A 274,866-nucleotide genomic window follows, 5' to 3' on the forward strand; every position below is an offset into this window, starting at 1 on the left:
GGGCTTTCCTGCAGCACTAGGAGCTCACCGCTGCCCCATCCCTGCTTCCCTGCTTCCCACCTTGCCTGGCCTCTCAGCACTCCTCCAAACAGCCCCCAACCCTGCCCAGCTGCACCCTTCACCCTCAGCACCATTCCTCGCCCGCTCCTTCCCACCAACCCAACATCAACCTGTACTTTTTAAGACTTCCCAAGAGCTCTGCTCAATCCTGGACCTCCATCCCCACAACTCCCAGCTCAGCATCCCTCAAGCTATTCCAAGCATTCCTGCATCAGGGAGGCCAGCAGGCTCCAAGCTTGCTGCTGGGTACATCAACACCCGCTGGGGATGAGGAGGAATTCACGCTCAGCTTCTCAGGATCTGGCACCCAAGTCAGGAAGCCAGGAGCCCGTGGACAAAACCAACAGCTCCAGACCAGAAAGGAACCTCAGGAAATAAACTCAGAGAAAGCCAAGAGAGAGAAATGGAGCTCCAGATCCTTGCCTGCCCTGAAATGTTGTGGTGGCTTTTGGACATTGCCAAAAGGTAAACAAAACCCCAACAACCCCTTGTTCCCCCACCCCCACCCCCACAGTTTCTTCAACACTTAATGTCCAGCTTAAGTGAAATCAACAGATTTTAAAATCCACACAGGTGTCAAAAAGGAGAGTAACAAAAATCAGCTAATTCCTGTGGTCACACCGGGAAACCCCCAGCTCAAGCCTCGGAGGCAGAGGGCTAAGCGTCTCTTGCAGGGGCTGTGCTGCCCCTCCTCAGAGGTTCTAAGGGGCTCTTTGGGTCCCATTCCCAGCAGGGAACCCCCCTCAGGGCCAAAGGTCTCTCGCTGTCTCCAGGCATCCTCTCATCCTGACCCTGGCACCAGAGATGCTGCAGCAGGCAGCTGATAGAGGAGAAAGGCTCAGCCCTGGGCTCCCCAGCTCCTTCCTGCACAGCTCTGAAGCCAGACAGGGGCTGAGCCCTGCACTGCCTTCCTCCTCCTCCTCCACTACATCTGACATGTGAAACAGGCAACCACAGACACCCCAGGCAGCTGTGTGAAAGGAGATATATATTCAGCACACACTCGGTACAGCATAGCAAGAAAAGCTATCGTTGCCTTAAAAAGAACAACCCAGCCTTCCACAGCACCAAAGCTCCACCACCACTGCCCCCTGCAGCCCAGCCACTCGCCCTTCTGCCCTGAACGGGGCCACCAGCAGCAAGTGACCCCAGCTCTGCGCCGTCCCCTCCCAGCAAGGGACAGAGGGTGGCACTCCAGCAGCGTTCGGTACCACAGCACCCAGCTTCTCTCAGGGAGCCCAGGGTGCTAAGGACGATGTCACCAGAGAGGAGCTTGGCCAGCAGTGCCACAGCACCCAGCTCCTCCCGTGGAGCCCAGGATGATGCCACCGGACGTGCACATGGCCAGCAGCTTGCTCTGGTGCCAGCCCACGCGGTTATTTTGGTGGGGCACACACCAAAGAAACCAGAAAGTGGAGCAGGCTCTGGCTGCCAGCCCTGGGGGGGAGAGGCCACTGCCTTGCCAGGTCTGGATGCAGCCTTAGGGATGCCAGGGAGAAGAGGGGATCCCATGGCTGATGCTGTGTCCATGCTTGGGTGGCAGCCATAGCATCTCCACTGCACTCTGCTGGAGGTTGGGGATGAAGCTGAGGAGGGGGAAGAGAAGTGGCACAGTGAGGGGGAAGAGGGGGCTGGCAGGGCCCTTGCCGCTGCCCTCGGAGGGGAGGTAGATCAGCTTGAGAGACCTCTTGCCCAGGAGGATGTCTTCTTGGAGACCAGCTTGGTTCTTGGAGGGGGATAAGCCCACCACAGGGCTCTGAAGGCTCACGCTTGCCTTCTGCCAAGGGGAAGGTGTCCTGGAGCCCGCTCACATCACTGGAAAGCTTGGCAGGGGCACAACTCCCCTCTAAACTTCTTAGCCCTGGAACTGCCTCCACAGGTGCTGCAGGCAAACCCCTGGCAGCTGGAGACAAGCCTGGAGGTGACGGCAGCGACCCAAGGGCCAGGAGGGACCCCAGCTCCCTCCACTCACCCACCTGGCCAGACCCCCAAGCACACCCCCAGCCCCTCGCCCCGGCCCCGTGGGGACAGGGCTCGTGGTGCTCTCCATCCTCCCCTTTCCCCAGGCCCCCGCCCCCAGCGTCCCCCCTGCCGTTAGTCCTGCTGCTCGTTCATCTCCATGTCGGACACCAGGATGTTCTTCTCGGCCGCCTCGCCGGGGCTGGAGGTGGTGCGGCTGTAGCGAGCGCTCTCGAAGGCTCCGCGCTCGGCGCTGCGCCGCCGCCGGTACAGGTAGATGGCGACGGCCAGCATGGCACACAGCGCCAGGGCCGCCAGCACCACCACCGCGATGGCCGTCGTGTTCTCGGGCAGCGCTGCGGGCGGGAGAGAGCCCTGCTGAGGGGCAGCCTGGCAACCCTCACCCGCTTGGCTCTGCGGCTGCTGGGATTCAGACAGCCCTGGGTTGGGACCTCGAAGATCATCCAGTTCTGACACCCCCTCCCGCCAAGGGCTGCCTCCCACTAGCACAGGCTGCTCAGGGACTCAGCCAAGCTGGCCCCGAACACCTCCAGGAAGGGGGCATCCATGACCTCCAAGGGCAACCTGTGCCAGTGTCTCCCCACCCTCACTGTTGCAGCAAGAGGCTGGCTGGACACACTGCGCCATGGAGGGATGGCTCCTGCTGCGAAGGAGCTCTAACCCCGCACCAAAGCCACCTGGCAATGGATTCCCACCACTCCCACTCCCCACCACCATTTCTTTGGTCGCTAATTCAAGCTGGGATGCATTAACACAAGTCCCCAGCACCAGCTCCCACTCCCAGTACCGTGTCCAGGCTGATGGTGGCACTCACCTGCCCTGGAAAAGCTGCTCTCCTCCACTGCAAGGGCAACACAGACAGGTGAGTGCATCGCCACGGGGCCCTCCCCTCTCCCCAGTGCCAGCATCACCAGCCCCACGCCCACCGCTGCTCCCAGCGCTGCACAGCTGCAGAGGTCCTCTGCTTCTCCTCCCCCACTACTCCACCAGCCTCATCCTGCTCTGAACTGCTGACCCAGCCACTGCCACATGCACAGGTCACTGCTGAGCCCAGCGGGGACCTGCAGATCCCAGCAACCTGCAACCCCCCTAGACTGGAATCACCCAGAACATGTGGCTGGCATTGCCAGCATGAGGTTTCTGCCCTGTGACACCCTACCTGGACCCACAGCTCACCCTACATCAGCCCAGGTGCCTCGGGGGCCTAGGGTGAGGGGGTCCTACCTCGGGGCATCTTGCAGATGACCCCCATGGTGACGTTGGTGCAGGAGCCCAGGCGCCACACGCCATTGCTGCTCTGGATCCAGTAGCAGCTGTTCTGGCTGAGCATGCTGGGCCCCGTGTCGTGCTGGCCCCAGTTGGAGTAGTTCACAGCAGTGTTGTCATGCCACACCAAGGTGCCACCTGGGAAACAGCAGCATGAGCTCTCAGGAGGCTGAAGGGGACATCCCATATTTGTCCCAGTTCAGCAATCAAGGGAGGTGTGACAGGGCTCCAGGGCACCTCACTGAACCTGCAGTGCCTTGGAGGAAGCTCTGGGCTTGGAAGCTACCACTGCCCTCCCACCAAGCCAGACATGGCACATTCAGCACGGCCTGAGGCACTGAGGTTGTTCCTGATCACACCACAGACTAAGCCCCCCAAGTGCCACCACCAAGAGCTTCCTCTGCTCACTGCAGACCTGGTGGGAATTCAAGGGAGTGCCTCTAGGAATATCTAACACCTCCCTCCTTCCTTTGTACCTTTGGGGTTGAAGGTCATGCCCAGCCAGGCACCCTTGGATGGGCCTTCATACGCCTGGAGATGCTCCCACACGAAGATGTTCTCCATCTCATCCTGGATGGACAACACTGTACCACCAACTGCAGGGGAAGGAGTGTCAGGGAAGAGCTCTGACTTCAGAGGACGGAGCTCAGAGCAGCAGTGCCCAAGAAGACAAAGCTGAGGAACCATCCATGAACCACATGGTAGCTGGGGAACCCAAACAAGTAACAGCAAGGAGACAGATGGTAGCTGACCACAGACACGAGCCCAGGGTCAAGGATCCCACTCAAGGGTGCTCTGTTGCACCCATGAACACCCTGGGGACATCATCTCTTCCACTTCCAAGGATGCACCTTCTCCTTCCACCACCACAACCCCCCCATACCTTTCTGGCATCTCCTCATGGCATCCTTCTGCCCTAAGGTGATCTCCATGTGGAAGGTGTAGCAGTGGTCCCGGAAGGGGATCCAGGATGAGTCCTCCAGCGACTTGGGACAGCTGCCACTGTAGCTCCACTTGTGCGTGCGGGGGGCATCTGGGGAGCAGAGGGTGCACTGGTGGGTGCCAGGGTCCCACACCACACTGGGGCACCAAAACCCACAAGGATGTGCATACAGCTGCAGAAGGTTCCTAGCAAGATTCCACCTCCAACCCTTGCTTATTCCCCACCTGGTCCACCCCACATTAAACCCCACACCGACCCCCGTGGCTGGCACCTGCTCGGAGCTGGCAGATGCCCCCCTGCAGCTTGGTGTCGCAGCCAGCCGTGCGCCAGCTCCCATCCGCATCCATGTAGGTGCAGCCAGTGATCTGCTGGGGCTCCCTCTCCTGCCAGTTGGTGTAGAAGAGGTTCTCCTCTGCCAGCCACGAGTAGCTCCGGCTGCCCTGCAGCACCAAGAGGAGAAGCTGGGGGGGCTGCCCTGACCCCCTGAGCACCCCTGCCCCAGCTGCCTGCCCCTTTCCCTCACCTTGTCGTTGGCCAACCCAATCCAGAGCGGAGCCTGCAGGCTGCTGACGGCCTGGGTGAGGAAGGCCTGGCTGTAGGGGTCGGGGATGGTGGCCAGGGTGGCATTGAGGGTCTCGCAGAGCAGCAGGGCCTCGTGCCACCTGAGGGGCTTCTGCAGGATGCGGTAGGTGCTGTTGTGGTAAAAGAGGGTGCCAGTGGGCGAGGGCGGGTACGGCGTCTGCGTGGGGCTCAGGGATGGGTCTGGGGGAGCAAAGAGACACAGTCAGAGGGCACAGAGGACACCTCTGCATCCCATGGAGGATCACCCTCTTGTCCCTCCCTGCTCCAAGCCAAGGTGTCCCTGGCAGCGCTGTACACAGGGCACACGCCAGTACAGCCAAGGAGAGCAGAAAAGCCACATGCTTGGGGGTGACAACTGACACCCTGGGAACATCTGCACCCTGGATGCACATCCCCACAGGACACACCGAGCCAGGCTGGCATGCACAGATGGCTGGGACCAGGGGCAAGCTGCCTCCCTTGAGCTCATCCAGCACCCCCAAGCTATGCCCATCACTCCATACTCCCCAGCCACGACCCCACCACAGCACGGGGCAGCAGGGTGGCAGCAGCAGGTCCCCAGAAGCAGGAGCAGAGGCTGTCCCCTTTGTCCCCCTCCTACCTAGGCTCCGCTGGCAGATGTAGCCATGCTTCTCCTCCAGGCAGCTCCGGTCGTCCCAGTGGCCCGTGAAGTGGGGGGGTGAGCCATGCCACACCACCACACAGTTGGTCTGCACAGCCAAGCCACGAGGTCAGAACTGTCCTTAGTGGCGCCATCCCACCCCATGGACACCCCCATGCCAGGGACCTCCACCCTGCAGGGCTGCATCCTGCTCTGCCCTTGGAGAGCCAGCCTGGCACCCTAAAACCTTCCATGCTCGTGGTGTGTTCAGGACTGAGACCTTGCCAGGGGCTGGGGGATGCAGTGGGGGGGTCCCACTCACCGGCTTGTCGCGGGGGCTGGAGGCACTGCAGCCTGAGGGCTCGCCAGGTGCCCAGCTCGTGTACCGCAGTGGCTCACCCTCCACCCACTGGAACTCCCTCTGGGCATCATGGAGGCCAATCCAGAGGTCAAAGGAGATGTTGGGCAGCATGGATGTGATGAAAGCTGCAATTGACGAGTGAGGCACTGAGGACTATGCCTGGCAGATGCCCAGCCAGGGGGTGTAGGTGAGGGCTCAAAAGACCTACCCTGCTCCAGGGGACTGGCGATGGTGGCCAGGACAGCTCCCTGGCTCTCACATGCCTGTTTGGCCTCTGGCCACCTCACCGTCTCGGCCTTGTCGTGCCCATGAAAGCTGAAACACTACATGGGCAGGGGCATGGCATGGTTGGGGAGGGGGCAGCTACTGCCCCAACTCTGAGCCCTGCACCCTCCTCACTCAACCACTCTCTTCAGCCCCATTCTGCCCCAACAGCCCTTTTTCCACTGCACCTTCCTGCTGCCAGCCCCTCCATCCTGCCTGCACCCTCACAACACACCCCACCCAGCACCCCTGGGCACACACCCTCACACCCCCTCCTGCACCCACAGCTCACCTCTCCCAGCACCCCTGGGCACACACCTTCACACCCCTTCCTGCACCCAGACTCCACAGCTCACCTCTCCCAGCACCCCTACCCTTGGGCACACACCCTTACACCCCCTCCTGCACCCACAGCTCACCTCTCCCAGCACACCTGGGCACACATCCTCACCATCCCCTCTTGCACCCACAGCTCACCTCTCCCAGCACCCCTGGGCACACACCCTGCAGCATCCCTCAAACCAAAGCACGAGTCCCTCTCCACCCTGGCATTTCTCAGCCACCACCTCTCCCACCCCGCTGGGCTGGTGGAAGTGGTGGCCGTGCCCTCTGTGCCGCACCTTGCCGAGGAAGGGAAGCCACCCGTGGGGACAGCCCCCGCTGGCGGGAGCGGGCGGTGGTGGCAGGGAAGGCTTCGCGGCTGTGCCATTGCTCCGCTTGCAGATGTAGGGCAGGTCTGTCATGCACTTCTGGTCCCCCCAGTCCTCTGCGGGCAGGGACAAGGCAGGCATGACTCCCTGCACCACACCAGGAGGGAGGTGTCTCTGCTCAGCCTCTCCAGAGCCCAACAGGGCCGGATCCTGCCCCTCACCTCGGCTGGCCGTCATGTAGACACATTTGCTGTCCCTGGTGGTGGGCCAGGGCTTGCCTGGTGCCCAGGAGACAAAGTTGAGGACGGAGCCATCAGACCACCTGGGAAAGGCACCACGGGGAGCATGAGACCACGCAGGCTGCCTGCTCTAACTGGGAGCACCTCCCCACACTGCCATCTCTTGGGTGAGGAACTTCCATCCCAGCGCCCCAGGATGAGAGCCCTGAGATGCTCTAGGAGCTGAGCAGAGTGGAGTGGCATGGGGAGGTGTGGGGACGTGAGGGGCTGGTCTCAGACTCACTTGAACCTGCCATCGTTCTCGAAGGTGTGCAGCCCGATCCACCAGTGCTGCTCCTGGCCCCTGGAGAACTGCACACCCAGAGGAAACAGGTCAGTGCCTGAGTGTCCTCGGGGACAACCAGAGCCACCCTAGACACCAGGAGCAGGCAGCCACCCTGCAGCTTGCACCATGGCAAAAGGCATCACCTTGCCGAGCCCCCAGGAACTGCCACCTCCACACAAGCCCCATCGTGAGCCCAGCTGTGCCCAGGTGACATTCCTCCAGCAAAGCATGAAAGAAGCCAGGGAGGGAGCAGGCTGGGGAGGCAGCGGAGCCCATCAGTGCCTGAGGAGGTCCCCACCCCTCTGGTACCTTCTTGAGGTTCTGGCCCAGGAAGCTCAGCTCGGCCTCGCTGTGCACGGACGCCAGCTTCGCCTGGTTCCAGTTGCAGATGCGATGAGCCTGCACCCACGTTGAGTGGTGCTCTGAAAACCTGTACTCGGCCTCTTGGAACCTCACCCACTCTTTGCTGCCTGCAGGCAAGGGCTGGCGTCACACCATGGCTGTGCCAGCCCCTGCCACAGCCACCTGCACCCATCACCCTGTCCCTCAGTCCCCTGCGGGTTGGGCTGCTTTGCTTTTGTCCCTTTCCTGCAGCTGAGGGATCTGCTGGGGGAGAAGCCCTCTACAAGCACCTCAAAGGAGGTTGGGGAGGTGGGGGTTGGTCTTTTCTCACATGCAACAAGTGGCAGGACAAGAGGAAACAGCCTCAAGTTGTGTCAGGGGAGGTTCAGGTTGGATACTAGGAAAAACTTCACGGAAAGAATTCTCAGGCACTGGAGGAGGCTGCCCAGGGGGGTGGTGAAGTCACCATCCCTGGAGGTAATTAAAGAGGCATGGATGTGGTGCTGAGGGACTTGGTTTAGTGGCAGCAGCTTAGCAGCAGTGGTGGGATTGTGAGCTCTGGGTGAGGGGTTGGACTTGATGCAAAAATCACTTCCAGCATGGACAGTTCTGTAGTTCTATGGATCCTGCCCAGTCCCTGCAAGGAGCAGGAAGATCCTGGGGCTGCCCTCCCTCCTATGCCCCTACACAGGATCCATCTTCCCCAGGTAACGCGACAGGGATGCAGGGACTGTGCCTTGCTCGCACATGCAGCAGGGTGGCAGACACCTCAGGAGGAAGGTCTCCACCAGAACGAGCCACGGCCACAGCCAACGCACCTTGGGAGGTGATCTCTGGCTCCTTCACATCGGCACCTGGCGAGAGGGCAAGGAGAAGCTGTCAGAGGGATCTGGGGCTGGACTGCTGGTGCTGGGACCTGCCTGCAGACCGCCCTCAGGCTCCAAGGGCAAGACGTCCTCCTGAATCCACCAGGATGAACAGCATCTCTCCCAGCCCCTGAATTTCAACTCCCATCTCCCTTCCTGCCCATTTTCACTGGAACAGTCTGCCCAGGGAGGTGCTGGAGTTCCCATCCATACAGGTGTTTAAAAGACATGGGGATGTGGTGCTAAGGGACATGGTCTAGTGGCAGTGGCAGGACTGTGAGCTCTGGGGGAGTGGTTGGACTTGATGACCTCAAAGGTCTCTTCTCAGCCCTTCCATGATTCAATGATAAAAGTGCAACCTCCAGAAGGGAGGGAACAGAGTCCCTCTGCACCCACTCCACCATCCCCCAGCCCATTCTCTGCCAGGTGATGCAAAGCTGGAGGGTTTGAGGGGCTCTTTGCTGGGTACCTTTGGGCAGTTTGCAGATCCAGTCCAGCTGGGCTTCGCACTGCATGGGCACCCACTGCAGGGAGGCCAGGTCCAGCACCGCGCAGGTCCGGATGTCATCGTCATCGTAGTTACTGCGGTCAAAGTTGTGGTAGAAAAACTGGGGGTCGAGAGAAACGGGCAGTGTTGGGCACTTCCACCAGCACCAGATTTGCCTCCCTCTGCACCCCAAACACCACCTTGATGACCCCCTCCCCCTGCACAGGACTCACCCCCAGCCCATCGCTCCACTTCCAGCTCCTGTCCCCTGCTGGGTCCCGCCGGTTCAGGCCAATCCAGAACCAGTGCTGCTCGTGGAGCTCTGGCTCTGACTCCCTGTGGGGACACAGAGGGAAGGGTGAGAATCAGAGAACTGTTTCAGTTGGAAAAGACCTCCAACATCACTGAGTCCAACTGTTGGCCCAGCACCACCATGGCCATCAAACCACGTCCCAAAGTGTCATGCCCACACACTTCTCAAACACCTCCAGGCATGGTGACTCTACTACCTCCCTGGGCAGCCTGCTCCAGTCCCTGACCACTCTTGCAGCAAAATATCCAACCTAAACCTGCCCTGCTGCACCTTGAGGCCATTTTCTCTCATTCTATCACCTGATAGGAAGAAGAGACCAACCCTCACCTGGCTCCAGCTTTCTTTCAGGGAATTGTAGAGAGCAACAAGGTCTCCTCTCAGCCTCCTTTTCTCCAGGCTTAACAGCCCCATTTTCCTCAGCTGCTCCTCACCAGCCCTGTTCTCTAGACCCTTCATCAGCTCTGGAGCAGCTCCAGCCCCTCCATGTCCTTCTTAGACTGAGTAGCCCCAAAATGAACCGAGAATTCAAAGTGCGGCCTCACCAGTGCCAAGTAAAGGGGCATGCTCCCAGAGCAACCCTCACCTGAAGTGGATTCTTTTCTATTTACATACAGAGCTGTATTTCAAACCTGGACTTTTCTGTCTGCTCTCAAAGCCACTCTCTGGCAGGAGATGGGATGAGACAGCCCAGGGCTCAAGGCTCAGTTCTACTCTGCCCTGGTAAGACTGCATTTGGAGTACTGTGTCCAGTTCTGGGCCCCTCAGTTCAAGAAGAAGGGAGCTGTGGGTCTGCTGCTTGGCGAGGAGCAGCCTGAGAGGTGACCTCATTAATGTTTACAAAGATGTGCAGGTGAGAGCCAGGAGGCTGGAGCCAGGCTCTGCTGGGTGATGCCAGTGACAGCACAAGGGGCAAAGGGGCAGTGGTGGGAGGTGAGGCAGAGGAAGTGCCATGGAAACATGAGAAGACTTTTTTTCCTTGTGAGGGTGACAGAGCCCTGGAAGAGGCTGCCCAAGGGGGTTGTGGAGTCTTCCTCTCTGCAGATACTCAAAACCTGCCTGGATGCATCCCTGTGTGACCTGCTCTGGGTGATCCTGCTGTGGCAGGGGAATTGGACTGGCTGAGCTTTGGAGGTCCCTTCCATCCCCTGACACCCTGTGATTCTGTGTTTTAAGCCCAAGCTCCATCCCCAGATGACACCATCCTGCACTTCTCCCGCGTCCCCTCTTTGGTGCAGCCACACCAGCGATGAAACCTTCCGCACGCAGGTCCATGCTCAGAGAGCCTCATCCCTGCCCCATCCGCCTGCCCAGGGCACAGGGAGCAGGGTGTGGGTTCTTGGCAAGCACACTGGGGCAGTGGGACCTGCACCAGCACAGCTCTCACCCAAAGATCTTGTTGAGAGTGTTGGCAATGAAGTGCTCCTCCTCGTAGCTGGCCAGGCTGAGCAGCTGGGCCCCCAGCTCCCGGCAGAACTCCTGCGCCGCAACCCAGCTCCTCTTCTCCTGCAGCTTCTCAAAGCTGAACACCTGGGGAGGGAGGAATCAGCACCAGAGAAGACCACAGCATCATCCTCACCCTGCTGGCAACAGTGTCCCAGGGCACGCTGCCACCACTCAGCCTGAGCTCAGGACCAGGGCAGTGATCATGTCCCTGTACTGGGCACTGGTGAGGGCTCACTTTTGGGCCACTCACTACAAGAAGGACATTAAGATGCTGAAGTCCTGGGAAGGACAACAAAGCTGATGAAGGGTCTGGAGCACAAGTCTTGTGAGGAGCAGCTGAGGGAACTGGGGTTGATTAGTCTGGATACAAGGAGGCTGAGAGGAGACCTTCTGGCTCTCTACAACTCCCTGAAAGGAGGCTGGAGTGAGGCCAATGCTGGTCTCTCCTCCAAGGTAAGCAGCAATAGGAAACAGCCTCAAGTTACACCAGGGGAGGTTTAGGTGGACTATCAGGAAATGTCTATTTCCTGACAAGCTGTCAGGCACTGGAGCAGGCTGCCCAGCAGCATGGTGGAGTCACAATCCCTGCAAGTGTTCAAAACATGTGTGGACATGGCACTCGGGGATGTGGCTCAGTGGGCATGATGGACTTGACCTTAGAGGGCTTTTCCAACCTCAGTGATTCTATGAACCAGATTAGTGGGGTCAGGGATGCCCTTTGCTCCTTCACCCTCCTTGCACCAGTGAGGAAGCAAATGGCTCCCCAGAATGGCCAGAGCAAGCCCCCCAGCACCCCTCACCTTGTAGCAGTGACGAAGCTTAGAGTCAGAGCTCCATCCCAGCGGGCAGGCAGCGGTGAGGCTGGGTGTGGGGTAGGGCCCAGGCAGCTCGGGGCTGAGCGAGGTGCCCAGGTTCTGCTGGCAGATGTACTTGGCCTTGAAGGTGCTGCAGTTCTTCACCTCCCACAGCCCCGTGGAGCTGCCGGTGGCCAGGGCCACGCAGCCACCCTTGTTGTAACCTGGAGCGCTCACGGGAGCGGGGAGGGGATGCCAGCCTTAGGGTTGGACCATGCCAGGTGGCAAAGCGGGCACCCATCCTGCACGCAGGGGACATGCCCTCCCCACCCACGGCCGCCCCCTTACCGGGCTGGTTGCGGTTCCAGTGGGTGTACCTGGCCTGGTCCCCGCTCAGCCAGCGGAACTGCCCTGTCTCGTTGATGTCCTGCAGAGCTGTCCAGAAGAACTCCCCCTCCCAGCCGAAGATGAGGCTGCTGACGTACACCTGCTCGAACCTGGAGGGGCAGCAACAGCAGCTGTGCCACCAGCCCTTGTGTGCCAATCCCAGCGTGGGGTTCTCGCTTTGGGGCGAGCCAGGCAGCAGCGTGACACTGACCTGCTGGTGATGGTGACCAGGGTGGCGCCAGAGTCGGAGCAGGTCTTGCGGGCGTCGCTGTAGGGGACGCGGTCCTCGCCCAGCCAGAAGCAGGAGGGGCTGTGCCACTTCCAGCCCTGGGGAAGGGGACAGGAAATCACAGAATCGTGGAACCATTAAGGCTGGAAGAGACCTTTATGATCGCTGAGTCCAACTGTAACCCCACTACCACGACCACTAATCTGCATCCTGAAGCACCACATCTAAAGCTCCTTAAACACTTCCAGGGACAGGGACTCCACCACCTCTCTGGGCAGCCTCTGCCAAGCCCTGACCACTCTTGCAAGAAAGACATTTTTCCCAATATCCAACCTAAACCTCCCCTGGCACAACTCAAGCCCATTTCCTCTTGTGCTCTTGCTGGTTACCTGGGAGAAGAGATCAACATCAGCCTCACTCCAACCTCCTTTCAGGGAGCTGCAGAGAGCAATGAGGTCTCCCCTCAGCCTTCTCTTCTCCAGACTAAACAACCTCTCAGCTGCTTCTTGCATGCCATCCCCTCCAAACCCCTCACCAGTCTTGCTGTCCTTCTCTGCACACCCTCTGGACACCTCATACCACGGTGCCCAGAATTCAATGTCCAACAGGGCTCACCCCCAGCCCTCTCCAGAAGCACATGGACAGGCTCAGGGGCTGAGAGCAACATCCCACGTCCCCTGCCACCAACCTCTGCCTTCTCCTGGGAGGTCTCCTAGCCCCAGCTGCCCCAGCTTGACCTCGCTCAGCTCTGAGCTCTCCCAAGCCCCCAGCCCCAGAGGACATGGCTGCAAGGCAAACAAACACCAGGCAGCTTCAAAGCCGGGAAGTGGCTCTGCCTGCCAGCGGCCAGCGCGGGGAGGGGAACACAATCCCCTTCTGTACGCCGCGGGGCCGAAGCCAGAGCCAGTCCCACCACGGCCAGCTTTCATCCCCCGCCTTGTTGATGTTGGAGCCTCTCCGGGGCCAGAGACACAATAGTCCCTGTTTTCTGCCAGAGCAGGGAGTGGGGCAGCCCTGGGGCTGGTGGTGGCATGGGGAGGGACATGGGGGCTCATCCACCGAGGGGGGACACGTGTGTGAGGAAGAGTCAGCCAGAGTGGGGAGGGTGAAGGGGATCAGCTGGTGAGGCAAGAGCCCCCCAGGCTGAGGGACCCTCTTGATGTGGTAGGAAGCATCACCAATGTTTTAGCCCTGGGGCTCCCAGGCACTGGGAGGACAGCAGAGGACATGTCAGTGTCATCAGCATGGTGGGAAAGCAGCAGCTTTAGGAGACCAAGAGAAAAAGTACCTCAAACCTCACTTCTTCCCTCAAGTTCCTGCTCCTGAGCCTTTCCCCGGGTTAGCAAACCCAGGTATGGTCTCACCAGCTGGTACCACCAGGGACAGCCCTGAGCAGCCAAGGAAGAGGCCTAACATGGGACACTGCAGGTTCCTGATGACCCCAGAGGGGTCACTAAAACCACACAGGGGCACACTAAGCACCACAGCAAGCCCCTGTGGTCCAAAACTGGACAGGATGGAACCATCAATCCCAACTGCCTCCAGCTCCTGATCATGGAGCGCTCCCTCATCCCTCTCCAGCTCTTCACCTTCCACTGCCTCCTGAAAAGCTGTTCCAAAACTAGAGAACTTGTGAAGCAGGAGAAGGAGCAGCAAAGTCACCAAGAGAAACCACCAGGGTGGCCAGAGAAGACCAGGGCTGGCCCTCTCAGCAAGATGCTGCCTCCTCTCCACCAGCCTCTGCATCTGGGTGTCAAACAGCCCTGATAAGGATGAGGAGAGGGAAGAAGCATGGGAAAGTCTCCCCTCAGTTAACTTATTGCTCCCAGTTTGTTTGCCAGCAGGTGCATCTCTGCTGGGCACCTAGGACCAGGGCGAGACTGCGGCTGGAGAGGCAGGAGGGAGTTAAACCTGCGTGGGGACACCCTGTTAGGACTGCTGCAGGCACAAGCAGACAGGTGGTGGTGGCGCATTGCCACCAAATGCCTCACCCCCAGCACTCACCGACACCAGGGCTGCTCTAGCTCTGGCTGGCAGCCTCCCAGTCTGGCCCAGGGTGCCAGTGTGACAGGGAAAAGACTAAAGACTGATGGAGGAGCCCAGCACCACCTCTGGGAGCTGTCCCCGAGGGCTGCTTGCTAGTCTGGGTGTGAGCCCACGCTGGCTGCGGGACACTGGGAGACATTCGAGAGCCTGCCAGTGCCAGGCTCTGCCCTCCCAGGCTTTGCAAAGAGGCACAAAAGCCACTTCCCAGCAAGCGTGGGAAAGGGACTGCCTCGGGCCCACCTGACAGCTGGGGAAACTGAGGCAGAGCCTGCTCTGGGTGAGAAGCCCCAGGCTGGTGGCTGTGTCCCTGCCTGGAGAAGGCAGCCTGCCATCGCAGCCAGGCACAGTGCTGGCAGCTGCCTCCATCCTGCCAGGCTCCCATGTGGAGAACTTTTGCTGCCAGGTCTGGCACAGAGAGAAGCAAAGGTGATAAAAAAGAACATCCCTGTTGGCAAACAAACCAGGCCACGGGAGGACCTCAGGACCATGAGGGCACAGGTTTTGTCCCAGCCTGCTCCCACAGCCTCAGGCACATGCAAGAGGCTCCGCAGCCCCCAAGTACAGGTGCACCAGGTGCTGCTCATCAGGGCTCCCTGAAAGGGTTGTGGGGAGAGCTGCCCTGCGACCCCAAAGCCCCAAGCACCAGGCAGAGATGTGGATCTGGGTCCCCCTCACCTTTCGGCAGCCATGGTTGTCCTCCTCCTTCTCCTGGCTCACCCGACCTGGCTTTTTGCAGATGGAGGGCAGGCTCTGGTTGCAGGGGCTGTCATTCCACCTCCCCTCCTGCACAGCCAGGAGAAGAGCAGGGTTGAGCCCATCCAACACCCTGCGGGATCTCCCAGCCCATTCATCCCCCCCACCTCAGGCCCACAAACTTTCCCTCCTTACATCAAACCCCCCAGGAGTGCTCTGCCGAATCCCTCCCATCCCAACAAGTGGAATGAGTCAGGCTCAAACCCAGCTGGAGATGCATCCTGAGGTATCATTTGCCCGTGCACAAGGATGGTGCAGTGCCCTCTGTGGGGGTGCAGGATGCAGATGCCCCCTGCCCCGGGCTCTCACCGGTCCCCAGATGGTCACACAGTCCTCCAGGCTGTCACGGAAGTTGTTGGGTTCAAAGGGGTGCCAGTAGGTGAACCTCACTGGTGTCCCATCTGACCACTCGAAGTTCATCTGCAGCTTGAGGTCATTTAGGCCAATCCAGAGCTCCTCCACATCTGCTGGGACAGGAGGGTGAAGGTGCAATTCCCTCTGCCTGGCTGACACCCTTCCAGTCTACGAGCCCCTGTGATGGGACCCTATCTGCAGAGCAGCTGCCCAAACTCCACTGTGGCACTCAGCCCCTAGCCCCACGGTGCCAGCAGGCAGGGGAGAGCAGGGCAGGGCAAGGATGGACCCAGGGAGAGGGAAAGAGAGGGACATTTGCCAGCAGGTTTTAGTGACATCCTGGCACCAGCAGAATGGCAGAAGTCTGGGCCTGTAGGCTCAAGTCCAGTAAGGGAATGGCTTTCAACCGTTCCCTTCTACTCCATCCCACCTCTGCCTGGGAGTGCTGGCACATCCCTCTCCTTCCTCCACCCTCTCTCAGCTCCTGAAGGGCATTAAGTCCCTTCAGCCCCTAGCCCCACTGATGGTCCCCAGATGTCCCCACAGTGTGTTTCACTGCCAGGTTCTGTCTCTGCAGAGCAGGTTGGGCTGCAAGAGGGAATAATTTGGATGGAGGGGCTGCATTTGTATGGGAACAGCTAAACCCAGGCTGAGGTGATCCTAATGAGGGTGGCACAAGCAGGGTCCAGAAGATGGTGGCACAGGTGGCCCCTGAGCAGCCACAGTTGCTCAGGCTGGAGCTTCCCAAGTGCATCCCCAGCTCCAACACATCCTAGCACAGGAAACTTCAACCCAGCTACACCTGGGTGAAGTCAGGACTGAACGAAAGAACCTGGAAGGCCATAGGCAGGCACTGTCCCTTCAGCTGACACTTGTGCCCATGGCAGCAGCAGGTGCAGCCTCCTCCAGCAAGCTGCCCAGGACATTGTTCCCCATCTTTCCTAAGCTAACCAGCCAGGACCAGTGCCATTCCCAGCTGCTGCTGCCTATTTTCTCCCTCAGCACTGCAGGCTCCTATGCTGGATGGAGGACACACCTGGGGCATGGGCTACTCCCAGCAGCACAGCACCTCCCAACCCGAGGTCTCCTCTCCCTTCACAGCTCCAAGCTCGTTTGACTTTGCAGTCTCCATCTCACCAAAGTGACCTTCCTGTGGATCCTCACGTGGGACAGGAAGGGCACTGCTGACACAGGGAGCTCCCCTGTACCTTGCTTGATCTGCTTGGTGACAAACTCCAGCTCGGAGAGGGTGTGGATGCTGACCAGGTCCCCCCCGCTCCGCAGGCAGGTCTTCTTCGCCTCCTGCCAGGTCTTCTTCTCCCCCACCAGCCGGTAGCAGTTGGACTGGAAGGGCTGCCAGCTGGGCTCACAGTCCACCTTCACCTCTGACCACGAGTCTGGCAGGACATAAGGCAGCCTGAGGGTTCCTGTTCTCTATTTGTCAGGGAAGGTGGCCACAGTTGCATGGGATGCTCAGGAGACCAAGCCAAAGCAACATGTGAAAGCCACAGCCAAAACATAACACACATAAGGTGCAGGCAACGCCAGCTTCAGAGCTCCAGGGACAAACCCAAAGCCCTTTTGTTTGCTGAGTGGCACAGCAGAGACACTCCAGCCCCAGGGGTCATGGGGAACCTCCTGCTGCTTTGATTCCTTCCCTACCACCCAACCTGTAACTGCAGCTTGGAAGAGCAGCCTGAGAGATCTCACGGATGGTTACAAGTATCTGGAGGGTGGGTGTCAAGAGTAAGGGACCAATCTCATCAATGGTGCCCTGTGATAGCATGGGGGCAATGGACACAAACTGGAACCCAGGAAGTTCCACCTCAACGTGAGGAGAAACTTCTTTGGTGTGAGGGTGACAGAGCCCTGGAGCAGACTGCCCAGAGAGGTGGTGCTGGAGTCTCCTTCTCCAGAGACTTTCAAGACCCATCTGGATGTGTTCCTGGGTGATCCTGCATTGGAGGGAGACTGGACTGGATGATCTCCCTTCCAGCCCCTACCACTCTGTGATTCTCAGGGGATTGCTGCTTGGGGGAACCTTTTCCACACCGAGGCAGCTCTGGGGAACTCAGGCACTGCTGGGCACATCCAGCATGTCGGCACCGCGCACTGCGCCAGTGTGCAGGCAGCATTCTCTGACCACGCTGAGCTGGGAGCATGCCCAGCTGGGGTGTGGGGCTGCCCACTCCCGGGGCCACTGCTGCCCTCACTCACCCGTCAGGAAGGGGTCTGTGGTGGCATTGGGCTTCTTCTTGCAGACGTAGGGCAGGGCGATGCCGCAGTCGCGGTTCTGCCACCTGCCCGACGACTCGGTGCGGATCACCCCACAGTTCTCCTCGCTGGGGTTGTCAGGCTGGTCTGCAAAGTGGGGTGGAAGGGTGGGACAGGCTCTGAGGAGCTGAGGACAGATCCACCCATGCCACCCACAAGGGCAGGGTACCATCTGAGGACAGGCACCAGCAAGGTGCAGCTCTCTCTGCTCTGACAGCCAAAGGAGGCTATGAGGAGAGCAGGCTGAGAGCTCTGGAGCTGTTGAGCCTGGAGAGGAGCAGCCTGAGAGGGAAGCTGGTCCATGTCTACAAACATCTGAAGGGTGGCAGTCAAGGGGCCAGGTTATTTTCAGTGGTGTCCTGAAATAGGACAAGGGCCAATGGACACAAACTGGAACCCAGGAAGTTCCACCTCAACATGAGGAGAAACTTCTTTGGTGTGAGGGTGCTGGAGCCCTGGAGCAGGCTGCCCAGAGAGGTTGTGGAGTCTCCTTTGCAGTCAAAACCCATCTGGATGCATCCCTGTGTGACCTGCCCTAGGTGATCCTGCCCTGGCAAAGGCGTTGGACTGGCTCGTCTCCAGAGGTCCCTTTCAACCCCTACCACTCTGTCATTCTACAGAGACCCTTCTGGTTTGTCATTCTGCACAGTGATGCCACCCCACATGCCCAGCATTATTTATCTTGCCTTGATGCAGGAGGACCTGGGGCACCACCACCGTACCTGGAAATGCTGGATGGCAGCCAGGGACACACATGGCACCAGATCTGAACTGGTGCCCCTAGCTGTCCCCACACCTCCTCCTAGGGGATCACTGTCCCCATGACTGCCTCTGAATGATGACACTGGGCACGACCACAGCAGCTCCTGGAATGAGTCCTTCTGCCTCTGAGCAGTCCAGGATTAGAGAAGGGTGACCACAGATAGGGACCACTCCTCAGCTGCACTTTGTCACTGAGCTGGGACACAACAACCCTCCAAACAAGGAACTTCAACCTGTATTAGCCACGGGGCTGCTGAGGGGTTGCAGAGGTACACTGACTGCTCCAGCTCCGTAGATGTCCCAGGCTGTTCCACAACCCTACAGGGCTCTCCACGCCTCAGCAGTGAGGGGACACCCTACAGCAGCCTAGGCCACTTCCCCTGCCATGAGGCCACCTCCAGTGGTCACAGGCTGTTCTCTGCCCCCACCCCCATCATCACCAGTGACCCCTGTCTCACCACTCTCCCAGTTGAGGTACTTGAGGGGCGAGTTGTCTGACCACTGCCAGCCTCCATTGATGTCCAGGTCGTTCAGCCCAATCCAGAGTGTGGAGCTGTACCCTGTCAGCAGCCCTGGTACCAACACAGCCAAAGGGGCAGGATCAGTCAGACCAGCCCCAGCTCAACCCCCAGTCCATCACAACCCCCTAACCAGGGCGATCAGAACAACCTGGCACCATGGTGCCAGCAGCCCTGCCCCGGGTGAGGAGGCCAGGGGCAGAGGCAGGCTGCCATCCCCTCACCATTGATGTAGGTCTGCTCATGGATCTCGGTGATGCTCAGCAGGTTGGCTCCTTGCTGCTCGCAGCTGTTCCAGGCCTCCCGCCACGACAGCGTCGACTGGAAGTTGAACTGGTAGCAGCTGTTGGTGAGGTGGTCCTTGTCCCAGAAGGTCTCACAGTCATTGCCTGTGGGGATGAGCAGGGTGAGCACCCAACACAGCCCCCATCTGTGGCCCCAAAAGATCCCAACAACCCAGAAGAGCCAGAGAGAAGGCAGTGGGACAGAGCCAGCAGAGGAGGGAAGAGGCAGGAAAGTCTCCAGGAGGGATCACAGAATCATAGGATTGTTTTGGTTGGAAAAGACCTCTAAGGTCCTTGGGCCCAACTATCAACCCAGCACCATTATGGAACCATGTCCCCAGATGCCATGGCCACAGGTTTCTTGAACACCTTCAGGGCTGGGGACTCCACCCCCTCCCCGGGCAGCCTGTGCCAATCCCTGACCATTCCTGCAGCAAAGAAATTGTTCCCAATCTCCAACCCAACCCTTCCCTGGCACAACTTTGGGCCATTTCCTCTCATTCTATCACCTGATATTACAAAGACCAACCCCCACCTCACTCCAACCTCCTTGCAGGTAGCTGTAGAGAGCAATGAGGTCTCCCCTCAGCTTTCTCTTCTCCAGACCCTCAGCTGCTCCTCTCCAGCCCTGCTCTCCAGACTCCTCCCCAGCTCTGCTGCCCTTCTCTGGACACGCTCCCAGCCCCTCAGTGTCCTTCTTGGAGCGAGGGGCCCAAAACTAAACAGAGGATGGCCAGGAGGCTTCTCTTGTCCCAGTGGGAAGCACCTCCTCACTCACTCTTTATGGGGCAGAAGCCCCAGCGCTCGTCCTTGCCGTAGTCCTGGGTGGTGGCACACCAGAGGTGCCCATCCTCCCGCCCCGTGCTGGTGCACTCATGGAACCATTGGTTGTCGTACTTGAAGGGGATGGTGCAGGGCTTCCCGTGGGAGTTGCCCTGGATGGTGTAAATCTCTGCAGAGAAAGAGGAGCCCTTCTTTGAGGCTCTGCCAGTGGGAGGCTGGAGGTAAGGTATGCCAGCTGGCCTGGCACGGGGGTCAGCGCCCCCTCCCCATCACCCCAACCCTGCCTGGTTCAGCAACCCCAGCGAGCTGGGACCGAGCTCCCCAGGCAGGAGCCGACCGCTGCAGCACCACCACATCAGCCCACGTTTCAGAGCCAGGGTTTGGGGCACCCTTAATGCCCAAGGACGCCTTACCAGAGTAGGGCACGGAGCACAGATCCTCCTCGGTGCCGTAGGTCCTCCACTGGGATGCCCGCGCCTGGTCGCCCCTGTCCAGGGAGGCGTTGGCTGGGCGGGCACCGAGGTGCTGAGCCAGCTGCTCGCCGAGCCCGCGGCAGCTCCAGCGCATGTTGACGGACTCGCGGTCGCACTCGTAGGTGGCCAAGGGGTGCAGCCCTGCCGTGGCGTTGGCCCCGTGCCACGACACCCCCAGGCACTGCATGGCCCCCACGTTGAAGAGGCGGTTCCGGGAGACCCATTTCCACTGCTGGGCCGCGGCGCTGGCGTTGCAGCCCTTGGTGAGCCTCACCAGAGAGTCCTTCGTCTCCAGGCAGCCCTGGGCAGCTGTGTTGTAGATGAGGAAGGCTTTGGGGTCTGGGTGAGAAAGAAGGGGAAAGGGTTAAGGCACTGCTGAGGGTTCAGCAGGGCACCAAGCACTGCCAGACCATCCTGGCTCTCTTTCTATGCAGGTTAAGCTTTGGGGTGCAACCCTGTGCACAGCACTGGGGACCACAGCATCACAGAATGGTCAGGGCTGGAGGTGATCTCGAGGATCATCCAGCTCCAACCCTCCTGCCGTGGGCAGGGACACCTCACACTCTCTCAGGTTGCTCAGAGCCACATCCAGCCTGGCCTTAAAACCTTCCACCTCCACTTGCTTCCCTGCAGAAATAAGCCCAGGGTTTATCCCTCTGCCTGCCCTCGGGGTGATGGGCTCTGGGCAAGGGGGTGTGGATGGGTGTTTGCACCCAGAGCTGGCTGAAGCCTCATAGCATCCCCACAAAGCATCAGCAAGTGGCCTCTGAGCACCAGAGCTGGTGCAAGGAGCTCACCTGCTCTACCAGCACCAGCTTTTGTTTTGAAGGTGGTGAGATCCTGGCCCAGGCTGCCCACGGAGGTGGGAGATGCCCCATATCACAGAACCACAGTGTGAGGGGTTGGAAGGGACCTCCAGAGATCATCCAGTCCAACCCCCCCAGCCAAGGCAGGATCACCCAGGGCAGGTCACACAGGAACACATCCAGGTGGGTTTGGAAAGCCTCCAGAGAAGGAGACTGCACAACCTCTCTGGGCAGCCTGCTCCAGGGCTCTGTCAGCACCCTCACAAGCATCTCCTCGTGCTGAGGTGGAACCTGGAACCACTGCAGGTCAGGCTGTCTGGGGCTCTGAGCAACCTGCTCTAGTTGCAGATGTCAGTACCAACTGTGGAGGGTCCTTTAAAGCTCCCTTCCAACCCAAACCACTCCATTATTCCAGCATCCCACGTTCAGCAGAGCTGCTCAAAACCAAGTTCCCAAAGGCCACCACCAGCCCTGTGGCAGCACCAGGGGAGCCCATGCCAGTGGCAGGAGCAGCAGCCACCTGCTCTGGATGGAGAGAAGCAGAGCAGGGAAACAAAGAGCACCTCCCTCATTCCCAACTGTATTTGGGGACCTGTCAGAAACCCTGCAGAGCAAAGAAGAACTTTGAAGGTCTCACAGGGCATGAACAGGGCATGAAGGAAAACTTTTGCACACATCTGCAGCTCCTGTGGGCATGGCCCCAGCCCCAGCACAGACAAAACGTAGTGTTGGGATCTTCCAAGATCCCAGAGGGAGCAGAGTGAGGGCATCCCTGCCAGCAGCTGTGGAGGGGAGAAAGGCTGATCTCAGCCCCAGCTTGATGCACTTCCCATGCTCCTGCCTGCTGCAACCACAGAACTGAAACAGTTGGAAAAGATCTCCAAGATCATCCACTCCAAGCATCAGCCCAACCCCATCACAGCCACTAAACCAAGTGCCAGGGCCCCAGGTTTCCTGAACACCTCCAGGGATGGGGACTCCACCACCTCCTTGGGCAGCCTGTGCCAATCCCTCACCACTCCTGCAGCAAAGAATTTTTTCCTAGTACCCAACCTAAACCTCCCTTGGCACAATTGCTGCACCCCTACAGCAATCTCCTGACCCCCAGCACCACCAAGGGCCACTCCACCACATGAATCATCTCCAGACCTGTACAAACCATATCCTGGGCTGCATCGACAGCACTGTGAGCAGCAGGATGAGAGAAGTCAGTCTCCAATTCTGCTCTTGTGAGACCCCACCTGCAGCACTGCATCCAGTTTTGGAGTCCCCAGCACTAGGAGGACATGGAACTATTGAAGTGGGTCCAGAGGAGGCCAGGAAGATGATCTGAGGACTGGAAAAGAGCTGGAGAGGGCTATGTGGACAGGCGGAGAGAGTTGGGACTCTTCGGCCTGGAGAATGCTCCAGGGAGACCTCAGAGCAACCTTCTAGGACCTGAAGGAGGGCACAAGAAAGCCAGGGAAGGACTTTCTACAAGGGCTTGTAGTGATGAGGGGGAATGGATTGAAGATTAAGGTGAGCAGATTTAGACTGGAGACGAGGAAGAAACTCTCGACAGTGAGGGTGGTGAGACACTGGCACAGGGTGCCCAGGGAGGCTGTGGCTGCCCCCTTCCTGGAGGAGTTCAAGGCCAGACTGGATGAAGCCTTGAGCAACCTGGGCTGGTGGGAGGTGTCCCTGCCCACGGCAGGGGGTTGGATGATCTTTAAGGTCCCTTCCAACCCAAGCCATCCTATCACTACAGCCCAGCACATCCCACTGGGGCAGGTTGCTCCAGCTGCCATGTCACTTCCAGCAGGTACTTCACCCCTCACCCCAAGCCCCCCAGCCAACACCACACCAACCACACAACTTTTGGTTCTGTTTGTTTGTTTGAAAGCCAACTGACTTCTTTTTGCTCCACCACAAGCATTCAGCAGGAGTCCAAGGGAACTCCCAGGCCCTGCTACATTTAGCCTTGGCTTGCTTTGGGGTTTTGCCATCCTATGGATTCTGGGGGCTGAAAAGGTTTTCAGTTCCCATTCACCCACAGCCTCACCCTGCCCCAGCCATGATGCTCCAGCACGTTCAAGCAGCAAATGTCCCAACTCAGTGAGCTTCCTGACCTGCCTCTGAAAGGAAAAGACAAAGGGACACTCCTGCTTCACTCGAGAGCTTCAGCAGCAAGCCAGCTCCAGCAGAGAACCATGGAAGCACAGAATCCTTTGGGCTGGAAGGGACCCCTCCATGGTCATCTTCTGACCATCCCCAGGGCCACCCCCAAGTAGATCAGGTTGTTCAGGGTCCCATCAAATTCCACCTTGAATGCTTTCAGGGATGGGGTCTCAAGCAACTCTCAGGGCAACCTGTTCCAGTGTCCTACCACTCTCACTGTGCAGAACTTCCTCCTGAAGCCCAACCTACATCTCCCCTGCTCCAGTTCCAAACCATTGCTCCTATTCTCTCCCCCACAGGCCCTTCTGAACAGTCCCTCCCCAGCCTGTCTGTAGGTCCCCTTCAGATGCTGAAATGCTGCTCTAAGGTCTCCCCAAAGCATTCTTTACTCCAGAAACAGTCCCAACTCTTGCAACCTTTGTGGGGGAGGTCCTCCAGCCCTCTGATCATCTTCATGGTCTCCTCTGGACCCTCCCCATCAGGTGCATGTCCTACCCGTGGTAGGGGCTCCAGAGCTGGACATAGCCCTGCAGGTGAGGTCCCAGCAGAGCAGAGCAAAGCAGAGCAGAGCAGAGCAGAGCAGAGCAGAATCACCTTCTTCATCTGCTGCCCTCACTGATTTGGGTGCAGCCCAGGCTGCCCTTGGCTTCCTGGGCTGCCAGTGCCCATTGCTGGCTTCTGTCCAGCTTCTCATCCACCAGCACCCCCAAGCCCTTATCTGTAGGGCTTCTCTCAACCTCATCATCTCCCAGCCTGGATTGGTACCAAGGATTGGCCTGACCCAGGTGCAGGACCTTGCAGCTGGAGGAGAAATGATGTAGGAGACCCAGTCCTCAGCTGAAGTGACATCAGCCATGACCCCAAAAAAGCCAAAGCTGAGCCCATTCTTCTGGGCCTCTGGGGAGCAGCCTCTGTGCATGTGCAACAGGCAGGAGCCACAGCTGGCAGGAGCCACAGCTGGCAGGAGCCACAGCTGGCAGGAGCCACAGCTGGCAGGAGCCACTTTTAGTTTCTCAAAAAGTATTTTTCAGATCACAGCAAGCGAAAAACAATAAACAAGAATCCATCTGGGGCTGATCTGGGGTGGCTGAAGCTCAGGTCCCTCACACTGAGTGGTGGAGGCATTGTCACAACTGGAGCTGCCTCAATCCTGACCTGAACATCAGGAGAGCAGCTCATCCCCACCAAATGCCCACCTCACTGTGCCAGCAACACCCATGGATGGCATCACCCAGCCCATCACTCTCCTCTTCCTACACACAGCAGGGGCAGCTGCAACCACAGAATCATAGAATCAGGCAGGCTGGAAGAGAGCTCCAAGCTCCTCCAGCCCAACCTAGCACCCAGCCCTGCCCAACCAACCAGACCATGGCACTAAGTGCCCCAGCCAGGCTTGGCTTCAGCACCTCCAGCCACAGCCACTCCACCACCTGCCTGGGCAGCCCATTCCAATGTCAATCACTCTCTCTGACAACAACTTCCTAACAACATCCAGCCTAGACCTCCCCTAGCACAGCTTCAGCCTGGGTCCCCTTCTTCTGTTGCTGGCTGCCTGGCAGCAGAGCCCAACCCCACCTGGCTACAGCCTCCCTGCAGGCAGCTGCAGGCAGCAATGAGCTCTGCCCTGAGCCTCCTCTGCTGCAGGCTGCACCCCCCCAGCTCCCTCAGCCTCTCCTCACAGGGCTGTGCTCCAGGCCCCTCCCCAGCCTTGCTGCCCTTCTCTGGACACCTTCCAGCATCTCAATTCCACCAGCCACCATGAGGACATGCTGACATCTTTAAGCACTTCTGGAGTGATGTAGCATCAGTGCCATGCCCCACTGGTGGCCAGTCCCAGTGCTAGGGCAGGATGAAGCCTCTGGGGGTGATACCACAACGCTGTGCAAGGAGCCAAACACCAGCAAAAGCTGCTCTACCACCAGCACCGCCGTGGCTGCTAGCAGCAGGGGTCAGCAACAGGACATCCTTCACTTAGCTGCTCACCTGGCTTTGCCAGGAAAAATCAATAGATGCTGGAAAAGCCCAGGAGCAGCCCCAGCAGAGGGATGAGGGTGCTCAGCATCGCACTGGGGCTGTGCAGCACCAGGCAAGACTAATGCTTGATGGCAGGCAGGCAGCAGCTGGGTGCCCAGAGGAAGCTGCCCAGACTGGAGGGGGCAGCCCCAGGGCAGGAAAAGCACAAATATCATTTTACTCTAAGAAGAGAAGAGCTGGAGGTAGAAAATTATAGGCTAAGGGTTTTGGTCTGCCCCTGCACGCTGCAGGCAGCTCAGCCCACGGCTCCTTTGCTTGAGGCAGGCAGAAGAGGCCACCCAATGTGTGTCTCCCAGTCCCTGCTGAGACCTGGAGGAACAGGAAAGCTTTAGCACCAGCTCAGCCCTGTCACCTCCCCAGTGCTTCCAGCTTCTGCCCTTGCAGAAACCACCACGAAGCAAGGCAGGGAGCTGGAGCAGCAGCAGGGACAATCAGCCTGAGCTCAGGGCAGGGCAGCAAAGGAACCTGCTGCTCTTCACCCCAAAGACACTTCTCTTTCACATACTTACCAGTAATTTGGGGCTGACTTGACCCCCACCAGTGCTCATGACATTGGCAGCAGCACTTGATGCACTGAAAGGAGCTTTCAGCCTCCTTGACCCCAGCCTGGTAGGCTTCGATGCCTACAGAGTGAACACCTCCCAAGACCACCAGTCCTGTTTTGCATGGTCCCAACCAGCTCCCAGCCATTGCCTGCAGAGAAGCCTTCAAAACATGGCCACAGGCACTGTGTCACAGAGCATTGGCCTGTATGAGGCTGGCTCCAGCTCCACCATTGGTGCTCAGCACCAGAATCCACTACCCAAGTGAATTCTCCCTGCTCCCACCCAGCTCCTGCTGAACAGGATGGATGCAGAGCTCAGCAGGAGGGATGAGGCTGTACCAATGAATCCCTTCTCCCAGTCTGGTATCCTGCAAAGCAAACCCAGCCCATGCAGGCTGCAGCTCCCAGAGGAGCATCCCAATGGGACTGGGAATGTCCTCATCCCTCCCAAGGCCTTCTCTCCTGCACTGCCCTCTGCAGCCATGGCACGACTATGGGGGACTCCATTCAGAGAGCTGGGTTTTAGCAGCCACCTGCAGACCTGAAACCCCACTGGCAGAGCTCCCCAGACACCCTCCAGCTATGGAAACCCCACCGTGGGCAGAGACCAGCAGAGCTCTCCTGAGTGGAGCTCTGCTTTGCAGCCCTGACTGCTTTCCATGCCTCTATCAGCAAGCTGGAGGCAGCATCCAGCAGTCTGCATGGCTGGGACAGGTCAGCATCCTTGCTGGGGTTTGGCTTTGCTGCTTTCACAGTTCCTTCACAGTCAAAGTGGAGCAGGGGCAGGGGTAGGACATGCTGGAGCAGAGCTGTTCTGAGCCAGCCCTGCTCAACAGGTGTGGGCTGGCCCTACGGTGGGAGACATTTGGGGCCAAGCTTGATGGGACCCTGAGCAACCCTGACCTAGTTGGAGATGTCTCTGCTCACTGAAAGGAGGTTAGACAAGAGGACCATTGAGGGTCCCTTGCAACCTGGTGCATTCTATGGTTCTGTGACCCTTTGGGGCAGCCCCCAAGGGAGTTTTCACACCCTCAGCCTGGCTCCAGGTTCTCTTTTTCTTTGTCAGGAAAAAAAGCACAAGTTTTTAGCCAGCAGAAAGTCTGAACTGAAGGGAACTCAGCTCAACCCTTCCCCCAGCAGCTTCACCATCCCCCAGCAGCTTCACCACCCCACAGCAAATAAGGAAAAGCTTCAAAACCTACAATTTTGGGGAGCGTGGGCAGCACTGGATGCGAGAGGCCAAAGTGACAGGGAGGCTCCAGGGGACAGAAGGGGTAGATGTAGAAGCACTGAAGCATGGCACAGAGGTGTCCTCAGCATTGCTCTGTGCCTACCACATCCCAGCCTGGCCACCCTCACCAGGACACCCAGAGCAGCCCTGCTCCATTGCAGCACCCTCCTAGCACCAGTCACAAATGCAAATGTAGAGAGGACTGAAGCTGGGGTCTAGAGCAGAAGTCCTCTGAGGGACCTGGGGTTGTTCAGCCTGGAGAAATGGAGGCTGAGGAGAGACCTTCTGGCTCTACAACACCCTGGGAGGAGGTGGGAGCCAGCTGGGTGTTGATCTCTTCTCCCTAGTAACAAGTGACAGGACAAGAGGCAACAGCCTCCAGTTGCCCCAGGGGACATTCAGTCAGGACAGGAGGAACAAGGTCTTCCCCCAGAGGGCTGTCAATCCCTGCTCCACGGCAGTAGTGGAGTCCCCATCCCTGGAGGGGTTTTAAAGCTGTGCAGATGCTATGCTGAGGGTCCTGGATTGGTGGTGCCCTGGCAGGCTGGGTCAGTGGCTGCACTCAATGACCTTAAAGGTCTCTTCCAATCAAAATGATTCTGTGATTCTCTGGCTGCAGCCCAGTCTCAGTTACCCCAGGCTGGAGCAGCTCCAGGGCTCTGGCTGCAATCTCACCTTACTGCAGCCAAGAGCAAACGCTGGCCCCAGCATGGCAGTGCCCACATGCCTCTGCCACCCCAGGGCTCCTCTGGGAGTCTCACTGGCAGAGCCCTTCGTGCAGCTCTGGGGCTCAGCCCTGTCCTGCAGCCACTCTGGTGAGGGTGCTCCCTGCCCAGCTGCCTTTTTGTTGGGGTGTCCCACAAAATCCCCCTCCAAGCCTGCCTGCACAGGAGCTGAACAGCACAGAGCAGTGAGGACATTCCTCTCCTCCAAACCTCCTGCACCACAGACATGGCTGCAGATGTGGTTTGCTCCAAACCACCTGGCAAAAGGCAGCAAATCCTCACAGCCCAGTGTCATGCCCCAGCCATGGCAGCAAACTGGGCTCCACTGGTGCCCCAAGAGCTCCTCAGGGGCTGCAGACCCCCATGCAAGGAGAGCAAACCTGCTACCAAACACCTCTGTTGGGATTTGGGAGCCCAGGTAAATGTTCTCCCCACACAAGCCTTCAAGAAACCCACCTGTCACTCACAAGCTGCACTAAGAAACCTCCTTCCTTCCTGAACCTCCCGGTTTCATGTGCTCCCACCCACCACAAAGCAGGCCACAGCAGCCCCCAGCCACCTGCTCCATACCACTGCCTGCTCAGCCCATAACTGCTGCCCACAGGTGAGCAGCAGCTCCCAAACCACCTGGTTGGGAGGAAAAGCTGTGGGAAGCAGCAGCCCACTCACAACAAACAGGGTGAGGATGCACCAGGCTTGGGGAGGGGAGGAAGAGCAGCAGCAGAGAAGCAAAACCCCTGGAATAAAAATCAACAGGAGCAAAATAGCTAAGGAGTGGTGTTGGGCAAACACAGCAGGGCAGAGGGAGCCTGCCAGGGCTCAGCCTGCATGGCCCTGTGGGAGGGGAGGGAGCCACTGGGATGGGAAGAAACACAGCCCCCAAATCCATCCTCCAGTGACATTTGGGAGTGCAGGATCCCAGGGCTGCACCCTCAGCACTGCAGGATGCTGTAGGGGCTCAGAAAGGCCTCAGCTCCACCTCAGATTCCATGTTACCAGATGAGCTACTCCTCTGGAAGAAAAGCTCTTCCTGCAAGGAGGTTGCCAGCAAATCCCAGGGTTACCACTGCTGGCATCCACAGCCCCAGCAGTCACTCCAGCTGTGGCTGATGCCACCCCCAAGGTCATGGCATGGAGAAGTGCAAAACTGTGGCCAGTACCATAAAGGGCAGCATTTTTTGGAGCCCTCCAAAGACTGGGAGAGAGAAGGGGTGAAAAATGGCTGTGGTACCCACGGGAGCTCCCACCAGGAGAGCTGGAGCACCCAGTGGAGTCAGAGAGTGGGGCTGGGCTTGATGATCTTGAGGGTCTTTTCCAACCAAAATGATTCTGTGACCCTGTCCCTTGCCAACAACTATGGGAGCAGCCCTGCCTGTGAGGAGAGCACTGCTGCCCCACCTCCCTGCTGAGCTGCTTTGGGGGATCAATGCACTCCACACCACCCCTCCAAGAGGAACTTTAGGTTAAATAAGATACAAAGGGGAAGGAAGCACAGAATTAGCAGCCCCAGGGCACGCCGTGAGCTCCTGCTCAGGGGCTGGCACAGGCACCACTCCTGTCTGCTTGAGAACCACAGAACCACCCACGGAACAAAAGACCTCTGAGGTCATCCAGTCCAACCACCAACCCAACAGCACCATGCCCCCTAAACCACGTCCTCAGGTGCCATGTCTACATGGCTCTTGAACACCTCCAGGATGGTGACTCCACCACCTCCCCGGGCAGCCTGTTCCAACGCCTGACACTAGGTTGTTCCTGAGCCCTGTTTCCTTGAGATCCAATGGCAGACTCCAACCCCCACCTCCAGTGCTCATAATTAGAGGTCTGCATCAAACCCATGATGCTGCCTCACATGCCACAGGCTCACCCTGACCCAGCATGTCCCTGGAGCTCAGCTGGAGCCAGACTTGGCCATGAGCAGCTCTGGGTGCTCCAAGCCAAGCTCCAGAACAGAAGAGTGGAGTTGTTGCTTTGGTTTGGTCCTAAAAAACAAACCTCAGGGACTAAGGAACAGACTTCTACAGGGAAGAAAGCAAAGCTCCTAATGGCCTGGTTGGGGATGTGAAGCACCAGGACCTGCACTTCAAGCAGAGAAACTCCTCCTGGGTTGCCCAGCAGTGCAGGGAGAAGCTGCAATTTGTGTGGGAGCTGCAGGAGACAAGCTCCTTACTTGGCTGTGACCACAACAGCTACCTACCAGCCCAAGAGCTCTGGGCTGCCTCCTGAAGATCTTGGATGGGGTCCACCTTCTGCCTTTCAGCCTCTGCAGACACCACAAAGTCCTGAGATGCAGGCCAGTAAAGGCACTCCGTGGGGGACACCTGCTCCTGGGCAGCTCCAGTGACCTCCCCACAGCTGTGGCAGAGAGCAAGGGAGCAGGAATCTGCCCACCCCTACCTGCCAAAGGGGGAAGGATGTAAATCTCCAAACATCTCCCAGACCCCCTGCAGGCTCCAACCCCACAGTGGCTGCACAGATCCAGCTGTCCCTGCAGAGTGCAGGGGCTTGGATCTCTAAAGGTCCCTTCCAACCTGAGGCACTCTGTAGTTCAGGAGCAGAATTCCAGGTTTGCTGGCTCCCTGAGAATGCAGGGAGAGGAAGGCAGCACCGTCCATCTGATGGGCTGCAGTTGGGATGGACCCACCCAGAGCACAACAGGGAGCCACAAAGGATCCCTCCCAGGGCACAGTGCCAGGCTCCCCACAGATGTCCTGCCCCACACATGTCTTCTCACCCAGACACAACATCCTGTCAGGGGCAGCTTGGACATGTTCTGGGGGGACCAGTCTGGCCCTGGCTCATCTGACCACCCCCAGGTCACTCACCCTGAAGCACCACCCTCCAGCACCACAGACCCCCCCTGACCAGCCAATTCATGCCCACATGTGATGTGACCTGTGGGGCAGCCCTGACACAAGTCCCCATAGATGTGGTTCCAGCAGAGTTGGCTCTGAATTTTTCACCACCACTAAGGAAACTTCCCCAGAAACAACACTGAAGGAAAGATCCAGAGATGTATTTCCCTCCAGCACCATGCTGATATCAACACCCCAGCTGGCACCAACTGGTGGCTCAGAATCAAAGATCCTCCTTTTTCACCACCTGCCCAGCAAGGATCAGCCTCTGGTGATCCACAGCCCCTCCAGGACTGATGTTTACCAGGAAGCTTTCCTCCCTGGCTGCCCTTTGCTTGCCATGTTCAGCACCCAGGTGCAAGACTGCAGTCTATGGAGACTTTCAAACCCTACCTGCAAGCATCCCTGTGTGACCTGTCCTAGGGGAGCCTGCTGTGGCAGGGGGGCTGGACCCCACGATCTCCAGAGGTCACTCCCAACCCCTACCAGTCTGTGAAACGAGAACTGCTCCCTAAATCATCACATCTGGATTCAGGTGGGGGGAAAGCCTCAACCCCCCCCATTCCCATCCTGCAAACACGCTGCTTTCACATGGAAAATCCCCTTTTCGCCCCTGCTGTGCCAGCAGGAGGTGCAGCCCAGGACTGGGCTCTCGTGGGGACGGGGACCAAGGCAGCCACGGTGCTCCAACACCACCCCCACGGTGCTCCAACACCACCCCCCTGCGCCCTCTGCCAACAGCTTCGCCGCGCAGCGCTGCCGAGAATCCCCCAAGCCGACCCACTCGTCGTTTTCTAATCCTTAATTAATTAAAGATGGGTCCTTTAAGAAAAAAGCGCATCTGTGTGGGTCTCTTCTGGGCTCGGAGCAATCCGAGGAATGAGAAAAATGTCGCTGCTGCTGCTGCGGCCTCGGCGCGGTTCATCTTAATTAAACTCCTGCTCCCCAGCCACGCGTGGGGAAACGAAGTGTATCAGTTGCTTACAGGGAGGAAAAAAACACCCAAACAACCCAAAAAGTCACCAAAACTCCCACTTGGAGGAAATGGCAGAGTCAGGAGGGGCTGGAGAGCGGCGGCTGCAGAGGCTCCCGCTCCCACCCGGGGAGCTGCTCCCGCGGGATGGAGCTGTGCAGGGTGGGAGCAGCAGTGAGACCTCCAGAGCTGAGGGACACAGCTCTTTGCTGCCCTTCTCTGAGCACCCACCCGGGAGCCAGGGCAGAGCTTCCCACTAGGGACTGATCAGCTGGAAAACAGGGTTCGGCAGGCAGCAGCTCTGCCCCTGCACAGCAGCCATTTGCTTGGGTTTCGGGGCAAAATGTTTCCCTGGAAAACATTTCGGGAAGAGGGAAGCAGGAGAGAGCCTCAGGAACGGTGCGAGACCCAGCCAGGAACGAAGCTGAAGGGAGAAACCTGCAACGTGGCTTTGACCATCCCCGGGACCTCAGGTCTGGGAGCACCTTCTCATGTGCTGGGGACATCACCTGGGCAGGACCTTCACACTGGAAACCTCCTGCGACCACCGCGCCGCAATGGGGGGCTTCGGGGCACGGGGACAAGTTTTGCACCAGAGCCTGCATCCCTTTTGCTCTTCGTTCTTGCTGGGTTTGTGCAAGCAGCCAGCCCAGCCCCACAGCCCCGGCTTGCCTGGCTGCTGGGGCTGCGAGCCTGCCGGGGCGGCGAGGTCTCAGCTGTGCCCTCTCACTGCCGCCCTGCTCTGGGCACCGAAGCCAGCACCTCTGCTCCCCTCTCCTGCTCCCACATCATCTGAAGAAGATCGAGTTGGATCCTCTTGGATCTGCATTTCTCATGCAACAAACTCTTTCCATTGCAGATGAGAACTGGGGAGGGGGAGAAAGCTTCATGCAGAGGCTGCTCTGTTTCTCCTACAAGCTCTAAAGTATTCTCTGGCTCCCTTTTGCCCCCTCCCCTCATCACAGGCTCTAAAGCCTTCTCTGGCTCCCTTTTGCCCCCTCCCCTCATCACAGGCTCTAAAGCCTTCTCTGGCTCCCTTTTGCCCCCTCCTCTCATCACAGACTCTAAAGCCTTCTCTGGCTCCCTTTTGCCCCCTCCCCTCATCACAGGCTCTAAAGCCTTCTCTGGCTCCCTTTTGCCCCCTCCCCTCGTCACAGCTCCTTGCCTGAAGGTCCTGCACCGGGCAGTGGATGCGTGGAGAAGCTGAACCAAAGCACCAGCAGCACCATGCCCTGCACCCCTACAGGGACCTCATCCTGCCTGGGATGAGAGCTGCTGCCTCAGTGCCACAGAATCACAGAATTCCTTTGGTTGGAAGAGGCCTCCAAGATCATCGAGTCCAACTGTCAGCCTAAGGCCACTAAGCCACGTCCCCAGGAGAGGTCTGTGGGTGCTCAGGGGGTGCTGCTGAGATGGGGCAGCCACTGGTGATACAGAACCAAGGAGCCACTGAAGCCCTGCTCCAGCTTCCCAAACCTGTTCTGGTGCTGGGGGCCTTGGATGTGGCACCTCCACTGTGGCCATCCCTTGCCCCCAAGGGTCCAAGCCAGCACTGGAGAGAGCAGTGGGAAGGTGGGGATCGGGTGGGAGGGAAAACTGGGGGTCCTCAGCCCACTCACCAGTGGGATGCTCAGCAGGAGCAGCCTGGCACCACAGCTGGAGGCAGCTGAAAGCTGCCTTGTTCCTCACCCTGTGCTGGTGCAGGGTCAGCTGCCACTGCACTCCCTCCTCACCGGGACAGAGCTGCCTCTGTCCTCCCCAGACCTGCATCCCACCCGCATTTTCCAGGAGGAAACAACCAGAATGGGGCCTTACAGGCAGCTAAGCCCTGCTGGAATCAAGCAGCCCCTCAAAACCCACAAGAGGAGGAATTCACAGCCCTCAAGGAAATCCTAGGGAGGTTTACCAGGAATTAAGCTGTGCAATGTTGGGGTTCAGCTGTCTCCAACCAGGCACTGCTCTCCTGGACACCCCAAGGTACAGAGCTCTCCTTCCACATCATGGTTTTAATGGCCATGATGGTCTCAGGCTGACTTGATCTCAGAGGTCTTTCCCAACTCAAACGAGTGTACAACTCTGCGACCACCTCTTCGCTCAGACAACTTCCCGTAGCCATTCGGCTCCAATCCCAGGCTGATCCCTCGATCCCAGGCTGCTCCCTTGCCTGGCATGGGATCATTGCTCAACAGCATCACAGCATGAAGCAACAGCAGCCCCAGCGCTGCCTCTTGCCATGTGTCTGCTGGACTGGGAGGAGAGCGGTGGGCAATGGGGGAGGAGGATCCAGTGCCCTCCCATGTTCCTGCTTCCCGATCCTCTCTGGATTTGCCAAACCCATTCCTATAAGATAGGCCAAGGGCTTGCAGTTGCTGCTGGTCAGGCAAAAGTTGTCAGTTTTGCTGTTTTTTTTTCCTCCACAAGTCCAAATCAACGCAAGGAGGCAACAGGAGCATCTCTGAGCCACTGCATTGAGCTGTCCTGGGGTAAAAAGGGCCTGAAATGGCAATCCCTGAGGATGTCCCAAGCAGCCTCTGGCACAGGCTGTCCCCAGGAGGTTTGAAAAATGAAGTTAAAATACAACCTGATGACTTTATTGCTAAAAAAATAAAGGCCATCTGCCAATACCCGCCCGGGCCCTCATCCCATCGGGCACTCTCCTATGGGATTAACACATCGGGAGAGGGAGGAAACACTCAGCACAACCCTTCGGCTCCTTTCCCACCTCCCCCTCCGCGAACTGTCCTCCCCGAGGAAACAAAAGGCCGGAGCGAGGTTGCGGCGTACGGCGACCCGGCGGACGACCCCGACTCTCCCCACCACCACCACCGGAGCAGCTCCAGTTCGCCCCCCGCCCGGCCACGGAAGCGTTTCCGCCGGGCTAGGCAGAAGCTGCGTGTGCGCAGGGAGTTAAACTCGAGTCCGAAAAGCGAGCGAAAAGGCGGCGGAACGGGCGGAGGACAAGGGGCGGCGAAAACGGAGAAAACAAAACGCGGCGGAACGAACCGCGGCCGAGAGCAGATGAAGTAAAACACTCCGCGACAAGAGCAAATCAAACACTGGGGGAGGAAATCAGTCTGAGCGCCGTGACCCCCCCGTGCCCGGCCCGCACCGCTCCGCACTCCCGAGGTGCTGCTGCCGACCCCTCGCGGGGCCGAGCCCCACGAAGCTGAGCCTGTTTTGGGAGGGGAGGCTCCTCCATGCCCCCCAACTCTGCTTTAGTTACTCGCATCGCTCCCTACCCCCACGTCCCCCAAAACAAGAACTCGTAGAAAGCGAGGGAGTGTCGGAGGAAGCTGGGTCCCGGCAGCGGGGGTGGGGGAGCAGGGGAAAGAGGGAGTCGGAAGAAGAGGGAGAGGAAAGGAGGGTCGAAGAAAAGAGGTGTTCTGCAAATGGGGGGGGGGGGGGGCAGAGGAAGGGAGGTCCCCGTAATGAGGGGGGAGTCAGGGGGAGGTCGGAGAAAGAAGGGGTCGGAAGATGGGAGGGTCCCAACAGCGGAGAGAGTCGGAGGAAGAAGGGGTTCTGGCAGTGGGGGGTGTCAGAGGAAGGGGAGGCTCAGTAAAAGTGGGGGGGTCCCCGCAGTGGGAGGAGGTCGCGGCAGGGATGGGGAGGGGGGAGAGGGGTGTGAGGAAAAGGGCATAGGAGAGGAAAAAAAGAGGGTCCCGGCAGCGGATCCCACCTGGGTGCGCGGCGCCGAGCAGCAGCTGGAGGCCCAGGACGCAGCAGCCGAGGGGGGCGCGGAGGGGCCGCGGTGCCGCCGACCCCCTCCCCATAGCCCGGCGCTGCCCCGCTCCGCTCCGCGCTGCTCCCTCGCCGGGGCCGGGGACGGCGGAGGGGCGAGCGGGGTGGGACGGAGGGAGACGGCGACGCGGAGGAGGAGGAGGAGGAGGAGGAGGAGGACCGAGAAAAGGGAGAGGAGGGGAGGGGAGAGGGGGGAGAAGGAGTTACAAAAACCCTGAAGTAGGGAGAAGCAGCAGCAGCAGCCCGGAGCGCCAGCGCCGGCCCCAGACACTGCGTCAGCCGCAGCCAGGCTGCCCTCCCGGTGGGCCCAGCCCAAAACAGCGGCGGGGGGAGCGGGGAGGCGGCGGCTGGGGCTGGGGCTCCGCCGAGGGGGCGGCAGCAGTGGCCCGGGCTCAGGGAGGACCCCGCGGCTCGCTGCATGGCTGGGGGAGCCGGGATGAAAAGAGGGGGTGGAGGTGATGGGAGGGGTGGGGAGTGAAGAGAGGGTTTAGGGGTGAAGGAGGGGCTTGGGAGACAAGAGGAGGTTTGAGATTGAAGGACTTTGGAGCGATAAGGGATGTGGGGGGGGTTGGGGCGAAGCTGGGGGCCGACAGCCTGCGTGCATAGCCTGGCCAGTGCATCCCTGTAGCTCCCTGGGGAGGGTTGGCTCTGCACACACACATGGGCCGTGCATCCCAGGCAGCCCCAATGCCCTCAGAGCAAGGTCGAGGGAGAAGGGACATGCCCACGGTGCTGCCAGCTTCCAGGGTGGGTCTCGCTGTGCCTCAAGCATGGGAGGGTTCCTCTGCTGCAAGTTGCTGCAGTGCAGTTTTGGTTGCACCTTTGGGTGCTTGGAGGAGTCAGAATCATAGAATCATTAAGGTTGGAAAAAAACCTCTTAGATCACCGAGTCCAAACATGGACCCAACACACCATGGCCACTAAACCACGTCCCAGAGTGCCATGGCCACACACTTCTTGAACACCTCCAGGGATGGTGACTCCACCACCTCCCTGGGCAGCCTGTCCCAGTGCCTGACCACAACTGCAATGGAGAAATGTTTCCTAATATCCAACCCAACCCTCCCGTGGTGTGACTTGAGACCACTTCCCATAGCCCTATTGCTAGTTACTTGGGAGAGGAAACCAACACCTACCTGGCTCCAAGCTCTTTTCAGGTAGTTGTAGAGATCCAGGTCCCCCCCCAGGCCTCCTCCAAACTTCTTCCATCCCAGGCACAGTGTCTCAGGTTATTCCATGCCAGCACAGCACTGCCGAGCCAGCCCTGCAGAATCCTCCATCCATCCCTGCAGCAGAGAGCTGTGCAGCTCCTGCCTCACCTGTGGCTGGGGGATGCCAAGGTTAGACTTCTTGCACCTTCCACCCCCACTGCCTGCAGAGCAGCCTCGTTCTTCCAGCCATGGGGGGCTGCTGCAGTGCTCCAGCTCCCCGGGGGCTCTCTGAGGAGCACAGTGTGAGGAGTATCCCAGGTAGCTGTATCCCATATCCAAGAGCTGGCTATAAAAGGCTATAAAACCTTAAACCAACATTTTCACATTATGTTTTCACACCTCCCCTCCCAGCAGAACTGCCCAGACCCTGAGAGCCCCCCTCCCCCTCCCAGAACAGGGCAGCTTATCTGGAAAGTGCTGGAAGTTGGCATTTCTCTGGCTTTGTGCAGCTGTCTGCATGAAGAGGACCCACTGCAACAGGAGCTGGGTGGGGACCACAGATTCCTGCTCCTGGAGGTCCCTTCAGTGCTAAAACCTGTTCACACCTTAGAGACCATCAGCACTAAACCAGTGCAGCTGCTCACACCTTCTTGGAGGTCTGGCTGGAGGCAATGGGTCACTCCAAGGCACCTGGAGGGGATTCAACATCACAACAGGCTTGAAACAAATAAAACCTCCCTAATTCCTGAAACCTGGTGGAGGAAATCCCTATGGAGCCAGAGGAACCATTCAGGCTTTGGCTCAGCTGGGCAAGGCAATGCCCAGCTGCTGCAGAATCGGAATCATAGAATGGTTTAAGTTGGAAGAGACCTCAGAGATCACCTAGTTCCAACCCCCTACCATTGGCAGGTGCTCCCACTAGAACAATTTCCCTCCATTTCTGGAGCAATCAAAAAGCTTTGAAGGGGCAATTGGGAACACCTGGAAGTGTGGTGGCTCCCAGGTGATGCACGTTGAGTGGTTTTGCTCAAAACCTCGCTGGGAAGCCCCAGGGGGCTGGTGTAGGCTGGTGTCCACTATGCTGCTCTGCATAGTCTCAGACCCATCTAAAAGGATCCAACATGGTGCAACCCTGACTTGATCCCATGATTCTATAGTGGTTGTGCTCTGACCCACCTGAAAAGCAGCAAACATCCTTTCCCTGGTGGCTGAAAAGGCCTTGGCATTGCTCATGGCGTGGCAACATGGCATGGTGCAAAGATCTGGTTGCACTGGCACAGAGAGAGTGATGCCCATTGTGCCCATCCCATGGGAGCATCCCTGAGGATGCAGGAGCCTCACCTCCTCCTCGAATTCTCCAGGGGTTTGGGCAGCACAGGAGGAAGCTCTTCAGAGCAGGCAAACTGCAGGCAAGGTGATGGCTTTGCAGGCGCTTTGGAGCAGGCTTCCTGGGGAGATGGTGGAGGCTTTGGAACAGGCTTCTCAGGGAGGCAGTGGAGGCTTTGGAACAGGCTTCTCAGGGAGGCAGTGGAGGCTTTGGAACAGTCTTCCCTGGAGGCAGTGGAGGCTTTGGAGCAGGCTTCTCAGGGAGGCAGTGGAGGCTTTGGAACAGGCTTCCCTGGAGGCAGTGGAGGCTTTGGAACAGGCTTCCCTGGAGGTGTTCAAGAAACAAGCAGGTGTGGCACTCTCAGATACGGTCCAGTGGGCATGGAAGTATTGGGTAGAAGGTTGGACTGGGTGACCTCAGGGGGTCTTTTCCAACCTTAACGACCCTATGGTTCTGTAAGAGGATTGCAGAGCTCCCTGGTGGAGCGGGGAGCAGGACCTGGCCCCGAGGCAGCGTGAGGCAGGGCCCACGTGTGAGCCAGCCACGGGTTGTTTGGCTGCTCCTGGGAAAAGAAACGAATGCCTTGTTTCCCAGCAAGGCAGGAAGGACCTGCAGAGCCGTGCCAGGATGGGCTTTGGGGATGCAAACCCTCTGGGAGGGCCCAATTAAGTACATCAGCATCTGGGCTGTTTGCTTTTTTAAGCCTGGGATTGCCTACATCTTTGGACCCACGGGGCACAGCAGCCTGGAGAAGAGGAGGGGATTGCTCCAATCTTTGGACCCACGGGGCACAGCAGCCTGGAGAAGAGGAGGGGATTGCCTACATCTTTGGACCCACGGGGCACAGCAGCCTGGAGAAGAGGAGGGGATTGCTCCAATCTTTGGACCCACGGGGCACAGCAGCCTGGAGAAGAGGAGGGGATTGCTCCAATCTTTGGACCCACGGGGCACAGCAGCCTGGAGGAGAGGAGGGGATTGCCCACATCTTTGGACCCACGGGGACACAGCAGCCTGGAGGAGGGGATTGCTCCAATCTTTGGACCCACGGGGAACAGCAGCCTGGAGGAGAGGAGAGGATTGCCCACATCTTTGGACCCACGGGGCACAGCAGCCTGGAGGAGAGGAGGAGATTGCCTACATCTTTGGACCCACGGGGCACAGCAGCCTGGAGAAGAGGAGGGGATTGCCCACATCTTTGGACAGCCCACATCTCCCCCAGGAGACCACTCCTGGGGGATGCCACAGCTCCCGGGAGGGTGGCACCTATCCAAGTGCCAGCAACTGGATGTGATAGAGCCATGTAGTGCCATGAGTGGGACCCTTCATCCATCCTGGTCAAACCTGACATCCCTTTCCAGGAGGCTAGGAAGGGACTCTGCAGAGCTGAAAGGTTTTGGATCCCACAGAGCACTGCAGCCTCCTGGCATGCTTCATCCCCTATCTTGGAGGCCCCTGTGCTCTGTGTGATTAGAAGATAATTAGCACTGCCTAATGACTGATTCTTGCAGCGTGGGCCAACAGCTCCTCACCTACCCGCTTCCTAATCCGGTTTAGTACCAGTTGAGTTGCTACTCATCGGGGTGGATCAGGAGGAAATGCATTTTTCCCTTCTCCTGGGACCTTTCCAAGCTGTCTGACCTCCCTGGCCCTAACGAGCTGCTGCCAGACGAGGAGAGGCAGCCGTGTGCAGGGGCGGCCGGCAGCGCTGCGGCCACGCTCTGGGGACAGCCCCTTGCAGCAGGCAGTGGAGGGGAGCAAAGGGCTTGTCCTGGGCTTACCCTGTGCTGGGGACAGTGCCTGCAGCTGATTCCTGCCGCTGGAGCAGATTTATCTGTCGCCTAGTTGGGAAAAATCATAGAATCATAGAACTCTTTCAGCTGGAAAAGGCCTAGAAGATCATCCAGTCTGTCACAGCTGCAGGATGGTGGCCAAAGCAGTGTAGCTCATGAGGAGTGGCCACTGTGGTGGGGCTGGGATGGGGTGAAGCAGCTTTGGCTCAAGTGAAAAATCACCCCCCAGAAGAACTTGGGAGAGATGGAGCCATGCCACTTGTCCACCTTTGGCTGGAGCTCTGCCCCAGTCAGGAACAGTGGCAGAAAATGGCTTAGCCAGGATGCTCAACTGGGAAATGTCACTGGAGGAGCTGTGGGCCCCAGCTGTTAGGGAAGGGAGGGAAAACCCCCAGGCTGAAGCTGGGATGCTCCGTGGCAGCAAGACACCCTGTGAGTTACCAACTCTGGGGTTGTTTGCTTGTGCCAGAGACTTTAGAGGACAGGACCTGGGGAGCACAAGAGCTGTGTCTGTAGCAGCAGGCTCTGAAGGAAGACTGCACCTACCTATCAGCCACCTCTGGGCACTGCCCAAAGAGTATTTTACAGTTCTTTTAGGTTGGATATTAGGAAAAAATCCTTTGCTGGGAGAGTGGTCACCGTTGGAACAGGCTGCCCAGAGAGGTGGTGGAGTCACAGTCCCTGCTCAAGAAACCTGTGGACGTGGCACTTAGTGGTCACAGTTGGGCTTGATGATCTTAAAGGCCTTTTCCAATCTAAATGATCCTATGACTTTGTGATTTTAGAGCCTAGCTGAGGTCTGTTACACAAAGAGGAAGGCTCCACGTCCTGCTCAGTCATGCTCTTCCAAGAGTGCTCCCCTGATCCCACGGCTCTCTGCAGGACTGGGGACTCCAGGAGAGCAGCAGTGGACAGCACAGCTCTGCCTGCAGGCAGTGGCTGCCGAGAAGCTTTAATTCACTGTGGCAGTCACAGTTGGGGATGTCTGCATGCTGGGGACCAGCAACACCTGCCAGGTCCAGCCACGAGCTCAGCCTCCATCCACACAGCCTCGGCCTCATCCTGGCCTGCAAAGGGCCCATCCAGGCCAAGATCAACACCCACCTGGCAGCAGCTGCGGTGCTGAGGTCACTGCTGAGGGAAGAGGCTGTCCTGGCGTCTGCTGGCTCCTCTCTCCCCCGCGCCGGCAGCAGGGGAAGGCCACGTCGCGCTCCCTCCATCACCACAGACAGGCTGGGGACAGCCAGGGCAGCCCCAGTCCAGACGCCCAATCCGAAGCCCACTGCTGGGCTTTGCTCTGCAGGCAGTGAGGGGTGGGCAGCAGCCTCCTTGCTGGGATGTGGGGCTTGATACGTCCTGCAGCACAGTGGGGAAGCTGCAGGGGAGACTTGTGCCCAGAGCACCAGTTTGCATTTGCACCCTTCCTCCCAGGGATGAGCCCAGGGGATGCTCTCTGGGGGCTCAGCCACTCCGCGGCCCTGGCCATGCTGGTGGCCACCAGATGCCCAGGTGATGCCTCTCCCCAAGCGTCGATGGGTCCAGCACTGAGAGCAGGGTCTGGGTGCTGGTGGCCAGGGCTCTGCCAAGCTGAGGGTGTTGGGGAGCTCCCTTCTTCTGCTCTGCAGTTTGCTCCCCGTGCTCCTTGCTGGGGTGCAGAGACAGTGCCTGAGATCAGCCTGGGCTTTGCTCAACACTCAGCTGCAGGAGGAAGAATCTTGGCCAAAAAGAAGGGCCATTTCCCTGCCTCCAAGCAGACCATCCCCTTGGCTCTTGCAAGGAGCAGATGGGGTTTTGCCAGCTGCTGGGGTCCCTCTGGGAGCTGAGTCAGCCCTAGACCCCCTCCCCAAACCTCAGCACCGCTAGAGGGGTCCCGTTTCGAGAGCGCTGCCTCTCGGGGCTCTCTGCTGCTCTCTCCTCTGCAGCCCTTGGAGTCAGGCAAGTTCAAGCTGCAAATCATTTATGAAAACCAGATGTGCTCGCTCAGAGCTGCCACGAGGAATTTCAGGGCGCTCCAGCCCTGGGAGGGCCAGCACCAAGATCCTGCCCTTCCGCCGCGGGGGCGAGACGAGGCCGGGGGCTGCCCTCTGAGCCCGCTGCTTCCCGCCCCCCCGGGGCTCCTGGAAGGGCAGCGGGAGGAATTCCAGCCCCTTGCGAGAAATCCGCCTTTTAGAACAACACTCTCTCTGCATGACTCAAGAGCAAAGGAGCTGAGCTGGGCTGCGGAGCGGGGAGGGAAGGCAGCTGGAGAGCAGCGGGGGACAGCACATCCCGAACAGCATCTTCCTTCTCTGGAAGCGGGGATGGGACTGGGAAGCAGAGTTCCCACCCTGTCCCGCGGCCCTTTCCAGCCGCAGCGGCGTGGTCCAGCGGCCACGCAGTCAGCCCCAGATGCTTTGTTTCCACCTCTGCCGCTGCCTTACCTCATCGGCACGGCCTCGTCCCCGGCCACCTGCGTCGCCCGCCAGTCCCTTTAGCCTGCAGGGGCTTTGGCCTCAGTCCCGGCCGGTCCCCCGAGCCTGGGTGCGAGAGGGTGGAGCGAGCAGAAGCCGGGATGAGGCAGTGCTGAACAAAGCAGGGTTTGAGCGCCCATCTCGTTGCGAGGCTGAGGCGGGCCGAGAGTGGGGAGGTTGCCCACACGGCAGCCCCCGGCCCGTGGCCCCCGGCCAGGGCGTGCTCGTGGCTCCCGCGCAGCCGGCAGCTTCGGTCAGGAGAGGACAGGGCTGAGCAGAGCTCTGGGTTTTTTCTTTCCCATCGACACAAACCAGAGCCAAGCACCTTCTAAACCTCGCTGCCTGTGCTCCCCGTGGCTGCTCAGCTGGGGAGGGCAGAGCTGGCTTGCACACGAAGCTGCATCTCTCCCTCTTCACCTTGCTGCTCCCCATAGCATCCCTGCACGTTCAGCTCCATCCCATGTGTTTGTTACTGCACAACAACCTTCAGCTGGGTTACCGAGCCCTCTGCCCTGTCTCTGCAGCCCAGCTAACAATAGATGGGGGAAGAGCTCCAGGCCAGGGCTGCCTGCAGGCTGGTGAAGCTTGTTCCACAGCAGTGGTGCAGATAGTGGCTGATCGCTTTCAGGCTTGAAGCACTGAGCCTCCCCTGCACCAACCCAGCAGAACCTTCCTGGACATCTTCCTGGGTGACATACTCTGGGTGATCCTGCTCTGCCAGGGAGGGTTGGATGATCTTCAGAGGTCCTTTCCAACCCCTACCATTCTGTGAAGTCCAGCAGGCTCCACTGCAAGAACAGACTTCTGCACCTCTGCGAGTGTTTCCTGAAGCACTGAGTGTATGTGAAGGAGAGAGGGAGAAGAAAAGCTGCAGCAACCCATCCCAGGGCAAGGTGCAGGGCTGGGAGCAGAAGGGAGCGCAGGGTGGTGGCCTGCAGCTCCCTAGCAGCCAGCGCTTGCCAGCGGCTGTCCTGCACTCCACGCCCCCGTGCAGGGAATGCATGAAACGGGAGCCTCGGCGCTCGCTCCCGGCACACACAATGGGGTCCTTGTGGCCAAGAGGCCTGCTTCTGGCTGTGAACGTGGCAAGGGGAGGCCAAACAGCTCCACGTTTGCTTGGCCTCTCGCCCCCACCCACGGTGCTGGCTGTGGGGCACCAGGATGCCCCCAGGAGCTGTGCTGGGGCCAGGGTGAAGCGGAGCCCATGGACGTGGCTGTGCGCGGCGGTGGAAGTGCAGAGGCTTGGTGCAAAGGCTCACCCGTGCTTGGTAGAAAAGGCACTTCGGGGCTGGGTCTTGCCTCCCTGTGCTGCAAGTCTCCTCTCCCTCTCTGTGCTGGGTGAGGAAAGGTTTAAGTCAAGGCTGCTTGAGCCCGGCTCGTGTAGCACCCAGAAAATACACCCACCCACCCCCCAGCAGCAAACCCCGGGGAGGTGCTGGCGGCAGTAGCAGAGCTCGTGTGAAGGGTTTGCCAGGTCACAAAAGCAGCTGGGTCTGGCCCATTTGGCAGAGGGAAGCTCGCTTCATAGCGTGACTGCTAAGTGCTAACGCAGGAGGTGAAGCATCCAGCCAGGCAGCCCCTCGCATCCCGCTGGCGTCAAGCGGAGTGCCTAACTCCGCGCCCATCCCTGCCCCCGGGCACGCCTGGTGGGTACCCGGCCTGGAGACTGCTACCACAGGACCCTTCGCTGCCAAAAAGCCGCCGCCACCTCCCCCTGCCCAAATCTCCGTCCCATCACCAGAACTGGCAAGGGGGGGGGGGGGGGGCTGAGCATTAATCAGTTGCAGCAGCGGGGAGGGAGCCGAACTGCTCTCGGTGTTGGGTTTCACTTAGACGAAGCTGACTTGAAGCCCAAGCGCAGCGAGGCTGACATCAAGTTTGCAGCAGAATCCCCATCCCCAGCCACGCTTCCTCAAGAGGAACCAGGATCTGGCGGGCAGAGAGCAGCCTGCTTCGTGGTGGGGATGCCCTGAACAGAGGCAGGGAGATGCCTGCAGAGGAGCTGGGTGTGAACTGCTGCTCCTCCACTTATTAGCCCAGATGAAAGCAGACTCGACCTCTGCAGCTGCCAAGGGCCCTCTGCATGTTCTGCTCTGTGTTTTTTAAAGCTGACAGGACTCAGGCATGAGAAATTAAAGGAGATGAGTTTCTTGTCCTTGCTCAGTGTGATTATTCCAGGTAACTGTGGCCAAAGCCCTGGACAGCGGCAAGTGGGTTGTGGCCACCAGCTCTTGGCCCAGCCAGTCAGGGCACAGAGTTAGAATCACCAAACGGTTTGAGGTGGAAAGGATCTCAAAGATCATCCAGTTCCAACCCCGTGCCATGGGCAGGGACACCTCCCATCAGCCCAGCCTGCTCAAGGCCTCATCCAACCTGGCTTTAAACATCTCCAGGGAGGAGGCAACCACAGCCTCCCTGGGCAACCTGTTCCAGTGTCTCCCCACCCTCAAAGAATTTCTTCCTAACCTGCATTCTCAATCTGCCCTCTTCTTGTTCAACACCAATTTTCATCAGCAGACACAAAACAGGTAGGTTATGTGCCCTGAACATACCTGGCTTACCTTGGCAGCAGCCACTCCACTGGGAAGGAGGTACAAATCCACCTCAGATGTCAGTCTCGATGTTCCACAAGACCAAGGCCAGCAACTAAATGAGACTTAGAATAGAATTAATCAGGTTGAAAGAGACCTCCAGGCTCATCCAGTCCAACCTTGCACCCAGCCCTGGCCAATCAACCAGACCATGGCACGAAGTGCCCCAGCCACTCCACCCCCTCCCTGGGCAGCCCATTCCAATGCCAATCACTCTCTCTGACAACAACTTCCTCCTCACATCCAGCCTCAACCTGCCCTGGCACACCTTGAGACTGTGTCCCCTTCTTCTGGCCCTGGCTGCCTGGCAGCAGAGCCCAACCCCACCTGGCTACAGCCTCCCTGCAGGCAGCTGTAGGCAGCAATCAGCTCTGCCCTGAGCCTCCTCTGCTGCAGGCTGCACCCCCCCAGCTCCCTCAGCCTCTCCTCACAGGGCTGTGCTCCAGGCCCCTCCCCAGCCTTGCTGCCCTTCTCCAAACACCTTCCAGCACCTCAACAGCTCTCTTCAATTCAGGAGCCCACAACTGGACATAGCACTCAAGGTGTGGCCTGAGCAGTGCTGAACACAGGGGCAGAAGAACCTCCCTCGTCCTGCTGCCCACACTGCTCCTGAGCCAGCCCAGGATGCCACTGGCTCTGCTGCCCACCTGGGGCACAATTGGTCGTTTTCAGCCACTCCCACTCCAATGCAAAGACCTCACCACTCTTTGAGCTGCTGAGTGCATCCTTCCTCCATCCTTCCTCACCTTGTCCCACATCCCCTGCATGCAGGCACTGGCAGAGAGCTGAGGGCAAGGCTACGCCAAGCAGAGAGCACGAGCCAGGCAGATCAGTTTCTTAAAACTTATTTTAATATCCATGTCTCATCTGTTGGGTAGAGCCAAAACAGTCTGGCCTGGTTTAAGTTACAAATTCTTCATACACTTCTCTTTAAGTAAATGAACAGTGTGGCAATAGGGGCTGTTACTGGAAGTGAAACCCATGTTAACAGGGGAGGTGTCACAGCCAGAATTCTACCAGGGTTCTTCACTGCTGTCAGCCCCAGGAAGGCCAACGCTGTGCCCGGGCCCCTTGGATGGGTGTTGCACAGCAGGAATAAATGCATCTGACACACAACTAATCACACCCACAGAGATAGCACACACTGTATGGCCGAGAAACAACGGGGCCGGGACAGAAACAACCCTTCTAGAATTCTCCCTGACGTGGACAGACACCGAATCAGCCAATGGGGGGAAGCAGCAGCCCTGATTTCACCTGACAGAGGCTGGAGAGACGTCCAAGTGCTGCTTGCTAAACAGTTAACTTCTGGAATAGAGCAGCAGGGCCTAAGAAACGATGGCTGAGGATTTAAAGATGCAGTATTTCTTTGCTTGGTGTGAACCACTCCAGATTAGGGACCAGCTTAACCCAGCTGCAAGTGAACACATCCAATTAAAAGCCAAAGAGTCACTACAAAGCCAGTAACAAAAAGCAAAGCAACAGAGTTCTCCACTTCCCAACTCTGTTGCCTCATTTCTACTGATTCCTCCATTTTCCAGGTAACTAAAAGCTCCTGATCAGGTTTAAGTGTAGTATTTGCAGAGGATGGCTTACATAAGGCAGAAAAGTGGTGGTGCTCTCCAAGAGTGCATGGTGGAGAACATCACCTGCCACGAGACCACCGTTTGGGTACCGAGTGCCCTGAAGAGCCCACACACTGCTGGTGTGTGGGTACAGTCCTGGAGGTGCCACAGAGGTCTGGGTAGCAGGCTGGGAGGCGTGCACTGGGCAGTTTGGTTTTAACCCCTACCCTGAACCACAGCAGTGCCCCAACTCAGCCCCTTTCTGAGGCAAACCCTGCTCCTGAACACTGCATCTTTAAATAGTTCTGGCTATGAGCTCCTGCCACATGTTAGGAGAGCTTCAACCTGGCTGCCACATGTTCAAGTGCTGTGCTTTTTGGGTTTTCAGTTTTCCTTCTGAGTTTTGGGGGAGGGATAAGGGGGCAGAGCGAGGACAAGAGGTTTGTGTTTCACAGCAGGCAGGCTCCAGCTGAAGGTGTAAGACCCCTCCAGGCAGATTGCAGGAGGGAGGCAATAACTAGGGTGGCTGCTCCCCTCCTGACCATTATCCCACTCCCTCTCATCTGCAGGTGGATGCAGCAATGGCAGCAAGTTAGGAGTCAGCAAGTTTTAGCAGTGAAGTGTTAAGGGAGAGAGGAAGCTTTGCTGCCAAGCCCCCAGCTGAGGGGAGCAGACAAACCTTCAGCTTTGGGTTTCTGTAACATGAACAAGAGCTGTACAGGTCAGGGTGAGCACGGACCACACCTGCGATCCGCTGAGCTGGGACCCACTGAGCTGTGCTCCCATTCCTTCCCCTTGGCTGCCTGCTTTTCAACGCTCAGGAGAGCAGAGAGAGCATGTCCTGAACGTGCCAGGGAGGCCTTTCCAAAAAGAACAGGATCAATTCATAAAGGAGCAACCGTTGTGAGAGCTGTGAAGCAGCAGCTGAAAACCTTCTGGTGGTTTAAGCTGTGATCACAGGAGATCCACAAAGGTCTCTTCTCCTGCGGGTTTCACCACCCTCCTGAGGTGAATTATTCATCAGAGGCCACACCCCTGAGGGAGCAGAGAGTTGGACCATCCACAGCTATCAACCTGCTAAGAAGGGTTTCACTTTTGAGACCAGAAAACTGTTTTCTTCCAAGAAAAAAAAAAAAAGGAGGAAAAAAAAAAAGAGAGAGAATTTTGTTATTTAAAATAAAAAAAACAAACCAAACAAAAACCAACCTGAAATGAATTAGGGAGCAAAACACTAACTCTAGTGCCATGAACAGGCAGGATCAACTTTTTTTTTCCCCCCTCCAAAAGGGTAAAGAGTCACATATCATCCCCAGCTGAACCTTGGTGCTTCAGAGCTTTTTTTCAGGAGATGTTACCTAAAGTTTATTAAAAGACAAAAAAAAAAAAAAAAAACAAAAAAAGAAAGAAAAAAAAAGAAAAACAACCAAAAAAAAACCACCAAAAAAAAAAAAGAGAACAATGTTTAAATATCAACACTGGGCTAGCCCAGTCTCTTTTTTGTTTGTTTCTGTTTCCAAAGTCCACATTCTTCATACGAAGCACACAACAGCGTCCTGGGTTCCCCCAAGGCTGCTGCACGTTGAGGAGTTCACAGTACATGGAACTAGGTCTGGATGGTTCTGTTCTTTCATTGAGTTTTCCCCCTTTTTGCTTGAGAGCAGCCACCCCCTTCCTCCTTCTGGTCACCCTCAAGCCATCTCCTTGGCCTAGATGCTGAAGGGTTTGGGTTTTTTTTTTTTCCTTGATGGGTTGATGTTGTCATGCTCTATGGATGGAAAAGAAAGCAAGAGAAATAAAAAGCACCTGGGACAGGTTTCTTGAGCCCCTTGCGGATTCCTCCACTCCAAAGCTGTCGCCCCCCCCCGAAAGTCTTCTCGCCGGTTTCTCGAGCAGTTTTGTTTGTGGTTTTGTTTTGTTTGGGTGTTGTTTTTTTTTTGTGGGGTTTTGTTTGTTTTTTTGGCCTATTTCTGTGTCTCAGTTTGAAGAGCTGTTATTGGATGAGCCGGAGGTCGATGCGATGGCAGCTCCAGCTGGGCTGCTGGTGGATACGGATTTGCGGATGTGAGGCAGCAAGTAGGGGTCACAGGCCAGCTGCTGGACGTCTATCCGGTCCTCCTTTCGGTAGGCCAAGCAACGTCTGATGAATGCCTGCACAGAGCCCAAAAGACAACCATCAGCAGATGGACAGAAACAGGAAGTTTCCTTGGACTTCCAAAGAAAGAACTCAGTTGTGAGCTCTTCAGTTTAAGAGAGACAGGGATCGTAGAACCAGAGAATCAACCAGGCTGGAAGAGATCATCCGAGATCATCCAGTCCAACCTAGCACCCAGCCCTGGCCAATCAACCAGACCATGGCACTAAGTGCCTCATCCAGTCTGTTCTGGAACACCTCCAGGGATGGTGCCTCCACCGCCTCCCTGGGCAGCCCATTCCAATGGCATCTGCTGGAGAAGGTCCAGCGGAGGGGAACGAGGGTGATTAGGGGTCTGGAGGGTATGGCTGAGGGACCTGGGGCTGCTTAGTCTGGAGAAAAGAAGACTTAGAGGGGATTTGATAGATGTTTGTAAGTATCTGAGGGCTGCCAGGAGAGGAGGACAGGCTCTGCTCACTGCTCCCTGGGATAGGACAAGGAGCAATGTGTGTAAGTTGCAGCAAAAGAGGTTCTGCCTCAACACAAGGGGGAACTGCCTTTGCTGCCTGCCATCCACACAAGTAGCTGCCAGCCTATTTCAAGGGCAAGCAGCAGGCAACAAATCCAGTGCAGCCCCCACCAGGCCACTCATCCTCAGCCTAACACCACCACACAGCCACTGCCCTGCTCTCTGCAGGAGCTAAGAAGCAGAGTGCAGCAGCACTGCTGCTGGTTTTGGGGAGAGCAAGAGGACAGAAGCAGCAGTGCCCATCGCTGACTGACAGCCACTCACCTTCGCTTCTGGTGTGACTACTGGCTTTGGAGGGAACTGCACCTCGGTAGCTTTCAGGATTGTGTTCTCCTGCAGGATATCTTGTTGTGACTGGTTGTGACCAAAGGGCTACCAAAAAAAACAGCCATGCAAGAGAGGTGTTAATGGCTGTCGACAGGCCTTAAACAAACCCCAAAACGCTCCTGTGTATCATCACTTGACATCAGCATTTCTCTGGGCAGCAAGCCCATGAATGTTGTGAAGGTGCTGGAGATCCCAGCCAGATGAGCAGGACACATTGCTCCTGCACTTCAGCTCGATGGAAGGGACCAAGCTGGAATGTGTCTGAGGTATTTCCGGCCCAGACGGGAGGGATCTCCACTTGCTTCCAGACCTTTGTAGGTCAGCTTCAGCACATGCAAGAGGGCCTTCATCTCAGCTGACAGGAGATTCACCCACTTCAACCTCTGCTGGGCTGGTTCCACCCTTTCCCTGACAGATCACACTAAGCAACAGCATGTTTGTCAGCACAGGCTCCCACAACACTCGGTTACCAAGGAGCCATGAGAACAAGAGCTGGTGGAATCCTTCTCCTGCTCCAACCTGCTGCTTCTGTTGTTACCACAAAAAAAAGCCTTTCCTTAGGACAAATCACCTTTTCCTGACTCTTCCCTCCCCAGAGCCATCCCAAGAATTTCTAGAGTGGCTCTTTGCACCTCCAGATTTTTTTCCTCTCAATCACTTGCAGCCATCAGGCAGTATCGGGCTCAACAAGGACTTAGCACATTGAAAGCATCACAGAACAAGGTCAGACCAAGAACCTCAGGTGTACCCTGAAAAGGTTCACTTGTCCTGCCCATAATGGTCTCAGTGGGAACACTCAGTGGAAAGAAATGCTCTGCAGAATGCTGCTAGAGCAAAGAACCAACCTAGCAAATTCTGGCCCCTTCATCAGCATGGACTGCTGCAGAGCTGATGGCAGGGAGACAAGGCAGAAGCACCTCCTAAGCCTAGGGAGGAGAAGAAAGCAGAAACCAGGGCTGCCTCCCAGAAGGTCAGAGACTCACCACTGGGAAGGGGATGAAATGGCTTCTTACCTTTCTGCCATAGAGACACTGATAGAAGATGACTCCCACTGACCAGACATCCACTTTATTTGAAATCTTTGGAGGTTCCTTCCCAACCACAAAACATTCTGGTGGCAAATACCTGAAGAGAAGGAAGGCACAAGAGGTTATGAGCAGCATCTCTACAGGCTCCATCATGCTCTTTACAAAGGAAGGAAACAACATTCTGGGGTCAGATATTGGCTTGGGATCTTGTCCCTGCTCACTGCAAGAGGGCTGAGCTGGATGACACTGGAAGGTCCCTTCCAACCTATAGCATTCTATGACATGAGGGACTCAGCTTCATTCCTGTTCATCTCTGGGCCAAGATCACCAACACAGTCCCCTTCTGGGTTTCTTCAGACACTCATGGTCTGAGCTAGTCAGCACAGCCAGACTCTTTTCAGCAGAGCACACAAAAACCCCAATTCTCTTTTATGTTCAGAGCTGGCATTTGTTGTTAAAAGGGCCTGGCCAACATTTCCACCATGGAAACACAGAGCCAAAAGCCATACTTGTAGAGAAACACAACCCCCAATCCATGTCCCAGTTAGAGACATTTCAGCCTCACTCCAACTACAGACAGCTTCATTTTTAGGAAGAGAACAAAACCACACACTACAGAGCACCCAGACAAACGGTGCTGTTCAGCTGCTGCCCACTGTGCCAGGCTGCAGCTTGGGCAGTAGCTAAGGGTCACATTCAGTAGTGTTCACCACAGGCCTTGCTCTCAGCCATGGGTGATGCAGTGACCAAACTTGGCACAGAGGATAAAGCATTGCTGAAAGTGTTCTTCACATGATAGTGAAAAGCGAAGCTCTGGCTCCAGACAGCAACTGTGACATGTGTAGCTTTTCTAACTATGGGATGTCACCTCCTCATTTCAGTGGAATACTCTTCCCATCTCCCTGCTGTTTCCAAATTTCCATGGTCTTCCCCTCATTCTTCACTTAAACTGTATGGCAGTGCCACTATGGAGTGTGAAATAGCAGCCAAACCCCACTCCAGAGCTCAGCAGCACGCAGCATATGCAGGTTTTCACCAGGTCCTTTGGATAAGAGACTGTTTGCAAACGATGAACACTAACCCACTGAAAAGCAAAAGGCTGCCAGCCTCAAAAGGAGCAGTGTGACAGCAAGAGCAGTTTCCAGGGTCTCAAACCTCAGCCTCTCAAGCTGTCAGAGACAATGGCAGCACACACAGAGCTGACACAGATCCAAAGGGTGTTTATAAACTCTTCTTGATCTGTAACTTGTAAGTGCCCCAGGCAACGCTTACCAGTAAGTACCAGCCCCCTGCGATGTCAGTTCCATGCCATCAACAGAGTTGTAGCTGTCATCATCCATGATTTTGGAAAGCCCAAAATCTGTGATTTTTATCTCTCCACATGCAGTACCATTGACTAGAAGAATGTTACCTAGACAGAGGAAGGAAATAACCCCTTAGGATACACACATCTAGCAGGAAAATAAACAAGGAGTAAAATTGCACTGAACTCTGACGCTCTGCACCGGAGCACAAAGAACCTACAGTGAGCTGCTGCAGCAGCCCAGGGCAGAGGTTTTAACACTTAGCACTCTGAGCATCTACCAAGTGCTGGATCTGCCCATCCTTCAATGAGCCACTGGCTCAACACTGCTTGGAGCCTCCAGATTCCAAGCCCTGTTGGCCAAAGGAGCCTGATGCTCATGCTGGTTTGATTCCTCCCAAAGGTCCCGTTGGAAGGGCAGGTCAAAAAGGAGGATTAAGGAGAGCAGTACAAACAGAGCTATGACTCATTCTGCCCAGAAGTCCTGACTTGCCCCAGCCTCTCCACAAACCAGAAACTCTCTCCTTCCTGGCACTGCTCCCCAGTGCTTTCTAAGCTCAAAAAGGACAATTACTGCTTAGGCAAGAGTCTTCTACAAATCCATCAAGGATATCAAGGCAGCTCTCCCTGTTTTTCTCCAAGCCTACAGTAAAGCAGCAGAACTCTGCGTGGTGGCAGTGGATGAATCACAGCTTTAGACAACTGTAGGCAGAGCTCTGCAGCACGCTCAGACAGCTGGGGGAAGAAACAGGGTCACTAGGACTAGTGCAACAGCACCACCTCCAGTACAGATTCCTCCTGCTGATGCAATAAACCACATCACACAGCAGTTACACAATGCTGATGAAGTGCCACCAGTACAGGGAGACAAGCCAGGGCTGACTGCCCAAAGAGATGGCTGAATTCTGAACTAGCAGGGAAAAAAAGCTGCACCAATGTGCATCACCCCAAAAGAAAGCATTTCCATCCCCCCCTCAGAACTCTGCCCAATGGCAAAGGGATTTAAATCAGCAGCAGCATTTGGAGAGGACCATCTAACAGGGCAGATGTCAGTGAGTTCAAAGGCAGCTGGACTGCATGCCCCCCAGCTTTGTGAGCTGCCACACCATATGAAAAAAGAAACACTTCCCACTTAGCTTCTGCCACCACATCTTCAGGCAGATGATTACAGGACGAATCAGCCAGAAGAAGGGGAGCACGAAACACACTGCTAATTATGGGAACCTTGGTGAAGCAATAAGAGAAGCTCTCCACAGCAGAATACAAGCAGGACATTTAGAAACCAAACACAGACACTTGGTGGTTGGAGGGCTCCTTCTGAACAAGGAGGCTGTTTTTTCTGGAATGCTGCTCCCTGGTTTCTGTTGCAATTCTGGGATGCAAACCCCTTCTCACAGCATGTTCTATGCATTTGAGGGTGTTTTCTTGTTGCAAGTTAAGTTTTCCCATGCAGCCCTGTCACCTTTTTGATGTCTGCACAAAGTCAGCTTGCCCCAATGCACTCAGAACCCATTACCTGAAACTCAGAACCCATCAGCTGGCAGCAGAGCATACCTGGTTTAAGGTCATAGTGTATGATGGGAGGTTTGATTTCATTTAAGTATTTTAAAGCATTCACAATCTGCATGATAATGGATCGTGCCTCTTTCTCTGACATCAACTTGTGCTGTTTCAGGTAGAAGTCCAGATCATTCCCCTCACAGTATTCTAACACTGTACAAAACCTGGAAGCAAAACAGGAGTTGTTGTCATTAAGGCACCCGATGGAAACCAGAACACTTTGTTATTGCTCGGCTCCTCTATTTGGTCAATCTATTACATTCAGAGTCCTTCAGCCTATTCATCTCTCTCTAAAAATAAGCTACCAGCAGCACAGTCCTCAAAGCTCAACAGTGCAAAGGTCACAGACCCTCCTGTTAAGTGTGAGACCCACAAGTTCATCACTATGAGAGTGGTGAGACTCTGGAATGCGTTATCCAGGGAGGTGGTGGAAGCCTTATCCCTGGAGGTGTTCAAGGTCAGGCTGGATGAGGCTCTGGCCAGCCTGACCTAGTGTGAGCTGTCCCTGCCCATGGCAGAGGGTTGGAACTGGCTGATCCTTGTGGTCCCTTCCAACCCTGACTGATTCTATGACTCTAAGTGGAAAGCTCCATCAGCTGGGGCATTTGCCCAGGGCAGCAAAGAGAAGGATTTAAGAAACTTCTTTGGTGTGAGAGTGACAGAGCCCTGGAGCAGGCTGCCCAGGGGGGTTGTGGAGTCTCCTTCTCTGGAGAGATTCCAAACCCACCAGGACATTGTGACTCTGGGTAAGCTGCTAAGGGTGCCCCTGTGAGCATGCATGATCCTCTCCACTCCCCACCACGCTGGGATTTACTAGGGAAGCACCACATCTGCCAAAGCACAGCAGACTGCTTTGTGGGCTAGCATCTCCAGAAAACCACTGAGGTTCAAACTGCCTCAGACATCTCTGCAGTACAGCCTGCAACATTGCTGTGGGTGTTTAAGATGAAAAAGGGGAGACTGAGACTGGAGATGAGGAAGAAATTCTTTCAGTGAGAGCAGTGAGACACTGGAACAGGTTGCTCAGGGAGGTTGTGGATGTCCCCTCCCTGGAGGTGTTTTCAAGGCCTGGATGGATGAGGCCTTGAGCCCTGAGGAGAGGGACTTGTGAACGAGAAGCTCAACGTGAGCCAGCAGTGTGCACTTGCAGCCTGGAGGACCAACCAAAGCCTGGGCTGCAGCAGAAGTGTGGCCAGCAGGGCGAAGGAGGTGATTCTTCCCCTCTACTCCACTCTGCTGGAGGTGGGTAGGTTCAGACTGGATGTCAGGAAGAAGTTCCTCAGCAGGACAGTGGTGAGAGGCTGGAATGGGTTGCCCAGGGAGGTGGTTGAGGCCCCATGGCTGGAGGTGTTTAAGGCCAGGCTGGCTGAGGCTGCAGCCAGCTTGATCTAGGGTAGGGTGTCCCTGGGCATGGCAGGGGGGTTGGAACTGGCTGCTCCTTGTGGTCCCTTCCAACCCTGACTGATTCTGTGATTCTAACCTGGGCTAGCAGGGGGTGTCCCTGCCCATGGCAGGGGGTTGGAACTAGATGAACTTTGGGGTCCCTTTCAATCTAAACCACTCTGTGATCCTGCTCTGGTAGGAGTGTTAGACTAGATGATCTTTCAAGGTCCCTTCCACTCCTTGGCATCCTGTGACTCTCTGGGACGTTTCAAGAGGCCAAATGCTTTGGCTGCAGTGAGGAGGTGAAGCCAAGTGCAAGGCCCCAGCACCCCAAAACTTACGAGTCAGTATCCAGCGAGAAGTAGTCGTAAAGCTTCACTATTCGAGGGTGATCCAGTTCTTTGTGAATTCTGTACTCTCTACACGCATGTCTGCAAAGAGGCAAGCCTGAGCATTAGTCACACCAGTGCCCTAGCTCCAAGCTCTGCAGCCACTGACACCCAGCACAGCACACAGCAGCCCAGCTTCAATCCAACCCAGGCGCATCATGCAGACAGCCCAAGCGAAGGAGAGAACAGCTCTGGAGAACCACAGCATCTGAGAGCATCTCAGACTCTGGCAGGGCTACAGAATAACTCCTCTTGATTAATGGTGCTGCTTGCCAAAACAGAATAACCTCATCATAAATCCTACAGGGATCCAAGAGAGCTGAATACAGAAATCAGCAAGTTCTAGAAGAACACCACAGTGCTCAACAGCTCCACTGCCAGGCTCCAGGCTCAGCTCGTCCCAGTGACTTGGTGGGGAATGAAGATCACAACTTTCCCTTTGAAGCTCTGTTGAGCAGCTTTGGCTGTCATTCTGCAGAGCTCATCTAACCCCTGGCACTAGAAACAAGAGCTCCCAACAAAGGCTTCCTGCACCTCCCTTCAAAGCCATGGCCCACCTACAGACCTAGTTATCTCTGAAGGGATTCTAGGAAGCAAAGGGAAAGGGATGGCTTTGGGGGAGCACAGTGCTGGTGTGCACCTGGAAGCTGGGCATGAACAACTGTTTCCTAGAGGAGGAGCAATGAGGGTCTTTAGAGGGGAGAAGTCACTTCAATGCTTCTGGCACAGAGCAGTACTGATGCTTTAAAACCTTATGCCATGCTGTTCAAACAAATCTCTGTTTGGAACCTGACCATAACTTTTGTAAGGAGCTACTGGGACAGAGAGTAACTCTGGAGATGTGGCAAGAGAAGGGAAGGGGAAAAAGGGCAGGTGGCAAGAGAAGGGAAGGGGAAAAAGGGCAGGTGGCAAGAGAAGGGAAGGGGAAAAAGGGCAGGTGGCAAGAGAAGGGAAGGGGAAAAAGGGCAGGTGGCAAGAGAAGGGAAGGGGAAAAAGGGCAGGTGGCAAGAGAAGGGAAGGGAAAAAGGGCAGGTGGCAAGAGAAGGGAGGGGAAAGGGCAAAACAGAGGGGGAAAAAAGACAAAACAGAAGCAAAAATGTCCAAACACAAGGTAAAAAGTGGCAAAATAGAAAAGAAAGAAAAGGCATCCTGGTGACAGGCACTGGCTAACCAGACACAGGGTGAATCTGGACACATGGGGGTCTGCTTTACAGCCTTACTTACTTGTGATAGTTTTCTTTCTTCTCATCTCTCCAGTTTTTATTTAACTGGTGGATTTTCACAGCTACGTATCTCTGTTCTGTTAAATCAAATGCCTGCAGAGAGAAGAGCTGCAGATCAGTAGGAATCACAACTACAACACCACAAAAAAGCAGACAAGCTCTAACAGAGCACTATCCCCACCCAGGAAACAAGCATTAGGACACAACTGAGTGAAGAGCAAACCTACATTTTGATGCAATTAGCTCCACGGATGAAACTAAGCAGGTCTGAAAACAACTGAATATGCTGTGCTTTGATCTGGCCTCCTCCAGGGGCTCTCACTAATGCTGCACTTCACCTGACTTTTTAACACCAGAGCTACAGTGGGATCAGAAAGGTCAAGCTCCCAAAATGCAGCCAGTTCATCACACTGAGCAAGGCACTGCCATTATTCCCCCACCAAGCTACCTCACTCATTTGGTACACTCAGAGCACAGAGGGTTTTCAGTGTGCTGTTTCACACTGGCAGCTCAGCTCTCCATCTCAGAGCTCCTTTACAGCTGGAGAGCTCAGTGGCACAAGTGTGTAAATCTTGTGCTGTAGTTTTCCCTCCAGGTCCTTGCTGTTCAGGCAGCCTTTAAAGACCAGAGCACTGCAGCTCTGCTCTTGGAGAAACACAGATCTTTTACCTTGTGTGAGAGCAGCAACAGCTGATTTATAGGACAGGGAAAAACTCCACTAGAAGCAGACAAAGATTAACTTTGTCCATCTCAGAAGCTGACTTTTTAACTCTTAATGCTTAAGGGACTGGCTAAGACCTCGCAGAAGAAGGGTTAAGGATTTCTTACTACAACTGCCAAGCACAGGCAGGTAGGAAGCATTCATACCCTTTTGCTTCCACCCATGGAGCTAAGGCTTTCTACTTCATGTAACCACAGAATGGTTTAGGTTATAAAGGGAACCCAAAGATTACGCAGTTACAGCCCCATTGTCACAGGCAGGGACACCTCCCACTAGCCCAGATTGCTCAAGGCCTCTTCCAACCTGGCCTTGAACACCTCCATGGAGAGGACATCCCCAACCTCCCTGGGCAACCTATGCCAGTGTCTCCCCACCCTCACTGTAAAGATTTTCTTCCTCATCTCCAATCTTAATCTCTCCTCTTCCAGCTCAAAGCCATTCTCCTCTCATTCTCTACAAGCCCTTGTAGAAAGTCCTCCCCAGCTTTCTTGCAGGTTCCCTTTCAATCCTGGAAGGCCACTAGAGGTTCTCCCCAGAGCTTTCTCTTCTCTAGGCTGAATATACATTTCTGATTTACAGAAATACTTAGTCAGCAGAGCTCCCAGGAGCCACTGAGTGCCAACATGCACAGCACCCCTTTTTTCACTACCTGAGCAATTCAGTCCCCCTGCTTTGGATATCTGTCATCGTTCTGCATCAAAACAACACCTGACTGTGAAGCTTCCAGGATTTGCATTGGCATAGTTGCTGCCTTTCTAGCCCAATTCACCATGATTTAAGAGCTGCTGGGAGCAGATGAGGAACATTTAGAACTGGAAAGGTTTGAAGCGTTAAGTCGAAGAGCAAGCACCAAAGTATCCCAGATTTTGGCTGTGCAAGACTGCTGACCCCCAGGTAATCCTCGGCTGCAGATATGTCCCCCACACTGCACACAGCCCCTTCCAAGCCTGCTACTTCAGAGTGTAAAATGAGAACACAAGAAAAACAGGCCTTCAATTCCCAGAAGATGAAGGCTCTCACAATTTGTAAGGGCTCTTTGCTCTTATTATCATAGAATCAACCAGGTTGGAAGAGACCTCCAAGACCATCCAGACCAACCTAGCACCCAGCCCTAGCCAGTCAACCAGACCATGGCACTAAGTGCCCCAGCCAGGCTTGGCTTCAACACCTCCAGGGACGGGGCCTCCACCACCTCCCTAGGCAGCCCATTCCAATGCCAATCACTCTCTCTGCCAACAACTTCCTCCTCACATCCAGTCTAGACCTGCCCTGGCACAGCTTGAGGCTGTGTCCCCTTGTTCTATTGCTGGTTGCCTGGGAGAAGAGGCCACTCCCCACCTGGCTACAATGTCCCTTCAGGTAGTTGTAGACAGCAATGAGGTCACCCTTGAGCCCCCTCTTCTGCAGGCTGCACACCCCCAGCTCCCTCAGCCTCTCCTCATAGGGTTTGTGCTCCAGGCCCCTCACCAGCTTTGTCACCCTTCTCTGGACACCTTCCAGCACCTCAACATCTCTCTTAAATTGGGGGGCCCAGAACTGGACACAGCACTCAAGGTGTGGCTTGAGCAGTGCTGAGTACAGGGGCAGAAGAACCTCCCTTGTCCTACTGGCCACACTGTTCCTGATGCAGGCCAGGATGCCATTGGCTCTCTTGGCCACCTGAGCACACTGCTGCCTCATCTTCAGCCTACCACCTATCAGTACCCCCAGGTCCCTTTCCTCCTGGCTGCTCTCAGCCACTCTGTCCCCAGCCTGTAGTGCTGCTTGGGGTTGTGGTGGCCAAAGTGCAGAACCCTGCACTTGGCCTTGTTAAATGTCAGAGCTATTTCCTCCTCTTCGCAGCGACCTTTTGCCTCGCTAAGCCATACCCAACACGACTTCACTGCCAAAGGTGTGTGCTGCACTTGAAGCAACAAATGGTTGCTTCTCTGTCCTGACAGAACTTGCAGATCTGCTGCAGTGTTTTCTTGAAGCAATGCCTCTGCAAGAAGCTTGACCACTGAGGACAAGGGCAGAAGCTCCAAATCTGAAGCCACCTAATGCAAGCCAGATGTGCCTCGTGCTTTGCCCTCCCTTCTTCCCTCCACAACCACACACACACCACTGAAGAAACAAGTGCAAAACTCCTGCTTCCTGCAGACTCAGAGCACACCACAGACTGCCACTTCCAATTTACCTTATATACTTCACTGAAGCCACCTCTACCCAGAAGATGTAGCAACAAATATCTATCATTTAGCGTTGGATGGTCTTTAAATCTGGGGAGAAAGGCACAGTTTGAGAACACCAGCAGGAAGAATGCAATAAACACACAATAAATTACAGCCACCACACAGCTGAGGAACAATATTTTGATACTAAGACACAAAACCACCAAAACTGTGTCAGTGACTAATAGATTTGATACTATTTGATCAGTTTGCACTGACAAGAGACAACAGAATGGTGCCTTGAGGCACTTGGAAGCCTTTTGTCTCACACGAAGTCGACCCTGTGGCACCTCCCAAGTGACAAATGAAGTTACAACACCCATTTAAAGCAGACTGAATGTTTGCCATTAGGACAGGGGGCAAGTAAAAGAATTGTTCTGCATCCCTGGCCCTGAATGCCATGTGCTTACTGTGAGTTATCTTCATTGTGTATCCTTTTCAATTCCCTGATATGTAGATTTCTAACCCTCTCTAGCCGTTCCAACTCCGCCTGGATCTCTGCTTCTTCCTGCACAAGGGAAAAACAAGGAAAACACAGCACTGAGCAGTTGGCATTTCCACCTGCTTACAGAAACTGAGTCATAGAGTGGGTTGGGTTGGAAAGGATCTTAAAGATCAACCAGTTTCAACCCTCACTGCCATGGGGCAGCGACACCTCCCACCAGCACAAGGCCTCGTCCAGCCTGGTCTTGAACACCTCCAGGGAAGGAGCATCCACAACCACCCTGGGCAAGCTGTGCCAGTGTCTCACCACCCTCACTGGAAAGAGTTTCTTCCTAATCTCCAGTTACAACCTTCCCTCTTCCAGCTTCACTGTCCTAATCCTGGCACTACAAGGCCCTGTACAAAATTCCTTCCTGGTGTCCTTGTAGGCCTTTTCAGGTACTGAGAGGTTGCTCTAAGGTCTCCCTGGAGCCTTTTCTTCTCCAAGCTGAATAACCCAAACTCTCCCAACCTGTCCCTATAGGGGAGCTGCTCAGGGCCTCCTCTGGACCCTCTCCAACAGTTCCATGTCCTTCTTGTGTTGGAGGCCCCAGAACTGGATGCAGTCATACAGGTGGGGTCTAATAAGAGCAGAGGGGCAGAGTCCCCAACTTGTCCTGATGCTCTCTCTGCTTTGGATGCAGCCCTGCACACAGCTGCCTCCTGGTGTCCAAGTGCAGGTCTAATTCCACTTGTGAGGAGCTTAATGGTAAGTAACTTGTGTGGAAGATGAGAGAGGTGGTCACAGTCAGCTAAGAGTCAGGTGGAAGGTGAAGGAATGAAAAGTGAGTGGGCAGTTTTGTTTACACCCAGAGACAGGAGCAGACCTTGACACCTCCTTGTTTTTAACATTTGCATTTGATCTTAGAGGTCTTTTCCAACCTTCATGACTCTAAGCTTTTCAGTAACTAAGAAACACTGCTGCTCTGGTCCTGCTCCTTCCCTGAGTGCTACAGGGCTGCTCTTGCAGGGTCTCTCTGCCTCTGCTTGGACAAGAGAAAGAGAATGGCTCCTGGAAATAAGGATCAAGGATGTCAAGATGATAAATGGGAATGGGACAACATCTACAGAGGATGGACATGGACAGAATTATAGAATCAGCCAGGCTGGAAGAGACCTCCAACCTCATCCAGTCTAACCTAGCACCCAGCCCTGGCCAATCAACCAGACCATGGCACTAAGTGCCCCAGCCAGGTTTGGCTTCAACACCTCCAGGGATGGCGACTCCACCACCTCCCTGGGCAGCCCATTCCAATGCCAATCACTCCCTCTGGGAATAACTTTCTCCTAACATCTAACCTATACCTCCCCTGGCACAACTTGAGGCTGTGTCCCCTTGTTCTGTTGCTGGTTGCCTGGCAGAAGAGACTAACCCCACCTGGCTACCTCACTGCTCTCTACAAGTCCCTGAAAGGAGGTCAGAGCGAGGTGGGCATTGGTGTCTTCTCCCTAGCATCAGGTGATAGGAGAGGAAATGTCCTGAAAATGTGCCAGGGCAGGGTAGGGTTGGAGAGGAGGAGCAATTTCTTTGCTGCAAGAGTGGTCAGGGATTGGCACAGGCTGCTCAGGGCAGTGGTGGTGTCATCAGCCCTAGAAGTATTCAAGACATGTGTGGCCATGGCAGTTGGGGCTGCGGTGGTGTTAGGCTGGACTGGATGATCTTAGAGGTTTCATCCAACCAAAACAATTCTATGATTTGCTGACAATATTGAAGGACAACATTGGGTCCTATCAGCAATAAGTGGTGGAACAGCTCCAAGTTTAGCTCAGTGCCATGTGGAACTCTGGAGAGTTGGAAGTTGTAGTTCTCAAAGGTGGCACTGGAGTTCACAGCACTGTGGACAGGGCTTCAGCAGCATTATTTGGTATTTCAAGGGACACAGTTACCCACTTGTCCTGTGACTCTGCTCCTTCCCTTCTCAACTTGTTCTATTTTTAAGCCTGAAGAATGAACCAGTTTCTAAAAGTGGAGAAGGACAAGCACAGCTCCAGACAATGCCACGATCCCAGAACGTGACTTCATTTTCCAGTAAGGTCCATCTCCAAATGGATTCCTCTGTTCCAGGCTGGCACACACATGCCAGCATAGATGGACCTGTAATTACTCCATTCCAGCAATGTGGAAGCTGCAGAGCAAGCATGCCTTTGGCATACTCCTGCCTGTATCACTGCTCTCTGCTCACAGGGCAATAAAACAGGCAGAGTGCCAGCAGATTCCAGGTGGGCATTAACTTTCCCTTGCCACTGAAAAGAACAAGGAGTACAGTAGCACAAATGAGGCCTTGCATTCAACTTGGGTGCCAAGGTTATAGGAGGGAAAACCTAAGAGCAGAGCTCAGGCACCACCTGAGAAAAGAAGGTCTCCAGCAATGCATTTTCATGCATCCTCTTTGCTTCATGCAGGAGAGAAAGCTCCTGGGCCTGAGCAGAGACCACAGCTAAGTAGGAAGTGGCAGGAGATACCCATTCCTTTGCAGCACTTTGGCTGCTGAGGCATCCCAGAACATTTAATTAATGCTCATTGCCACTGAAAGGTAACCAAAAGCCTCCCTGAACATACCCTCACTGGCAGGTGCAGTTGCTACTGAAGGCAACTGTATGTGAAAACAAAAATGCAGTGCAGCCACCCCAGCAGGGCTGGCTTCCAGCAGCCCAAGAGATTTGGTGGGGCTGTTCCTGATGGTGTTGGCTACTCCATATAACAGAGAAAGAATTTCTTCACAGCCAGGGTGCCCAGGGAGGCTGTGGATGTCCCCTCCCTGGAAGTGTTCAAGGCCAGGCTGGATGAAGCCTTGAGCAACCTGTTGTAGTGGGAGGTGTCGCTGCCTATGGCAGGGGGTCAGAACTGGATGAGCTTTGAGGTCCACTCCAACTCAACCCAACCCATTCTGTGATTCTATGTCAAGAAGAGCTGCAGGTTTTGGTATGTTCTTGTAATTTTCTTCCCTTGGTCCATTCCTTCCTGCTCCCCCATATCAGACAGAGCCCAGGTCAAAGTGACAGAGCAAGATGTACCAGAGCAGTGGAACTTCCTGCAGGATATCCTGACTGCAAGGATGTAGCTACCTTTTCACTCAAGCTAAGAACATCTTTCCTGAATGCCACTGCCTTGGAAACAGATAAATTACAAGCTCCTGGCAATGGTTTTTAAGCAAGAAAACTCTCTCAATTAGCAAACAATCAGTAGTGACCTCCACAGAGAGATTTCATTGAATGGTCTGGGTTGGAAGGGACCTTTAAAGCTCATCCAGTTCTAACTTTCCTGCCATAGGCAGAACACCTCCCACTAGAGCAGATTATTCAAGGCCTCATCCAACTTGGCCCTGAACACCTCCATGGAGGGAACAGCCCCAAACTCCCTGGGCACCCTCACTGTAAAGAATTTCTTGAACACTTCCAGTCTTGGAATCTCTACAACTTTTTCAGGCCACCTGTTTCAGCGCCTCATTGACCTCACAGGGAAGAATTTCTTCTTAGTGTCTAATCTAAATCCAGCTTCTTCCAGTTGGAAGCCAATCCTCCTATTCCTCCCTCTCCCTGCCTTTGCAAAAAGATCCTTTCCAGCTATTCTATAGCCCACTTAAAACCCTGGAAGATTGCTCTAAGGTCACCCCAGAGCCTTCTCTTCTGAGCAACCCCAGCTCAGTCTGGTCCTGCAGCCCTTGAGTCATCTTCATGGACGCACTCCAGCAATTCTATGTCCTTGTGTTGGGGGACTCCAGAAGTAGACACAGTACTGCAGGTTGGGCTCCACCTGAGCATTCATAGAACACTCCATCAATCAGCCACCTACAAGGCCTTGGTGCAGGGAGTTCTTACCTTTTTAAGATGACCTAGTCGGAGTTTGAAGATTTCTTCCTGTTCGTGGTACTCTGCTAACGTTAACCTGCACAGGAGACACAGACCCAACACATCAGGCATCAACATGGACAAAGGGAACTGCCTTTTAGACAAACTCTGCAATTATTGATATATTTTCCCCCCACAATAATCAATTCAAAAGGAGATGAAAAGCTTAAAACTTGATAAAACACCATAATAATTTCAAGTGTAAGATCCTAACGCCACCTATTTAGAACAGTGACTAAAGAAATCTAAACCACAACCCAAACATGGAGCACTGAAGCACAAGAAAGCTGGGGAGGCACTTTTTAGGCTGTCAGGTAGTGATAGGACTGGGGGGAATGGAACAAAGCTGGAAATGGGGAGATTCAGACTGGATGTTAGGAAGAAGATCTTCAGCATGAGGGCGGTGAGACTCCGGAGCAGGTTGCTCAGGGAGGTGGTGGAAGTCTCATCCCTGGAGGTGCTGTTTAAGGCCAGGATGGATGAGGCTGTGGACAGCCTGACCTAGTGTGAGGTGTCCCTGCCCATGGCATTGGGGGTGGAACTGGATGATCCTTGTGGTCCCTTCCAGCCCTGACTGATTCTATGATTCCACACCTTATTTTTCCATTAAAGTTTTCTTGACTGTCTGACTCCCAAATTTTCCTCTGTACTAACAGCTGGATAATCTAACCCAGTTACTCACTCTGGGACTAGCAGTAGACCACAGAGCCACTGCAAACACAGCAATGACCTGGAATTACTGCAACAGGCTGCCCACAGATGTGGCTGAAGTCCTGTTCCTGGACACATTCAAGATTAGATCTGATGTGGCCCTGGGCAGCCTGACCCAGTTGGAGGTGTCCCTGCTGACTGCAGGGAGGAGTTGGACAAGATGCCCTTCAAGGGTTTCTTCCAACCTGATGCGATCTGTGGCATTCAGAACTTTTTTCTGTTTCAGGCTATCCAAAGCTGTTTCCAGAGGCAATTTACTTCACCTTACTGTATCTCTGACCTCGTGTGTAGTTAGGAAGCAGTGGGATAAGGAAAACAATGCCCATTTTGAGGGGCAGTGATGTGCAAAGTTTCTGTCCTGGATGGCTGCCTGAAGCAAAAGGTTTCATACTGTTTGCAGTGTCTTTTCTAGCCAAAATGTGCCACACAGGACAGGGGTAAAGCACAGCCTTCCACTGCACTAATGACAGATCCCACTACCTGTGGAATGTGCTGATGTGCTGAGCCCTTTAGAAAAATGAATCATTAATTTCTCACTGCTGCCAACAAGGAGCTTGGTAAAAGCATCACACAAGTGGACACGAAGCCCTGAAGCTCCTATTGATTGCATCTGTTTACTCTGGAAACAAGATATGCATGGGACAGCACATAAATATCTGCTTTTGAATCTCACTGGAGTTCAGAGCATAGCCCAGGAGGATTCCTGTTGCAGCAGTTGTGCTCTTAGCACGCTGCTTAGCACAAAGGGTAGTGCACAGAGCCTCCACAGCATCAACACCAGAGAATCACAGAATCAACCTGGTTGGAAGAGAGCTCCAAGCTCATCCAGTCCAACCTAGCTCCCAGCTCTAGCCAATCAAGCAGACCATGGCACTAAGTGCCTCAGTCAGGTTCTTCTTCAACACCTCCCTGGGCAGCCCATTCCAATGTCAATCACTCTCTGTGAAGAACTTCCTCCTAACATCCAGCCTGTGCCTCCTCTGGCACAATTTGAGACTACCACAACTAGTTTCAAGAGGGACCACCAAGTTCTGTGTCAGTGCAGGGTTGTAGGACCTTGGCTCACTGCATGGCAAACTGAAAGGAGGCAACATTCACCTGATCAAGTGTTCACCTCTCCACTGCTGGTAATGCAGAGGGTCCACAGAGCTGAATCATGGAATGCCTTAGGTTGGAAAGGACCTTAGAGATCATCTACTCCAACCTCCCTGTCATGGACAACTAGCCTTGGCTGCTCAAGGCTTCACTCAAACTAAGTGCTAAAGCAGTTGTTAGATGATAAATTTAGTGCAGAATTCACAAGCCAAGGTTCTTTTGAAAGACTTTTGACTATCAGGAACTGCTTATTGCAAATGAAAGGTACAGCAAAAGCACATCTGGTACCACAAACATTTACATGCTCTCTTGGTTCCCACACAAACTTGTTCATTCAGCCCCCCCCCAGCCCCAGCTGCCCCCAACAGCCTGAATTAGGTCAGATACAGCTAACCTCAAAGTTGGCTCTTGAAGTTCCTCATATGAGGGTAGTGAGACACTGGGATGAGTTGGCCCAGAGGAGCTGTGGATGCCTTGTCCCTGGGAGTGTTTAAGAGCAAGCTGGATTAAGCTTGGAGCAGCCTACTCTAGTGGGAGGTGTCCCTGATCATGGCAGGGGGCTTGGAACTGGATGATCTTAATGGTCCTTTCCAACTCAAACCATTCTATGGTACCAAAAGTTTAGGTGTTTATTTCAAAGATCAAGACTACAAGTTCAAAGGGCTGCAGGAACTCTGAGGTCAGGTTGTGCCCAGGAGATTTAAGAGTACAAAAAGCCAAGAGTTTACGGCATTGGTCGACAGCAAGACAAAGCAGACTGTGTGACCAAGAGGGCAAATGGTATGCTGGGGTGCACCAAGAAAAGTGTGCCCAGCAGGCTCTCCTGCTGCTCTGCCCTGCTGAGATCACACCTGGAATACTGTGTCCAATTTGAGGTTCCTCAGTTTAAGAGAGACAGGGATCTGCTGGAGACAGTCCAACAGAGATGATGAGGATGATGAAGAGACTTGAACATCAAAGACTGAGAGACCTGGGGCTGTTTAGCCTGAAGAGGCATCCTTATATCTGCCCAAGTGGTGGGTGTCAGGGTGAAGATGCCAGGCTGGTTTTGGTGGTGCCTAGTAATAGGACTAGGAACAATGAGTAATAGGACAAGGAACAATGGGTACCAGCTGGAACCAGAAAGTTCCATCCCAACATGAGAAGAAACTTTTTTACTGTGAGAGTGCTGGAGCCAGGAGCAGGCTGCCCAGAGAGGTTGTGGAGTCTCCTCTGGAGACTTTCAAAACCCATCTGGATGTGCTCCTGTGTGACCTGTTCTAGGTGATCCTGTTTTGGCAGTGGGGCTGGACTGGATGTTTAGATTCTAGAGGTCCTCTCCAACCCCCAATATTCTGTGATCCTGTGAAACTCTCTGAGTTAACATATTTCCAACTCTCAAAAGCTTGCAGAAAGCAATGCCCTAAATCTCTTGTGAGACACAGATTCCCTATCTAAAGAACTCTTAGAGCATCAGTGACTTCAAAAGAGGTTAAGAAAAAAAAAGAGAAGTCTTCTGTAAGAAGAAAGAGCAACACTTCAACTCCTTCCCTCTTCCCCCACTCAGAGATCTGTGAAGGACTGCTTTGGAGATACAGGTCAACGCTTAAGGCACTGTCTTTAGAGAGAGAGCATCTTTCTTCCTGCAGCATACCAAATGAACGTTTGAAAAGGCTCAGCAGACAGTTCAGGGAAATCAAGGCCTCTAAATGCCTGCCATTTGGTTTTTCCCTTTAAAAAAGCAGCAGGGATGAGTGATCCTGAAATCGCTTTTGAAGCTGCAACGCTCCAGCCAGACGCCGCTTGCCGAACTCGATGCAGCAGGAATACTGCAAGTAGCTATATTCAAAACCCAAGAAAGTTAAGCTCATGCAAAGTCTGGACTCAGCAAAGATTCTTGGTTTAGTCCAACAAAAACTATTTAGAACTGCAGGCAGATGTGGCTGAATGCCAGGCTAATTCCACAAGATTCATTGGTGCAGGGAGCGAAGCCTAGAGGCAAGGGCAAGAATCCATTTCAACATCTCTCCTATGAAGAACAACTTAGAGAACTGAGGCTGCTTAGTTTGGAGAAGGCTGAGGGAGGATCTGATCAATGTCTATAAATATCTGAAAGGTGGGTGCCAGAATGAGGGTGCCAGGATCTTTTCAGTGCTGTCCTAAATAATGGGTATGAGCTGGAACCCAGAAGGTTCCACCTCAACATGAGGAGAAACTTCTTCACTGTGAGGATGCTGAAGCCCTGGAACAGGCTGCCCAGAAGAGTTGTGGACTCCTACTGAGTAACCTACTCTAGGTGACCCTGCTCTGGCAAGGAGTTGGACTGGGGGATCTACTGGAAAGCAGTCCTGTGGAGAGGGGCCTGGGGGTGCTGGTGGCTAACAAGTTGCCCATGGCACAGCAATGTGCCCTGCTGGCCAAGAAGGCCAATGGGATCCTGGGGTGTATTAGGCAGAGGGTGTCCAGCAGACCAAGGGAGGTTCTCCTCCCCCTCTACTCTGCCCTGGTGAGACTTCACCTTGAATACTGTGTTCAATGTTGGGCCCCCCAGCTTAAAAGGGACAAGGATCTGCTGGAGAGGATCCAGCAGAGGGCTACAAGGGTGACCAGGGGACAGGAGGGCATGGCTGACGAGGAGAGGCAAAGGGCCCTGGGGCTGCTGAGTCTGGAGAAGTCTTAGAGGGGATTTGATAAATGTTTATAAGTATCTGAGGGCTGCCAGGACAGGGGGGACAGGCTCTGCTCACTGCTCCCTGGGAGAGGACAAGAAGCAATGGGTATAAGTTGCAGGAAGAGGTTCCAGCTCAACACAAGGGGAAACTTCTTTCCTGGAAGGGTCTCAGAGCACTGTCACAGGCTTCCCAGAGAGGTTGTGGAGTCTCCTTCTCTGGAGCCTTTCAAGGCCTGTCTGGATGTGTTCCTCTGTGATCTGTGTTAGATAGGATTGTCCTGCTCTGGCAGGGAGGTTGGACTCAATGATCTCCTTGGGTCCTTTCCAACCCCTAATATCCTGTAAAGCTGTGATCTTTTGAGGCCCCTTCCAACCCCTAACATCTGTGATCTTTTGAAGCCCCTTCCAACCCCTAACATTCTGTGATTCTCCAGAGATCTTCAACCCCCTTCTGGACGTATTCCTGTGTGACCTGCCCTAGATGATTCTGCTTTGACAGTTGGACTGTCTCTCTAGAGGTCCTTTTCAATCTTTACCATTCTATGACTGCCCAGCAGATGTTGTGTGTTGTGGTGAGAGCACTCAGCTTTGCCATGCCCCAGGGTGGTCAGGTCACCTACGTTTCGTTTTCTGCTCCGTTGGTCTTGTTCTTGCGCTGCTTCTGCTCGTTGCTGGCTGGAGGGGTCTGGCCCATTGCAGGTGGCTTCCGTTTTGCTAACATCTTTCTTTGTCTTTCTATTTCTTCCCTCTGGGAATTTATCCTTTCCTGTTGCCTGGAGAAGGTAGAAAAAAAAAAACAACCATGAAGCAGGTAACTGGCAGCATGTACCTGGTTACCTCCAGCTCTTCCCAGTCCTGGGCTGAGTGTGGCCAGCAGGGCAAGGAAAGGGGTTAGCCCCTTTACTCTGCTCTCCTCAGACACCACCTGGAGTACTGTGTGCAGTTCTGGAGCCTCCACCACAGGAAGGACATGGGAGCCAGTCCAGAGGAGGCCACCAAGATGCTCAGGGGGCTGCAGGAGCTCTGCTCTGAGGACAGGCTGAGAGAGCTGGGGTTCAGCAGCCTGGAGAAGAGAAGGCTTCCAGGAGACCTTGCAGTAGCCTTCCAGTATCTGAAGGGGGCTGGGGAGGGACTATTGACAAGGTCTTGTAACGCTAGCATGAGGAGGAATGGCTTTAAAGTGGCAGAGGGGAGACTGAAACTGGATGTTAGGAGTTCTTTCCAGTGAGGGTGGTGAAACACTGGCACAGGCTGCCCAGGGAGGTTATGGATGCTCCCTCTCTGGAGCCAGGTTGGCCAAGGCCTTGAGCGACCTGTTCTAGTGGGAGGTGTCCCTGCCTATGGTGGGGGGTTGGAACTGGATGACTTTTGAGGTCCCTTCCATTCTAAACCATTCTATGATCCTATGAATTTCAGCTCAGTTGTACTTGCAGATTGGCAACAGCACTTCTGTGCAGAAGAGGAGGATGTGCCAAACATCATGACTCAGATTTTTAAAGGTATTTTTGCATAAAAGGGGATTCTTTTCCTGGCCCCCAGAAAGCTTTTACTAAGTGAAAGGTTTTATTCATGCAGGATATCCAATACCAAGGAGCTGCTAACCTCACGGAAAAGCCAAAGATCCAGGGGAAGTCACCAACTTTCCACACACTTTTTCCTAGAAGGCTCTGTTTTAAATCTCAAACTTTCCTGTTAAAACTATTCCTGAAGCCTGGCACTGTCTGAAAAAACTATCCCTGTGCTTCAGTGGTCCAGTTAAAACTCCCTGCAAGTTTTCTGCAACGTAGCTAACACCATTCCCAATTTCCCTAAGTAAAGTCTCTCCTCCAAGATAAAAAGGTTTTATCTTAAATCACTTTGCAGTGATAAAAGCACTCTCGAAACTTCAAGTTTAAATGAGCATTTCCATACTTAATTCACTTTTATAAGAGCCTGAGACTGCAAGTAAATATTCCTGAAGTATTCCAGGTCTTACAGCACAAACTAAAGAAGAATTATAAAGTCCTTAATCTGTGTCTAACAAGAGCTGCACCTCCCTATCAGCCTACAGAGAAGTGCTATGAATTTAAAGGATCACACAGAGTTCTCTCTCCAATGCAATTAATTTGCCAAGTCCTACTTCAAGGTCTAGGCCAGGTGGGAATTTGCTGGCTATTTCCATTAACATCCTGCATAAAAGGTCTCTGATCTTCATTTCCAGGTTTCTGCAGCCCCTTTGATCGCTGTTGCCAGGGGGCAGAAGAAGTTAACCAGTATGGATTTTCTCTTTTAAGCTTCTCTGCTTTCTACTTAAAAAATAAATAAAGCAGCAGCTAATTAGCCTGCCTTGACTAACATATGCAAGGATGCAAATCAAATTGATTGGCTCATGATACACATAAGAGTTTGGTCCACTCTCTACCCTAAATGCTGCCCAGTCAGGTAGGTGCATTGAGAATAGAATCATAGAATGCTTTGTGTTAGAAGGGACCTCCAAAAGTCATCCAGTCCAACTTCCCTTCAGTCAGCAGAGACATCCTCCACTAGATCAGGGTGTCCAGAGCCCTGTCAAGCCTGACCCTGAATATCTCCAGGGATGGGGCCTAAACTACTTCCCCAGGCAACCTTTTCCAGTGTTCTACCACCCTCGTGGTGCAGAACTCGTTCCTAACACCCAATCTAAATCTCTCTTCTCTATTTTCAAACCATTGCTCCTCATCCTATCACTGCAAACAGTCCCTCTGCAACCTTCTCTTAGCCCCCTTCAGGTACTAGAAGGCTCCCTGAAGCCTTCTCCAGGCTGAATAATCCCAGTTCCCACAGCCTGTCCTCATAGCAGAGCTGCTCCAGCCCCTGATCACATTTGTGGCCCTTCTCCGGACTTGCTCCATCAGGTCCACGTCTCTCCAGTGCAGGGTGCAGTACTCCAGGTGAAGTCTTAGCAGGCAGCCTACTGCTTCTCAACCTGGAGGCCAATTCAAGCAATTCAATTCCAGTTCAGTTCTCTGGAGGTTTGAGTGGAAACACATTCCTCACTTCAACACCAAAACCTTCCCCAGTGTCAGCAGCTGAGCTCCTCTCCTGCCATGCACCAGCCACACCATTCCCACATCCTGATGTGCAAAGGCAGGTGATGCACAACTGCAGATCTTTGCCATCTCTGAAGGTAAAGAGTGTTTGTCCTCACTTGATGAGGTTCTGGAAGGCGTAGCCATCCGTCCACTGCTCGGTGAAAGAGGCTCCGTGCCGCACGGTGGTGAAGTGCCCCAGCCTCAAGCGATCCTGCATGCTCTTGTCTCGGCATGCCATCTTCTCCTGCTTTGACTGGAAACAAAACACAGGCAAGAAGAGAAGGCATAAATTAGCAGCTGAGAGCTGTGCTGTTTCACATCTCTAGCAATTCTTATGACCTGCCATTGTTTCAGCTTTGCTTATCTGCAACCTGGCTGAAAATCATCCATCAGGCTGTTGCTGGTGCTTCACGCTGCTCTGACAGGTCTTTGTTTGCCTCCTTGCTGACATTTTAGCCTCAGCGTGCCTTCCCCATTACTGTCTGAGCAGCTCATACACTCTATCATCAGTTGAAATCAGTCTAGCAGTAGGATTAAAACTATCCCTTTTGTATCAGCAGCTTAGCTAGACTCCAGACGTGGCTCCTATTAGCCCCTTATTCACTCCAACAGAAGACAAAGGAAGAAAACAGAACCTGAATCACTGTCGAGACTAAGATACAGCAATCAGCCAGCTCGGTCCTACACTTGCACCACTCCCAGAAGTGACACAATCTCAGTTAGGTCACAAACAGGCAAAAAAAAAAAATCAATTAGTGGTGGTGTCAGTCACAGAGCACTTCTGTTAAGTGAGAGGAAATTTCCAAGGTTTGAGATGAGAGCAGCAAAGTTTCAGTCAGTCAGGAGTAAAGATGAAGGACAAAGCTCCTCCCTGGAGCTACACAGCACCCATCTAGATGCCAGGTCTACCTAACATCTTGCCCAGTAGCAAATCCTCCCAGAAAGGGTTGTTCCATGCAGCCAAGAACAATCAGTTCTGTGACAAAATCCCCTCAAACAGACTGTATGTACTGGCCAGCACCCTGCTGCTTTTGCCCATCCAGTGCCCACAAACAATAGATGTAATTGGCCAGCAGGTGAAAAGTGCAATCAAAGCCCTGCATTGTTTAACCATTGGGAAACCTGGAAATCTTTCAACACTGAAGCAGGCTGGACACTGGCAAACAGCAGCCTGGCACTTTCCCCAGTGCCTTTAATGTGTTGTTTTGAGTCTTAAACAAAGAAACCATCTCCAGCTTTGCTCTGTGAAAGAAGGTAAGATGTAAATCACTTGCCCATGTCACAGAGTGTATCTAGCAATGTCACTGCACAATGGGACACTGCTCTTTTACTGCCAGAGTTGGGCTGTGCCATCTTCTGGATGTAAGAGTTTCCAAACCAAGCCATGCCTGCTACATTTAAGCTCAGACTTCAGAGTGGTCTCCCCTCCCTTGCTTCAGACTGTGAAAAGCAATCAAACCAAACCATTGTGAACCATTTCATAGCACCTCTCCTATGAAGACAGGCTGAAAGAATTGAAGCTGGTCAGTCTGGAGAGCAGAACGCTCCAGGGACACCTTACAGCTAGATTTCAGCATCTGAAGAAGACCTGCAGGGAGGCTAGGGAGGGACTGTTCACAAGGGCCTGTGGGGATAGGACGAGGGCAATGGTTTGAAACTGGAGCAGAGGAGATTTAGGCTGGACATCAAGAGAAGTTCTGCCCAATGAGGATGGTGAAACACTGCAACAGGCTACTCAGGGATGTCGTTGAGGCCCCATTCACAGAGATATTCCAAATCAGACTTGATATGGCCCTGGGCAGCCTAATCTAGTTGGAAGTGTCCCTGTTGACTGCAGAGGGCTGGACAAGATGAGCTCTGAGGGTCCCTTCCAACCCAATGCAATCTGTGAGTTTCAGCCTCAGGAATCCGTTTCCACTTGCAGAGAAGTCACCCAAGCCAGAATTCCAGCTGCTTTTTGTCACCGCAGCTACAGGAGCAGGGTTTCCACTGCTTACAGAGAAGACTGAGGAGCTTCTGAGGACATGAACCAGGCCTGCAAGTGCTCACCTTTTCTATGAGAAGCTTCTTGCTCATTGTTACACATCTATTCAACCGCTCCTTGTACTTCTCCAGCATCTTCTGCTGCTCATCTATCTGCCGCCTCAAATCGCAGTTGGCCTAAAAGCAAACAGAGAAGAAAAAGCCTTTGATTTACACCACTCAAAGAGCCAAACTAAGCATCACCTAGGAAGAAGTTTCTCCAGCATTAAAGAAAACAAACCAGCAGGATTAAAAACTGACTAGATTCCTCTTCATCTAAGCCGAGCTCTTTACTTTATAACCTACTCAAATCTTACTCCCCCTCTGGGACAGGGAAGTGCCTTCATCCTGCTTTGCATCTAAGGAACTAAGGAACAAAGACTAAACACAGGCACAAGGAATTTCATTCATTACTTTTTCAAGCATTTAAGACATCATCATGTTTCCCCATCTCAAAATAGCTTTGTCACCCCTGGAATGTCCTCCCTCTTTAGCCACAATACTGGCAGAGGAAAAGGATGGAGAACTCCCTTTGCACTTTCAATTAAGTTCTTGTTCCAGTTACTGTCCAGCAGCTCCACTACACAGATTGCTCCCAGCAGCAGCTGCTGCTTTTACAACCAGCACAGTGTATGGCAGGATTTGGTGTGCCACTGTTTGCACTCATTTAACCAGCTCCCTGGTTTCTGATCAAACAGCAAAGGGCAAAAAAAATGAATCTATTTCCTGCTTCAGAGATTGTTTTCCACAAGCCCACATCTGTCTCTAGGAGCTTTGTCTTAGCTCTTTTAGGTGCTGAGAGCAGATACAGAGAGCTCTCCCTCTTCTCCCTTTAATGTGCTCTAATCCTTTCCAACACTTCACAAGAGCTGCCTCTCCAGCTGATGAAAGCTTTATCAATTACAACTCTTCCATTAAGACATCTTTGATTTAAAGCTATTTATCTTCTACTGAAGAATTATCAGTGGGTTGACAGAAGCTTTATTCTTTAGGTTTGACCTAAACACATTCTCCTCATCTCCAGACATGTCACCAACTCATGAATGAACATATTGCAACCTCCCAGGCTACTGAGAGCAATAAAGAGCAGAGTCAGCTCCTCAATATTTAGAGGAGCACTTCTGAAGAGGAAACACCTCAGGTTAACTAGCAAAATACACAAGAAGTGTGCAACAGTTCAAAGAAAGGCCAACAGCAGTGCTGGGGGACACAAACCCTGAGCTACCACAACTCTGCACTGCCTAGCCACAGTCACTGCCCCACTGCCTGTGGGTCCAGGCAGGCCCAGAGGATCTGCAAGCCAGGCAATTACCTTTCAGGGGATAAATGGATTTGTTTTACCTTGCAAGTGTTGGTTCTACAAACTGCAGACAAAATCCTGCTCTGCAGCCTGGCTGGCACAGGTGTCCTAGGTGTCCTTAAATAGCAGCTTTTAGCAGACTTGTCCCACTTCTAATACTTACTCTTAATAAGTCATCTATCCTCCCCTCCTTCTTCTCCAAGTCAGAGTTCTTACTGTTTTCTAGTGCAGATATTTTTTCCATTGTGAGGTCAGACTGCAGGGAAAAATCACAACAAATGGCACGTGAGAAAACCAGCTGAGATCTCAGTCAGCAGTTAAATAGCACAGTGCAGCCCCCTCTGATCTGGACAGCTGGCCTAAGAAGGAACTGATCCCCTGAATCCTAGAAGTTAGGGGAAGAACTTCCTCCCTTTTTCACTTTCTTACTTCAGAGTGAGCTCTTCCAGCACAGCAAGCACAAAGCTGCTCTGGAGAACAGACTTGTCACAAGCCAAGGGCTACAATATACTCTGTCCTGCAAATTTTGGTTCTACAGTTGAATTCTGCCCACTCCTTGGTGGTCCCTGACATTCATTGTCCTTTCCTGCAGTGCAACATAGCTCTTACAGTGAAATGGCTTAAGAAAAATCCAGCAAATTCCAAGCCTCAGCTGGAATCTGAAATTTATGAAAGCTTTCATGGGTGCAGGGAACCACCTGACAAATAAAAGACAGTACCTGTGGGTACTAAGGTGGTCTTGACAGAAAACATAGGTCTTCATTTAAAAGTATTATAAGAGATTGACAGCAGGAATACCAAATATCAGGCACAAGCCTTTGCTCATGACAAACTGATGTACTGTTGCCTGCTAAGGACAAGAGCTTTATAGTTCTTGAAGCCTATTTAGAGAGTTTTATGAGGTGTAGCATGTCTTAAATACCTTCAGCAGGGAAGTGAGAGCTATGCCCAGGAACAGAAGACATGCTACACTCTCTAGGAGAAGGGATAATTCCAGCTCAGCACTCTCATTAATAGTGAGGAAGAAAAGGGGAAGAAGTTAAGTGTGTATATGAAGCCAGAATCTACAGCAGCCAGGGGAATCTCTCTCAATGGCTGTGCAGAGAGATCTCAGGTTCATGGCTAGCAAACGGCTATCCTGGTTCTGAGAAGAGTTTGGCAGAGACTTACCTGTGGAGCTCTTACATAATCATTCTCCAGATTTCAAGCTCACCTGGAAGCTAGCAGCAAGAGGTAAGAGAGAAACCTGACTGGATGCTGTTTCTCTACCTATGTGCAGTATGGGAAAGATCAAGAACACCACCTGCCAGCACTGCACCCCAAGCAAGACAAGCCTAAGGCCCAAAAGACAAAGAGGAGGGCTGGGGAGGTCACCTCACTTCTGCATGTGAGATACAAGGTTTTGTCACTCAAGGCAACGTGAAGGCTGCCTGTTGGATGTCTTGGCTGGTTCTTTAGTGGCTGTTACATCATTTTGCCAAGTGCACTCAGGTGCTTATACAGTCAGATGAAGTCACAGCTCAGGATGCATGCTCCTGACTTCATCGCAACTCGCCTTGCCTCAGAGCACCTGGAGGACCCCAGCACTGACTGAATATGCTGAGACAATCCTGCTGACACTGACTTGCTTTTGGCATTGCCAGAAGTGATTCAAACTGGAAATCACTGAAAGACTTGGATTATTTTTTTCTCTTGTTGTTGTGGTTTTTCACTTTCTTTTTTGGTGGTGGTTTTTTGTTGTTGTTTTCGTTTGGTTTGTGTCGTTTCCTTTTAATCTTATCAACCCCAAACAGGTTTGAAAGGCAAAACCAAGAACACATAAATGTCCTCATCATACAGTCAAGCATCTTCCTGGATTCTCTGCCTTAAGCCTGTGCTCCATCCAGACCTCTGGAGACCACCACAAAGCTGAGCACTGGCAGAAAATACACTCAGATAAGGCGCTACACTTTTCAAGATGCATCCTGCAGGCGTGCAAAGCACAGGAAAGAATAAAGCCACCTTGCTCACTCCAGGAGGGACCAGCATCCTCAGCATTGCTGCTGGGACAGCAAAGATTGAAATGTGGAAGCTATCTCTGGCAGGTTCTTAAGTTATGACATCACTCTCACCCAAGAATTCTCCAAGCACTACCAAGAATCAGGGATCTTCACCGACCAGCACTTTAACAACACAGACAACAGATGTGACCCCAGTGACAGCAGAGCTTAGAGGTTTAAGTATCCCCAGAGGCAGAACTGCTGTTCTTCATGCACAAAGAACTTGTACCACCTGCTGGGGAAATGGAGAATGGACTTCCCCCAGCAGTAGAATCATCTCTGACACAGACTGATGGGAGAAAATGATTGACATAAAACTGATTGTTTCAAAACCACTCAAGGGAAGAGTCAGCCACGGAGAAATCAGAGATGAAAAGACAACTAAAAGCAGGCTTGGAGAAGAAATAAGCAAGAGAATTGCAGATAAAGCTGAACATCCTCGTAAGCAACAGAGGAAGATGACACAGATAAAAGTACATCTTGCCATAAAGCCACAGAAGAATCTGGATTTAGAAGGCACCAAAAAGATAGTAGTACAGGCAGAAGAGCTATTCCTCCTCTGGAGTCCAGGTCAGTGGAGAGGCTGACAAGCCCTCTCAGGAACACATCACATTCCACCTTGACAGGACAAACTACTCCATGGGTGCAGAGGTCAAAGAGCTTGCAGCTGGACTATGGGTGCCTGTTCTGTGAGCAGTGTGGATGCATCCAATCCCCAGGGCTGGAGCAGAGGCACTCACAGCTGTCACTCAGGTTTGCTTCACATCTTCACTTCAAGAGAGTAAAGACTGAGGACACAATAGAACTGCAGCAGCCAGCTAAGGTGCTCCTCTCCCCAGCACATTCACACAGCTGTATTGACACAGAAAAGCCTCGGGAGTGGGCAGCAACTTCAAGCATCCTTTACAGGGGAAGGACTGCTCAGAGCCATTCACTTCCATCAGTAGTTACACATTAAGTTGGGACTACTTCATCTTTTCACTGGAAGTGTTTTGTCTACTACAGGTAGCACTCTCTGGCACAGAAGACAAGCTGCATCAAGCTTCAATCCAAGACACATATCATCAAGTTATACCTGGGACTGTTTGTGCTGGATGGAAATCTGTTTTTGGGAAGTGCAGGAATGCTCAGTGTTCCCTGATCCAGTAGAAGATGGGCTGCCTTGCTGGGCCTGGAAAAGAAAGTCAGTGCATGGTTACATTCCACTTGTGGCCGTGCAGATAACACTGATCTTCACACCCAGGGGCAGCCTGGCCCTGGGTACCAAACTTTTATGTTCAGCTTTAAGAATTCTCTAGAGATTTAGTGCAGTAAAACAAGAGAGTCAGTTTCTTTCAGGAAGCCTAGCCAGACCTGCTGAAAGACAAAGCTTTTAAAAGCCTAACATAACTCATGTCAGCTGAGAGCAAGCCAGGCCAAAACAAACACTTCTCGCAGCAAGAGCAGACTTCATTCTTTTGCCCTGGTTTTTTTTTGCATCTATCAGATTAGCCTCTCAGATGCTCTTTTTTTGATCTTCATAAGGCTTTGAGTCATTAATAAGATGACACTGAGTTAAACATGCAAAGCTTGGGACCTAGAACTCTTCACAAGGAAAATCCATAGATTCATAGATTGGTTTAGGTTGGAAGAGGCCTTAAAGATTATCCAGTTCCAACCTCCTCCCATGGGAAGGGCACCTCCCACTAGAGCAGGTTGCTTAAGGCCTCATCCAGCCTGGCCTTGAACACCTCTAAGGAGGGGGAATCCACAGCTTCCCTGGGCAACCTGTTCCAGTGTCTCCCCACCCTCACTGGAAAGGATTTCTCCCTAATCTGCAGTCTAAATTTCCCCTTCTCAAGCTTCAATTCATTCCCTCTCATCCTATCACTGCAAGCTCTTGTAAAGAGTCCCTTCTCAGCTCTCCAGTAGCCCCCTTCGAGTAGTGGAAGGCTGCTCTAAGGTCTCCCTGGAGCTTCCTATTTCTCAGGCTGAACAGCCTTAACTCCCTCAGCCTGTCTCCGTAGGGGAGGTTCTCCAGCCCTCTGATCATCTTCGTGGCCTCCTCTGGAACTGCTCCAGCAGCTCCACATCCTTACGAACTTACCAGAAGGTGTCAGACTCGTTCATTACCAACCAAGCAGGCTGCACTTGAACTGCCGATAACCTTCCAACTCCCCATCCCTTAACTACCAACACGCCTCAGGGGTTCCAATCTTTTCCGAGCTGCTCACCGAGACAAAAGTAAAGCAGAGGCCACCTCCCCTCTGGGCCAGCTGCTCATTCTCTAGCCGCTGCTTCGCCAGCATCACCGACATCAGGGTTGGCAGAGCAGAGTGTTCCTCCTGCGCCTCCTTGGCTGTGCTGCCGTCTACCCCGTACAGCGGCTGCTCCACTCGCCGCTGCAACACAGTCACAAAAACAGACAGTCAACTTCTGTCAGGGAAAATAAATATATATACATGAAGAGAAAAAAAAATCTATTCTCTGACTCTGCCAAAACTGTGGTCAGTGAAGCAGCAGCTCAGGGATGGGCAGGCAGCAACTGGTGAGAACTCAAAGAGGATTCCTGGAGCGATTGTTTCCATGGCAGACATCAAAAATAGATGGAGTTACTAATTAAAAAAGGCCCACCCAAAAGTACCAAATGAATACAAAACTCCTTGACAGTAGACACCCTCCCTTCTTTGCAAATCAATGGGTTTCAGAGCCAGTGGGGCAAACAGGATGGAGATTTCTCCTTCCTCCCCCCCAAAAAATATCTTAGAGCATTGTGATTTTGGTCAGTGCCTTCGAAATGATAGCGCTGATAGAATGACAGAATTGTTTGGGTTGGAAAAGGCCTCTAAGATCACTGAGTCCAATCACAGACTCACCACCACCATGGCCATTAGACCATGTCTCCAACTGCCACATCCACACATTTCTTCGACACCTCCAGGGATGGTGACTCCATCACCTGCCTTGGTGTTTGTGCAGGGCTCATTTTCAAACAGCTCATGTCAGGATGCAGTTGTTCTGCTGGCAACAGAAACTGACTCACAACTGCTAAATGTCAACAACTTAACCATGTCTAGGACCCAACATATCATGGTTAATCTCATTTCTCTCAGGAGCTGGGATCAATCTCCTGCCAGGCAAGCAAAGTGCTAACACATTTCCACCATCTTCTAAAGGTGGAGGACACCTGTGAAGGGCCAAGCTCTCTTCTCCTGTGGGAGACTGATTCTCCAGCTGTGATAGAGGAACTAGGCACAGTCAGAACAAGAATCAGCTGAGCTACACTGATTACAGCACTCAATCTCGTTGCCTCACTTGAAAAGCCAGCCCATCACTGCTGAAACTTAGCAGTACTGGGTAATAACCATCCAAGTCCTTCCCAGATGTAAGTCCAGGCAAGGCACATAGAATCACAGAATCAAGCCGGTTGGAACAGACCTCCAAGATCATCCAGTCCAACCTAGCACCCAGCTCTATCCAGTCAATTACACCATGGCACCAAGTGTCTCATCCAGGCTTGGCTTCAACACCTACAGGGACGGTGCCTCCACCACCTCCCTGGGCAGCCCATTCCAATGCCAATCACTCTCTCTGCCAACAACTTCCTCCTAACATCCAGCCTATACTTCCCCCAGCACAACTTGAGACTGTGTCCCCTTGTTCTGTTGCTGGTTGCCAGGGAGAAGAGACCAACCCCACCTGGCTACAACCTCCCTTCAGGTAGTTGCAGACATGCCACAGGGAAAGCAAACAGTCAGGTCAGGCTCCAGTTTTTCTTAAAAACCTAAACTGCAACCTGAAGCAATTTTCTGGCTACTATTCCAAATGCCAAGAGTGTACTTTCTTCCCCAAAAGAATGAGAGCAAACTTGCAAGAGGCTGAGGACCTGCAGATCATCCTCCTGATCACAGGAGAAGGCAGGCAATTCAAAGCAGTCAGGAGATTTGGAGACAAGCAGTAACATCCTGAAGCCATTACAGTTCTTCCCCAAGTTCTGATTGCAGAGAATTATCCAGCACAGATTATCTCCCAGGTTTGGAGGAGGTCTGTCTCATTCTGAAAGACATTTTAACACTCTGCTCTCTTCCTTAAAGCATAGTGACAACTGTAATGGGGAAGATACTCAATCTTCTCCAATTTTCACTCCTCCTCCTATTTTTTTCTATGCTTAGCTCAAACTGTTGATATTCAGTTTGTAAGAAGAGAACAGATCTTGCAAATGCAGACAATATTTTGCTATGAATAATCAAACATCACAGCTTTAGCTGCAAGAGTGAGGAACAGAAGATAAGAAATGTAAAGAGCAGCAGTGTAAGGAGAAAGACAAACTGGCCAAGCTGAAACTACATCAACGTTAGTCACATGAGAAATACTCTGCTCAAACTTCTGCCTACTCAATGCATACAAGCGGAGGAGAAAACCAAAGAGTTGCCCCATTCTGAATCCCTACAGGGTATTTCATCTGTTGAAGTAAAGAACTGTCCCTAATACCTCACACATCTGCATTTCAGTATCTGAAGGGGTCCAACAGGAAACTGGGGAGAGACTGTTTTGAAAAGGGCTTGTAGTGACAGGGTGAAGGGCAACAGTTGGAAACTGGAGCAGGACAGATTTAGCCTGGACATCAAGAAGAAGTTCTGCACAACGAGTAGGGAGACATTGGAACAGGTTGCCCGGGGATGTGGTTGAGACCCCATCCCAGAAGACATCCAAAGTCAGACATGATGTGGCCCTGGGCAGCCTGCTCTAGTTGGAGATGTCCCTGCTGACTGCAGGGGGGGCTGGACAAGACAACCTTTGAGGGTTTCTTCCAACCCTGATGCGTTGTGACCTGCAACACTCAGAGCTATTTGTTTTATTAAGTCCTCTTTAAAAGGCTGTATCAGTGAATTAATGTGAGCCAGGAGAGAGCCATTCAATTAACATAAAATGTGTCCAGAAGCAGGAGTGAAGCTCTCCCCTGAAGCAGCATTACAAACCTTCTGAAATCCATCAACACATCCTGAGCTCTGAGCAGAGCACTCTGGGTAAGGATTTAGCTCAGTACACACTCGTGGACTGTGCAAAGGTCTCTGCAGAATCATGTAATCAGTAAAGACTTTGCATTTGGAATGCTAACCTCTCTCACCACGCTCCCTACTTCAGTGACATTCAACAAACACTGAAAATTAGTCAAGAGAGGCCCAGGCAACAGCCAGAACCAGAGAGCAGCCTCTGAATTTTGCTTTGCTAGTTGAAAGAAAAGGCTTTAGCTGCTCTGTGCTAAAATAGCTTAAACACAGTGGTTATTTCTTCACATTCAGATCTTGCAGGAGGTGCTGCAACAGCAAAAGGGAATTATGTAACAAAAAATAGCAACAGATGTGCAGGATACACACAGCTCTGCAAGCTCTGCTAAGGCTCCTGACCATGTGAATAGAAGGAAAAGGCCTTCGCAACATAATGCCGGCACAGATGCATTTTAGCATAGCTAAGGTGCACTCAAGATCATAGAATGGCTTAGGTTGAGCCCTAATAGACCTCAGAGATCATCTACTCCAACCTCCCTGCCATGGGTAAGGACACCTCTCAACTAGACTCAGCTGCTCAAGGCCTCATCCAGCCTGGCCTTGAACACCCCCAGTGAGGAGGAAGCCACATCCTCCCTGGGCAGTCTGTTCCAGGGTGCATACTGAAGAGCTTCTTCCTAAGCTCCAGTCTAACCCTGCTCTCCCTCAGCTTCAAATCATGCCCTCTTGTCCTGTCTCTATACACTCTTATAGAAAGTCCCTCTGCAGCCTTCCTGTAGGATCCTTTCAGATATTGGAAGGCAGCTCTGAGATCCCACTGGAGTTTTCTCTTCTTCAGGCTGAATACCCCCAGCTCCCTCAGCCTATCCTCATAGCAGAAGTGCTCCAGACCTTGGATCATCTTTGTGGCCTCTTCTGGGCTCCCTCCAACATCTCTGTCTCCTTCTTATGCTGGGGACACCAGGAATGGATAAAGTATTTGAAGTGGGGGCTCTCAAAAGCAGAGTGAAGGGGAAGAATAACCTCTCTGGACCTGCTGGCTGTGCCCCTCTTGATGCAGCCTAAGATGGGAATCTCATTGTACCAGTGCTATACAAACACACAACGTGCTCCTAAGATCACAAGCTACAGTGGAACACAACTAAGATGTCATTTCCACCTTTTCTTAAAGACAGTGATCTATCTATACCCACAGAGCATGATAAAACATCCATCTTGCAAGCTTTAAGCTCAGATGTTCCTATCAGCTACAACTGTCACAGGGTTCCAGACATCTGACTCTGCTGCAGAGCCCAATGTCAGCTTGTAAACAACCAGAGCTGAGTAGAGACAAAGCCACTTGGCTCACTCTGAATCACAGAATAGAAGAGGTTGGAAGAGACCTCTGGAGACCATTGAGTCCAACTCCCCTGCCAGAGCAGGATCACCTAGGGCAGGTCACACAGCAATGTGTCCAGGTGGGCCATGAAACCCTCCAGAGAAGGAGACTCCACAACTTTTCTGGGCAGCCTGCTCCAGGGCTCCAGCACCTTCATAGCAAAGAATTTTCTCCTCGTGTTGAGATGAAACCTCCTGTGTTCCAGTTTGTGTCCACTGCCCCTTGTCACTGGTGCCCAGTGACAGGACAAGAGGCTGGCCCCTTGGCCCCCAACACTTCAGCTATTTGTAACCATTACTAAGATCCCCTCTGAGACTGCTCCTCCCCAGGCTAAACAAAAGGAGACCAATCTCTCCTGTAGAGAACCTTTCACCAGCTGTCTGAAACATGGGCACCAACCCCATCAGTCCCATGCCACCACCTCTGTCCCCAGGGGGCAGACTTACCGGCAAGGGGTTGGATAGAGAGTGCTGCGGTGAGGACCTGGCGACGGGCGGCACACTTCTGCCGGGACTGGTTCCTGGGCCACTTCCCCCAGCAAACTGGCCAAGGGAACAGATTGGATCAGCAGCAGTTGCACACATTGGCAATTTAAGCATGTAACAGAGACAGGAGAGACAAGATCATCTTCAAAATGAAGCCTTAGACAATCAAAAAGACCTCCAAGATCAAGCCCAGCCATTAACCCAACACTGCCAATCCACCCCTCAGTGCCACACCTACATGTTTTTGAATGCTTCCAGGGATGGCAATTCCATCACTGCCCTGGGCAGCCTGCTCCAGGCTTTCACCACTCTATCAATCAAGAAATTGTTCCTCATGTCAAACCTAAACCACCCCAGCACAACTTGAGGCCATGTCCTCTTGCTCTACCACTTGTTCCTTGGGAAAAGAGACCAACCAATCTTTCAGGGAGTTGTAAAGAACCAGGAAGTCTCCCCTCAGCCTCCTGTTCACACCTCCAGTTCCTTCAGCTGCCCCTCACCCTTTGCCAGCTTTATTGTCTTTCTCTAGACATGCTCCAGCCCCTCTTGGAGTGAGTGGCCCAAAACTGAACCCTGTCTTTGAGATGTAGCCTCACCAGTGCCCTCGTCTTGCTGGCCATGCTGTTGCTGATCCAGGCCAGAATGCTGTTTGCCTTCTTGGCCACTAGGACTCATTTAAACAAACTGAACATAAACTAAGTGAAAAACCTTTACATTTCATGCACTGTTGTCAGCAGTAAGTAGTTCAGACAGACATCCAGATGTGCACTGAGGATTTTTTCCTTCTAACACAAAAGGCTATTAACTTGCACACTTGGATACAGATCACACTGGATACAGTAGAATTAGGAAGCTGATTCCCCACCAGAAGAGTCTAACTATGCACCACAGGGGTGCTGAGAAATGTACACCCTCACTTAAGTGTCTTGGCAGTCACATACAGACAACATAGGCAGAAATTCCTAGGTTCCTGCCCACCCTGATAAAAAAACAGTAGCCAGGAAAGAAGCAGTATGAAGCACTTCATTCCTGACTCCAAGTTACTCAGTCAAACAAGGAACATGCTCAACAGGAAAACTAAGAGCTCTGGACTTTGCAGACCTAGAAAACTCCTTTGCAGAACGTTCACCACTGCTCTGGGGAGGGGGTCTCTGTCTTTCATGTGGTGCCAGACTCCCACAGAAAGCTTTTCTGAAGAGGGAAGCCTATAAACAACTTCTTACTCCAATCAGTCAGGCTTTTCAGCTAGGCTCTTTGGCAGCACTGGGCCCTTATCAAAACATCAGAGATAACCTCATGTGACATCCAGGTTCCAAAGGAAATTAACCTCAAACCTCTACTTATGTGGCTTCTCTTCTTAAAAATTGCTTTATCAACTGTGTGAGGAAGTGTTAACTTAAAAATCGCCTTCCAAAGCCCTCATATCCTCTACCTAATCTGATAGGAGCCTATCAGGTTAGCATTGTCAATCAGTGACTCCAACGATGGCTCAGTAACTGCTGTCACAGGCTTCCACCTCCAGATTTGCCATCATGTGAATTCAAGCAGATTCTTTAAACAATGTAAAGATACTCACCTCAAAATAATCACTAATTTTATGTCCTCTAGGAGTGCCTTTTCCTAAGAAGGAAAACAAAGGATGAAGAAGATAAGAGGACAGAAGTTCTGATGCCACTCTAAAAAACTACTCCTGATATTTTGACACTCCTTTCCCTGCAGAAAGGTGCAACACCTATCACAACAAAAGCTTCTGCATAACAAAAGACTGCCCCAGGGTTACAACTCCCCTGCTGCTGCTGCTGGGAGGGTTTGCAGTTGACAATTCAATTAACTCTCAGTTCCAAACACGTCAAATCCAATCAAACACCATTTGCACTTGCTCAAGTGCTTAGAAAACACTAAGCATTGTTGAACGCGGCACAGGTTCTCCGAATTTTCCTTTCGAGTAAGGACGGAGCAAAGGCTACTTGAACTCCTCTGCCTTTGGTGAGTTGCTTCATATTAGATCTCTCTCAGGCCTTTCTATTAAGAGTTAAGAAAGTGGATTAATACCAGCTCGTTAAAACTTATCCCTTTTGTCTCATTAAATGTTATCAAAGCAGTTTTGTCAACACAACCCTTGCTACTTTCTTGCTAAGAACAAAAGAAACCTGCCCCTATCCCCATTTGCTAGAGAAATGGAGCTTGGCCTTAAACCTTAGCACTCTGAGGCTCTACATTATACCAGAGAACAGTTTGTTCTCTGTTTGTTATGGTGAGAACTTACTCTACCAAGGCAGCCATAGGTCTCACACAGCGAGGAAAAGAGTCCAGCCTGTATTTTGAAGGCTGGCTGCTGGATGTGTAGTGAGGTGGGACCAAAACATCACTTCCCAGAAGCCATCTCAAGCCTCTGGACAGCCTGTCCCATAAAAACGCAATGATTTGTGTGCAATAAGCCAAAGAAGAGCATTTTCCTGCCAATGAGGCTAACAAAGCTCCCAGAAGAGAACTACAGCATCGTGGAGTAGTTTATAACAAGCTGCCTGACACGCCCTTGAGAAGAGCCATTAGTTTCCTAGGACACTGCCTGTGCTACCAAGCGTTCAGTAGTGCTGCAGCAGGGTCAGGAGAAGGAATTACCTTGGCTGGTCTCATAAGCTTCTGCTTTCCTTTTCCTATTCCGCTGGTCATTCTGTTTTTTCTCAGGAGTCTGTTAAACAATACTTCAAAATTAACATTTCTGCAGTTATTCCAAGATTTAAAGAAAATACCAAAGCAGAACAAATCTTGCTCCATATCCCCCAGTGGCCATTTCACTTCTCTGGTGCGTTTTCGTGTTCTACTGTTGGCACTTAAAGAAACAACTGCTCTCAAATAGCTGCTACCTCCTGATAGATGTACTGCAGAGGGGAGAGAACACCTTGAGGAAGGAGGCTAATCCTTTTGCAGCAGCACAGCTACCTCACATGGCCAGCAGAACAAGCCCAAACACTGTTAAAAATCTGTGTGAACCATTTCACAGTGATACAAGGGGAGTCATGAGAAGAGGTTTGAAGCCAGACATTCAAATTGGCAGCCCAGTGGCTACTCACAGTCTGCCAGGACAACTCTTTCTTGCAGCTAATACTTCTTTTCCCAAAGCTCTTTGCAGATGGCTACAGGAACCATCCTGCCCACTGGTGCACAAGTGCAGCCTAATGCAAGCAAGGCAAAAGTCTCCAAGATGGCAGGCAGGAGAAAGCTGCCTCAGAGGCAGTAAATCACCTGGATGATCTCTCATTAAAGCCACAGGTCAGCTGCAGCTGTCATTTCTGTGAGCAGACAGAGACCTGAGGACAGCTCATCAGTGGACAGCAATACATCTATGCACAGACACAACGAAGAGCACAGGAGGAAGGCCTAAAGCCCCCCCAAGTGGCAGACCCACCTCTGTATTACAGAGACTAGGTGTGCAAGGGTGGAGAAGACCCTGGCCTTATGCTTTCCCTGTCACCAGGGTTACTCCTGTGGCCAAACCTGCTGGAAACAGGAAGCACTGCACTAGAAGCAGCTTACTGTGGTTGCTGGAAAGAATCACATCTGGTAATTTTCATCACCAACGTCAGTTTAAAAACATCTCTTATCCCAAAGGGTCCCAAATAATTTCTGAGCTATAGGCTTTACAATCACTGCAGCCACCACTAAACTGTAGCCTGGGGAGAGGAAGAAAACCACAGCATGCAAAACACAACTCTGGGGGAGGGAAGGCCATGGCCAGAAAGTCTGTGGTAAACCCAAGTTTCATGCTCTTTGGAAATCAAAGTCCAAAGTACCCAGTTTAAAGATCTCTGCCAAAAGACTTGCACAGAGTGAGCAGTGAAATCAATCTCTCCTTTATATCCTGTTAAAGGAGGTAAAGCTTGACACAGCCAGAATCCAACCCTGGCTATCTCCCCAGTGGATGCTGGACATCTATAGCCCTATGTTACCAGCTGGGCAATCCCCAACTCTTTATTGTTTGGTATGAGGATGAAGAGGATGTTAAGACAAAGGTTGCTGCAGCTCCTGTATGTGTGGAAGTCACTGGCACAGCTTCCTTGCTGCACAGGGAAGAGCAAGTCAGAAGAGGGTTGGCCTGGCTCTAACACCACAGGCTCCATTACAGCCTCCATGGCACTGTGAGCATGTTAATGAGATCCAGTTCAAGTTGGTTTTCCAATTCAAGTACTTACATAACAAAAATTACACACCACATTAGCTGCTAGGACTGAAAAAGCAGCAAGGAATGGTCGATTTGATGACATCAGCTTGGTTAATTTAAATCACTCCACACAAGTTCACAAATACATGCAAAGAAAAGAAGAATGAAGACTCAGGTTTCCATTATTAACCATACTTGTGTGGAGTTTAAGATACTTCATTCTCACAAGACAGCTTCCCTATCAGTACTGCCACAGAACAGAGGGAAAGATGATCCCAAACTTACCTGGTATGTGTGGGAAGTTCTTTAAATGTACCAAAAGGCATTTAAATTGGAGATTTTACTTAATGAATGTGAGATGATGTAAAAATCTAACTCTAAAAATTCCTTTTTGCTGCTTTAAAAAGCGTTTGGAAATGGTTAATCCTGAAGCAGTGAGATTAAACAGGGACAAAGCATCAATTTTCACCTCCCCACACCATCCCTAAAGTGCTCTCTAGAGACTCCTGCAGATTCACCTATCTGATAGGCAAGAACCTTTTCCATCAATGATTTCTGGCTTTTTCTTTGGCCAGAATTGTATCCAAACCCAGCAGAGACATCACAGTGCAGCTAAAAAGAACTTCCTAAACTGAGCTTTAGGGATGCTGTGGTTTTGGGGTTGGGTAAAATCTGTCTGTTAGGGATGTGAAGAACCAAAGAGTTCCACAGCATGGCCCAAAGAATGCAGGGTTAAGATCAAAACACTTCCACTGGTGCCTTTCACTCCCCAAAGCACATTGTCACCCACTCACAAGATCCCTTCTGCGTTCAGAGTTCCACCACATCTACCTCAATCCTGATTGCCACGAGGATTTGTGCCTGCTTACCTCCAATTCCTTATCACTCAGAGAACCCACGCTGCACAAGCTCTGGTTGGAAGACTCACTATTTAGTGGACCCTGGTGAAAAACAAGCAAAGGCTGTTAGAAACAACTTCCATCCAAGGCAGAGAGCTGCTAGCAAACATTGCATCTCAGGCCTAACTACGCTGCTCTAAGTCATGTTGGATGCAAGCAGCACCACAGGTCAAGCACTCAGACACATGATGGGGCACTAAAAAAACTGCAGTTGTTTGGAGCAGGGCAGAAGGTAGCCTGCCAGTTGGACAGGCTTTTCTCAGCAAACTGATCCAGCCTCTGCAGTGATATTTCTGTAACAATTCACCTCCTGCCTGCTGTATTTAACCACATCCACGCAACGGCTGAAGCAGCATTCAGAAAAATCTGAAACAACTGCTTTGAGAAACAAACCTTCTGATTTGATGAGCTGCAGTACTTCCAAGCTCAGCTCTTCAGGCAAGCATCTGCTTGACCCTGGGGGCTAAGAATTCAGAGGCGTTTTCCATCTGGCAAGACAGCTATCAGATGCTGGCAGCACCACTGATTTTCCTATCAATGTGTATTTTTTAATGCTGGTTTTAACACTAAGGCTGTGAAGAAGTCAAAGCCGTGTTACCAGCAGTGCTCTAGGATGGTTTATGGACCCACAGCTGACCTGCCAAAACAGCAGTTGCTCCTACCAAGCTAAAGCACAAACTGAGGAGGCTGTAATAGCTTCAGCAGAATTGTGTCCAGGTACCTACAACAGTCTGCCTGCATCTTTGCAGGCTCTGCTGGTTTCACATCTGCATTTCTACGTATCCAAGCAGTTTCAAAGATGATGTTTTTAAATCTAGATCAAAACTGGTTTTTAAAAGGAAAGAAAAGTGAATCATGCAAAGTTCCTGTGTTTCAGCCTAGTGCTCTGACAAAAGTATCCTCCTCCAGATCTAACTTAAGAAATCTAGACAAATCTGACAAAGATAGAAAAACAGGATTCACAATTACTGATGGGATGGATGAACAGGAAGAATGACACAATAAAGCCACCTCTCCATTAATAACTTCTGAGCATCTTTTCCCAAAGATTCAGTCTATTTTAGCACTTTTATTTTTGCAGTAACCACTTCCCACCAATCAATCTTTCCTCAAGGCAAAGCCATATCTCCTTATATACTTGACTTAGGGGAGAAGTCTTAAGACCACAGACAAATCCCACAGGAGATTATTTCTGAGGGGAGCAATTCTCTCCCCCTCTGCAATTCATGAGACAAACCCCAGCAGTGAATAAAACCTGTGACACAACCTGGATATTACTAACCCCAACACCCAAGCAGGCACCCACAGAATGTGGAAGTTCTGTTCACCCTCTGCATTCTGTTGTGAATGTTAACAACCAAAATTGTTTCTGCTAAAAGGATGTGCTTAGTTACTGCAACAAAAAGAAAAGCAACACCTGAAGAGCTCAAGAAGCCACACAGTCAGCATTTCCTTTTAAAAGCAAACTACTTGAAGAAATCCTACAGCTTCTATTCTTTAAGCCATACCATTACCCCTTCAACTCATCACACAAGACATGAAGATACTTCACCTCATCTCTGCAGCAACAGCTGCAATTTGAACAAAGAAACAAGCTCCTCACCACCCAAAGCGGCAGCTTACAAACCTTACAGATCCGACTCACAAGGGCTTGGAGTGATAGGATGAGAGGGAATGGATTGAAACTTGAGGAGGGAAGATTCAGAAACTCTTTACAGCGAGGATGAGGAGACACTAGAACAGGTTGCCCAGGGAAGCTGTAGATGTCCTCTCCCTGGAGGTGTTCAAGGCCAGGCTTGATGAGGCCTTTAGCAACCTGGGCTAGTGGGAGGTGTCCCTGGCCCATGGCAGGGGGTGCTCATTACTGGATGATCCTTAAGGTCTCTTCCAATCCAAACCATTCCATGAATGCATTAATTCTTGGTTATTTATACTTTGGCCAACAGGACTTAACAGAAGTGCCAACACTAACCTTAGCTACACCCACACGAAAGCCTTATTGATTAAAAAAGATCAAGTAACATCTTATGGCAAGCGGCAACAGAGCCTTAATCCTTCCACCCATGTAAAAACCTTGGTTATAAACTGCACAAATGCTGCCCTCTACAATCCTTCACTTCCTCTCCTGAATTTGGATCCCAGCAGCACATCCAAGACATCAACCTTCTGTGTGAGTGTGAAAGCTGCAGGAGGCCCAGGGGCACGGCACTTGCTGGTCTGAGATGGACAGGTCTGGGGGTTCTGGCATGAAGAAGGTGGTGAAACTTGCTTCCACATTAGCTTATCTCTTGCTTTCTCTGTTTTGCACATGGATAGCAAATGACAGGAACAGCTGCTCCCAAAATGCCACATTTGAGCTTTTCAGGAACACTGTGGTTGAACAGGCACGTCAGTGGCTTCGGATGGGTCGATGCCTCAGCTATGGACCTGCGTTCAAGGGTCACCTGGAGAAATAAACTCATGAGGCCTCCTGTAGTTCAAAATGATCCTAAGAGAGATTTTTAGGAACACAAGTTTATCCTCTTGGTTGGATGTGGGCTTGTAGTGACAGGGTGAGGGGGAACGGATTGAAGCCGGAAGAGAGAAGAATCAGATTGGAAATAAGAATGAAATTCTTTACAGTGAGAGTGGTGAGATGCTGGCACAGGCTGCCCAAGGAGGTCGTAGATGCCCACTCCCCAGAGGTGTTCAAGGCCAGCCTGGGTGAGGCCTTGAGCAACCTGGGCTAGTGGGATGTGTCCTGCCCATAGCAAGGGGGTTAGATACATACGATCTTTAAGGTCCCTCCAACCCCTACCACTCCAATTTTGATTCTCTCCAGTATCAAAAGTGCTCTCTAAGTGCATCCAAATGTAAAGTTTTGGATTGAAAGCAGTTGGGAAAATGCCTAACACAAACTCCACAGTATTTTTCTTACCCCAACACCACAACTACCAGCAGTGACTGCTCTGTGTGGGACGTTTACAGCTCTAGCAGTTGGAATCAAATCCATTTTCTGTGTTAACAAAAGAGCAGTGGAGTTCTGGTCACAAGTTCTTGAAGAGCACAAAACCTCTTTTGCCTTCACATGGAAAGGTCCTTTAGAAAGTACACTGAGAAAACTGTAAAATTGAAGTCAGCATAGCAGTATGAAGGGTGAAAAGGAACTAACCACTCAGCTGTGGGACCAGGAAAGAACAGCTTGTCAGACCACAGAACAGCAGGGGTTGTCGGAAGGGAAGATCATTGAGTCCAACCCCCCAGCCACAGCAGGACCACCTAAAGCAGATCACACAGGAACACACCCAGGTAAGCCTTGGAAGTTTCCACCACCATTCTGGGCAGCCTGCCCCGGGGCTCTGTCATCCTCAAAGTACAGAAGCTCCTTCTTATGTTTAGATGGAACTTCCTATGTTCAGGTTTATGCCCGTTGTCTCTTGTCCGGTCACTGGGGACCACTGAGGAGAGTCTGGCTCCATCTTCCTGGCACCCACCCCTTAGATATTTGTAAGCATTAATAAGATCTCTCCTCAGCCACCTCCTCTCCAGGATAACCAGCCCCAGCTCTCTCAGCCTCTCCTCATGTTACATGTTCTAGTCCCCCAGTGGCCCTGTGCTGGACTCTCTCCAGTAGTTCTTTATCCTTCCTGAGCTGGAGAGCCCAGAACTGGAAACAGTACTCCAGGTGAGGCCTCACCAGTGCAGAGCAGAGGGAGAGGAGAACCTCCCTTGACCTGCTGACTACACTCCTCTTAACAAAGTCCAGGATGCCATTGGCCTTCTTGGTCTAGAAGTATCCAGTAGGTTTCTTGCCATGGGCATTGATACTGGGAACAGATGCACAATTAATGCTTTGCAGGCAAGCTCTGTCCCATTTCCTCTCCCTTGCTCAACTTCTAGAGGGCTCTCCACTGACAATTCTCTTACAGTAAAGGATTAGGCCTCTCTTACAGACAAGCAGCTGAAGCATATTGTTCATGTCAAGGTTGGCAGAAAGAGTCTTGTTTGGAGGTGTTCTAGCTATGGAAACACAAACTGTTGGTTAGAACGTGCTGTGCTGGAAGCAGCAAAGATGCAATACTTAGGATGGTTAAGGAACAGGGCCCAGGCCTCAGCTGCACCTCTTCTCACATAGTTATGCAACAGAACAAGCAAGTTTTCCTGATCACCCTCTAGATATCTGGTTCCACACATAACCTGAAGTGAGCAACAGGTTTATACAATGGATATGAGACTGGAGCTGAGCATCTTCCCCTGGACTAACAGTCAGTGTGTGTATATATAAGAAAAAACACCTTCAAATTTATGTTTTATCATTCCTGACTGTTTATATTTAACTCAGCAACTGACATTGGCTAAATGTTCAGTCCTTAATTTAGCACACCATTAGAAGTGGTCATGACCCAAAAGGAATTAAAGGAACAAACCTGAATTTTGGAAAAACACCCAGAAGTGATGGCAAAGAATAACAAGAGTGGAATACTGCTGGGGAAGTAGCAGTGGGGAATAATAAACATGCAATGGTTTACACAGGAAAGGCTTATACATTTTGTTCCTGAAGAAGTCATGTGGCTTTTTCTAGCATAGACTGCTTTGGGATAATGCTGCACTTCTCTGCTATCACTTCCAGCCCACTCATCCACCGTACCCTGTCAAGAGACTCGGTGATGGGGCTCAGCAAAAACCCAAAGGACGTGGGTCATCTGAAAGCAGCTAATAGCTTCCATAGTGTTTACTCAAATGACAAGCACCAGAACAGCACACACTTCCTCCTCCACAAGGAATTTCTCTCCCAGATAAGCTGGCATGCTCTTTTCCCTTGTGATTCACCTATCGACTGCTGCTTCTCAGTCCATGACCTACCTATGCACAACAAAACCTCCATCTTAAGGAGTGGATGCAACAGTAGCAGACGCTTTCAAGACTCCTACTCAAAGGCAGAAATTGAAAGCCTGTCCACTCACACCACTTGGTTAGTCATTTCTCCCTTTGCAGGAGCCTTGGGAAGGCCACAAATGAAGCAGAATGGTTGAAGTTCTAGTAGAAGCAACTTAGCCTGAGAATAGCTCCAATTAGATTGCCTGTAACAAAGCCAGCCTGACTCGGACTGCCCCTACCATCTGCTCCTCAAGCCTCCTTACTTGCCTGGTATGACCTGCACATTCCCTCAACCTCTTCAAGCTCCCAAAAATGGTCCCCGAGGCCTGTCCACAGCTCTTATGGTAGGCAGTCTCCATTTCGTGCCCTCCAACAGCTTGTACCCAAAGGGAGCTCTAGGAACCGGAGCTGCCCAGCCAGGGCCTCCACCATGGACTGACAGCAACACACATTGCAAAACTCTCTTGCTAATTAAGTGGCAGACATGCTTCATTACCTCAAGTCTAGGTAACCAGAGTTGCTCTGAATTCTGCAGCAAACCAAGATTTCAAAGGGAAAAAGTCAGTCCTTAGTGCTGACTCCACACAGGCTTACACCAAGGTGAAATGGTTGAATGGTTTACAAGTTACTCTGGTCCAGTGCTGCTGTGTAAGACAGGTTAATTAACATATTCTCATTTCAAGTACCACATAAGTATGAGAATTACAGCCTGCTTCTTAATTGGGCTCTTGGAAAAGCTTGGTATTACAGCCAAGACTGAAATTCCCCAATCACTCAGGTCTTTTTGCCAGGAGAAGTTAATCTACTATCAGATGTTCACAGGTAACGTCTCCTGTATCAGATGGATAAGCAGATTTGCAACAGGATTTGCTCTGCTTCCATTATGCCTCAAGAGTTCTCTCAGGTTGGAAAAGAAATGGTATTTCTATTTTATTCATGACAAGTTGGACAGAAGGGTCACAAAGCTCACTCCAAACCCTAAGTTCAGGGGCAGACACAGTTCTGACAACTTCTTCTGGGCTCCAGCAGCCAGCTAACACATTTGAAACAAAGAAAGTTGCAGAGAAAGCATCCAGACCAATTTCCAAGTATCTGGTATAAAGTCCTGGCCCATTCTGTAGCAGCTGAGGAAAATTCAACTCTAAGTTTAAAACCCCTTAGCTAGTTCTGGTGACACCTGCTAGGGACCACCACTGTGCAGCACCACTTCCTTCCAAGGAAGCCACAAACTTTCTCGAAGTCTCACCTTAGAACACTTTCAGCAGCAGACACCAAGTAGACCACACAACCAGGAGTTAGCAAACTCATCCCACACAACCAGGAGTTCATGAACTCATCCCACACAACCAGGAGTCACTGAACTTATCAAGACTCCTGGAATGACCAAGAAAGAGTAAAAGCCCAATAATACAAGAAAATGGTGCTCCTTTCATGAGTAATTCCCTTCTTGGAGGCAGATGTTCTGCAGCCTAAGTGACTCTCCTCAGGTTATTTTCATTTCCTTCTTTATGATATTTCAAAGTAGAAGGAAAGCTACCACCAAGACCAATACTACTTCAGTTCTAGAGCAGCCATCTGCATCTACAAGATCCCTACAGGCTGACAAAGAAGGTTACTCCGTCTAGAAATACTTCAGCTTTTTGAGTCTAGCTGCAATAAGGGGGCACACACAACTTAGTCTGAAGATCTCTTAAAGCCCAGACTTGGAAGAACATGCTGCTGTGATGATCCAGCCTGGTTAAGCCTGAGAGAAGCTGTGTGCAAACACAGATTCACCCACCACAATTAGCCATTCCAATTCTTATCTAGCAAAAGCCAATGGAAACGACACCAATCCATTGGAGTTAACCCGGCTAGTACCTTAAAGGCAGCACCCAAACAAGAGGAAGGGAGGCAGAAGATGAGAACAGATGAAATTCAACAATGTTATCTAGAGAAGAAAGCTCCATTTCATCTTCTGCACCTACTGACCCAAGGCAGCTGTCTGAGACAACTAGTCAGAATAATGCCTCAAGTGAACAGGCTTAGATTTCCCCCTGGGAAGTAAACACAAACAGGAGCTGAACAAGCAGTAATACTCTGAGGTGTCAGATAGTCATGTGCTAGTTCAAGGCCTCACTCTGTGAATTTGGGGAAGAAATGGCACTTTACCATATGGCAGGAACAGACATCTAAAGCATCTCTGGCTTTTTGAAGCTATTTAGTGACCTGGATGAACCACATGAGTGTAACAGTTGCCTAGAAACATTCCTTGCTCATAAACTCGATTCCATGTATTAACTCCAAGCTTCTAGAGAAATACATTCACCAGCTACTAAGGAAGATAATTCATCACAGACGTGCAGCAGAACTGGGAGACATTTGGGACTGCAAATGTCCTCAGTCATTGGCTTGTACCTTCAGCCACCACAGGAGGTGGCAGCACACAGCTGCGTCCAAAACAGTTTAGGATTTCTGTCCTCTACTACTGTTACTGGAAAGCTCTTCCAGAATCTCATGACTGATGGTTAGAAGCCTTTTTCTAGCTTCCAGCCCAAACATTTATTCTAGATCACCTTAGCCTCCTTCATTTCTCAGAAACAAGCAGAGCTGTTCTCTACCAGCAGGCTTGAAAGCTGCAGTTGCCCTAAGGATGTGAACTAGAGGGTTAGTTTTATGCAGGTCCAAAATATCTTCTGGATTTGTAAACATTAAAGAACCCTAACTAAACACACAAAGTGCTACACCCAGTCAGGGGAAGGCAGGAAGCTCAGTTACAACTGTCTGCTGCCTTCACCCAATAGGAGAGCATCTAAGATGACATTTCTTCCTTTTATGCAATAAACAGCCACAGAATACCTTCTATCCCAGGAGGATGTGCCAGTCCCAGTCCCACTAGATGGCACTAACTCACTCTACGTAGCTTTCCTTAAAACATTTCATTGGAGAGAGAGAAAGAGAGCTAAAAATCTTAAGTTGAATCACACAAAAATTGTATCACACCTTTCCCAATATATTCCCTTGAAGACAGTGACCTACCAATGCCAGTGCGGAGCATGACGGACGGAGACTTGGGGGGGTAGGGAGGGAATTTGAAGCACCAACCTGGGAGGGAATGTAGTATCTGAGATTAATATTGCAACCAAGACTTGCTGCAACAGAGTAGAGTCATGCTAATTCATATCAATGGTTGGCTGATCTATTGCAAATTAGCAAGTATGCAAGTCAATAAATATATAGTGTAATGCACTTCAACAGTTTTATTGACCAGTACAAAGCAAAACACTACCACTGCCTAACAACAGGCTAAAAAAAAACCCAAAAATCAAACTCAGTAACACCACAGCTTTGCTCAGCCTCCAAGAAATGAGGCTTTTTTAACTTGGATATGCTTCAGAAACAAAAATGAGCTTTCAATATTCCCCTACGCAGATAAAGGTATACACCTTCTGCTCCAAATGTGTTGAAAACAAAATTAAGACTTGCTTTCCTGTATATTTTAGAGGGTATTCCTTTAAAAAGAGTACTTTCCAACATTGTTTGTGAGCACTTAGGACTTTGGCACTGTTTTAAACCAACGACAGCATCTGTGCTTCTAAGGCTGAGCTCTATCCTATAGAAAGTGGTTTGGCTTTATCTACACTGGTACAGCTAAGGATGTTAGAGACGTAGACAGAGGAAGAGGCAAGAGACAGATGAAAAAGTGCACTGTAAGTTGTAACATTGCGTAAAACAAGTCTTTCAAGATTGTAAATATATTTATGTATTAAACTTCTATATCAGCTTCTGTAAGTCTTCAGATTAAAAACCTCTTCAGAGTGGGGGAAAAGATCAAAAACCTCCCACGCTCCTACTTCAATAACCAAAATTGTTACTCCCTACCAACTCGTAGAATTAATCTTCCTTACTACCCTATTTCACTTATGCTTCCTTCCAAGACTTAACTTCGAGTCCTGACTGAAGTATGGATCAGAAAGAAAAGCATCAATTCAGACTAAATCCTTTCTCTGGTTCTGCTTTGCAGCACCTACACAAAGTTTCTTCTCAAATTAATTCTAAGAGGTTTCTGAAACAAAGCTAGCAACGATCCGTTGTTTTACCATCCTCCCTGATGTTGTCCAAGACTCATTATCTTCCTCCAAAAAATAAACTCCTTACCAGTGACCTAGTTTGAGATGAGTTCTGCCACCATTTCATTGCTCAGACTGTCAACCACAGCTACCAACAATGTCTGGAGAGCTAACACTTAATGCTAGTACATGAAGAAACCACACCGTGAATTATTTCAGTGCCTTGCTCAAGGAAGGCAGCTACTGAACAGTTATGAAATTGCAGGTGAGGACAAAGATGGGATTTTACTAGCAGGTTGTGGGATCACAGGGAGGAGAACTTGCCTTCAAACACTTTTGTATGTGAGTGTTTCAATGTAACCAAGTACACAGTTTTAGCAGCTGAAGTGAACAATTTCCTGAGTCTATTAAATACGGTTACATGATGGATCAAACAGAGAAAACTCGAAACTGTATCTGACATGTGGCCAAATTCACTTCTCAGATGTATTCTCGCAGAAAGGAAGAGACAGATGAGATTCCCACTTCTGAAGACAAAGCTGCTACGAGGGGTTTTGGGGTGTACAAGCTGCCTCAGACAGAGCAACTCCTAAGAACCTAAAATCAGAACCCAAAATCTTCCGTATGGCAAAACATCTGCTCATAGAGATCCCATTTTCGTTCCTCTTAAACACACCTCAAGCAAATTAGAGGTCAAAACACAACTACAGATGGAAAACTGCTAGCAAAGCAGAATTATCCATGTAGACATTAAACCCCAAGTGCAGCACAACATGGATGAGCAGCCAAACCTGCTACCACAGGTACCCGACTCACCTTAGCAACCCCGACTCCGGTGAACCTGGCCTCCAGCAGCTCCTGCCTTCGTGGGTCCAGGCTATGCAATTCTTCCATCATTTCTGCTGCTATGGGAGAACAACACTCAGATTATGCAATGCAAGGGAAGGAGAGAGACTTAATATTCCGTGCCACTGACAGGACCCAAAAGTGCCTGTTCTGCAGCACAGCATTTTCTTGCAAGAGAAATGCAATATTGCCATGCAATCACAACATGACTTTGCCACCATATTACTGTATTTAAACCATAACCCTGCTGGAGAGTTTCCTTTTCTATCTCTTGTACCAGCCATTTTCAACAGCTCTAAACCCAAGAAACCAATTATGTCACTTTCTCCCACTGGCTGCTTTATTAAAAAGGAAAACATGGGACCAGAGTGTTATGACTAAAAGATTCAGAGCTTTTCATCCCTGCTGCATGACTAGGAGAGAAAAAAATGGGGGGTGGTGGGGGAAAGGCAACATTCTTTAATCCTTTACCCCCTCATTTATTTTTGGCCAATCTTGGATATACTACATTTGCCCAACTGCAGATTTCACTGACAACAGCTTCGGTTCCTCCAAGCACAGGGAGAAGAAAATAAAGCACATTTAAACCTTTTACTCTATAAAGCATCAAATACCTCTACTGTAAATAGCTGCTTCTGGCCATACCTGAGGTGCCTCTTGGCAATGCAACACAACAGATGCCATTATTTGAAGGGTTAAAAACAAAAGACGAAATAAAGAGCTAGCATAGTTGTGTAAACAGGTGGAGGAAAAGAAAATCCACCCCCTCCTCCACTCCCCCCCCAAAAAAAAATCAGGAAATACAAAATTCAAATGGAGAACTGCAAAAAACAAAAAAATGGGACAAATTTCAACGTTCATTCTAACTGTGAATCACATCTTCCCAACTGCACCAATCAAGTTCATTTCCAGAAATGTCTGTTCTAGTTTCATTTCTGGACTAAGGTAAGGGGAGGAAAAAAAAAAAGAAGAGAGATAGAAGATAAAGATTTGCTGTATAAAGAGCATATGCGATGAGGAAAGTTCTTGAAGGGCAGCAAGTGCCCTCTAGAACAGGCAGTATACAATTGTTCCTTTTATTAACTGTCCATTTTGTCCCTGCCATTTCCTCCAAACGCTGCAGATCTAAGTTACAGGGGGCAAAGTGAATCCATCCGGGGGAAAGGGGGCATTTGCTCTCGCAAATCAAGAACGCGCCTCAAAAACGGACGGGATACTAAATGCTGTTATTAGAAAGCTCTGTTTCTGCGACTGGGGCTTTTAAACCCCCCGACAAAGCTAGCAGCCCAGTTTGCAAAACAGGAAATTTGTGCACCGAGGAAAATGACAGACAAACCATGGACGCAAAGATGTGAAAGTCCTCCCGGGTCTCTCTCCCCCATCACGGAGTTCAGGGTGACCACTCGGGATGGAATCGCATCCCCACGCCAGGATGGGGAAGGGACTGCCGCAAGTTCCCCTGCCATTCCCCCTACCGCAGGGCCCGGCTCCCTCCCGGGGCCTGGGGACTGCCCTGGGCCCCCTCCATCTCTCCCAGCAGGACATGGCATTCGCTCCCTGCCCTCCCCGACTCCTTCGCGGGGTGATTTCCAGCACCTCTCTCCCCCCCCACTCGGGAAACAGAGGCACGCGTCTGAAAATGAGCCGGTGAGTGAGCAGCCTTGCCCCGCTGCCAGCTGCTGCACCGCCTCGGCCTGCCTCCTCCTCCCCGGCACCCCAGGCAGCACCGCCTCAACTCCCAGGCCGGGGATCCACAGGCCGTGCCCACCCCTCCACCTCCCCCGCCGACCCGGGGCCTCCGCGCTCCCCCGGGCCGGGCTGGGCCGATCCCCCCCGCCCCGTTCTTACCCCCCGCCCGCCGGGCCGGGCCTCGCTGCGAGCCCGCGGGGCCTGCGTCGCGCCGTGCTCCGGCGAGGCGGGCACCTACGGCCCAGGCCTCGCTCCTGCCGCCTCGGGGCACAGGCCTCGGGCCCTGCCGTCGTGACCCCGGCCCGGCCCCGCCGCAGCCAGCGGCGGGCAGCGTTCGACAGCCTCCGCCCCCCGCCTCCACCGCGGCCCAGGGTCGCTGCCCGCCTTCCCCCTGCCACCACCTCCGGCCCCGCCGCCCCCAGGGCGGCCTCGGGCCCAGCACCGGGCAGGGATACGAGGAGGGGGTCTTCTCGAGCTTCCCCCACCGCCCCCGGGCTCTCTCACCTGGCGCTACCGCCGCTGCTGCTCCTGCCGCCGCCCCGCCGCTCCTCTCCCCTCCTGCCCGGGCCGAGCGCTCCCCGGGCACCGCTCGGATCCCGCCGCCGCCGGGGGCAGGAGGAGTAGGAGGAGGAGGGAGGGAGGGAACCTGCTGCGGCGGCGGCAGCGGCGGCACGGGCGGGAGGGGGAGGCCAGGGGCGGCTCCGCGGCCTCTAGTGAGCCAGGCGCTGCCGCCGCTCTGGGCACACGGGCTCCACGCGGGGGATGAAGGGCGGAGGGGAGGTGGGGGCGGCGGCAGCGAGGGGTGTGGGGGGGAGAAGGTGGGGGCTAGCCCCTCGCCGGCTCCAGGGCGGGGAGGGAGACGGGGCGGGTGTGGGGGAGCAAGAAGGGATGGTTAGGCCGCGGATCCCCGGCCTCGCGTAAGAAACCTGGCGCGGCCTGGGTTCGCGCAGGCCGGCGGCAGCTGCAAGGCCTCGCGGCAGGACAAAGGCCCGAGGGAGGGCTCGGCGGGGCGGCGGCGGAGCCCGGGCAGGTGGGGAGGGAGGGCGAGTGGAAGGGCGGGGGGGTAGGGGGGGGCACAGGGCTACGGGGACCCCCTCGGCTTCCCAGGGCGTGTGGGGGGGAGGGGGGCGCTAGGGCGCGGCGGGGCGCGGGCAGGTGGCGGGGCCGGTGCTCGCCCCCTCCCCGCGGCGCTGGGCCCGGCCCGGCCCGGTTCGATTGGTGCACACACACCGGGAGCGCGCGCCCGGCCTCGCGAGACTTGCGCGGGGGCGGGGGAGGGGCGGGGAGGGCAGGGTCAGCGCGGGGGGGCCGGGGGGGGGAGGTCAGTGGGGGCGGGGCCTCTAGGGGCGGGGCCCAGGGACGGGGGAGGGCCCGGGGGGGGGCACAGCAGGTATGGGGCGGGGGGGGGGTCGAGAGGTGCTGGGGGTCAGGGTATGCCTGGGGGCAGCAGAGGGTCAGGATGGTTGAGGGGGGCAGCAGAGGGGCAGGAGGCGTGGGGAGGGTCACATAGACCTGGGGGCAGCAGAGGGGCAGAGTGGACTAGGGGAGCCTGGGGGGGTCGGCACAAAAGCCTGGGAGCAGCAGAGGGTCGGGATGGACCATGAGGTCACATTGCCTGGAGGGGGTCTCAGGGGGCAGATGGCGCAGAGTGGGGTCAGGTGGTGTGTGGACAGGTCTGGAGAGTCAGGGGGCTGCAAGCACAGGTGTCAGGGCAGGTCTGGGGACAGTTCCCCCGCAGGGGAGCAGAGGTTGACCTGCCCCCGCCCCCCCGTCATGTCCCCCGAGAAGAGCTGTAGGTGAGGCGTCCATGCCCACCACCACCCCACCCCAAAGTTCTGCGCCCTATCTCCCGTCTCCATCTTCCACAACCAGGCGCAACCTCACCCCCTAAACCATCTTCATCCCCCAGGAGAGGGTGCAAAGCCAACCCCAGCACCCCCCCCTCCCTTCCAAACACACCACCCCTGATTCTGAGGACCCCCGCCCTAGAACTGGCCGGGCCCTCAGCCCCACTCGGGGCAGCTCAGCCCCGGCCGTGGCGTGTGAAACGCAAGCCGGCAGCTCCCGTTAACCGCTGCCCGCCCTCGCCTCTCGGCGCCCGGGCTGCCGTCATGCTCGAGAGGCGAAAAAGCACCCCCCAAGAAAGATAATGCGAACGGTACAAACGGGGGCAGATGCGGGCTGCAAAGAGTCGGTCCCCGGCCCCGCTGCCAGCGGCGGGGGCAGAACGCGGAGCGCCGCTGCCGGGCGTTGCGAACCCGCTGCGCTCTAAGGCTGAATCAGCCTTCGGAAAAGCAAACAAGCAGCGGAGAGAGGGGCGGGAGGGGAGGGGGGGAAGGAAAAAAAGAGAGAAAGGGTTTTGTTGGGAAAGGAAGTGGCCAGGCCCGTCCAAAGGGAGGCAGGCGCGGATTAGCGATGGGAGCCGAGATTCCCGCAGCTCCCTTAAAGGCTTCGCCTTCCAGAAGGAGGTTGGGGAGCAGGGAAAGCCCAGGGCCGTCCATCGAGCTCCGTTTTCCTGCACGTCCGACAGCCAAGCGATTTACGACCCAACTGGAACCTACCAGTTTGGCAAAAGCGATGCTGCGGGGAAGAGCCGGTGGAGCATCGCGGCAGGGCGGCGGTGGAAGGGAAGGAGGAGGAGGAGGGTGGTGGTGGCGGGGGGGGGGGGGGGGGGGGAAGTCGCACTAGTGAAAAATTGTTCATTTCTCCTAGCGGGAACGCGGCGTTGTTTGAGAACTTGGTGTTGCAAATGGCTTTCGAGGCGCCTGCCTCTTCTCACAAGCTGGATTTCTTGGGCTTTAATCTCTCTCTTCTTTTTTTTCTCCTTTCTCATTCTCTCCCTTCCTCTTCCCTCCCCCTCTCCCCCCCTTTAATTTTGTATTTCTTTTTAATACGCGTGGGGGAAGAACCGTTCCACTTTTCAGCTCCCTGTTCTGTGAGTCACATTTTCAGCACAACCAGCGGCAGGAATGTGTTAAATAAATAAATAAATAGATAGATAGATAGATAGATAAAGACATACAACGTTGGTTTGCCTGTGTCGTTGTTGGGGTTTGGGGGGGGGGGGGGGGGGGGATGGGGGTGTTCTTGTTTGGTTGGTTGGGTGGCTTATTTTTTTGTTTGGTTTGGGTTTTTGTTTGTTTGTTATTTTTTGTTTGGTTTGGGGTTTTTTGTTTTTTGACATGAAAATGCACAGTAAAGATGCAACTGCCTGGAGAACGAATCACAGCCATTTAGGGAACGGCTAATTAGGACCTTTTGTAATGAGTGACCCCGGCCGTAGTGGGAGGTGTCCCTGCCGATGCTAGAGAGGTTGGAACTGGATGATCTCTAAGGTCCCTCCCGACGCAAACCGTTCTGTGGATCTGGTGAAATTTCGTTTGTGCCTTTCTGGTTGGTTTTTGGGTGGAGGGAGGTGCAGATCTGGGAGCTGTTAACACCCGATAAAGGCACTGACTTCAGTCGCCACGGACTCATGGACCACCACCCCTGATACACCTCCGGCTTCAAAAGGAGCACTTCACCCTCTTCAGAGTGCCAGGCAGGAACTGGATGCCCTTACACCAAACTTATGGCACTGTTCCCCTCACTGTGTGTTTCAGGGGAGATGAGTACCACTTTGATCCCAGTTTTCCTGTGCTTTGGAGGGCTTGTTGAGTCTCTTCCTCCTCTTCCATACTGCCTGAAAGGAGGCTGAAGTGAGGTGGAGGCTGGTCTCTTCTCTCTAGTATCAGGTGACAGAACAAGACAAAATGGTCTTAAATTGTACCAGAGGAAGGTTATCACAGATCACAGCATGTTAGGGGTTGGAAGGGACCCAAGGAGATGATGGAGTCCAACCCCCCTGCCAGAGCAGGACAATCCTATCTAACACAGGTCACAGAGGAACACAGCCAGACAGGCCTTGAAAGGCTCCAGAGAAGGAGACCCCACAACCTCGCTGGGGAGCCTGTGACAGTGCTCTGGGACCCTTCCAGGAAAGAAGTTCCCCCTTGTGTTGAGGCAGAACCTCCTTTGCTGCAATTTACACCCATAGGTTATGTCAGAGATGAGGAAAAATGTCTTTGATGCAAGAGTGGCTAAGGATTGGGGCAGGCTGCCCAAGAGATGGTGGAGTCATCATCCCTGGAGGTGTTCAAGAAACACCTCCATGTGGGCATGGCACCAGGGGCCACTGTTTAGTGGCCATGCTGGTGTTAGGTTGATGGTTGGACTGGATGATCTCAAAGGTCTTTTCCAACCAAAGCAATTCTATGATTCTCTGCACTGCTGGGATCATGTCACTGTCAATCTCTTCACACAGGCTACCAAAAGACCTCTGGGTTATAATTTCCTAACAGTGTTATGTTCACTATCATTTCAGAGAATTTCATTTCATAGAATCAACCAGGTTGGAAGAGAGCTCCAAGCTCATCCAGTCCAGCCTATCCCCCAGCCCTATCCAATCAACCAGACCATGGCACTAAGTGCCTCATCCAGTCTCTTCTTGAAGACCTCCAGAGATGGTAACTCCACCACCTCCCTGGGCAGCCCATTCCAGTGCCAATCACTCTCTCTGCCAACAACTTCCTCCTAACATCCAGCCTAGACTTCCCCTGGCACAACTTGGGGCTGTGTCCCCTTGTTCTGTTGCTGCTTGCCTGGCAGAAGAGACCAACCTGACCTGGCTACAGCCTTCCTTCAGGTAGTTGTAGACAGCAATGAGCTCTGTCCTGAGCCTCCTCTGCTGCAGGCTGCACCCCCCCAGCTCCCTCAGCCTCTCCTCACAGGGCTGTGCTCCAGGCCCCTCCCCAGCCTTGGTGCCCTTCTCTCAACACCTTCCAGCACCTCAACATCTCTCTTGAATTGAGGGGTCCAGAACTGGACACAGCACTCAAGGTGTGGCCTGAGCAGTGCTGAGCACAGGGGAACTGTAGTCTTTAGGCCAACAGCTGGACTGGATGACCTTAGAAGTCTTTTCCAACCCAAACAATTCTCTGACTCTATGCACACTTTCAGCTGCAGTTCCCTGTCCAAGATGCCAAGAGAGCAGCTCACCCAGGGCATGGCAGCTTTATCTTCCTGCAGCACAGAGGGGAAAGGAATCAACAAGTTGCAACTCTACTTCTGGCCACGAGCAGAATGTCCAGAACTGGATGATCTTTAAGGTCCTTCCCAACCCAAACCCATTGTATGAATGTCTGAATCTCCCATGGGAGCTAATCCCCTAGGTTGGGACTCAGCAGAGAAGAGGTGGGCTGGTGCCTGCTGCTTTTTGATTCCCTCTTCTTTTTCTTTGTCATCCTGTTTTCTAAATAAGAAAAGGCAACTGCTTGGAATGTGTTTCTGGCAAGAAAAGGTCAGTTTGTGTTTTTCTAATTCCAAGTGTCTGGAATATGCATTTCATCATCTTGTATAGGACAACTCTGGAGTCGATTAACAACTTTAATGTCAGCTTTTAAGATACTACTTCTAAAAGCATCCAAACGACATCAAATAGCTGAGGTTAGGAACCTAAAATCCTGTCAATCTCAGCCCAGTTTCCTCCCACAGCACTTCAGTTTGTGGACAGTTTCAGCGTGTTTGACTTCCTTGCCCAGCAAGAGAAGAGAATATTCAGACTCTCAGGCAGCAAAACTTCTTGCAGCCCACATTTGAGTGACATGCAAAAGTGATTCTGTTTTCTCCTTCTTTCATTAGCTTCCTAGCAGCCCCTGAGCTCTGGGCCTTTTAGAGGAGGTGGTTTGAGAGCTTGGCAATGGGATGTTCTGAGCAATGCAGCACATCTATGGCTGACCAAATATTATCTCACTCATGGGGGCAAGCCAGCCCTCCTACACCATCATCTCTGCCAGCTTCCTCCCATACAGCATCCTGCTCTTCAGCTCTGCCATCACCCAGTGTTAATGCTTCTTACTACACCCCCCGTGGCAGCTCTCATCTTTTTGCATGGTCTCCTTGGATGTCAGCACTCCCCTTGGCACGTTGCACTTGTAGCATGCTTTGAAGCACTGCTCAGCTGCTGCAGCCATTTTCTTTGTCCCTAAAGTCAACTCCAGCAGGCTCCAAGAGCTCCCCTCCAGCCAGCAAGGTGGGCAAAATCCTGCCTGTGCATCACAGCTTCACTGTGGAAGCTGCTGAAAGGCTTGGAACACAAACCCTATGAGGAGAGGTTGAGGGAGTTGGGGGTGTGCAGCCTGGAGAAGAGGAGGCTCAGGGCAGAGCTCGTTGCTGTCTACAACTACCTGAAGGGAGGCTGTAGCCAGGTCAGGTTGGTCTCTTCTGCCAGGCAAGCAGCAACAGAACAAAGGGACACAGCCTCAAGCTGTGCCAGGGCAGGGTCAGGCTGGATGTTAGGAGGAAGTTGTTGGCAGAAAGAGTGATTGGCATTGGAATGGGCTGCCCAGGGAGGTGGTGGAGTCATCATCCCTGGAAGTGTTGAAGCCAAGCCTGGCTGGGGCACTTAGTGCCATGGTCTGGTTGATTGGATAGGGCTGGGTGCTAGGTTGGACTGGATGAGCCTGGAGCTCTCTTCCAACCTGGTTGGTTCTATTCTATACCATTCCATTCCATTCCATTCCATTCCATTCCATTCCATTCCATTCCATTCCATTCCCTCTTAACCCATCCTAGATATGACCAAACTGTGGTGAGGTTCTTTAGACGTTTTAGTGTCAGGTAACAGGGGTCAGCTGTCTTGAATCTGCAAAAGAGAACAAAGCACAAGTCAAGCTCCTGATCTTTTTAAATGTGTTTTTGGGGACTTTGCCTCTGCTTTCCAGGCTTGTGAAATCCTCTCACTGCATTCCCCCCCCCAGCATTTTTGTACTGCCAAGAGGTTTAGAAGTCTCTTGACAGAATGCAACACATACACAAGGAAGAGAGCTGAGATTCCTCAGGGATAGCAGGACACCAGGAGAAGCACCAAATAGCCTGAGCCTTTGAAACACAAACCCCAGGTATCTGCAACATCAAATCCCAACATTTTACAGCCACTGAGACAAAAAAACCCAAACCACTCAAACTCAACAACCAAACCAACCCAACCACAACAAAAGTTGAGCACTCAACAGGTTTCTTAAGGTTTCAGCTCTGAGGGATGATCTCACCTCCAGGCAGCACATCCAGAAGGTGTCTGCAGAGCAGATTCTGTTGGACCTTAAGGAATGAGTGAAGATTTTTCCACACTTGGGGCATTCAAAATATCTCATCCTCGGGGCGTGGGGGGAGGTTCTGCAGGGTCTAGAACTCCCAGCACAGCCTTTCCCTCACTAGAACATCAGAAGGGGCTCTCCTTTTCATTAGACAGGAGAAAGTTGGTGTCTCAGCTCCTGACAGATAACATGCCATTGCCTGACTCCTTCCCCAGGCCATTCGGAGAGCCTCCGCCCTCCCACACAATGGATTTTATCAGGGAGGTTGTTCCTGCCCCTCCCTCTGTCTACACCTTCAGGTATCCCATTAAGAAGGCTTTGATACCCAGACCCAGTAGGAAAGCATCCAGATCCCTCAACCTCCACACACGGAGCCAGCCAAATGCAACCTCAGAGCGGTGCCTCGATCCAGGGGAGGAGTGGGAGGCAGCCTGTGGTGTAAGGGCAGCTGGACCTGTGCAACCACCATGGCCTGGCCAAGAGGAACCACGACTCACAGGGAGGAAAGGAACACCTCTGTTAGAGCATCTGCTTTCCCCAAAGCACATGGTCCTGGCAAAATCATAGAGTCAACCAGGTTGGAAGAGACCTCCAAGATCATCCAGTCCAACCTAGCACCCATCTCTATCCAGTCAACTAGACCATGGAATGCTTTAGCATTCAACTAGATCATGGAATGCTTTAGCTTGGAAGGGACCTTTAAAGCTCATCTGGTCCATCCCCACCCCGTGCAGCCAGCAGGGACATCCTCAACTACATCGGCTTGCTTGGAGCCCCAGACAAACTGACCTGCAATGGCTCCAGGGATTTGGCTTCTACCACCTCTCTGGGCAAGCTGGGCCAGTATCTCAGCATCCTCAGCACAAAAAAGATTCCTTGAGTGTAGTTTAAGTCTCCTCTCTTTTAGCTTCAAGCCATCACCTCTCATCCTGCTGTAATGGGTCCAGCTGAAAAGTCCATCCTCAGCTCTCAGATCAGCCCCTTTAAAGTACTGGTGGATGCAAAAAGGGTGCAATTCCACTTTCCCCTTCTGCACACCCCTGAAGTGATGGGATTCTTCTCTACGTGCCAGCAAGACCTTCCTTGTCCTCACTCACTCCCAGCTTCCTAGAACATAAGGGTATTATTCTCGGCAGGATTTGCCCTCCTGCTTCTCTTCCTCCTGCATAAGTGGGCATAATAACACCCTACCTTACAGGGGCTTTGAAAGCCTCAATTAAACAAACTGCTCTGAGATTTGTGTAAGAGGAAAATTAAATCAACATCCTATTGTAAAGCTGGAGTTAGTGCCTGAATATTACTCTGAGTATGCTCAGCCTCTGTGTGAATGTCTGTAAATACACACCAACCTCTGTAACAAGGCTCTTCTCAGCAGGGAAATCACTTCAAGTTGAGGAAAAGCCAGATTTAGTTTCCCATGCAGCCTTGGTCGACCTCTTCACATCCACCCTTGGCACTGGAGATGGGAAAAAAAACCCTTGTGGCTGTGTAATTAAAGGCTGTAGCAGAGTGTACCTGCCTAGGGATCCAGTACCATGCCTCCTGCTTGGTCCCGTGGATGAAGTAGCTGTCTGAGAGGGAGATCAGCCAATTTTCTCTCTCAGTGAGGAAAGGCCACATCCAGTTTCCCTGGGGAAGGGTGGCAGTGGGCTCTCCATCCACTGCTCTATAGACTCAAAGAATGTGAGGGGTTGGAAGGGACCTCTAGAGATCAGCCAGTCCAACTTCCCTGCCAGAGCAAGATCACCTAGGGCAGGTCACACAGGAACACATCCAGGCAGGTTTTGAATGCCTCCAGAGAAAAGAGATCCAGAGTAGATGTTCCCCACACACCATGGAGATGTGAGTCTAACCTCTGTGACCTCGAGCTGCCAACAGCATCTTCCAAATTCACAGACACTGAAAGCAAGTTCCAGAGCCCCCAGGACTGGCTGCAATGCCCCAGAGCTCCCCAGCCCCTGAATAACAGGAGGACAGCAGAGCTGCAAGGGTCCTCTGCACAAGGAAACACAAACACATCCTGGATTCACCACTCATGCTTGCACTCCACCCCAAACCCAAGCTGCTATTCAGTGCTGGTGCTTACAGTGAAGACTCTTTGGGGTTCTTCAAGACCAGAGAGCACAGTTTGGAGCAGCAGGGTGCAAACCTCACCAGGATGTTCTTCTTTCCTGGAAACAAGCATGGATCAACAGGCTGGGAGCTCCAGGCAGGTGCTAACCTGTTAGACTTGCTACTGATCTTTGCCATTGAATGCTTTCTAACCACAGCCAGTTCCCACTCAGCCAACTGTGGGGCAAAGATTGCCTTTTCATGAGTAAAAGCCTTGAGTGGTTGACACCTCCTGTCATACCATCCAGCCCCTGGGCAGGAGGCAAAAGCAGAGGCACACATGTCTGAGATTCTCTTGCCTCTCTCTGACTGTGTTCCAGCCAAGCTGCCAGGCCTGGCTTGCACTCCCCATACCAAAGATAGCTGCATCCAGTTGAGCTCAGATCAGCGTTGGCTGTTGCCTCCTGCACTGTGTCCCACTTTCTCAGCAATCCAAGCTCCTATTCAGCAAGGCATTTACACACAGGAACTTACTGCCTTCAGCAAGAGCTAAGCACAAACTCCAGAGCTTTGCTGATTAAGCAGAGAGCTGACAATTCCTCTCTAGCACCTTGCTGTGCAGTAGAGTCCTCCAAAAAATTCCTCCCTCCTCCTTTTCCTCCTCCTCCAGCATTCCTGCCTTGCCCTGAACACATCTATGGCAGCACTGTCAGAATTCAGAGGGCACTGTACAGAAAGATGTGTGCCAAGCACATGGCCCAGTCAAGGGCAATGACCAGTTGCCACAGCCAAAGTGATCCTGACCATGTCTTCTCTTCAGCCTGGAGAAAAGAAGGCTCCAGAGAGACCTTAGAGCAGCCTTCCAGTACCTGAAGAGGCTACAGCAGAGATGGGAATGGACTTCTGATAAGGCCTTGCAGTGCCAGGACAAAGGGGAATGGCTCTGAGCTGGAAGAGGAGAGATTGAGACTGGAGATGAGGAAGAAATTCTTGACAGTGAGGGTGGTGAGACACTGGAACAGGTTGCCCAGGGAGGTTGTGGATGACCCCTCCCTGAATCATAGAGTCATAGAACCAACCAGGTTGGAAGAGAGCTCCAAGCTCATCCAGTCCAACCCAGCACCCAGCCCTGGCCAATCAACCAGACCATGGCACTAAGTGCCCCAACCAGGCTTGGCTTCAACACTTCCAGGGACAGTGACTCTACCACCTCCCTGGGCAGCCCATTCCAATGCCAATCACTCTCTGTCAAGAAGTTCCTCCTAACATCCAGCCTAACCCTGCCCTGGCACAGCTTGAGGCTGTGTCCCCTTGTTCTGTTGCTGGTTGCCAAGGCCAGGTTGGATGAAGGCTTGAGCAATCCAGGCTAGTGGGAGGTGTCCCTGCCCATGGTAGGGGGGTTGGAACTGGATGATCTTTTAAGGTCCCTTCCAACCCAAACCATTCTATGAATCTTCTGAACTAATCATCCCCAGTATGGCACCAAACCAAAAGTGGTGGCACTGCTCCAACTGACAAATCAGATGCAGCTGACTGATCAGGAGAACAAAGACATTGGCATGACTCAGTTTCCCTCCATCTGTCTTTACAGAGGTGAAAGGATGCTTCCCAAATCCCTTAATAACTTGATCTCCATGGTGTTATCCTCATCCATACCCTCACTTCTAGGCACTAAAGCCTTTGTATCACTCATTTGTGCTCAGGAAAAATGGTGCAAGCTCAGTTTGAGTTTGTGATTCCTGTAGCTAACCCAAGTGGGACTCATCCCAGTGCTGATGACAAAAAGCAGCTCTTCCAGCTTTGGTTATGATGCAGTGCCAAAAGCAGCTGGCAGGTGTGCATGGAGCTTCCTCCTGCTCACACCTCTGGTTTATTAGAAGTAATCAGGTCTCATTTAACCTGAAGCTCTACAACTATCTACAGGATTAGAAATGGTGGTGACATATCATCACAGAATGACAGAATGTCAGGGGCTGGAAGGGACCTCCAAAGCTCAGCCAGTCCAAATCCCCTGCCACAGCAGGAGCACCTGAGGCAGATCACACAGGAACACATCCAGGCAGCTCTTGAGTATCTCCAGAGAGAGAGACTCCATACCCACCCTGGGCAGCCTGTGCCAGGCTTCTGTCACCCTCACAGGGAAAAAATTCCTCCTCATGTGAAAATGAAACTTCCTATGCCTCAGCTTCCACCATTGCCCCTTGTGCTGGCACTGGCATCCCCCAGCAGAGCCTGCTCCAGCCTCCTGGCACTCACCTTTACATCTTTGCAAGCATTAATGAGGTCACCTCTCAGTCTCTTCTTCTCCAAGCTCCCAGCCCCAGCTCCCTCAGTCTCTCCTTCTAAGAGAGATGTTCCACTCCCCTACTATCCTGAGAAGGTGGAGCTGAAGCATTTAGGAGGGCAGACAGCTGTGTCTGCTCTCACATGCTCCTGGTCTGAAGCATTTCATGTTACTGCTGTAGAATCACAAAGGATGACTGCTGCTTCCCACTTGCCTGTGCTGTCAGGAAGATCCTGACAGAGCTCCAATTTTCAGTGGGATTTGCAGTTTATCTGGGTCTGAAGTATCAAAAGTACTCCCAGGTTCTTGTTCTCTTCATCTCCCCTGTTCCCTTCCTGCCTCCCAGTTCCCATTCACCTTGTGAAATCAGGATGCCACAAGAGGAACACTGTACCTGGGAGGGTAGAGACTTCTTTGCCACTCACTGGAGCCCTCAGCATCGTGGCTGGATCAAAAGCCTTTCTGAAGGACTACTTCTGGCTCAGTCCAAGTCACAGGCTTGATGCCATAATCCCTACATGAAAGGGTTATGCAAAGGGTCAGAATAGGTGATGATAAAGTTCCCTTCCAGCCAAAACAATCTACAAACCTCCAAGGAAATCCACCATCCTCTGGCAAAAGCTAGGACCAGACTTTCTGAAGTATAACAATGTCTGGCTCCAGAATTGGAGGGGCAGTGCCTCTGAAGAGCTATGAAATCATCTCTTCTGCTTGGGAGGTTCAACAAGCTGTGTTGGCATGGCCTGGGAGCCACAGACCACAAGACTGGAATACTGGGAACAAACCCAGTGCAGATATGCTCAGAATGGCTTTAAAGCTAATGTTACACTGCTGAAAAGGAAGAGGGGAGGGGAAAGGGAATAAAACCAAGGCACTGAACTTGACTTTGTGGTGTAGCAGAAGTCAATGTGAAGATTTCCTTTGAACGTGCTAGGGAGCTGTTGTGCAACCCAGCCTGCTCAGCAGGCCCAAGGTGGGAATGGCAGAAGCTGCTGCAAGTCAGGACCAATGTACCAGAGCAGAGCTGTGTGGGACACAAGGCCTGGAGTGGCAGGAGAGCAGCAGCTTCAGAGCAAATGGGAGCTGGTGGAGGTTAATGAAGGAAGCTCAGGCAGTATCTGTCTGTAGGAGGCCTGGCTCAAGTGGAGACCATTAACTTGTTGCTTTCTGAACACCACCAGCAGGACTGGAAACAAAAGCATGTCTGCCCAGCATGGGTCATGCTGAGTGATTGCTTAAATACTCCAGCAGCATGAAAAGCCTTGAGAAAGGCAAAGAGACACTTCAATGGCTGCAGGCTCGCAGGGCTGCAAGTTTTAGCATGAAGCCCAAGTCAAAACCAGGCAGGCAACTGAGAGGTAGCCTTGAAAGCAGAAACAAATAAATCACTGCCCTTCATTTTCTCCCACTGTGGAGGCAAAATGTAAAGGGGAGTCCATCAACTTTGACTAAATTATGCTTTGTAATTAAAAACATATTTTCCTGTGCTGCTTATAAGCCTTTGGATGATTAATAAGGCATTTCTCAAATTACTTTAATTCACACTAATTATGCTGCTTGTTTACTCCAGTCAATAATTTTTCTTCCAGGGAAGATAAAGCTATCCCAGGAGGAGGTCTTCCTCCAGGGACCAAGAGGGAAAGGACCCCAGAGAGAAGCCTAAGGCACCAGTAACGCATGAGAGGTCCTTCTCTGAAAGCAACAGAGTGGGTTACATGACTCACATCACGTCCAACACTCACAAGACTTACTTTGCTAAGCCTGACTTTGGATAAGATGAAGATGTTCAATATCTTTATTGAGGATCTGGATGAGGGGATTGAGGCCAGCATCAGTAAGTTTGCAGATGACACCAAGCTAGGAGCAGCTGTGGAGCTGTTGGAAGGTAGCAGAGCCCTGCAGAGGGACCTGGCCAGGCTGCATGGGTGGGCAGAGGCCAATGGGATGAGATTTAACAAGGCCAAGTGCAGGGTTCTGCACTTTGGCCACAATAACCCCAAGCAGCTCTACAGGCTGGGGACAGAGTGGCTGGAAAGCAGCCAGGAGGAAAGGGACTTAGGGGTACTGATAGATGGTAAGCTGAAGATGAGGCAGCAGTGTGCCCAGGTGGCCAAGAGAGCCAATGGCATCCTGGGCTGCATCAGGAACAGTGTGGGCAGTAGGACAAGGGAGGTTCTTCTGCCCCTGTGCTCAGCACTGCTCAGGCCACAGCTTGAGTGCTGTGTCCAGTTCTGGGCCCCTCAATTCAAGAGAGATGTTGAGGTGCTGGAAGGTGTCCAGAGAAGGGTGACAAAGCTGGTGAGGGGCCTGGAGCACAGCCCTGTGAGGAGAGGCTGAGGGAGCTGGGGGGGTGCAGCCTGGAGAAGAGGAGGCTCAGGGCAGAGCTCATTGGTGTCTACACCTACCTGAAGGGACATTGTAGGCAGGCAGGGGGTGGCCTCTTCTCCCAGGCAACCACCAACAGAACAAGGGGACACAGCCTCAAGTTGTGCCAGGGTAGGTCTAGGCTGGATGTTAGGAGGAAATTGTTGCCAGAGAGAGTGATTTGCATTGGAATGGGCTGCCCAGGGAGGTGGTGGAGGCACCGTCCCTGGAGATGTTCAAGAAAAGCCTGGATGAGGCACTCAGTGCCATGGTCTGGTTGACTGGCTAGGGCTGGGTGCTAGGTTGGACTGGATGAGCTTGGAGGTCTCTTCCAACCTGCTTGATTCTATGATTCTATGATTCTAAGAGCCATGAGCTTGCTTAGCACCCAGAAGCCTTGAGCTGTGTTTTACCTAGACCTTGCCTGAAGTACCAAACCTGTCAGGGGTTCAGTTTGTGTGGTGAAAATGAAAACTCAGCAGCAAATGCACAGCTTCTGCACTGGGGTAGAAGGCAAATGTCCTTAGAAAGGTAGAGGGCAGAGGAGACTTAAATCTTAGAGATTTAAACTGGATGTTAGGAGGAAGTTCTTTACAGTGAGGGTGAGGAGACACTGGCACAGGTTGCCCAGGGAGGTTGTGAAGCACAGGAGCACAGAGTGTGATCTTTGATCTCATTCTGTGCTTCTGTGCTCCACAACCTGCCTGGAGGTGTTCAGGACCAGGTTGGATGAGGCCTTGAGCGACCTTTTCTAGTAGGAGGTGTCTCTGCCTTTGGCAGGGGGTTGGAACTGGATGAGCTCTGAGTTCCTTTCCAACCTAAACCATTCTATGAGTCCATGAATTTATAGCTCCTGAGCTCCAGTGTGCTAGCTCCAGAGATGCACACCCTTGTGGGCACGAGGGCAAGGCAGCACAATCTGCTTCATCCACAGGAAAACTGGCAATGGAAAAGCAGCATGCTCTGGGTTCTTGCCTTCAATCCATGTACTCGAACTTGTGGATTTGCACTAACCTAGGTGACTAGAGCAGAGGTGCATGGTTATGGGATTCACAGTAGGCCCAGTGACCAGCTGCAGAGAAGAGCAGATTTACCCTTTGTATGGTGTTTGTTCCCAAGACAAGAGCAGGCAACACAGAGGTCAGGTCAGAGCTTTCCTGTTTCACATAGAAATCCAGAGTAAGAGTGACTTGGTACCCGACTTGTTTAGCTGCTGTAAGACAGCAGGACCATTTCTTCAGCTGTTAAAAACATGATTAAAAGCCCCTCAGAGCAGTAGCCAGACATCTAAAGCACTGCTTGGTCTCCTCTTGGAGTGGCCGTCCTTAGCACAAGTCACTCGAAGTGATGCTAGGCAGTGTAAAAGGCACTCTCGCTTGCTGCTGAAGGGGAGGGGGAGAACGATTGCACCAGGTGTGAGCAGGTGAACTTCCTTCTCACCTTGGTGGCGGAACTGAAAGATGAAGTGGCCGAGCTGAAGGACGAAGTGTCCAGGCTCAGGTCAATAAGGGAGAATGAAAGGGAGCTGGATCTGTGGGTGCAGGCTCTGCAGATCCCCCCTGCTAAGGAATCTGCCCCTGGAAACAGTGAGGGATGGGTGCAGATCCCTGTCAGGGGAAGTAAGGGAAATCATCCCCGGCCCTCTCCTTCTCCTCCTCTGCCCTTGCGCAACAAGTATGAGGCGCTGCATGCAGAGGGTACAGAGGGTGAGAGCGATGAGGATCACCCCACTGAGACATTGCCTAGGGTGGAGCAGTCACCACCAACTGTGGTGACTAGCTCCACAAAAAACAAGAAAAAGAGAAGAGTTGTAGTTGTCGGGGACTCCATCTTGAGGGGGACAGAGGGACCCATTTGTCGTCCCGACCCGTCTCACAGGGAGGTCTGCTCCCTTCCTGGTGCCCGGGTTAGGGACATCACCAGGAGACTCCCAAACCTAATCCAGCCCTCTGATTATTACCCCTTGTTGGTAATACAGGCTGGCAGCGATGAAATTGAAAAGAAGGGGACCAGGGCAATTAAAAAGGAATTTAAAGCCCTGGGGAAATTGATAGATGGGGCGGGAGCACAGGTGGTGTTCTGCTCAGTTCCCTCTGTGGCAAGGGAGTTCACAGAGAGGAATAGCAGAACCTATGATATCAACAAATGGCTGAAGGGATGGTGTGAGCGGCGGCGTTTTGGGTTTTTTGATCATGGGGGAACTTTTACTGCGCCGGACCTGCTGGCTTGTGATGGGGTGCAGTTATCTAGGAAGGGCAGGAGAGTCCTGGCACTGGAGTTGGCAGGGCTCATTAGGCGGGCTTTAAACTAGGTCTGAAGGGGGTGGGTGAGGAAATTACTCTCTCTGAGAAGGAGAGAGATGGAAGGAAACTAAGGACAATTGAATCGAGAGCCCAGCTGAAGTGTATCTACACCAATGCACGCAGCTTGGGTAACAAACAGGAGGAATTGGAAGTCCTGGTCCACCAGGGGGACTACGATGTAGTTGCCATTTCAGAAACTTGGTGGGACGACAGACATGACTGGGCTGTTATACTGGAGGGATATAACCTTTTCAGGAGAGATAGGCAAGGGAGAAGAGGAGGAGGGGTGGCCCTGTATATTAGAGAGTCACTCCATGCCATTGAGCTAGAAGTGAGGGATGAAGGGGTAGAGACCCTGTGGATTAAAATCAGAGGTAGGACTAATAAATCTGACATCCTGGTTGGAGTCTGTTACAGACCACCCAACCAGGATGAGGGAACAGATGAGATATTTTACAAACAGTTGGAGGCTGTCTCAAGATCTTCAGATCTTGTCCTTGTGGGTGACTTTAACCTGCCAGATATCTGCTGGGAACTTAATTCAGCAGAGAGGAGGCAGTCCAGGAGATTTCTGGAGTGCATGGAGGACAGCTTCATGACTCAACTGTTAAACGAGCCTACTAGGGGTCAAGCTCAGCTTGACCTGCTGCTCTCCAACAGAGAAGGGCTGGTAGGAGATGTGATAGTGGGAGGCTGCCTAGGGTGTAGCGACCACGAGTTAGTGGAGTTTTCAATATACAGGGAGGTAGGGAGGCACCTCAACAAAACCTACACCTTGGACTTTAGGAGGGCAAACTTCAATTTGCTCAAGGAACTTATTTCCAATGTCCCCTGGGCAGCAGTTCTTGAGAACAAAGGGGTCCAGGATGGTTGGACTTACTTTAAACAGGAGCTCTTGAAGGCACAGGAACTGGCAGTTCCCACATGCCGAAAGATGAGCCGCAGGGGGAGGCGACCAGCCTGGATGAGCAAAGAGCTCCTGAAGGAAGTGGGGGAGAAAAAGAGGGTGTATCGCCTCTGGAAGGAGGGGAAGGCTTCTCCTGATGTGTTTAAGGAGGTAGCCAGACTATGTAGGAGAAAAATTAGAGAGGCTAAGGCTCAGCTAGAACTTAGGCTGGCCACTTCCGTGAAATTTAACAAAAAACACTTTTATAAATTTATCAATGCTAAAAGGAAGGGCAAGAAGACCCTCCACTCCTTACTGGACCAGGAGGGGAACACTATAACTGATGATGAAGCAAAGGCAGAGGTCCTGAATGCCTTCTTTGCCTCAGTTTTCAACAGTAAGGAGAGAGGAGGAGGATGCAAATGGCCTCTTAAACTGGGGGATGGGGTCGGGGAGCAGTGTGTTCCCCTGGAAATTCATGAGGAATTAGTTCAGGACCTGCTGAGCCATCTGGACACCCACAAGTCCATGGGACCAGATGGGATCCATCCCAGGGTGCTGAGAGAGCTGGCAGCTGAGCTGGCCAAGCCACTCTCCATCATTTTCCAGCAGTCCTGGCTCACCGGAGAGGTTCCAGGAGACTGGAAAATGGCTAACGTGGTCCCCATCCACAAAAAGGGTCGGATGGAGGAACCTGGGAACTACAGACCCGTCAGCCTGACCTCAGTGCCAGGGAAACTGATGGAGCAGGTTCTCTTGGGGCCAATAACTGCGCACCTGAGGGATGGCAAAGATCTCAGGTCCAGCCAGCATGGGTTTAGGAAGGGCAGATCCTGCCTTTCTAACCTGATCTCCTTCTATGATCAGGTGACCCGCTTGGTGGATGTGGGGAGGCCTGTGGATGTGGTCTATCTGGACTTCAGCAAGGCCTTTGACACTGTCCCCCACAGCAAACTGCTGGCTAAGCTGTCAACCCGCGGCTTGGATGGTAACACTCTGTGCTGGGTTAGGAACTGGCTGGAGGGCCGGACCCAGAGAGTGGTGGTGAATGGTGCCACATCCAGCTGGCGGCCAGTCACTAGTGGTGTCCCTCAGGGATCAGTGCTGGGCCCCATCCTCTTTAACATCTTCATAGATGATCTGGATGAGGGCATCGAGTCAGTCATCAGCAAGTTTGCAGATGACACTAAGCTGGGGGCAGATGTGACTGAGCTGGAGGGCAGAAGGGCTCTGCAGCGGGACCTTGACCGCCTGCACAGATGGGCAGAGGCCAATGGGATGGGGTTCAATAGCTCAAAGTGCAGGGTGCTGCACTTTGGCCACAACAACCCCATGCAGAGATACAGGCTGGGGTCGGAGTGGCTGGAGAGCAGCCAGACAGAGAGGGATCTGGGGGTACTGATTGATACCCGCCTGAACATGAGCCAGCAGTGTGCCCAGGTGGCCAAGAGAGCCAGTGGCATCCTGGCTTGTATCAGGAGTGGTGTGGTCAGCAGGAGCAGGGAGGTCATTCTGCCCCTGTACTCTGCACTGGTCAGACCACACCTCGAGTACTGCGTTCAGTTCTGGGCCCCCCAGTTTAGGAAGGACACTGAGATGCTTGAGCGTGTCCAGAGAAGGGCGACGAGGCTGGTGAGAGGCCTTGAGCACAAGCCCTACGAGGAGAGGCTTAGGGAGCTGGGGTTGTTTAGCCTGGAGAAGAGGAGGCTCAGGGGTGACCTTATTGCTGTCTACAACTACCTGAGGGGCGGTTGTGGCCAGGAGGAGGTTGCTCTCTTCTCTCAGGTGGCCAGCTCCAGAACAAGAGGACACAGCCTCAGGCTGCGCCAGGGGAAATTTCGGCTCGAGGTGAGGAGAAAGTTCTTCACTGAGAGAGTCATTAGGCACTGGAATGGGCTGCCTGGGGAGGTGGTGGAGTCGTCGTCCCTGGGGCAGTTCAAGGCAAGGTTGGATGTGGCACTTGGTGCCATGGTCTAGCCTTGGGCACTGTGGTAAAGGGTTGGACTTGATGATCTGTGAGGTCTCTTCCAACCTTGGTGATACTGTGATACTGTGATACTGTGAGGTCCTGTGTAGGCTGAGCTCCCTCAAACCACAGCTCGCCAGGAGGAGGGAATCACTGAAGATGGTGATGAAGAGGCTCCAGTCTGAGAAGAGGGCCTGTGCCCTCAGAGCTGGGGGGCAGCAGGCCTGCAGTACTTGCACTGGATCCAGACCCGGTACATCGTCATTTGCTTCCCGCGGTTCACTTGCAGTCGCCGGTCCACCAGATTCTGGATCTTCTCCAGCCCAGCTGTGGTGAAGAGATCATCTAACTCATCTGCAAGCAAAGAGAAGGAGATGGAGGATGACATCCTTTCATTTCACTGATACCTGCTCACACTGAGGACTGAACTCTGCTGAAAGATGGGCCAGAGGAAGCTCATGGTCTCACTCCGGCAGGGAAAAGTGAAGAGCAGACAGGGGAGGTTCAGGCTGGATCTCAGGACATATTTCTTCACTGAAAGGGTTCCTAAACATTGGAATGGTCTGCTCAGGGCAGTGCTGGAGTGACCATCCCTGAAGGTGTTTAAGCAGCCTGTGGACCCGGTGCTTAGGGCCATGGTTTAGTGCTGAGCCTTCAGCGCTGGGTCGAGGGTTGGACTGGATGAGCTTGGAGGTCTCTTCCAATCAGATGTGTCCTGTGTTCTATGACTCAACTCCTGCACTACCTAGGGGATTAAGATCCCAGTTTCTCCAGTTCCCCTCGAGTTTACCTGCTGCTAAGGAAGGAAATAATCACTGGGAGGACAACTAAGATTACAGAGACGTGACAAAGAGACAGCAGCAGCAGTTTCAGACAAGGGCATTGCCTCTGGTGACCCATTAAAGGAGCACCTCCTAGTGAGTAGGGACAGATTCATCCCCTCCCCCTTCTCCTCTCTCCAGAGGAATTCCACAATCTGCAGGAGCAAAGAACAGGATCAGACCAACACTATTAAAAGGTGGCAGTAAGATCTGTGCTGTACTGGCTGGAGGGGAAAGGGATTCATTAAGGTTAAGTTTGGGAAAACAAAAATCCTTTAAAAACCACACCCTGTTGGGGCCAAATCAAAGCACCAAGAGCCCTGGAGGCTGCACCACTTACACTGGCAGGGATTCCTGACCAAGCAAATCAGCATCCTGGTGCCCCAGTCACTGGCCCAGGGCAAAGCCAGCCCAGGCCCTGCTGAGCAGCAGAGAGCTTGTTGGGCTGCAGCCTGGCAGCACGTGATTTCTGTGGAGCTTCTGCAGAAAAGAGCTAACAGGTCCCAGCTTGTGCTCCTTTATCAGATGCTTGCCATCGTGGAACCTTTGCCAAACATGCCCTGAACACCAATTCTGTTGTGGCAAACAAGGGCAGAGGGGCAGAGGAGGGTTTGGTGCAGTTGTGCCACTGCTCTGAAACCGATCATGCAGAGGGGCCCACGGAGGAAGTGACTGGAGGTGCAACTGGTGATAAGCAGGGAGAATGCAACCCCTCCTGAGCACCAAGCAGCAGCAGCAGAACTGGAGAGGCTGCCTGGGCTCCAGGCTGAACCACACCCTTCTTATTTCCTCGTAGCAGAGCAGTAAAGTCAAGAGAAGTTTCTTCGAGTGGTGTCCATCTCACCCCACCCTCTGCAGGCAACAACATTCAAGGAAAGCTCCACCAATTCCACCCCTGTGTAGCACACACCCTGGTCCTTCTTTAGAAGGATTTCCCTCTAAGGAATTCACCATGAAACCTACTCTGAGTGACCCTGCTAAAGCAGGGAGGCTGGACTAGATCATGTCCAGAGGTCACTTCCAACTCCCACCATTCTGTGACATTTGCATCAGCAAGTGGCAACTCCAGGTCCCCGTGCACATAACATCTCACCTGGAAAGAGTTAGTGGCCAGACTTGAGGACACAGAGATGTGAGGTGAGGAGAGACAGAGGGATGCTTTCTAGCCTCCTACCTTGTGTGAAGAAGTAGACTCTGGTGCCATCACCTCTCACATAGAAGTTATCAGACAGGCACTGTCCTAAGGGCAAGATTGATTCAAGAAGTTACCAAACAGCATTTCAAAATCAACAACTGCCATGCAACAAGAGGAACTTCTCTCAGTGCACACTGTGCTGAAGCTGCTTCCTAACCAGGATAGAGCCCACTCCAGAGAAGCATCATCTATTAGCTACCAGACAATCACAGAGTGTTAGGAGTTGGAAAGGATCTCTGGAGATCACTGAGTCCAACCCCCCCCCAACCAAAGCAGGATCACACAGGAATGCATGCAGGTAGGTTTGCAACGTCTCCAGACATGGAGACTCCACCACCTCTCTGGGCAGCTTGTTCCAGGGTTCCATCACCTTTAAATTACAGAAGTTCCTCCTCGTGTTCAGATGGAACTTCTCATCTTCAAGTTTGTGCTTGTTACCCCTGGGCACCACTGAAGAAAAGCTGCTCCCATTCTCCTGACACCCACCCCTGAAGTATTGATCACAGGAGCACAGATGTTAGGTGTTGGAAGGGGCTCAAAGAGATCATTGGATCAGCATTGTTAAGATCCCACCTCAGGCTGCTCTTTTCCAGACTAAAAAGTCCAAACTCTCTCAAGTCTTTCCTCATCACAGATGTGTTCCAGAGCCCTCAGCATCTTTCTAGCCCTTTGCTGTACCCTCTCCAGCAAGTCCTTGCCCTTCTCGAACAGGGGAGCCCAAAACTGGACGCAACACTCCAGATGTGGTCTCACCAGGGCAGAGTGGAGGGGCAGCAGAACCTCCCTCAACCTGCTGGCTATGCTCATTTTGATGCACCCCTTGGTGCCTCCTTGGCCACGAGGGCACACTGCTGGCTCACAATCATCCTTTTGCCCAGCAGGACTCCCAGGTCCTTTTCCCCACTCTGGTAATGGTCCCCAGGGGGCAGGAGGATACCTTTCTTAAAGCGAAGCTGTGCCAGATCGTAGCGGCCGTAGTCTCGTAACAGAATCACCCCTCCTGGCTTCAGAAGGCGACTCAGCCTGCTGACAACACCCTGCATCCTGAGGAGAGGACAGAACCATTCAACACCCTGCAAACTGGGCTCTGCTTCCTAAGCCTCCTTGCCCAAGAGAAGATACCAAGCTTTACACGTTCCAGCTTCCTAGAGGAGCTACCAAAACCCAGCGCTTCTCTGAGCTCCTTCAGACTGAGGTGGGTTGAGTTTATTTGGCTGCCTTATTCCTGACACTCCCTCATTCTGCTGCTTTTTTTTTCCCTTCCCCTACAGCAATAACTGAGGCTGCCACAGCAGGGATTAGCTGCTCTCTCTTACTAATTACAGAATGATTTCCACTGGTTCCTGTAAAACAAGTCAGAAGTGAACTTGAACTGTGAAATAAAAGCAAAGGGAACAAAACCATTCAGAGTCAGTGTGGCTGTCGCTGCCACATTAAGATCACAGCACTTACTTGCACTGTTTTCTGACCCTTTGGGTCACCTCCCATAGGAGAAATGAAATCTAGCCCCAGAGCCTTAAATTCCAGCAGCAACATTGTCCACAAACGAGTAGCTGGGATTCAGAACAGCAACTGTGACCTCAGGCAGATCACAGAATGGATTGGGTTGGAAGGGACTTCTAAAGGTCATCCAGTTCAACCCCAGCTATAGGCACTTAGCACCTCAAGGTCACACCTATCCTGTGACAGAATTTGTAACAGCCAAACACCTGCAACTTTCCTTTTCAGAGGCTTAGTGAAAAACTGGAGCAGGCACAGAGCAAACTTGCATTTGCCTTGATGTGAGAAGCCACAACCAGCCCAGCTACTAACGAAGAGCTCCAGCTCTGTATGGATTATCTTCTGCAACCAGAAGGAATTGTTAAAACTTACTTCTCTGGGAGAATGGCTGAGAGGACAAAGATAAGAATGACAACATCAAGGCTCTCATCTGGCATGGGGAAAGGACTTTGGTCATTGCACAGGTCATGGACAAAGGCAAAGCAGCGAGAAGAGTCATATTCTGCATTGTTCTGTATTTAAGAGGAGAGAAATCAGAGCATTAGCAGCAGACCTTGATCTCAAGATGAATTACCCAGACATGGAAGCATTTTAACCTTCCTTACTACACACAGAATCACTACTGCTGGAAAAGACCTCCAAGATCATCAAGTCCAACCATTATGTAACACTTCCAGAGTCACTACTGCACCATATCCTGGAGCACCACATCTGCATGGCTTCACATACCTCTAGGGAGAGGGGATTCAAACACTTCCCTGGGCAGCCTGTGGCAGTCTTGGAGAACCCTTTCAGTACAGAAGTTTTTCCTAATGTCCAATCTAAACCTCCCCCTGTGCAACTTCATGCCATTTCCTCTTGTCCTATCAGTTGTGACTTGTGAGAAGAGACCAACCTCCACCTCCCTACTTTCTAAGCAGTTCTAGAGAGTGAGAATCTCTCCCCTCAGCCTCCTTTTCTTAATGGCTTTTTAAGTATGTGAGACCTGACTATTATGGTGTGTGTCCAGAGATCTGTTTCAGCCTCACTGGACTAAGGCAGATAGGTTCTGTGGATAGGAACAGAGGGGAAATGTGAAGAATAAACACCCTAAGGAGATTTACAAAGAGCTTTGGACTTGCTACATGCAGACAATCAGCAGTGACAAAACTTCAGCACTGGGCTGAGGGATTACTGCAATTCTAAGGTCAGATTTTCCACTACTAGTGGTAAGAAGAGCAGGATTTACACTGTTAAGCTTTACAACAGTGAGTGTCAGGGCCTCTCTCTGCATCACTGAAATCAAGATTCATTTCAGGTACAAGCAGACTTCTCCTTATATGCCACAAATCAGACCTGGCTGCCCAGGGTTATGCTCATAAAAATCATATTTAGACTTCTAGAAGGAGTTCTGTACTTTCCCAAAGCTGCTGCTATGACTTGGAATAGCCTCTCTGAACAGTGCTTGTGTCACTGTAAGAGGATGAGATGGCAACCTGCCTCTGCTGCTGGGCTCCCTCACCAAGGGACTGATTACATTTGATACTTCACACATTCTCACTTCTATCCTGACCTGAAAATTGGTAGCAGTGTTTGTCCTTTGACTAAATTCCAGCCTCCTGCTCCACAGACCACAGTGTCCCTCCTCAGCTGTCTGTGCATAGAATCATAGAATCAACCAGATTGGAAGAGACCTCCAAGCTCATCCAGACCAACCTAGCACCCAGCCCTATCCAGTCAACCAGACCACGGCACTAAGTGCCTCATCCAGGTTTTTCTTGAGCACAAGCCCTACGAGGAGAGGCTCAGGGAGCTGGGATTGGTTAGCCTGGAGAAGAGGAGACTCAGGGGAGACCTTATTGCTGTCTACAACTACTTGAGGGGAGGTTGTAGCCAGGAGGAGGTTGCTCTCTTCTCTCAGGTGGCCAGCACCAGAACAAGAGGACACAGCCTCAAGCTGTGCCAGGGGAAATTTAGGCTGGAGGTGAGGAGAAAGTTCTTCCCTGAGAGAGTCATTGGACACTGGAATGGGCTGCCCGGGGAGGTGGTGGAGTCGCCGTCCCTGGAGCTGTTCAAGGCAGGACTGGACGTGGCACTTGGTGCCATGGTCTGGCCTTGAGCTCTGTGCTAAAGGGTTGGACTTGATGATCTATGAGGTCTCTTCCAACCTTGGTGATACTGTGATACCTGCAGGGATGGTGACTCCACCACCTCCTTGCGCAGCCCATTCCAATGGCAAATCACTCTCTCTGTGAAGTTGCAAAAGCAACTAGTTCACGTTCCCAGAAATTGCTCTCACAGCAATGCACACACAAACCAAACCCAGCTCTACTTCCTGTTAAAACCCAGCTTGGCTCTTTCCAAGGATCAGCAGTTACTCAGCTAAAAGAGCCCTGGATTTAGAAAGGATGCTGCCAACCAGGGGGCAAACAAAATCTGGCTGACTTATCTGCTGTCGATGGGATGTTTGGAGAGCTCCAACTTCCCCCATTTCTCCAACCTCTGCTGGCTTTGTTTCCCTGATTTTGCAGTGCAAGGGTCAGCAGAAGGGCTGGCTAAGAAAAGAAAGCTGCCAACACAGCCAGGCAGCTGGTGGCTGCTCTAAGAAGAGAAAGCTGCCAGCACAGCCAAGCAGCTGGTGGCTGCTGCGATGCATTTGGGTTCATGTGCAATTGGCACCGTGTACCCTCCTACATCCCTGCCTCACCACTGAGCTTACCTGGACTAGATCCACAGCTGCTGTAGAAAAATCACAGCAGTAAACAAAAAGGCCTGGGTCACTGCAAGAAAGGAAAGAAATTGGTATGAAGCAAACAAAGTGGTATTTTGATTTACAAGTGGTTCACAGAAACTACAGAAGTGGATCAAATACACAGAGCACAGACTGGGGAGCCAAAAATCCTGGGCTTTGGTCTGTCTCCTCCAAAATCTGGTGGATCTCATTGCTCCTTTAAGCTTCAGTTGTTCACATTTGGAACTGGCTTCTTTTCCCACCTGAAAAAGGAGAGGCACTAAGGCCTGGCTGAAAATGCTTTCAGAATGAGGCAGATAAAGTTGCAGCATGTTTTGCTGGTTGCATTCTAAGACCAAAGATTCCTCAGCTCAGAACACAATCATATGAAGCTGCAGATGGTAATAGCCCCATTTGCCTCTGGCCTTTCTCCCAGATCATCTAAGAACACTGCAATGCTCTGCCAGTTGGTTTTTCAGAGGCTGGTAAACCATGCAGGTAAAAACCTGCTGAGGACTCTACTTACTTATTGGTTTGTAAAATTGGGAAGACTGTATTTCCAGCACCACAGCCAACCTGCACAAACACAGCAGAGGGACACACAGTGAAAATCATTTCCTCAGCGTGCCCCATGCAGCTCATTTCACATCAGCTCTCCACAGCCATGCAGCAAAGAGCAAATCCTGCTTAAGAGAAGGCTCCCCACAGACCTCATAGAAGCATTTCAATATCTGAAGGGGACCTACAAGAAGGGCCTCTGGGGACAGGGTGAGGGCAATGGTTTGATACTGGAGCAGGGGAGATTTGGGTTGGACATCAGGAGGAGGTTCTGCACAAGGAGGGTGGTGAGATGCTGGCACAGGCTGCCCAGGGATGAGGCTGGGGTCCCACTCCTGGACACATTCAAGATCAGACTTGACGTGGCCCTGGGCAGCCTGGTCTAGCTGGAGGTGTCCCTGCTGACTGCAGGGGGATTGGACAATCATAGAATCAACCAGGCTGGAAGAGACCTCCAAGATCATCCAGTCCAACCTATCACCCAGCCCTATCCAGCCAACTAGACCAAGATGAGCTTTGAAGGTCCCTTCCAAGCCAGTGCCATCTGTGCATCTGTAACAACTGCAGTGCACCTGAGCACTGCAGTGACCACTGCACATCTTACTGCAGGATGTGAAGATGTTCAGCTCTAAGGAGCAGGCTCAGCTGTAAGCATTTGTGGGCAATCACTAAGCCAGTCCTTGCAGAGCTCTTTCTACCAGGCTGTGCATTGTTATTCATTTGAAAACTGTTATTGCTGGAATCCCAAGCATAACAACCAGGATGAGTCACTGAAGCCCTGGCAAAGGCCAGGATTAGTTGCATTCACTTCCACTGAGAATCAGAGCAACAGAGAAAGAAGTTTGCTTTACTCTAATGGCATCCTGCTGTTCCAGAGCTTCCTTCACTAGATGGCTCTTTCTCAAGCTCAAACTAGGCCTACAGTGATCCTGCCTTATTTTCCCTTCTGCTTGTTCCCATGTGAAGATGGCTCACACGACTAGGCTGGGGGAATTTGCCTTTGAAAGCTGAAGGAATCAGTAAAACTGAAGAGAGCAGTGATGGCTTGCAGCAACAGATACTACTGACAGTGCTCAGGTGAGACAGGAAAGCCACAGTGAGACAAGAACATCAAAGACTGAGGAGGTCTCAAAGCCTCAGATTAAATAAAAGCATTTAAAACCTTGTATCTACAATGACCAAAGCTGAGGCAGCAGAGCAAAAGGACACTGCCAGCTGTCAGGAGTTAAATATTTATTAATCCTACAGGCATTTCTAGGACAAATCCTGTATTAGCCTGAGATTTCTTGTTATTACGTGGGCCATAGGCAACAAACCAAGCAGCATCTTTACAGCCTTGGTTTCATTACTTGTTTCACACCTCCCAAGACAAAAGAGTCAGCACAAACATGCCAAACATAAATGACAGGGGAGAACTTGAAAAGGAAAGGAATCAGCTTCTTCAAAAGAAGACTTTTAAAGTGCAGGTTTCAACATCTGAGAGTAACAGTTTGTCTTTTCAACTTGGAAGCTTCCTATGTTTCCTGTGCTCTGCTGATTCACAGCCTAGACCAAAAGCATCCCAACCAAATTATGGAATCAGAATGGTTTTGGTTGGAAGTGAACCCCAAAGGGCATCTAGTCCAACCCCTCTGCAGTCAGCAGGGACATCCTCAACTGGATCAGGTTGCCCAGAGCTCTGTTGAGCCTGACTTTGAATATCTCCAAGGATGGGGCCTCAACCACCTCCCTGGGCAACCTGTTGCAGTGTTCCAGCACCCTCACGGTGCAGAACTTTTTCCTAACATCCAATCTAAAGCTGCTCTGCTCTAGTTTGAAACCATTGTCCCTTGTCCTGTCACTGCAGACCTCTGGAAACTCTCTCCATCCTTCTTGTAGCCCCCTTCAGGTATTGGCAGGCTGCTCCAAGGTCTCCCTGGAGTCTTCTCTTCTCCAGGCTGAACAACCCCAGCTCCCTCAGCCTGTCCTCGTAGGACAGGTTCTAAGCTGCCTTCAGTTCTAAGCTGTCCTCTGTTGTTTTGGGGTTTGTTTTGCATTTTATTGACTTGAGGCAATCATCTCCTTCACTTCCTGTTTGCCAATAGCTATTTTATGTCCCTGTCACTCTGCCTCTGCTAGAAGGGACTGTTTGGTGTGGGACCCTCTGTTTTGCAGCCGTTACCTCTAGTATGCGGTAAGATGCGGATGACCCTGGGTAACCTCCACCACTCTGACTCAGCTCAGTATCCTTCTGTGCAGCTCCTTCTTCTGTGCAGATCTCAGGTGTGCCCTTTAGCAGGTTTAACTGATTCTCTGCCCTGGTTTCCAGTGAACAATGTCCATTTTCACAGCTTCCCAGTCCTTCCTGGTTGGATTCTCCTTTGTTGCCATATCCAGGCGCTGAATCCCTGTTGTGCTTTGGGTTTCTGTTAGGTGCCAGCTCAGGAAATTCAGTGAAGAGCCAGTGCCTGTCCTTGAAGAAGCCATTGTCATGGATTTTATAGAAGTCATCCCAGTATCTCTTAGCATTCACCTCATAGTCCTCTGTGAACACAAACAAAACCAGCAGCAGCAGTCAAATCAAAAGGTCCCCGAGTTCAACCAGTTCAGACAGTGAAAGATCACTGCAGGCAGCTACTCATAGATCTACTTCAAAAAGTCAGGTTCTTGACTGAAAATCACCTCTGGTTCACTTGTGCCACCCCACACCCTCAGCCTGCTTCCTCACAATCACTTTCTTAGGACTGAAAAAGGGAAAAGAGAAGAGGCAAGTGTCTGTCTCCTGGTAGGATCTAAAGGAAGCTGGCAACAGAAAAGGCCTCTCTGAAGGAGACAGGAATGAGGAAATCCAAGTTTTACTCCCATTTCTGACACCAACTTCTCCAGCTCACCAATGCTTATCAATACTTAGAGGGTGGACATCAGGAGCATATGGCCAAGGTTTTTTTCAGTGCTGCCCAGTGACAGGACAAGAGATAATAGGCACAAATTTGAACATAGGAAGTTCCATATAAACATGAGGAGCAGCTTTGCTTTGAGGCTGATGGAGCACTGGCACAGGCTGCCCAGAGAGGTTGTGGAGTCTCCACCTCTGGAGTCATTCAAAACTCTTCTGGATACCATCCTGTGCAACCTGCTGTAGGTGAACCTGCTCTGGCAGAGGGGTTGGACTGGATGATCTCCAACCCCTGACAGTCTGTGACTCTGTGAACTCATTGGGAGCCTTGTGCCACCAAGTGTCAAACACTTAGAACTTCTAAGGAGTTCTGTTACAGCTGCCTGGAGCTGAAGAGCTCCTGCTCAACAGCTATATCTCCTTTCAGAAGGAGAAACAGAAGAATTAGTCAACTCTAAGTCAATTTAGTCAATTTGAGCCTGGTAGAAAGCTCAGTTAGCATTTGTGCACCACTCCAAAGTTGCAGGGCAGGAGGTTGTACACAGGCACTGCTGGAATCCAGTCTACAGCACAGCTCTGTTTAGCACAGCTCTGTGCAAGCTTAGAGCATCAAGCATTTAGGAAACAAAAGCAAGAAGGAAATCAACAGAAGTGACTACTGCCATTAAAGCAACAGTGCAGAGCTAAGGTGGACAGCCTAAAGATACTGAAAAGAACTAACTTCAGCAGCCAGCACTATCATTTTCACCTCCAGTGGACCCATTCCAGCATCACAGAAAGCTGGAAGAACTCTTACAGAGCCCTGATCTAAGGAAGCTGGAGTCACCCAGAGAATTGTTTGCATATCCTTGCCAGATTTCAGATCAAGTCCAGTTCTAGGGGAACTGTACATTTTTCCAGGGGAAGTTACAACTGGAACTGGCTTCCTGAATTCTCACTGATGTGATGAATTCTCTGTCCTGGCAAACCAGAGCTAATTATAGCAGCCTGTGCCTGTAATTACCTGGAGGCATTAACATCCAGGGCCAGAGATCCCACTTCAAGTCCTCAGGCAGCTTTGCACAGCAGTAGGTGCATTACTGAATGCAAATGACTCTGCCTCAGTTCAGGAGTGGATGTGAGAATGGATAACTTCTCCCCAACAGGTACTCAAAGTAGGGTTAAAAACCCAGCAGAACTCTTTACACTGGAGATCAGTACTGGGATCTGTGAGAATTGATTACTTCTCTTCAACAGGTACTCAGAGTAGGGTTAAAAACCCAGCAGAGCTCTTTAAACTGGAGACCAGTACTGGGATCTGTGAGAATTGATTACTTCTCTTCAACAGGTACTCAGAGTAGGGTTAAAAACCCAGCAGAGCTCTTTAAACTGGAGACCAGTACTGGGATCTGTGAGAATGGATAACTTCTCTCCAACAGGTACTCAGAGTAGGGTTAAAAACCCAGCAGAACTCTTTAAACTGGAGATCAGTACTGGGATCTGAACAGCAGGTTATTAGCCTTGCTTCCAAGTGTACAAGTGTTTAGAAGATGTCTGAAGGGAAACAGTAAAATGAACCAAGAACACCTGGAAAAGTACACAGCCCCAGCCAGGTCCAGACAAAAATGGCTTTAACAAAGAACCAGAAGGCAGCCCTATGGATATTTTTAGTAGGATCTATTCCCTGAAGCACAAAGAGCTATATATAAAAATAATCTCTTTACCTCAACTCTAAGGATTTTCTCCTTTTAAGAAGCCTTGTCCTTAAACCTCAAGCTGAAAGAAATTTGCCTGTCAGACCCTAGACTGGAGCAGTAAGTCTGTGCCATGCTCTCGCTGCAGCTCGTAGTGAGCAGGGTGGGGTCAGTTTACTATCTGCATAGAACTCAGTGACTGCTCCTGTCACAGGAAGAAGCTTTACTGATCCATACCCTGGTGTAGTCCTTTCTGAGCTGTCACTCTTCCACCAGCCAGCAGGGACAGCTGGGGCTGGGAGTGCTCTTTTACCTAACAAACCCACGATTCCTGCTGCTCTCTGCACCTAACAACCCCACACCAGCCTGACTGCAACGCGATGCTCACCTGAGCTGCTGGGGCTAAATTCCAGCCCAGGCATTTTGGATTAGGCAGGTTTTGTCTTTGCCTTAGTACCACACTGAACATGGCACTGTGCTCCTCCTGTGTTAAATGATGGGGCAGTTCTGTTGGATGCTATCAAACAGCTGCTAAGCTCCAGTCCACATCTGTGGAAGCTTGAAAGATTGTGCACCTCATAGCCTGGTGCTAACAAAGCACTGAAAGAAAGGATCAGCAAAACAGTAAATGCAAGAAGTCCAGGGCCAGCTGACAAAGCTCATGCAAGAAAGAGATATAAAGCAACAAAAATTAAGGAGACCATATCCAATTTTCAGTCTGATTTCCTGCACAACTTCTGCCAGAAGAGTTCCCCTAATGCTGCCTCAAGATCCTATTTGTGGTAGGAGTTCACATGGGTGAACGTGGGGGTGCAAGCCAGACTCCCCCCTAAGACCTGCTTGATAAGGACTCCTGCTCAGCTTTACAAGGACACCCCAAAAGCCAAGCCCATACTCACCCTTTCGCATGGCAGAAGAAGGACAAACAAAAGTAACAGCTGACAAAAGACAGGAAGAGAAGCAGAGCCCCCCCTGAATTGCAAGAGGGGGGCTAATTATGGAGCCTCAAAAGGAAACAAACAAACAAAAACAACCCAAACCAAATCTCTTCCACTTCTTTCTTTGTTCCCAGCCAGGAGAGATATCTTCAACATACCCCACAGAAACTTCTCTCCTTCTTCAGAACAAATTCTGACAGCCCCAAGAAGCCCCCCAGAATAATACAGCCATAATGACCAATAGCTTCTCTTTGTTCTCCTGCTTGGGACATCACTGATGCTCAAAATACTCGACCCTGCAGGCACATTTGGCTGGGCTGCCTTCCCCCACGTCTCAGCCATCCCATTGTCTGCACAGGCTTCCTGCTGAATAGCAACCATCCAAATTTGACTGGCCTGCATTGTTCGCGCTGGGAAATACATCAGGAGGACCTGACAAACTGCTCCACCAGCGAATTGCTCCACCACTTCAGCCTCGCATATAGGTTCTCAAAGCCTGACAGACAGCATCCTTTAATGTTAACCAGATTTTAGAATGGCCTCCACACAATGGGCACCACAATGGAAACTGCTGGGTGCTTCTGGGAATCCAAGAAATTAGGAGGCTTGATCTTTGGGCTAATTAAATTAGCTATTGTGAACACAACTGGAAGCTATATGGGAAGTGTCTCAATAGCTCCAGTAGTGTTCGGCAGGGCTTTACAGAGGACACCCTCCATTTAATTCAAACAAACAGATCCACCCCATGGCTCAGCAGGGAATAACACCACCATCATCATCATCATCATTATCAGCATCAAGCAAGTCTCTGCCTCTTAGCATCTCCTCTGCTCTTGTGAGACCCCACCTGGAGTACTGCACCCAGTTCTGGTGATGGCAACACGACAAAGACATGGAAATGTTGGAGCAAGGCCAGAGGGGGCATGAAGATGATCTGAAGGCTGGAGAACCTCCCCTATGGGGATGCGCTGAGGGAGTTTGGGCTCTTCATCCTGGAGAGGGCTCCAGGGAGACTTCAGAGCAGCCTTCTAGTACATGAACAGGACTAGGGGAGAGCCAGGGAGGGGCTTTCTTACAAGGGCTTGCAGTGATAGAACAAAGGACAATGGCTCTGTGCTGGAAGAGGGGAGGTTGAGACTGGAGATGAGGAAGAAATTCTTGGCAGTGAGGGTGGGGAGACACCGGAACAGGTTGCTCAGGGAAGCTGTGGATGCCCCTCCCTGGAGGTGTTGAAGGCCAGGCTGGATGAGGCCTTGAGCAACCTGGGCTGGTGAGAGGTGTCCCTGCCCATGGCAGGGGGTTGGAACTAGATGACATTTAAGGTCTCTTCCAGCTCAAACCATTTTATGAATCTACAAATCATACAGCAATCCATTTCACCACCATTTAAGACTGGATGATATCACAAGCGTGGAGGAAAGAAGCATTATTAACCAGCTCAGAGCAGCTTCAGCTCTGTTACCTTTAGCTCAGCTCAGAGTCAGGTTAGCTTTGCCTTTCAGCTTGGCCTTTAAGCCAAACTGGAGGAATAAAGACTTCTGGGATCCCTTTTCTGTCTCTCCAATGATAAAACACTTTGCCCAGACTAACATAGAATCAACCAGGTTGGAAGAGACCTCCAAGATCATCCAGACCAACCTAGCACCCAGCCTTGTCCAGTCAACCAGACCATGGCACTAAGTGCCTCATCCAGGCTTTTCTTGAACACCTCCAGGCACAGTGCCTCCCCCACCTCCCTGGGCAGCCCATTCCAATGCCAATCACTCTCTCTGCCAACAACTTCCTCCTAACACCCAGCCTATACCTCACCTGGCACAACTTGAGACTGTGTCCCCTTGTTCTATTGCTGGGTGCCTGGGAGAAGAGCCCAACCCCCACGTGGCTACAATGTCCCTTCAGGTAGTTGCAGACACCAATGAGCTCTGCCCTGAGCCTCCTCTTCTCCAGGCTAAACACCCCCAGCTCCCTCAGCCTCTCCTCATAGGCTTTGTGTTCCAGGCCCCTCACCAGCTTTGTTGCCCTTCTCTGGACACCTTCCAGCACCTCAACATCTCTCTTGAATGGAGGAGCCCAGAACTGGACACAGCACTCAAGGTGTGGCCTGAGCAGTGCTGAGCACAGGGGCAGAAGAACCTCCCTTGTCCTACTGCCCACACTGTTCCTGATGCAGCCCAGGATGCCAGTGGCTCTCTTGGCCACCTGGGCACTGCTGCCTCATCTTCAGCCTACTATCTATCAGTACCCCCAGGTCCCTTTCCTCCTGGCTGCTTTCCAGACACTCAGTCCCCAGCCTGTAGTGTTGCTTGGGGTTGTTGTGGCCAAAGTGCAGAACCCTGCACTTGGCCTTCTTAAATCTCCTCCCCTTGGCCTCTGCCCACCCATGCAGCCTGGCCAGGTCTCTCTGCAGGGCTCTGCTACCTTCCAACAGATCCACAGCTGCTCCTAGCTTGGTGTCATCTGCAAACCTACTGATGCTGGACTTGATTACTTCTCTTCTGATTTAAACACTGTCAAGCTGTGTGTACACAGCTTGTCTGTAGTATCTCTACAGCTGTTGTGCTGCAGAGATACCACTTGGTATGGCCACTATTGCACTCCCTTAAGAAAAGAAACTTGGCTTGAGCTAGGCACAGCTCCACAGCATGCAAACCAATTGAGTGTTAGAAGTTAAGCTTTAGAGAGCAGAAGCAAGCAGAAGCAGTAACACTACAAAGAAAAACGTTTTGTTGAACAAGGAACCCTTAAAAAGTATCTGAAAGGATCTAAAACACTAAAAAGTGTCTGAAGAAGTACCTAAAAATGCACAGCACAAACACAGAAACTCAACCCAAGATGAGTCCTCCCAACAAAGCCTCTTGCTCCAGCAGGATGAGTGCCTGGAGAAGGTGGAAAAGCCACAGAGGGGTAAATTATGAACAGAAAGATTTCTCCTTTGCCAATTTTCATTACCAACAATGAGGGAATGTACTTTGCACGATGCAGGAGAGGGGGGGAAAGGGAGGAATGATGATGTTCAGGCAGCTCTGCTCAGACTGTGCCACTCTTGGATGGCCAAGTCAAGACCCAGCATTAGCAAACTACCCCAAAGTACCTTGTTTGTCTTGTGGCAATAGCTGTGAGCTGTTCTCTTGGACTTTACTCCTGGCACTGGCTTCCTGCTCTTCTGACCACTCCACATTATCCCTGTTGTGAGAAACAACATGAACTACTCAGCTGAGAATGGTAGGCCAAAGAGAAGGACAAGAAAGGCCCAGACAGCCCTCCAAACCCACAGCTGAGCTTTCCCACTAGCTCCAACTCCAGCTGAGCAGCAGCACAACAGCAATCAGCACAGATGGCTCCTGGTTCTACACGACCTGCAGCACTACAAAAGATACCACTGCAAGAGACATCAGACTTCCCCCCTAATCCTTTTCCCTATTTGCTCCTCAAGTTCAGAGGAAATAAATCATTACTCCAAAGCCAGGAGGGCACCCAGAAGGATCAGGCCTCCCTGGAGAGCTGCTGCCATTGTCACAAGGTGAAAGACCCTTGCCCTTAGGGAGGTGCTGGCACACATCAACCAGGGCCACCTGATTTAGCTGCCTTTAAGAAACTGCCTCTTCTTTCTCAGGTTAAAACAACAAAGGCAGCAGGGTTATGGGGAAGGCAAAGTGTTAAATGAAATACAATTATAGGAAAATAAATATGCAGGAAGCTTAAAAGCATTAAGAAATATTAACAACTGCAATGTGCACACACAGTTGTGGAGTCATTAAAGTGATTCACTTGACCTTTCTTCATTAAAACAAGTGAATGAAAAGCAGGACACAAAGGCCAATAAGCCCCATCCTGGCCTCAGGAGGATTTAGTCTTTAGATATTAGCTCACAGAAGAAACTTTTAAATGTCAAGCCTAAAAAAAAAAAACCCAAACCATTACCAGGAGTTTTCTCCAGGTAAATAACACTGAGGCTATGCTTTTGGAACACACCTTTGGTACAGTACAGACCCAAAAGGAATCACAAGCAGATACATGCACAGACTGCTTTATTACAAATGAAACATTCCCAATTCTTAATGGGTTATAGCAGCCAGAGACCAAAAGTGGACCAATCAAACCCAAGGCAATTCCTTTGGCTCCCACCAAATCTGAGGATTTGGGTGCTTTACATAGCTGGAATCAGCTTTCTCCATCAAACACCTCCTGCTGCAAACTAACACCAAGCAGCACCTCACAGTGACAGCTTCCTGTGGCAGCAGAGGGGTGAAATGGTCTTTGTTCCACGAAGGGATTGTGCTAGTTTGAAGCAGGGTAGAATGTTTTGGTGAGAAGAACTAGATCATAGGCTGTGAAAGGAAAACAATGGTGATGTCTGCTCCCCTTAGAGTCTTGCTGAAGAAGAAAGGAAAACATTAGATAACACTCTCACCATTTTTCACTCTCTCTTGCTCTGGCTGCTGGCTGAGCAACATCTTCCTCCCTAACCTCACCTTCCATTTGGCCTAACCCACCTTTGCTTCATAACCTCTTTGGCCAAACCTCCATTCCTCCTTGGGACTGGGGCAAGGGGAAGGTGCAGGGGTGGTTGAGAGCCCCTCCTGGGGCTCTGGGAGGGCTGTTGTGTTTCTGTATTACCATTTACCTTGTCTATTTCTGTCTATAACTGCATATACTGCAAATATCTGCTTGTATATTGTGCTGCTGTAAATAAATAGCTTCATTTATATTCCCAGAGCCAAATAAATAGCCTCATTTATGTTCCCAGAGCCACATAAATAGCTTCATTTATGTTCCCAGAGCCAGCTGAGACTAGTCTGGGTGATTTCTAAAGTGTGGGGGGATGAGGAACACCCAAATCATCACAAGGGATCAGTGAGTAATGCACAGCACAGAATCATTAGGAGGAAGTTCTTCCCAGAGAGAGGGACTGGCATTGCAATGGGCTGCCCAGGGAGGTGGTGGAGTCACTGTCTCTGGAAGTGCTCAAGACAAAGCTGGATGAGGCACTTAGTGCCATGGTCTGGTTGACTGGATAGAGCTGGGTGCTAGGTTGGGCTGGCTGAGCTTGGAGCTCTCTTCCAACCTGGCTGATTCCACAAGGATCACCCAGTTCCACCCACCCTGCGATGGGCAGGGACACCTCACACTAGATGAGGCTGTGCAGAGCCACATCCAGCCTGGAAACACACAGCTGGAGCTGGGCTGGAGAGTTCTGCCAGCAGCTCACCGAACTTCACTAACTCCAGCAACGCAAAGACTGCTGCGATGCAAACCTCCTCCTTCTCCCGAAGGTGCCTCGGGAATGCCGCTTGCTCCGGGAGGCGCCGAGGCAGGCTCACCGCCCACCCCCCGCTCACTGACCGGGCAGGGCCCACCCGCACCTCCAGCCCTTCCCGCAGTGCTCCAGCCGGCGGCTGCCCAGCCCCCACCGCCGGCCTCTCCCGCTGCCTGCCCGCCAGCCCCGTGCCCGCAGCTCCCCGGGCCCGTTCTGCACCCACCCCGCTGGGCAGCCCCGAGGCCAGCCGGAGAGCCGCGCACGGAGAGCGCCCGCGGCCGCGCACCCCTGAGGCAGCGCGGAACGGCTCTGGGCTGGCCCCCTCCGGCCGCCGACAGCGCCGCTACACCGCGGCTCGGTACAGCCCGGCGGGCCGGGGCGGCGAGGAGGGGAACGCTCCCAGCCAGTCCCGCCCAACCCCGCGGCCGGGCGCAGAGATGCACCGCGGAGAGAGAGAGGGGCAGCGCGGAGAGAGAGAGAGGGGCAGCGCGGAGAGAGAGAGAGGGGCAGCGCGGAGAGAGAGAGAGAGGGGCAGCGCGGAGAGAGAGAGAGAGGGGCAGCGCGGAGAGAGAGAGAGAGGGGCAGCGCGGAGAGAGAGAGAGGGGCAGCGCGGAGAGAGAGAGAGGGGCAGCGCGGAGAGAGAGAGAGGGGCAGCGCGGAGAGAGAGAGAGGGGCAGCGCGGAGAGAGAGGGGCAGCGCGGACAGAGAGAGGGGCAGCGCGGACAGAGAGAGAGGGGCACCGCGGACAGAGGGGCACCGCGGACAGAGGAGCACCGCGGACAGAGGAGCACGGCGGACAGAGGGGCACCGCGGACAGAGGGGCACCGCGGACAGAGGAGCACGGCGGACAGAGGGGCAGCGCGGACAGAGGGGCACCGCGGTCAGAGGAGCACCGCAGGGTAGCAGCGCCCCGAAGCGCCCCGGCCGGCTCCCCCGGGCCTCTCCGCGGTGGGCGGCAAAGCGCCGGCTACCCGGAACGGGCACCGAGGAGGCGGCGGCGGCGAGCGGCCTCACCAGGCGTTGTGCTGGAAGAGGCGGGCGGGGTCGGTGAGGAAGCGCCCCCCGAAAGGCCGCCGCGGCGGTGTCTGCCCGGGCGCCGCCATCGTGGGCCGGCAACCGCCGGAACCGGAAGCAGCCGCGCGCCGTCCGACCCGAGAGAGGACTGGCTGGGCGGGGCCGTCACGTGAGGGGCGCGGCCGTCACGTGGGGTGGTGGCGGGAAGCGCGCGGAGGGCAGGGCAGGGGCAGAGGCAGGGGCAAGGGCAGGGGCAGGGGAGGGGAGAGGAGAGGAGGGGCAGAAAGAGAGGCAGGGCAGGGCAGTGCAGGGGCAGGGCAGGGGCGGGGCAGGGGCAGAGACAGAGGCAGTGCAGGGGCAGGGCAGGGGCAGGGCAGGGGCGGGGCAGGGCAGGGGCAGGGGCAGAGGCAGACAGAGACAGGGCAGGGGCAGGGCAGGGGCAGTGTGGGGCAGTGCAGGGGCAGGGACAGGGGCAGGGCAGGGGCAGGGCAGGGCAAGGGCAAGGGCAGGGGCAGGGGCAGGGCAGGGGCAGCAGCGACCCCCGCGGCCCTGGGCCCGCTGCTGCCGCTGGCTCCGGCGCGACTCCGGCACCGCGGGGAGCGCAGGTCCGGCCCCGGCTGCCGCTGTCCAGCACTCACCGGCTGCGGTGGTGTCGCGCCCGGGGACCTCTGGAGATCATCCAGCCCAACTCCCCCCTGCTAAAGCAGAGGCACCGCCTCAGCTTGCCCAGGATCACAATGGCGAGGGGGGGTTGGAATCTCCACAACCTCTCTAGGTGGTCTGCTCAGGGCTCCAGCACCCTTGCACCAAAGACGTTTTTCCTCTTGTTCAGATGGAACCACCTATGAGGAGAGGCTGGGGGAGCTGGGGGTGTGCAGCCTGGAGGAGAGGAGGCTACTAACATCCAGCCTGAACCTGCCCTGGCACATCTTGAGTCTGTGTCCCCTTGTTCTGTCCCTGGTTGCCTGACAGAAGAGCTCAACCCCACCTGGCTGCAGCCTCCCGTCAGGTACTTGTAGACAGCAATGAGGTCTGCCCTGAGCCTCCTCTTCTCCAGGCTGAACACCTCCAGCCTTGGTGCCCTTGCTCCAGCCTCCTCACCAGCCTTGGTGCCCTTCTCTGGACACGCTCAAGCACTGGAAAGAGTCTATCCCCATCCTATTGCCCCCAGCCCTGCAGATGTTGAGAAGCATCCTAAGGCCACACTCAGCCATGGCCTTCACCTGGCATCCATGGCTGTCCCCTGCCTCACAGCCTTTGCTGGCAGCAGAGCTTGTGGCCAGGCTGACACCAGATCCTGGCACGTGTTCCATGACCAGGAGCAGATGTAGATGATGTGGTGGAAGTGCTTGGCCCAGACTTCTTGGCCAGTTCCTAAGCTTCTGCTGCTGGCAAGTAGAAGACAAAAAAGGGAGTCATTGTCCTGTGAAACAGAGCCCAGGGATGTGTTTAGTGCTGGCTGAGCAAGTCCAGGGAGACTTGGACAGATTGGAGAGATGGGCAAAGAGGAACCAAATGAGGCTCAAGAAGGATAAGTGCAGAGTCCTGCACCTGGAAAGGAATAATGAACTCCACCAGTACAGGCTGGGAGGTGACCTGCTGGAGAGCAGCCCTGTGGAGAAGGTTAAGAGGATGATGAGGGGACTGAGGAGGAGAGGCTGAGGGCCCTGGGGCTGTTTAGTCTGGAGAAGAGAAGATTGAGAGGGGATCTAATCAATGTTTATCAATCTCTGAGGGCTGGGGGTCAGGAGGGGGGGACAGGCTCTGCTCACTGCTCCCTGGGATAGCACAAGGAGCAGTGGATGGAAGCTGCAGCACAGGAGGTTCCAGCTCAGCACAAGGGGGAACTTCTTGCCTGGAAGGGTCCCAGAGCCTGGCACAGGCTGCCCAGAGAGGTTGTGGAGTCTCCTTCTCTGGTACCTTTCCAGGCTTGTCTGGATGTGTTCCTGTGTGCCCTGAGCTAGATTGTATTGCCCTGCTCTGGCAAAGGGTTTGGACTTGATGATCTCTTTGGGTCTCTTCCAACCCCTGACATCTGTGAGCCTGTGGCTGCTGCACACCTGCCAGACTGGAAAGACCCAAACTGCAGAGGTGTGTGGTGGACACATGAAGACCTTTACAACAGCATCTTTGTGGAGCAGCCTTGAGCAGATGAGGCCTTGAGCAACCTGGGCTGGTAGGAGGTGCCCCTGCCCATGGCAGGAGGGTTGGAACTGGATGATCTGTAAGGTCCCTTCCAACCCAAACCATTCTATGGAGCTCTGAAACGGATGACTGCCTGGGGCAGAGTGCACCTCTCATCATCCCCTAGCTGCATCAGGAAGAGCTTTGCTCATTCTTGCATTTAATAACAGACACAAGCTGATGTGTCAGGGAGCTCCAAGAGGAAGCACTTCACTTTCAGGAATAAGAGGCAGGATCCAAAAAGAACCTCAGCCTGAAATGTTGCTGCAAGAGCTGACTGTGGGAGCTGACTGTGGGCATTGTGAGGTCTAAAAGACCTCTAAGATCATCGAGTTCAACTCTCTGGAAACTTCTTTGGTGGTAATTTCTTTGTCCACAGTGAGACCTGAGCAGAAAGCAGCAGAGGGATCATGGAAGTATAGAATGCCAGGAGCTGGAAGGGACCTCCAAAGCTCATCTGGTCCAACCCCCCTGCCAGAGAAAGATCACCCAGAGCAGATCACACAGGAACTCATCCAGAGGGTTCTCGAAAGTCTCCAGAGAGGAAGACTCCACAGCCTCCCTGGGCAGCCTGTTCCAGTGCTCTGTCACCCTCACAGGGCAAAAAAATCCTTCCTCAGGTTCACATGGAGCCTCCTCTGCCTCCGCTCCCACCCCGTGCCCCATGTGCTGGCGGAAGGTGGAAGGCATCTGGCGGAGCACGCAGAGACATCACCATCTAGCGGCGTCCCGCACCAACAGCCTCCCGGCAGCCCAAACCCTGCCGGGCGGGCAGGGCTGCCCTCGGTACTGCTCCCGAGCGGCTCCTCCGGGGTGCTGAGCGCAGCCACCGCCTCCACCGCCTGCCCCAGGTGCCGCTGGCTCTTCACTCTCTTTCCGTCATCCATCGGTGGTGGAGTCACCGTCCCTGGAGGTGTTCAAGAGGAGACTGGATGAGGCACTTAGTGCCATGGTCTGGTTGACTGGATAGGGCTGGGGGATAGGCTGGGCTGGATGATCTTGGAGGTCTCTTCCAATCTGGTTGATTCTATGATTCTATGATCGCCGCAACGCAGCCCTGAGCCTGGCGGGGAGAAGTTGGTCCAGACTGCCAGCGGCTGCTCCTCGCAGCCATGGGCACCAAGGGGCAGTGAGCTCCCGTCGGGGCAGTGAGCTCCCCTCGGGGCAGTGAGCTTCCCTCGGGGCAGTGAGCTCCCGTCGGGGCAGTGAGCTTCCCTCGGGGCAGTGAGCTTCCCTCGGGGCAGTGAGCTCCCCGCGGGGCAGTGAGCTTTCCTCGGGGCAGTGAGCTCCCCTCGGGGCAGTGAGCTTCCCTCGGGGCAGTGAGCTCCCCTCGGGGCAGTGAGCTTCCCTCGGGGCAGTGAGTTCCCCTCGGGGCAGTGAGCTCCCGTCGGGGCAGTGAGCTCCCCTCGGGGCAGTGAGCTTCCTTCGGGGCAGTGAGCTCCCCTCGGGGCAGTGAGCTCCCCTCGGGGCAGTGAGCTTCCCTCGGGGCAGTGAGCTTCCTTCGGGGCAGTGTGCTCCCCTCGGGGCAGTGAGCTTCCCTCGGGGCAGTGAGCTCCCCTCGGGGCAGTGAGCTTCCTTCGGGGCAGTGAGCTTCCCTCGGGGCAGTGAGTTCCCCTCGGGGCAGTGAGCTCCCCTCGGGGCAGTGAGCTTTCCTCGGGGCAGTGAGCTCCCCTCGGGGCAGTGAGTTCCCCTCGGGGCAGTGAGCTTCCCTCCGCCGCGGCTTTGTCTCATCTCACAGCTCAGTGGGAAACGCAGATCTGCCTGAAGCTCGCAGGGGCATCACTCCGGTTGCTCCGTGGGTGGGACAGAGGGTTTCAGAGGAGCACTGAGGGGGTCCCCTCTTGAGCATGCAGATCGCCTTGCGATGGTGGTGATTGCAGGAAGAGGCGAGAAGTGTCTCAGCAAAGATAAGGTCATCCTGGACTGCTGTGTGATCTCTGCCCCCAGAGATGCCCAAGGGCTGTGGTGCTGTCCACTGCCCGCTCCAGCTGCCCACTGCCCACCCCAGCTGCCCAGGTGGACAGTGGACAGCAAAGAGGTGGGGGCCACTCCGAGCTGATCCCTGCAAGCATGTGGGAAAGACCCCCTGGAAATCAGCCCTGGAAGCATTCCTAACGTGGGCCAGGTGGAGCTACAAGGGATGAACCTGGAGCAGTGTAAAAAGCCTTGAACGGTGTCAGCTTACTGGAGGGAACATCCCATGGGACATCTCAGGCTGGAGGCAGGAACACCTCCTCCCACCCCCCCCCCAAAGAAGGTAATTATCTCTCCTGCTCTCTTTCTTCATCCTCTCTCTTCCTTGTCTTTTTCTTTCATTTTGTCCTCTCTCTCTTTTTCTTTCTTTCTTTCTTTCTTTCTTTCTTTCTTTCTTTCTTTCTTTCTTTCTTTCTTTCTTTCTCTCTCTTTCTTTCTTTCTTTCTTTCTTTCTTTCTTTCTTTCTTTCTTTCTTTCTTTCTTTCTTTCTTTCTTTCTTTCTTTCTTTCTTTCTTTCTTTCTTTCTTTCTTTCTTTCTTTCTTTCTTTCTTTCTCTCTCTCTCGTTCTCTCTCTCATTCTCTCGTTCTCTTTCTCTCTCTTTTCCTTCCTTCCTTCCTTCCTTCCTTCCTTCCTTCCTTCCTTCCTTCCTTCCTTCCTTCCTTCCTTCCTTCCTTCCTTCCTTCCTTCCTTCCTTCCTTCCCTCCCTCCCTCCCTCCCTATTTCTTTTTCTTCCTTCTCTCTTTCTCCCTTTCCCCTCTTCCTTCTCTCTGCTTGGCTTGCTCCATTCCCTCACTCTAACAAATAGCCTTGCCCTGATACCTGACTGCATTTGTGTCCTAATTTCGCTGAGGGGCACGTTCAGAGGAGTCACATCTCCCTCCCAGCTTCCAGGTCGAGACAAACACTATGGAGCAAGCACAGCTGAACTGGATGAGGAGGAGCAGGGTTCCCTTCCAGCTCCAGCACAGCCTCATCCTGTATGGATTCTTCTGCCTCCTCCTTGTATGGATTCCCACACAGGCTGGATGTGCTCTTCCTGCTGGGGCAGCAGATGGACATGGGTGAGACCACCCTGCCCAGCACTTGTCTCCTGGGGCCCAGATCATTCTGGAGAGAGCCCCAGGAGCGGGACTGGTTCAACCTCAGGCAGTCTCTGTGTTACCTGTTCTGGGCTGTGACAGCCACCTTTGGGTGGGCGCTGGGACTGCTGAGGAGCAGCTCTCCATGGCACTGCTGGCCCTTGAGGCTCGCTGCTGTGGCTGATCCTGGCCCTACTTCCCACACTTCCTCTTGCCCCGTGGCTGCCCATGCTGCAGCAGAGGGTGTAGGGCCAGGAGCACCCACACCATTGCACACTGCCCAAGCACCAGTGACCCCAGCAAGGGGAATGGGAGTGACCCAGCAGCTCCTGGCTAGGGTGCAGTCCTTCCTCTCTGGGGGGTCCTCAGCTTCTCTGCAGGAGTCTACCCCAGATTGGGCCACACCAGCGTGGGGGTATGTATATCATCCTCTTCCTTCGTGTTGCAACCAGGCTCTGCCTTCCCCTGCAGCTGAAATGCTCCTTCTGGGGCTGGACCCAGCTACGGCAAACTCAACCCAGCCCCGAAGCCCCTGGGTGCTGGGAATGCTCCCCTCAGCTCCTTACCTGGTGCAGCTGAGGACACTGAGTGCTGCCCCAGGTGCCTCAACACGCTGGACTGGGGCACCCCATAGCTCAGGGAGTGCAGTGGGGGTGTGGGTGTGGGGGCGGGGGGGCGGAGTGCCAGGCAAGCAGCTTTTGCAGCACCTCCTCTGGTGCCACAGTGCTGCTCTGAAGGGTGGCCGCTGGGTGTCCCTGCAGCCCTGTGCAACGCAGCGCGGAGCGGGTGCGGGGGCTGGGTGCTGGAGGGGACAGGCAGGACCCTGCTCCTTGCTTTAGCACCTTCACCCTCAGCCCAGGTCCCAGCTGTCCTTGGGATGGTGCTGCAGTGGTCTCAGCCCAGCTCCCCTCCTCTGGGGGCTTCTCCAACAGACTGGAGGGCTCACGGGGACCCGTAGAGCAGGACTGGGGGCGCTGATGTTCACCCCACTTGCAATGAAGGTGGCTGCCAGGAACAGCACAGTGGGCTGTGGCCAGCCCTGTGCCCCTACATGTGTTCTCCACCCTCAGGAGGGCACCAGTAACAGAGCAGAGACCCCGACGGGGGACCTAGAGCCCTGCTTGCACTGGCTTCACCATCCCTCCACCCACCTCAGCTCAGACCAGCTGCCCAGGTTGTGCTGGGGTGCCGGGAGCAGGCAGCCTGGGCACAGCCCAGTCGTGTGGGTGCTGACACCATCAGGAGCTTGAGGGGGTTCATTTCATTTTATTGTCGTGGTGTGAGCTGCTGCTGCTCTGGCTCTGCCCTCCCAACCCCCATAGCTCCAGGGCTCTGCCCTCCCAACCCCCGCAGCTTCAGGGCTCAGCCCCAGCTCCCACCCCAGCACCAGCTGCCTGCAGCCAGCCCCTGTCCCTGTTCCCACACTGCTGGGGGCAGGCCAGACAGGGAGCAAGGACACATGGCCACCACCAGCTGAGCCAACCACGCTGGTGGTGCCCTCAGGGCCAGCACAAAGTCTCTGTTGATTTTGGGTGCAATCCAGGGGTCCAGAGCCACTGTGCTCTGGCCAGGCAGGGCACACAGCAGCCCTGCTAGAGCAGAACTCAGCTACTGGGTCATTGCTTTGGTTTTCCCTCACAAGCCTATCCGTGAGTGATGATGCACAGCCCCTGGCAGCAGGATGTGGCCTGAAGCCTGCCTGCTCTTCTGGAACCCTGAGCTACACAGAAAACCAAGTGTGGTGCAGTTACAGCCCACAACAGCACAGGAAAGGGAGAGAGGTGGCCAGGCCAAAGGCACAACAGGTGTCACAGCCCTCCTCAGGCTCCTGCCTCTACATCCAGCTGCCTCGTGGCATGGGCACAGTGAAAGAGGGCACAGGGAGCTCAGCACTGTCCCAGGCTGCAGCTGGAACCGGCACAGTTGATGCTACACAGAGTTGGGTGGTGATGCAAACAGTGCAGGTGGAGGGGAGGAGGCAAGGCACTGGAATGAGCTACCCAGGGGAGGTGGTGGAGTCACCAATCCTGGCTGTGTTTCAGGGTGGTTTGGATGTGGTGCTTAGGGCTATGGTTTAAGGTGAATCTTGTAGAGTAGGCTCCTGAGGGGCTTTGCCAACCTGCTTGTTCCTGTGATGCTGGGACGTTTGCTTTGCACCATCCCAGGCCACAGCAGCACCAGAAGTGTGTGGCTACAAGAAGAAGGAGGCTACTGGGCTGCTGGAGTGGTGTCCCCAACCCACAGAGCCACACCACAGCTCCTGCCTGCTGGCAGCAAGAGTAGCTGCCCTGTCCCCTAAGGAGGCAACTCCTGTACCCAGGGGACCACATCTGTCCAGTGCACGAGTGGGCAGAGCTTCACCAGCACAGGCCATGGAGGACAGCACAGCTCAGCCTTCAGTTCAAGCAGCTGCTCCCCACATCCTCTTGGCCTGAAGAGCACCTAAGGGTTCCCAGCCTGGCTGGGCACACAAAGTCCCATTTCTGTCTTCAGTGTGTGCAGGGGTCACCAGCTCCTGCCAGCGACCCACCGAGGTAAGCATGAGAGGTCTGCTGTGGGAAGCACGTCCGGTGGGGGGATGGGCAGCAGGGCCTGGCAGGCAGCTGAGGGGTTGTTAAATTGCAGAGACACACACAGGCTCTTCTGTAAACCAGGCTCCAGAAGGTGCCCTGGATCCTCAGCTGACCCCACAGCCAGTGCTGATGTGGCACCCTTACATGTTCCCACGGTAGGTGATGTTGGTGAAGGTTGATGTAGCCTCTTTATATAAAGGGTTGTTACCCTAGGAGGAGGAGGAGGAGGACAAAGAGCATCATCAGTTTGTGCTGGGCATCAGCATTGCTTCTGCTTTCCAGCTGGGGAAACTGAGGCACCATTTCAGCATCAAGGGATGGATCCATGCTGCCACTCGTGGCTCTGGCTGTGCAGTTTGATGACTCCCCATAAAGTTTTGTGGGGGAGAGCAGGGAAAAGCTGCTGTGGAAAACCAGCAAGAGCTCCTGAAAGATCCACCCCACCCCTTTTCTCTGGGGAGGTGGAGGACAGGCACTGTCCCACCTCCCTTCCCTTGTGCTCTGGGTGCCTCAGCCCTTCCAGCATCCCGTGGCAGGAGGGACCTTCCAGCTCACTCACGGGATGGAAACACTGCTGTGGGCAGTGAGTAAGAGGTCACACTGGTGACAAGAGCTCGGGATACACTGGAGGTAGGAAAGTCACTTGGGACACTTGCACAACCCCTGGGACCACTTGCTTGGGCAAGTGATGCCCAGGCTGGCAGTGTCACCCTGAGTCCTGCTGTGACACTGCCATGCCTCATAAAGGGGTGGGCAAAGTGGTCCTTAAGGATCATGCTCTGGGACCACAGACAGCAACTGGGCTCCCGTGCTGGGAGCACTGGGATCTGGATCCACTCAGCCCAGGGGCTGTGGGGGTTGAGGGGCTCCTGCCCAGCACACCCAACCCAAGGCCCTCACCGTGTCCCACTTGGCCCTGGCCTTCTCCTCCTCGAAGCGAGCGAACTCCCGGCGGTCGTGGATGGTGATGAGGAGCTTCCAGATGAGCAGGGCAGCCAGGCCGATGAGCAGGATGGCTCCTGTCACCGAGAGCAGCACCACCAGCACGTCTGGCCCCTTTGGGCAGTCTGGAGGAGGGAGAAGGGCAGGGCTGGCAGGGGCTCAGCACCCCCAGGGCAATTAAAAGCAGCTCAGTGGCTGCTTGGCTCTGGGTACGTGGAACTCCTCTGGTCTCAAGAGGGCTTCATCCTCCACTGGGGAGCAGGAGCCTCCACCCTTGAGCATGGCAGGGTCTAGAAAGAGGGATCCTCATCTATGAGGTCCTTAAGCTACTACAGAGTAGGGGCATGCACCCTAGGCTGGAGTAAGCCAGGTCAGGAGAATCACAGGTCCTGGCCATGCAGGGGGATGACACAAGAGCCCAAGTCCTTGGGCTGGTAGAAGTTCATCTCCAAGCTACCAGCCTGGCTGATGACCTGCACCACCAAGACAGTGCTGGCAAACCAGGGTGGCAAGATCTGGTGTGAACCCAGCACCCACCCTGCTCCCCTGCCCAGGCTGTGCAGCCACCCCAGCCCTCACCTGCCTCTCCCCTCCAGGCACAGGGGCCAAGGAAAGTGAGCTCCAGCCCTGCTTTTGAAGGGTCTGTGGTCACACAGCTCCCAGCCCAGCTGGAAATCAGAGCTCAAGGTTGCTGCAGACCCCAGGGCAGCTCTGCATGGTAGGAGCTGCCATGTCCCAGCCCTGGCATGCAGCCAAAACATTGCTCCTGCCTGGCTAACAGGAACCAGCTCTTGTCTCTCTTGACGAAAATCACACCCATGGAGGCAGAAACAGAATGAGGGCGGTGGGAAGGTTGAGCCCCCATCCTTGGCCTCAACGTGGGGGTGCAGTACTGGAGCTACATGATGGGGAAACATGAGCCAGGCAGGAAATCACAGCCCCAGCGGCACAGAGCAGGGAACAAAGCAGCTCTTTAACCTCTCTCAGCCCCCGACCGCAGTGCTCTGCGAGGCTGGCAGAGGTGGGAGTTACGGAAGGGACACAAACTCCCCCCATTTAGCATGGATGCTCTGCACGCTCTGCCCCCCCCAGCTGAGGCTCACCTGGCTCCTCGATGACGGAGAGGATGGACTTGCCGCTGGAGTCCTCGTAGTACTGGAAGCGCACCACGCAGTCGTTCTCGTCCTTGTAGGTGCAGTTCACAGCGTCCTTGCCCCTGTCACCTGCCGGAGTGAGAGGCTCAGAGCCCCCCGTGCCGGGGGGGAGAGCAGACTGTGTGCCCAGCCCCCAGGATGTCCATGCTCTAGGGCAGGGGTTGGGTCTCCTCTCTTACTCAGTTCCTGCACCGTCTCGATCTCGTCGCGGCACATGCGGCTGCAGGACTGCTGCTCCACCAGCGCTCCCCGCTCGAACTTCTTGCACTCCACACAGTCCCTGAGGAAGAGGAGGGAGGTATGGTGAGCTCTGCCGTGCTCTGCCCGGGGAACCACCCACACCTTTCAGTCTCAGGCTGCAGAAATCGCTGCAACCCCAGCCCAGCTGCAGGTGGTTAAAGCTCCTGCCGCCACTGCTGCCAATTCCCTGATGGGTATGACCCACCCCAGCTCTTTGCTAGCCTCCCCGATGGGTTAGGATACATCCCAGTTCTCTGCTGGCTCTCCAGTGGGGTATGACCCATCCCAGCTGTCTTGCAGCTCACTGATGGGGAATTACCCATCCCGACTCTTGCAGCTCCCCAATGGGATATGACCCATCCCAGCTCTCTGCTGACTCCCCAAAGGGGTAGGACCCATCCCAGCTGTCTGACAGCTCCCTAATGCGGTATGACCCATCCCAACTCATGCAGCTCACTGATGTGAAATGACCCATCCCAGCTCTCTGCTGGCTCCACAGCAGGGTATGACCCATCCCAGATCTTTGCTAGCCTCCCCAATGGGTTATGACTCATCCCAACACTCTTGCAGCTCCCCAGTGGGTCATGACCCATCCCAGCTGCCCAATGGGCTATGATCCATCCCAAGTCTTGCAGCTCACTGATGAGGAACAACTGATCCCAGCTCCCCCCTGGTATATGGCCCACCCCAGCTCTCTGCCAGCTCCCTAACGGGGTATGACCTACCCCAGCTCCCTGCTGGGCTATGATCCATCCCAAATGGGGAATGACTGATCCCAGCTCCCCCCTGGTATATGGCCCACCCCATCTCTCTGCCAGCTCCCTAACGGGGTATGACCCACCCCAGCTCCCCCCTGGGATATGATCCACCCCATCTCTCTGCCAGCTCCCTAATGGGGCATGACCCACCCCAGCTTCCCGCTGGGCTATGGCCCACCCCAGCTCTCTGCCAGCTCCCTAATGGGGTATGACCCACCCCAGCTCCCCCCTGGGATATGATCCACTCCATCTCTCTGCCAGCTCCCTAATTGGGTATGACCCACCCCAGCTCCCCATTGGGATATGACCCACTCCAGCTCTCTGCCAGCTCCCTAGCAGGGTATGACCCATCCCAGCTCTCCACTGGGATATGATCCACCCCAGCTCTCTGCCAGCTCCCTAACGGGGTATGACCCATCCCAGCTCTCCACTGGGATATGATCCACCCCAGCTCTCTGCCAACTCCCTAACGGGGTATGACCCATCCCAGCTCTCCACTGGGATATGATCCACCCCAGCTCTCTGCCAGCTCCCTAACGGGGTATGACCCATCCCAGCTCTCCACTGGGATATGGCCCACCCCAGCTCTCTGCCAACTCCCTAACGGGGTATGACCCACCCCAGCTCCCCCCTGGGATATGGCCCACGCCAGCTCTCTGCCAACTCCCTAGTGGGGTATGACCTGCGTGACCTGTGCCGCCTCTCCCCTCTCTCACTTTTTGATGGTGCAGGCGTCGGGGCAGGTGGGGCACTTCTCGCAGGTGAGGCCGTAGGAGCCGGGCTGGGTGCAGTCGCACTTGCCGCAGACGCAGGAGCCGTGCCCGCTGCACACCAGCCCGTTGCTGGACATGCAGGTGTCGGTGCGGGTGGTGCAGTTGCAGTAGTCACCAGTCCAGTCTGAGTCGCACAGGCAGTCCCCGCAGCTGCACTGCCCGTGGCCTGCAGGAGACCAAGAGGGCATCAGGACCCTCAGGTGTTCCCGCAGAGCACAGAATGGGTAGGGTTGGAAGAGACCTCAAAGGTCATCGAGTTCCAATCCCCCCCTTCACAGTACCACAGTATCACAGTGTCACAGCATCACAGTATTATTAGGATTGGAAGAGACCTCACAGATCATCAAGTCCAACCCTTTAGCACAGAGCTCAAGGCCAGACCATGGCACCAAGTGCCACGTCCAGTCCTGCCTTGAACAGCTCCAGGGACGGCGACTCCACCACCTCCCCGGGCAGCCCATTCCAGTGTCCAATGACTCTCTCAGGGAAGAACTTTCTCCTCACCTCCAGCCTAAATCTCCCCTGGCACAGCCTGAGGCTGTGTCCTCTCCTTCTGGTGCTGGCCACCTGAGAGAAGAGAGCAACCTCCTCCTGGCCACAACCTCCCCTCAGGTAGTTGCAGACAGCAATAAGGTCTGCCCTGAGCCTCCTCTTCTCCAGGCTAACCAATCCCAGCTCCCTCAGCCTCTCCTCGTAGGGCTGTGCTCAAGGCCTCTCCCCAGCCTCGTTGCCCTTCTCTGGACACGCTCAAGCATCTCAATGTCCCTCCTAAACTGGGGGGCCCAGAACTGAACATAGCACTCAAGGTGTGGTCTAAGCAGTGCAGAGTCCAGGGGCAGAATGACCTCCCTGCTCCTGCTGGCCACACCATTCCTGATGCAGGCCAGGATGCTATTGGCTCTCTTGGCCACCTGGGCACACTGCTGCCATGGGCAGGGACACCTGCCAGCAGGGTAGCTTGCTCAAGCCTCATCCAACCTGGCCTTGAACACCTCCAGGGAAGAGACATCCACAGCCTCCCTGGGCAACCTGTGCCAGTGTCTCACCACCCTCAGTAAACAACTTCTTCCTCATCTCCAGTCTCAATCTCCTTTCTTCCAGCTCAAGGCCATCACCCTTGTCCTGTCAGCACAAGCCTTCGCACAAAGTCCCTCCACAGGTTTCTTGTAGCCCCCTCAGGTACTGGAAGGCTGCTCTAAGGTGTACCAGGAAAAATTCCTTTCCTGTGAGAGTGATCAGGGATCGGAACAGGCTGCCCAGGGAGGTGGAGTCACAACCCTGGAGGCGTTCAATCAACGTGTGCACAGTGCACTGGGGGACATGGTTTAATGGCCACGGTTGTGTTGGGTTGATGGTTGGGCTCAAGGACCTTAGAGGTCTTTTCTGACCAAAACAATTCTAGGATTCTGTGATTTCCCAGCCCAGGACCAGTCAGGGGTAGCCAACTGCTGGGAAAAGCCCCACAAGCTTTGCAGGCTCACCAAGACTGGTTTAATGAGACAGACAGACAGACAGACAGACAGACAGATGTGCTTAATGCCTGCCAAAGCCTGGGGCTGTTTCACTTGTGGTTTGATTCCAGCTCCAAGACAAGACCTGGCAAGCAGGGAGAGCGCCGCGGAGCCGGCACGCGCCGGCCTGAGCCCCGAGAGCAGCAGCACACTTTGGGAAGGGCACACAGCACCACAGGGTGCCAGGGGGTGGAAAGGACCTTGGAAGAGATCATCCAGTCCAACCCCCCTGCCAGAGTAGCTCACATAGGAATGCATCCAGTTGGGGTTTGGAAGTCTGCAGAGAAGGAGACTCCACAGCCTCTCTGGGCAGCCTGCTCCAGGGCTCCAGCAGTCTCAGAGGGAAGAAGTTTGTCCTCAGGTTCCCATGGACCCTCCTCTGCTCCAGCTTGCACCCACTGCCTCTTGTCCTATCACCGACAGAGCCTGGCTCCACCCTCCCCACACTGCCCTGCACATCTTTGTCACCGGCAATGAGGGCAGCCCTCAGGCTCCTCTGCTCCAAGCCCCAGCTCCCTCAGCAGGGAGATGGCAGAATCAGAGAATGTCAGGGGCTGGAAGGGACCTCCAGAGCTCACCCACTCCAGCCCCCCCGCCAAAGCAGGGTCACCCATACCAGAATCACACAGGGATGCATCCAGGCAGGTTTTGAATATCTGCAGAGAGGGAGACTCCACAACCCCCCTGGGCAGCCTGTTCCAGGGATCTGGCACCCTCACAGTGAAAAAATTCCTCCTCATGTTTACATGAAGCTTCCTCTGCCTCAACTCCCACTGTTGCCCCTTGGCCTGTCATTGGGCATCACCCAGCAGAGCCTGGCTCCAGCCTCCTGGCACTCAGCCTTTATGTATGTTTCATGCCTCACCAGGCACCATCCCCACCATGGCCTGGGGGCCACCAGCATGAGAAATAAATGTGTAACCCAGTCATGAGGAACTAGGGCTGAGTCACAGGAAAACAGAGCCACCAGGCTGGGTGACAAGGCATGGAAACAGTCTGCCAGATGTGGCTCAGTGGGATGGGGTCAATGCCAGCAGGGGCAGACAGATCCTGTTAATTAACAGCTCACCCAGGCTGGGGGCAGAGCTTTGTCATTGTCCCTCCACCCACTGAACCTGGCAGCCATTGTGCAATCAGGGAGCAGGGACAGGCACTTGGCTCCCTGAGGGCACCAGCTGCTCATGGTGGGGAAACCCAAGGTCCTCAGCTCCATTATCAGAGGCTGGTAAGAGGCTTGAGTTGAAAGGGGCCCTGAAGATCATCCAGCTCCAACTTCCTTGCCCTGCAGGGACATCTCTCACTAGACCAGGTTGCTCAAAGCCTCATCCAGCCTGGTCTTCCATGGATGACTTTGGTTAGGGTGGCAGAGCCCTGGAGGGGGCTGCCTGCAGAGGTTGTGGCATCTCCTTCCCTAGAGACTTTCAAGACCCATCTGGATATGTTCCTGTGTGACTTGCCCTAAGTGATCCTGCTCTGGTGGGGGGGGGGATCAGATTCAATCTCCACAAGTCCCTTTCAAATTCTACCATTCTCTGATTCCTTGAGGTGTCCACAACTTCTCTGGGCAACTTGTTCAGGTGTCTCACCACTCTCATGGTAAAGAACTTCTTCCTAATGTCCCTTCTCTACCTTGCTCTAGCTTTAAACCACTGCTCCTCATCCTGTCACTCCAAGCCCTTGTCAAAATCCCTCCCCAGCTCTCCTGTAGCTCCCTTCAGGTACTGGGAGACTGCTCTAAGGTCTCCCTGAAGCCTTCTTTTCTCCAGGTGGAATAGACACTTAATCTCACACAAACAGGAGCTGGTGAAAAGCCTGGAGCACAAACCCTATGAGGAGAGGCTGAGGGAGCTGGGGGTGTTTAGCCTGGAGAAGAGGAGGCTCAGGGGGGACCTCATTGCTGTCTACAACTACCTGAAGGGACATTGTAGCCAGGTGGGGGTTGGGCTCTTCTCCCAAGCAACCAGCAATAGAACAGGGGGACACAGTCTCAAGTTGTGCTGGGGGAAGTACAGGCTGGATGCTAGGAGGAAGTTCTTCCCAGAGAGAGTGATTGGCATTGGAATGGGCTGCCCAGGGAGGTGGTGGAGGCACCATCCCTGGAAGTCTTCAAGAAGAGACTGGATGAGGCACTTAGTGCCATGGTCTGGTTGACTGAATAGGGCTGGGGGATAGGTTGGGCTGGATGACCTTGGAGGTCTCTTCCAACCTGGTTGATTCTACGATTCTATGCCAACAGCCTCAGTGTGATGTGACCTACCCTGGACCGTTTCCCTTCTCCAGGCTCAACAACCCCAGCTCCCTCAACCTGTCCTCACAGCAGAGCTGCTCCAGCCCTCTGACCGGACCCTCTCCTACAGTTCCACACCCTTCTTGTGCCGGGGGCTCCAGAGCCGGCCGCAGCACTTCCACACCCACGAACTCGGGCAACGCTGCCCGGCGCCTGCTGCCCGGCGCCTGCTGCCCGACGCCTGCTGCCCGGCGCCTGCTGCCCGCCGCCTGCTGCCCGCCGCCTGCTGCCCGGCGCTTGCTGCCCGGCGCTTGCTGCCCGGCGCCTGCTGCCCGACGCCTGCTGCCCGACGCTTGCTGCCCGACGCCTGCTGCCCGACGCTTGCTGCCCGACGCCTGCTGCCCGACGCCTGCTGCCCGGCGCTTGCTGCCCGGCGCCTGCTGCCCGACGCCTGCTGCCCGGCGCTTGCTGCCCGACGCTTGCTGCTCGACGCCTGCTGCCCGGCGCCTGCTGCCCGGCCGGCGCAGCACTCACCCGAGCACATCTGCCCCTTGAAGCGGACGCAGGAGAAGTCGTCGCACTCGCAGTACTTGCCGCTGACCCTGCCGAAGTCGCTGCTGTGGCAGACGCACTGCCCGCACACGCACTCGCCGCGCTGGCTGCAGAGCGGCTGCCCGGCCCGGGGGCTGCAGTTGTCCTGCTGCGAGGGGCTGTACTCCTGCTCCGAGCACTCGCACTGCGAGCCCAGGCGCCCCGGGTTGCAGCGGCACACGCCGCACTCCAGCGAGCCGTTGCCGTGGCTGCAGGCGGAGCTGTTGGCCTCGGCGCGGCTCTCGCAGTCGCAGTCGCAGTGGAAGTTGACCATCACCGTCAGGCTGTCCTTGAAGCCCACGGGTTTGATGGTGAAGGATTTCTGGCGCTCCTGCGGGCACCCCCGCACCTTGGCCTCGATGCTGAAGCTCACCTGGAAGGCAGAGGAGCGTGGTCCAGGTGTCAGGAGCAGCAGTGTGGTGTTGGGGTGCCTGCTGCAGGCTTGTAGTCGGCTCTGGTGGGGCCACACTTCGAGTATTGTGGTCAGTTTCGGGCACCTCAGTACAAGAGGGATGTGGAGGTGCTGCAGTGAGTGTAGAGGAGGGCAAGGAAGCTCGGGAAGGGCCTGGAGAACAAATCTCATGAAGAGTGACTGAGGGAGATGGGAGTGGTTAGTGTGAAAGAGAGGAGGCTGAGGGGAGACCTCATTGCTGCTACCTGAAAGGACCTTGTGGAGAGGTTGGTGCTGGTCCCTTCTCACAGGTAAATAGTGATAGAAGAACAGGGAATGGCCTCAAGCTGCCACTGGGGAGGTTTAGACTGGACATTAGGAAACTTTCTTTCCCAGCAAGAGTGGTCAGACACTGGAATGAGCTGTCCAGGGGGTGGTGGAGTCACCAACCCTGGGTGTAAAAGTTGTTTGGATGTGGTGCTGGAGGGTATGGTTTAGGGTGCACCTTGTAGAGCAGGGATATGGGTTGGACTTGGTGCTCCTGAGGGGATGTTTCTGTGATGAACAGGGTTAAGGAGCTTGGAAGTCTTATGAGGAGCAGCTGAAGCAACTGAGATTGTTCAGCCTGGAGAAAAGGAGGCTGAGGGGAGACCTTGTGGCTCTCTGTGACACCCTGAAAGGAGGTTGGAGCCAGGTGGAGGTTGGTCTCTTCTAAAAGGAGCAAGGAACAGGACAGGAGGAAACAGCCTCAAGCTGCACCAGGGCAGTTTATGTTGGACATGAACAGTTTCTTCCCCAAAAGAGTTGTCAAGCCCTGGACCAGGGTGCCCAGGGAAGTGGTGGAGTCACCATCAAAGCTGTGAAGTGGTATAGTTTAGTGGTGACCTGACAGTGCTGGGTTAATGGTTGGACTCAGTGGTCTTAAAGGTCTCTTCCCAACAGCTCTCTGAGTTTTCCAAAGGTGTCCCAGCCTGGTTTGGGTTGGGGCATTGCCTGCCACAGTAACCAGGCTAAATCCCATGTGCTGTGACCAGCAGTCTGGGCTGAGGTAGCAGAGCAGAGCTGGCTTGCAGCAGACTCAAAAGGGCATTTTCCTCCATGGACCTGCCCAGCTGGACACCTCTCTCCACTGCAGACACACAGGGTCTGTATCTTTGTCTGTACCTTTATCTTCTGTCTGTCCCTCAGAAGGTTGTGGGGCAGGCAGATGGTGCTGGTGGGAAGCATCAGATGAGCTGGCAGCACTGCTACATAAAGGGGAAGAAAACCCAACCCATGAGCAGGCTCCTCACCGTGTCCCCAATCTTGAGCCCCATGCAGGACTTGAGCCCAGGGATGACCTCGTCGTTGAGGCAGGTGGCGTTGAAGGCCAGAGAGAGCTCCTCGGGGAGGTCACGAACCTCCAGCTCCACCTTGGAGCGGATTTTCTGCAGGAGAGAGGAGTGGTGAAGATGACAGCACAGGCTGGGCAAGGTTTAGTCATTGGGCTCCCCTCAGCACCACAGTGATGCTCTCCCATGCACGGGAACAAGGCCAAGTGCCCCAAGTCTGGACTTGGCTGTGTCATTCCCCACAGGGAAGTGCGTTCTAGGATGGGAAGGGGCAGGTGGTGAGCACAGTCATGTCCCTTCCCCAGGGTCCCTGCACATGTGGCTGGAGGCAGATGCTTGCTGCTGGTCCAGGGAGGATGCTCAGGACTGAGGGAGCTGCTGAGCCTGTGTGTGGGCTTTTTGCAGTGTGAAGCTGTGTCCATTTCAGGGGGGGAGAGGGCAGCTGTGGGCCCATCACCCTGCACACTCACCCCGTAGGAGTCCACTATGAGCTGCAGGACGTTGCTGGAGTCTCTGGACAAGGTGCCCACAGTTGTGCCTGGGATCAGCTCACTGTAGTTCTGGAGAAACATCATAAGCATGGTCTGCCTGTGACAGGTGAACGGGCCACAGCTGGGCCAAACCCTGCCCAAGGAGCTTTGATAGGTCAGGAGACCTCCATGCTATGTCTAGTTACCCAGGCCACCTGCAAAGAGTGCTCCTCAGGACCCCCCCTCCACCCCCAGAAGGTGACTGTTACCTGGTAGAGGCCAACAACTGTATCTGTCACAGCAAAGATCAGGTTGATGTTCTTCTGAGAGAGTTTCTCAGTCATCAGGCCCAGAGAGGGATAGTCCTGGGGAAGAGGAGAGGTCATACCCTAGCAATGTGTGCCCCCAGGCACCTTGGTGCCCATCACGCTCTCCAGCAAGGGCTGGGCCCCTTTTCCTATCCCATAGGGACCCTCCACAGAGCTCTGAGCAGCCCAAGGCCGTGCATGGGCTGGGGTTTACCAGTGTGGTGGAGGCAGAGTAGAAGTTGTCCTCGTCAATGTGGCACTGGGCATCATTGGGCTGCACGATGCCAGCCAGCCTGCCGTCCAGCGCGATGTGGGTCTTGGCATCCGTGGTGAAGACCAGGAGGTGGGAAGCATCATTCCTCCAGCCAATCTTCTCCTGCAGCAAAAGGCAGCTCCCAGTCATGCTCCCAGGGGCAGCCCTTTGTGTCATCAGCCCACTGCTGCCTTGGCTGCCACCACCCAACCTGCCATGGCTTGGCTGTAGGGACCACTCTGCCGTGGAGAGGGAACCGATGACAGTGGTTCCCCCAGGGAAGGGCTGTGGGTCCTGGCAGGGGGCATGAGCTGCTTGGGCAAGGGAGAGGGGGTTTAGTTTGCAGAGTGTCAGTCAAGGTGGCAAATGGCTGAGGGATGCAGCCTCTGCCATTCCCAGCAAAATCAAGGGCAGGAGGAGATGTCTCTTCTGGGCTGGCTACTGCAGAGCTGACTTGGGATCATCTGCAGCTCCCAAGCACCAGTCTTGCTCCTCTCCCAGGACCAGGTGCTGCTCCTGCCTTGCCTTGGCTATTGGTCTGGAAATGTCACAGAATCACAGAACGGTGGAGATTGGAAGACCTCTGAAGTTCATCTAGTCCAACCCTTCTGCTAGAGTGGGATGGCTGAGAGTAAGTCACCCAGGAACATGTCCAGGCAGGTTTTGAATGCCTCCAGAGACTCCACAACCTCTCTGGGCAGCCTGTCCCACCCTGGAAGTGGAAGGGTTTTGCTTTATGTTTATGTGGAGCCTCCTGTGTTCCAGTTTATGTGGAGCCTCCTGTGTTCCAGTTTATGTCCACTGTTCACCCTCTCTGGATATGAGCCCTGCAGCAGCTCCAAGGGCTTACAAGTCCCGCCCTGGTGGTGTTGGGTGGTCTCTGCTAACCCTCTAGGCCCAGCTTGATGACTCTTTCCCAGCCCCAGCCATTCTTTCTTGCCCTTACATCACAGACAGTGGCCTGGATGATGGCATCAAAGCCACCCTCAGGTGCATCCCGGTTCCGTGAGACTTTCTGCTTCTGCACCTCCTCGTTGAAGCGTGTCACCTCGTCCGTGAGGGACAGCACGTGCTTGTAGCCAAACATGGGCAGGCAGGTGTCCCCAATCCTGTGGGAGGACAGTAGCCAGCCAATGAGACTCTCCCAGCTCTCGTCCCCACCATGCAGCCAGCCCACCTCCCCTTGTCCTGCTCAGGAGGTGTTGGAGTTCCCAGCTCTCATCCCCACTGTGCAGCCATCCTCTGTTCCCTGCTTCTGCTCAGGATGTGTTAGAGAAACACAACCACTCCCAGAGACTCTCCCAGCTCTCGTCCCCACCATGCAGCCATCTCATGTCCCCTGGTCCTGCTCAGGGTGTGTTGGAGATCCCATCTCTCATCCCCACCATGCAGCCATCCTCTGTCCCTTGGTCCTGCTCAGGGTGTGTTGGAGAAACACAACCACTCCCAGAGACTGTCCCAGCTCTTGTTCCCACCACACAGCCATCCCACATCCCATAGTCCTATTCTGGACATGTTGGAGAAACTTAACCATGCCTAGAGACTGTCCCAGCTCTCATCCCTACCATGCAGCCATCCCATGTCTCCTGCTCCTGCTCAGGATGTGTTGCAGAAACACACCCATGCCTAGAGACTGTCCCAGCTCTCATCCTCACCCTGCAGCCATACCCTGTGAGTCCTGTTCAGGATGTGTTGGAGAGACCCAACCACTCCAAGAGCCTGAGGACAAAGCCAAAGGCTGGAGGAGGACCTTTCCAAAACCAGGGTCTAAGCCCTGCCTAGCTCCCTGCTGAAATCCACGGGTAGGGCTTTCCAGCCAGCTTCTAGTGGTGTCCCATGAACTTCAATCCTTCACAGGACTCCCTCAGCCTGGGACTTACTCATAGCAAGGGTTGGTGACAGCCTCTGGAGGAGAGATGTACATGTAGGGGGAGATTGGCTTGTCCACGAAGGCCCCGAAGCCGATGCGTAGGTTGCTGGTGAGCTTGCGCATCTGGCTGGCCAGCTTGGTGCCCAGGTTCTGGATGTTCCTCAGGTCATCCTTCATGGAGTTGGACAGGTCCATCAGGTAGTAGATGTCCACAGGGTAGTCTTCCACTTGGCGCACTTGGACGCGAAAGACCTGGGAGTCGTCTGCGGTGTGACAGGGCAGTGGGGAGAGGAGCAAAGGGACTCATCACAGGGCTAGGGAGAGAAATCAACCTACAGGGTTGGCAGGGACCCCAGGAGATGGTTTGAAGGTGCTGGGAGCACAACATCACAGTTAGAATCATAGAATCATAGAATCAATGAGGTTGGAAGAGAGCTCCAAGATCATCCAGGCCAACCTATCCCCCAGCCCTATCCAGTCAACCAGACCATGGCACCAAGTGCCTCATCCAGGCTTGGCTTGAACACCTCCAGGGACGGTGCCTCCACCACCTCCCTGGGCAGCTCATTCCAATGCCAATCACTCTCTCTGCCAACAACTTCCTCCTGGCATCCAGCCTATACTTCCCCTGGCACAACCTGAGGCTGTGTCCCTTTGTTCTGTTGGTGGTTGCCTGGGAGAAGAGCCCAACCCCACCTGGCTACAATGTCCCTTCAGGTAGTTGTAGACAGCAATGAGGTCAGCCCTGAGTCTCCTCTTTCTCTAGGCTGCACACCCCCAGCTCCCCCAGCCTCTCCTCATAGGGTTTGTGTTCCAGGCCCCTCACCAGCTTTGTTGCCCTTCTCTGGACACCTCCCAGCACCTCAACATCTCTCTTGAATTGATGTGCCCAGAACTGGACACAGTACTCTAGGTGTGGCCTGACCAGTGCTGAGTACAGGGGAGAGGCACAAAGGGCAGCAGCTATGCTGTGCACTCCTTGAAGATGGCAAATCACAGAGCCACAGCAACATGGAGGTTGGCAAAGCCCCTCAGGAGCACCAAGTCCAACCTAGAGCCTTGCTCTAAAGGATTCCCCTTAAACCACAGCCCCAGGCACCACATCCAAACAAGCTTTAAACACACCCAGGGCTGGGGACTCCACCACCTCCCTGGGCAGCTCATAAATGTGGCTTAAGGCTCTTGTATTCCAAGCCTCTCATTGCCAGGATGTGAGCAGATCTGCTGCTCAGAGCTGACTCCCCAAGCATGAACAGTGTGACATGAGAAGAAAAAATTCCTCACTGCAAGAGTGGTCAGGGTTTGGCACAGGCTGCCCAGAGAGGTGATGGAGTCCCCATCCCTGCAGGTGCTCAAGAAACCTGTGGCTGTGGCACCTGGGGACATGGCTTAGTGGCCCTGGTGGGGTTGGGTTGAGGGTTGGACTGGATGACCTTAAAGGTCTCTTCCAACAGAAACAGTTCTATGGTTCTATGACTTGTGCCAAGCCTTCTTGGATAGGCAGAGATGAAAACCAAGCTTGGGTTTTCTGCTGCTTCCAAGGAGCAGAGAGTTACAGCACTGCACCCTGCTCCTGCCCCTCTCCTGAGCATCACACCCACCTGCCTGCTGCTAACTATCTGTGGCCCTAAAACAGACCAAGGGCCTCTTAGCTGCTACATGTCCTCACTGCATGGGGACACTTCAGGCTGCTGTCACTCAGGTGGGTCAGGACTGCTCTTGGCCAGGCCCAGGGATGTCCACAGCCTGCCATGTGCTGTCAGCCACTGATATTTGGCCCCAGGGTTTTAATGAGCACAAGGGACCAAATCTGCTCCTGCTGAGACTGGAAGTCATCCATGAGTGGGTGGCTGGGGGTGGGCTCTGTGTGGGGCAGGGCATGGTGATGGCTCCACTCACTCCACATTCCCCAGACCAGTTCTGCAGCCTTGGGCTAGTGAGGTCTGTTAGCTTTGCCTCCTGCCTGGCACCTCTTGGAACTCCTCGAGGCTGGCAAAGGCCCAGAACAGCTAATTGGCTCCAGCCTGCCTGGCTGAAAGGAGCTTGGGAAATCAGAGGGACCTGCTGGCAGCCCAGCCCCCAGCCCTGCCAGCTGCCCTGCAGCTCCTCAGACATGGGCTGGCTTCCACCGGAGCACTCACACTGCAGCAGCAGCTGAGGTCTAAAGGGCTTCATGAAGTAAGCCTGTGCCTTGTTGGAGGTACATCCCATCCTGCTCCCTGGGATACTACAGGACTGAGCCAGGAGATTGAGCAGCAGCTCGCAGGCAGCCTGGCTGCCCATCAGGGATGTTCTCAGAGGGTTTGGTGCAGCCCTGATGGACGTCAGACAACCTTGGTCGCACATCACCGGAGCCCTTTGGGTTATCCCCACTGCATCTTCCCTTCCCACAGCAGTCTGGGGGCTCTTACCTGGCCTCAGGTCCAGTTGTATCTTCTGGGGGCTCATCTGGGTGGTGGTGGAGCCCCCTGAGCCCTTGCTGCTGAGGGGTCTGTTCTCCAGGACGGTCACGCTGCTGGTGGGGGCCTCGATGTGGTCCTGCCCACAGCCGTTCTGCAGGAGGTTGGCACGGAGGTCACAGCGGGGGGACGCCTGCAGCATGACCTGCAGGAGGGGCACAGGTCAGGAGCCAGCTCTCCCTGGGGTGTAATACCAGGAGGAGAGGACCCTCCTGCCCTGCAGAGCCCCTGCCTTAGCACACCTGATGCAAGACTGGGCTAAGAGGCCTTCTAGGGCACAAGGTCTCTCTGCTTGAGGGAGGTGGCAGACAGAGGGGATCCAGGATCATTGGCAAGTGCTGCTGGGGCCCAGGGCAGGATTTGGTCTCCTGTGCTTCACAGGGGAGCTCAGCAACCCCTGCCAAGGAGTGATGGGCAACATGTCCCTGCCCAGCCCCCTCCTGACTCCCGGCAGCTGCAGCCTCGGGTTTGGGTTGTGGCAGATCTATAAGGGCAGCCTCTGTGTGGGGTGGCAGGAGGAGGGTGAGGTGAGGGAACTTCTTTACTGGAGGGGTCCCAGAGCACTGGCACAGGCTCCCCAGAGAAGTTGTGGAGTCTCCTTCCCTGGAGACTTTCAAGGCCTGTCTGGATGTGTTCCTCTGTGATCTGTGCTGGATTGTGTGGTCCTGCTCTGGCAGGGAGGAGTTGGTCTCAATCTTCTCGGGTCCCTTCCACAACCTCTAATATCCTGTGATCCTGTGGGATGAGAAGGTGGCAGGCTGGGGGGGGATGGGCCAGAGGCTGGGAGTTTGTAATTGTTTTCTAAAGCCTGGCAGAAGTGGAGCCACCTTTTCCTCCCCATTTTCTCAACGTGTGCCCTTGGACATCTCACAGAACGTTAGAGGCTGGAAGGGACCTCCAGAGATCATTGAGTCCAGCCCCCTTGCCAAGAGCAGCATCACCATGAGCAAGGAGCAGCCCTGCTGTGGGTGACCCCATGGCATGGAGCCATGCTCAGTTCCTGTCCAAGAAGGGTTCAGGCTTATCTCCATCTCTCCAGCTTCCTGCTGGGTGGAGCTGGCCGAGGGGAGAAGAGGACCAAAAAAGGAGAGAAAGAGCAAAAAAGGCAACAGGGCTGTGGGAGAAGCTGTCGAGAGCCTGTCAGGGGCAGGAAGCACAAAGTCTGGAGTCATGGTGGGGTTCCAGCCCTGTCCCTGGTTTCCTAGAAAGCTGCTGGCTCCTGGCCCTTATCACAGCCCATCAGAAGGGCTTTGGCTGCTCCTGAGGACAAATATGGGAAGAATTTCTCTCCCAGCCCAGCTGCTGATTTCCGGGCAGGCAGCAGCAGCCTCCCTCTGCTCCAGAGGATTTCACCAGCTGCCTCCCACAGCCCAAATCGTTCCACATCCAAACTCTTGCTGCAGATGACCTGCACAGCCTTTCCCTGCAGCAAACAAGGGTGGCACAAATCCTGCTGTGCCTGTTCCAGCTCCCTGGGAAGCCTGGATCCCAACCGTGCAGCCTGTCAGCACTGGAAGGGTTTCCCCATCCAGGATTTTGGCTGCTCCAGGTTCAGGCTGGTTGAACCCAGGAATGGATTTATATGTTTTAAGCAAACAAGACAGAACTGCAAACAGTGTCAGGAGGCCCAGGCTGGCCAACAGCCCTCTGGAAAGAGCAACCAGGCAACAGCCAGGAAAATACATCAGCAGGCGTGGTCCTCCCCCGTGGCCTCCTGCTCCCATCCTTGCCCTATGCTGTCAGTGAAAAGAAGTCATCCTCCTAAATTAGCTCCCTTCCACCCACCCCTCAGAGCTCCCTGCTGCTGGAAGAGTTGCTGGTGTACTCCAGACCCCATCCACCACCTCACACAATTCTTGTCCCAGCTGGGGAAATCACTGTTAAATAGGGGGGTGAGAAGCAGGTTGGGCAAACAGGGCTCTGACTGTGGTGCTGGGCAACACCTGGAGATCCCAGGGAGCTCCCAGGATCTCACCTTATGAGCTTAGCAGCATCATTCCTACTGTGAGATCCCCCTGGAGGAGCTGTTTAACCCCAGGGCTGCATCCTTCCCCTTTCCCTGGAGCCCCACATGTCACTGACTCTGTGCACAAGATCCTCCCAAGCAACACAGCTGCTGCAAAAGGCAGAGGACAGTGCCACTGACAGGACGTTTGGCTATGAGACCCTCACAGCCCCCAGCCCTAATCTGGTTTTTCTCCCCAGGGTCTGTAGACCTTAATGGTTGGACTTGATCTTAAAGGTCTTTTCCAGCCAAAGTGACTCTGTGATTGATTTGATGACTTCCAGACTCAGTAACTCAGACGCAGCCCCAGGTAGCAGCAACCCAGTGGCAGCCCAAGCTTGCTGGTGACAAACTCCCAGGGCAGGGACTTAATCCACAGACAGGTACCCTGCAAACACCACTTCCCCATCAAACCAGCCCTGACAGCATCAATTCCCCACCACGGGGATGCTGGGGAGGGGTCTGTGTTCCCACCCCACCATCACAAGCCGTCCTTTAGCTGAGGTGCTCCCTAGCTCTACCTCCTACCTCTGTCCCACAGCAGGGAAAGAGGTTTCAACTCAGCATCTACTCCAGAGTGGGAAATGTGATGATTTTATCCTCTGATCACTGCCTCCAAACCCCATCATAAAGGGCAGGGTCAGGCAGGGTGCTGGAAGAAGCTCTAGCCCCAGGCTCCCTCACTGCTGGGTGGGGGAGGGCTTCAGGAGTCACCCATCCCCAGGGCATCTCTGTTTTCGTCTGCAGGCAACCACAAACGGCATCAGCTTCTCTGCAGGAGAGCTCCTGGGAGGACTCAAAGCACAGATGCCCTCACAGATGAAAGCTGAAAACCTTCCATCAGCTTCTCCAAGCTCAAATCCTGGTCCAGCCTTGCCTCCACCTTCCCTCAAGGGGAAAAAAAAAGGAGAGGGAGGTGACATTTTGGGTGGGTGAGACCCTGAAAAAGGTCATGATCATCTCCATAGTGGTTTTAGAAGCACATGTCAGTCCCGAGGCTTGTCCAGAAGGCAGAGTGAGTGGATGGGGCACATCCATTTGTTGCTAAGAGTGGTCAAGGTTACTGCAAATAAATAAGCAAACCCCAATCCTCCTCCACATCAGCACTCGGTGGGGTCAGTGCCGCAGGGGGCAGCAGTGAAATTCTCCTCCAGTCCAAAGCCAGGATGGAGGAGCAGAAACCTCCCAGATCCCTGGGCGAAGGCAGCCTGGGTGGGAAAGGGCTGCAGTGGGAGCACAAATAAGAGCACTGTCCCTTTAAAAAGAAGGAAGGGGGGGGAGTGGGGACGTATTAGAGACCTCCCCAACCCCAGGGAAATGAAACCAACCCACAGCAAAAACCCCTCATTTGCTAAATGAAGGCAATGGGGTCCAGATGTTGGCGGCAGAGTTGCTGAGCAGAGCTCGCACACAGCCTGGCTCCCCCGGGGGCTGGTCGCTGGCAGCAGCACCGTTCCCCTCGCTGCTTGTCACAGCCCTCAGCACCACTGCAAGGATTTGCCTTTTTTGGAAACTTTGGCTGATCTGGAGGCAAAAAAAATAAATAAAAAAGGGATCACATCAACAAAACAAAGCCCAACCCATCCCTGCCCCCACTGCAGCCTCAAGGCATCAGCCTGGCCCGGGAGCAGTGGCTGGGAAGGAGGGAGCCCAGCCCAAGGCAGTTGTTCCCCATCTGGGCTCTTATCTCCTTCCCAATTTCAACCACTCCTTGTGGGGGATAAGATGGGATACAAGCATCTGATTCACAGCAAGCTCCTCTGCGGTATCTGATGGGCACAGCAAGCAGAGGCAGCCCCTCCGGGTACACACCGACTCCAAGGCATCAGGCCATAAGTGCCTGCTCCAACAGCCTTTGCCAGCTGGCATCACTTTCTCCCAGGTCTTTCCCCAGCCCCAGTGGGCACCACGGGCACAGGCAGAGGAAGCAGAGTTTCATGGATGGAGAAGCAGACAGCAAGAAAAGCCTTGCCAGAGGGGAAGCTGCTCCCCCGGGAAGCCCTGAAGGTGGTTTCATCACATCCCAACCTCCCTTTTCTCTGCCCTGGGGCTCCCTCCCATCCGCTTGGAAATTCTTTCCTCTTAGCCTATGGACTAACCCCCAGGGCAGCATTTTGGAGGGGAAGGTGGCAGATCGTCCAGGCTCTCACTCACCTAAAGAGGGCAATTTCAGAGTGGCAGCTCAGCTCTCACATCCTCTTTAGCTCTCTAACCACAGCCAGGCACCTGGGCGGCCCTCCCCTCCTCATTCCGGTCAGCAAGAGGGTTTTAACCCCAAACCCTCACTTCTAATCAGTAGGGTTTGATTTCCCCCCACAGCCCTTCCAGGAATTCAGCTCCTTTAGCTGGAGCTTGACAATGAGTTCTCAAGAAGCAAACCAGAAGTAAAGTAGGTTTTTTTCAGTACCTTTTTTTTTGAGAGAGAAAAAGTGAATTCCCAATGGAAACAGCAGCATTTCCCAGCCTGCTCCATGTAGCTCCCACCAACACACCCAGAGAAGGGGCAGAGTTTTGGAGCAAGGCAAGAACAGGCAGCTTAAGTCCTGTGATGGGCATCTCGAGCTGTGGTCAGAGCCAGATGCCATGGGGAATGTGCTTAGACACGGTGGGAACAGATGGAGACTGAGCTCAAGGGTGTAAGAGAGGGACCAGCACATGTCCCATAGGCCAAAGGCTCATCCCCTCCTGCCCTGTCCTGCTTGGGGTTCTGCTTCAGCCCTGCTGAGCCTCCCCCCAGCTCTTACCTCAGCAGAGCACCAGGCACATAGAGGGCTCACAGCCAGGCACTGCTTGCAGGAGTTCACCCCGCGGGTGGTGCAGATGTTGCCCCCTGGAACAACAAAACAAAGTGGTCACAACCTGCAGAGCCCCAAAGCCACATGTGTGCTGAAGTGCCCAGTGCTCAGCCAGCACTGCAGGAGCAGACACAGCTCCCATCCCACTCTAACCCATTTCCCACTCTAACCCATTTCCCAGCCCCAAATCCAGGTCTTCATAGAACTGCTGAGGTTGGAAGAGACCTTTGAGATCATCAAGCCCAAAGACTCAGCCAGGGCTCACAATCCCACCACTACCACTGACCCACAGCACCACATCTGGGTGTCTTTTAAACACCTCCAGGGATGAGTACTCCACCATCTCCCTGAGCAGCCTGTTCCAGTGCCTGAGAACCATTTTTACCCCACTGACCCCCTGCCCCTTTCAGAACAGCCTCCCCAGCCTGATACCAGCCCAGGACTGAGCATCGTTTCCCACCTGCTAGCTCCTTAAGGGGCTCCCTCATCTCTGCAGCCTTGTAGATGTTGGAGTGCAGCCCACACTGCTGTCAGAGTTGGGCATCTTCCCTTGTGCCTCCCTGCATAGATCTTGGGGCAGCAGGGAGGGCGAATTCCATGGGGCTCAGCTTGGTACCCCTAGATCCAACCCTGCCAGGAACTAGGGAGCTGCCATCTCTTCCCACTGTCCCCAGCCCAGGTGGGTTGGTGTCTTCTGGTGCAGGCACTAAGCAGCTGGTCTTGGCTGGGGTTCAAGCCCTGGGAAAGGAGGGGAGGGAAGTGGCACGAGTCCAGAAGTGTGCTGGCAGCGTTTTGTGCCAGTGCCCTGGGCAAAGGTTGGGCTCTGCTGGGTAAAGTGGCAGTGGGGACTTTGGGAGATGTATAATGGCACCAATTGTGAAGGTCAGAGACTGGTTGGCCTGTATGGGTCCCAATTAAAGGCTTCCAAAATGTCTGCAGGGTCCTCAGGGCAGCGCCAGTGCCTGCCAGGGCAGGAGGAGCTTCTCCGGCAGAGCAGGACCCTGTGGCTCTGCGGTTCCTGCTGCCAACGGCTGCTGTGGTTGGGGTCAGGGCTGTGGTGGCAACCACCCTCAGCTCTTCCTCCCTCCCGGGGCACAAGTGTCTCAGCAGAGTTCCCCGGGCAGAGCAGACCACAGCTGTGTGCCAGCGTGGCTGGGGGGACAGTGCAGCCTGGGAGATGCCAGCCCGGAGCAGCGGGCACAGGGTCTCTTCTTTGCCCTGTCCCCATCGGTGGCTTTCCCTGGAAGCCGTGGGCAGCACAGCCACAGGAAACACAACACAAAGTAGCAGGAGCGGGAAATGATGCAAGGGTGGCGTCAGGTCTCTGGGCAGGAGCTCGGTGACAGCACCGTGTGCTCACTGGCATACAGGCAGGGAGTGTGCGTGCCAGCCTGGGGCCGCTGCCTGCAGCGTGCCACACCGTGCAGGGTGCTGCCACGCCGTGCAGGGTGCTGCCACGCCGTGCAGGGTGCTGCCACGCCGTGCAGAGTGCTGCCACATTGTGCAGGGTGCTGCCACGCCGTGCAGGGTGCTGCCACATTGTGCAGAGTGCTGCCACGCCGTGCAGAGTGCTGCCACATTGTGCAGGGTGCTGCCACGCCGTGCAGGGTGCTGCCACATTGTGCAGGGTGCTGCCACGCCGTGCAGAGTGCTGCCACATTGTGCAGGGTGCTGCCACAGCCGTGCAGAGTGCTGCCACATTGTGCAGAGTGCTGCCACGCCGTGCAGGGTGCTGCCACATTGTGCAGGGTGCTGCCACGCCGTGCAGGGTGCTGCCACGCCGTGCAGGGTGCTGCCACGCCGTGCAGAGTGCTGCCACATTGTGCAGGGTGCTGCCACGCCGTGCAGGGTGCTGCCACATTGTGCAGAGTGCTGCCACGCCGTGCAGAGTGCTGCCACATTGTGCAGGGTGCTGCCACGCCGTGCAGGGTGCTGCCACATTGTGCAGGGTGCTGCCACGCCGTGCAGGGTGCTGCCACATTGTGCAGGGTGCTGCCACGCCGTGCAGAGTGCTGCCACATTGTGCAGGGTGCTGCCACGCCGTGCAGAGTGCTGCCACATTGTGCAGGGTGCTGCCACGCCGTGCAGGGTGCTGCCACGCCGTGCAGGGTGCTGCCACACCGTGTAGGGTGCTGCCACGCCGTGCAGGGTGCTGCCACATTGTGCAGAGTGCTGCCACGCCGTGCAGGGTGCTGCCACGCCGTGCAGGGTGCTGCCACGCCGTGTAGGGTGCTGCCACGCCGTGCAGGGTGCTGCCACATTGTGCAGGGTGCTGCCACGCCGTGCAGGGTGCTGCCACGCCATGCAGGGTGCTGCCACGCCGTGCAGGGTGCTGCCACGCCGTGCAGGGTGCTGCCACAGCCTGAGCTGCATGCGACACGGGCATTATCCTGGCACCTCTTGGGGTCAGGGATAGCTCTGGCAGCTCAAAGTGCTCAGAGTTAAACACTCAGAGCTGCCAGCCCTGGGGGCATGGGCCCAAATGTCTCAACGGCTTCCAGGAGCACAGGTGCCTGGAGAGCCCTGATGCTGCGAGAGCTGGATCAGCACCATGGCCCCTGGGTGGAGGACACGGGGAGAGGTGCCAGGCAGTCATCTGGCCTGTGCCAGGTGTTTCAGTGCTTTCCACTCTCACCACTCTCCCTGCAGTGCCCCTGTCCAGCTGCCAGGTCCCAGGCCTGCCTGGGGGAGGGTTATGGCACCCAGTACCAGCAGCAACACTCCTGGCCAACTGCTAATTAATGCCAGTGTGGGATTTGTTCCCTCAGGGATGGGATTTAGCTCTCTGGAGGATTGTTTAATCACTCAGCTCTGCCCCAGAACTGGGAAAGTTCAGAGCTGGGAGGGGCTCCTGCCACTCATGGGTGCTCCTGCCACTCTCCCAGCCAGGGGACAGGACCCAGGGCTCACTCACACCAGCAGCCAGGACGTGAGAGATCTTTGTCCAAATCCTACCTCAAACAGGTTTCCCCTGTGACTTGAGCCAAGTCCTTCAGCTGCTCTCTGCCTCAGTTTCCCCTGTGTGGGCTTCTCTCTGCTCTCAGCTGCTCTGAGACACACAGTGGAGGATTCCCATGCTCATTTCTGCCAGGGGAGCCCCTGGTAGGCTCCACTTCTCCTCAGGCTGTGAAGCCTGAGCTCTGGGGTGAGAGCCCCAGGACTGTCCCTTTGGGCTGGAAAGCTCATCTGCTCTCCAGCATCTGGTGCATGCTCTGTATGGCCTCTGGGCCCCAGTGGTTTTCTCCCCTCCTGCCACCACCCCACAGCCCAGGGATCCTTGCTCTGGTGTCCCACTTCATGCTGGAGATGAGAAGCCAATGTTTGGGTTGATTTTGGACTGAGGGACACCAAAGCCAGGCTGTCCCACCTGGGCAGAGCAGTGGCCCTGTGGGTCAGGTAAAGCTGCAGCACAGAGGGACCCTGCAGGAGGGATGCTGCCAGGCCCAAGGTTGCCCTGGAGTCTGCCACCACATTGTGCCACCATGCCATTGTTGGCAATGCTGGCTTTGCTCAGGAGGTCCCCACAGGTGGGTACTTGTCCTATACCCACCTGCACTCTTTGCCCCAGGGCTCTCTGTGGTTTCTGTGGTTTCCATCACTCCATGGATGTGTTTGGGGACAGAGGAACCTTCCCCAACCTCCACTCTTGACTGCTCCTCACCCAGGGCTGGATGGAGCAAGGTCATGCCTTTTGCCCTGGAAGGAGTCAAAAATCCCCTGGGCTCCAGTGGTGATGAGCAGAGGGAGTTATCATCACCCCAACATACTGGGAGCAGGCATCCTCCCCACTCCCCCACCCCCCAGCTGAGATGTCCCTGGTTTGGCATTGCCAGTACTGGCTTTGTGGCTGGATACAGGGTTTGGTGTCATGAGGGAGATGGGGAGTGAGTCCTTGGGGTGATGCAGGACCAGAAGCACAGGCTGAGGATGCTGCAGCTTTTGCCCCTTCAGGTCGTGGCCCTGTGAGTGCCCAGCAACACTTCCCAGGCTCAGGACCCTACCTGGCCCTGAGCAGATTAACAAGATCCCAGCACAGCCTAAGCTAAGGCATTCTGTGGGCTTTAGAATCACAGAATCAGGCAGGGTTGGAAGGGACCACAAGGATCAGGCAGTTTCAACCCCCCTGCCATGTCCAGGGACACCCTACCCTAGAGCAGGCTGCACACAGCCTCAGCCAGCCTGGCCTCAAACACCTCCAGCCATGGGACCTCAACCCCCTCCCTGGGCAACCCATTCCAGCCTCTCACCACTCTCCTGCTCAACAACTTCCTCCTCACCTCCAGCCTCACTCTCCCCACCTCCACCTTTGCTCCATTCTCCCCACTCCTGCCACTCCCTCACAGCCTCAGAAGTCCCTCCCCAGCTTTTTTGTAGCCCACTTCAGATCCTGGCAGGCCACCAGAAGGTCCCCTGGGAGCCTCCTCTGCTCCAGCCTGCACAGCCCCAACTCTTTCAGTCTGTGCTCACAGCAGAGCTGCTGCAGCCCTCTCAGCATCCTCCTGGCCCTGCTCTGTTATTTCTGTTTCTGAATCACGTTGAGGATTTGTTTTTCTAGCCATAATCCCTGACAAGCCAAAGTACTGAAGCTGCAGTTTTTCACTCTGAAAGCAGCTGAGCTCATCCTGAAGACCCAGGCTTAAAAAAAAACAACCCAAAAGCCCAACTCTCCCCCCAAAAAAGACCCAACACATGAAACACAGAGAAAGACAAACTGGGCAGCATGGGAACCACCAGTGCTGCAGCCCCCAGAGGGGTGAAGTGATGCACTCCAAGTACCTCAGATGTCTGTGGCTGAGCATTACCCTTCCCTGGCTGGAGACAATTACTTAGTCCCCCAGTCTGCCCTCCCAGTAACCTCCTCCACCAGCCACACTCTTTGTTTTTCCCCCTTCTGCCAATTTGACCAAGAATGTGCACACAGAAGAGTGGATTAGAATATTTCAGTCAGACCATCCTTAAACCCTCTCCCTGGCCCTTTCTGCTTGACTCAGTGATAAGGATTTGGGCTTTTCTGGCTGACCTCCTGCCCACACCATCCTGGGGCTTTGTCTTTGCTCTCAGCCTCTCCCTATCTGCCAGCACCTGGCCCACACTGAGCTCAGCTGAGCACAGGCACCAAGGCAGAGGAGCAGAGGATTCACCTGCACAGCCCCAAAGTGCAGCTCAGTAACGCAGTGTAAGAAGCAAGCAAAATGGTTTTATGTGCCCTGGGTATCACTGGGGGGGTCTAAATGATCTGGGAGGAATGGGCCACAGATACTCAATGGATTTAGATACTCCACGTGTTAAAACAGTTCAGATACTTCTCAACTCTCACCACTTTATGGTAACACCTCTCAAGGCTCCTCTTTTCCTCAGCAGTGCAACCAAAACACTTCACAGCAAGGAAAACAGCCTGACCTGCTTTGGAATTCCACCACTGAAAGGTATTAAGAGCTCTAACAACAACAACAACAGAAGGTTGTACCATTAGCAAACTCATCCAGGGCTTGTCCTGTGTCCTGTGCTGATGACAGCTCCATCCAGCAGCGGATCAGAGCCTTAGGCTCTTCCTGGCCTCTCAACAAAGCCTGGGATTCTTCATCCCGAACGGTATTGCCCCAAACGCCCTCGAGAGGGGAGTGGAGAACAATGGAGCTGATTTACAGCTCAGGAGCTGGGAACAGCTCAGGTTGTGCAGAGACAGGATTCGCTGTGAGCCCTGCCAGCACACCTGGGGAGGAGATACTGCTCCTCTGGGCTTCTCCAGGCTTCAGACACGGCGAAGCAGAGGCTTTTTTTCACCCCTGTACACAAACTGCATTTGTCCTGCAGTTGCCTGGTGCCAGAAGGGTTTAAAGCACCAAAATAACACGAGAAGAAGTAGCAAGGGACAGCAGCACTGACACCTAAGCTGCCCTGGATCCAGAGGCCACCTGCCCTGCCAGCTCCCCCACTCTGTGTTCTGTTTCTGAAGGGCAGAGCACAGGTCCCAGCCCGGTGCAGAGCACACCGTGGGTAGACAGCACAGCCCTGCCTCGGCCAGCCTGGCAGTGACCCAGCCCGGGGCTTGCCTCTAGGAACAGCTCTGCCAAACTCTGGCCCCGACCCAGCCCGAGCCCACCGCTTCGAAACCGCACCGAGGTTTCAGGCTGCCAACCCCCTCCCGATTGCTTTCCCCGGGAAGTCACAAACCCTGGGAAGGCACAAAACTCCTGGAACGAGCAACCGAGTGGCTAACCGAGCTGGCTCGGAGCAAGCGGCAGCGCTGCCGGCGCTGCACCTACCCCAGGCGCTGCACCCACCCCAGGCGTACACCTACCCCAGGCGTACACCCACCCCAGGTTCTATCCCTACCCCAGGCGTACACCTACCCCAGGCTCTACACCTACCCCAGGCGCTGCACCCACCTCAGGCGCTGCACCCACCCCAGGCTCTATCCCTACCCCAGGCGTTGCACCTACCCCAGGCGCTACACCTACCCCAGGCGTTGCACCTACCCCAGGCGTACACCTACCCCAGGCGCTGCACCCACCCCAGGCGCTGCACCCACCCCAGGCGCTGCACCTACCCCAGGCGCTGCACCCAGCCCAGGCGCTGCACCCAGCCCAGGCGCTGCACCCAGCCCAGGCGCTGCACCTACCCCAGGCGCTGCACCTACCCCAGGCGCTGCACCTACCCCAGGCGCTGCACCCACCTCAGGCGCTGCACCCACCCCAGGCTCTATCCCTACCCCAGGCGTTGCACCTACCCCAGGCGCTGCACCTACCCCAGGCGCTACACCCACCCCAGGCGCTACACCCACCCCAGGCGCTACACCTACCCCAGGCGCTGCACCTACCCCAGGCGCTACACCTACCCCAGGCACTACACCTACCCCAGGCGCTACACCCACCCCAGGCGCTACACCTACCCCAGGCGTACACCTACCCCAGGCGTTGCACCTACCCCAGGCGTACACCTACCCCAGGCGCTGCACCTACCCCAGGCGCCGGCGGCGCACAGCAGCAGGATGCCGAGAGCCGCGCAGAGCCTTCCCATCTTCTCCTCCCAGCCCCGACCGCTGCCGGGGCCGCTAGGACCAGCCCCTCCGTGAGCGGTGGAGAGCAGCTCTGGGGCAGCTGGAAGGTTGTGAGCAGCCCAGGAGATGAATCATGAGTCTGGGTGTATGACACAGGGCGAGCGGGGCCGGCCAGAGGAAACTGCAGCTCGTCATTCAGTTGGGAGGCAGCGAGTGCCCCCCCCGCGCCGCGGCCAGCTCTGCAGAGCCTTTCTTCTTCTCTTTTTTCCTTTGCTCTCCCAGCTCGGAGCAGGACCTAATAAACCCTGGCAGCCAGGACACAGCGCTAGTGACCTACAGCCCCCGGTTAACAGGCTCTTTCCCATAGGCTCTCCCACTTGGGTTTAATTCCTGGCAGGATCTTGCTCACTCCCTCTTTTATTAACTCTTGCCTGAAAGGCAGCCTGGGCTCTAAACCCTGTCTGCCAGGGCAAGGATTTAAGGAGAAAGAGAGCAAATACAAAGCTGTATGGAAAGACAAGGAAAATGAAACTGAAAAATGAAATCCTGGAAGCATAGAATTGGGTCAGTTGGAAAAGACTTCCAAGATCAGCCAGTCCAGATATAAACTAAACACTTCCATGGCTATGAAACCTTGGAAAAAGAAATCCTGGAAGCATAGAATTGGGTCAGTTGGAAAAGTCTTCCAAGATCAGCCAGTCCAGATATAAACCCAGCACCTCCATAGCTATGAAACCATGGAAAAAGGAAATCCTGGAAGCATAGAATTGGGTCAGTAGGAAAAGTCTTCCAAGATCAGCCAGTCCAGATATAAACTAAACACTTCCATGGCTATGAAACCTTGGAAAAAGAAATCCTGGAAGCATAGAATTGGGTCAGTTGGAAAAGTCTTCCAAGATCAGCCAGTCCAGATATAAACCCAGCACCTCCATAGCTATGAAACCATGGAAAAAGGAAATCCTGGAAGCATAGAATTGGGTCAGTTGGAAAAGTCTTCCAAGATCAGCCAGTCCACATATAAACCAAACACCTCCATGGCTATGAAACCTTGGAAAAAGAAATCATGGAAGCATAGAATTGGGTCAGATGGAAAAAACTTCCAAGATCAGCCAGTCCAGATATAAACCAAACACCTCCATGGCTATGAAACCATGGATAAAGGAAATCCTGGAAGCATAGAATTGGGTCAGATGGAAAAGTCTTCCAAGATCAACCAGTCCAGATATAAACTAAACACCTCCATGGTTATGAAACCTTGGAAAAAGAAATCCTGGAAGCATAGAATTGGGTCAGTAGGAAAAGTCTTCCAAGATCAGCCAGTCCAGATATAAACCAAACACCTCCATGGCTATGAAACCATGGATAAAGGAAATCCTGGAAGCATAGAATTGGGTCAGATGGAAAAGTCTTCCAAGATCAACCAGTCCAGATATAAACTAAACACCTCCATGGTTATGAAACCATGGATAAAGGAAATCCTGGAAGCATAGAATTGGGTCAGTAGGAAAAGTCTTCCAAGATCAGCCAGTCCACATATAAACCAAACACCTCCATGGCTATGAAACCTTGGAAAAAGAAATCATGGAAGCATAGAATTGGGTCAGATGGAAAAAACTTCCAAGATCAGCCAGTCCAGATATAAACCAAACACCTCCATGGCTATGAAACCATGGATAAAGGAAATCCTGGAAGCATAGAATTGGGTCAGTTGGAAAAAACTTCCAAGATCAGCCAGTCCAGATATAAACCCAACACCTCCATGGTTATGAAACCATGGAAAAAGGAAATCCTGGAAGCATAGAATTGGGTCAGTAGGAAAAGTCTTCCAAGATCTTCCAGTCCAGACATAAACCCAACACCTCCATGGCTATGAAACCTTGTACCAAAGTGCCATGTTCACACATTTCTTGAACAACTCCAAGGACTCCACCACCTCCCTGGACAGCCTGAATATGAAAATGCAAAAAGAAAAGAAATCAAATATGGAGTTTGGATATTAGGGGGAAAAAAATCTTCACTGAAAGGGTCATGGGGCACTGGAACAGGCTGCCCAGGGAGGTGGTGGAGTCACTCTCCCTGGAGGTGTTTAAAAGAGGTTTGGATCAGGTCCAACAGGAGGTATGGTTGGACTGGATGGTCTCAAGGTCTTTTCCATGCAGGTGGTTCTATGGAAGTGTGGGTTCTCAGGGCACTGGTGCAAATGGGAACATCCCTGCTGAAACAGCTGAACAGCTGGGGGGTGAGTGGGACCCAGCCAAGAACTGGATCTGGAAAGCAGCAGTTTGGGTTTGGACATGACAAAGGGAATGAAGTGCAGCTGTGGATCAGGTAATTTGGATTTCCCCCTCCCTAGATGTGTTTAAGGGTGGCTTGGATGTGGTGCTTAGGGCTATGGTTTAAGGTGAGTCTCATAGAGTAGGGTTCTAGGTTGGACTTGGTGCTCCTGGAGGGGCTTTGGCAACCTGCTTGTGATTCTGTGTTGGTTTTACCCGACTGTGTCCTTCTACTGAGCAAGTACAAGGAGCTGGATCTACACAGAGACTGCCCCAGCTGAAATGCTGGGGCTGCTTGTGGGTGCCCCCAAGGGGGGGGTTGTAAACCTCTCCTTGCCCTGCAGTGCTGAGGTCCTGCTCAGACACAGGGAAAATGAAGCACTCCAAGTACAGGCTGGGGAGGGGGGCATGGGGGAAGGGGGAGAAGGGCTGCTTCCCTGCAGTGCTCTGTCCCACTGGGTGACAAGGGGTTGGGACAGTAATGACACAACCCTGGGTCAACAGACAGAAGCCAGACAGCAGGAAGGGAGCTGGTGTGGGTGTGGAGAGCTGCAGGCACTGTCTGGCGGTGCCGGATGCTGTGGGGTGAGGGTGTGCAAGGTGCTGAACCACAACCACATGCTGGGAGGGGTGGGTGAGGACAACAGCTCCTGCCCTGAGCTGTGTGGCTCTTCAGAAGGGGTGATGGAGTTTTCCCAAGGTAAGATGGAGATCAAAGAAAGAATCACAGAATGGTTTGAGTTGAAAAGGACTTCAAGGGGTCACCCTGTCCAACTCCCCTGCAGTAAGAAGGGACATCCCCAACTCAGATTGCTCAGAGCCTCACCTTGAATGCCTCCAGGCACTCTGCCTCATGATCTGGGACTTTTCTTGGTTTGGAAGGAAGTTCTGATGCTTCTCTGCTTCCCCACTCAGCTCCACTGCCCCTATAGGTGCCTTTCTTGGGAGGGGCTCAGTGTGAGATCATTTTCCACCTAGGATCCAACACCTTCCTCGAGCCTTGTCAGTGAGGATTTGATAAAGGAGGCTAGGAGAAGCCCATCCATCTTCATGCAGTGTCAAAAAGGGCTGCACCTTGGCTGGGTTGCAGAGAGGTGGGGGTTGGTCTCTGTATTATCAAGTGGTAGAATGAGAGGAGATGGCCTGAAATTGTGCCAGGGGAGGTTTAGGTTGGACATTAGGAAAAGAATTCTTTCCTGCAAGAGTGGTCAGGGATTGGAACAGGCTGTCCAGGGAGGTGGTGGAGTCCCCTTCTCTGGAGATGTTAAATGAATGTGTGGACATGGCACTTTGGGGCATGTCCTAATGGCCATGGTGGTGCTGGGTTGAGGGCTGGGCTCGATGATCTCAGAGGTCTTTTCTGAGTGAAATGATTCTATGATTCCATCATCAGTACAAACCCCAAGTCTGCTTCCTGGGAGACTCTAGGTCTTGCTCTGCCCTAGATGACAGAGCCATCTCACACTGCAGATCTCATTAGCTTGCTTCAAGCTACCCAATTCCTACTTTTCCTGCATGTGTCACAGGATCAGAGGATGTCAGGGGTTGGGAGGGACCCAAAGAGATCATTGAGTCCAACCCCCCTGCCAGAGCAGGACAATACAATCTAGCTCAGGGCACACAGGAACACATCCAGACAGGCCTGCAAAGGCTCCAGAGAAGGAGACTCCACAGCCTCTCCGGGCAGCCTGTGCCAGGCTCTGGGACCCTTCCAGGCAAGAAGTTGCCCTTGTGCTGAGCTGGAACCTCCTGTGCTGCAGCTTCCATCCACTGCTGCTTGTCCTATCCCAGGGAGCAGTGAGCAGAGCCTGTACCCCCCTCCTGACCCCCAGCCCTCAGAGATTGATAAACATTGATTAGATCCCCTCTCAGTCTTCTCCTCTCCAGACTAAGCAGCCCCAGGGCCTTCAGCCTCTCCTCCTCAGGCAGTGCTGCAGTCCCCTCATCATCCTTGTAGCCCTCCCTTGCACCCTCTCCAGCAGATCCCTGTCCCTCTGCAAATGGGGAGCCCAAAACTGAAGGCAGTGCTCAAGGTGGGGTCTCCCCAGGGCAGAGTAGAGGAGGAGGAGAACCTCCCTCGATCTGCTGGACACACTCTGCTGAATGCCCCCCAGGATGGCATTGGCCCTCCTGGCCAGAAGGGCCAAGGTTGGTGTGAACTTAATGTGTGCCAGGAGGTGCTGCTTGTGCTGAGAAGGTCCTGCGGTGTGGCCTGCGGGCACTGCGTAAGAGATGGGGGATGAAGGCTGCGCGAAGGCGAGGAGCAGGCAGGGAGGTGTTGGAGAGCCAAGCGGCCCCGTGGCCCTGGCTGCCCCAGCAGCGCAAGCTGTGACCCGGGAGCGAGGTGGGCAGCAGCCCCAGTCCACGCTCGGGTGCATCAGCAATGGTGTGGCCAGCAGGAGCAGGGAGGTCATTCTGCCCCTGGACTCTGCACTGCTTAGACCACACCTTGAGTGCTGTGTTCAGTTCTGGGCCCCCCAGTTTAGGAGGGACATTGAGATGCTTGAGCGTGTCCAGAGAAGGGCAACGAGGCTGGAGAGAGGCCTTGAGCACAGCCCTACGAGGAGAGGCTGAGGGAGCTGGGATTGGTTAGCCTGGAGAAGAGGAGGCTCAGGGCAGACCTTATTGCTGTCTGCAACTACCTGAGGGGAGGTTGTGGCCAGGAGGAGGTTGCTCTCTTCTCTCAGGTGGCCAGCACCAGAACAAGAGGACACAGCCTCAGGCTGTGCCAGGGGAAATTTAGGCTGGAGGTGAGGAGAAAGTTCTTCCCTGAGAGAGTCATTGGGCACTGGAATGGGCTGCCCGGGGAGGTGGTGGAGTCGCCGTCCCTGGAGCTGTTCAAGGCAGGACTGGACGTGGCACTTGGTGCCATGGTCTGGCCTTGAGCTCTGTGCTAAAGGGTTGGACTTGATGATCTGTGAGGTCTCTTCCAACCCTGATGATACTGTGATACTGTGTGTGTGGGTGTGTGGGGAGAGGAGAGGCTGGAGCTGGAGCTGGAGCCACCAGAGGGAGCAGAAACTCCTTCAGACTGGGAGCGAGCCGGGCAGAAGAGCTCCCAGCCAGGCTGGGGATGCTCTGTTTCCCTCGGGCATCTTCCCTGGCCCTCGGGTTAAGCAGGAGCAGCTGCTCTTGTTCCGTCAGCTCTTCCCAGCTCCCTGCTGCCAAGCGCCCTCGCAGACTGGGCAGCCCTTCAGGGAGAGAGGCTCCATGTGCAAAACAGGGAGGAAAAAGCAACAAGTCAAACCCGAACGGAGCAGGTTTTGAGCCCCTGCAGCCACAGCAGCAGCAGCAGCAGAGTGGCACAGGCTGGAGCTGCCTAAAAGGGCAATCAGCTGCATTTTGTCTGCCAAGCCAGCTCCATCCTCAGCCAGCCCCACGCCTCTGCCTTAGCTGCCCTTCAGCAAGTCTCATTTTAGGGCTACTAAAATCCCCTCCAGGGTCTGGGCAAAGGGAGCAAGCCAAGAATCACACAGATAAAGCAGAATAAGGTCCTGGCTTGGGGCTGACCTGCTGCTTGGTGCCATCCTGACATGTTTCCAGGCAAACACCAATGGGCTGTGGCATTTCCCTGGGCACAGCTCTGGGATGGGCGAGGTCAGGATTGATTTGGTCAGGGTCAGGACTGAGCCAGGCAGGGCTGGACCCCCCTGACTCGTGGTGTCAGTTTGGGAGCTTAGACTGATACAGAGAGGGGAGTGTGGATGGAAGTTCTCCTGGGATTGCCTGCTGGGGCTGAGGGGCCTGAGTGAGAGGCTCTGCCGTGCTGCAGTGATGCTGCTGCAGCACCCAGAGATGGGCACAGGGCAGGGATGTTTGGCACAGGCTGGGGTGCAGCACTGCAGTGCTAAAAGGGACTAAAAGAGCAGGAGGGGGAGAAGAGGGAGGCAAAGGTACCTAGGGAGGAAACCCTCAGCCAGAGGAATCTCGGGATGCAGAGAGCAGGCTGGATCCATCTCTCATCTGGAGGCACAGGACAGGCATCACTGAGTAGAGCTGGGGGTGGACTGGGCTGGATTGGACCTTCTGTGAGAAGGAGTGGGTGGCACAGAGCAGCAGCCAGGGATCGGTGAGAGCTGCACTGACCTGAGGCCCAGGGGAGCCTTTGCTGCTGGGGGACAGGGACCTGCCGGGGCTGCAGGGTGAACATGGACCATGCAGGCAGCTTCGGGGGGCAGGCTGGGGGGCTGGGGGGGAGGATGGCTTAGGTGCTGCTCTGCAGGGCCTTAGGGGTCAGCCCCCAGCCGGGGGTGGCACAGGGGTGGGTGCAGGCACCCATGGCAGGTCAGAGAGGGGGTGCACAGGAGCGGGGAAGGGGAGGGCAGCCTGGGTGGGGGTGGAGGGGGAGGAAGGCGGTCCTGGGGGGAGCCTGGAAGGGGGTGGAGTTGCTGTTTTTTCTTTGAACACGGTGAAGACTTTAGCTTGGAACTTGCATTTGTGGAGCTCCCAGCCGGCAGGAACCAGCTCTCTCTCCTGCCCCCAGGAGTGGGCATCGCTCTGCTGCCTTCTGCTTCGGGCTGGCAGCTTCAGGGGCAGGGGCAGGGCCAGGAGGCATGGGGGGACCTTCGGCTGCCTTCCTGTCCCTTGTGCCCCCTTCGCCTGTTCTCTCTCTCTCTCTTTGCTCGCCTGGGGGCTTGCGCTAACGCCGTCCGTGCCAGGAGGCACCCGGGAGCCATCCCTGGGCTCCACACTTGGCTTCCACCTGCTCACAGCCTCCAGAAGTTTGCTCTCCGTCCCAGGTGCTGGGAGAAGAAAGGCAGCAGGTGGCTCGAAGGTGCCCAGCCCTGGTATATGAGGGGTAGGCAGGGGCAGGAGAAGCTTTCCTCCTGCCTTCCCCAGAGAGCTGGGATCGTGCAGAGACCATGAACGAGTCCTTTTTCAACCAGACTCTCCTAGAGCAGGGAGCTTACCCCAACAGGACCCAGGGCTTGGGGATGCTCATGGCCTGCTGCAACGGGACCGGCGCGGTGCTGGCGAGCGACGGCGGCTCCTCGGTCCTGGCAGCCGACGAGAGGAGCCTCTACATCACCAGGGTGGTGCAGATCGCTGTGCTCTGCGTCCTCTCCTTGACTGTCATCTTCGGCATCTTCTTTTTGGGCTGCAACTTGCTCATCAAGTCGGAGAGCATGATTAACTTTCTGGTGAAGGACCGACGACCCTCCAAGGATGTGGGAGCTGCAATCATGGGACTGTACTGAAGCCAGCAGGCTCCCCTAGGCAAGTGAACTGTCTGCCCCTGGCGCTGAGATGCACATTCCCACACGTGTTTGGGGCAGCTGTGGGGGGAGTGATAAGGGGAGGGGGAGGGAAGGGGGTGGGGGTGTCTTTTAACGTGTCTGTGTCCGTGGGAAAGCCAAACCGTGCTTCCCAGGCAACCAACTGTGGTGGTGAGTGGGGAGATCTCCCCTAGAGGTACCTGAAGCACAATAAGCCACCAGCACCGTGTTGCATGCTGAAATGGGCTTAAGTTTTGCATGAAACTTGCAGAAGCAGTGATAATGTGCAGCTCTGGACTCCTCTCTGTTACCTTGGATACTGCTACCTGGGATTTAGGGCTTAAAAAAAAAAACAACAAAAAAAAAAGGCCAAAAAAAAAAAAAAAGGCAAAAAATTGAGTAGGAAAGGCAAAGGAACCCCCAAAACTGAGGGGAAAGCAAAATGCATGGCATGGACCCACAGCTCCACATCTCCCACCCAGGGGCAGGGGAAGGGAAGCGCCGTGGGGGTGGTACCACAAAGTCTCTGTGCTCCAAAATGTGTCTGCTTGTGTTTGGGACCCCAAGCATGCAGCTTCTGGTGGTTTTGTAACGGGCAAAGCATGCTCTGCCTTGTTCTGCTGAGCTCTCCTGTGGAATAAATTGGTGCTTCCTTCTTCCATGCTGTGCTGAAGGGAGGCAAGAACCCAGAGAAACGCTCCAGCCCCGACCCCAAAACACTCCAACCCCAAAGCATGTCCTGCCTTGTTCTGCTGAGCTCTCCTGTGGAATAAATTGGTGCTTCCTTCTTCCACTCTGTGCTGAAGGGAGGCAAGAACCCAGAGAAACGCTCCAGCCCCGACCCCAAAACACTCCAACCCCAAAGCATGTCCTGCCTTGTTCTGCTGAGCTCTCCTGTGGAATAAATTGGTGCTTCCTTCTTCCACTCTGTGCTGAAGGGAGGCAAGAACCCAGAGAAACGCTCCAGCCCCAACCCCAAAACACTCCAACCCCAAAGCATGTCCTGCCTTGTTCTGCTGAGCTCTCCTGTGGAATAAATTGGTGCTTCCTTCTTCCATGCTGTGCTGAAGGGAGGCAAGAACCCAGAGAAACGCTCCAGCCCCGACCCCAAAACACTCCAACCCCAAAGCATGCTTAAAGTCAGCAGCCTTTCTCCCAAGTGCTTTATTGTTGCAGTCCTTGAGGGGTGGGTTGGTTTTTTTTTCTGGTTTGTTGGGTTTTTTTTGGTAGCTCTTTTGAAAACTGAAGGGTATGTATAAAAAAAAAAGAGAACCTGGTTCAAGAGATTTTTGTCTTGTCTTCATTTTCTTCCCTTGCCTGTGTGGGGTTCAGGTGTTTCAATCCTCCTGCCAGGTGCAATCAGCTCAGCTTCCAACTGAACTCTAATTGGAGATAGTTCTTGTGAGCAGAAATGGTCATTCATTTTCCCAGGCCCCTCTCAGTCACCACCAGCAAGTCCCTCAGGAGCTAAGGGATTTCAGGGGTGTGTGCAATACCTGCACGGCTCTGAAGCAGGCGTTGGGGAAGATGCTCTGAGTGCCTCTTTGTGAAGCAAGATTTCAGCCTCTGAGTTGCAGTCTCCAGCTCCTCTGATCCTGATGAGCTGTCAAAACTAAATTATGTGTGAGGAGGAGGACTCCTGACCTGTGCTCTGTGATGGAATTGCAGCTCTGTCTGTGGGTGTGAGATGGAAATCATTGGAGTTTTGTTGCGCCAACAACGTTCCTGCTGGGTGCACTTCTGTAGTGGGAATGGGATCCAGGATACTGGAGGAGCTGGCGAGCTGATCTGCTTGGAGGTAAACCCAGAACAGCTCCCTGCCTTGCCCTGGAGGAGGAACAAGATTAGGCTGCCTGTTGTAATTCAGCAATATCTGCTGAGCATCTCCTCCAAGGCTTCCCACAGGGTGCTGCTGGGCTAAGCCCCACGCACAGCAGGACCAGCAGTGCTGTCACTGGTTGCTTCTGCTCAGTTGCTGTCTGTAACACCTTAAGAGGACAATGGCAATGTGGCAGCAGGACCAGAGCTCTGAAATGTCCTGTTGGTGCCAGTGAAATGACCAAACAGGCAAGGCTTGGATTTTCAGGAGCAGCTTGCAGGGCTGCAGACCTGAGCAGCCTTCTCAGCACAGAGGGTTTGTTCCCTTGCCTGTAAAGTGGCTTCACACAGCAGCATGGAAGGACATTCTGGTCCCTGCTGCTGAAGAGGGTGTAATGGCCATTGACCTCTTTACACATGAGTGCAAACTACTCCCACTGTGAGAGCAGAGCCTGGTCAGGACCTCAGGCTGAGGTGCAAACAACCCCAGTGCACACAGTGACCCAGCTCTGCAAACACTTAGGAGTCCATTCCATGAGTCACCTAAATGTGTAATGGTAAAGCATTGGCACAGGCTGCCCAGGGAGGTGGTGGAGTCTCCATCCCTGGAGGTGCTCAAGAAACCTGTGGACATGACACTTGGGGTTAGTGGTCATGGTGGTGTTGAGTTGAGGGTTGAACTCAAGGATCTTAAAGGTTTTGTCCAAGCAAAGTGATTCTGTGGCTTTATGATTCTATGGTCTCCAGGTCTCTGTGCAACCAGAAGACAGCCCAGACATAATCTCTGAACTCTCATCCAGCTTCTGCCTTCAGCTGGCATTTGTTCCCTCTTGCCAGTCCAGCCACTGGCCACGACCCCACCACAAGGGAAGACTCTGAGGTGATGGAAGAAGCCTTCCACTGTTAGCAATGCCAGGAAGGCAAAGGAAAAGCTTATAACCCAAAGAAAACATCCAACTCCAACCTACAGCAATGCTCTGAGTGAGGGAGCTGCTCAAATGATCTCAGCTTCCCCCAGGGGCTGTCAGTCTTGGGGTGTATGTGTGTGTGTGTGTATGGTCCTGCTGCCCAAGGGGGAAACAGGGCTCTGCAATCCACCAAGTGTCCTTAGAAGCCACATCCTGGAGTGAACATGAGGGTCTTTATCCTTTCTGTGCTGTAGAATCTTCCAGAGGAATGGAGAAAGGTCAACCACAGTAGGGTTGTGTACACATGAGGTGGAGGAGCAAATTAATGCCCCTGAGAGCAGAGCTGGGCCCCTGCTGGGACAGATGGAGCTTACTTTGGGGTCAGTGGGGAGAGGGAGGACTTTCCACATGTCCCCTTGAGGCAAGAGCCCAACTGTATGTGAGCTTATTCACCCCCTTAGCTGTGCTGTGTCTCTTTTTAACCAGAAGGGTCTTGCCTACAGTTCCAGGATGTGTGGACCAACAGAAGAGGGTCTGCAGAGTAATGCAGTCGGTGGGCAGCATCCACATTTGCCATACCACATGGAGTGTGTCCCCCTGGGGTTATTTGGCTTCTGTCATGCTCGCAGTGAGTTCAAGACACTTGCACACAAGTCCTCATCCCATTAGACTCCCAATAAAAGGCTGATTTACCCCACTGAGAGGAGGAATAGTTTAGGGGACAAGAAGACCTCTGGAGGACTGATGCCAGGCATTGATTTGACATGGCAAAGGGAGAAGTAAGGCAGGGAGGGCTGGCATGGAGAGGAAACTCCCTTGGGTTGGGGATTTAGAGGCTAAAGACCCTCCTGAGGCAAAGGCATGGTTGCTGTTTTAGCTGCTCTGATTCCTTCTCCCCTCTGTCTGCACAGAGCAGATGCCAGTGCAGGTTGTGCCTGGTTGGAAGGGAGGGTGCTGAGGGCACTGTGATGCTCCCTAGACCTCAGGGGAAGAGCTGCCACCTCACCCCCTGCAAAATCAGCTGCCCTGCTCCGTGGGCACAAGTCCTGCAGCCAGAGGGTGAAAGTAGCTACTGCAGGGCTTGTGTGAGGACAGCAGAGCCTAATGGCCCTTGCTGCTGCCTCTCTCCACAAATAGCTACGTTTGTTCCTCACACTCCTCTAGCTGAAGCCCACAAGTGGCTCCCGAGGAGATGTAGCAGGTTGTGGTTTAATTTTATTTTGATTTATTCTTTTTTAATTGTTGCTGGCAGCAACTTAGCTCCCAGAACGTCACTGGGGTGCCAGGAGCTGCACGAGTGTGGTGCTGCTTGTAAAGCACAGCAAAGAGACAGGGAGAGAAGGGCTATGCTTAGCTGGATCCCTGCATCGGTGCCAGGGGGGGAGGAGCAGGCACTGAATCTCATTTACAATCCTCTCAGCAGTGGAATGCAAGGTGCCAGTGCAACCCTGCGGTCTGAGCCACTGGTCCCAGCTAGTGTGCAGCCCTCCTCTGACAGCAGTCATCATCTTAGGCAATGCATGGCCAGTCAAGTTATCCTACTAATGGGGCACTGCTTTCTGACCCCCACCAAAAAGCAACCTGCACTGGACCTTCACAATCCTCCTTCGGGAACAGCTCCCTGGCTCAGCCCTGCTTGCCACGGTTCTGTTCCAGCTGGAGCAGTTTATTTCATAGAATCGTGGAGCTACCAAGGGTGGAAGAGACCTTTTGAGATCATCAAATCCAATCACTCACCCAGAGCTCACAACCTCATCACTGCCACTAAGCCACTGCCACTAATCCACATCCCTCAGCACCACATCCAAGCCTCTTTTAAACACCCCCAGGCACGGGGACTCCACCACCTCTCCTGTTGCAATGCTTGATAAGGTTTCTAGACAGGCAGCAGGGAAAGAGCAGAGCAAGGCAAGTGTGGGAGCATCTCCCTCTGCCAAGCAGCCTGCCTGCAAACAGCAATCCTCTACCACTGATTGTACTGTTGGGGAAACAAAGAGGTTGGGGAAACAAAGAGGTGCTTTGACTCCTGGGGAGGTGGTGGAGTCCCCATCCCTGGAGGTGTTTAAGAGGAGGCAGCATGAGGCACTTAGTGCCAAGGGTTAGTTGATTAGAAGGTGTCAGGTGATAGGTTGGACTCGATGATCTTGAAGGTCTTTTCCAGCCTGGTTAATTCTGTGATTCTGGGACTCACCTCAGAAAACCCAGAGCCCAGCTCATGCAGACCAGCATGTGGTGGAGAAAACCCCAAACTCAAACCCTCTTCACCATGAGCATGGTAGAACACCAGAACAGTTCACCTGGGGAGGTGGCTGGGGCCCCATCCCTGGAGATATACAAGTTGAGGCTGGATAGGGCTCTGGGCAACCTGATCTAGTCGAGGATGTCCCTGCTGGCTGCAGAGGGGGTTGGACTGGATGACTTTTGGAGATCCCTTCCAACCCAGACCATTCCATGAAGTCCCAAATGACACACACCTCCTTCTCCCTCCCCTGGCAGTCTTGGCTGAGGGCAGAGGAAGAGTTAACCAAGATGAGACAGACAAACAGATTAGGATGGAGGGAGAATCCCGACCTGAGCCCTGCACCAGCTGTACTGGGAAGCATGCACCAAACATGCTCAGTATTTAATAATTCCTGAGGATTGCCATGGTAATGAAGAGCAGAGTCAGGTTGCTATGGCAACAGGCTTTTCATTTTTTTAATCTCAGGCAAGGAAGCATTACCCAGGTTGTAACCTCAATCCAGACTGAACACGCTTCTGAGAGCCCCAAAAGAAAGGAAAAGGAAAGAAGAAGAGAAATAAAACCAGAGTAGGTAAGTAGCAGCTTCCTGTCTCTCGTCTGGCAGCTCTGGGCTTGCTCTGTAGGTAAGTGGAGGCAACCAGGTTCTTCCAGGCACAGGTTGCCCTGGAGAGCCTCCAGGGAATGGCTGGTGTGGATCTCTGCATGTCTGAGTGCTGATAGAGAGGAGGAGCTGGACCTCTCTCACGGGCGGGTCTGGGATGCTCCATCAACACCTAGTTTCCTTGTCACACCTCTGGCTTGACTCCAGGCACATCCCCAGCTGGCTGAAGGGAAGGACAAGTTCATGCCTCCAAGTGTTATGCACAAGAGAGCACTAATAGGAAAGCCCTCATGCAGTTGACCCCACAGGAGGACTGTACAAGAGAGCAGTCATGGAGCAGCCCTCACCCACTGAGTCCCCAGAAAGACTGTACAAGTAAGCAGTCATGGAGCAGCCCTCACCCACTGAGCCCCCAGAAGGATCACCCAAGAGAGCAGTCATGGAGCAGCCCTCATCCACTGAGCCCCCAGAAGGACTGTTCAAGAGAGCAGTCATGGAGCAGCCCTCACCCACTGAGCCCCCAGAAGGACTGTACAAGAGAGCAGTCATGGAGCAGCCCTCACCCACTGAGCCCCCAGAAGGACTGTACAAGAGAGCAGTCATGGAGCAGCCCTCACCCACTGAGCCCCCAGAAGGACTGTACAAGAGAGCAGTCATGGAGCAGCCCTCACCCACTGAGCCCCCAGAAGGACTGTACAAGAGAGCAGTCATGGAGCAGCCCTCACCCACTGAGCCCCCAGAAGGACTGTACAAGAGAGCAGTCATGGAGCAGCCCTCACCCACTGAGCCCACAGAAGGACTGTACAAGAGAGCAGTCATGGAGCAGCCCTCACCCACTGAGCCCCCAGAAGGACTGTACAAGAGAGCAGTCATGGAGCAGCCCTCACCCACTGAGCCCCCAGAAGGATCACCCAAGAGAGCAGTCATGGAGCAGCCCCCACCCACTGAGCCCCCAGAAGGACTGTACAAGAGAGCAGTCATGGAGCAGCCCTCACCCACTGAGCCCCCAGAAGAACTGTTCAAGAGAGCAGTCATGGAGCAACCCTCACCCACTGAGCCCCCAGAAGGACTGTTCAAGAGAGCAGTCATGGAGCAGCCCTCACCCACTGAGCCCCCAGAAGGACTGTACAAGAGAGCAGTCATGGAACAGCCCTCACCCACTGAGCCCCCAGAAGGACTGTACAAGAGAGCAGTCATGGAGCAGCCCTCACCCCACTGAGCCCCCAGAAGAACTGTTCAAGAGAGCAGTCATGGAGCAACCCTCACCCACTGAGCCCCCAGAAGGACTGTACAAGAGAGCAGTCATGGAACAGCCCTCACCCACTGAGCCCCCAGAAGGACTGTACAAGAGAGCAGTCATGGAGCAGCCCTCACCCACTGAGCCCCCAGAAGGACTGTACAAGAGAGCAGTCATGGAGCAGCCCTCACCCACTGAGCCCCCAGAAGGACTGTACAAGAGAGCAGTCATGGAGCAGCCCTCACCCCACTGAGCCCCCAGAAGGATCACCCAAGAGAGCAGTCATGGAGCAGCCCTCACCCCACTGAGCCCCCAGAAGAACTGTTCAAGAGAGCAGTCATGGAGCAACCCTCACCCACTGAGCCCCCAGAAGGACTGTTCAAGAGAGCAGTCATGGAGCAGCCCCCACCCACTGAGCCCCCAGAAGGATCAGCCAAGAGAGCAGTCATGGAGCAGCCCTCACCCCACTGAGCCCCCAGAAGGACTGTACAAGTGAGCAGTCATGGAGCAGCCCTCACCCCACTGAGCCCCCAGAAGGACTGTTCAAGAGAGCAGTCATGGAGCAGCCCTCACCCCCTGAGCCCCCAGAAGGACTGTACAAGTGAGCAGTCGTGGAGCAGCCCTCACCCCACTGAGCCCCCAGAAGGATGCTGTGATGGCAGTTTGCAGCCAGCCTGCTGTTACCTGCATCCCAAACCATGAAGCTGGTCTCCAAGATGAGGCAGGCAGTTTGGGGGCTGGTAGAGACCAAACCACTTTTCCCAAAGCCCCATGACTGACCTAAGAAGCAAACAGAGGTTTCCTGGGCTCTGGCAAGCTCTCCAGGCTGCTGTGTTCCCATTAATCATGAATGGAAATTGCCTGTGTCTCCCTCCTGCCCTCCCATCAGTGGGGAAAAAGCCACTTCCCTCTCCCCTCCCAAGCCATCCCCTCTAGCAAGTGTGTCAGGATTCTCCAGCTGATCTTCATCTTGAATTGTAATCCAGTGCTGGGTAATCAGCAGCGTGGTGAGCCTGTTCTCTGCTCAGGAAGCTGAGGCAGTGCATGCAGGGCTTCACTTAGCAGAGAGAGGGCTGGAAGCACACAAAGCAATTACTCAGGAGCAGCTCTCCATAAATCCCCACCGCAGCCCAGCGTGGGTCCCTGCTAGCGGCTGCGTGAGAGCCATTAGCCTCCAGATGAAGCCTCTGTAGTCCATTAGCTCTGCCAGGGAGGGACAAATTGATGCCATGAGAGTCAGGTGCTCAAGGGAGAACTGCAGCCAAATGCTGACAGGATTGGAGAGCCAGAATTGCCTCACAGCTCTGGGGACTTCGCCTGCCAGTGTCTCTGGAGCGGAGGCATTGCCCACTCCTGTGCCTGCCCAGTTCGTGTCCTCCCAGTTGCTGTGTCTTTCTAGTTTGTGTCTTCCCAGTTCCTGTATCTTCCCAGTTAGTGTCTTCCCAGATTCTGTCTCTACCCAGATTCTCTGTGTTTCCAATTTCTGTGCCTTTCCAGTTTGTGTCTTCCCAGTATCTGTGTCTTCCCAGTTCGTGTCCTCCCAGTTGCTGTGTCTTTCCAGTTTGTGTCTTCCCAGTTTCTCTGTCTTTCCAGTTTGTGTCTTCCCAGCTTCTGTCTCTACCCAGATTCTCTGTGTTTCCAATTTCTGTGCCTTTCCAGTTTGTGTCTTCCCAGTTTCTGTGTCTTCCCTTTTTTGAGTCTTCCCAGTTTCTCTGCCTTTCCAGTTTGTGTCTTCCCAGTTGCTGTCTCTGCCCAGTTTCTCTGTCTTCCCAATTGCTGTGTCTTCCCAGTTAGTGTCTTCCCAGTTTCTCTGTCTTCCCAGTTGCTGTGTCTTTCCAGTTTGTGTCTTCCCAGCTTCTGTCTCTACCCAGATTCTCTGTGTTTCCAATTTCTGTGCCTTTCCAGTTTGTGTCTTCCCAGTTTCTGTGTCTTCCCAGTTAGTGTCTTCCCAGTGGATGTGTCTTCCAGTTTCAATGTGTGCCCAGTTTGTGTCTTCCCAGTTGCTGTGTCTTCCCTTTTCTGAGTCTTCCCAGTTTCTCTGCCTTTCCAGTTTGTGTCTTCCCAGTTGCTGTCTCTACCCAGTTTCTCTGTGTTCCCAGTTTCTCTGTCTTTCCAGTTTGTGTCTTCCCAGTTCCTGTGTCTTTCCAGTTTGTGTCTTCCCAGCTTCTGTCTCTACCCAGTTTCTCTGTCTTCCCAGTTTCTGTGCCTTTCCAGTTTGTGTCTTCCCAGTTGTTGTGTTGTACATTTTCTTTGTCTTTCCATTTCTTGTGTCTTCCCAGTTTCTGTGTCTTCCCAGTTTGTGTTTTCCTAGCTTCTGTGTCGCCTCAGTTGCTGTCTTCCCAGTTTATGTCTCCCCAGCTGCTCTGTCTTCCATTTTCTGTGTCTTTCCATTTTCTGTGTCCTCCCAGTTGCTGTGGCTTTCTATTTTCTGTGTCTTCCCAGCTTCTGTATCTTAGAATCAACCAGGTGGGAAGAGATCTCCAAGCTCCTCCAGCCCAACCTAGCACCCAGCCCTGGCCAATCAACCAGACCATGGCACTAAGTGCCCCAGACAGGCTTGGCTTCAACACCTCCAGGGATGGGGACTCCACCACCTCCCTGGGCAGCCCATTCCAATGCCAATCTCTTTTGCTCTGAAGAACTTCCTAACATCCAGCCTGAACCTGGCACAGCTTGAGGCTGTGTCCTCTTGTTCTGTCCCTGGTGACCTGGGAGAAGATCCCAACTCCAGCTGGCCACAACCTCCCTTCAGGTAGTTGTAGACAGCAATAAGGTCCCACTTGTGAGAATGGTTCTTGGTGTGGTTCAGAGCTGTGCCAGCAACCTGACCTTGGACAGTGGCAGAAGGACAGAGCTAACAGATCACAGTGGAGCTAAGGACACTTCCTTGGCCTCTGCTGTCTGTGCAAGGTTAAGTGTCTCAGATCTGGTGGATCCCCATGCAAGTGGAGATGTCTCCAGAGCAGCTGTTTGGCTTTCTGAATCCAGCTTGCTTTTCTCAAGTACAAGTGAGGGATTGAAAAGCCCTGGATTTAGTCCTGGAGACACTGAGCAGAGGGAAGCACAAACCACCCTCAGCAGCCTTGACAAGTGCCTGTTCCATGGTGCTGGACACCTCTTTGGGTTCACACTACTGGATTTAGTCCTGGAGAGTATCTTTGGGAATAAATAGTGAACAGAGGCAAGCACAAACCACCCTCAGCAGCCTTGACAAGTGCCTGTTCCATGGTGCTGGACACCTCTTTGGGTTCACACTACTGGATTTAGTCCTGGAGAGTGTCTTTGGGATTAAACAGTGAACAGAGGGAAGCACAAACCACCCTCAGCAGCCTTGACAAGTGCCTGTTCCATGGTGCTGGACACCTCTTTGGGTTCACACTCTTGGATTCAGTCCTGGAGAGTATCTTTGGGATTAAACAGTGAACAGAGGGAAGCACAAACCACCCTCAGCAGCCTTGACAAGTGCCTGTTCCATGGTGCTGGACACCTCTTTGGGTTCACACTGCTTCTCCCACTGAGATGCCAGAGCCAAGCGATTCCCCAACAGTCTGCTCACGTTTCTGCTCCTCTAATTTCAGAGCCAGGCAATTTCTTGGACTTGTTTGTTCCATCAGCACATGGTTATGAAAAAAAATCAGCCCAGAGGAAATCAGAATGTTGCCAACAGCCAGTATGGTTTGGCACATCCCTGAAGGCATCACTGTCAATAGGCTGGGAAGTGGTGGGGGCACTGGCAAAGGCATGAACATGTATCTAAAGTGTCTGTCTCTCATCTGATGAGTGCTGCTCATCTCCATGAGGTCATAAGAACCACACAAACCCAGCTCCAGAGATGCTTTTGTGGCACTCATCATTCCCAGAAGGCATTACTGTGGATGCTCTTTTCACCTTATTAATTTAAGGCAGGTTAATCACCAACAAAGCTGAAAAGCCTTTTTAATGGCAGGGATGTTAGCACGGTGGGGCAAGCAGCTGAGAAGCAGAAGTGGGTCTGTGGCAGAAGTGGGTGTGTGTGGCAGAGGTGGGTGTGTGTGGCAGAGAGGGGACTGTGTGGCAGAAGTGGGTCTGTGGCAGAGAGGGTTCTGTGTGGCAGAGAGGGTTCTGTGTGGCAGAGAGGGTTCTGTGTGGCAGAGAGGGGACTGTGGCAGAGGTGGGTCTGTGGCAGAGAGGGTTCTGTGTGGCAGAGAGGGGACTGTGTGGCAGAGAGGGGACTGTGGCAGAGGTGGGTCTGTGGCAGAGAGGGTTCTGTGTGGCAGAGAGGGGACTGTGTGGCAGAAATGGGTCTGTGGCAGAAATGGGTCTGTGGCAGAGGTGGGTTCATGTGGCAGAAGTGGGTCTGTTGCAGAGGTGGATCTGTGTGGCAGAGAGGGGACTGTGTGACAGGGAGGGGTCTGTGTGGCAGAAGTGGGTCTTTGTGGCAGGGAGGGGTCTGTGTGGCAGGGAGGGGTCTGTGTGGCAGAAGCAGGTCTGTGGCAGAAGTGGGTCTGTAGCAGAGAGGGGTCTGTGTGGCAGAAGCAGGTCTGTGGCAGAAGTGGGTCTGTGTGGCAGAGAGGGGTCTGTGTGGCAGAGAGGGGTCTGTGTGGCAGAGGTGGGTTCATGTGGCAGAGAGGGGTCGTGTGGCAGAGAGGGGTCTGTGTGGCAGAAGCAGGTCTGTGGCAGAAGTGGGTCTGTAGCAGAGAGGGGTCTGTGTGGCAGAGGTGGGTTCATGTGGCAGAGGTGGGTTCATGTGGCAGAGAGGGGTCTGTGTGGCAGAGAGGGGTCTGTGTGGCAGAGAGGGGTCTGTGTGGCAGAAGCAGGTCTGTGGCAGAAGTGGGTCTGTAGCAGAGAGGGGTCTGTGTGGCAGAGGTGGGTTCATGTGGCAGAGAGGGGTCTGTGTGGCAGAGAAGGTTCTGTGTGGCAGAGAGGGGTCTGTGTGGCAGAAGCAGGTCTGTGTAGCAGTCTTGGCTGCAGGTCACAGATGATGTCAAGGTGAAGGCAGCAGCTGTGGCAGTCTTTGCCAGCCCATGGCATTCATTTAGCCAGGACCATACATCCTGGCCATGGCACAGTGCTCTCTGTTGGGAGAACTCTCCACTCGAGTTTCCTCCTTCTGAGCTATTGAGACCTGGCTGAACATAGCAACTCAGGTGAGCTGTCCTGCCCCAGTGACAACCTTTGGAGACATCACCTCAGCAGATGGCTTTACTCTCCTGGCAAGGAGCTGTGAGATCAGAGAAGACAGCACCAGAATCCCTTGTCAGGTTTGTCTTTCCCTTCCATGTGGGCACACTGCCTGGCTATGATTTAGGCAGCACCAGCTGTGCCTTTCTGTGCCACCACTTTTGGTTTTGCTCTGAGCACCTCTAGAGAGAGAGGAGACAAGATCCATCCTTCCTGTGATGCTCTAGTCCATCTGAAAAGGTCCAGGGCAGTGGGGACATGAGCTTGCACCTCATTCTAGCTGGGGATGTGACACTGGCAGTGGAAATGATCAAGGCAATAACCAAGAAAGAGCAAGAGAAAGACAAAAGGCAGAGGAAACATCGACCCTAAGGCAGCAGGCAACTAGAGAGACCTTTGTGGGAGAGGGGCTGGAGCTGCAGAGCTGCAGAGCTCTGCTTCTTCACTAAAGAGCTGCTTTGGCTACCTCACTGTGTCTTCTTCGAGGCTGCTACCCCAGCGTGGCTGTGAGGATGGATGCTGATGTTTGTGCAGATCACTCTGCCATGCAGGAGAACAGGGTGTGCATGGAAGCAAGCTCAGGGCACTGTCCCCTTCCCCTGCCAGCTGCCTGGCTGGTGCTGGATGTTGTGTTGTGTGTGTGTTGCTGTGTAAGGGCAGCTGAGGATGTGAGGATGGCTGGAAGGGTTTACCCTTGCCCCTTCTGGCAGGTACCTGTGTCCATTCTCTCTTGTTACTTGGTTCATGTCCCTCTGGCAAGGGGGACTGCAGAGCATGGTGCTGCCTGTCTGCCCTGGCACGACTCAAACCTTCCTGCATGTGGGGCTAACCCCAGAGTCATCTTTCCTGGCAGCCCCCCACAAGTGTTCACATCCTACAGGTTTCTGTGCAGCTGTGAGTAGCTTCCCCTCCCTGCTCCCCTCCCAGAGTCTCCAAACACAGGTTTGATGGGACAAGACAGCTGAAGAAGCAGACAAAATGTAATTAGGCTTTAATCAGCTAAGTTCCTTCTCTCACATAATTGAAAATGGGACTAATTGGTTGCAATGAATTCCCAGTGCAGCCAGCCAGGCAGCACGGGGTGAGCTGTGCCAGCTGCCACAGCACTGCACAGGCACCAGCCTGGACACCCAACCTGCAGCAGCCTCACTGCCAGAGAGGTGCCACAAGCCCTCAGCCCCGTGGGCAGCAGTCAGGGGGCTTTAGTGCACAGAGCAAGGCTCCTTCTTGTCCATCCCACACGTCACAAACTGGGCAGCCAGTTCATAGAACGAGTTGGGGTGGAAGGGACCTCAAAGCTCATCCAGTTCCAGCCTCCCACCGTAGGCAGGGACACCTCCCACCAGCTCAGGTTGCTGAAGGCTTCATCCAACCTGGCCTTCAACACCTCCAGGCAGGGAGCATCAGCATCCTCCCTGGGCAACCTGTGCCAGGGTCTCCCCACCCTCACTGTCAAGAATTTCTCCCTCATCTCCAGTCTCAATCTCCCCTCTTCCAGCTCAGAGCCACTGCCCTTCATCCTGTCACCACAAGCCCTAGCTGAAAGTCCCTCCCCAGCTTTCCTGTGTCCCCTTCAGGTACTGGGAGGCTGCTCTAAGATTGTGCTTTTCATCACAGCACTTGAAGGCTCCTGCCTAGAAACATGCTACAATTACCTGAGGGGAGGTTGTGGCCAGGAGGAGGTTGCTCTCTTCTCTCAGGTGGCCAGCACCAGAACAAGAGGACACAGCCTCAGGCTGTGCCAGGGGAGATTTAGGCTGGAGGTGAGGAGAAAGTTCTTCCCTGAGAGAGTCATTGGACACTGGAATGGGCTGCCCGGGGAGGTGGTGGAGTCGCCGTCCCTGGAGCTGTTCAAGGCAGGACTGGACGTGGCACTTGGTGCCATGGTCTGGCCTTGAGCTCTGTGCTAAAGGGTTGGACTTGATGATCTGTGAGGTCTCTTCCAACCTTGGTGATACTGTGGTACTGTGATGCTGTGATGCTGTGATGCTGTGGCACTGTGATGCTGTGACACTGTGATGCTGGACTTCTCCTGCATCCTTGGCAGCAGTTTCCCTGCTGTCTCCCTGTGAGCAGCCTGCTGTGGGCCAGGTGGCTGCATTTCATTAGAGGCTTTATCAAGTGCCTGGGGAAACAAAACAGAAGGGAGGGGGGATGAAGAATGCTGCACACATTTCATTCAGTGCTGACTGTTCATCATCTCCTGTGGAAATGTCATCATCCCTAGGGCAGGCAGAAGGTGCAGCAGGGAGGTACCAGGCACATTTGCAGCAGTTTGGGGCTTTCTTTCCATGCTTCCATCTGCCTGAGATGTGTCACCAGGGGTGTTTGTGTGGGATTTTAGCCAGCTGAACATGAGGCAAACCCAAAAGACCACCAGCATCCCAGCCTGTGTCAGGAATAGTGTGGCCAGCAGGGCTAGGGACATGACTTTTCCCTCTCTGCTCAGCCCTGGTGGGGCTACAGCTTGAAGACTGGGTTCAGATTTGCACTCCTTGCTTCAAGAAACACTTTGAGGGCCTGGAGTATGTCCAAAGAAGAGCAACCAAGCTGGTGAAAGGCCTTGGACACAGGTCTTGTTAGAACACAGGTCTGGTGAGGAGCAGCTGAGGCAGCTGGGGGTGCTGAGTCTTCTGAAGAGGAGGCTGAGAGAGACCTCATTGCTCTCTACAACTCCCTGAAATGAGGTTGGAGCCAGGTGGGGGATGGTCTCTTCTGCCACAAGTGCCAGGACTAGATGAAATGTCCTCAAGCTGCACCAGAGAAGGTTCAGGTTGGATATTAGGAAAAAAGTTCTTCACCAAAAGCTTGTCAGGCACTGGAGCAGGCTGCCCAGGGAGGTGGTGGAGCCCCCATCCCTAAAGGTGTTTAGAAGATGCATGGATGTGGAGCTGAGGGAGGTGTTTTAGTGGCAGTGGCTCAGCAGCAGCAGTGGTGAGATTGTGAGCTCTGAGTGAGTCCTCCAGGCACAGCCACTCCACCACCTCCCTGGGCAGCCCATTCCAGTGCCAATCACTCTCTCTGCCAGGAACTTCCTAACAACATCCAGCCTAGACCTGCCCTGCCACAGCTTCAGCCTGGGTCCCCTTCTTCTGGCCCTGGCTGCCTGGCAGCAGAGCCCAACCCCAGCTGGCTACAGCCTCCCTGCAGGCAGCTGCAGGCAGCAATCAGCTCTGCCCTGAGCCTCCTCTGCTGCAGGCTGCACCTCCCCAGCTCCTTCAGCCTCTCCTCACAGGGCTGTGCTCCAGGCCCCTCCCCAGCCTTGCTGCCCTTCTCTCAACACCTTCCAGCACCTCAACAGCTCTCTGCAATGGAGGAGCCCAGAACTGGACACAGCACTCAAGGTGTGACCTGAGCAGTGCTGAGCACAGGGGCAGAAGAACCTCCCTTGTTCTGCTGCCCACACTGCTCCTGAGCCAGCCCAGGATGCCATTGGCTCTGCTGCCCACCTGGGCACTGCTGCCTCCTCTGCAGCTCCTCTCTGCCAGCACCCCCAGGTCCCTCTCTGCCTGCCTGCTCTCAGCCACTCTGGCCCCAGCCTGCAGTGCTGCTTGGGGTTGTTGTGGCCAAAGTGCAGAACCCTGCACTTGGCCTTGTTCAGTCTCATCCCCTTGGCCTCTGCCCACCCATGCAGCCTGCCCAGGTCCCTCTGCAGATTAAGTGTCCAGCACTGTTGGGTGACCCCCAACAAGCCCCAGCTCCCTCTCCTTGGTTCTAGATGGAGCTGCAAAGGCTGACAGGAGAGAAATCAGCAAAAACCTCAGGTGCTTGGGAATTTGCCACACACAGAGTGACTTGAAATGGCTCAGGCCTGCTGCCTGCAGGTGTCTCATTGCAGGGCTTTAGGATGACTAACAGCCTCATTAAGCTCTGCAAGCACTACAGCAGGTCAGCCTTTGACAGGCAGGAGGGAGCAACACCTGGCAGCAAAGCACAAAGGAACACAGCTGGCCTCTGCATGCACTGGCCCAAAGGCCCTTTTTATAGCTCCCTCCTCTTGTGCTGGGCTTGTGGGATGGAGACAATGAGGAGCAGCAAGACCAAAGCTCAGCATCAGCACTCCTCTCTTTGCTGGGGTGGAAGTGCCCAGCTGAGCCTGGCAGCTCAGGCTGCTTCTGGAGGAGGGCATCACACAGGACTCTGCTTCTTGTGCTAAAGCTTCTGGCAGCTGCAGCTTAGAGCACCCCCAGGTCCTTGCACTCTCACTGTCTCTTCACACCTTCACACACAGAGGAGTCCTGCTCTGGCAGGGGGTTTGGACTAGATGACCTTCCGAGGTCCCTTCCTGCCCCTGACATGCTGTGGAGCAGAGCAGGAGGCCTGAGCTTGCCCCACGAGTGGACACTGAGCACAGAGTTCCCTCTGCTCAGCTCCCTCTGGGTCACCTCACAGCCCCCAGGCAATCCTGAGGGCACAACTAACAGGGACCATGTCCTGCCACAGGGAAGAAGCTGTCACAGTGAAAGGGTTTTCTCCAGCTCCCCCCCAAAACAGCTTGAGGGAGATGTCCCTCAGCTTTGGAGCCACTAAAACCCCAGGACCATCCCTGAGCATCTGCTGCCCAGCTCATTGTGGAGCACCTCTCCTGTGAAGCCAGGCTGCAAGAACTGGAGCTGCTCAGCCTGCAGAAGAGAAGGTCCAAGGAGACCTTAGGGCTGCATTTCAGGAGCCACAGGAAGGCTGGGGAGGGACTGCTCAGGAGGGTCTGTGGGGGTAGGATGAAGGCAATGGTTTGGAACTGGAGCAGGGGAGGTTTGGGTTGGACATCAGGAGGAAGCTCTGCACAAGGAGGGTGGTGAAATACTGGAACAGGTTGCCCAGGGACGTGGTTGAGGTTCAATGTCAGACTTGCTGTGGCCCTGGGCAGCCTTCTCTAGCTGGAGGTGTCCCTGCTGTCTGCAGGGGGCTTGGACAAGCTGAGCTTCGAGGCTCCCTTCTGTGATTCTGTGACAGCACCAGGTCACCTGTGCCTGCCAGTATGGCTCAGAGGAATGCCATCCCACCCTGGGTGCCAGCAGCCACCCACTGGGATTCTTCCTTTTCCAGGGGTAAAAGATAAAGGAGTCTTTTAAATCCATGCTGCTGGGCAGCAATCTGTGAAGGCACAGCTTGTGCAGCTGCTGCTGAAGGCAGGTGTGCAGGACTCTCTTTGCTCCTAGGGAACCCACCTCAGGGGCTATTTCAGGGCTATCTCAGTGCCAGTTCTGTTTCACTGAGCTCCTTCCAAACTCATCCTGTCTTGCATTACTCACACCTCTCCTCCCAGCCTGAGGTGTCTGCACACACATCACACATCCTGGGCTCCTTTGCTCAAGCTACCAAACAGCCCTTCTGCAGGAGCTCCTTGTTCTCTGGTAGCTCCTGCCCTGCTTGTCTGGGGGCACTGAGGGGTTTTTTTTGGGGAAGCAGAGAAGAAGCCACAAATCTGCCACCTGCAGTGGTGAGAAAGGGCAGCAGGAGCAGGGAGGTTCTTCTGCCCCTGTGCTCAGTACTGCTCAGGCCACAGCTTGAGTGCTGTGTCCAGTGCTGGGCTCCTCCATTGCAGAGAGATGTTGAGGTGCTGGAAGGTGTTGAGAGCAGGGCAGCAAGGCTGGGGAGGGGCCTGGAGCACAGCCCTGTGAGGAGAGGCTGAGGGAGCTGGGGGGGTGCAGCCTGCAGCAGAGGAGGCTCAGGGCAGAGCTGATTGCTGCCTGCAGCTGCCTGCAGGGAGGCTGTAGCCAGGTGGGGTTGGGCTCTGCTGCCAGGCAGCCAGGGCCAGAAGAAGGGGACCCAGGCTGAAGCTGTGGCAGGGCAGGTTGAGGCTGGATGTTGTTAGGAAGTTCCTGGCAGAGAGAGTGATTGGCACTGGAATGGGCTGCCCAGGGAGGTGGTGGAGTGGCTGTGGCTGGAGGTGTTGCAGCCAAGCCTGGCTGGGGCACTTAGTGCCATGGTCTGGTTGGTTGGGCAGGGCTGGGTGCTAGGTTGTGCTGGCTGAGCTTGGAGCTCTCTTCCAACCTGCTTGGTTCTCTGATTCTGTGTTCCTATGATTCTATGATCCTATGAAATGTCTTGCCCAAAGCAGTTTCTGGGGGACCTGTTGCTGCCTTACACACAGTCAGGTCTGCAGTGTAGATCAGTTGGCTGCAGTGGAGCTGGGAAGTTTTGCTCCTGCTTTGAATCTGGATGCCAGTGGTCATAGAATCATGCAGGTTGGAAGAGACCTCCAAGCTCATCCAGCCCAACCTATCCCCCAGCCCTATCCAGTCAACCAGACCATGGCACTAAGTGCCTCATCCAGGCTTTTCTTCAGCACCTCCAGGGATGGTGACTCCACCACCTCCCTGGGCAGGGGTGGGAAGGTGGCTCTGGTTTCCTGCTGGTGGTAATTCTGGGGCTGGGGAAATAAACAGCAAGAGGCCAAACATTACAACCTGGTGGTAGAACTTGGCTTGCTGTGCCTCAGCCCAGCTGCCACAGGTTGTTTCCATTTCTCAGGCTTTCTCTCCCTCTCTTTCAGCCTCCATTTGCTGTGATGTGACAAGAAAATCACCTTTTAATACAAAATCTGCCCTTGTCATTTTGCATCTCTCAAAGCCTTTAGCCTCCTCTTTTTAGAACTGTTTTGGTTGGAAAAGACCTTTAAGATCACCAACTGAGAGCATTCTCTAAGCCTGTCAGTGCTGGTGCTGAACCATGCCCCTCAGCACCACAGATCTGTGGTTTTGAAACACCTCCAGGGGTGAGGGTTCAACCACCTCCTCCAGGCAGCCTGGCCCAGTGGTTGAGAAGCCTTTCAGTGAAGAAGCTTCTAATATAGACTCACAGAATGGCTCAGATTGGAAGGGACCTCAGAGATCATCCACTCCAACCTCCCTGCCGTGAGCAGGGACACCTCTCAGCTAGACTCAGTGGCTCGAGACCTCATCCAACCTGGCCTTGAACACCTCCACAGAAGAGGCATCTACAGCCTCCCTGGGCAGCCTATTCCAGAGCCTCACCACCCTTGCACCAAAGAATTTCTTCCTCAGCTCCACTCTAACCCTGCTCTGCCTCAGCCTCAAACCATTCCCTCTTGTCCTGTCTCTAGACACCCTCAGGAAAAGTCTCTCTGCAGCCTTCCTGTAGGATCCCTTCAGGTGCTGGCAGGCAGCTCTAAGGTCCTCCTGGAGTCTTCTCTTCTCCAGGCTGCACACCCCCAGCTCCCTCAGCCTGTCCTCATAGCAGAAGTGCTGCAGCCTCTTTGTGGCCTCCTCTGGACTCTCCCCAGCAGCTCTGTGTCCTTCTTATGCTGAGGACACCCAGCCTAAGCCTTCCCTGGCATTCCTTCCTGCTCTTCCCTCATTTCTCCCCTTGCCCAGCTGAGACAAGCTCCCTGTGAATCCAGACAACTCCAAGGAAATGCTTCCAATTAAAAATATCCTGGGGCAAGCATTTCAAACCCACTCTTGTCAGGGTTTGCTTTGTGTGGCTCTGCTGCAAGTCATTTCCTCCCGAGATGCTGAGCTCCATGCAAAAGCATTACCTGTCTCTTTAATCAAGGCATAATTTCAGCTGGGTAATGAATTGCCTGAGAAATGAATATGGAAAGAGCTGAAGCTCTCCAGCAGAGCAGCCTCCAGTTTTGTGCTATTAATGCTCCTCGTGAGATGTGTCAAAACTCTGCCAGCTTTTGCTCTGCCTGCTCTGGGGTCTCTGCCTCATGGCTGGGAGAATGAGAAGGCACTGGGGGGAGGGAGGAAGTGTGCCCAGAGCATGGCTTGAGGGAAGCATCTCCTGAAGGCCAGAGAGCTCTGGCATGGTTGCTGGCTTCAGGATGAAGGCAGGGAGCACATTATGCTGTGCTGGGGTTCAAACTGGCCCTGAGCACCTCCCTGCTTTGTCTGCAGGCTGTCAGAGACCCACTGAGCTGCTGAGGATAGGCTTGGAGTAAGCCTGGTCCCTTTGCATGGCCCTGCTCAGCTGCATCAGGTCCTGCACTGGCTGAAATTGCTGCTCTGTGGTCCCACAGTAGTGCAGGCAGCCACCAGAGAAAGGAGCTCCCTGCTGCCATCCCCTCTCCTGTGCTCGCCAGTGAGGCAGAGCAGGGAGCTGGTCTGGCTGAGCACTGAGGGGGATTGGCCTCTGGATCAGCTGCCTGACCACACTGAGGATCTGCTTCCTGGCAGTGCCATCACAGGGGAGACCAAGTGAGAATGTGGCATCCTCCACCTGGCAGTGTCCTGCATCTCCCTGACCATAACCTGAAGACTGTAGCCACATCTTCAGACAATCAACTCTCCACCATGAACATGAGCCAGGAGTGTGCTCAGGTGGCCAAGAAGGCCAACAGGACCGTGGCTTACATGAGCAATAATGTGGCCAGCAGGTGTAGGGATGTGATCTTACTCTAGTGCTCAGCACTGGTGAGGCTGTGCCTCCAAAACTGGTCTCTGTTTTGGGCTCCTCGCTCCAAAAAGGACATTGAGGGGGTAGAACAGGTCCAGAGAAGGGCAAAGAAGCTGGGGAAGGGTCTTGAGCACAAGTCCCATGAGGTACCTGGTGTTGTTCAGTCTGAAGAAGAGGAGGCTGTGGGGAGACTCCATTGCTCTCTACAGCTCCCTGTGGGGAGGTTGGAGTGAGGTGGAGGCTGTCCTGCCAAGAAACAAGTGATAGAGTGAGGGGAAATGCCCTGAATCACAGAATCAGAGAATCAAGCAGGTTGGAAGAGAGCTCCAAGCTCCTGCAGCCCAACCTAGCACCCAGCCCTGCCCAACCAACCACACCATGGCACTAAGTGCCCCAGCCAGGTTTGGCTTCAACACCTCCAGCCACAGCCACTCCACCACCTCTCTGGGCAGCCCATTCCAATGCCAATCACTCTCTCTGCCAGGAACTTCCTCCTAATATCCAGCTTATATTGAAGTTGCACCAGGGGAGGTTTAGGTTGGATACTAGGAGCAATTTCTTCACTGAAAGGGTCACTGGGCACTGGCCTAGGCTGCCCAGGGCAGTGGTGGAGTCCCCATCCCTGGAGATGTTTAAAAGAGGTTTGGACGAGGAGCTCAGGGACATGGTCTGACAGCTGTGCACAGGGAGATGTTAGGTCATGGTTGGACTGGATGATGCTCTGTACTCAGTGCTGGTCAGGCCACCCCTGGAGTGCTGTGTCCAGTTCTGGGCTCCTCAATTCAAGAGAGATGTTGAGGTGCTGGAAGGTGTTTGGAGAAGGGCAGCAAGGCTGGGGAGGGGCCTGGAGCACAGCCCTGTGAGGAGAGGCTGAGGGAGCTGGGGGGGAGCAGCCTGCAGCAGAGGAGGCTCAGGGCAGAGCTCATTGCTGCCTGCAGCTGCCTGCAGGGAGGCTGTAGCCAGGTGGGGTTGGGCTCTGCTGCCAGGCAGCCAGGGACAGAACGAGGGGACCCAGGCTGAAGCTGTGGCAGGGCAGGTTGAGGCTGGCTGTGAGGAGGAAGTTGTTGTCAGAGAGAGTGATTGGCACTGGAATGGGCTGCCCAGGGAGGTGGTGGAGTGGCTGTGGCTGGAGGTGTTGCAGCCAATCCTGGCTGGGGCACTTAGTGCCATGGTCTGGTTGGTTGGGCAGGGCTGGGTGCTAGGTTGGGCTGGCTGAGCTTGGAGCTCTCTTCCAACCTGCTTGATTCTGTGATTCTATCTTAAGTTCTTTTCCAACCAGACCCTCTATGAAGGCCTCTAGGAAGGCCAGTGGGGCTGTGTCCCACCCCAGCAGTGGAGCCAGTGGCTCTAGCACTGACCTCTGCCTGGCAGCTCTCATCCCGCTCCCGCCGGCTGCTGCCGCACCAACCTCCCTCCCTGCCCCCCGCCCCAGGCAGCACGGAGCTGGGCTGTGTTTGGGAAGGAGGCTGCCACGCCGTGACAGATGGCCAAGAAAGCAAAGGCTGTTTTTTATGTCACCTCCATGGTGCCTCCTCTGCTGTCTCCTGCGCTGGAGGCGGTGTTTGGAGCTGGGCTGAGCTGCCAGCACGCGCCTGGTGCCAGCGCTTGGGAGACAGCAGAAGGCTGCAGCAAGCTGCTGGCCACCTCCTTGCACATCTCTCCCCCAGCTCTCTCAGTGCTTTGTCAACTACATTAAGGCCTTCTCCTACAGGAATGGCTGCCAAAGATGGGGGCTGGAAATGGGCTGGTGCTTGGGGTGGAGTGTTTGCTTCTGCAGCTCCCCACCAGCCTGCCTGAGGTGACCTGAGGTGCAGACAGGGCACCTAGGGACATGGTTTCATGGCCATAGTGGACAGGATGATCCTTTGGTCATGAGGAGAGACTGAAAGAGTTGGAGCAGCTCAGTCTGGAGAGGAGAAGGCTCCAAGGTGACCTTATTGTGACCTTTCAGTATCTTAAGGGGCTTACAAGAAAGCTGGGGAGGGACTTTTTAGGGTCACAGGATCAGAAAATATCAGGGGTTGAAAGGACCCCAAAGAGATCATTGAGTTCAAGCCCCAGGATGTCAGCTAGTGATAGGGCTGGGGGGAGTGGAACAAAGATGGAAATAAGGAGAGTCAGACTGGATGTGAGGAAGAAGTTGTTCAGCATGAGGCTGGTGAGAGCCTGGAATGGGGTGCCCGAGGAGGTGGTGGAAGCCTCATCCCTGGAGGCGTTTGAGGCCAGGCTGGATGAGGCTGTGGACAACCTGTTCTAGTGTGAGGTGTCCCTGGCCATGGCAGGAGGGGTGGAACTGGCTGCTCCTTGTGGTCCCTTCCAGCCTTGACTGATTCTATGATTCTATGATGCTTTGGTTGGGCTTTTCCAACCAAAACAATTCTATGTTTGTTGGCCCTGTCTGGCTGTTTTTGCCCCAAGGAGCCAGGTGGGCCAGGGAGACCAGGCCAGGCTCTCCTGGAGTCACCATCCCTGGAGGTGCTCAAGCAAAGCCTGGATGAGGCACTTAGTGCCATGGTCTGGTTGGTTGGGCAGGGCTGGGGGATAGGTTGGGCTGGCTGAGCTTGGAGCTCTCTTCCAACCTGTTTGATTCTCTGATTCTATGATTGCTCTCACAGACCCAACACTAACTGCATGTGGAGGACCCTGGGCAAGCCAAAGCTTTGACCAAATCCAGTTTCTGGATGTGCTACTGCTTCTCCTCTGTCTTTGCACTTGTCATTTGGTACCCTTGGGCAGGGCACCACTTGCATCCCCTCCTGGGGCACAAACAATCATGGTTCCAGGAGGGCTAGTGAGAGGTGGAGCCCCAGAGCCCTGACTACAGTGGAAGTTGATCAGAGAGAGAAGGAGCAAGAGAAGGGGAGCACATAGAAGCTGGTGACTGTAATCTGCTGTCACTTGGGTGATGAAGAAAGCCTGAGAGATTTGGGCTTGTGAAGCCTGAAGAAGAAAAGGTGCCAGAGAGACCTTATTGAGGCCTCTGAATATAGAAAGGGGATCTGTGAGGAAGATGGAGAAAGACTTTTAGGCAAGGGCTGTAGTGAGAGGATAAGGGGCAGTGTTTTGAAGCAGCTGAAAGAGGGTAGAGGGAGGTTGGACATAAGGAAGATGTTTTTGTTGCAAGGAAGATGTTTATGTTGGGCATAAGGGAGATGTTTTTGTTGCAATGAGGGTGGTGAGACAGCTTGGTCCAGAGAGGTTGTTACCATGGGAAGTGCTCAAGGCCAGGCTGGATGGGGCTTTGGGCAGCCTGGCAGGCATCCCTGCCCACTGCAGAGGGAACTATGTGATCCTTAAGGTCTCTCCCAGCTCAAACCATTCTGTCATTCATAGAGTCACAGAATCAGTCAGGGTTGGAAGGGACCACAAGGAGCAGCCAGTTCCAACCCCCTGCCATGCCCAGGGACACCCTACCCTAGAGCAGGCTGCACACAGCCTCAGCCAGCCTGGCCTCAAACACCTCCAGCCATGGGGCCTCAACCCCCTCCCTGGGCAACCCATTCCAGCCTCTCACCACTCTCCTGCTCAACAACTTCCTCCTCACCTCCAGCCTCACTCTCCCCACCTCCACCTTTGCTCCATTCCCCTCCAGTCCCTGTCTTCAGAGCCAAAAAAGTCCCTCCCCAGCTTTTCTGTATCCCCCTTCAGGTCCTGAAAGGCCACCAGAAGGTCCCCATGGAGCCTCCTCTGCTCCAGCCTGCACAGCCCCAACTCTTTCAGTCTGTGCTCACAGCAGAGCTGCTGCAGCCTCTGAATTCCTCACAGGAGGGGTTCTCCAGCCCTCCATTCCTCGGAGGAAGCAGGAATGGCTTTGTACAGGGACACAGGCATGAACCACAGCAGACCATGCTGCTCCACACTGGGAGCTCTGTTTCCATGGCAGGGGAGAGCTGCTTCTGCCTCAGCACTCGGCTGCCAGGGCAGCAGCTCCTGTGGCAGGCTGCCTGCTGCAGGGGGAGTGACTGACATCTCTGCTTGGCACAGCGTCCACCTGCTGCACTTGGCAGCTCTCCCCCTTCTCCCTCTGCTTTTCCACGAGGAGATCTCACACTCCTCTGCCTCGGCAGTGGGTAGACAGACGAGAAGGGGTGCACGGATCCATGGGCTCAGAGCTGCTCAGCAGTGGCTCTCCTGTCTCTCCCTGCCTGCGGTGGAGGAAGAGCATCCCTGGATTTAAGGATCCCCCAATTCATAGCTCTAGATTCAAGGATCCCTAAATTCATATCCCTGGATTCAAGGATCCCCCAATTCATATCTCTAGATTCAAGGATCCCTAAATTTATATCCCTGGATTCAAGGATCCCTGAATTAATGCCTCTGAATGCAAGGGTCCCCCAATTCATATCTCTAGATTCCAGGATCCCTGAATTCATATCCCTGGATTCAAGGATCTCCAAATTTATATTCCTGGATTCAAGGATCCCTGAATTCATATCCCTGATTCAAGGATCCCCCAACTCATGTCTCTAGATTCAAGGATCCCTGAATTCAAGGATCCCCCAATCCATATCCCTGAATTTAAGAATCCCTGAATTGATATTCCTGGATTCAAGGATCCCTGAATTGATGCCTCTGAATTCAAGGGTGTCCCCCAGTTCATATCTTTAGATTCAAGGATCCCTGAATTCATATCCCTGGATTCAAGGATCCCCCAATTCACATGCCTGGATTGAAGTATCTCAGAATTCACATCCCTGGACCCAGTGATCTGGCACTGAGCAGAGGCTCACTGGTGTTTAAGGCAGTCAGAATCTCTTCTCCCAAGAAGAATTCCAAGAGGTTGGTGGAAGCTCAGTGCCACACTGGGTGACAGAGCTATGAACTGGACTCATTTCCACTCTGAGCTGGAAGCCCTCATGGGCCTGAGGAGACCCAAAGGGCTCTGCATGGCAGCTTCTGACCTTGCAGCCCTAAGGACCAGGAGCCCACAGGTGGAGGAGCAGCTACCTGCAGCTCTGCTTTGGGCTGGTGGTGTGAAAGCCTCTCCAGCTCGGTGCCACCTCAAAGCCCTGGGAGGGGCAACTCAAGGGCCATTTAAGGTGATAAAGGAGCAAAAAGCCAAGGCTGCAGTGGTGGGAAGAGATGAGGGTGAGGGAGCAGGGACAGGAAAATTCTGCTGGGAGAAACACGAAGCAGGGAGAAGCAGAGAGGAGCTGGTCTGCACCCACACAGCCAGCCCCAGCCCTGCCTTGCAACAGCAGCATTGAAATGGAAATCAGTTACTATTCCCAGCACCAGCACCCTTCCTGCTCCCCCCCAGAGCCAGACTAGGGCCCTCCCTGCCCACCTTGGCACTCCATGCCACAGACGTGTGTGTGGAGGGGGGCAGGGATGCTGCGGGGCTTAAGAGCACTGTAGGGAGCAGGCTCAGCTCCCTCTACCTCTCTGGACACCACAAAGCCTGTAATGATGAAGAGCAGCAGCATGCCTGTGAGCGAGCACATCCTGCCCTCACCACCTCCCTGTGCCACTCCATCAGTGCCCAGGGGCTTAAGAAGAGGGCAAGGTGGGAGCCACACGGGCTGGGCAGAGCCATGGCTTCCTCCAAGTGGCAGAACAGGCCAGGGGCAATTTCAGAGCTCCCTAGAAGGGCCTGGGCACAGAATCACAGCATCACAGAATGGCAGGGGCTGGAAGGGACCTCCAAAGCTCATCCAGTCCGACCCCCGCTGCCAGAGCAGGATCTCCTGTACCAGATCACACAGGAACACACCCAGGTGGGGTTTGAATATCTCCAGAGAGGGAGACTGCACAGCCCACAGCCCTGCTCTGCTGTGCAAGGAGACACAGCCCTGGCAGTGTGTACAAGCAGTGCCAGCTCATGACCCAACCCCATCTGCCCACAGTGCTGGCAGCAGGAAAGAAACTGCCACTGCTGCTCACTGCTGAGGCTGCACCTGCCTGGCCCTGGGCAGTTACTCAGTGCTGCAAGAGCCAAGCACCAGCCCAGCTCCTCCAGCCAGCATCTGCTGACAGGTGCCAGGGAGCAAGAGCTGAGGCTGAGCTGTGCCTGGAGCCATCACCCTTCAGCAGCAGCAATAGTGGTAGGACTTGGGGGGAATGGAGCAAAGCTGGAAGTGGGAAGATTCAGATTGGATATTAGGAAGAAGTTCTTCAGTGTGAGGGTGGTGAGAGCCTGGAACCCAGGGAGGTGGTAGAAGCCTCATCCCTGGAGGTGTTTAAGGCCAGGCTGGATGAGGCTCTGAGCAACCTGATCCAGTGTGAGGTGTCCCTGCCCATGGCAGGGAGATTTGAGCTGGATGATCCTTGAGGTCTCTTGCAGCCCTCACACTTCTATGAGTCTATGATTCTCCAGCTCTCCCTGGCTTGAGAAGCTGTGGACACCTCCTCCTTTGAAGTGTTTAAGACCAGGCTGGATGAGGCTTTGAGCAATCTGATCTAGTGTGAGGTGTCCCTGCCCATGGCAGGGCAGTTGGAACTGGATGATTTTTAAAGTCCCTTCCAACCTGAAGCATTCTGTGATCAACACAGGAGTCCCTGAAACAGAGCATGGGCACAAGAAAGGAAGAGCACACAATGGACCTTGACCTGTGCCCCCAGATCTGATGCTTCTGGGCTACCATAGGTCTTGTTGGGCACAAGTAGCTACTGTCCTGTGCCTGGCTCTTCCTAGAAGCCTGTGCACTACCCAGTGTCACCCCTATCTGAGGTCACTGCTGCCTCCTCCAGCATGGATTGGGTACATGGTGCTTAGGAAATCAGAATGGTCTGGAGTGGAAGGAATCTCCAAAGGTCTCCATGGTGCTTAGGAAATCAGAATGGTCTGGGCTGGAAGGGACCTCCAAAGGTCTCCATGGTGCTTAGGAAATCAGAATGGTCTGGGCTGGAAGGGACCTCCAAAGGTCTCCATGGTGCTTAGGAAATCAGAATGGTCTGGGCTGGAAGGGACCTCCAAAGACCATCTGTTTGCCCTGGCTTTGCTGGCAAAGGGCTGTTACTGTTTGAGCTTTTCTCTCCCGTGGCAGCAGCAGAAGGGGCAGGGGACTGGTGTGGTGTCTGTGTTGCAGGTTCTAAAATGAGGATTCTAAAAGGATTCTTAAAAGGAATCAAAGATCAGAGGAGAGGAACAGCTCCTCTACAGGGATGGACTAACCTGGAAAGCTGCAGCGTGCAGGAGAGTTCAGTGGCAGGAGAGAAGAGGCTGAGGTTTGTAAGATCTTCAGAGAGCGAGTGGGGAGCAGGTCCTGCTTGTTCTTCTCTCCTCAAGAGCTAGGAAGGCAGAACTCAAAGGAAATGAAAGAGCAGCAGGTGCACAGGGGGCACACGGCAGAGCTTCTGCACGCTGCGGGGCTCCTGGCGGCTCGCAGGAGCTCAGCGCGGGGGGAGATGCTCTCACTGAAACCTCCTCACCTTTCTTTCTTCCTTTCCCTTTCTTTCCCTCCCTTCCTTCCTTCCTTCCTTCCTTCCTTCCTTCCTTCCTTCCTTCCTTCCTTCCTTCCTTCCTTCCTTCCTTCCTTCCTTCCTTCCTTCCTTCCTTCCTTCCTTCCTTCCTTCCTTCCTTCCTTCCTTCCTTCCTTCCTTCCTTCCTTCCTTTCTTTCTTTCTTTCTTTCTTTCTTTCTTTCTTTCTTTCTTTCTTTCTTTCTTTCTTTCTTTCTTTCTTTCTTTCTTTCCCTCTTTCCCTCTTTCCCTCTTTCCCTCTTTCCCTCTTTCCCTCTTTCCCTCTTTCCCTCTTTCCCTCTTTCCCTCTTTCCCTCTTTCCCTCTTTCCCTCTTTCCCTCTTTCCCTCTTTCTTTCTTTCCCTCTTTCTTTCCCTCTTTCTTTCTTTCCCTCTTTCTTTCTTTCCCTCTTTCCCACTTTCTTTCTTTCCCACTTTCTTTCTTTCCCTCTTTCTTTCTTTCTTTCTTTCTTTCTTTCTTTCTTTCTTTCTTTCTTTCTTTCTTTCTTTCTTTCTTTCTTTCTTTCTTTCTTTCTTTCTTTCTTTCTTTCTTTCTTTCTTTCTTTCTTTCTTTCTTTCTTTCTTTCTTTCTTTCTTTCTTTCTTTCTTTCTTTCTTTCTTCCTTTCTTTCTCTCTCCCTTCCTTCCTTCCTTCCTTCCTTCCTTCCTTCCTTCCTTCCTTCCTTCCTTCCTTCCTTCCTTCCTTCCTTCCTTCCTTCCTTCCTTCCTTCCTTCCTTCCTTCCTTCCTTCCTTCCTTCCTTCCTTCCTTCCTTCCTTTTCCCTGCTGTTGGACAGTTCCCTGCATGCAGACAAACCCGTGCTAAGTGCAGGCTGGGCACTGAGCACTGGCCCATGCTGTCTGGGAGACAAAAGAGCCTGCAGGGCTTGTCATAGAGCTGCAGAATGATAGGGGCTGGAAGTGACCTCTGGAGGTGATCCAGTCCAAACCCCCCTGCCAAAGCAGCATCCCCTAGGGCAGGCCACACAGGAAGGTGTCCAGATGGAGTCCAGTGGAGGCTATAACTATGCTGAAGGGCCTGGCTCATCTGTCTGATGAAGAGAAGCTGAGAGCCCTGGGGCTGTTTAGTCTGGAGAAGAGCAGCCCCAGAGGGGATCTGATCAGTGCTCTGCAAGAGCTAAAGGGCTGGGGGCAAGAAGAAGGGGCCAGGCTCTTCTCACTGGTGTGACAAGGGGCAAGGGTGCAGACTGGAACCCAGGAAGCTCCATCTGAACATGAGGAGAGTCTTCTTTGCTCTGAGGGTGCTGGAGCCCTGAAGCAGGCTGCCCAGAGAGGTTGTGGAGTCTCCTTCTCTAGAGACCTCTGGAGACTTTGAAAACCCACCTGGGTGTGTTCCTGGGTGACCTGCCCTGGGTGCCCCTGCTTTGGCATGGGGGTTGGACTGGATGATCTCCTGAGGTCCCTTCCAACCCCTACCATTCTGATTCTATGATTCTGTAATTGTTTGGTTCTATGATTCTGCTGTTGAAGGCATTCTAAAGCCTTGGGAAACTGACAGGAATGGCTTAATGGGTGGTTTCCACCCAAGAATTAAGGCAGGGAGGCTCTCTTCCAGCAGCCAGCCTGGAGACAAGCAGTTCCCTCTCTCTCCCTCACGGAAGCAGTCCCAGAGTAGCTCAGTGTAGCACAAAAGCTTCACAGCAGCCAGGTTCAGAGTAGCTCAGGCAACTCCTTCCCCCCCACACTGGTAGTAGCTTTGTGTGTGAATGTGTCTGCAAACTGAAGGAGTGATGGGGAGAACACCACTGAGGTAGCAAGCAGGGGAAGAAACCCACTTGGATGAGCCCAAACCCAGGCACTTGGTGTGTATCACCCTCCCCCCAAGCCCTTGCAGCTCAGCCTGGAGGGTTGCACCTCAGTGGCATTGGTTTCCCTTCACCTCCAGCTGGTCTATTCTAGGAAAGCCTGCCTAGAACTGATCCACCCAAAGTGTCACACTTCACAGCTCCCTTCCCACGCAGAGCTTCACCCAGCAGCTTGCTTCCTTGCTCTGAAGGAACACTGCTCCTCTGCCTGCCGCCCACGGCCCCGCTGTGCCGCGCAGGGCTCCTGCCCCACCGCCAGCCAGGGGCACCTGCCAGCCCCTGCACCCAGGGGAGGATGTGGCTGGCCTAAAATCAGTAGTACCAGATGGGCAGCTGTCTCCTGCTGCCCAGCAAGGGAAGGGATAAAAGCTGCAGCAGAGCTTCACTCCTTGGTGTCTGTTTCCAGGCAGAGCAAGCAGAGGCAGATGCTTCCAGGGGGTAACACCAAAAGTTTTGAGTGCTCGGGGCCAGCCTGGTGGTCTGGTTGCAGGCAGACCTCCACTCACCTCTCAGAATCACTCTGCTGTTGAACCATGGGCAAAAGCCTTTTTCTGAGGACAACAGAAGGGTTGGGGCTTCCTGGAGAAGAGAATCATAGAATCAAGCAGGTTGGAAGAGACCTCCAAGCTCAGCCAGCCCAACTAGCACCCAGCCTTGTCCAGTCAAGCAGACCATGGCACTAAGTGCCTCATCCAGTCTTTTCCTGATGACTCCACCACCTCCCTGGGCAGCTCATTCCAATGCCAATCACTCTCTCTGCCAACAACTTCCCCTTAAATTCAGAATGTCACTTGTTTTTGGGACTCAGGCCAGTGCTCATGACAGGAGGAACTGCACTGATCCAGAACGTGGAAGTTCATCTTAGCTGGGAGGACCCATTCAGACAAGCAAATCCCTGGTAAGTGCTTTGGCTGTGAAATACTCAGAGGCAGCTTCTCAGGAAACAAACCCAGGACTGCTTCTGTGGGGACTGATTGTATGAAACTAGGAGGAGAAACCTTCCAGCTGGAAAAGCCTCTCAGGATCACCAAGTCCAACTCATATCCCTACTCTACAAGGTTCACCCTAAACCACAGCCTCAAGCACCACATCCAAATGACTTTTAAACACATCCAGGGGAGGTGACTCCATCACCTCCCTGGGCAGCTCATTCCAGTCCCTGACCACTCTCTCCATGAAAAGTTTTTTCCTCATGCCCAATCTAATCCTCCCCAGCCTCAGCTTGAGGCCATTCCCCCTTGTTCTGTCTCCAATGACCTGTGAGCATATCCCAGCAGCAGCCTCTGTAGACAGCAATGAGGTCTCCTCTCAGCCTCCTCTGTTTCACACTAACCAGTCCCAGCTCTCTCAGTCACTCCTCATCAGACCCTTCCTCACCTTATTGCCCTCCTCTGGACCTGCTCCAGCACCTCCACATCTCTTGTATTGAGGTGCCCCAAAGAGAACACTGATTCTGTGCTGTGCTCCACAACCTCCCTGGGCAGCCTCTGCCAATGTCTCACCACCCTCAACCTGTGCCAGTCTCTCACCACCCTCACTCTCAAGAACTTCCTAACATCCAGTTTCAATCTCCTCTCTGCCAGTTCAAACCCATTCCTCCTCCTCCTGCCATTACAAGACCTTGTCAATAGTCCCTCCCCAGCCCTCCTGCTGTCCCCTTCAGATCCTGCAAGGCCACTCCAAGCTCTCTTGGAAGCCTTCTCCTCTCCAGGCTGCACAGAGCAGAGCTGCTGCAGCCCTCTCAGCATCTTGGTGGCCTCCTCTGCACTGGCTCCAACACTTCCATGTCCTGCTTGTGCTGGGGGCTGCAGAACTGCACCCGGGACTGCAGGTGGGGTCTGAGGAGAGCAGAGCCAAGGGGCAGAATCCCTTCCCTTGCCCTGTGCCCACACTGCTCTTGCTGCAGCCCAGCACAGGGTTGCTGTCTGGGCTGCACTCACACTGCAGGCTCCTGTGGAGCTTTGCATCAGCTCGGACCCCCAGATCCTGTTCCTCAGGGCTGCTCTCAGCCATTCCCAGCCTGAAGTTGTGCTTGGGATTGTGCCCACCCAGGTGCAGGACCTTCCACTTGGCTTTGTTGCATGTCATGATCTCAGAGGACTTTTCCAACAGCATCAATCCCTATGATTCTAATTCTGTGATTCCAGAGGCCAACTCCCCTCACAAGTATCCTTTCTCAAACTCCACATTGCTCTCAGCTTTGGCTCCTCCAAAGGACACTCTGCCCCTGTTGCTCTCCACAAACCAACCCACACAACCTACCATGGGCTGGTAGATGGTCTGGCCCAGAGTTTTTTGGCAGGTGCTCCTTGAGGCAGCTGCAATCACTCATTTAAATCTCATTTGTTTTTGTTTCAGAAAGCTCCCTCATGACACAAAAGATTTCATTCCTGCAGCATCCTGGAATTGTCTGCATATCGCCATGGCAACCATACCAGAGATTTCTGTTGTGGTCCTGGACCCATTTTATTGGTTATTAGCTATCTGTGCAATAAATATATATAGATATATAGCTTTGTTCTCCCATCTGTCTGATCCATCTGTTTATTTCCAAGTGAAACACAACCACCAGGCTCTTTCTGTCCTTCCTCAGGGGACTAGCTAAAGGAAATGCATCTGCAGGTGGACATGGAAGTGGTGAAAGAGGAGGAGGAGGAAGGAGAAATGTAGACAATGCATCTGCTGGTGGTCATGGAAGTGGTGAAAGTGAAGAAGGAACAATGAGAGATGTAGGAAATGCATCTGCTGGTGGTCATGGAAGTGGTGAAAGAGGAGGAGGAGGAATGAGAGAGGTAGGAAATGCATCTGCTGGTGGTCATGGAAGTGGTGAAAGTGAAGAAGGAACAATGAGAGATGCAGGAAATGCATCTGCTGGTGGTCATGGAAGTGGTGAAAGAGGAGGAGGAGGAATGAGAGAGGTAGGAAATGCATCTGCTGGTGGCCATGGAAGTGGTGAAAGAGGAGGAATGAGAGATGTAGGAAATGCATCTGCTGGTGGTCATGGAAGTGGTGAAAGTGAAGAAGGAACAATGAGAGATGTAGGAAATGCCCCCCAGTTTAGGAAGGACACTGAGATGCTCGAGCGTGTCCAGAGAAGGGCGACGAGGCTGGGGAGAGGCCTTGAGCACAGCCCTACGAGGAGAGGCTGGGGGAGCTGGGATTGGTTAGCCTGGAGAAGAGGAGGCTCAGGGGTGACCTTATTGCTGTCTGCAACTACCTGAAGGGTGGTTGTGGCCAGGGGGAGGTTGCTCTCTTCTCTCAGGTGGCCAGCACCAGAACAAGAGGACACAGCCTCAGGCTGTGCCAGGGGAAATTTCGGCTCGAGGTGAGGAGAAAGTTCTTCCCTGAGAGAGTCATTGGCCACTGGAATGGGCTGCCTGGGGGGGTGGTGGAGTCGTCGTCCCTGGAGCTGTTCAAGGCAAGGTTGGATGTGGCACTTGGTGCCATGGTCTAGCCTTGGGCACTGTGGTAAAGGGTTGGACTTAATGATCTGTGAGGTCTCTTCCAACCTTGGTGATACTGTACCTTCTTCTCCCCATCCAAACCCTTGGAGGGGAGTTGGTGGGGTGAAGAAAGGAATTTGGAGTACTCTGGAACAGCACTGGATGACCTTTAAGGGTCTCTTCCAACTGGGAGCATGGTTTGATTCCATGCTCCAGCTGTACTTTCACCTCACCTGCAGAGCAAAACTCATTGCTTGAGCTCCTCACTTCTCACAGGCTGCAAACACTCTGCTGCCCTTCTGCTGAAGCCAATCGAATCTCAATCACAAAGCCATGGCTGCAAAACCTGAGGGACTTGCTCCTTGCTGAGAAACTGCTGTGACATTGATGCTTTGTCGCAGCAATATCCTCCAGCCAGGCTGCCCCTCTGCCTCGTGTGGCCATGGAAACCTCTGCTAGGAATGCAGAAACATGCACAGGGATCAAACCATCAACTTGCTCAGGCCAAGAACAAGGAAGGAAGGAGGGAAGGAAGGAAGGAAGGAAGGAAGGAAGGAAGGAAGGAAGGAAGGAAGGAAGGAAGGAAGGAAGGAAGGAAGGAAGGAAGGAAAGAAGGAAGGAGGGAAGGAAAGAAGGAAGGAGGGAAGGAAGGAAGGAAGGAGGGAAGGAAGGAAGGAAGGAAGGAAGGAAGGAAGGAAGGAAGGAAGGAAGGAAGGAAGGAAGGAAGGAAGGAAGGAAGGAAGGAAAAGAAAAGCAGGTGAAGGTAGACAGCAGTGCATGGGGAAAGGCTTGAGGACTGCAGCCTGCCAGCTCTTGACACACCAGCAGCTACTTCCTTTGACTGTGTTAAGGCAGATCTTGCCTTGTGGGGATTTGTTTCCAGGCAAATCAGATCTAATGGCTCAGATGTGCCAGAGCAAGCTCAAAAGTTGTTTAAAGAGTGCTTCAAGAACCACCTGCTGCTGGCACCACCTTCCTGTTGTAGTCAGAGAGAGCAAGAAAATCTCTACCACAGCTGGGCTGGCTAAACACCAGGCCACTGGTCCCCCCTGTATCTCTGACATGACCTGGATGAGGGTCCCTGAGGTATGTGACACTGTTGGTGTCCCCTGGGTTTGCAGCTGCTCTCCTCCATGAGCAGCTTCCCTTTTGTGCAAGCTGCCCAGACCCTGCCAGGGGGGGATGTGTAGGTGACAGATGTATATGGATAGGATACATCCTTATGAGCACATGGCATTAGAACACTGGCAGCCTCTTGGTGGTGGGCACATCCTTCCAGCCCAGACTTAAACCCAGCAAGAATACCCATTCCTCCTATGCTGAGCTCCCCTGGGGGAAGAGGCAGGCCCCATGACTCCATGCCCTGCTAGCTGAGCACCATGAAAAGCATCACAGCCAAGGGACTAAAGCCAAGGGAGGTCCAGCCATGTGCTCTCTGCCTCTTGACTGCTTGGAAGGGTTTTTCTCAACACTTAGTAAGCAATCACTGTAAGAGAGCTCTCAGCAGGCTCCAATGCTTCCAAGAAGGATCAGAAAAGGGGGCAATAAATGAAAAAAGAAGAAACAGAGGAAGGTGAAAATGGTACTGCACTGAGCTGTAACTACAGCTGAGAACAGCCTCCAGCCCAGCAGCTTCAGGGCTGCTGCTCAGCTCCTGTGTGCTTTGCTCTGCCAAATCTGCATAAGCAGCCCACAGTAATTACAATTTCATCTTGGGCAGGTATTATTTTAATCCTGCCTTTCTCTGCTCAGCACTAATTGGAGGTGGCACCAAAGAACAGCCAAGTGGGAAGGCTGTTGATGGCTTTGGCCTTTTCCTGCCTCCAGCCAGCTCACATGCCCCATCAGATCCCCTTTTCTAGTGACTCCCACTGAAGCCTTGTGCAGTGTAAACCCAAGCATGCAGTGCTGAAATAATCATAGGAGCAGAGAAGGGTTTAGGTTGGAAGGGACCTCAAAGCTCAGCCAGGTGTAAACCCCTGCTGTAGGCAGGGACAGCTCCCACTAGAACGGGTTGCTCAAGGCCTCATCCAACCTGGTCCTGAGCATCTCCAGGGAGGTTGTGGAGCACAGAAGCACCCAATGTGCCAGGGTCTCACCACCCTCAACCTGTGCCAGGGTCTCACCACACCTGGAGCTGATCAAGAAACCTGTGGCTATGGCACTTGGGGACCATGGTTTAGTGGCCATGGTGGGGTTGGGTTGATGGTTGGACTCAGACCCTGAAGGCTTGTTTTTTGGCAGCTCAAAGTGTTCTTTGATTCTATAACCTGTCATCTTTTAAGGCCTGATGCTCCAAAGAGGGCAGTGTCCAGCTGAGAGCTCATCAGCAGCCAGCCAAGCGCACTGATCACCTACTGCCTCTTGCAGAGGATGGCAAGCACAGCTCCTTGGAGGAGAAAGAGCAGAGCAAGGCTTGTGGGGCTTGAGAGGAAAAAGCTGCCCAATTACACAGGAACACTTGGGATTAATTGCAGGCCAGCCCTTTGCCCATCAGCCTTCTGGCAGGCAGTTGACTCCGCTCCGCTCGCGGCACAGCTCGGAGCCCAGTCAGATTTTGTCTAAGATCAAAGCCAATCTCGTCCATGATTTATTGTCTGCAAGGGGGAAAAAAAAAGAATCTCTACATCTCATTTCTTCAAAGAGTGCAGTCTGCAGCTCAGAGATCAAAGCACTGCCAGGGAGGCATTTTCCTTTGCAGAGGGTTCACGCCTGAGCTTCTCTTTTCCTTGGTACCTTGTGGCAGGAGCTGGCTGTGACAGGGATCAGAGGCTCACAGGGTGTCAGGGCTTGGAAGGGACCCAAAGAGATCATCCAGTCCAACCCCTCTGCCAGAGCAGGACCAGACAATCCAGCTCAGGGCACACAGGAACACATCCAGACAGGCCTTGAGACTCCACAACCTGTGCCAGGGCCCTGGGACCCTTCCAGGCAAGAAGTTTCCCCTTGTGTTGAGCTGGAACCTCCTGTGCTGCAGCTTCCATCCACTGCTGCTTGTCCTGTCATTAGTTAGTCCTGTCATTAGTTAGTCCTGTCATTAGACAGGGAGCAAGTGAGAAGAGCAAGAGGCACAGGGAGCCTGTGCTTCACTTGTGTCACCAAGGACCTTCAGCCCAAAGCCTGCTTGATCCCAGTGGCAGATGCTACCCAAACAGATTATCCCTGGCATTGCCAAGGAGGCAGCCCATTTGCCTGGAAATCCCAGCTGGTTTGGGAGCTTGAGGTTGTGGTTTGGGGGCTGTAAGAGAAATGGGGAAAGAAAGCACAGGCTGCCCAAACCAGACCTGGCAGCAGTGTCCTTCTGCCAGCATTGATCCTGGAGCTATTGCCACCTTTGGGTGGCATCTCTTAGACAACAGCATGAGCCAGCTCTTGCATCAGGATGCAGCTCCCTAGGGACTTCCACCTTGTCCCTCTGCACCTAAGCCAACTAATCTGCACCTCTCTGTGGGTACCAGCTGAGGTAACGTGATCTGGGCAGACAAATATCCCACTTTGAGTCAGAAGCCACAGCGAGAGGCAGAAGGCCATGATCCTTCCTGCATCCCTCATGCCTGCTGATGAAATCCATTCCACACCACACAAGCAGCAGGACCAACTCACTGGAGACCTGGAGCACAGCCCTGTGAGGAGAGTCTGAGGGAGCTGGGGGGGTGCAGCCTGCAGAAGAGGAGGCTCAGGGCAGAGCTCATTGCTGTCTGCAGCTACGTGAAGAGAGGTTGTGGCCAGGTGGGGTTGGGCTCTTCTGCCAGGCAAACAGGGCCAGAAGAAGGGGACCCAGGCTGAAGCTGTGTTAGGGCAGGTTGAGGCTGGATGTGAGGAGGAAGTTCCTGGCAGAGAGAGTGATTGGCATTGGAATGGGCTGCCCAGGGATGTGGTGGAGTGGCTGTGGCTGGAGGTGTTGCAGCCAAGCCTGGCTGGGGCACTTAGTGCCATGGTCTGGTTGGTTGGGCAGGGCTGGGTGCTAGGTTGTGCTGGCTGAGCTTGGAGCTCTCTTCCAACCTGCTTGATTCTATGATTCTGTGATTTTTTCCCCACTAGATCCCTGTCTGCCACATGTGCAGGTGTGGTGGGGAGTCAAGATCCAAGATGCTGCTGGAGCTGCAGTGAATTAACACAAAGCTCTCACCCAAGCTGTCACACTTCCATCAGATCAGACAGCTTTAATAAGCAAGAAACAATCCCAGACACCCAAACTCAGAGCAGGGCTTGCCTAAGGAAGTGATTGTGCCCCTGTGCTCAGCACTGCTGAGATCACACTTTGAGTGCTGTGCCCACTTTTGGGCACCAGAGTGTTTCACTGAATGTCAGGGGCTGGAAAGGACCTTCAAACTCATCCAGTCCAACCCCCCTGCCAGAGCAGGAGCACCTGGAGCAGATCACACAGGAAGGCATCCAGGCAGGTCTTCCTCCAGAGAGGGAGACTCCACACCCTCCCTGGGCAGGCTGTTCCAGGGCTCTGTCACCCTCATAGGGAAAAAAATTCCTTCTCTGGTGAGACCCCACCTGGAGTCCTGCATCCAGTTCTGGAGCCCCTGGGGCAAGAGGGCTGTGGAGATGCTGGAGAGTGTCCAGAGCAGGGCCAGGAGGATGCTCAGAGGCTGCAGCAGCTCTGCTGTGAGCACAGCCTGAAAGAGTTGGGGCTGTGCAGGCTGCAGCAGAGGAGGCTCCCAGGGGACCTTCTGGTGGCCTGCCAGCATCTGAAGGGGGCTGCAAAAAAGCTGGGGAGGGACTTTTGAGGCTGTGAGGGAGTGCCAGGACTGGGGGGGATGGAGCAAAGGTGGAGGTGGGGAGAGTGAGGCTGGAGGTGAGGAGGAAGTTGTTGAGCAGGAGAGTGGTGAGAGGCTGGAATGGGTTGCCCAGGGAGGGGGTTGAGGTCCCATGGCTGGAGGTGTTTGAGGCCAGGCTGGCTGAGGCTGTGTGCAGCCTGCTCTAGGGTAGGGTGTCCCTGGGCATAGCAGGGGGTTGGCACTGCCTGCTCCTTGTGGTCCCTTCCAACCCTGACATGTGTGATTCTATGGCACCCCCTTGCTCGAGCCTGCCACCCTGCAACAAAGGCTGAGCAAAGCTCAGTTTGCAGTCATGCACAAATCCTTTCCTCTCTTGTGCTGCTCTGTGCAAGCATCAGTCCAGAGGCATCAGTCAGAGCCCTCCTACTCCCACCCACCAGCCCCTGCCTTTCCCACATGCTAATCAAAAGCCAGACCTTCATTTTCTGCCTTCAGATCCACCCCATCCCCGGGAAGGGAGGGCTGCCAGCCACAGGGGGGGGTCTTTAATGTTCCTCAGCAGGTTTGGCACTCCTGGCCTGGGTGCCCACCACAAAGGGATTTGGGTTGCAATTTGTCTCATTATTGCAGCTGATATGAGGCTGCTCCAGGACACATCCTGTGCTCAGGAGTGCTACCAAGTGAGACATCACATGAGCCAAGCAGTCCTGCTGATGGGGACTGGGCTTCAAAGGACCCCACTGGCTTCCTTTTGTGTGGAGGAAATTCCCCCTTGTCGTGAGTAGCAATGAGCCTGTGAGTCTGCAGAGCCTGCTGCTGGAGAACAGCACAGGTTAGCCCTGCAGGGCAGAGCAGACCTGCCAGGAGGGATTCATGGGGGGCACTGATGCTGTTTGGCACTGGGGGGGCTCCTGCTGTGCTGTGCAGCTGTGCTGGGCTTGCAGAGGCAGCTCTGAGCTGATGGGTTTGTGATGCAGGGGGGACAGGACTGAGGGCAAGCTTACTTGGTATCTGTCACCTGGTGACCAGGGGCACTGGAGGTGCTTCTGGAGTCTGGGGCAGGCACAGGGACACAATCACCAAATTCCCTGGTTGGAAGAGACCTTTCAGATCATCTACAGCTACCTTAAGGGACATTGTGGAGAGGCTGCTGCTGGGCTCTGCTCACAGGTAGCTGGAGACAGACCAAGGGGGAATGGCCTCAAGTTGAGGCTGGGGAGGTTTGGATTAGACATGGGGAAAAAGTTTTTCATGGAGAGAGTGGTCAGGGAGTGGAATGAGCTGCCCAGGGAGGTGATGGAGTCCCCAACCCTGGCTGTGTTTCAGGGTGGTTTGGATGTGGTGCTTGGGGCTGTGGTTTAAGGTGAATCTTGTAGAGCAGGGTTCTGGGTTGGACTTGGTGCTCCTGAGGGGCTTTGCCAGCCTGCTTGTTGCTGTGATTCTGTGAGGGGATGGTTAGTGTGAAACAGAGGAGGCTGAGGGCAGAGCTCATTGCTGTCTACAGCTACCCTGAAGGGACATTGTGGAGAGGCTGCTGCTGGGCTCTGCTCACAGGTGATTGGGGACAGACCAAGGGGGAATGGCCTCAAGCTGAGGCTGGGGACGTTTAGATTGGACATGAGGAAGAAGTTTTTCATGGAAAGAGTGGTCAGGGACTGGACTGAGCTGCCCAGGGAGGTGGTGGAGTCACCCAGCCTGGCTGTGTTTCAGGGTGGTTTGGATGTGGTGCTTGGGGCTATGGTTTAAGGTGAATGTTGCAGGGCAGAGTTCTGGGTTGGACTTGGTGCTCCTGAGGGGCTTTGCCAGCCTGGCTGTTGCTGTGATTCTGTGATCAAGTCCACCTGTTAAGCCAGCATTGCCAGGCCACCACTGAACCATATCCCTCAGCACCACACCTGCAAGGCTTTTACATCCCTCCATCAATGGTAACTCCACCACTGTCCTGGGCAGCCTGTCCCAGGGCTTGAGAACCCCTTCAGGGAAGGAACTGCTCCTGGTGTTGAACCTAAACTTCCCCTTGCACAGCTTCAGGCATTTCCTCCTGTCCTATTCCCTGTTACTTGGGAGAAGAGACCAACCCCCACTTGGCTCCATCTCCCTTCAGGGAGCTGTGGAGAGCAATGAGGTCTCCTCTCAGCCTTCTTTTCTCCAGGCTGAACACCTCCAGTTCCCTCATCTGCTTCCTTCCCAGCTCTGTACTCCAGACCCTTCCCCAGCTGTGCTGCTCTTCTCTGGACACTCTCCAGCCCCTCAATGTCCTTCTTGGAGCGAGTGGCCCAAAACTGAACCCAGTATTTGAGATGTGGCCTCACCAGTGCCCAGTACAGGGGGATGATCACGCCCCCCACCCCCTCCCCATTGCTGCTGGCCACACAGCTGCTGGTCCAGGCCAGGAATGGAAGGACCTACCCTCTGGAGGGTCTGTCCATCAAACCTGTGCCAGAGCACTAAGGGCAGTGACACTCACAACCCTGAAGAGTTTCTCTCCCCTGTGAGCATCTCAGCACTGTGCTACCTGCCTCTCCTCACAAGGATTCACCCCAGCCCCTTGGTGCCCAGCAAAGGGGTGCAGGCCCAGCAAGGGATGCTCTGCTGCAGGAGGAGAGCTTCAGCAATTCCTGTAAGCAAGCAGGAAAGGAGGGGTTGTCATGGATACCACAATGCAATCCAGGGCCCAACTCTGTGCTGCTCTGCTCTTCCTGGCCTCTTGTTTCATATCATGGAGTTAAAGACAAAATAGAATCTGCTCTCAGCATGCCTTTGGTCCCAGCTCCTGTTCATCCAGCTCTACCTGCCAGCTCCCATGTCACTGGGATGAGTCTGGATTCAAACAAGCCTGCATGAGGGCAAAACTGGGACAAGAGGTTGAGTGCAGAGCCCCCAGGCTGAAGTGCACCTATGGCTAAAGCCATCAGGTAACATCAGGCTACCCAGTCACTGATGGTGGGAAGGAAGAAGAGAGGAGGATTTCAGCCTGCCTTTACTGGGCAGATTAACCCTTTCCTGGGCTGGAGTCTGAGGATCTGGGCAGCAGCTTTACCCAAAAGTTCCCCCCCTCAGGCTCTGTAGGACCAACTTGGTGACCTGCAGGTGACTTTCACCATCCTTTCATGTTCAGAGGAAAACATCTCCCCAGGTGTGAGGTGGTCAAGGTCAGGTTGGATGGCAACTTGAGCAAGCTGATCTAGTGGAGGTCTCCCTGCCTCTGCCAGGGGGGTTGGAACTGGCTGAGCTTTGAGGTCCCTTCCAACCCAACCCATTCTGTGACCTGTGAAAGCTGAGAGGTCAGGCTTTGGGGGCTGGGCTTTATTTTGTTCCTGCAGAGTTGGATTGGGTTTCCCATCCAACTTTTTGCATTTCTGTTCAGCCAAGACTGTTGTTTTTTTTCAGTTTTCATTCTTGCCAATCAGAACTTCCCACTGCTGATCACAGGGGGACCAACCAGCTGGGTTTGGAGTGCACAATGAAATCTGCAGCAGAACAGCAATTATGAGGGACCTTGGGAAGATGAACCTTGGGCTCCTGGGCTCATAGAATGAAACAGTTGGGTTGGAAGGAGCCTTAAATCTCATCCAGTTCCAACCCCCCTGCCATGGGCAGGGACAGTTGGAACTGTGTTCAGTTCTGGGCCCCCCAGTTTAGGAGGGACATTGAGATGCTTGTGTGTCCAGAGAGGGGCAATGAGGCTGGGGAGAGGCCTTGAGCACAGCCCTACGAGGAGAGGCTGAGGGAGCTGGGATTGGTTAGCCTGGAGAAGAGGAGGCTCAGGGCAGACCTCATTGCTGTCTGCAACTCCCTGAGGGGAGGTTGTGGCCAGGAGGAGGTTGCTCTCTTCTCTCAGGTGGCCAGCACCAGAACGAGAGGACACAGCCTCAAGCTGTGCCAGGGGAGATTTAGGCTGGAGGTGAGGAGAAAGTTCTTCCCTGAGAGAGTCATTGGACACTGGAATGGGCTGCCCGGGGAGGTGGTGGAGTCGCTGTCCCTGGAGCTGTTCAAGGCAGGACTGGACGTGGCACTTGGTGCCATGGTCTGGCCTTGAGCTCTGTGCTAAAGGGTTGGACTTGATGATCTATGAGGTCTCTTCCAACCTTGGTGATACTGGGATACTGTGGTACTGTGACACCTCCTGCCAGTCCAGGTTGCTCAAGGCGTCATCCAACCTGGCCTTGAACAGCTCCAGGGAGGGGACATCCACAGCCTTCCTGAGCAACCTGTTCCAGTGTCTCCCCACCCTCACTGGAAAGAATTTCTTCCTCATCTCCAGTCTCAATTTCCCCTCCTCAAGCTTCAATCCACCCCTTCTTGTTCTATCACTCCAAGCCCTTGTCAAAAGTCCCTCCCCAGCTCTCCTGTAGCCTCCTTTAGGTATTGAAAGGCTGCTCTAGGTTCTCCCTGGAGCCTTCTCCAGCCTGAACAGACCCAGTTCTCTCAGCCTGTCCTCATAGAGGAGGTGCTCCAGCAGCTCCCAGGGGAGGTTGCTTCTGGAAAGCTTCCATCAGATGCACACACATGCATGGAATCGCTCCTGATTTCACAGGAGACCTTTTTGGATCCAGCAGGATTGAAATCTGACTTAATAAAAAAAACACACACAAAAGAACTATTTTCAAGCAGGTTGCTTGCAAACATGAGCATCAATTAGCTCTCTCAGTCTGGTGCAGCAGCAGTGTGGGCAGATGATTACAAATGATGGTGGTGTTGCCACTCGCTGCCTTATCACCCCATGCCAAGAATCCCTTGGGGCTTTCAGGAACTTCCTCTCTTCCTCCTAGATCCCATCTCAGGGAACCATCCAAATGTATTTCCACAAACCTCCCCAGCTGCTGAAAGCTGGGAGGGTGCTTAGCAGCCTCCTGAATCACAGCCAGAACAGCCTTTTTCCCCTCCCCTCCGTGTCCACGAGGAACAGCAGCAGGAGAAATGCAGCAGAGGATTCAACTCTGACCCACAGGAGGAAAGGAACAGGAAACCACAAACCAAAATGAACTGGAGGAGACTTTTGACCAACCCTCCTGTGAGAGAGTTCAGAGAGTTCTGTACACAAGCCTCATGCTCGTTTGCAGCCAAGCTATCAGCTGGACCTTGCCTGCCTGTTTGTTATGGTCCAGCTGAACAGCAGGAGAAGCTTCTCTGCTGGGAGGGTGCTGGAGCCCTGCAGCAGGCTGCCCAGAGAGGTTGTGGAGTCTCCTTCTTTGCAGAGATCCCAAATCCACCTCGACACTGTGACTCTGAGCAAGCTGCTGTGGATGCTCCTGCTGTAGAGGTTGGGCTGGATGCTTCCAAGAGGTCCCTTCTGACCCCCACCTTGCTGAGATCCTGGGATCTTCAGGCTACCAGCCCTGCTCTCCCCAACCTCCTTCCATTGCCCAGTTCTCTGAACCCTGCCAGAGGAGGCTGACTTGGGTAGAGGGAATTTCATTGCCAGGCTTTTCTTTCTGCCCTTGACTACGGAGGCAAACCAACCTGTGTGGACAGTCAGCTCCCCCCAGCCCTTGCCCACCACCTCCCAGCACAGCCCACGCAGCTGGAGACAGGGGCAGCCATGGCTGCCACCCACAGCCCCTGCCACAGCCCTGCTCATTACACTCAGCTCAAGATTAGTCAGAGGGAGTCTGTTCCCTCCAAGCTAGGCTGCCTCTGCCTCCTCCTGCCAGCCTGTGCCAAGTGAGCAGTCTCATTAGGTGGTGCTGGGTCTCTCTGGCATGCACACAAGCTCCTGAAGGCAGTGGGTGGGCAGCAGCTTTGCCTTGCTAACAGGACTGTGGCTCAGGCTGCAGCCCTGCCAGCAGGCAGCTCCATTCCAGAGGGCTTTCTAGCTCCCTTTAGGGCTTTGTAGGGGGATGAATCTGAGAGTGACTGAGGAGCCTGAGCACATCCAGACTCCACAGCAGAGGCTGAGCAGTTCCAGTGCTCCTCAGTCCCCTCACTCTGTCCTGGTGTCTCAAGAAGCTGAACACAATCACCCCCCAGGGACCTCACCTCCAGCCTGCCCAAGCAACTTTCAGGTGAGGGCTCTAGAGCTGACCTGCCTGTTCCCACCATCTCTCATAGAATCACAGAATGCACTGGCTTGGAAAGGAGCCTCAAAGGTCATCTTGTCCACCCCCCCTGCAGTCAGCAGGGACAAATCCAGCTAAAGGAGCTTGCTTAGGATCCACCACATTTGACCTGGAGTATCTCCAGGGATGGGACCTCCACCACCTTTCTGGGCAACCTGTTGCAGTGTTTCACTACCCTCAGTGTAATCCCTTGGGCTTTACTCCAGGTCTCCACCCTGCCTCCTTCCGAGGCCCTGGAAGGCAGCACCCTCACCTCCAGCCTCTTCCTCACCTTCAGCTTGCTGGTGCCAAAGCTGTGCTTAACCACCTGTTGCAGTCCCAAAGAGGAACCTTCTACAGAGCTGTAAAGACCACAAGAACCATGAAGCTCTACAGCTAATCCTGCTTGAAGATCCCTTGAGAGATCACATACACCTGGCCCCTACTCTTCCTCTTCTCCCCTTGGCATTTCTCCCTCCTCTACCTCCAGGGCAGGTTCTAGCAGCCCTGCCTGGGGACTGGCCTTTGGTGGGTTGGTTGCTCTGCAAGCAAGAGGTGAACTCCACCACTGCTTCCCTCACTGGGCCTCAGCAAACAGCCTCACACTGTGTGCCAAGCACCCTGGGACAGCTCAGGGTCCTTGCAGCTGTGGTTCTGAGCACAAAATCTGCAGCTGGGCTAATGCCCCTGCTCTGAAGCTGCTGCTTCTGTGCCAAGAACAGGTCCTCCTTTTGGGGCTAAAAATCACAGAGTGCTAGAGGTTGGAAGGGACCTGTGGAGATCATTTGTGTCCCCCTCCACTAGGATCACCCAGGGCAGGTCACACAGGAATGCATGCAGAGCAGAGCAGGGCAGAGCAGGGCAGAGCAGAGCAGAGCAGGGCAGGGCAGGGCAGAGCAGGGCAGAGCAGAGCAGGGCAGGGCAGGGCAGGGCAGGGCAGAGCAGGACAGGGCAGGGCAGGGCAGAGCAGGGCAGGGCAGAGCAGGGCAGAGCAGAGCAGGGCAGGGCAGGGCAGGGCAGGGCAGGGCAGGGCAGGGCAGGGCAGAGCAGGGAGGCAGCCGAAGCAGAGCCTGCGCTGCCCGCCCGGCCCGAGCGGTGCCTCCCGCACTGCGCTGCTGCCCTCTGCTGGGCTCCGAGCGGCTTCAGCTGCAGAGCAGGATCAGAATCAGCCAGGCTGGAAGAGAGCTCCAAGCTCCTGCAGCCCAACCCAGCCCCCAGCCCTGCCCAACCAACCAGACCATGGCACTAAGTGCCTCAGCCAGGCTTGGCTGCAACACCTCCAGCCACAGCCACTCCACCACCTCCCTGGGCAGCCCATTCCAATGCCAATCACTCTCTCTGACAACAACTTCCTCCTCATATCCAGCCTAGACCTGCCCTGGCACAGCTTCAGCCTCTGTCCCCTTCTTCTGTTGCTGGCTGCCTGGCAGCAGAGCCCAACCCCACCTGGCTACAGCCTCCCTGCAGGCAGCTGCAGGCAGCAATCAGCTCTGCCCTGAGCCTCCTCTGCTGCAGGCTGCACCCCCCCAGCTCCCTCAGCCTCTCCTCACAGGGCTGTGCTCCAGGCCCCTCCCCAGCCTTGCTGCCCTGCTCTCAACACCTTCCAGCACCTCAACAGCTCTCTGCAATGGAGGAGCCCAGAACTGGACACAGTACTCAAGGTATGGCCTGAGCAGTGCTGAGCACAGGGGCACAAGAACCTCCCTGCTCCTGCTGCCCACACTGCTCCTGATCTCCTCTTGAGGAGGCCACATAAGTGGGAATCCTTCCCACAGTCCTGTGTGCCTCGCATGGCAGGGGCTAGCTCTGAAAATCAAGAGGCTGAAGCAGCTAAGGGAAGTGTAGTTGTTTAGTCTGGAGCCTGAGGGGAGACCTCATTGCTCTCTACAACCCCCTAAAGGAGTTTGGAGCCAGGTGAGGGTTTGTCACTTCTCCCAAAGAACAAGCAACAAAAAGAGATGGCCTCAAGCTGCACCAGGAGAGGTTTAGGTTGGACAGTAGAAATAACCTCTTCACTGAAAGGGTTCTCAAACACTGGCACAGCCTGCCCAGGGAGGTTGTTCAATCCCCAGCCCCTGGAGGTGTTGAAAAGACACAGAGGTGTGGTGCTGAGGGGCATGGGGCAGCACCAGCCTTGGTTGGGTTAGAGAATGCTGCAACTCCATGCTCTTAAAGGGCTTTTCCAGCAGCCACACCCCTGTGATTCGATGGGATTTGAGGCTGAGCTTTCTCCTGCTCTCTCCTATAGAGCCTTGAGCCCAACAAATATTGTGGCTCAAGCTTTTCCCAGGGCCTGCTTTTCCCTGGCTGTCTGTAAAAGTGATATAGGAAGGAATCTGAATGATTCCTTAAGTGCAAGCCTGCTGGGAATGATGCTTCCCACCAGACTCTTGGTGCAACCTGTATGACAGGTCCTCTCCTTGTACCCCCCAAGCCCTGCTGTGTCTGGAGCAGATGGATGCAAAGGGAAACCAACCTTTATTAGCATAAGGAGTGGTCATAGCCAGAGCTATTTGGGAAGAACTTTTCAGAGAGGAGGGCATTTCAGCCAGTGTGGGCTGGCTGAGGACCCAAATGAAATGGGCAGAGGTGGCTGGTGGGATGCTGCCCTTCAATGCCATTGTGCACCTGGAGGGAGTCTCAAATCTTTCTGTCCTCCTGTGTTAGCATAGGAATGGTCTCATCAGTCCAAGGTTGAGGGTTGCAGCAAGGGGTGGTGCTGCACAAATGTGCTCCCCATCACCCCCCCTGAGGTATGCTGGTGCCCAGAGGATGGGTGTCACTGGCAGGTCCAGCATCAGGGCAAGGCTGAGGACTCTTCCTGGGCATCTTGAAGGAGTTGTTCACTGTCTCCATCCTCTTGGTGCTTCCTGTCACCTCGGAAGCCCCTTGCTGGTGACATCCTGTATTCTCGACAGAACCAGCAACAGGAGATGCTACAGGGAGTAAGAAGACCCCAGTGAAAACCAGGAACTTAGGAACCAGCACCAGAGCCACCCAGCACCAGAGCCACTCAGCATCAGAGCCACTCAGCATCAGAGCCACTCAGCACCAGAGCCACTCAGCATCAGAGCCACTCAGCATCAGAGCCACCCAGCACCAGAAACCACCCAGCACCAGAGCCACCCAGCACCAGAACCACCCAGCACCAGAACCACTCAGCACCAGAGCCACTCAGCATCAGAGCCACTCAGCACTAGAGTCACTCAGCATCAGAGCCACCCCACACCAGAGCCTCCCAGCACCAGAGCCACCCAGCACCAGAACCACTGAGCACCAGAACCACTCAGCAGTAGAACTACCCAGCACCAGAGCCACCCCACACCAGAGCCACTCAGCATCAGAGCCACCCAGCACCAGAGCCACCCAGCACCAGATCCACTCAGCACCAGAGCCACCCCACACCAGAGCCACTCAGCACCAGAGCCACCCAGCACCAGAGCCACCCAGCACCAGAACCACTCAGCACCAGAGTCACCCAACACCAGCCCTCAGTGCCAGCATTCCCCAGGCTCATACCCAACCACTCCCTCTATGGCTGTGTAAGCTACTGACAAGGCCTCAGCCAGGCTGCATGAGGCTCTGGCCAGCCTGATCTGGGGTAGGGTGTCCCTGCCCATGGTAGGAGAGTTGGAACTAGATGATCCTTGTGGTCCCTTCCAACCCTGACTGATTCTATGACAAGGAGCATCCCAGCCCTTGATGTCTTGCACCCTTATTCTGGCATGCCACCTCCTGCTGGTGTTGCCTTGGTGGGCTTCATCTCCTGTTCCAAGGAGGAGTGTGAGTGACTCAGCACCAACAAACTGCCTTCAAAAGGTCCCTTGTTGGGAGAAGGAGCCCAGACTTACAGGATGGAGAGAAGGTTCACGACCAGTAACGTTGGCAAGACAATAACAAGCAGGCCTGGGATGCTGTGTGTGATGGAGACAGCTGAGAAGAGACACAAGGGGTGGCACTGACTCAGAGAGAGAAGTCTCACTCCAAAGACCCAGAGATAATCCTGGTGCTGATTCCTCCCAGCCCCAGAGACAGGGATGTTGTTACCTGCACTGCTCTCAGCAGTGAGGTTGTAAGAGCAAGCTGAGGACAGCAGGGAGAGGGGAGAGAAATCAGCTTGCTCAGCATTGCTCTGGTGTGAGGAGCAGCCAGGGAGCTGGCATCTCTCCAGAGGTGGTGATGGAGGAGATGAGAGCCACTTGTCTCCAAAGAGGTCCCAGAGGGCTGTAGGTGTTCCCTTGGCCAACATCTGGGACAGCTGCTCTGGGTGCCACTGTGGGGCCTGCCCTGGGTTCAGAGTCCCCCAGCTCCCTCCCTGCCCTTCAGTAGCAGATGAGCTGCATACTCTGAGTGTGCCTTTCCTTCTCCACACAGGCCCCACTGGAGCTGGCCCCTGGTGCCCTGGTGGTCATGCCACTCTTGCAGGGGGTGCAAGATGCCACTCCGTAGGTCAGGCTGTAGGTCCCAACAGGGCAGGGGAAGCAGTGGCTGTCCTGAGGAGGGCTGAAGGTCCCTGGTGGGCACACAACTGAAGAGAGGACATGCAGAAAGGCTTTGCTAAGCAAGAGCCCTGGCTGCTTGACAAAGTTGCATTCAGTGAAGGGTCAGGGAAAACTGAGCCCTGATGTTTAAGGTCTCAGAATGACCCTGCCCACTACATTCCCTGCACATGGGGAGGGCAGCAAGGACCCCAAACCACAGAGCTGTGCATGGGGAAGGGAAGAGACAAGCTGGGGGAAAGATAAGAGGGAACCAAAGGGCTGTGGACTCTTGGCTCACCACAGCAGTCAAGACATCTTTGCAGCTGCTTGGTCTGCCCAAAGCCCCTGCTGCACTTCTTGGTCTTTATGATGCCAACAAACTTGTTGGTGAAGTTGATGCTGGGGATATCAGCTCCAGTGATGTGCAAGGAATTGTGCTCCTCGAAGAACCTGGTGAGGGTGACCTTGACCTGGGGAAGGCAGAGCAGGCAGAGCTTAGAAGGACCATATTGGAGTCCAAGAGGTTGCACAGAAGTTGCCCTCCCAGTGGCACAGTGTGGGAGCTGTGATGTGTGAGCCAGGGGGTACAAGCACCAGTCTGAGGGGAAGCTCTAACTGGGCCCCCAGGAGACTGAGCAAAGCCTTGGAGGTGCTCCTGTTCCTTCGAGCACTGCTGACGATTCCTGGCCCCAGGGAGTGTCCTGGCTGCATGTCCCCCCCTGTGCCATGCCCCCTCCTTTGCTGGTACCCTGACCCCAGGGCTCACCTGCTCCACGTTGTGCTGGATGGTGGTGTGGTAGCAGTCTGTGAGCGTTGCCATGTCCTGGGGGTTGCAGTGTTCGTCCCAGTGGGGTCCAAAGAGGGACACTAGAGTGTGGGGAGTCACTGCTGCAGCTCAGGCAGCCCCAGCTCCAGCAGGAGGTGGGCAAAGCCTTGAACCAATCCAGCCATTAGCCACCACTGTCTTCCAGCAGCCCTTAGTTTCATCACACCCCCTCATAGAATCATAGAATCAGAGAATCAAGCAGGTTGGAAGAGAGTTCCAGGATCATCCAGGCCAACCTAGCACCCAGCCCTATCCAACCAACCAAACCATGGCACTAAGAGCCCCAGCCAGTCTTTTCTTGAACACCTCCAGCCACAGCCACTCCACCACCTCCCTGGGCAGCCCATTCCAATGCCAATAGCTCTCTCTGGCAACAACTTCCTCCTAATATCCAGCCTAGACTTCTCCTGGAACAACTGGAGACTGTGTCCCCTTGTTCTGTTGCTGGTTGCCTGGCAGAAGAGCCCAAGCCCACCTGGCTACAGTCTCCCTTCAGGTAGTTGCAGACACCAATGAGCTCTGCCCTGAGCCTCCTCTTCTCCAGGCTGCACCCCCCCAGCTCCCTCAGCCTCTCCTCACAGGGCTGTGCTCCAGGCCCCTCCCCAGCCTTGCTGCCCTTCTCTCAACACCTTCCAGCACCTCAACAGCTCTCTTGAATTGAGGGGCCCAGAACTGGACACAGTACTCAAGGTGTGGCCTGAGCAGTGCTGAGTACAGGGGCAGAAGAACCTCCCTTGTCCTGCTGCCCACACTGCTCCTGAGCCAGCCCAGGATGCCATTGGCTCTCTTGGCCACATGGGCACACTGCTGGCTCAGCCCTGTGCTGCCTCCCTCTCCCCTCTGCAAGCACAAACTGCAGTGTTTGATCTCCTCTGGCTTCATCCCACCACCTGTGCTGTCCCTTGGGGGCTGTGCTGGGGTGGTGCTGCCTGGAGCTTTACCTTCAAGCTGTACTTGGATGAGGAACTCATCTGAGTGGGTGCTGGGTGGTGGGAAACAAAAGGTGTTAGTGATCTGGAGCAGGCAGTGTTGCTCCATCTCCAGCTGCCTCAGCTTCTTCTGCAGACCCCTTAGGAGCCATTTGGTCAACTCATCCTTGCAGAGCTTGCTGTGGAAGAGCAGTAGAACATCCAGGCCCCCAAGCACATGGTAGCCTGTGGGAGAAAACTCTGAGAGGTGCCTGGTTCTTGCTCCTTGCCTAGAGAAAGCTCTCTCATCCAAGGGGCCAACCCTTCTCTCACCCTGTGGCCTCTCCACCCTTCCTGCCCTTGTTGGCTTGTCCCCCCTGCTTGCTAGCTTGGCACTGGACTCACCAAAGATGCTGTAGTGAAAGGTTTGGGACACAGGGACTCCTTGCTTCATGTAGGAGATGGTGCAGGAGTACAGCCCACTGTCGCTTGCTTGGAAGTGTTGGAAGAGGAGATGTCCCTCTTTGGTGACTGAGAACAGCTTAGGGACTAGTGCAAGAGACACAGAGGTCCATGGTTATCACCAGGAGCTGGCTCATTTCCTGGGTGGCTGAGTCATGCCCTTCTGGACAGCCCCAGATTTGGTCTCCTTAAACCACTCCTGAGACTCTACAAGACTCCCAAAGCTGCTCTTCCTCTCCCTTCTCTGATAAGCTGTTGATGGAGAGGGAGGAAGAACTGTGCCCTCCCCCTCTGCCAGAGACATCACCATCTGGCCATCCTGATCTAGGGTAGGGTGTCCCTGGGCATGGCAGGGGGGTTGGAACTGGATGATTCTTGTGGTCCCTTCCAAGCCTGACTGATTCTATGGTGCTATGACCTGCAGCAGAGCTGTCCAAATGCCTGCAAGCTTTCTTAGCAACATCCCTCAGACCTTGTTAGGCCAGAAAAAGGGGCAAGAGTTACCTATGCAGTGTAACCTCCTGTCCTTTTGTCATTTCAGCACCCCCCAACATCAGGAGCATCATGGAACAGGTTGCCCAGGGAGGTGGTGGAAGCCTCATCCCTGGAGGTGTTTAAGGCCAGGCTGGATGTGGCTCTGAGCAACCTGATCTAGTATGAGATGTCCTTGCCCATGGCAGGGGACTTGGAACTAGGTGATCCTTGAGGTCCCTTCCAGCCCTGACAATTCTGATTCTGAGTTCCCAGCCTTCATGTGCCCCTCACCTGCTCCACACACCTGCTCCTTACTTGGGTGGCTCTCTCCCCTCCTACCCCTTTGCATAGCAAAGCCCAGCACAGATGCTTGCTCCTGACCATGCAGCTGAGAGGTGCTGGGACCTTACCTGCCTTGTCCTGCTCCCAGAGGTAGGTGAGATTAGCCACCTCCATCTCTGCAGGGCTGCAGGGCAGTGAATACAGGCTGCTCTCCACGTGGATGAAGACAAGACCTAAGCCAGAGAGAGAGAAAGGGACAGGAGGTGGAGACACATCCGAGGAATATCTCTCCTATGAGGACAGACTGAAAGAGTTGGGGCTGTGCTGGCTGGAGCAGAGGAGGTTCTGACCTGACCTTATTGTGGCCTGCCAGGATCTGAAGGGGGCTACAAAAGAGCTGGGGAGGAACTTCTGAGGCTGTGAGGGAGTGCCAGGACTGGGGGGTATGGAGCAAAGGTGGAGGTGGGGAGAGTGAGGCTGGAGGTGAGGAGGAAGTTGTTGAGCAGGAGAGTGGTGAGAGGCTGGAATGGGTTGCCCAGGGAGGGGGTTGAGGCCCCATGGCTGGAGATGTTTCAGGCCAGGCTGGATGGAGTTCTGGTCAGGCTGCTCTAGGGTAGGGTGTCCCTGGGGTTGGCACTGGCTGCTCCTTGTGGTCCCTTCCAACCCTGCCTGATTCTATGATTGTATGATTCTAATTTCAGGGTGTTGGTAAAAATCAGTTTTGTAGCTCTAGAAAGAGGAGGGCTGGGAAGCCACTGGAGCAGGCTGGGAACCTGTGTGGCATGTGGATGGACCCAGCACTACTGGGACCACCCTGCAGGGAGACCTGAGGTCAGAGGAGAAAAAACTGCCAGAAGCTGTAAGAATAAGTGGCAGGAAGTGAGGCTATGGTGGGCAGAGTTGGTGGGCACCACAGAGTCAGACTGAGCCACCTCTGCTTGTGGTGGCTGTGAATGGGAAGCACCTCCTCTGCTCAGGTTGTTGGCAGAGTGGGCAGCAAGGAGAAAATCCTCTCACTAATGCCCAGACACTGCCTGGGTGGGGGGATTGCTTCACCCAGGAAAGAGGAGTGCAGGGATCAGGGAGGTCCATCAAGAGAGCTTTGCAGATCTCACCCCTTTGGTGTTCCAGTCTGGAAGTGGTTGGAAAGTCCAAAGGTGGGGACACTCTCTGGGCTAGGAGGAAAGCAGAGAGACAGTGCTCAGGCTCAGCTTGGAGGTGCTCACCTCACTCTGGTCTCCTCTCCAAAGCTCCTGTTGGCCCTCCAAGAAGTCAGAACAGAACATGTCCACCTCCACACAGATCTTTACCTGAGCAGCTGCAAAGCACCAAAGTCAAGATCCCCATGGTCATCACCAGCCTGTGTCCCCCTGGCCAGATGCATGCAGTGAGGAGCATCCTGCCCTGCTGTGCAGTGTGGAGCATCTTGTTGCCATGGTGATGAGGAACCTGATGCTTCTTCCTGTCACCTTAGTGATGGTTCCCAGGCTGGGCAGTGCCATGTTCAAGACAAGACTGGATGAGGCACTTAATGCCATGGTCTAGTTATTTGGCCAGGGCTGGGTGCTAGGTTGGACTGGATGAGCTTGGAGCTCTCTTCCAACCTGCTTGATTCTATGATTCTATGATCCTATGGCTCCTGCCCACCTTGGTCACACTCAGAGGGTCTGTGTGAGCTTGGAGATCTCTTCCAATCTGCTTGATTCTATGGTCCTATGGCTCCTGCCCACCTTGGTCACTCTCAGGGGGTCTGCATGAGCTTGGAGGTCTCTTCCAACCTGCTTGATTCTATGATTCTGTGGCTCCTGTCAGCCTTGGTCACACTCAGCAGGTCTGGGCTTTGTGAGAAACATGGATCCAGTAGGCTGGATGCACTGAGGAAACACAGCTGGAGACAGCCTAGTAGAAGGGACACGGATGGAGAAATGCTCCTGGGGAAGGAGGAGGAGATAGGGGATGAGAGGGATGTGTAAGGTTTGATTGGTGGGAACCACAGAATGACAGAATTAACCAGGTTGGAAAAGACCTTTCAGGTCACCAAGTCCAACCCATCACCTAACACCTAATTAACTAACCCCTGGTACTAAGTGCCTCATGCAGCCTCCTCTTAAACACCTCCAGGGACAGGGACTCCACCACCCATGGCAGCCCATCCCAAGGCCAATCTCTCTTGCTGGGAAGAACTTTCTCCTGACATCCAGCCTGAACCTGCCCTGGCACAGCTTCAGGCTGGGTCCTCTTGTTCTGGCCCTGGCTGCTTGGCAGCAGAGCCCAACCCCACCTGGCTACAGCCTCCCTGCAGGCAGCTGCAGGCAGCAATCAGCTCTGCCCTGAGCCTCCTCTGCTGCAGGCTGCACCCCCCCAGCTCCCTCAGACTGGTGAGTTTGAGGGCAAATGCCACAACCCAAAATTCTCAGAGGGCAAAATGACAGAAACTGCTGAGCAAAGGGGAGCAAAATGTGGCTGTGTACCATGGGAGGCTTCCTCTCTGCCAGCTTGGGTGCATCATAAGCCAGAGCTCAGCTTCCAGCTTCCAGCAGGAAGTCTGGCTGGAAGCCTGGGAAGCTTGAGGCAATCGCTGGGTTCAGGTTGGAATCTCTTCCAAAGGGTGTGTTTTCTTTGTGTTCCTGTTTGTCCTGGAAACGAGATTGAGGTTCCTATGATTGTCCATGGAGGACTAGAAGTGAGCAGTTCAGATCCAGAGGCAGAAAGAAGCTTGAGTAGAGTAGAGCTAAAAACTCCCCCTGGCTCGTAGCAGGGTTTCTGGAGGCGAGGCATAGGGGGGGAGGGAGAAGTGCTTTTGAGGGTAAATCTATTCACATCATCCTGCTGGCTTGGGGGGGAGGGGGAGAAAAAAAACATCTACATGAAAAAAAAAGAGCCCAAGTTGCCTAAAAAAAGAAACCCCAAACCCCCAAGGAAGAGAAATCAGAAACCCACCCACACCACTTCGGGTGAGATGCAACAGCAACACAGAGCGTGCAGCAGCTTGGTGACAGCAGAAAGCAGCAGCAGTTAATTAGCCCTGGGAGGAAATCATGACAAGTGAAGGCAGTTCTGCTTCCCTCTCCTCCCAGAGTGAGGAAATCAGTGGAAAAACCCCCATGGAGATGAAGGGTGGGGGCCAGGACTGCTGAGGACAGCCTCACCTTTCCATCCTAGGAGAGCTGAAGGAAAGGGCAGGGCAGAGTCAGCCCCTCCAGAGGCTGCAGGCTGTGCCTGTGGGGAAAGCTTCACCCTGGTGAGTAATGGGATGAAGAAATCCTGAAGTCTTCCTTTAAAGAGGAAAAAAAACAACTCCTCAGCCTCCCCTGCCCCCCAGCCCTCAAGTTCCTCTGACAATCTGAGCCTGCCTGGACAGATGGGCAGAGGCCAAGGGGATGGAGTTCAATAGCTCCAAGTGCAGGGTGCTGCACTTTGGCCACAGCAACCCCATGCAGAGATACAGGCTGGGGTCAGAGTGGCTGAAAGGAGCCAAACAGAAAGGGATCTGGGGGTGCTGATTGGTACCCACCTGAACATGAGCCAGCAGTGTGCCCAGGTGGCCAAGAGAGCCAGTGGCATCCTGGCCTGCATCAGCAATGGTGTGGCCAGCAGGAGCAGGGAGGTCATTCTGCCCCTGTACTCTGCACTGCTTAGACCACACCTTGAGTGCTGTGTTCAGTTCTTGGCCCCCCAGTTTAGGAGGGACATTGAGATGCTTGAGCGTGTCCAGAGAAGGGCAACGAGGCTGGGGAGAGGCCTTGAGCACAGCCCTAGGAGGAGAGGCTGAGGGAGCTGGGATTGGTTAGCCTGGAGAAGAGGAGGCTCAGGGCAGACCTCATTGCTGTCTGCAACTACCTGAGGGGTGGTTGTGGCCAGGAGGAGGTTGCTCTCTTCTCTCAGGTGGCCAGCACCAGAAGGAGAGGACACAGCCTCAGGCTGTGCCAGGGGAGATTTAGGCTGGAGGTGAGGAGAAAGTTCTTCCCTGAGAGAGTCATTGGCCACTGGAATGGGCTGCCCGGGGAGGTGGTGGAGTCGCCGTCCCTGGAGCTGTTCAAGGCAGGACTGGACGTGGCACTTGGTGCCATGGTCTGGCCTTGAGCTCTGTGCTAAAGGGTTGGACTTGATGATCTGTGAGGTCCCTTCCAACCTTGGTGATACTGTGATACTGTGATACTGTGATAAATAAGCCAGGCCTGGCCTGAGATCACCTGGGGTGGAAACAGAGACCTGTGTGAGCACAGCCAGGGAAGGCTTCCTTCAGTCTGCAGTGTGGGGCTGTGTGTTGCCTCCTGCCTCGTGTGACTCACAGCATCCCAGCATGGCTGGAGTTGCAAGAGACCTCAAAGCTCATCCAGCTTCAGCCCCCTGCCATGGGCAGGGACACCTCCCACCAGCCCAGGTTGCTCAAGGCTTCATCCAGCCTGGCCTGCAACACCTCCAGGCAGGGAGCACCCAGAACCTCCCTGGGCAACCTGTGCTGGTGTCTCACCTCTCTTATCCCAGATGTCCAATCTAACTCTCCCCTGCTCTAGTTTCAAACCATTTCCCCTCCTCCTGTCTCTCCCAGCTGTGCTAGTTTGAGGCCAGCTGGAATATTTTGGTGAGAAGAACTCGATTCTAGGCTGTGGAGAAGAGGAAACAGTGGTGATGGCTACTGCACTCCTAGGCTTGCTGAGATGGATGAAAACAAGAACACAAACATAGAGAAGTCAGTGGTGTGGGTCTCTGGGTGCCTCTACTTTCCTCCCTGGCCTGTTTGCTGTGTACCTCTAATCCTTCTGCTTTCTAACCCCCCCAGGCCAATCCTCCAAACTCACTTTGCACCTAAGGCAAAGTCTGGGACAAGGCAGAGGGGTGGAAAGAAGGTGGAAGGGAGCCCCTGCTGGGGGCTCTGGTGTCTGGGGGGGGCTGTTGTGCTTCTGTATTACCTTTAAGTTGTATATCTCTGTCTAGAGCTGTAAATGTTGTAACTCTCTGCTTGCCTCTTGTGCTAAGCTGTGAACACAGAGCTGAATTTTGAGCTGGCTGAGTCTAGTCTGGCTGATTTCATAAGAGTGGGGGGCAGGTAACACCCAAACCATCACACCAGCCCTCATAAAAAGTCCCTCCTCAGCTCTCCTGTAGAACCTTCAAGTCTCCCTTCAGGTGCTGGAAGGCTGCTCTAAGGTCTCCCTGGAGCTTTCTCCAGCCCCAACTCTCTCAGCCTGTCCTCATAGGGGAGGTTCTTCAGCCCTCTGAGCATCTTCATGGCCTCCTCTGGGCTCTCTCCAGCAGTTCCATGTCCTTCTTGTGCCAGGGGTCCCAGCACACAGTGCTCCAGGTGGGGGTCTCAGCAGAGCAGAGCAGAAAGACAGACTCCCCTCTCTTGCCCTGCTGGCCACACTGCCTCTGGTGCAGCCCAGGATGTGGGTGGCTTTTGGAGCTGCCTGCTCCTTTTCCTGCTGCCTGAGTCAAGCTGTGGCTGTTCCCTGTGCTCACCTCTTCTTTACTGAACGTGTAGGAGCTTGAGAGTATCTCTGAGATCTCCACTCTGTCAAACCTGAGTGGAACTTGTGCTCAGGAATCATTGCAGAGAGGGCAGGCAGCCAGGGCAGGCTCCCAGTGACTTCATGGAGCTCATTTCCTGAAGGAAAAAGGAGTGGCCCAGAACTGGACACAGCACTCCAGGGGTGGCCTGAGCAGTGCTGAGCACAGAGGCACAAGAACCTCCCTTGTCCTGCTGCCCACACTGCTCCTGAGCCAGCCCAGGATGCCATTGGCTCTGCTGCCCACCTGGGCACACTGCTGGCTCATGTTCAGCTGCCAACCAGCACCCCCAGCTCCCTCTCTGCCTGCCTGCTCTCAGCCACTCTGGCCCCAGCCTGTAGTGCTGCTTGGGGTTGTTGTGGCCAAAGTGCACAACCCTGCCCTTGGCCTTGTTAAAACTCCTGGCACTGGACTGTGCCCATCTGTGCAGCCTGCCCAGGCCCCTCTGCAGAGCCCTCTAACAGAGCCACACTTGCTCCTAACTTGCTGTTGCCTGCAGACTCACAGACCAGGATCTGGTGACTGCTCCAGGAGTGCTCTCTGCTGAAGGCAGCAGCAGTGGTTCCTGTGGGCAATCAACAAGCTGTGTCAGGAGCTCAGGGGCAGGTTTATCTCCCTGTGAACCCCCAACCCTTGGGGCAGGCAGCAGCTTGTGGCTTCCCTGGGGAGAGAGGGATTCCACACATCCCACACATCTGATCTTATCATCAGGAGACAGCTGAACATGGCTCATTAGGAGGGAATTATCTCCTGATCTCTAACCTGGGTGGTGATAAATGTTCAAGGTAGGCACCAAAGCAGCGAGGCTGGCATCTATCTCTTGCCTCCTTCTCCTCTGAAGGGTCAAGGCTTGTTAATAAAGGCAGGAGCTCCACTGATCCCACCCCAAAATCAAGCCTGGTGATGCCAGGCTGTTCTCTGAGACCTGCAGAAGGGCTTTCAGTGCTTGGCAGGTCAGAGCCCAGCTCTCCTGTGAGCAGTGCAGAGGGAGAAGTGGCACAGGAGTAGGGGCAGGGACAGGAGGGTCAACTGGGGAGCAGAAAGGACAGCATGAAACAGGCAGGCTGGGGGTGGAGGGAAGCACAGCTGCTCTGCATGGAAATGGCAACATCTGGGACATGGCCCTGAGTGGTCTGGGGAGCAGGAGGTTGAAGGAGGCAGCAGGGTCAGCCCAAAGGCACCTGGAGAGACTCAGTACCTTCTGATGAGAAGGATGCTGCTGGACATAAGGGCATAGAAGAGAGAGGAAAAGAGCAGTGGCCTCTTCTAGAGGGACATGAAATAGCAGGAGAAGGACAGCAGAGGGTAGCAAATGCCTGAATTCCTCTCCTGGCTTTGCAGAGCTGGTGTGAGCCACAGGCAGGGCTGGGTGATGCAGCCTGGTGTGAGCCACAGGCAGGGCTGGGTGATGCAGCCTGGTGTGGAGACACAGAGCTGGTGTGAGCCACAGGCAGGGCTGGGTGATGCAGCCTGGTGTGAGCCACAGGCAGGGCTGGGTGATGCAGCCTGGTGTGGAGACACAGAGCTGGTGTGAGCCACAGGCAGGGCTGGGTGATGCAGCCTGGTGTGAGCCACAGGCAGGGCTGGGTGATGCAGCCTGGTGTGGAGACACAGAGCTGGTGTGAGCCACAGGCAGGGCTGGGTGATGCAGCCTGGTGTGGTGTCCCAGAGCACTTTCTGGGCGGAGCTGCTTTGAAAGCAGATCAGGACAAGGCACTTCTGATAAGATGGATGCGTCCTTATCACAAAGGCTCCTTTTGAAAGGCATTTCCTTTAGAGATCCCCAGCGGAGCTCTCCCCAGTGCCCACCGGGGAGGAGGCCAGGCAGAGTGGGAGGCTTTGATGATAATCAGAGTTGAGGTTTTTGACCAAAGGAAAGAAACTTCTCTGTGCTGGGTGGGTTTGTTTCCCAAGAACAGCACCAACGTTGTCTTTTGGTTGCTCTTTGGGCAGATTCTTCCTGACTTTCCAAGTCTGAGCTTTGCCCAGCCCTGCTGTGGTGTTGTGCCTGTGGATCCCCCCCATTCCCTTCCCTGGATATCCTCCAAAGGTCACATCTGGTGGTGATGTGCTTCAGAGGGAGGCAGATTTCCTTCATGCTCATGAAGGCAGCCAGCCAAGTCAAAAATCAAATGCACAGCAGCAATCTGCACTCACATTGGAAGACCCAAGGCCATCCCCTGTGTCTAAACCCTGCTCACAGCACCACTGCTGCAAACCAGCCCAGCTGCTCCTGCTGAGGCTTCACCTCTGGCATCTCAAGGTCTCCTGGTGCCCTTTGCATGCTGAGGCTTCCCTGTTCAGTACAACAAACTGAGCAGGGGGGTGGCTGTAAGTGCTCTAAGTGCCCTGCAGATACAGAGCATGCCTTGCTCTCCCTATCAGTGCTTTGCTTTGCCCTTAAATGCCTTGCTCTCCCTATCAGTGCTTTGCTTTGCCCTTAAATCACTGGGAGATGCCCCCAGCTGCTGGCTCATGTCATCACAGCAGATAGGACCATCCATCTTCAGGAGAGAGTTGGCTGAGCAGGGCTGTGTGTGCTGGGCCATTCCCAGGCTCTGGCTGGGGAGAGTTATGATTTTCAGGTGGTGGAGAAGGGCACAGAGCCCCAGGGGCTAGGGAGCACAGTTGGAGCAGCTGCTCCTGGTGTGGTGGCACCTGGGGTATCCCAGGGCAGAGTGAAGACCATTCCCTGCTCTTCACAGAAAATCATTTCAGTCCTCTCTGAGTCACTCTTTTATGACAACTGCTGATGACTCTGCCAAGCATGAAGGAGTGAAGCTTTCTCATGGCAGCAGATTTAGTTTGGTGAAAGCCATTTCCAGGCTTGTGTCATCTGCCAAAGAGGCTCTTGCAGAGATGCAGGAGCAATAACTTCAGTGTTGATAGATGGCACTGAGTGAGATGGACTCATAGAATGGTTTAGGTTGGAAGGGACCTCAAAGCTCAGCCAGTTCCAACCTCCCTGCCATAGGCAGGGACACCTCCCACTAGAACAGGTCACTCAGAGCCTCATCCAACCTGGTCCTGAACATCTCCAGGAAGGGTCCTGGAGCAGAGCCCTGTGAGGAGAGGTTGAGGGAGCTGGGGGGGTGCAGCCTGCAGCAGAGGAGGCTCAGGGCAGAGCTCATTGCTGCCTGCAGCTGCCTGCAGGGAGGCTGTAGCCAGGTGGGGTTGGGCTCTGCTGCCAGGCAGCCAGCAACAGAAGAAGGGGACAGAGGCTGAAGCTGTGGCAGGGCAGGTTGAGGCTGGCTGTGAGGAGGAAGTTGTTGTCAGAGAGAGTGATTGGCATTGGAATGGGCTGCCCAGGGAGGTGGAGTTGCCGTCCCTGGAGGTCTCCAAGACAAGCCTGGCTGAGGCACTTAGTGCCATGGTCTGGTTGACTGTCTAGGGCTGGGTGCTAGGTCAGACTGGATGAGCTTAGAGCTCTCTTCCAAGCTTCTTGATTCTCTGATTCTATGGCTCTAGAAGTGAAGTTCTAACTGGAGTCTCTGCCTTTCACAGGAGGGAGCTGCTGGGCAGCTGTGAGCGATCTCAACTCTGTGCATCTCAGCAGTGGTGCAGTGAAGCTTTCTTCCTTCCTTTGCTTTTGCTAGAGGAGAGCTGGCAGTGAAAGCCAAGGGCACCTTCTCCTCTGCTGCTCACTGCAGACTCCTCAGGTCAGGGCTGAGGCTCTTATTTCCCTCTCTTTGGCTGGGGAAGCTTTTCCTCTGCTAAGATTTTTCACACCTGGTGGTGCCCAGCCTTTGCCAGCCTCCATGCTGCCTGCTGCAGCACAGATCTTCTACTCCTTGAACATCCAGGACAGATCTTCTACTCTTTGAACATCCAGGACAGATCTTCTACCCCTTGAACATCCAGGACAGATCTTCTACCCCTTGAGCATCCAGGACAGATCTTCTACTCCTTGAACATCCAGGACAGATCTTCTAGTCCTTGAACATCCAGCACAGATCTTCTACTCTTTGAACATCCAAGACAGATCTTCTACTCCTTGAACATCCAGGACAGATCTTCTACTCCTTGAACATCCAGGACAGATCTTCTACCCCTTGAACATCCAGGACAGATCTTCTACTCCTTGAACATCCAGGACAGATCTTCTAGTCCTTGAACACCCAGGACAGATCTTCTACCCCTTGAGCATCCAGGACAGATCTTCTACTCCTTGAACATCCAGGACAGATCTTCTACTCCTTGAACATCCAGGACAGATCTTCTACTCCTTGAACATCCAAGACAGATCTTCTACCCCTTGAACACCCAGGACAGATCTTCTACCCCTTGAACTTCTACCCCTTTTCAGGGATGGCCTCTGAATTGATTTTCTGGCTGCTGACAGGCATCTTGCCAAGCTCCTCTGGCAACCTGCATCTCTCCCTTTCCTTTCCTGCTCTTTTAAAACCCATTTTCCCTGATAACAAGGTGCAGGAGTGGCAGTGCCAGGGCACAGGTGGTGCCCAACTGCTTCACTTGTCCTCAGACAGCCGGCGCTGGGGCTGGCTGCTGTGGGTGTCAGCAGGGTGGTGACTATGCCCCAGGGACGTGGCGTGGGGCAGCCTGCATGCTGCGAGCCTGGCACGGGCTGCCAAGGCTCTGCATTCAGTTACAGCTCTTGCAGAGGTCAGACAGCCCTGGGGAAACAAATCCCACCAGTCTGGCCTGTTGGCAGGAGGCTCTAGGAACTTGTAGCTCTGATTGAGGGAAGGTATCAGGGGAGCGCTGGGGCCATGGATCTAATCATTTCCTCTGCTGACACCTGCAGTCATCTGAGGAGCTGCAGTGAAGCAGCAGTGGGGAGGCAGGAGAGATCTGTCTCATCTGGTGCACGATTGCTCCCCGGAGGGAACTCCCTCAGATCTTGTTCAGTCTAATTCTGAGCATCCCAAATGATGGAGTTTCTTACCTCTTCCACACTCAGGGGACTCCTTGCACAGGCTAATGGTTTTCCTGACTGCTCAGCCTGGATCTGCCCACCTCTGTTTTCACTCAGGCAGCTCAGCCACGCTGCCTTTGAACTCTCTGCCACCATAAATATTTCCTCTCCTTCCTTGGCAAGCAACATCCCCTTGGTATTTGGAGAGTGCAATTATCTCTCCTAAGCTGAGTCATCACAAAGCCAGCTGGATCTGCCTCGCTGCCTCTCAAGGTGGCTCCCTCTTGGAGAGTTCTCCTTCTCTCACTTGCAAGCTCTAAGCTGCCTCCACTCTGCCAGTAACTGAGACTGAAACCCTCACGGTCCTGCAGCAGCATTGGACCACAGGAGCTCAGGAGCTCAGGAGGTTGGAGGTCAAAAGGGACCCAAAGAGACTACTAAGGTCAGCACCCCTGGCAGAGCAGGGGTGGCTCCCTCTTGGAGAGTTCTCCTTCTCTCAGTTGCAAGCTCTAAGCTGCCTCCACTCTGCCAGTAACTGAGACTGAAACCCTCATGGCCCTGCAGCAGCACTGGACCACAGGAGCTCAGGAGCACAGGATGTTAGAGGTCGAAAGGAACACAAAGAGAACATTGAGGTCAACACCCCTGGCAGAGCAGGACCACACAATTTAGCTCAGGTGGCCATTCATTGCTCCTAAAATTCCTATGAGGACAGGTTGAGGCAGCTGGGTCTGCTCAGCCTGGAGAAGGCTCCAGGGAGGCTCTAGAGCAGAGTTCCAGTACCTGAAGTGAGCTATGGGAGAGCTGGGGCAGAGCTCTAGTACCTGAAGTGAGCTATGGGAGAGCTGGGGCAGAGCTCCAGTACCTGAAGTGGGCTACAGGAGAGCTGGGGCAGAGCTCCAGTACCTGAAGTGAGCTACAGGAGAGCTGGGGCAGAGCTCCAGTACCTGAAGTGAGCTATGGGAGAGCTGGGGCAGAGCTCTAGTACCTGAAGTGAGCTATGAGAGAGCTGGGGCAGAGCTCCAGTACCTGAAGTGAGCTACAGGAGAGCTGAGGCAGAGCTCCAGCACCTGAAGTGAGCTATGGGAGAGCTGGGGCAGAGCTCCAGTACCTGAAGTGAGCTGTAGGAGAGCTGGGAAGGGACTTTTTATAAGGGCTTGTAGTGACAGGATGAGAGGCAATGGACTGAAACCAGAGCAGAGTAGATTTAAACTGGACATTAGGAAGAAATTGTTTAGAGTGAGGGTGGGGAGACACTGGAATGAGCTGCCCAGAGAGTTGCCTTGTCCCTGGAGGTGTTCAAGGCCAGGTTGGATGAGGCTTAGGGCAACTTGATCTAGTGGGAGTTGTCCCAGCCCCTGGCAGAGGTGGGGTTGGAACTGGCTGATCTTTAAGGTCCTGTCCAACTGAAGCCATTCTGTGATGGCTGAATCACAGAGTCACAGAGTGTCAGGGGCTGGAAGGGACCTCCAAAGCTCAGCCAGTCCAACCCCACCAGAAAGGGAGACTCCACAGCCCCCCTGGGCAGCCTGTGCCAGGCTCTGCCACCCTCACAGAGGAAAATTCCTCCTCATGTTTCCATGGCATTTCCTCTGCCTCAGCTTCCACCACTGCCCCTTGTGCTGGCACTGGCATCCCCCAGCAGAGCCTGGCTCCAGCTCCTGCCACTCACCTGCACATCTTTACCAACACTGCTGAGGTCACCTCTCAGTCTTCTCCTCTCCAAGCTCCCAGCCCCAGCTCCCTCAGGCTCTGCTCCTAGCAGAGCTGTTCCATTCCCTTCAGCACCTCTGTGGCTCTGTGCTGGACTCTCTCCAGCAGTTCTATGTCTCTCTTGAGCTGAGGAGGCCAGAACTGAACACAGTACTCCAGATGCAGCCTCAGCAGGGCAGAGCAGAGGGGCAGAAGAAGCTTTCTCGACCTCCTAACCACAGCCCTTCTAACCCACCCCAGACTGGCACTGCCCCTCCTGGCCACCAGAGCACACTGCTGGCTGATGCTCAACCTCCCATCAGCCAGGACCCTTTTCCCCTTCGCTGCCTTCCAGCAGCTCCATCCCCAGCCTATCCTGCTCCCTGGGGCTGTTCTCTCCCAGGTGCCAGACTCTCCCCTTGCCCTTGCTGAATTTCGTTCAGTTTCTCCCTGCCCTCCCCTCCAGCCTGTTCAAGTCTCACTGAATGTCAGCACAGCCTCCTGGGTGGCAGCCACTCCACCCAGCTTGGTGCCATCAGCAAACTTGCTGGCAGTGCTCTCTGTGCCCTCATCCAGGTCATTGATGAAGGTATTGAACAGAACTGGCCCCAGTACAGACCCCTGTGGGCCCCCACTAGTCACAGGCCTCCAGCTGGACTCCAGCCCACTGACCACAGCTCTCTGGCTTCTTCCCTTCCACCAGCTCCCAATTCACTCTCTGCTCATCCAGACCACACCTCACTCTTGTTCCTTCTCTGTGTAATGGTTGAGCAAGCCACAGCAGCAGTAGTAGGATCCTTGGTGCATGACAGCAAGGGACTAATTCCAAGTCTGGAGGGGAAAGAGTTGCCCAACTTGGATGGTCTAAACATATTAATGCTCCAAACCAGAACAAGAAGGCAGAGCTTTCCTCAAACTGGGAAGGAGCTTTCCTCAAACTGGGAAGGAGCTTTCCTCAAACTGGGAAGGAGCTTTCCCCAAACTGGGAAGGAGCTTTCCTCAAACTGGGAAGGAGCTTTCCTCAAACTGGGAAGGAGCTTTCCCCAAACTGGGAGGGCAAAGAGTAATCCAATGAAGCCAAACAGCTCAGTAATTCCTGGTGCCTCATTCTGCCTTGGCCCATTTGCCTCTCACTGTTCTGTTCTATCACCATCAGCCACGAGTGCCCAATCCTCTCTTGCAGCAGGACACAGACTCTTCACCTCAGAGCAGCTGGAACCAAACAGGTGATTGTGAAGCTTTGCCAAATGTCTCCTCGAGGTGAGAAATCCAAGCAGGAGCCATCTGCCCCCTGTGGAGAGCTTCAATTTGGAGGCAGAAGCATCACTCACTGGAAGAACAGGAAGGAATGAATTGCCTGGAGAGCCTCTGGTCTGAAATGCATCAGGTCCAACCTGGTGAGGAGGGCTGGGGGCACCAACTGCTGCTGCTGGGCCACCTGAGGAGGGTTTGCCTGTGGCTCTGGTATTACAAGAGGGACATCCTTCAGCATCAGGGCAAGGATAGCTACAAGCAAAGAGAGAAAGATGAAGAAGGCAGCTGTGGAAATCCATCCCAGCAGGTGTCTGAAGCCCACGCCGTGGTGTTCTGTGTCTTTCCTGGCTCTGAGCCTGTGGCAGGAGTGCTGCTAATCTTCCTGTGCTGTTCTGTCTGAGGGGACTTTAGTCACTGATCCCCAGGAAAGCATCCAGTGGCAGGTGAGTGAGGCTGCTGTTCACAAAAGCCAGCTGGGATTGCTCCATGAGTCAAAGCAATGTGGAGAGGAAAAACAAATCCTGGTACCCAGGCCAGGCTGCTTTGCTTTGCAGCCTCTCCCTGCTCCTCTCAGTGACTGTCAAGTCCACCTCAAGGGGTGGGCTGAGGACTGGAGGAGCAGGAGGTGGTGGCAGTCCAGAGCTGGGGGCTTTTCTTACCTACCCTGCTCAGGTGAGGTCATGGAGTGCCTTGGGTTGGAATAGCCCTTGAAGGTCATTGAGTCCAACCATCCTCTAACTCTGATGCTAAACCATGGCCCTCAGCAGCACATCTCTGTCTGTCAATCACCTGCAGGGATGGGGATCCAGCCACCTCCCTGGGCAGCCTGTGCCAGTGCTTTCAAACCCTTTCAGTGAAGAAGTTTCTTCTAATGGCCAACCTAAACCTCCCCTAGTACAACTTGAGGTCTTTTCCTCTCAACCTATCACTCATTCCTGGGGAGATTAGACCCAGTCACTCACAAAGGACCCCACCTCACTCCAGCCTCCTTTCAGGCAGTTGTAGAGAGCCAGGAGGCCTCCCCACAGCCTCCTTTTCTCCAGACTGAACCACCCCAGTTCCCTCAGCTGCTCCTCAGCATCACATCTCTGCCTCTTTTCAGCACCTCCAAGGGTGGGGATTAAACCACCTCCTTGGGCATCCTGTACCAGTGTTTGAGAACCCTTTCAGTGAAGAAGTTTCTTCTGCTGCCCAGCCTAAACCTTTGCTGGTGTGACCTGATGTTTGGCACCAGGTAAGCTCACAGCAGTTGCCAGACTTGTTGCTTCTGCTGCAGCTTCTCTCTGGCCCAGCTTATCTCATCATTTTTGGCAAGAGCCTCCAGGTGGTCAGCTCCAAAGCTGTCCAGCTCCCACCTTACAGGGGAGCATTGATTCTTCCAGTGGGTTTTGTGATGAGCACCAAGCAGAGAATGTCAGCCCTTGGTGTGCTCTCTCAAACCATCACTGCCAGCAGCCCTGCTGGCTTCCAGCTGATGACAGCAAGAAGGGATGAATCCAACACTGCTCTAGTTAACAAGTCCCTGGGGGGCTTTGTGGCTTTGTTTGGGCTCCTGCAGACCCCAGCCAAGCCCCTGGGGCTCTCTGGATGATAGCAGCTCTCTTTACAGGTTGCTGCCAAGCCTGGCAAAGCCCTTGATGGCAACCTCTTCAAACTGATGCCTGGTTGCTAATGCCAGGCTGTCTGCCCACCTTCCAGCCAGCTGACATCTTGCTATGCCTCTTCCCTCCTGGATCAAAAAGCTTCTCTGAACCTGCTATTTCCACCTTTGAAGATGCTCATCCGGTGCATGTCACCTCTTTATCCTCTGTGACAGGTAAATTGTCTGCATCACAGTTCCTGGCACCAAGGCACTTCTCTTCACAACAACATTTACAGGAATAGTGCTCTCCTGCACCCAAGGAGCTCTTACAAGGACAGCTGAGGGGCAACACTTTCATGATCTGCAGCTTGTTCCACAGTCCTGCTCTGATGATGATGTGCCCTGCTCATCAGGCACAGGTTGATCAGGCCAGGCAGATCTGGGAAGACTTGGGGCAGGTGGACTTCTTCTCAGAGAGAGTGATTGGCATTGGAATGGGCTGCCCAGGGAGGTGGTGGAGGCACCGTGCCTGGAGGTGTTCAGGAAAGGACTGTATGAGGTCTGGTTGACTGGCTAGGGCTGGGGGGATAGGTTGGACTGGATGAGCTTGGAGGTCTCTTCCAACCTGGTTGATTCTATGATTCTATGATTCTATGACTTGTGAGGGGTTGTAGGTGTTCTGGGCAGTTTGTGAGGCATTTGTCTGCTCATAAAGCAAAAGGCAGGCAGAGCCCAGTGCTTTGTGAGCTCTGAGCATCCCTCCTTGGCAGAAGCTCTTACTGTTTTAAGAGGGTGTGAAGAGGAGTGAGTGTGCCATGGGCACTGGTGCCAGGCCATCACTATGCAGGCAGCAGCCCTGCTTTTGCTGCCTGCTGCAGTCAGCTCCTCTGTCCAGCAGCATGGATTTAAAAGACTCTTCCATCTGTTACCCCATGGGAAGGAAGAACCCCAGCAGGGTTCTGGTCTCTTCAGAGAAGGATACTCCACAACCTCTCTGGGCAGCCTGCTCCAGGCCTCCAGCACCCTCACACCAAAGAAGTTTCTCCTGCTGTTCAGGTGGAACCTCCTGGCCTCCAGTTTGTGCCCAGTGCCCTTTGTCCTGTCCCTGGGCACCACTGACAAGAATCTGGCCCCAGCCTCTTGCTCCTTATCCCTTAGTTCTTGCTGAGCATTGCTCAGATCCCCTCTGGGGCTGCTCTTCTGCAGGTTCTCAGCCCCAGGGCTCTCAGCCTTTGCCCCTCACAGAGCTGCCCCAGGACCCCTCAGCACCTTTGCAGCCTCCCCTGGACTCTCTCCAACAGATCTCTGTTTCTCTGGAACTGGGGAACCCAGAACTGGACCCAGTACTGCAGATGTAGCCTCCCTACAGCAGAGCAGAGGGGAAGGAGAATGCCCCTTGACCTGCTGGCCACACTCTTCTGCATGCACCCTGGAGCTGAAGGTTTTAGAAACTGGAGAAAAGAAGCAGTGGAAAACTCTTGGCAGTTTTTGTGTTGATTTCCCTCCCCCTGCAGAATCAACAGAGGCAGAGAAAAGCAACTCCTGAAGTTGAAGAAAGCCTCAAGTCATTTCCAGCACATTCTTGTGATCTCCTCCTGTAAATAATTGCCTCATCCTGAGTTCTGGAGAGGGGGAAAAGGTGATCCTCAGGCAGCCTGCTCCTAGTGCTAAAAGCCTGCCTGCCCCCTGGCTGGCATGAGTGGTGGTGGGGAGGAGGGATGTGTATTCCCACTCTGCTGTTGCAGAAAGCAGTGGTACCAACATAACAGCAGCAAAGTCTGCCTTAAAAGCTCTTCTGGAGGTGGCTGATAGATAAGAACAAGAGGAATTACAAGGATGGATGGCTGAGACCAGTGTCTGCTCATTGCAAGCCTCTGAGTCACCTCACAGAGGGATGTGTAGCCTTTGGCCTTCCTCTGGGTGGCAATTTCTGTCTTCAGGTCCAAGCTGTGGCATGAAGAATGAGTTGGGGAAGTCCAGATGCAAGCTCATCCAGGCCAGCAGTGGCAGAAAGTTACTGCCACCTGCAAATGCCTTCTAACCTCCATGAACTGAATGTGTTGGAGCTTGAGCCCCTTTTGAATAAGCTCCTGGGCAGTAGCAAAGAGCCTTGCACAGCACAGGGGAGGTGGCCAGGGAGGATTGTTTGAGGGTACCCTGTGGGTCAGGTGCTGTATGCAGCCTCAGACCTGCTCCACACCATCTGGAAATGATTCAGGGAGAGGAAAATCACAGAATCACAGAATGTCAGGAGCTAGAAGGAACCTCCAAAGCTCATCCACTCCAACCCCCACCCCCTTTGCCAGAGCAGGATCACCTGGAGCAGATCACACAGGAATGCATCCAGGCAGGTTATGAATATCTGCAGAGAGGGAGACTCCACAACCCCCACCCTGAGCAGCCTGTTCCCATATACCCCTGAACATTAAAGGAGAGAAACTGAGGGTTGGAGGACACCAACAAGGGGTAAAGGGTTTAAACAGGAAGAGGGGAGATTGAAACTGGATGGTAGGGAAGGGTTCATTACAGTGAGGGTGATGGCACAGGTTGAGGGTGGGGAGACACTGGCATAGGTTGCCCAGGGAGGTTGTGGAGCACAGAAGCACCCAATGTGATCAAAGATCACATTGGGTGCTTCTGTGCTCCACAACCTCCCTGGAGATGTTCAAGGCCAGGTTGGATGAGGTCTTGAGTGACCTGTTCTAGTCAGAAATATCCCTGCCTGTAGCAGGGGGTTGGAACTGGATGATCCTTGAGGTCCCTTCCAGCCTAAACCACTTTATGATTGACCATCAGCACAAATATGAGGGATTCATCTTTGTGCTTACACAGAGACTCCCTAATCGTAGTGGGGTTTATGTTCCTCATCCTCCTCCTTGTAGAGTGCAGCTGGAGGCTGGGGAGAATTCTCCATCCCTCTCTCCCTTCTCTCCATCCCTCTCTCCCTTCTCTCCATCCCTCTCTCCCTCCCTTCTCTCCATCCCTCTCTCCCTTCTCCCATCCCTCTCTACATGGAATCATGCCCACTTGTTCTGTTTTGGGATGTGGTCTAGTGGGGATGGTGGTGTTGAGTTGATGGTTGGACTTGATGATCTTAGGGATCTTTCCCCACCTTAATGATTCTGTGGTTCTGTGTCTCAGCCTTTGCCTTCTCCCTGCAGCAGCTGGGACAAGTGCTGGGGGTCCTGGCTGATGGGAGGTTGAGCATCAGCCAGCAGTGTGCTCTGGTAGCCAGAAGAGGCAGTGCCAGTCTGGGGTGGATTGGAAGGGCTGTGGTTAGGAGGTCGAGAAAGCTTCTTCTGCCCCTCTGCTCTGCCCTGCTGAGGCTGCATCTGCAGTACTGTGTTCAGTTCTGACCTCCTCAGTGCAAGAGAGACATAGAACTGCTGGAGAGAGTCCAGCACAGAGCCACAGAGATGCTGAAGGGAATGGAACAGCTCTGCTAGGAGAGAAAACTGAGGGAGCTGGGGCTGGGAGCTTGGAGAGGAGGATACTGAGAGGTGACCTCTGCAGTGTGGATAAAGATGTGCAGGTGATTGGCAGGAGCTGGAGCCAGGCTCTGCTGGGGGATGCCAGTGCCAGCACAAGGAGGTGTTTAAAAGGAGGCTGCATGAGGCACTGAGTGCCAGGGGTTAGTTCATTGGAAGGTGTTAGGTGATAGGTTGGATTTGATCATCTTAAAGCTCTTTTCCAACCTGATTAATTCTGTGATTCTATAAAGCTGAGGCAGAGAAGTTCCATGGAAACATGAGGAGGAATTTTCCCCCTGTGAGGGTGGCAGAGCCTGGCACAGGCTGCCCAGGGGGGCTGTGGAGTCTCCCTCTCTGGAGATATCCAAACCCTGCCTGGATGTGTTCCTGTGTGATCTGCTCCAGGTGATGGTGCTGTGGCAGGAGGGTTGGACTGGCTGAGCTTTGGAGGTCCCTTCCAGCCCCTGACACTCTCTGGTGCTGTGATTCTGTGCTGGTCTGCAGATGCTGTTTGTTAATCTCAGATGTTTGAGTGCTTAAGCCACGATGTGTCCTGGTGCATTGGCTCTGGTGGGTGTTTGGCCACTCACCCTAATTGTTATCTGCTGGTGCAGGAGGAGTGAAACCTGGATGAGGGTTTATGATCACAACTTTGCTTAGGAGGAGCTGATTGCAGCAGCAGGTTTGTTAACTGAAGAGGTACTTGAAGCTCTCTGTGTGGTTTTCCTTAATGGAAAGCCATGAACTGAAATGGCCTCATTAGCTGCACCCCTCCTTGCTGCATGCAGCTGCAGAGACCTCTGCCACCAAGCAGAACGAGGAGAGGCCCCTGGTGTGGCTTTGATTTGCTGACTTTGGCAGAGTCCTTGTGCTGAGGAAGTTAGGGGGGGCTGTTCTTCATCTGCATCCCAAAAAGCCTCTTGTTCCCTGACAAACTCTGCCCACAGCTTCCTTCAGCACTTAACAGGTCTCAGCGTTCTCTGCCTGTGGGGCAGGACAGAGCTGCAGCTGAGTCAGCTTTGCACCACTGACATTACCTGGGCAATGCTGGTTTATTGCTTGGTGGCTTTCCAGGAGCTTGGGGAGGGAAGCACAGGCACACACACACTGAAATGAAAGGTGAGTGCAGCAGTTTCAACAAGAAGCTGCTGCTGAACCAGCTCCAGACTTTGCTGTCAAGGCAGGGAAATAAGCCAGAGTGCACCAGGAGCCCAATCCCCATCACCCCTCTGTTGTGAGCAGCTCTGGATCCAGGGGAGGGTGTTCAGCTCTAAGGGACTGCTCGATGGGGAGTCAAGAGCACAGAATTTCAGCGAAGCTTTGCAGCTTTTCCTCTTGCTAAGTCAGAGGGGAAAATGTTTGCTCTGAGCAGTCTCAGCAGCAGGGCTGCAGGTGAGCTGGAGAAGAGGCAGGGCTGTAGGTGCCAGTTTTGCTGGGGGACAGCCTGATGGAGGGACCCAGAATTGCTTCCCAGCAGCAGAAGCTTTTATTTTGAACCCTTGTTAATCCATTTGGTTTCTTAGGGAGTTGTCATGCTCTTGGAGTGAGGTTTTCTCCACCAGCCCTCTGCAGGTGTGCATGGGAGCAGACAGAGAGCAGAAAGCACAGGGGCAGTGATGCTGCAGCCCATGTGCAAAGTGCTGGCAGAGCTGGAGGGAGATGTTGTGGTGTGAAACTAATATGAGAGAGGCCAGGGAGAGCATGGAGGTTGTGCATGGTCCAAGATCAGTAGGGTCAGAGGAGGCTGGGGAGAGTTCTGTCTGTGCTGGCTGGTTTGGTCAACCTCCTGGTTTTGTGCCTTGGTTCCTGGTGTCACCCTGAGGCAGCCATGCAGAGCTTGAGGACATGGATGATGTTGCCAAGCTCTCCTTGCCTGGAGCCTGCCCAGTTTCAGGATTAGATCACTTCATCCACAGCATCTACCCCCTCCCTCAGGGTGTCCAGTGTGGTTCTCTCTCAGCTCAAGCACAACCTCTGCTCTTTATTTCATCCTGTAAATACAGGACTTTGGGTTTGTAGGAACTAAGCCACTACAAACTTAGGCCAAACTTAGGCTCTGTCTTACAAAGCATCTCACCCAACAGGCAGCCAAGAGTAGGTGCTCATTGCTGCCTGTTAACATGGTGTCTGCCACCAGGCATCTCACTCTGCTTGGGCAGTACCTGGGTGCAGACTGGACAGGATGCATTCCTGGGTCTCCAACAGCCCAGCCCCACGCATGGCTCCAGGGCTGGTTGGGGAGTGGGTCTCAGACTGCTGCTTTCAGCCTCACAGCCTCACATTCTCTTTTCACACCTGGCTTCTGAGTCAGGAGCATCTCCCTGCTCTCCTCCTCCCTGCTGCTTCATTACCAAACCATTTCCATGTAACTTTGATTGATGCCAAGTGCAGGCTCCAGGTCTTTCTGTTCCTGCTCCTCACCATTTCCAGCAAGAGCAGAAAGATTGATCCTGTCTGTTTGAGTTATGACCCTGATGCCTGAAGGCCTATTAACACCAGGAGGGGGATGCTGCTGTCCTCTCTGAGTCTCTGCATTGCCATTAGAGATGCTCCTGCATTGCCTTCCTCCAGCTATGGCATCTCCTGCAGGCACAGGAAAGCTTGAGCTTGGCCTTGGGATTGAACAGATGGAGCTCAGGTGCCCAGGTCACAGTCCTGCTCCTGCCCAGTGTAAGGTGGGTCTCAGCAGAGGTCCTTCTCACCACATAACACATCCTCTGTGGCCAAAAGTGAGTGGTGGGGACAGAGCAGAAGAACACACAGGTGTGTCCCTAGCCTCCATCTCTTTGTGACCTAGAGACTTCACAGAGAGAGTGATTGGCATTGGAATGGGCTGCCCAGGGAGGTGGTGGAGGCACCATCCCTGGAGGTGTTCAAGAAAAGACTGGATGAGGCACTTAGTGCCATGGTCTGGTTGACTGGACAGGGCTGGGTGCTAGGTTGGACTGGATGAGCTTGAAGGTCTCTTCCAACCTGGTTGACTCTATGATTCTCTGTGTAGACACTCTATGGCTGCCCCTCCCACAGGGTTACCTGAGCCCTTCACACTGCTGCAGATGCAGTTGAGTCTCCATACCATGTGCTTCTGGGGACATGGGGTACCTGCCTGACCTCCCTCTCATGGGCAGGCTGCAGGAGATACAGAATCATAGAATCAGAGAATGGTTTGGGTTGGAAGGGACCTTAAAGCTCAGCCAGTTCCAACCCCCTGCCATAGGCAGAGACACCTCCCTCTAGAACAGGTCACTCAAGGCCTCATCCAACCTGGTTCTGAACACCTCCAGGGTGGTTGTGGAGCACAGAAGCACCCAATGTGATCTTCAACCTAACCCTCCCCTGCCACCATTTCAGACCATTTCCTCTCCTTCTGTCACATAGTAATAGAGAGAAGAGCCCAACCCCCACCTCACTCCAACCTCCTTTCTGGCAGCTGCAGAGAGCAATGAGGTCTGCCCTCAGCTTGGAGTGATGGAGGCAAGGTTGGATGTGGCACTTGGTGCCATGGTCTAGCCTTGAGCTCTGTGGTAAAGGGTTGGACCTGATGATCTGTGAGGTCTCTTCCAACCCTGATGATACTGTGACACTGTGATACTGTGAATGAGAGGGAATGGCTTTGAGCTGAAAGAAGGGAGACTGAGAGTGGAGATGAGGAATGAATTCTTTCCAGTGAGGGTAGGGAGACATTGGAACTGTTTGCCCAGGGAGATTGTGGACATCCCCTCCCTGGAGGTGTCCAAAGCCAGGTTGGATGTAGCCCTGAGCAACCTGTGCTGGTAGGAGATATCCCTGATCTTTTAGGTCCCTCTAACCCAAACCATTCTCTGATTTCCACAGGTCCTGGCTTTGAGAAGTGTCTTGAATGGGAGCTCTCTGAAGCCTGTCACATTTAAGCAGCTGTTGAAGACTGCAGCATCTCCTGCCTGGAGGAAAAGGGAGAAGCCATCAAACCCCAGCCTGACAGCGAACACGATGCTGTTCCTGTGCAAACAACACAACCCCTGACTGCAGCAGCAATTCTTTTCTCAGCTGCCAGCAAAGTTGTCACAGATTCTGCTGCCAAAGCCTTTGCTGCCAGAACAACAAGGTAATTTCTCTCCACTTCTCCCTAGAATCATAGAATTAGAGAGCTGTGAAGGATGGGAGAGACCTTTGAGATCTAACTGCTCAGCCTCTGCCACTAAACCACAGCCCTCAGCATCACATAGGATGGGTTAGGTTGGAAGGGACCTCAAAGCTCAGCCAGTTCCAACCCTATGGCAGGGACCCACTAGAAGAGGTCACTCAAGGCCTCATCTAACCTGGTCCTGAACACCTCCAGGGAGGTTGTGGAGCACAGAAGCACCCAATGTGATCAAAGATCACATTGGGTGCTTCTGTGCTCCACAGCCTCCCTGGGCAACCTGTGCCAGGGTCTCACCACCCTCAACCTGTGCCAGGGTCTCAGCATCCTCAACCTGTGCCAGTGTCTCCCCACCCTCACTGCAAACAACTTCTTCCTAACATCCACTTTCAATCTCCTCTCAGCAAAGCCTGGCTGGGGCACTTAGTGCCATGGTCTGGTTGGTTGGGCCAGGGCTGGGTGCTAGGTTGGACTGGCTGAGCTTGGAGCTCTCTTCCAACCTGTTTGATTCTATGATTCCATGACTTTATCAAGAGGCATGAGGGCAGCCCCTCAAGGCTCCTCTGCTCCAAGCTCCAAGCCCCAGCTCCCTCAGCCTGGCCTCACAGGCAGATCTTTCACTGAATTCATTCATTGTCTTTGTGGCTCTGATCTGGGCTCTTTCAAGCAATTCCCTGAGGTCCTTCTTGAATTGAGTGGTCCAGAACTGGCCAGAATATTCCAGATGTGGCCTCACCAGGGCAGAGCAGAGGGGGAGGAGATCCTCTCTGTCTTGTTTTAGATGGAAATGCTCAGAAATAACCTTGACCCCTTTGCTGGTGACAACCACATCATGTGGCTCCAGCTGTGCTCCCCACCCTGTTCCACTTGGGACCAGGCTGGGCTTCCTTGGAGGCATCATCCTTGGAGGGCCACCAGGCTGCTGCCTGAATGGGTGCTGCTGTGGATGTGGAGGCTCTTAGGCTGCATTAGGCTGGAGGCATCCTCCTGCCCTCCCCAGCACTTGGGATGATGAATTAATGTGATGCCTTTAATTTCACAGGTGTACCAGCACCATTCCCCCAGGAGCTTGCTGCAGAGCAGGAGTGACTTCATGGGGATTGTCTTTGCATGTTAATGAACCTGGAAATGCTGATTATTCTGCACAGAGTTAATGGTTACCCATGGAGGCAGCAGGAGCTGGGTAAAATCATGGCTGGTAGCAATATCAGGGGGAAAATTCCAGCTGAGGGCCAAGCAGAGCCTGGGCTGCATTAGAAGTGTGGCCAGCAGGGCCAAGGAGGTGATTCTCCCCCTCTACTCTGCTCTGCTGAGACCCCACCTGGAGTACTGCATCCAGTTCTGGAGCCCCTGGGACAAGAGGGATGTGGAGATGCTGGACAGTGTCCAGAGCAGGGCCAGGAGGATGCTCAGAGGCTGCAGCAGCTCTGCTGTGAGCACAGCCTGAAAGAGTTGGGGCTGTGCAGGCTGGAGCAGAGGAGGCTCCCAGGGGACCTTCTTGTGGCCTTCCAGCATCTGAAGGGGGTTCCATAAAAGCTGGGGAGGGACTTTTGAGGCTGTGAGGGAGTGGCAGGAGTGGGGGGAATGGAGCAAAGGTGGAGGTGGGGAGAGTGAGGCTGGAGGTGAGGAGGAAGTTGTTGAGCAGGAGAGTGGTGAGAGGCTGGAATGGGTTGCCCAGGGAGGGGGTTGAGGCCCCATGGCTGGAGGTGTTTGAGGCCAGGCTGGATGGAGTTCTGGTCAGCCTGCTCTAGGGTAGGGTGTGCCTGGGGTTGGCACTGCCTGCTCCTTGTGGTCCCTTCCAACCCTGCCTGATTCTATGATTCTATGCTGCCACCTCCAGCTCTCCACAACTCTCCCTTTCATCTCCTTTTCCTGTGCTGCTTCTGTCATCCATAACTGCCTCTTGGCTTCACTGCTGCCTCTTCTAAGCTGAGTTCCTATCTGCAAGGCTCTCTGCTGGCTGAGCTGTTTACTCCTCTGAGCAGCCAGGCATTCCTGAGTGCTGGGAGGAAGGATGCTCCCTGCAGTAAATCTGCTGGGTGCTCACCTCCAGCTGGTTAATGCTTGTTCTGTCTGTGTGATGAAATTACAGTGCAGGGAAAGCCTCCAGGGCCAGGGCTCTGCTTTACCTCTGCCCCTCTCTCCCCAGAACGTGAGGAGAGGAACTGCTGGAGCTGTCTGAGCTCACTGAGGTGTGTCCCCTTCATCAGTGCTTTGGAAAACGAGCAGGTCTCCCTCTCCTCTGGCAGGAGCCAGCTGCCTGTGTTCAGCTGCCATGGGTCAGCAGCCTGCCCAGTCTCTCAGTCTGCATTTTGAGCCAGCCCCCAGTTTTGTGGCTTTCAAAGGCAGCCAGTCCCGAGGGGTGAGGGTCCCAGCAGGCATCAGAGGCTCTGCCCTCTCACAGTGCTGTTGTTTTGCTGCCTCTCCATCTCCCTGGTGCTGTCACAACCAGGAGAGCCTGGCAGCATGGCCACTTCGACCCAGGTTGTGCAGTTTGCACCAGGAAGGTGTTTTCTCCTTCCTGGAGTGGGCAGCAGGTGGAGGGAGTGGATTCTACCCCTCTGCTCTGCTGACATCCCTCTTGCTGTCCCTGCAGCACAGCACAGACAGGGATCTGTTGGAGCAGGGCCAGAGGAGCCACAGCAATGCTGGTAGGGCTGGAAGGGCTCTGCTGGGAGGTCAGGCTGAGAAAGCTGAGCTTGGGCAGGCTGGAGGAGAGAAGGCTGCAGGGAGACCTTCTGGTGGCCTTGGAGTGCTTCAAGGACCCATCAGAGAGCTGGGGACAGAGTTTTGAGCAGTGCCTGTTGGACAGGACAAGGAGGGGATGGTTGGAAGCTAAAAGAGGGAGATTTATATTGGAGAGAAACATTTGACACTGATCCTGGCCCAGGTTGCTCAGAGGTGGGAGATGCCCCATGCCTGGTACTATCACAGGTGAGCTTGTCTGGGGCTGTGAGCAGCCTGCTCTGGTCAGGGATGTCCCTGCTGGCTGCAGGGGGTGAGGCTGCGTGGGGCTGTGAGCAGCCTGCTCTGATCAGGGATGTCCCTGCTGGCTGCAGGGGGTGAGGCTGTGTGGGGCTGTGAGCAGCCTGCTCTGGTCAGGGATGTCCCTGCTGACTGCAGGGGGTGAGGCTGTGTGGGGCTGTGAGCAGCCTGCTCTGGTCAGGGATGTCCCTGCTGACTGCAGGGGGCTGAACTAGGTAAGATTTAGAGTCCCTTTCAACCCAAAGCAGCCTGTGATTCTAGGATCCAGGGAGGAGGCTGCTTGAATCAAACTCAAAGGGAAAGAAGCAGCTCCAGGGGTTAAACCCTTCACTCGTGAGCAGTGGATGTGGTGAAGAGAGAAAGATGATCCAGAGAGGGTCCAGGACTTTAAAGCATCCTCAGGAGCCCTGAGGGGAGGCAGGCCCAGCTCAGCTGCAGGCAGAAGGCACTTGAGTCTCTGGATTTCTCCTTTCCCATTTCATTTCTCTTGGATCCTTCTCCACTGCTGCTGTGGAAAGCTGCCAAGGCAGAAAGCTGCCTCTGCTTGCTCCTTGCTGCTAACCCAAACTTGCCTTGCCAGTGTGCCCCATCCTGGGATCCCTGCTTGGCCTTGGGGAAGGTGAGACCAGCTCAGAGCCTTCCATTAACCCAGCAGTGGCTGTGCTGGAGGAACTGGGATGGAGAGGGCTTTGCTGGGGCATCCTCAGCTCTCATCCTGCCGTAGCCATGAACACAGTGGAGGACAGGACCTGCAGCCAGGGGGGATGAATGCATAACCCCCTCCCAGACTACTTCTGCTCCAGGCTTTGGTAAAAATAAATCTGGCCTGACAACTATAAAAGTGAGAAGAGTTTTGAGGTTTTAAAATGCTCCTTGGAAAGACTTTCCTAATGTTGGTTCTGGGCCAAAACCTCTGAGGGTTTCAGCGAGAGAAAGCTGAAAGCTTTGCCAATCAAACAGCACTTGGGGTTTTGATCTTCCAGTGGGAAAGAGAAACAAGAAAGGAGTAGATACTTTATTAGAGGGGAAAACAGTAATCAGTCCTCAAATGCTTCTCAAGAGGAACAAAAAAAGATCTTTTTCACTGAGAGCATTTGATGAGCCCTGACTGAATTTTTTCCCCACCCTGTACTGCAGGAAAGAGAATCATAGAATCATAGAATCAAGAGGGTTGGAAGGGACCACAAGGAGCAGGCAGTGCCAACCCCTCTGCCATGCCCAGGGACACCCTACCCTAGAGCAGGCTGCACACAGCCTCAGCCAGCCTGGCCTCAAACACCTCCAGCCATGGGGCCTCAACCCCCTCCCTGGGCAACCCATTCCAGCCTCTCACCACTCTCCTGCTCAACAACTTCCTCCTCACCTCCAGCCTCACTCTCCCCACCTCCACCTTTGCTCCATTCCCCCCACTCCTGCCACTCCCTGACAACCTCCAAAGTCCCTCCCCAGCTTTCCTGCAGCCCCCTTCAGATGCTGGCAGGCCACAAGAAGGTCACCTGGGAGCCTCCTCTGCTCCAGCCTGCACAGCCCCAACTCTTTCAGTCTGTGCTCACAGCAGAGCTGCTGCAGCCTCTGAGCATCCTCCTGGCCCTGCTCTGGACACTCTCCAGCATCTCCACATCCCTCTTGTCCCAGGGGCTCCAGAGCTGGATGCAGTACCTGGAGAGTGAAAAAAAAAATAAGGAAAGCAACACCACCAACTTGGCCAGGGCACCAAAGGAGAATGTTTTCATTTATGTTGTACATGAATATTATTGAACTGCTGAAAAAAACAAACCCCAACCCAAACCCAAAGCACTGCTGTGGGTAAAGTGAGTGCTGCAGATGTGGCTCCAAGTGCATCTCTTTGGCAACAGGGATGGCTGCGGAGAGGAGCAGCAGGTATTAAGGGACAAGTACAGAGACCTTCAGCCCAGGAGCCCAGAGTACACATGAATGAAAGCTGATCCATAAATACAGCTGCTATTGATTTTGCTCTGCCACAGCCATGCCTTCCCCTGCCTAATGAAAAGCAGCCCCTTCTCCCCAGTGAGCTCGGCACCGCGGCGCAGCCACAAAGCTTGGACCAGGCAGGGGAAAGGGAGAAATGTTCCACTGAGGGGAAAAAGCTGCCCAAGACTGTGCCCACTGGAAAATGTCTGCTTGAGGTTGGAAATTGAGCACAGGCCCTACGAGGAGAGGCTGAGGGAGCTGGGATTGGTTAGCCTGGAGAAGAGGAGGCTCAGGGCAGACCTCATTGCTGTCTGCAACTACCTGAGGGGTGGTTGTGGCCAGGAGGAGGTTGCTCTCTTCTCTCAGGTGGCCAGCACCAGAACGAGAGGACACAGCCTCAAGCTGTGCCAGGGGAAATTTAGGCTGGAGGTGAGGAGAAAGTTCTTCCCTGAGAGAGTCATTGGACACTGGAATGGGCTGCCCGGGGAGGTGGTGGAGTCGCCGTCCCTGGAGCTGTTCAAGGCAGGACTGGACGTGGCACTTGGTGCCATGGTCTGGCCTTGAGCTCTGTGCTAAAGGCTTGGACTTGATGATCTGTGAGGTCTCTTCCAACCTGATGATACTGTGATGCTGTGATACTGTGAAATGGGAGTTCAGGCAGGGGCTGGCACACAGCAGGGAGCTGCAGGGCTTCTGGTGGAGTTTGTCTGACTCCCCTAAAATCCAGGCTGATTTTATTTCTCCTTCGGGCTCCAAAGATTTTGCTCCCAGGATACTGATTTGGGTGGAAATTTGCTTCCAAAGTAAGTTTGTTTTGGACAGCTGCTCTCATCCACTGAGGAGTATCTAACCCCAGAAGAAAGGCAGTGATGGGGAAGAGAGGGAAGAAATATTTTGCTTGAGCTTCTTCCCCTCTCCTAAATCCTGGCTTGTGTCCTTGATTTGTGCTCTGATTGGATGTGATGACCTCTTTGGGACCCTTCCAATCCTTTCCATCCTGTGACCCTGTGAAGTGTGCAGCTCCAGGGTGTGGTTTGGGTGGCCAAATTTGCCAGGTCAGCATGGAGCAGGACTGGACTGTCCTCCTGCAGCAAAACCTGGGAACCCAACATCTTCCTTGCTCATTGCAAGGAGCTCACAGCACCAAGTACAGCAGGGGAAAAACCAAGAGATGCTGACACTGCACCATTCACAGAACCAAAGGATCACAGAATGGGTTTGGTTGGAAAAAGCCTTTTAAGATCATCCAGGCCAACCATTCTCTAACTCTGTCAAGCCTGGTGCTAAACCATGACCCTCAGCACCACACAGAATGGTTTAGGTTGGAAGGGACCTCAAAGCTCAGCCAGTTCCAACCTCCCTGCCATAGGCAGGGACAGCTCCCACTGGAACAGGTTGCTCAAGGTCTCATCCAGCCTGGTCCTGAACACCTTCAGGGAGGTTGTGGAGCACAGAAGCACCCAATGTGATCTTTGATCACATTGTGTGCTTCTGTGCTCCACAACCTCCCTGGCAAAGCTGTGCCAGTCTCTCACCACCCTCACCCTCTGCCAGTGTCTCCCCACTCTCAACCTGTGCCAGGGTCTCACCACCCTCAACCTGTGCCAGTCTCTCACCACCCTCACTGCAAACAACTTCTTCCTGACAGCCACTTTCAATCTCCCCTCTGCCACTTCAAACCCATTCCTCCTCCTCCTGCCATTCCCAGACCTCCTCAATAGTCCCTCCCCAGCCCTCCTGGAGCCCCTTTCACATCCTGGAAGACCACTCCAAGCTGTCCTCAAAGCCATCTCTCTGACTTTTAAACACCTCCAAGGACAGGGATCCAACCACCTCCCTGGGCAGCCTGTGCCAGCCTTTGAGAACCCTTTCAGTGAAGAGTTTTCTTCTACTGCCCATCCCTGCTGCTCTCTGATGCCATCTCCTATTGATGCCCTGACAGCACTGCCTGCAGCTCTCCCTGCAGTGCCCTGAACACCTCTGGTGGCAGAGCAGGGCTGTGCTGGCAAGGAGAGAAGTGCTGAGCTGAGAAACGGTGCCGCAGCCACCTGCCACCCCATTAGCATTCGTCTCATGCTCCGCAGTCCCCCCCCCCGGGGAAGGCGCCGGGAGCCCTGCCGGGGTTTTCTCTGCAGCTGCTTTGCAGCAAGGCAGCCACAGCAGCAGCGAGCTGCTTGCTCAGGCTGGGTGCTGGGAAGGCTGCAGGTGATAAGTGTGAGTCCGATGGAGGATGCACTGCCCCTGTGTGCAGTGGGGCTCTTGATTAGGCTCCCCCTGCTTGGGGGAGTCATAGAATCAGCCAGGTTGGAATAGAATAGAACAGAACAGAACAGACTAGAAGTAGAAATAGAATAGAACAGAATAGGATAGAAATAGAATAGAATAGAACAAAATAGAATAGAATGGAATAGAACAGAACAGAACAGAACAGACTAGAAGTAGAAATAGAATAGAACAGAATAGGATAGAATGGAATAGAAATAGAAATAGAATAGAACAGAATAGGATAGAATGGAATAGAAATAGAAATAGAATAGAACAGAATAGGATAGAATGGAATAGAAATAGAAATAGAATAGAACAGAATAGAAAAGAATGGAATAGAAATAGAGCAGAAATAAAACAGAAGAGAATAGAAATAGACTAGGAATAGAATAGAATAGAATAGAATAGAATAGAATAGAATAGAATAGAATAGAATAGAATAGAATAGAATAGACTCAAGCAGGTTGGAAGAGAGCTCCAAGCTCAGCCAGCCCAACCTAGCATCCAGCCCTGCCCAACCAACCAGACCATGGCACTAAGTGCCCCAGCCAGGCTTGGCTGCAACACCTCCAGCCACAGCCACTCCACCACCTCCCTGGGCAGCCCATTCCAGTGCCAATCACTCTCTCTGCCAGGAACTTCCTAACAACATCCAGCCTCAACCTGCCCTGCCACAGCTTCAGCCTGGGTCCCCTTCTTCTGTCCCTGGGTACCTGGCAGCAGAGCCCAACCCCACCTGGCTACAGTCTCCCTGCAGGCAGCTGCAGGCAGCAATGAGCTCTGCCCTGAGCCTCCTCTGCTGCAGGCTGCACGCTCCCAGCTCCCTCAGCCTCTCCTCACAGGGCTGTGCTCCAGGCCCCTCCCCAGCTTCATCACCCTTCTCTGGACATGTTTCAGTATCTCTACATCTCTCCTGAATTGAAGAGCCCAGAACTTGTTCTGTTGCTGGTTGCCTGGGAGAAGAGACCAACCCCCACATGGCTACACCCTCCTTCCAGGTAGTTGCAGACAGCAATGAGGTCACCCCTTTGCTGTGATACATCCAAACAGTGATGATGCTGCATGCCCTGGGCTGCCTCAAAAGCACTGGGAGCAGCAGGATGAGGCAGGGTGTTCTGTCCCTCTGCTCTGCCCTGCTTTGAGCCTCACCTGCAGTACTGTGTCCAAATTTGAAGCCCCCAAGTAGGACATTGAATTGTTGGAGAGAGTCTAGAGGATGCTGTGAAGATGACCAAAGAGACAGGCTGGGAGAGTTGGGGCTGTTGTGGCCAGAGAAGAGGAGATCTTAGAGCAGCCTAGAACAGGTCACTCAAGGCCTCATCCAACCTGGTCCTGAACACCTCCAGGGAGGTTGTGGAGCACAGAAGCACCCAATGTGATCAAAGATCAAAGATCACATTGGGTGCTTCTGTGCTCCACAACCTTCCTGGGAAACCTGTGCCAGTGTCTTACCACCCTGAACCTGTGCCAGTGTCTCACCACCCTCAACCTGTGCCAGTTTCTCCCCACCCTCACTGCAAACAACTTCTTCCTAACATCCATTCCTAATGTCCACTTTCAATCTCCCCTCTCACACTTCAAACCCATTCTTCCTCCTCCTGCCATTCCCAGGCCTTCTCAATAGTCCCTCCCCAGCCCTCCTGGAGCCTCCTTCAGATCCTGCAAGGCCACTCCAAGGTTTCCTCCAAACCTTCTCTTCTCCAGGCTGAAGGTTATGTCTCCCTAGAAGGAGCCAGCAGGGGCTGGGGATGGCACTGACCTCACTCTGGGGCTGCTCAGGTGCTGCCAGGCTGGACTTTGCACCTTGTTCTCATTCCTAATGCCTGGCTCTGCCTGCCCCTTGCTTCACAGCCACTTGCTAATACCCATCCCTGGAGCTCCTCTGCTCCCTGATTCTGGCACATGAAAACTGAGCTGGAAACTTCACACCCTTCAACCAGGGCTCCTCTTCCCCAGGAGTTCACAGCTTGGTGCTAAGCAGGATGGTCATGCAGGCTCCTTCTCCATGGTGCTGTGCCCTTCTCCCCTTCACTGAATGCACCTCTTGGCTCACTGGAGTGATAAGCTGGCAGCAAGAGGCACAGCACAGGGAGCAGGGAGGGAGAGGGGAGCAGCTGGGTGTTAGGGTGCCTGGCCCCAGCTGAATGGTTCATCCTTTGGGGCCTTTGGATGAATTTAAGTACTAAAGGGTGAAGAAATGGCCTCAAGTTGCTCCACCAGGGGAGGATTAGGTTGGATATTAGAAGAAACTTTCTTCACTGAAAGGGGTCTCAAAGACTGGAACAGGTTGTCTTGGGGGGGGGTTGAATCTCCACCCCCAGAGCTGTTTAAAGGGCACAGAGATGTGGTGCTGAGGGACATGGTTCAGCACTAGCCTTGGTAGAGCTAGTGGATGGTTGGACTGGATGGTCTCAAAAGCCTATTCCAGCCAAAACCAGTTCTGTGATGCTACAGACCATTTCCTACCCCCCTGCCAGGTGTCCCCAGGGTGAAACCTCTGCCTTGGATCACATTCCAGGTGTGAATCACTGCTGAGAGGCAAGTGCTGGACCAGGACAAGACCCTGATGGACACTGTCAGCATCTTCATCATGGGGGCTCTGGATGTATTGCTCTCAACCTGGCCCTGGTGCCCCTACCTGAGAGGGACAAGCTGAGGGAATTGGGGCTGCTAAGGCAGGATCAGGCCATGAGGATGATCAGAGGCCTGGAGAACCTCCCCTGTGGGGACAAGCTGAGGGAATTGGGGCTGTCCAGCCTGGAGGAGAGAAGGCTCCAGGGAGACCTTAGAGCAACCTTCCAGTACCTGAAGTGGGCTACAAGCAAGCAAGGAAGGGACTTTGGACAAGGGCTTGTGGTGATAGGGTGAGAGGGAGTGGACTGAGGCTTGGGGAGGGGAGATTTAGACTGGAATTTAGGAAGAAATTCTTTCCAGTGAGGATGGTGAGACACTGGCACAGGTTGCCCAGGGAGGCTGTGGATGCCTCTTCCCTGGTGGTGTTCAAGGTCAGGTTAGATGAGGCCTTGAGCAACTTGGGCTAGGGGGAAGGTTGGAGCTGGATGATCCCTGGATGGGTCCCTTCTAACTCATTCCAGGGCTCCATGAATCTGTCAATGCTCTCAGAAGTGTGGGAACAGAGAAATACTTCTCCATGCCAATCTAACAGGTTGAACTTGCCTCAGAATGAATCAGATGAGGCATGAGAGAGCTGCTCCTGTGGAGGTTAGAGCAGATGTGGCCCCAGAGCCCTGCTCTTACTCACCACCACTTGCCTGGGGTTATAGCTCAGATGCCCAGAGAGCCCCGGGGCTGCTGGAGGGATGCTCCAGGCATGGAATGAGTTTCTCCGAGGCAGACAGCTCTTCTCTGAGTGCAGGTAATTAGCTCCTGCTTCCATCCTTTAGCCCCACCATTAATCTCCTATTAATGCAATTAGCACAGTGGTGGTAGCCTGAGGGTGTAGGTGGCACAGAAAGCAGCTGCAGCTCAGCTGCTGGGAGCCAACAGGCACTGAGCTGGGGGTTTCTCTGAGCTGGGTGAGCAGGGGTGGCTGGTGGTCACCTCTCCAAGCACAGGACAGACACCCACATATGCTCCCTGCTTGCTTCAGCTGCAGTGCCAGGCAATTTTCCACCCTTTGTCCTTGCTTCAAAGCCTCTGAGCTGCTTAGGGAAGCTGATGAGAGGTGTCCCAGCTGCTTCCCAGAGGTGCAGGACTAAGGGAGATGCTTTCTGTCCTTTTAGGGCATCAGAGGACTAAATCTGACCTTGGCTGAATGAAGTCTTCTCCCAAAGCTTCTTAAAGCCTGGGACTGTGTGGATGGCAGAGGTGAGCATCCCTCTGGTTGCTGTGGCAGGGTGAGGAGGAATCAATCATGGCTTAATGGCCACGGTGGGGCAAGTTTGACAGTTGGATTCAATCACCTTAGAGGTCATTTCCAACCAAACCAATTCTATGATCCTGTCTGCCCCTGCCATTGCCTGGCACCCAGCTCATCCTGGCATGTCACCAGCCCATGTCAAGGCTTAGCCTTTTGCAAGGTGGTCTGACAAAGCTCCTGCTCTCCTGCCTCCACGTGGTGCTGGAGGCAAACCAAACTGGGAAGGAATCATAGCATCTCAAAGGTCCTGCTGGTGAAAGGCCTGGAGCACAGCCCTGTGAGGAGAGGCTGAGGGAGCTGGGGGGGTGCAGCCTGCAGAAGAGAAGGCTCAGGGCAGAGCTCATTTCTGCCTGCAACTACCTGCAGGGAGGCTGTAGCCAGGTGGGGTTGGGCTCTTCTCCCAGGCAACCAGGGCCAGAAGAAGGGGACACAGTCTCAAGTTGTGCCAGGGCAGGTCTAGGCTGGATGCTAGGAGGAAGTTGTTGTCAGAGAGAGTGATTGGCATTGGAATGGGCTGCCCAGGGAGGTGGTGGAGTCCTCATCCCTGGAGGTGTTGCAGCCAAGCCTGTCTGGGGCACTTAGTGCCATGGTCTGGTTGGTTGGGCAGGGCTGGGTGCTAGGTTGGGCTGGCTGAGCTTGGAGGTCTCTTCCAACCTGCTTGATTCTATGATTCTATGATAAGGCCACTCCAAGCTCTCCTGGAAGCCTTCTCCTCTCCAGGCTGCACAGCCCCAACTCTCTCAGCCTGTGCTCAGAGCAGAGCTGCTGCAGCCCTCCCAGGGTCTTGGTGGCTTCCTCTGGACTGGCTCCAACACTTCCATGTCCTGCTTGTGTTAGGGGCTGCAGAACTGCACAGAGCAGATGAAGCTGTGGCAAGGGCAAAGGCTGTGCCAAGCCCTGACTCTAAGGGAGTTGCCTGGCTTTGAGAAAGCTCCTGACAAGCTTGATTAAGAAGCTCTGCATCTGTTCACAGCAGTGATAAGCCCTGGGAGCTCTGAAGCCATTTCAGTTCCATAATCAAGAGGTTTGGAGAGAAGCAATTTTTCTCCCCTTCCAACCCAGTTAATTCTCATTTAATTGCTACTCATTTTGCATGGATTTCCCCTGCATTGCCATGGAACTGCAATGCTAAGCCCAAATCCAGGCTGGGCAGTGGCTGGCTGGAGAGCAGCCCTGAGGAGAGGGACTTGGGGGTGCTGCTGGACGAGAAGCTCAGCAGGAGCCAGCAGTGTGCACTTGCAGCACTTTAATAATGGATGTGTTGGGTCTCAGCTGGCTTGGGAGATGGACCAGGAACACAGATATGCTGGAATCTGCCTGGAGGGCACAAACTCACAGAGTGGTTTGGGTTGGAAGGGACCTCTAAAGGTCATCTAGTCAAACCCTCCTGCAATAATCAGGGACATCCTCAGCTGGATCAAGCTACTCAGAGCCTCCTCAAGCCTGACCTGGATCCCAGAGATCCCTGAAGAAAAGAAACATGGTGGCATCTCCCAGACAGCACAAGGGATTGGCAGCCTCAGCAGCACCAGTGCAGAAGTGGGGGGGAGGTAGCAGCTAATTCAGTACTTGCTCTGTGCAGGACACATCAAGGCAGGTTGGAGGCTGCCTCAAAATGAAGTTCAATGAGGCAAAGTTGGGTTGAAGCAATCCTTGACATCAGTCCAGGCTGGGAGATGGTGACATTGAGAGCAGTGCTGCAGAAAAGGACTTGGCTGAGAAGCTGGATAGGAGCCAGCAATGGGCACTTGCAGCTCCAAAAGCCAGTGACAGCCTGGGCTGCAGCAAGAGCAGTGTGGACAGCAGGTCAAGAGAGGGGATTCTGCCCCTCTGCCCTGCTCTGGTGAGACCTCACCTGCAGTGCTGTGTCCAGCTTTGGAGCTGCCAACAGTGGAAGGACATGCACCTGATGGGGCAGGTCCAGAGGAGGCCACAAAGAGGGCTGGAGCACCTCTGCTACGAGGGCAGGCTGAGAGAGTTGGGGATGTTCAGTCTGGAGAAGGCTTCAAGGAGACCTTACTGCAGCCTTCCAATAGCTGAAGGAGCTATGGGGGAGTTGGGGAGAGACTCTCTATAAGGGCCTGTGGTGACAGGACAGGGGACAGTGGCTTGAAACTGGAGCAGGGGAGATTTAGGCTGGGCATCAGGTGGAAGTCCTGCACAGCGAGGGTGGTGAGGTGGAACAGGTTGCCCAGGGAAGTGGTGCAGACCCCATCACTCAAAATCATGCTCGATGTGGCCCTGAGCAGCCTGATCTGGTTGGAGGTGTCCCTGCTGACCCCTAGGAGCTGGCCAAGATGACCTTGGAGGGTCCCTTCCAACCCGTTGCAACCTGCGACCCTGTAAGGCTGCGCGGATGTGCTGCTGCCAGCCAGGCTGGGCAGCTCCCAGGGCACGCAGGTGCCAAGCTGTGGTGGCTCAGCTCATCTCCCTGCCCTCCCTGTGTGAGCCCCCTGGGGTTCAGTTTGCAGCTCTGCTTATTGCTGGTAATTGGATGAATTTCCCTTGGCAGCAGCGGGCACGAAGGCGGCGGCAGCAGAACGATCCCTGTGCAGGAAGCTGGCTGGAACGAACCGTTCCCCACCCAGCCAAGAAAAGGCCATTTTTTGTCTGCTTACTCAGTCTGTGGGGCTCTGAGCACATCTTAACCATATTAATGCCTTAAAATATAGCTCCCATTAGCCACCCAAATGGCTTCCATCACAATCAGCAGCAGTTCTGTTACGGTGGCTTTGGGTTAGCTGTGCGGCGCCGGTCACACTCCGACAAGGATGCAATCAGCCCATGCTTTGCCTCAGCATCTCATCTCATTCTCCTTCCACACCAGCAGGCACAGACATGCTGCTTCTGCCTGGTCTGGCCTCAGGTCCTGCTCCTGGGTTTGCTGCCTGTTTCATTTGCATGTGGCTGTTCAGTCTGGAGAGGAGGAGGCTCCGAAATGACCTTATTGTGGCCTTTTGGTATCTGAAGGGGGCTACAAGGAAGCTGGGGAGGGACTTTTGAGGCTCTGAGGGAGTGATAGGACTGAGGGGAATGGAACAAAGCTGGAAATGGGGAGAGTCAGACTGGAGGTTAGGAAGAAGTTCCTCAGCAGGAGGGTGGTGAGAGCCTGGAATGGGTTGCCTAAGGAGGTGATGGAAGCCTCATCCCAGGAGGTGTCTAAAGCCAGGTTGGATGAGGCTCTGGCCAGCCTGCTCTAGTGTGAGGTGGCCCTGGGCATGGCAGCAGGGTTGGAACTGGCTGCTCCTTGTGATGCCTTCCACCCTGACTGATTCTATGATTCTCCTTGTTTGTGTTGCTCCAGGCCCCTGGCTCCTGCTGTGCCAATCTCCCTTCTCACAGTTGGGAATGCTTCCCTCTTTGCCCTGTGTTTCATATATCCACAGGCTTCTCCAGAGCCCCCAGCAGCTTGGGACTCTCCAGTCACCTTGCTGAAGTCATGCTCCTTCCAGAAGGAAGCCTCCAGGACCTCACCTTGCAACCTCAGAGATGCAATTACAGGACAGGAGAACCCTCTAGCTGCAGCATGGCTGCATCCTCTGCTCCCCAGAGGCTGCTTTCATCCCAGGCAAAGCTCCAGTTGCAGCATGGCTGCATCCTCTGCTCCCCAGAGGCTGCTTTCATCCCAGGCAAAGCTCCAGTTGCAGCATGGATGCATCCTCTGCTCCCCAGAGGCTGCTTTCATCCCAGGCAAAGCTCCAGTTGCAGCATGGATGCATCCTCTGCTCCCCAGAGGCTGCTTTCATCCCAGGCAAAGCTCCAGTTGCAGCATGGCTGCATCCTCTGCTCTCCAAAGGCTGCTTTCATCCCAGGTAAAGCTCTAACTGCAGCATGGCTGCATCCTCTGCTCCTCAAAGGCTGCTTTCATCCCAGGCAAAGCTAAAGCCCTTCTGGAAGCAGAGAGATGCTAACAGTCTCTGGCAGTCTGAGACAACCCTTTGAGACCAAGCCACAAGCCCTGACACCTTCTGATGAGAGCTCAGCCACACTGAGCAGACAAAGCCTGAAGACTTTGTGCTGGCTGAGCTGTGACAGTTGTGTCACCAGCACTGTGTGCTGGGAAGGGCAGGAGAAGATCAATCGTTTGGGATTTGCCTCGGTGAAAAGATGGGGAGGCAGCAAATGAAGCAGCCAGGGGCTGTGAGAGGAGGTGGACCTCTGAATCCCAAACCCTGTGAAGGGGATTCCAGTGGACATTGGTCCTTGTGAGCACAGGGAAGCTGTGACCCTTCTGTTGCACCCAAAATTAGGGACTTCTGCTGTGAGAGCCAAGAAGGGCAGCTCCATGTGTCAGCAGCTGGCTGGCAATGGCTGCTGCTGTCAGAGCTGAAGGCAGTCTGGGGGTTGGCTGGGTCAGGATGGGGCCACCTCCCACTGGAGCTGTGTCAGAATCACACAATCACAGACCCCAGAGATCATCCAGCCCAACCCCTCTGCCAGAGCAGGATCACCCAGGGCAGGTCACACAGGAAGGCATCCAGGTGGGCTCTGAAGGTCTCCAGAGACAGAGACTCCTCTCTGGGCAGCCTGCTCCAGGGCTCCAGTGTTCAGAAGGTGGCTTCAGGCTGCTGAGGAGGGTCCTGAGCCTCCCACCACACTCACATCTCCTGTAGAAGGTCTCAGATCTGTATGAGTGTGTCTGGAGGATGCTCTGCAGCAGAGGTGTCTGGCAGGATGGTGCTCAGCAGGCAGAGCTCAGCATCTGCCTCTGCAATGCAGTGCAAACCCACACCTCAGCTTCTCCTTCTAGCAGCAGATTTGAGCAGCCCAAGAGCAACAACTTCCCATGGACATTGGTGCCTGGCAGGGAGGAGGTCAGGGCAGGAGAGCTCTGCCTTGGTGCCTGCAGAGAGTCTGGTGGTGCTGCAGCTGGAGCAGGCTGTTGGGGACTGCAAGGGGACAAACTGCTTCCAAATGGGCCTGGAAAATCTGGACAACCCTTGGTGCACAACCCTTGGGAGCAGCTCTGAGGGCTCCATCTGGGAAGGTGGATTCAGATGTGAATGACCACCACAGATGGAGAAGAGCCTGAGGGAGCTGGGGCTGGGAGCTTGGAGAAGAGGAGACTGAGAGGTGACCTCAGCAGTGCTGATCAAGATGTGCAGGTGAGTGGCAGGAGCTGGAGCCAGGCTCTGCTGGGGGATGCCAGTGCCAGCACAAGGGGCAGTGGTGGAAGCTGAGGCATGAGGAAGAAACATGAGGAGGAGTTTACCCCTGTGAGGGTGGCAGAGCCCTGGCACAGGCTGCCCAGGGGGGTTGTGGAGTCTCCCTCTCTGGAGGTATTCAAACCCTGCCTGGATGTGTTCCTGTGTGATCTGGTCTAGGAGATCCTGTTGTGGCAGGGGGGTTGGACTGGCTGAGCTTTGGAGGTGCCTCCCAGCCCCTGGGAGTCTCTGATTCTGTAGTTCTGTGAACCTTTGGAAACTTGAGGGGAAAAAAATACCTCATGGAAATTCCTTGGCTGTGGAGTCTCCCTCTGTGGAGGTATTTAAGCCCTGCCTGGATATGTTCCTGTGTGATCTGCTCCAGGTGATGCTGCTCTGGCAGGGAGGTTGGACTGGCTGAGCTTTGGAGCTCCCTTCCAGCCCCTGCCATTCTGATAGATCCAGAGCTGTGAGTGTGGATGCCTTTTAGCTGTGGCACTGACCCATCACTGCTCCATGCCCATCTCTGGCAGGTTGTGTGATGCTTACACCTCTGCTACCTTCAGCACAGCCCTGGGGCTCCTCAAGGAGTGGCCAGAAAAACCTTTTCTCCATGGCTGGATAGACAAAGCTCTCTGGGGGGACCTGTGAGAGCTTCACTTGTGTCTCTGATCTTCAGATTGCCTCCAAATAGGAAAAAATAAAGCACAGCTCTTTGAAAATTCCATGGGGCTGGCAGGAAGCTTCTGCCTCTTGCCACCACATGCTTTTGAAAGCCACTGAGCTGTGACTGCAGTGACACATGGAAGTGGGGGGCCAGGGGGGAGCTGCTGGAGAGGACAGCAGCATCAACAGGGGAGCTGTTTGTTGGGGAGTTGCAAGTGTTGGAAGGATAACACATCCAGAGGCATGCTGGGGTGGATGGTGCTGAAAGCCTCAGGCCAGGCTAGAAACCACCATGAGATTATCTCCCTACCTCTTCCACCCCTTCCAGGATGGTTGTCAGCATGAGAAGGTGCAGAAAGGGCTAAACACACAGGAGTGGCCCAAAGGTGTGGGGCAACCCAAGAGAAATGGGGTGTCTGAGCCAGGATGGATGGTAGCCCAGCTTGGGAAGGTGCAGAGAGGACCAAACACAAAGGGATGGCCCAAAGCTGTGGGGCAACCCAACAGAAATGGGGTGTCTGAGCCAGGATGGATGGTAGCCCAGCTTGGGAAGGTGCAGAGAGGGTGAAACACACTGGAATGGCCCAAAGCTGTGGCCAACCAGACAGAAATGGGGTGTCTGAGCCAGGATGGATGGTAGCCCAGCTTGGGAAGGTGCAGAGAGGGTGAAACACACTGGAATGGCCCAAAGCTGTGGCCAACCAGACAGAAATGGGGTGTCTGAGCCAGGATGGATGGTAGCCCAGCTTGGGAAGGTGCAGAGAGGGTGAAACATCTAGGAATGGCCCAAATCTGTAGCCAACCAGACAGAAATGGGGTGTCTGAGCCAGGATGGATGATAGCCCAGGCTTGGGAAGGTGCAGAGAGGACCAAACACAAAGGGATGACCTAAAGCTGTGGCCAACCAGACAGAAATGGGGTGTCTGAGCCAGGATGGATGATAGCCCAGCTTGGGAAGGTGCAGAGAGGGTGAAACATCTAGGAATGGCCCAAAGCTGTGGCCAACCAGACAGAGACTGTGTCAGAGGCAGGGTGGATGATAGTCCAGCTTGGCTCTAAATACAAGCTGCAAACCCTCCAACTGCTGCATGTTGCCAGCATGCCCATGGTGGTGGAGCAGCAACTGGGAGGTCCTGGCTCTGGCAGTGGGGATGTTTTCCCAGGAAAGCCTGGCTGGAAGGTGGGATGAAGGCTCAGGCTCCTCCACAGAGGATCAGGATTCTGAGCTGTGCTCTCCCTCCTTCCAGGCTCTGGATGGGAGGTTTCTCCTTTGCCGTCTCTTGGTTTGTGTCAGCACCACCAGGTGGTAGGTCTGAGGCTGGGGGGGATGACTCCAGGTCTGGGGGCAGCCTCTGTGGGGGTGTTTCACGTGTTGGTAAGTAAAGAATAGACTAGACTAGACTAGACTAGACTAGACTAGAATAGAATAGAATAGAATAGAATCAACCAGGTTGGAAGAGACCTCCAAGCTCAGCCAGTCCAACCTATCCCCCAGCCCTAGCCAGTCAACCAGACCATGGCACTAAGTGCCTCATCCAGGCTTTGCTTGAACACCTCCAGGGATGGTGACTCCACCACCTCCCTGGGCAGCCCATTCCAATGCCAATCACTCTCTCTGCCAACAACTTCCTCCTAACATCCAGCCTAGACTTCCCCTGGCACAGCTTGAGGCTGTGTCCCCTTGTTCTATTGATGGCTGCCTGGGAGAAGAAACCAACCCCCACCTGGCTACAACCTTCCTTCAGGTAGTTGTAGACAGCAATGAGGTCACCCCTGAAGAAGAATGAACCCTGAAGGAGCTGAATGAAATTCCATCTCTGTGTGCTGGGGAGACCCCTGTGAGTCTGCCTCAGCATGGCCCTATTAAACCCCACCCTTGAGGTCCCACTTTGCCTCTCCCAGCCCTGAGAGCTGCCAGGATGCATGCAGGATTATCTCAGGGGGCTCCAACCTCGTGGAGAACGCAGGATTGGCAGGTCATTCATCTTGGAATTGCTTGATAACTTTAAATACAATCATCTAATCAGCAGGAACCTGTAATTATTATTTATGTGCATGGTGCTTACCAAATTACAGCTCTGCAAGGCTCTGTGTGATGAACAAATTAATTCTGCAGCGGAAGAGCTTGACCAGAAAGATGTTTGTGGCTGAATTCCCCTCGTAAACATGGATGGATGAAATGAAATTCGAGTTGAATTGGCACCCCCCTCCCCCCTCCTGCTGTGAAGCACATTATGGGTTTGTTCCCTCTCAGCTCAGCTGGGGAGAGGCAGAGTCACAGAAAGCCTGCAGGAGTTTCTCCGGCTCTGATGGTGCATGTGAGGGAGACCTGAGTGAGGCTGCCCCTCACCCCTCCTGGATGAGATCATAGCATCATAGAATCATAGAATGAAGCAGGTTGGAAGAGAGCTCCAGGCTCAGCCAGCCCAACCTAGCACCCAGCCCTGCCCAACCAACCAGACCATGGCACTCAGTGCCCCAGCCAGGCTTGGCTGCAACACCTCCAGCCACAGCCACTCCACCACCTCCCTGGGCAGCCCATTCCAGTGCCAATCACTCTCTCTGACAACAACTTCCTAAAAACATCCAGCCTAGACCTGCCCTGCCACAGCTTCAAGCTGGGTCACCTTCTTCTGATGCTGAGTGCCTGGCAGCAGAGCCCAACCCCACCTGGCTACAGCCTCCCTGCAGGCAGCTGCAGGCAGCAATCAGCTCTGCCCTGAGCCTCCTCTGCTGCAGACTGCACCCCCCCAGCTCCCTCAGCCTCTCCTCACAGGGCTCTGCTCCAGGCCCCTCCCCAGCATTGCTGCCCTTCTCTCAACACCTTCCAGCACCTCAACATCTCTCTTGAATTGAGGGGCCCAGAACTGGACACAACACTCAAGGTGTGGCCTGACCAGTGTTGAGTACAGGGGAAGAAGATCCTCCCTTGTCCTGCTGGCCACACTGCTCCTCATAGCATCCCAGTGTGATGAGGTTGGAAGGGACCTCTGGAGCTCATCCAGTCCAGCCTCACTTCTAAAGCAGGGCACCCACAGCAGCTTGCCCAGGAGCACAACGGCTGGGGGTGGGGGCTGTGTGTGTGTGGAATGTCTTCAGAGAAGGAGACTCCACAACCACTCTGGGCAACCTGCTCCAGGGCTCCAGCACCCTCACACCAAAGAAATTTCTCTTCCTGTCCAGATGGAACATCCAGTTTGTGCCATATGTCCTGTTGCTGTGTGCCACTGAGAAGAGCCTGGCCCCATCCAACCTGGAAGGAGGTTGTAGTGAGCTGGGGGTCAGGCAATCCTGTCAAGTAACCAGCAACAGGACAAGGACATTTTGAGAGAGTGATTGGCACTGGAATGGGCTGCCCAGGGAGGTGGTGGAGTGCCCATGGCTGGAGGTGTTGCAGCCAAGCCTGGCTGGGGCACTTAGTGCCATGGTCTGGTTGGATGGGCAGGGCTGGGTGCTAGGTTGGGCTGGCTGAGCTTGGAGCTCTCTTCCAACCTGCCTGATTCTATGATTCTGTGAAGGGCAAATGGCCTCCAGTTGCACCAAGGGAGGGTTAGGTTGGACATTGGGAAACATTTCTTTGCTGCAAGAGTGGTCAGGGATTGGCACAGGCTGCCCAGGGAGGTGGTGGAGTCCCCAACCCTGGAGGTGTTCAGGAAACCTGTGGCCGTGGGACTTGGGGCCATGGTTTGGTGGCCATGGTGGGGTTGGGTCTGAGGTTGGACTGGATGGTCTTAAAGGTCATTCTCAACCAACAGATTTTTATTCTTCTGTGATCCTCTTTCCCCCTACCCTTTAGAGGATGCACTGAGATGCTGTTGGCACCTCCATGCCAGTGTGTACCTCACCTCCCTGCTATGGGCATGGCAACTTGGGGTAGGGAGGAGATAAAAAAGCCACCATGTGTAGTGTCTCTGTGGCCCACTGCAGCCCCATGGGATGTGGGGAGGGGCTGTCCTGGGGTTGTCTTTTCCAGAAGAGAAACCTGCCCCAGGAGTCCTTGTGAGAGGAATCAGAGTTGTTTTAATCAACCAAGGCTGGGAACACACACACACTGCTCCAGCCACCCAAAGCAAGGTCACAGCAGCTGGAGCAGACCACCAAGAGGAGAAGGAAAAAAACAGTGGTGTGGACATGGCTGCTTCTGCCTGGCTTGCTTGATTTGGTTTTTCAATTTCCAGCTCCTTTTCCACCAAGAACAACCAAATTGAACATGTAGTACATTGCTCCTTGGTGACACCACATGTGTGGAGCGTGGCAAAAGCTCCCTGGGGCATTTCCCCTTCTCCATAGCCATCAGATCCCTGATAAAAGCTCTCTGGGGCATTTCTACTTCTCCATAGCCATCAGGTCCCTGATAAAAGCTCCCTGGGGCATTCTCCCTTCTCCACAGCCATCAGATCCCTGATAAAAGCTCTCTGGGGCATTTCTACTTCTCCATAGCCATCAGGTCCCTGATAAAAGCTCCCAGGGGCATTTCCCCTCCTCCATAGCCATCAGGTCCCTGATAAAAGCTCCCTGGGGCATTCTCCCTTCTCCATAGCCACCAGGTCCCTGATAAAAGCTCCCTGGGGCATTCTCCCTTCTCCACAGCCACCAGGTCCCTGATAAAAGCTCCCAGGGGCATTTCCCTTCCTCCGTAGCCACCAGGTCCTTGCCATCTCCTGTCCAAGCACCTGACAGGTCAGCCTGCCCCATGGAGGGGACACACAGATCTG

General features: G+C 54.0%; 5 protein-coding genes and 1 long non-coding RNA gene across 12 annotated transcripts; 1 reads left to right on the top strand and 5 right to left on the bottom strand.

Annotated features, from left to right (window-relative positions):
* Positions 1-2,148: 2,148 nt before the first annotated feature.
* On the bottom strand, positions 2,149-36,969 carry MRC2 (mannose receptor C type 2). 2 transcript variants are annotated; one of them, XM_064174490.1, is made up of 30 exons: positions 36,579-36,969; positions 20,320-20,718; positions 19,902-20,075; positions 19,064-19,228; positions 18,780-18,893; positions 17,503-17,646; positions 16,494-16,682; positions 15,241-15,395; positions 14,854-14,961; positions 12,115-12,230; positions 11,865-12,013; positions 11,523-11,740; positions 10,664-10,806; positions 9,200-9,302; positions 8,949-9,087; positions 8,432-8,467; positions 7,581-7,741; positions 7,230-7,297; positions 6,929-7,029; positions 6,678-6,823; positions 6,002-6,116; positions 5,755-5,918; positions 5,433-5,541; positions 4,773-5,011; positions 4,521-4,689; positions 4,190-4,339; positions 3,783-3,902; positions 3,265-3,444; positions 2,855-2,881; positions 2,149-2,375 (listed from the first exon to the last, which is right to left on the bottom strand). In XM_064174490.1, the coding sequence occupies exons 1-30, from the start codon at positions 36,649-36,651 to the stop codon at positions 2,155-2,157; spliced, it is 4,395 nt and encodes a 1,464-aa protein (XP_064030560.1). In that variant the 5' UTR covers positions 36,652-36,969; the 3' UTR covers positions 2,149-2,154. The 2 variants fall into 2 exon arrangements, with proteins under 2 accessions (XP_064030560.1, XP_064030559.1); XM_064174489.1 differs by lacking the exon at positions 36,579-36,969 and adding an exon at positions 35,381-35,565.
* Positions 36,970-45,580: 8,611 nt separating this feature from the next.
* Positions 45,581-100,859, bottom strand: TLK2 (tousled like kinase 2). 5 transcript variants are annotated; one of them, XM_064174181.1, is made up of 23 exons: positions 100,177-100,859; positions 97,954-98,039; positions 96,107-96,172; positions 88,202-88,273; positions 85,793-85,862; positions 84,747-84,790; positions 83,132-83,227; positions 78,533-78,700; positions 77,395-77,490; positions 74,444-74,536; positions 73,008-73,118; positions 71,075-71,211; positions 68,529-68,681; positions 63,423-63,489; positions 59,531-59,628; positions 59,087-59,168; positions 56,191-56,282; positions 54,919-55,008; positions 53,189-53,358; positions 51,604-51,742; positions 50,317-50,428; positions 49,241-49,348; positions 45,581-48,464 (listed from the first exon to the last, which is right to left on the bottom strand). In XM_064174181.1, the coding sequence occupies exons 2-23, from the start codon at positions 98,032-98,034 to the stop codon at positions 48,291-48,293; spliced, it is 2,319 nt and encodes a 772-aa protein (XP_064030251.1). In that variant the 5' UTR covers positions 98,035-98,039; positions 100,177-100,859; the 3' UTR covers positions 45,581-48,290. The 5 variants fall into 5 exon arrangements, with proteins under 5 accessions (XP_064030251.1, XP_064030248.1, XP_064030252.1 ...); XM_064174178.1 differs by having other exon boundaries at positions 97,954-98,042; XM_064174182.1 differs by lacking the exon at positions 100,177-100,859 and adding an exon at positions 99,832-99,923 and having other exon boundaries at positions 97,954-98,042.
* A 17,877-nt stretch (positions 100,860-118,736) lies between these two features.
* Positions 118,737-137,324, bottom strand: METTL2A (methyltransferase 2A, tRNA N3-cytidine). Of its 2 annotated transcripts, none has more exons than XM_064174528.1 (9): positions 137,202-137,324; positions 134,022-134,113; positions 127,606-127,967; positions 125,413-125,462; positions 124,875-124,935; positions 122,549-122,688; positions 121,614-121,720; positions 120,656-120,721; positions 118,737-119,014 (listed from the first exon to the last, which is right to left on the bottom strand). In XM_064174528.1, the coding sequence occupies exons 1-9, from the start codon at positions 137,288-137,290 to the stop codon at positions 118,863-118,865; spliced, it is 1,119 nt and encodes a 372-aa protein (XP_064030598.1). In that variant the 5' UTR covers positions 137,291-137,324; the 3' UTR covers positions 118,737-118,862. The 2 variants fall into 2 exon arrangements, with proteins under 2 accessions (XP_064030598.1, XP_064030599.1); XM_064174529.1 differs by lacking the exon at positions 137,202-137,324 and adding an exon at positions 130,381-130,592 and having other exon boundaries at positions 134,022-134,106.
* A 7,393-nt stretch (positions 137,325-144,717) lies between these two features.
* Positions 144,718-172,402, bottom strand: ITGB3 (integrin subunit beta 3). Its single transcript, XM_064174457.1, has 15 exons — positions 172,053-172,402; positions 165,040-165,125; positions 160,243-160,435; positions 157,842-158,094; positions 156,908-157,070; positions 155,923-156,084; positions 155,670-155,765; positions 155,401-155,490; positions 154,892-155,026; positions 153,152-153,581; positions 148,823-149,045; positions 147,288-147,388; positions 147,058-147,177; positions 145,913-146,079; positions 144,718-145,221 (listed from the first exon to the last, which is right to left on the bottom strand). The coding sequence occupies exons 1-15, from the start codon at positions 172,108-172,110 to the stop codon at positions 145,153-145,155; spliced, it is 2,346 nt and encodes a 781-aa protein (XP_064030527.1). The 5' UTR covers positions 172,111-172,402; the 3' UTR covers positions 144,718-145,152.
* A 6,343-nt stretch (positions 172,403-178,745) lies between these two features.
* On the top strand, positions 178,746-180,863 carry RPRML (reprimo like). The gene has a single exon (XM_064174530.1). The coding sequence runs from the start codon at positions 179,226-179,228 to the stop codon at positions 179,559-179,561; it is 336 nt and encodes a 111-aa protein (XP_064030600.1). The 5' UTR covers positions 178,746-179,225; the 3' UTR covers positions 179,562-180,863.
* A 4,115-nt stretch (positions 180,864-184,978) lies between these two features.
* LOC135191924 (uncharacterized) lies at positions 184,979-187,288 on the bottom strand. Its single transcript, XR_010308883.1, has 2 exons — positions 187,070-187,288; positions 184,979-185,371 (listed from the first exon to the last, which is right to left on the bottom strand). It is a non-coding gene; the product is annotated as an uncharacterized LOC135191924 (long non-coding RNA).
* Between the last annotated feature and the right edge of the window lie 87,578 nt (positions 187,289-274,866).

This window comes from Pogoniulus pusillus, chromosome 40 (genome assembly GCF_015220805.1).
Source record: "Pogoniulus pusillus isolate bPogPus1 chromosome 40, bPogPus1.pri, whole genome shotgun sequence".
NCBI lineage: Eukaryota > Metazoa > Chordata > Aves > Piciformes > Lybiidae > Pogoniulus > Pogoniulus pusillus.

What these genes read in the sequence shown, in the direction of transcription:
- ITGB3 (XM_064174457.1), bottom strand. Translation starts at nt 172,110, where the DNA reads ATGGGAAGGCTCTGCGCGGCTCTCGGCATCCTGCTGCTGTGCGCCGCC. An exon ending in ACTCTGCCTCCACCACACTG is followed by an intron (nt 155,766 to 155,922) that starts GTAAACCCCAGC and finishes CCTCTTCCCCAG; the next exon opens with GACTATCCCTCTCTGGGCCT. An exon ending in CAGTTGTTGGCCTCTACCAG is followed by an intron (nt 155,491 to 155,669) that starts GTAACAGTCACC and finishes ATGTTTCTCCAG; the next exon opens with AACTACAGTGAGCTGATCCC.
- MRC2 (XM_064174489.1), bottom strand. Translation starts at nt 35,474, where the DNA reads ATGGGGAGGGGGTCGGCGGCACCGCGGCCCCTCCGCGCCCCCCTCGGC. An exon ending in AGCTTCGTCACTGCTACAAG is followed by an intron (nt 10,807 to 11,522) that starts GTGAGGGGTGCT and finishes CTCCCTCCCCAG; the next exon opens with GTGTTCAGCTTTGAGAAGCT. An exon ending in CATCTGCCAGCTCCGAGCAG is followed by an intron (nt 4,340 to 4,520) that starts GTGCCAGCCACG and finishes TCTGCTCCCCAG; the next exon opens with ATGCCCCCCGCACGCACAAG.
- RPRML (XM_064174530.1), top strand. Translation starts at nt 179,226, where the DNA reads ATGAACGAGTCCTTTTTCAACCAGACTCTCCTAGAGCAGGGAGCTTAC.
- TLK2 (XM_064174181.1), bottom strand. Translation starts at nt 98,034, where the DNA reads ATGATGGAAGAATTGCATAGCCTGGACCCACGAAGGCAGGAGCTGCTG. An exon ending in CCGGAGTCGGGGTTGCTAAG is followed by an intron (nt 96,173 to 97,953) that starts GTGAGTCGGGTA and finishes ATTCCCTCCCAG; the next exon opens with GTTGGTGCTTCAAATTCCCT. An exon ending in AGAAGCTTCTCATAGAAAAG is followed by an intron (nt 71,212 to 73,007) that starts GTGAGCACTTGC and finishes TTTTGTTTCCAG; the next exon opens with TCAAAGCAGGAGAAGATGGC.
- METTL2A (XM_064174528.1), bottom strand. Translation starts at nt 137,290, where the DNA reads ATGGCGGCGCCCGGGCAGACACCGCCGCGGCGGCCTTTCGGGGGGCGC. An exon ending in CTCTTCCAGCACAACGCCTG is followed by an intron (nt 134,114 to 137,201) that starts GTGAGGCCGCTC and finishes TTCTCACAACAG; the next exon opens with GGATAATGTGGAGTGGTCAG. An exon ending in ATTGCCACAAGACAAACAAG is followed by an intron (nt 127,968 to 134,021) that starts GTACTTTGGGGT and finishes TTGTGTTCACAG; the next exon opens with AGGACTATGAGGTGAATGCT.